Source organism: Callospermophilus lateralis, chromosome 10 (genome assembly GCF_048772815.1).
Source record: "Callospermophilus lateralis isolate mCalLat2 chromosome 10, mCalLat2.hap1, whole genome shotgun sequence".
In the NCBI taxonomy this organism is placed as follows: domain Eukaryota; kingdom Metazoa; phylum Chordata; class Mammalia; order Rodentia; family Sciuridae; genus Callospermophilus; species Callospermophilus lateralis.
In genome coordinates, this window is record NC_135314.1 from 96,878,773 (window position 1) to 97,122,565 (window position 243,793).

Genomic DNA, 243,793 nt, shown 5'->3' on the forward strand with positions numbered 1-243,793 from the left:
GAAACAGCTTATGCCTAGAAACTTATAATATTTTGTTACTTTCCATTTTAAAGTTGATTCACCTCTCATTACCAGTAAAACCCCAGTGCTTATTGACAAGGCCTAACAATGAGACCCCATTTCTGACTCTACTGTGTTGAATATCCTTCAGACTAGTAACCAGCCTTTTGTCTTTTGGGACTTATTTATTTATTTTTATTATATAGATTTTATTGTATACATATTAGGTGTACCATTTAAAAAGAATGAAAATCCTACTCTCAAAAATATAAGACAATAAATAAAACAAAGATAGTATATAAATGGCATGAATCTTAGACCAAATATGTGATCTTCACATCCATATTACATAAGTAGTTCAATTGTTATTTTATAGTTCATTTATTTGAAATTGTAGAGTGATATAGGATATATGCCACTTAAATATTAGTTCAGGGCCTTAGAAAACAAGTTTGTTGGTGGCGTTTATGTATGGGGAAAAGAAAACTGTTCACTGTATGTAACTATCATGTCTAAGGGGACATGATTTAAGAAAAGAAAGCAAGTGTAAGACTTAATTATTTCAGAAATATTACCTACATTGAAATGACATTTCTTAAATATACATTCCTGCTGGGCATGGTAGTGTATGCCTGTAATCCCAGCTGCTTGGGAGGTTGAGACACAAGGATCATGAGTTCAAAGCCAACCTCAGCAACTTAGCAAGGCACTAAGCAACTCAGTGAGACCCTGTCTCTAAATAAAATACAAAATAGGGCTGGGGATGTGGCTCAGTGATTGAGTGCCCCTTAGTTCAATTCCCAATATATACATACACACACACATACACACACACTCCTTCCTGAACTCCATTCTAATATAATTTATAAACTCTCAAGTGAAGATATGGGAGCTGAAATTTTAATATAATCCAGCTATAAAAGGAACTCAGACTAGATTTAAAGTTTCTAATATTCACTAAATTTGTCACTTTTTTCATACACAAAGTACTTTCTCTTAGAAATGGGGTATTTAATTAAACTTCCTTTTTTATAACCTCAGCTACAATGAAATACAGAGGCCAACAGACTACACATGCAGATTCTCTATTACAGATAAAAATAAATAGCAAAGAGCTATAGGCAGTTCAAGGGACACAACATAGTACAATATTCTACAGTCTGGGTAACATAAATTTGGTGGAAAAGCAATCTAAATCTTATATGTGTTTATATTTGAAAGGAGTCACACTACACATTATAAATTTGAATTTTTTTTTAATAATAAGGATTGAACTCAGTGGCCTCAGGCATGCTAAGCACACACTATACCACTGAGCTCTATTCAAGTCCCAGTTTTTTACTTTCATAATAATTAAATAAAGCCAAAAATATTGTCAATGTTCTGTTTAAAGGAAGGAAGGTACATCATAAAGTTTTAAAACATGTCAACATTAAACATATACTTTTATCTAGAACACCTCATTTCTAGATGATGCATCATTACTGTACTTATATTTAGTAAAGTGAACAAGCTACCATTATGACAAAACCTATTTATATTTAAGGAGCACAAAATTCACATACGTTAAAGAAAACACTCAGTCTATTGAGATTAACAAGGCAGGATTAGTTTCCTGATGCATAGAAGGAAAACTCCTATATAACATGAACACTAGTAAAGAAGCTCACTGCCATGAATACTCAGAATCTTTGCCAATTATAGACCTAAAGGAAATAGAAAGCCACACAAAACAAAGGAAACCAAGGAATAATAAAAAGCCTCATTCCTCATTGGAGCTTTATTTCTCTTCTGTATCAATCTCAGAGTACATAGGGCACAGTGCTGCATTAGGGCAGCATATGAAAACCTTGGTTTTACCTTCCAGCTCTGGTAACTGTTCCAGTGAAGACACACAAGGATAATGGTCTTTTAACATATCTGATAATTTAGAAATCTACTCTTGAAGACATCCAGAATGTCTCACTGGTGTTAGAAGCTTCAGCTCCTTAAATGCAGAATTTGTTTCCTCAGGTTGCATCTTCTTTTTTATACTTTGCAAGTATATATATATATATATATATATATATATATATATATATATATATTTTTTTTTTTTTTTTTTTAAGACACCAAAATGAGTTTTATTGGAAGACGGGGGAGGGGGGTTGGGAGGTGCTCCTGTAGAAGGTTCACCACCATTCCGGAGAAAGGGGCCAGGGAAATTGTCTAGATACATTATATTTAATTAAGCAATTTGTTATAGTTTCTGTATCATGGGTTTTAACATCATTGGTTAGAGCTTTCATTTTGTCATCTTGCTCCTTTTCATATTCTTTAAATATCACATTTCTATGATGTGTATTCTCCACTTCTCGTTTTTCTGGCTGTAGGTCATCACCTATGTCTTCAGTGTTAACTTCTTGAACTTGTTTTTTGGATGCATAAGACTCAATATTTTCTCCCAAATTAACTTTTTCTTAACTCTTCATTTTTAGAATATCCACAAGGCCATGTCACATCTTTTCAATAGACTGAACCCCTGCCAGAATGGCCTTCTCTTAGATTGAGATAATATTTTCAGTAGAACTTGCAATTGGTTCAATACGAACAAGACATATCTAATATTTTCAAGTGTTTTTGGCATCTGGAATATTTTTAATTAGGACATTCAGTGTAACCAATATTTCTTCTTTTGGGCTTCCCTTATTAATCAGGTTCAGGCATTCAGAAATTGTCTTATTTACTTGCTCAGTAAATAGCCTTTGTTCATCTTCTTCTGCCATGGTAGTCCAAAAGGATCCAACTGGTTTTTAACTTTTGTCCTTTAGTCATGGGCTGGGTAACTACTGAGCCCAGGGACCTTTTTAGTACTTTTCCTTTGCCAATTTTCTACTCAACTCAGACAAGCTCATTTTTGTTTTGTTTTCTTTTTTTTTTTTTATTAGTTGCGCACGACAATACAATGATCTTGACATATCATACATTTGAATGAAATGGGGTATAATTTCTCATTTTTCCAAGTGTACATGTTGCAGAATCACATTGGTTATACAGACACGTATATACATACTGCAATACTAGTGTCTATTTTATTCTGCTGCCTTTTCTATCTCCCTCATTTTTGTTTTCAGTTTCAGAATTTTTGTCTCTCCTTGGACGTGGTCCTTAGATGTCATCACTCTTTGGGCTCTAGGAATGCAAATCGGGCCTTCCAACTCAGGGGCAGCTGCAGGTCCCCATACACAGCCAGGGATGCAACTCCATCTTGAACACTTGGGTATTGCGCAAGTCGCCACCACACCTCACCCCCTCCTTGTGTTTTAATTTGAGCTGTCTAAACTGGTAGAAGTAAAAGATGCCCAGTACTTTCACTGTTTCTGAAATAATTTTTAATTACCTGAAGCTACTGGGTAGCCTGGTAGTTCTGAGATAAGTAATTAAAAAGGATTGTGACAATAAGTAGTAAAGGAAAATATAAAATTATATTTTAGAAAATTCATAATCTTTTCTTCAATTAATTACATGGTTCATTGTTGACTATTTCCTAGTGGCAAAATTTGGTCCGCATAGATATGGTCGATGAGGCCAAAATGCAAATGGCTCACTGCTTATTAAATCATAGGATAAATCAATTTTTATAAAGAGATCTCATCTAAATTTAGATAAAATTATGTTCAAATTGATTAAAAATTCAATCATGGTTCATTAGAAGGCATTTCAACTTCTGCTGTGTATTCTAAGCACTATACCAGGTAATAGAAATACAGTGGAGAACAATTCATATTTCTTCAAAGAAACATACTGAAAGGCAAAATAAATGGTAGCAAATTATTAATTAGCATAAAAAGTCAACAAGAAAAACAACTACAGAACAAGATAGAATCACTTAGAAGGAACACTTAATCTATTGGGGTGGACCAGGGCTAGAGCAGGCTTTCTGGAAGGACCTTTCTCAGGAACTATACCTGGAAGATTAATTCAGGAGTCAGGGAGGCCAAGAAAGGGCAGAACTAGCCAAAAGCTGGAAAGAACATTGTGTTTAAGGGTCTTGGCAGTTAGTGTGCCTAGGGTTTTGAAGGAAAAAGAAAATAACAAGTGAGGGATGAGGCTGAGGACACAAGCCAAAATCTATGAAGAGATTATAGACAGGGTAACAGTATAAATTATCATCGAAATCAGGACCTTTCTGAGACACTTTTGAATTAAAAGGGGCACTAACTGACAGGACCCTGTAGCTAACAGACTCAATATGATTCAGACAAAAGGGGAAATATTCTTACCCCCAGGAATTTAGCTTGATCTTGACATAAGTGAGAACCATTCAGGAGTTTTAATAAAGAGAGTCCTATGATATGGTATGGATGTTAACAAGGTCAGATGATCACATCAGAGAAGTGGATTGAAAAGAGCAACATTAGAGGGCAGAGGCAGTGCAGGAAAGCTGCAGAAGTCCAGTAATTGTACAGAGAGGATAAGCCCAGAGGAATTTAGAAGTGATCCTTGACAAGACCAACCGGACAGAGAGGAGGAAAAAAAACAAAGATGACCTTTAAGATTTCTGACATTAACAACTAGAAGAATAGTAGTATCATGCACTAAAATTATAGAGGATAAAATGAATCCACTTTTAGAGTGTGTTGGGTTTGAGAACCCTCAAGGACATAAACAGAACCTCTGGCAGATGCATCTCAAAAGAGCGACAAATGCAAATTAGAGATACAGGTTTGAGAGGTGTCAATAGTTGTGTTTTTGTTTGTTTGTTTGTTTGTTTGTTTTTTAAGAATGGGAAGCATGGGACTGAATCTGATTGCATAGAGAACATATGAAGAGATGAGAAAAAGAGGGTAGAACTAACCCTTGAGAAATACTAACCTTTAACAGATGAGGAGAGGAAAAAAGAGAACCCTTAAACAAGGCTAGTAATGATTACAGAAATGGAGACCAAAAAGTAAGAGAGTAGGTGGGATGCTTTCAACACCGAGTGTGTTACAGGGAACTGAAAAGGGCATTAAGATGAGGATAAGATCCTCTGGAGATCTTGTTAAGAGCAAATGTAATGACATTAATACAGAACTTAGAATGCCGGAGGGAAGGAGTAGATGATAGGCAGTAAAGATAAAGCAGAGTTCTTGAGCTCTAAAGGGGAAATGATGCACACTTCTCACCACTTCAGCTGCTGCTAGGAAGGAGCCAGACCCAGGAAACAGTGAAGGAAGGTGAGTAATTGATGGAAGGTAAACTAGGGAGATTAGAGACTAAGGATCCAGAGTTAAGATTTAATGATTTTTCTTAGATATCCCAGATGGACAATTCATCCATTATAACAAGAAAAGAGAAATAAAAGAAAATGTGTGAGTACAGGCACATTTATAGTTGTGACAGAGAAATTGGGAGAGCTCACCTCCCTAAGGCTTCACTTTTCTTGGGGAAGAGGTAAGGCTTTCAGTTGAGTGGGAGAGAGGGTGTGAGTAGAGAGAACATTTTCCTAGCAAACAATGATTTTGTTTTGTTTTGTTTTTGTTTTTACATACTGGGGATTGAACCTAAGGGTTCACAACCACTGAGCTACATCCCTGGTCCTTTCTATTTTGAGACAATGTCTTGCCCAAGCTGCACTGGAACTCGTGATCCTCTTGCCTTAGCCTCCCAAGTGCAGGGGATTATACGCATGTACACCAAGCCCCGCAAGAATAATTTAAATTTAAAATTAAAATACTGATTCTCATATAGATTTAAAATGAGCACTTACGAGAATTCTTTAGCTCTATGAGGAAACTGCTAAGATGTTACAATTAGGTCAAGGGGGACTGTATAGAACAGGTAAGTTTATGAGTTGGAAAATGAATGTGGAAATATAGGCAAAACCGACATCTTTCATAGTGAGTGAGGGAACACAATTGAACTTTTATAAAAAGAATTTGCATGTAATATCTACAGAGGAAAATTATTCTGCAATGTATAAGTTATTTGTAAGATATAGAGTTGCAGAATTCCTACCATCAAACTCTAATCAAACAACAAAGAAAGGTATGTTCCAGACAAGTGTCCAGGAAAACTGTCCACAGGATCATGATTGCTTTTTGTAGGAGCTGTGGTCCAAGAATGGCTTTGACCTTTTTTCTTTCCTATTGATTAATTCTTTGTATTTATACCTAATGTTAGGTTTCATTTGGACATAATTATAAAAACATGGAATATAATTTGCTCTAAGTCAGTCCCAGTCCTTCCCCTTTCCCTCTTCTTTCTCCCCCATTTCCTTCCCTCTACTCTGCTCTCTTTCATCAATTTACTTGTAGTTTTGAAAGGTTTGTAAAAACACAGCAAATAGGTAACAAAACCAGAATATGAGATTGTGATATAATAAGAAATATGAGATATGTATTTGATCTCTGTCCCCAGTACCTCACACAAAAGATCTTAAGACACTTATAATTTCCTGAGTGACAAAGGTGATAGGCACATCATTTGTTATAATATGAGGTCTTAATTTCTAATTTCTGACACCAGAGCTTCTAAAACCCCTGGAATCTTCAGAGTAATTAGAATATCTTTTTGTGCGCAAATGAAATAACTGGTAGCTGGGGTCCCCAGATAGCTTTAGGATGGCTACCAGAAAGACCAAGGCATGTGTTGTATTTTAGATATGAGATTTCCTCCAAAAGCTCATGTATGAGACAATGCAAGAATTTAGAGGTGAAAAATGATTAGATTACCAGATGTGTGATCTAATTGGTGGATTAAGCCACTGATAATTAACTGGGTGGTAACTGGAGGCAGGTAGGGTGTGGCTGGAGGAAGTAGGTCACTGGAGATGTGTCTTGGGTTTTGCAGTTTGTCTGTATCCTGTGGGTGGAGCTCTCTTGGTCACCATGTCCTGAGCTGCTTTCTTTGCTCATAATATACTTTTCATCCTTTAAGTTGTTCTTATCAGGATTTTTTGGTTACATCAACAACAAAAACAAAAAACTCACTAGAACGGTATGACTAGATGTTGAGAACTTTCAGTTCCACTCTAACCCTGACCACCATCCACAGAGGGAAGAAAGGCTAGAGTTTTAACTGAATCACCAATGATCTCAGCAATTCAGCCTACTTAATGACATTCCCATTTAAAAAAGAAAAAAAAAAAAACCTAAAGATGAAGTTTGGAGAGCATCCAAGTAGGTAAAGACATGGAAGTGCTGGGAAGGGATGCCTGAAGGAGCTCCACACACCTTCTCCCAGACCTTGTCCTATGTACCTCACCATTTGATGGTCCATTCGGACCCTTTATTACAAATTGGTAAACATAAATATAGTGTTCCCATGAGTTCTGTCAGCCATTGTAACAAATTACTGAACTCCAGAAGGAAGTCATAGGGAACTCCAGTGTGTAGCCAGGTTGGTCAGGCCCAGGACTTGCAGTTGGCATTTGAAGTGGGGTGCCATGAGACTGTCCCCTTAGCCTGTGTTTCTGATGCTAACCTCAGTAGATAGTCAAGACTGAATTGAATCGTAAGATAACATTTGGTGTTGGTAGAGTTTGGAGTTGGGGAAGAAAGACTTGGTGTGGAAAACCCATTTCTTTGGTGTAAAAAGTGTTCTGGGCATAAAAGAATTCCAAATCTGACTCACAGTCACTTCTGTAGGACCTGTGAGTTGAGAATAGTTTTTATATTTTAAAGGAGTTATAAAAGCAAAACAAAGAAGAATATGTGGCACATACATGTGTGACCTCCACAACCTCTAATATTTGCTACCTGGCCATCTCTGAAAAAGTGTTGCTGACTAATTTATTGACCCCTGCTCTAATCCAGGGGCCAGAAAGGTATGCCAATGGGCCAATCCAGACAGCTTCCAGTCAATCAAACCCAGAGCCCTGGACATCCTATGCCAGCACTGTACCAATGAGCACACCCTCAGTTCCTTTTTGAAATTTTTAAGCAAGTTCTCATTGGAATACAGCCATGTGTATTTATTTACACATTGCCTATGGTTGTTTTTATGCTATTGTAGCAAAACTCAGTCCTCCCAACAGAGAAAAGCAAAAAAATACTATTCTAGCCTTTGATAGGAGAAGTTTGGCTAAACCTCCTCCAATGCACAGTCTCCAATAAAGTACACATTTATTGGGTTGTGGCTCAGTGGTAGAGTGCTCGCCTACCATGGGCAAGGCACTGGGTTTGATCCTAAGCACCACATAAAAATAAATGAATAAAAATAAAGGCATTGTGTCCACCTACAACTAAAAAATATTTAAAATAAAAAAAAAATGCATTTATTCCTCCTGTGTACATCTGTACTTTTTCCCCGTTAGTTTCTATTTTCCACCTGATTCTTTTGCTCAATTTTCCCGTTCTTTCCTTCCTGTCATCCATGATTCTTTCTGGTATTTCCCCCCTGTAATTCTTTCTTTCTACTTCAAATAGTTATAATATGGACTAAAGATATTTTAAAATGATTTAAAGGCTTAATTTTTAGATTCATCCTTAAATTTAAAATAAAAATTATATTTTTAATTCTCATCTCAATTTTCTAAAGTTAATCAGAAGTTACTTTCACTCCATGGCAAACACGTACGTACCTGTGGGTTTGTAGCCTTAACAGGAAAAGAGCTCCTCACCTGTGAGGAGAGGATGGAAGGCCTCAGTCCTCATCCCCACTCCAGGTATAACAAGGGACGTTGTCTATATCTCACTAAGGAAACTTAGTGACTTCCTACCGTCTTCTCTGAATGGCTTTTCTCTTCCACTGCTGTGTAGTTAAAGCGGTATACAGTTGGGACTGACTACTGAAGGCACAACATCTGCATTCTTAAATATAATGTACAAAAACAATGTGAGTCATTGTATATTGTGTCATAAACATAAGGTGCAATGTCAGCATTTTAAAAACCACAGTTGTCCCAAACTGTAAAATGATTTATAAGAAAATATTTTTATCACCTTCCTCTGCCAATTCCCTTTTGCCCCTTTAATTCCTTACTGTTCTCTTTTCTTTTCTGTTCACGCTGTACATGACTTGAACGTGATTTTCATCAGGATACTACCCCGGGCTTCTTCCTTTCCTAGTCTCTGAGCGACGTCATCTTCTCTTTTAGTTTTCACTACCAGTGGGTGATTCCCAGTCTGCATCTCCAACTGTGCAATCTGACGAGAGCTGTAGATGGCACCTGTGTCTACGTATAACTCACTTTCCTTTACAACATTTTCAATCAATCTTCATTATTTTCATTGAGAAGAATACCAATGTTTACAACTTCGATTGAAATGTATCCCAAAAAATAAGATAAATGAAGGCATTGATGAAGGAGTGAACAGATGGATAGAAGTGTGATAAAGCAAGTATATTAAAATTAAAAATAATAAAAATATTGATTGTAGAATTTAGGTGATGGTATTGTTGTAGGGGACAAATGAGGCAAAGCACCAAAGGTAGCAGGTAACAGTTTTATTTGGTTGCAGCCAGGTTCAGAGGGTACAGTTGTCACTGCAATCAACTAATCCCCTGAACCCCGAGTTCAGGTAGTTTCAGAATTTTATACCCAGCGTGTACAGGGAGGGGCTCAGAAGTTCACAGTCTGCAGAAGATAACATAAAAGCAGCTTTTTCTTTCACAGTTCTGAGCAAGTTAACCCTTCAAGGACAACACCTGAGAAGGGGAGAGCTTCTCCTTCCCTTTCTTTCCTCCCCCTGCCAGCTGTTACCATGGAGCCCAATTGGTAACTTCTCTTATCTTAGAAATGTAGACATCTCTTAGACATCTCTGTGAAGCTTCAACTTAGGACCAGAGGCCTTGTTAAAGGGCTTTCTTTTTTTTTTTTTTTTTAATCATATTTTGCATTTGTCAACACACTTCTACAAACTACAATACTGAATAAATATTTGTGTAAAACTAGTAAAGGGGCGTTTAGCACCTAGAGGGCTGATTTCTTCCAAGTAAAATACAGCAACAGGAAAATACAAAGTTTACCCACATTGAATCTTTTTGTAGAGACTCATTTGCTGATAGTTCTAAAATCTATTGTGGTGAAGATTTCTGGAGAAGCTTAGTTAAGAGTTTCCATGGGAGAGGGGGCACCACTATAGTATATTGGTGTTCACTGTAAGAGTATTCATATTTTTTGTATTCTTCCAATCTTTTTTCATTAAAATACTGTTTTGTTGTGTGAAAAGGTTTTAATTGATTTTTTTCTGAAAGTTATAAGAATTAGATTTTTACCAATTTTCATGAATGACAGATAAAAGTATAATGGTATATTTATCAATAAATGCAATGAAATACCATTTAGATATTCAATGAGTAATCAGTCATCCATTAAAAAAAAGCAAAATGGTTTTTTTTTTTTTTTTTTTAAATTTTTGTTTTTTTCCAATTTGCTTCGAAAACATCTTCAATTGCTGTCACTGTTTTGGCCTGAATTCTCATCTCTCACCTAAACTACTGCAATAGTCTCCTTGGTATTCCAGGAGTCATGTTTGTCCCTATGGGATACTCCCAAAGGAAATCTACCTTAACTGTTGCTGCTTGATGTGTTCACAGCCCCACAGGCAGCAAGTATCACCTGGGATATTGCTAGAAATTCAGGCCCCACCAGGTGTACTGAACCAGAATGTGCAGTTAAAAAGGTTCCTAGTCAATTGTATGAAGTTAGGTTTGAGAAACACATCTCTATTTGATATCTCTACCCTGCATCACTCCCTTGCTTTAAACCCTTGGATGGTTTCCTGTTCCTCACAGGTGGTGTTTAAGAACAATGCTTATGAGCTTAATTAAAGTTTGGCTAATCTCTGCATCAAGAGTCTCATCTCGGCCAGGTACAGTGGCACACACCTGTAATCCCAGAGACTCGAGTGGCTTAGGCAGAAGGATCAAAGCCAGTCTCAGCAATTTAGCAAGGCTCTAAGCAATTTAGCAAGACCCTGTCTTTCAATATAAAATGTACTGGTGATGTGGCTCAGTGGCTAAGCTCCCTAGGTTCAATCCCTAGTACCAAAAAAAAAAAAAAAAAAAAAAAATCATCTCTAGCTTAGTTGTGTCATATGCCTGTAATCCCAGCTTTCTGAAGACTGAGGCAGGAGGATTACAAGCTTGAGGCCAGCCTGGACAGATAAGAAAAATCTTGTATAAAAATTAAAAATAGAAAGAGCTGGGATGTATCTCAGAGTGTAGCTCAGAGTGTAGGTAGAGTGTTTACATAGTGTGGTGAGGCTCTGGATTTAATCCCCAGTACTGGAAAAAAAAATTTAAAAGTGGCTAGTTTTTTAATTTGAAAAATCAAATAATGTTAGAAGAGAGCCCACAGATTGGGAGAAAATTTTTACTACATGCACCTCAATAAAGCATTAATCTCTAGGATATATAAAGAATTTAACACTAAAAAAACAAACAACCCAATCAATAAATGGACTAAGGAACTTAACAGACACTTTACAGAAGAAATACAATCGATCAACAAATATATGAATAAATGTTCAACATCTCTAGCAATTAGAAAAATGTAAATCAAAACTACCCTTAGATTTCATTTACTCTAGTCAGAATGGCAAGCATCAAGAACACAGACAACAATAAATGTTGTTGAGGATGTGGGGGAAAAGGTACACTCATACATTTCTGGTGGGACTGCAAATTGGTACAACCATTAGGGAAAGCAGTATGGAGATTCCTCAGAAAACTTGGAATGTAACCACTATTTGACCCAGCTAATCAAATCCTGGGTTTATACCCAAAGGACTTAAAATCAGCATACTACAGTGAATCAACCACGTCAATGTTTATAGCAACTCAATTCACAATAGCTAAACTATGGAACCAACCTAGGTGTCCTTCAATAGATGAATGGCTAAAGAAAATTGGTATATATATTCAATGGAATATTAGTCAGTTTAAAGAAGAATGAAATTATGGGATTTACCAGTAAATGAATGAAGCTGGAGAATATCATTCCAAGCAAAATAAGCCAATCCCCCAAAACCAAAGGCTGAATGTTTTCTCTAATATGAGAATGCTAATTCATAATGGGGGGGGGCACTAGAGAAGAATAATTACCTTAGATTAGATAGAGAGACGTGAAGAAAGGGGAGGAGAGGAGACCTGGGGACAGGAAGGATATTAGAATGAAACAGATATTATTACTTTATGCATATATATGACTGCATGACCACTGTGATTCTACAACATGTACACTCAGAAAAATGAGAAATTATATCCCATCTATGTGTCATATATCAAAGTGCATACATGCATTCTACTGTCATGTACAACTAATTAAAACAAATAATTTTTTTTAAAAAAAGTGGATAGTTTCTTGCCACTATTCCTATTTCTCTTCTATCCCCAGCAATATCGCAGCTTTCTAATTTGAACACGTGTCTTTTGTCTCATTTTGTTTCCTGTTTCTATAACACTCCCCCAGCACGTTCTCCTTCACCCAAACTCAGTCCCACTTGTCTGAGGTAATTTAGCCTCTTTGCTCTTCTACTTTCTGTGTGTGCATATGTGCATATCTTTTGCTGTGTTCTTGTATTGCAATTTTGTTGAATAATAATTTGTTAGTTTTCCCATTAGGTTCCCAAGCTTCAGGAGGCATGAAATGTGCCTTACTGGAAATGTATCTTTTTTTTAACTTTATTTTATTTATTTATTTTTATGTGGTACTGAGGATTGAATCCAAGGACTCGCATATGCTAGGCAAGGGCTCTACCACTGAGCCACAAATCCAGCTCCAAGTAGTGTATCTTTTTTTGAAATTAGCCCCAACGAAGGTAACAATTCTGAAGGTGTTTACTTCATTGTAAGGTGTTAGTTTGTAGAGAGACTTCAACAATATAAACAAATAAGTAAAAAATAAATTTTATTACAATTGCACCCATTTAGCTATATATCTACCAACTTCCCCATATATATTTTGTTCTTATATCCATTTTCCATGTATCTAGGTTTATTCAAATAGAAGTTATTTCATTCATGTGCATATTCTGAATGCAAATGAAAAGCTTACGGATTCATTCATTTTATATATATATATATATTGCACCTTTAACAGAACAAAGCTAATCTTACCGAGATATAATGTTGTTGTGTGTAAAAAGATCTTCTAAAGCTTGTTTTCCCAAAGTTATAGTAATTAGATTTTACCAATTTTCATGCATGACAGATAAAAATATGATGTTATAGTTACAACAATTGCAATGAAATTTTCTTTAAATATTCACAAAGCAATCAGTCATCCATCAAGAAAGCACAACTCAAATTTCATTTTGACTTTTTCCTGGGATATTATGAAAACTAAAGAAAGAATTTTATATTTGTCTACAGCTTTAGTATTAGTAGGGTAACTTGGAGCTGAAGGTAAAAATACAAGGACAGACTGGTAAAATAATAAAGATTTATTTTTAAAAAAATTAAATTTTAGTATGTTGGCAGAATTCATCTAACTTAAAATAATAATTTAATCCTGATCACACGAAAGTAAATAAACTAATTTCTGAGAAATAGAGATTCTCCTATTCAACCACATTTCTTCCTTTCTGCCTTCCTTTTATAATATTTATTGAGCAGATAAACAGTTTAAAATCTTGTGCTTGTGGGAGAACAGAGCAAGGATGCTATTTTTTTTAAGCTAAAGTGGCCAGAAAAGTCTTTTCTGAGAAGATGATATTGAATAGAAAACTGAGTGAAAAATTTGGAGACTGGGGGTGGGATAAAATTATCCCAGGCAGAGGGAAGGACAGAAGACTTGAAGATGAGGTTGAGTTTAGGATGTTTGCAGCAAAGAAGCAGCAAAGCCAGTTGGAGCTTAGGAGACCGGGTGTGTTTTAGGGACAGACAGGCAAGGCACCGAAGATAGCAGGAAACAGTTTTATTTGGCTGCAGCCAGGCTCAACTTTTGCTGTAATCAATCAATACCCTGAACCCCGAGTTCAGGTAGTTTCAGAATTGTATACCCAGCATGTAAGGGGATGGGCTCAGAAGTTCACAGTCTGTAGAAGTTCACATAAAAGCAACTTTTTCTTTCACTGTTTTGGTAAGTTAACCCTTCAAGGACAACACCTGAGAAGGGGAGAGCTTCTCTCCCCTCTTTTTTCTCTCCCTGCCAGCTGTTACCATGGAGCCCAATTGTAACTTATCTTAGAAATGTAGACATCTCTGTGAAGCCCCAGCTCAAGGCCAGAAGCCTCGTTTACACATTTCTACAAACTACTATACTGGATAAATGTTTGTGAAAAACTGTACTTGGAGTGCTGATTTATTCCAGGTTAGCGGCCAAGTAAAATAGGGCAACCTGAAAATAGGAAGTTTATCTACATTGAACTCTTTTGTAGAGAATCTTTTGCTGACATGCCTAAAATCAGCCATGGTGAAGATTCCTGGAGAAGCCCAGTTAAGATTTTTTTTTTGGAGGAGGGGGTGCCACTACAGTTGGAGAGTGATAGGAACATAGGTCAGGAGGATAGGCATGGACAATTTGTTTGAGAGCCTTACCATTTTGAGAACACAGTGACAAGTCTGAATTTTATTCAACATGAGCTCAGAAGCCATTAAAAAGATTTAAGCAAAGAAAGTCTGAAATTATTTTCATCTTAGAAAGACCACTCTGGCTGCTATGTGGAGAAAGATCCATCATCATACAAGGGGCCTGGCCAGGAGGCCATCATAGAAGTTCAAGCGATCAGCAATACATGCTGAGATTTTGCTTCATGTAGGTAGAGAGAAATGGTTGAATTGGAAATATATTATAAAGGTAAAACTGGCGAGATGTGTGTTTGGATTAGATCTAGGAGGGTTGAAGGGGAATAAACAAAGGAGACCCATGTTTGAGGAATGAAGTGAACAGTGTATTAAATTGGCTAAGGGAGGCAGAAATTTGTGGGGAAAATTGAGAATTAATTCCATTATGCAACAAATGGAAAAGGCAATCCAGTTATGTGTGACTGGGGTTCAGAGGGAAGATTAGGTTTGGAGGCATAATTCTCACACAAGATATGTTTAGAGGTTAGGAACTAGATGAGATCACCTAAGAAAGGATCTTTTTCATTTCTTTTTGTTTTCACCTTTACTTAGAGCTGCCTGTGCTAACGGGAGTGAATTACTAGATCAAGTTTGGCACTAAAATAACTTTGTTAAATAAGTATCGGTATTTTCCTTTGTTGAAAAATAAGGGGGAAAAAAGTAGACGAAGTACAATGATCAAAAATTTGCTCTCTCCTTGCTGTTAACTTATAAAAATAAAAATTTCTAGTTCATCATACAGTAGCTTAAGTTAGCCACTAGATGGCAGATGTTACCATATTCCAAAAATCCTTCCTGAAATTAAACTGGTGACAAGACCATTTAGAATGACAAGTTGCAAAAATAAAATTTTATTAATTCATTCTCTTCATTCTTTTGGCTTTTAAATAATTTATTTTGGCTAGAGAAGGAAATTGATCAAGTTATATTTTTCCATTGTGTGTATGTATGAATATGTAACGTCAATTTACACTATTATGTTTAATTATAATATAGAAATAAAGATAAGAAAATGCCTCAATTAAAAAAAGAAAAAATTCATTTTGTGGAATGACTTCTAGGATAGGTTTTTTGTTTTAAATAAATATGGAAAGTTTAGGGGCTGCGGTGTTGTGGCTCAGCAGTAGAGTGCTCGAATAGCGTGTGATAAAGGTAAAACTGGCAAGATGTGTGTTTGGATTAGATCTAGGAGGGTTTTAGATCTAGGAGGCCCTGGGTTTGATCCTCAGCACCACATAAAAATAAATTAATAAATAAACAAAGGTATTGTGTCCAACTAGAACTAAAAAAATAAATATTAAAAAAAGATGGAAAGATTAAAGCTTTCCTCTATATATAAGATGGATGATTTTGAAAGCAATTCTGGAATCTTATCAACTCTGTGAAAACTAGGTAACCAATTGTGTTTAAAAGACTCTAAAGATGAATGTTTTCAATCAAGTCTGAATGGATAACCTTGTTGATCTTTCAGCATACCCCAAAGGAAATAACATATATGTCATAAAGCAAAGCAAAGCTAATATTATATTTATTGCTATATTGAACTAGTTATATGGCATTTAAATTTTTTAAAAAAAAATTTAGTTGTAGATGGACACAATATCTTTGTTTTTATTTATTAATGTGGTGCTGAGGATCGAACTCAGGGCCTCATGCGTGTGAGGCAAGCACTTTACCACTGAGCCACAACCCCAGGCCAACATTTAAAATTTTTGACATATTATTTGTTCATCTGATTGGTATGTTGGTTTCTTATTCCTTATATGGCAATTTAAATTTAAAATACAGTAAGGAAGAAGAAACCTGAGCTGGTAGAATTTTCTCACTCAATTATGAAAATTGAATTTCAGAACTTGCCGGAGATTATTCTAATGGACCAGTCCCTTCACAAAGTTGCATATTACTTACATTTGATCAATGACTTGAAATATATTTATATATTGAAATATATTTATATATTTATATATAAAATGTGAACCTTTTTTGTTTATAAATTTTCCAAGTGAAAATATTGATCTGTCCTTATTCTTGTTGTTTAATAATTTTTTGAAAATTCATTTCCATACTGTAGCTGTAGATATCTTGTAATATTTCATGCCGGACATCTTGTTTTGGAAGGGAAAGAAGGCAAAAATTGGAAGACTGAGAATTGATTGGCATGGAGAAATTTTGGAACTAGATAATAAAGAATCATGGTCAGAAAGTAAGTTAGATTCTTTACATGATGTCTCCATCCTTCTGAGAGTGTGTCCTCCCACGTTTCATGTCATGCTCTTTCCTTGTCTTCCTCTTCTCTCTGCTGCCTCTTATCAGTCTCTTTCCTGGCTTCCTCTTCTGCCTGTTTCTTAAATTCTTTGACTCTCAGTTTTTTTTTTTTTCCTCATCACTCTTCACTACTGCTCTATCTACTCTTGAGGGATAATTTAATTCATTCCCAATGTTTCTACCATGATGATGAATTCACAGGTTTCTCTCTAAATCTTAGGAGGCTGTATGGCATCGAAGTTATACTTAGGCTCAGCATTAGCCACTTGGGTTTGAGTATTGGTCCCATCACTTAGTGATTAGGTAATCTTGATAAATTCCTTAACTTCATTGTTTCATTCTATACTGTATGTTATTGTAGGTTAGAATAAAGCAATTCTTAGAATACATTGTCCATAGTATCTGGCAATAAGTAAAAACCTAATAAAATATTCTTTTGGGGGGCACTTTCTTGGAAAATAAAGCCATGCTTATTGGATGTATCCATTCAGATGTAGATGTCTTACAAAAATCTCAAGATGATATATCCAGATCCTACAAATCAATATCTTACCAGCCCCAAATTAGTTCTCTGTACACTTTAATGGGAACAGTGTCACCTAATTTTTTCTCTAATCATTCACATATATTCTGCCCCTATATCCTCTTGACTACCTGGTAAATATCATCTGGGTTTATTTCCTACATCTGACTCTATTTATTCATTCATATTTTTAAAATTAATTCCATCATTGAGTGTGCCATCAACCCTACAGTTGGGATCTGGAGACATGGAAATGAAGACGACAACTAGGCCCTCCTCTCTTGGATATATACACTACAGAGGAAGCCCGACATAAATCAGAAAAGTTTCAAATCCTCAGTCTCTCTCCTTAGCAATTCCTCACCTAGAACTTTACAATTATCTCTCATTATTTCCTCCTTCTACCATGTCTGTTAAAATTTATCAAAATTTTCTCCTTAAAATCCAAATTCAGCCAGGCATGGTGGTACATGCCCGTAATTCCAGTGGCTCAGGAGGCTGAGGCAGGAGGATCATGAGTTCAAAGCCAGCCTCAGCAAAATCAAGGTGCTCTACAATTCAGTGACCCTGTTTCTAAATAAAATACAAAATAGGGCTGGGGATGTGGTTCAGTGGTCAAGTGCCCCTGAGTTCAATCTGTAGTACCAAAAAACAAAAACAAACCCTCAAATCCAAATCTTAAAATACTGACCAGGCCAGCACCATTTTAAACAATGGATATGGTGGAGTGAGTTTTATTATGAAATTGCAAGGGTTGTCCAATGTTGGGAAATCTACTATTGTCATTCATTAAATTAATGAACTAAGAAGAAAAAACATATATGATTATTTCTACTCGTGTAGTATATGTGCTAGACAAAATGAAACACCCATTCCTATTAAAAATACTCTGTAAACTTCTTTTAGCTATTATAATTTATTCAACTTATCCCAAAATCTGGGGAAGTTTCAATGTTTAATATTTAACATCTTAATATTTTTCCTTTAAGGTCAGGAACAAAGCAAAGATGCCTACTATATCCCTAACTTTAAACATTATGCTGCAGATAATAACTATATTACTCTGAAGGGCTTCCATATCAAAATATTTTGGGCTAGATGTCTTAAACAGTGACAATTTATTTTCTTATGATTCTGGAGACTGAACGTTCAAAACCTAGTTGCCAACAGGCTAGTAACCACTGAGGGCTCCACTGTGGGATTGTGGATGGCTACCATCTTGTTGCGTGCTTCTTCTTCCTTGTATGCATGTGGTATGTGAGATGGGGGGAGGAGACAGAAAGAGCCACCAAAGGGACACTAATCTTTTCAAATCAGAGCTTTATGCTCATTTATCCCTAAATCACTCCATAGAGAGCTACATAGAGAGTTAGGGCTTCAATATATGAATTTTGGAGCACACAGACATACAGTCCATAATATCAACCCATGCAATTATTGGGCATGATAAAGCAATTACTGCACTATCATAAGAATAGGAAGCAGGGCTGGGGATGTGGCTCAAGCGGTAGCGTGCTCGCCTGGTGTGCGTGCGGCCCGGGTTCGATCCTCAGCACCACATACAAAGATATTGTGTGTCCGCCAAAAACTAAAAAAAAATAAATACTAAAAATTCTCTCTCTCTCTCTCTCTCTCTTTAAAAAAAAAAAGAATAGGAAGCAAAGAGGTAAAACCTCATGTGAGAAGATGTAATGTGCAGAAATTTCAAAATGATCCATGGAAAAGTGTAATAAACAATAAGAGAATTTGGTAAAATAATATTTTAAAATGAGGATTGTTAACTTTTCATCTCTGTAGTAAAATACCTGCAAGAACAACTTAGAGGAGGAAAGATTAATTTTGGCTCATGCTTTTAGAGTTTGAATCCAAGATTGGTCCACTCTATTGATATGCACTTATGGTAAAGATGAATATCATGTTGTAAGAGCATGGTGGAGGAAAGCTGTTCAGTGCATAGCAACCAGGAAACAGAAAGAAAGTGGGTGTTGGGAAGGGCCGGGCAGGAAGATAAACCCTTCGAGGGCATGCTGAAGAGACTTAATTCCTCCAACTAGACCCCACCTCCCAGTAAGCTATACAACTATCAGTGGATTAATCGGTTTGCTGAGCTAATCCACTGATGACATCAGAACCCTCATAATGCAATCATTATTGAATGCACCACCTTTGTATCATTGTAATGGAGACCATGCTTTCAACACATGAGCTTTTGAGGTCATTCCAGATCCCAACCAAAACAACAGTATAAAAATCAGTGTCATGGGCTGGGGTTGTGGCTCAATGATAGAGCACTCGCCTAGCACACGTGAGGCACTGGGTTCAATCCTCAGCACCACATATAAATAAATAAATAAATATATTATGTCCAACTACAACTAAAAAGAAATACATATTTTTCAAAAAATCAATGTCATGTGTGCAAGTAAGAATGTGTAATTGAAGAATTAATCCTGTTTATGTAAGAAAATATGAAAAAGAGAAAAAAGTACTTTGACAAAAAACTTGAGAAGAAATTTCTAATATTCATATAAGCCATTCTATAAAGTACTTCAAAAAAAAAAGAACTAGAGCTAAATGAATGAAAAAACAGACCATAATCTGGGAGCAAAAGGAGAGCAATGTTAGGAAGATGTCACTTCTCACTTCATTTAAATTTAACTTGATCCTAATTAAATACCTGTAAGAATTTTTCTTCCCTCCATATCTAAACAAGTTAATTTTAGGAATCAAAAAGCAAAAAAGAACAAATACATAAACTCTGAAGAAGAAAAAGAATATCAAGGACAGGAGCCCATGAGAAAAAAAAATACCATAAAGTCTTTGTAATTCAAAACAGTTGATATTAGCAAACAATTAAGCAGAAAAAGCAGAATATCCAAAAATAGATGCAACTGCATATTGAAGTTGAACATAAGTGGAACTTCAAATCACTGAGTAGAAGATGGACTTTTAAAATAAATGTTGTGATAACAGTATAGCCATATGGAAAAAGATAAAATTGGATTCATTTCTTACACCCTAAGCCAGGATACATTCCCAAATGGATCAGATATTTAAATCAAGGGTTAAAAAAGGAAACATGCATGTATCAAAAAAAAAGCACTTGTGAATTATCTATAATCTGAGAGTAGAAAAATATTCCTCAATATGACTCAAAATTTAGAAACAAGAGAAAAGATTGGTAAATTTTATTACATAAATATAAAACAATTTTTACAGCAAAAATATACTGTAAGAAAGTTTAAAAACATACAACTGACAGGCTGGGAACAAATATATGCAAAGTATACCATCAAAGGTCCACTCAAACACAGTACAACAATATCTGTAATGCATAAAGAGCTTCTAAAATAAAGAAGAAAAAGAGTAAGGACCTTATAGCAAGATGTATTGATTTCCATTAAAATTCATAGAAAATAAATAGAAATCACATTTAACCATCTAAAAAGTTGTCCAGCCTCACCTATGAGGCAAAAATTATTCATTAGTCCCATCATGTACATTCATACATAAATCTGATTATGTCCTTCATTTGGTGGAGAGTGTCAGATGGCTTTCCAGAACATAAGGAATAAAGTCCTAAAAGCATTGTAAGACTTCAAAATCAGGGTTCTGGCTAATTGCTTAGCCTAACCTTTCACTATTATCCAACTTCATGTTGTGATCACATCAAAAGTTATGTCATTTCACATACTTTTTAAAATACATACATGTCTTTACTTATTCTCCTGTCCATAATGACCTTTCCTATCTTCTTTGCTTGATAAAGTCCTATGATTCTTTAAGGCTCAAATGTTAAATTTCCCTTGGAAAAATTTGCTTGCCCTTTGAGTTCCCATGAGATTCTACAGGCATCCATTAAAGCACCTTTATTTATTTATTTATTTATTTTTATTTTATTTTTTTATTGGTTATTCAAAACATTACAAAGATTTCAGAATCACATCGGTTACACATCCACATTTTTACATAATACCATAATATTAACTGTTGTATTCTGCTACCTTTCCTATCCTCTACTATCCCCCCTCCCCTCCCCTCCCATCTTCTCTCTCTACCCCATCTACTGTAATTCATTTCTATCCTTATTTTTTCCCCATTCCCCTCACAAACTCTTATATGTAATTTTGTATAACAATGAGGGTCTCCTTCCATTTCCAAGCAATTTCCCTTTTCTCTCCCTTTCCCTCCCACTTCATGACTCTGCTTAATGTTAATCTTCTCCTCTTGCTCTTCCTCCCTGCTCTGTTCTTGGTTACTCTCATTATATCAAAGAAGACATTTGGCATTTGTTTTTTAGGGATTGGCTAGCTTCATTTAGCATAATCTGCTCTAGTGCCATCCATTTCCCTGCAAATTCCATGATTTTGTCATTTCTTAGTGCTGCGTAGTACTCCATTGTGTATAAATGCCACATTTTTTTTATCCATTCATCTATTGAGGGGCATCGGGGTTGGTTCCACAGTCTAGCTATTGTGAATTGTGCTGCTATGAACATCGATGTGGCAGTATCCCTGTAGTACGCTCTTTTGAGGTCTTCAGGGAATAGTCCGAGAAGGGCAATAGCTGGTGGCCATTGACTTTTGTTTTATTTATTCTTTTTAGTTATACATGACAGTAGAATGTATTTTGACCTTATACATACATGGAGTATAACTTCCCAGGCTTGTGGTGGTACATGAATGTATTGGTCTTGTATTCATATGAACATAGGAAAGGTATGCCCAAGGTCTACTATCATTTCCATTCCCATCCCCCATAACTTCCCTCCATTCTCCATGTCCCAATCTGGTGAACCTCCACTCCCCACACCCCAATTGTGAGTTAGCATCTGCGTATCAGAGAGAATATTTGACCTTTTTTTTGGGGGGGGATTGATTTATTTCACTGAGCATGATAGTCACCAGTTCCATCTATTTACAGCAAATGCCATTTCATTCTTCTTTAAGGCTGAGCATATTGTGTATATGTAGCATATTTTCTTTATCCTCTCTTCTACTAAAGGGCATCTAGGTTGGTTCCATAGTTTAGCTATTGTGAATTGAGCTGCAATAAACATTGATGTTGCTGTATCAATCTAATGTGCTGATTTTAAGTCCTTTGGGTAAAAACAGAGGAGTGGGATAGCTGGTCAAATAGAAGTTCCATTCCAAGTTTTCTGAGGAATCTCCATACTGTTTTCCAGAGAGGTTGCCCCCAAATTGCAGTCCTAACAACAATGGATGAGTGGACCTTTTTCCTCATATCCTCACCAAAATTTCCACCAGAAAAATTTTAAAACTTTTTCCTAGGAGGATCAATTACCTTGAAGCAGATAACCCTGTCAAAATATTGGAGGAGGGGGAAGTAGTTTGGAGGCATTAGCATTTTATTTCCTTTTGAATCAGCCCCCATCTTCCTAACACAATCATTCATTATATAAACTGACTGTGTTTCTGCTGTGGTCTCAAGGCTGCTAGCCCTGATCTATTTTTAATCAATTTAATTTCCTTGGCCAGGCATGGTGGTATATACCTGTAATCCCAGAGGCTTAGGAGACTAAGGCAGGAGGATCACAAGTTCAAAGCCAGCTCAGAAACTTACTGAGACCCTGTCCCAAAATAAAAGGGATGGGGATATAGCTCAGTGCCCTGGGGTTCAATTCCCAGTTCAAAGGGGACAGGGGAAGTATATTTAGGCTTTGGACATCTGTGCAGTTGTCACATCTCAGCACAGATTGCTTGGTCAGTGGTAGCAATTCTGTAGTGAAATTGATGTCACCTGGATCACAGGCCTCTACAATCACTGCAAGAGAAGCCACAAGTATTTGGCCATTTTTAGCTCCAATTGGGATGGGAAAATGGTTTCTGCCCCTTGCCAAGACTATGGTGGGAAGAATCTGCTGAACACAGATGCTCTAAAGTGCTCAGTGGCCAATACAATGACATATGTCAGTGTAAAAGAAACAAAATTATTTTCTCCTAATGTGCAGCTCAGGAGGAGGAGGTTGAGGGATACTACAGGGATGTGGCAATGTCACAAGTCGCATCTGGGTAGCACGACTTGTTGCTTCAAGGGCCAAGGTGGCACCCCAGGCACCAGGTCTAGCTTCAAGACAGAAAGAAGTGGACAGAGCTCTGCCAACTGCATCATCTTCCCTTTTACTGAAAAGGCAAAAGATTTTCCAGAAAAACTCAACAGACATTTGCACATTACTCTTTAACAGGAATTGTGTCATAAAGCCCACCCTGGAAATGAGGGAAACTGGGAAACTATTTAGTTGGGTAGATTGCTACATTCTTCCCCACCATGTCACAACATGGTGAATGGCATCATGGTGGGAGGACATGCAAAGGGGGTACAGATTTCATGGACAAAAACCTGGGGAGGGATGAATCTTGTCCTTTTTATAACAACCCCACTCTCACAGGAACTAAGTGAGGGAACATGAGAAGTAGATAAGTCCCTCCTGAGGGCATTATCCCCAGTGACCAAACGATCTCACAGTAGGTCCCACCTCTGAGGTTCTACCACCTCAACACTGCCACACCGAGGACCAAGCCTCCAGCCTATGAACCTCTGGGGAACAAACCCACATCACACCATCACAAGCTCCAATAAAGCCAACATCATAAGAGCAGGATGTCCCTGTCCACAACATGTGTATATGTGGGGGTGGGAAAGGTTGCTTTCAAAAGTCACTGGAAGCAGCCAGAGCCCTCATTCTGGAATCTCTGTGATGTCACACTTGATACTTCTTTCCTTCCGTGCTGTTGCCATGGCACTCTGGCAGTCAACTCAGAAGAGGTCACTGGTGGCTTCATTTTGCTCAGAAGAGGAGGCCTAGTCATGGCATTCTCCAATGACTTGAAGCCCCCCACCCAACATCCAGTTGGACATGCTTGGATTATCCCCAGTATTTTTGCCACAGCATGCTGTGGCTGCTGAATGTCAGTGCTGTGTTCTCTGCCTTTCCGTGAGTTTCCATGCAAGCTGTCAGGTTTCTTACAAAGAGATAGAAGGGAAAATAGACAGTGATATAGTGCAGAGGCAGGGAAGTGGAGAGAGAGAGGGTCAGGAGGGGAAGAAGGATATATAGTTAGAAGCACAGAGGTCTAGAGTGCCTGCTGCATTTAGGGAACTGTGGAAGGCTGGTAATGCTGGTGACATTTGGTGGTGTCTCCAAGGTCTGTCTGTAGCCTGGATATTTAGATCTGTCCTTGTGGTCTGTGAGTCCAACCTCAGGTGATCCAGCCCTTGTGGGGAGCTCTGGGTTGCCCCAGACTAGAACTGAGTCTTCCTCTGGTTTCAGATGCAGGTGGCTTGTGCAAAATAAGGAGTGGTACTTTGCCCTGGTTACTGGCCTCTTCTTTCTGGTCACCTTTGGCAATCTGGTGTCCCTGAACTTCTATGACCTGGGCATTTTGCATTGAGGTAAGGCCTCAGACCCCTGAAAGAAGGAGGTGACACCCCAAGGACTGAGGCCTACAGAGGTGATTTCTAAAGTGCTGACCCCACCTATGGCTCAGGATCCCTTTTCCCCATGACATCATTACTTAGGCCCTGGCACTTCATTTCTCAATCCACTGAGGTTTGAAGAAACAGAATCCTGGAGGGTTTCCAGTTGCTTTAGAAGGGAGGACTGGATAGGCTGGCAGAGAGGCCAGCAGGCTCTTCCAAACCATACAGCTCCCTCTTCCTCCTTCCCATTTCACACACGACTTCAAGCACTGATCACTATTTTGAAGTGGGGAGCTCTATAGAGAGCTCTTATGGCTAGAAACCCCCTTCTCTTTGACTGTCAGCCCATTGGAGTGGTCAGCTTGCTCAACAGGTAAGATTCCGCTGCCCATCACCTCTTATCCCTTCGTATTGCCCAGTGATGCTGTGGGGCTTCCCTGAGTAGCCACATGATGGAAGGGCCTTCTTCCACTGCCCCAACCTGTTCCTATGCCAGGCTCCTTTGAGCAGGACCCCCAGGCAGCATACATTGCCTAAATATACCAAAGAGCATTTCAGATGCCCTGATGCCCCCATTGTGTCTTCCACCACCCACCCAGGACCACTGTGAATATTCTAATATCTGTGTGGAGGTGACATTCCTCCTCCATGTCGATTCACTAACTCATCATGGTGCACATGGCCAGGACTAGCAATCCCACAGCATAAGTGGGCCAGACTGCTGAAAAAGACTCCCAGCCCTTTTGGACACTTAAATCTGTTATTGCCTCTGCCTGTACCTGTCCTGAGAGGCTGGCCCTATTTCCACAGGTGCTGACATGGAAAGGGCAGAATCAAGGGGAGGAAAGGCAGTGCCTGCTCCATCCTCTGGTTTGCTGGTACTAGGTACCCAGACCCTTAGGTCAGCTGCTGGGGATCTTTGCCTGTCTTCATCTGGGTGTCCAAGTTGGAGGGTGTCCTGGGTTCTGAGTGCTCTTCTCTCATGTGCACACCCTGCACGGGTTTCCAAGTGCAGAAGGCTGGCTGGGCCAGGGAGATCTTTCCATCCTCATCCAGTATCTGAGAAAATAGAGGCCCAGAGTTATTCTATATCCTGCTCTAAGCAACACCAGGAAGCTCTAGTCCCTAAAGACCTCATTCATGAGAGGTGACCTGATGAGCCATGAAGTTCTAACTGTGCTGTAACAGTGGAAATGCCAGATTTTCCCTGAGATGGGAGCCCATGTTTAGGGCTAAGAGTAAGCAGCCTAGAGGGCCACTTTTGGAGGAGGCCTGAGCATTTGGGGTTAATGGACGCCAGATCAGATTAACACCAGCAGACACCCAGGAGCACTGTGAGAGGGGTTCAGTCCTGAGTAGTGTAGCCAACTGGAAGAAACAGTTTGGCGAGGCTGGAACCTAGGTGTGATTGTGGAGATGCAGAGGAAAGGAGGGCATTGCCTGTGAGAGGCACACCTGTGCAAAAAGGCACAGAAACCCGAAAGTAGAATGTTAAGGGAATGATGAGGATACGGCTCTAATTCAGTCACAGGGTGGCATGGGCAATGAAGTTGACCCCATGGGGTGTCGAGATTAATAAGGCCCAGAAAGTCAAGCATGGAATTTAGTTTGGATGAAGTAAAAAACTGGGAACCATGGTAGAATTTATCCACTGAAGGGCATCTAAGTTGGCTCCACAGTTTAGCTATTGTGAATTGTGCTGGTATAAACATTGATGTGGCTGTGTCCCTGTAGTATGCTGTTTTTAAGTCTTTTGGTATAGACCAAGGAGAGGGATAGCTGGGTCAAATGGTGGTTCCATTTCCAAATTGCCAAGGAATCTCCATACTGCTTTCCATATTGGCTGCACCAATTTGCAGTCCCAGAAGCAATGTATGAATGTACCTTTTCCCCCATTTCCTCACCAACACTTATTGTTGTTTGTATTCATAATTGCTGCCATTCTGACTGGAGTGAGATAAAAGCTTACAGTGGTTTTGATTTGCATTTCTCCAATTGCTAGAGATGATGAACATGTTTTCATATACTTGTTGATTGATTGTGTATCCTAAGTGTTTGTTCAGGTCCTTGGCCCATTTGTTGATTGCGTTATTTGTTTTTTTGGTGCTTAGCTTTTTGAGTTCTTTATATACCCTAGAGATTAGTGGTCTATCTAATGTGTGAGGGGTAAAAATTTGATTCCATGATGTAGGCTCACTGTTTATCTCATAGATTGTTTCTTTTGCAGAGAAGAAACTTTTTAGTTTGAATCCATCCCATTTATTGGTTCTTGGTTTTAATTCTTGTGCTATAGGAGTCTTATTAAGGAAGTTGGGACCTTTTATTGTTAATTGAGTCAGGATGTCATTAAGTTATTAAGGATCTGACTAAGTTGCTAAGGCTGACCTTGAACTTTCAATCTCCTGTTTCAGCCTCCAGAGTTGCTGGAACTATAGACATGCACCTCTATGCTCAGTTACACTCATTTTTTATGTTGAATAATTCTTGCATTCCTGGGATTAATCCCAGTGGCAATGATATATAATCTTTTTAATATGTTGCTGAATTTGGATTGCTAGGTTTTGTTTTTAAAGGATATTTGTATTTATACTAAAAAAAAAAAGGCTTATAGTCTTAGTTTTTCTTATGATATCTTTGTCTGACTTTGGTATCAGGGTAATAGTGGTCCTCTAAAATGGGTTGAGATTGTTCCTTCCTCCTCTACTTCTTGGTAGAGTTTGAGAAGGAGTGGTGTTTATTTTTTTAAAGGTTTGGTAGAATTTGCCAGTGAACCCATAGTCTTCTTTAGCAGAGCCAACTAAGTTGCCAACCTTGGTGATTTTTAATTGTTTTAGGTAGATTCTTACTAGTTGTTGGCTTTTAAGTAATTTAAGTGGAATTCTAGTATGAGTTCTATTTACATCATGAAATACTGCCTCTTGCAAGAATTTTAATTTTGTTTGTAATAAGTTGTCATTATAAAAATGTTTTACATTGTAGCTGAGATTGATGGGAAAGGAAGATACTAGTGTGTTATTGTTTTATTTAGTTTTTTGTTGTTAATATTTTTATTTGTTTTTAGATATACAAGACAGTAGAGTGCATTTTGACACATTATACATACCTGGGGTAAAACGTCCCATTCTTGTGGTTCTGCACAATGTGGAATTTCACTGGTTATGTGCTCAGACATGAACATAGGAAAACTATGTCTGAATCTTTCCTATGTCTTTCCTATTCCCATCACACCTTCCTTTCCTTCATTCCCTTTTGTCTAATCCAATGAACTTCTATTCTTTCCTCCCCCTCCTTATTTTGTATTAACATCTGCATATAAGATAGAGCACTTAATAGCCTTTGGTTTTATGGGATCAGCTTATTTTACTTTTTCTTGTATTTTTAAATTTTTTTTAAATTGTATATAGACACAATATATTTAGTTTATTTTTATTTTTATATTTAAAAAAAATATTTTTCTAGTTGTTGATAAGGTTTTATTTATTTATTTATATATGGTGCTGAGAATAGAGCCTAGTGCCTCACATATGCCAGACAAGCATTCTACCACTGAGCTACAACTTCAGCCCCTTGCTTTGTTTTTTGAGATGGGATTTTACTATGTAGCCCAGGCTGGCAACATAGTAAAACTTGTGATCTTCTTGCCCTAACCACTGAGTATCTGGTATTATAGGCCTAGCCACCATGCCTGGCTCAAGATGCCAGTTTAAATGAAAGAAGATGTTTGTGTGGAGAATCTTAGGTGAGTTCATTGGTGAATATTTTGTGTTATAGTGTGTGTATGTGTGTGTGTGTGTGTGTGTGTGTGTTTAATGTAGTACTGGGAATCCAACTCAGGGCATTGCCTCACATGTGCTAGGCAAGAACTTTATCACTGACTTACACAACCAGGCCTTGTATGGTGTTTTATAATAACTCTATAGATTCAGATGATAACAACTAAGAATACAAAGAGCTTCTTTTTATTTGAAAACTACAAAAAGAAACAACAACAATAAAATACGTAGTGCTAAAATCAATAGATTAATGAGACAAAACTTCCATACACAAACTCTACAGATGAACATGCAGGATGTTTACAGGGAATGATTTCAGGATAAACAACCATGGAAGGAAGGGAAGGAAAGGAGAAGATATGAGACTGAGCAGAGGGGAGTCACCGGAGGTAGGGGCCCAACAAAATCTCAGCAAGCCCTAAGGTCACATGGCCCTTCAACATTACCCTGCTTTGAGGCAAAATGGCTGGGCTTTTACACCCTGTAGTGATCACTCCTTGCATGCAATCTGTCCCAGGACAGAGGAAAGGCAGTCCCTAAAATTGGGGCTCTCTCCCATCCACACTCCACCAACTGGGCACAAAAGTTTTTTCATTCCTGGAGCAGAATCTGAGAGACACCTCTCAGGGTCGAGTCTACACATCTTAGCATATATGAAGAACTCCGTGTCCAATGTAAATGATGGTCACAAATCAGGGAAATGAAATCTCAACTTGATAAATGATGCAGGAACCATTGTTTATAACTATGGGGAACATATATGGATTAGACTATTAGCTCATCTTACCTGACATTGATTTCAGATGTTAAAGAATTGAAAGAAAAAGGAAACAATGTGCCGAATATTCATGAGCTTGAAGGAGAGGGCAACACAATAGATGATGCTAATAAAATAATAGATTTGATTACATAAAACAAACATTTTACATTCACAATTTCACACAAAATTAAAAGGCCAACAACAAAACTGAGAACACATTTGCAATAAATACACACAAAACATTTACGTCTATTAATATATAATTGTTTGGTTCTTTACATTCTCCTATCCTTCCCTCTCCCCTTTCCTTTGTTTTTCTCTAGCTTCTGCATTTGAGAGAAAACATTCAACCTTTGAGTTTCTGAGATTGGTTTTTTACACTTAGTATGATATTCATCCAATTACGAGCAAATGCCATCATTTCATTCTTTGTTAAAAGAGTAATCCTGCAGAGAGAGAGAGAGAGAGAGAGAGAGAGAAGAGAGAGAGAGAGAGAGAGAAAGGAAGGAAGGAAGGAAGGAAGGAAGGAAGGAAGGAAGGAAGGAAGGAAGGAAGGAAGGAAGAAAGAAAGAAAGAAAACCCAAGAGTTACATCAAAACTACAGTAAGCTACCACTTCACACCCATTAGATGTGATTGAGACTGGGGATCCCTGATTGCTTCATGGCTGTGATGTATCTACTGCCTTGGAATGTTTCTTTGCAGGGGTACAGGATGCCCTGTTGCTATGGTGACCCCTCTCCCAAAGAGCCTCTGTGCAAGAGTCTTATCAGTTTATACCTTGATCTAAGGCACATAACCTCCACATATAGAGGAATTCTGTGCAGGACCAGACAACTACAATGTTTCACCAGCATTGCTACTTCTGAGCCTGACTGCTTAACAGAAACTTTGAACAATGGGATTCCCAAGTGCTGCAGGAAGCTCCAAGCACTGCAACAGTGATATAGCTACAGTAATGTTTCTAGCCCCGTAACTTTCTAGTGCACAAAGAACAATGCTTCTCTAGTTCTTTATTTCTTGATAATGAGACCTTATATGAGTCAACTTGCTAAGCCAGCTCTTCAGTCACTGTTTCTCCATCAGAATGCATTGTTTCACCTGATCCCGACTTTTCCACAATACCTCTGTGTGTGTCTTTCTTAATCCCCCATCACCCGTCACAGGTTTCTCAGGTTCAGCTATTCAGGTCATGGCACTATACTATGCTAATTTTAAGTCCTTTTGATATATGCCAAGGAGTGGGATAACTGGGTCAAATGGTGATTCCACTCCACATTTTCTGAGAAATCTCCATACTATCTTCCTGAGTGGTTGTACCAATGCAGTCCCACCAGCAATGTACTTTTCCCCCACATCCTCACCAACATTTATTGTTGCTTGTATTCTTGATAATTGCCATTCTGACTGGAGTAAGATGAAATCTCAGTGTACTTCTTAATTTGCATTTCTCTAATTGCTAGAGATGTTGAGCTTTTTTTATATATATTTGTTGACTAATCATATTTCTTCTTCTGTGAAGTGTATGGTCAGTTCCTTATCCCATTTATTGATTTGAGGGTTTTTTAAAATTTTTTCTTAGTTGTAGATGGACACAATACCTTTATTTATTTATATGTGCTACTGAGGATCAAACTCAGTATCTCACACATACAAAGCAAGTTCTCTACCACTTAGCCACAACCCCAGCCCCAAGTTATTTAGTTTTTTTTTTTCTTGATGTTAATTTTTTTGAGTTCTTTATATATCTTGGAGATTAATGCTGTATCTGAGCTGTAGTGGCAAAGATTTTTTTCCCATTCTCTAGGTTCTCTTTTCACATTCTTGATTGCTTCCTTTGCTGTGAAGAAGCTTTTTAGTTTGATACTTTCCCATTATGAATTCTTGATTTTACTTCTTGCACTCTAGGAGTCTTGTTGAGGAATTCAGTTTCTAAGCCACTCTAATGAAAATTTGAGCCTACTTTTTCTTCTAGTAGGTACAGGGTCTCTGGCCTAATGCCTAGGTCTTTGATCCACTTTTGAGATGAGTTTTGTGCAGGGTGAGAGATAAGGTTTTAATTTCATTTTGTAACATATGGACTTCCTATTTTCCCAGCAAACAATCCCAATTTGCTGATGACATGATTCTATATTTAGAAGACCCTAAATATTCCACCAGAATACTTCTAGAATTCATAATCAATTTAGCAAAGTAGCAGGATATAAAGTGAACACCTATAAATCAATTGCATTCCTATACATCAGTGATGAATCAACTGAAAGATAAGTTAGGAAAACTGTCCCATTCATAATAGCTTCTAATAAAATAAAATATTTGGGAATCAATCTAAAAAAAGAGGTGAAAGACCCTTACAATGAAAACTAAAGACCACTAAAGGAGGAAATTGAAGAAGACCTTAGACTATGGGAAAATCTCCCATGTTCTTGGATAGGCAGATTAATATTGTCAAAATGGCCCTACTACCAAAAGCACTACACAGATTTAAAGCCATTCCTATTTAGATGACATTCTCACACAGAAATAGAAAAGGCGGTCATGAAATTCATTTGGGAAAACAAGAGTTCCAGCATAGCCAAAGCAATCCTCAGGAAGAAAAGTGAAGCAGAAGGCATCACAATACCAGACCTTAACCTATACTATAGAGGTATAGTAACAAAAAAGACATGGTATTGACACCAAAACAGACATGTAGTCCAATGGTACAGAATAGAAGACACGGAGAAAAATCCATATAATACAGTCATACTAGACAAAGGTGCCATAAATATATGTTGGAGAAAAGAGCCTCTTCAAGAGATGGTGCTGGCCATTGACTTTCATGTTTGCTGCCACCATAGAAAGGAAGCACTTTCTTGTTCCAGTCTCTTAACTTTCCCAGTGCTTAACCCAAGGTCCACCCCCAAAGAAGCTTACTAAATGTGTTGAATACTGTTATTATTGGGCATTTGCCAGAGGTTTCAGTATTTCCTATTCAAATTTGCTTTCAGGAAAAATGTCAAAGGGAATGGAAAAGCTCGAAAATAGATTCTTACACATTGTGTTTTCGTACCACTCTGAGTCTTGGCTATTATTCAGTACTCTTTTGGTTAAATGATGAAGACACAGTTTGAATCAGCTCTGTGAATGGGCGATTTACTTGCTCTCTGTGAATGGGCGATTTACTTGCTTTTAAAAGCAAATATTGGTAAGGAGTTTGTCCTCAGTGTATTTCTCTCTCTCTCTCTCTCTCTCTCTCTCTCCTCTCTCCCTCTCTCCCTCTCTCCCTCTCTCCCTCTCTCCCTCTCTCCCTCTCCCTCTCCCTCTCCCTCTCCCTCTCTCTCCTGATTGCTGCCTTTGTCTCCTTAAACTTACAGTCCCCATGAGGCAACAACTAGTAGCAAATACCTCTGGGCTTACATACTTATACTCTTGCAACTAGCAAAGGAGAGAGTTATTTACTGCCAGCTCTGATTAAAAACAGCCCCAACAACTCCATGAAAAGACTTCAATTGGCCTGAGTCACACACATCTCCCTAGGTTATTTCCTATGATAGGAAGGTAGGGTATGTGTCAAACCCATTTCCATCCTGGTAATGGGATAATGTGATTGACACAACCTAGCAGAGTCATATTTTTGGAGTGCAAGAGAAAGCATTCCCTAATGGAACAAAAATAACTTCTGGCCATACCAGAGAGGGAACTCTCTACCATAGATGTGAAGATGAGAAGGATGTTGGTAGGAATGTTTGTTGGTTTTGTTCTTAAAATTTTCTTATTTCTTAACCCAATCAATAAATGGGCTAAGGAACCAAACAGACACTTCACAGAAAAATACAATCAACAAATATGTGAAAAAATGTTCAGCATTTCTAGCAATTAGAGAAATGCAAATCAAAACTACACTGAGATTCCATCTCACCCCAGTCAGAATGGCAATTACCAAGAATACAAGTAACAATAAATGTTGGCAAGAATGTAGGGAAAATGGTACACTCATACATTGCTGGAGGGACTGGAAATTGATGCGACCACTCAGGAAAGCACTCAGAAAATGTGGAATGGAACCATCATTTGACCCAATTATCCCACTCCTTGTCATATACCCAACAGACTTAAAATCAGCATACTACAGTGACACAGCCACATTAATGTTCATAGCAGCTTAATTCACCATAACTGAAATATAGAACCAACCTAGATACCCTAGATGAATGGATAAAGAAATTTATCCACACACACACACATACACACATACATATATATATACACACACACAAAATGGAATATTTCTGAGCCTTAAAGAAGAATGAAATTATGGAATTTGCCAGTAAATAGATGGAACTGAAGAATATTATGCTAAGCAAAATCAGCTAATTCCAAAGAATCAAAGGCCAAATGTTTTCTCTGCTATGTAGATGCTAATTCACAATAAGGTAGGGGGGAGAATAGAGGTACTGTGGATTAGATGAGAGTAAAGGGAAGGGAGGAGATATGGGGGTGGGAATGATAATAGAATGAATCAGATATTATTGCCCTATGTACAAATATAATTACATAATTGGTGTGATTCTATATCATGTACAAACAGAAGGATGAGAAGTTATATTCCATTTATGTACGATGTGTCAAAATGCATTCTACTGTCATATATAACTAATTAGAACAAATAAAAACACATTAGAAAATATTTTTTTTTCTCATTTATGGTATATAAATGTTGTAGTTCAAAGGCATGTTAAAAAAGTATATCATTTATGTTTACCCTATTTGAACATTACATTTATATACACATATTGAAGCATCACATGGTACTCCATGAATATGTAGAGTTCTTTATGTGTTGATTTAATTTTTAAAATGGTAAATAAATAAGTGTATCAATAAAAGAAACAATTGATAAGGAATTGTATTTGGACACCCTTGTCTTTTCTTTCCCTCCTCTAATTATTGTTTAAATAAGACTCTACCTAAACTAAACTTTCATAGTTTGACAAACTGTGTGCTTTTTCTACCACATATTCTCTCCACTCATTCTTTTGCAGAGCATATTTCCCCAAAAAACCAAATATCGCATTAAAAAAAAAAAACTGAAGAGAAGGGTTTTCTTATCTGTAAATAAATTACTGCTCAAGGATATTTTTGAGAGTGGAAAAAAATGGACCAAGTATTTCCATAATGTTCAGTCTTAGCCAAACTTTCTGATCACACATAAGAAGCTGTTATAGCACTATGTTCAGAAAAGTGGGCTGGCTGGCAAGTATTACCAACCAACTCTGGGAGCAGTATGACTATAGTTAGGAACAATGATGGTGAGGTGCTAGTCACCATGCTGGCTTGGTAGCCCCAACAGGCAGCTATTGCTTAGATTTATTTGATCCATATACTCTTTCTCTCTTCTTTCGGTCCACATACTTTTGAGCACCCATTATGTGCAAAATGGTAAAACTGTATCATTATGTTTACCCTGATTTGAACATTTCATGATATATACACATACTGAAGCATCACATGGTATCCCATGAATGTGTAGAATTTTTATGTGTTGATTTAATTTTTAAAATAGTGAATAAATTATAGGGTATCAATAAAAGAAACAATGGGCCTAGAAAAAGAGGACGAATGAGAAAAAGCCCTCAAGAAGTCAGACCTCCACTGGGAAAGAAATATGCAAAACAGCTGAGTAGCATTTTCTAAGAAGTAACTTTTCTTAAGCAATTTCAGTCCTTTGCTGAAAAGGCACACTTTTTTTATCTGTATTTCTCACCTTTTTTCTTACAATGAACATATATTTCAAGGGTAATAATAAAATAAAATGAAGAATTATCATAAAATATAAAAGGATACATCTCACCTGGCATCAAATAGATTCAGATCACATTTGTGCCAGTCACCAGCTACATGAACAGGGACAGGTTAATGAATCTCTCAGTGCTTTCTTCTTTTTTAGCTTGTGAAAAGGAGCTAATAATTCTACCTACCCAATAAGGTTGCTGCCATTAAGTAAGATAATATGTAATTAAAAGGTGAGTGCTGTGACTTGAACATAGAAGATGTACAAAATAGATTACACGCATTGTTCTTTGTAAGAAAGAAAACTTCATTTGAAGCCTAGACAAACACAAAATCTAGGAACAAGGGGTGCCTGACCCAGTTTATTCTTTTTTTTTTTTTAATATTTGGTCAAGTGTGAATTCTTTAGATCACCGACTCTACACTTAACCTCTGGGGACAGCCTGGAGTTAACTGTTGTGGGGTCTCCAGGGTTTGTGTTGCTCTTGCTTCTCATGTTTGAATTCTAGTGCCTAAAACTTTACTTCTGATTCTAATTATAGCCTTGGAACCAAGTGACCCTTGCCACCCTATGACTCTAACCTTGGGATTATTGTAGTCAGCATGTTTCCCTCTAATTGAATCTCTAGGGGGAACACAGTGGTGGCTTTTCTCTTTATTCTTGTTCCTACAACATCATTTTGCAATTAAAGGGTATTCAGGGTGGACATGAAAAAGGGTGACAGCTTCTCCTTGTGTCTGCTTTGTTCTCTCCCCAGCCACACCCAACCCAACTCTGGATGGCCTTCTAGTGTTTCTTATGCACACTGAGGAAGTTAATTGCTGATGTCATCCTAAGCCACCCTCAAAGTTTGCTGCCTGTCAAACCAGGCTTTTTTTTTTTTTTTTTTTTTTAATAAATAGGAAACTCTTCATTTCTTTCTCATGACCAAAATCTATTTAAACAAAGAAAATGCATCCAGCTTTGTCCAGTTTAAAGTTTCTCATTCATTTCTGTCAAACTCTTTTGGGCTTGTATTTATTTTTCTCCCAGTTCAATATTTGAATAGTTTTAGAGACAGACATCTCATTTTTGTATATAACAATGCAACTGGAAAGAAAAATCAAGCAGTATGATTCTCACTAACAGAATTCTTGGAAAACAGAAGTGACAGCTTTTCAAATATGATAGCTACCAATCCTGACACTTCTGCTAATAAATATTTAATGAGCACTTACTATGTGCCAGGCAAGGCGCACACATACTTTATTTGATCTCCACAACAACACTCTCCAGTTATTATTTTCATTCCCACTTTACAGATGAGAAAACTGTGGTTTAGAGTGGTTACTAATTGGACCAAGACCTGAGTTAGTAAATGATGGAGTCAGGTGCATGCTAATGAAACTCTTACGTCTAATAAATTCTATGCTTTCCTCACCAAATAGAAATGTAACCATTGAATTAGATATATCCAATATGTGTCAAAGCCCATTCACAGAGCATAGATTTGGCTCTAAATCCTGTTTGGATTAAATGAGTAAGTGGAGTTTATCAAACAATTGAAAATATGTTACTCTTTAAGCATAATCTATGTTGCCAGCTGTTCCTAGTTTATGGACTTTTTGGACCAATAGTGCATTTTAGAACTAAAAAAAGGAATTAAGAGTCTTGTGTACTTCACTGTTTTTGTCTTTTTAACAACACTCCTAGGCAGTCTACTTCTTGGGGGATTTCTTAGAAGAAGAGATAAAGTTGACTGGCTGTGTAACTACTTGGTCCCCCACTTAGTACAATGTGTATTTCATTTCAAACTGTGACTGTTGTCACTGGTTGGTAAGTAACTGGTAGTTGAATCAATTTAGTAAAACATACACCAAACCCATTGTCTCAATGTTTAAAATTTCAACCAGTTCTGGCAGCAGCGTGGCATTGGTTGTATAATTTGACAAGGAGAGAAAATATGTCTCCATGAGATTTATGTCCAAAATGTACAAACTCCATAAATCTTCTCAGACACCCTCAATTTCCAATATTCAGTCCTTTTTTTTTTCATTATCCATTGAAGTGTCCCCTAAATTCTAGCTTACAGTCAGTAAACATTACAATGTGAACTAGTTATAAAAGATGAGGCAACACAAAAGAGATATAATCTCAAACCTGGGGCTATCTGGCTGCATAAAAATTATAATTACTCATAAAAATGCATGAATGTCTAGCATAGATGGGAACAACTCTTTATGAATGTGATGCTTTCCGGTCATAAAGTTTTGTAAAACCACGATAATAAAAAAGCAAGTGTAATTGAGGTTGCAAAGAAAACGAATGCTGTACAAGGTGTATGATGGGCTAATCATTACATCCATTATGGGCCATTACTTTACCTATGATCAGAAGAAATTTGAATTAGACTCAAAAGAGTTTAGTTATATTTTAATGTATCACACAACCAGGCAGGAATAAATTTGCAATTATTTATATAACAAATATGCATGCACGACTGGGGTCCAGTCGTGACTCGGCTACTTCTTAGCATGCCAGCCAAATAAGTGACTTAGGTCTTCAGCTTTCTACTGAACCATTTCAGAAGGCACCCTAGAGTTTGATGTTGTGGGTCTATTCCTCAATGTCCTCATCTGTAAAATGGAGATAATAACAGATCCTAAATCATATAGCTGGTGTGGAGATCAAAGAACTCAAAATGGCATCTGGCAGATATGGTAGCAAGAACATTTACTGAGCACCTGCTCTGTTTCAGACACTGTTCTGTGTCCTAAGAAGGTGGAAATAAAAACAGACAAGTGCCCTGCCCTCATCTGTAATCAGCTTGTAATACAGGAGAGAACCTGTAAGAATATAGTCTGAGTAAGAAAACTGAAGTTTACAACTAAGTGCTAAAGACAGAGGCTGAACTCACAGTGTAGATTGTAAATGGTATTTTTTTTCAATACCAGCAATACCAGCGTGCATCTGCACGGTTATATAGGATTTATACTTGGCTTTTGGTGCCTTCTCACTAAAGAATTAGTGAAAAGAATACCCAATGAATTCACTGGTGCCTGTTCAGCACTGATGCTCTTTTTCTCTGTCTTTTACTCTCCATGTCCTATAGTGCATCCCCTCTTGGGAACATCCCATCTATCTCCAGGGCTGTAACTTCTTACCCTCTTGCCCTCACTCTGCATTGCTTCTACTGAAGTGCTGAGAAAATATCAAAATTATTGCTAAGGAAGCTTTGCTTCCCTCCCAATATGTTCTGTGTGAAAGTCCTAGAATTGAGGGTTTTATTAACAGGGAACATCTTTTCCCAGTGTGGCAGGAGGCTGCGGGTCTTAGGTCTCTCTGTGCTGGCCATCCTGCCTCTCTCACCAGCTTCTACTAGGGTTTTGCCCATGGTCTTCTCTGCTGTCACGATGGGTTATGTAGCTTACTTTGTCTGGAACAGTAGCTTTCTTACTGGGGTTTGAATTGAAAGCAGATTTCCCTCATTGAGCAGAAATGAGAATGCCCTGATGCTTCATATGTAACGCCATTAGGCTCTCCTTGCCTGGCACAGCTTGGAAGGTTGCTGCTTAACTCTTTCAGATCCACTATTATGTAGGCAGCAAATAAAATATACTGTAATTGCTAAGATAAAGTGGGTTCAACAGATTGAATGATAATGCCTACAATTGGAAAAATTACTCTTTGTTAGATCATTTATACTGCATTTGGAGTAGAAAATATCTGCTCCTGGAAGAGAAGTCCCTGATATTGCAATAATATTATGCATACTGCACATAAGAGCTGCCTGGTAAAGTAATTTTAGACTATTTTTATAGAACTAATGGCAAATTGTAAAGACTGGGCCAATCTCGATCTATTTTAATGTCTGCAAAATTGAGGCATGGGGCCAGCAGAGAGAATATTCAGGAATTTGGTCTTCCTGGGCAAGCCTTCTTAAAAGGACAGATTAGTACAATTTCCTCTTCAAAGTAAGCTGAACTTTCAACAAGGAGCATTTCTTCAAGTTTTTGGCTTTTTTTTTTTTTTTTACATAGACCATTGTCTGTGAGATTGCAACACGGGGACCATGCATCTCAAAAGGCAATACTAAGTTCTTGGCTATTTGTGCAAAACTCTGAATACTCAAGATTAGTTTCACAGCAAATAAAATATTTATCCATGCTTGATATTAAAGTAACACAAATCATACCTTTAAATATGATTTTAAAGGGTACCTAGAATTTATTTTGCCATCAGCATATTAGCTTTGTTATTTTATGTTCTATAAATTAAGCCGTATTATCATCATATCGGTTTTTAGGACGCCTAAACGGAGGCATGGAGAGACTTCAACATTTCAATCATTATGTCCATCATTATGTACGTTTCTAAAAGTGTAAGACTTGAGGAAAATGCAAAGTGAATAATTGTGTGAACAGAGGTTTCCTTGTAATTAGACCATCCTCAACTTTAAGTAATTCAAGGTCTATAATGGGGCCTCCTTCTTGTAAAGACACGATTCAGGAGGAAAGGTATTTGTCATTTGGATACAAGAATACTGCCGATGTTCATTGTGTTTTGAAGGAATAGTTGCTATGAAAGCATCTCTATTGGCAACCACCACAGTCTGCTATAATATATTATTTTTCATTTTGGATTGGTTGTGCTACTAAAAAAAAAAAGTGTTTGTTCCTCTTCAAAGACAGATGATGTGTTATATTCACTGTCTGAGCTGACAAGGAAGGGGCTCCTCAGCTCTGACTGGCAGGTGCGAAATCGCCAGCTGAGAGGACCAACAATGAGACTAAGACAAAAACCACAGTTATGGAGCTTAAAAATGTATTTGTTTTGAACCCAGTCTCAGTCCCGTCTTTATTTTACCATAGGAATTGAACTGTTAGAGTTGTTGCATTTCCTCCAGGGCCCATTGTTATCTCTCCTTGCTGAAATAGAGACAGATACCAGAATCCATGTCAGAAAGGTGGGGAAACTTGAGCCATTGACTGGAGCAACTTTCCAAAGAAAATATTTTAAAATGTGGGCTTAGAGAAAAAGAAAAATACTTGAGAAGTTTCAACCAGTCTTTTTAACCTTAAGTAATCAGCTATTTGTTTGCTTTTATTAAAAGCTTTTGTTTTTATTAATTTGAAATTTCCTGAAGTCTAGCATTTTGAAACTTTGTCATAATTGAGCATCCTATGCTTTACCATGGACATTGTTCAAAATAATTTGGGAAAGTATTATTCAGAAGACTTGTTAAAGTTTAATATGAGTTGATAAATATTTAGTCCTGAGCAACATGAGAAAAACTTCTGGCTTCTAGTGACAGGGGATCCTACATCAAATCTACTTGTCGGAAATAATAAATGTGAGTAATTCTGTACTGTGTTCTCACCATGGAATTACAGTTTGAAGTGTAGCTTTGTCATTTATTAAATATCTGCTCTTAGGGACAAAATAAAAGTTGGAACCTCACTATCCCAAGTGTGGCCACTACCACACCTCAATTACTTCGAGCATCTCGAAGACTAATAGTATCTCATGGTCTTCAGGGAAGAGGAGGGTGTTTAAGGCTCTGGGAGGAGTTGTGGTACCCAGGAGGGGAAAGCCGTCTTTTGTTATGAAGCAAGAAGTGGGAGACTGATTTTGTGATGGATGATGTTTGGAGGATATGGCCCCCAAGTATGCCACTCTAGCATAAGAATTATTTTGAGCCAAATGCAACTTAAAAACAAAGTAAAAAAGAGAAACACAAGAAAAAATCTTCACCATTCTCCGCATGTCTTTATACTTTTCAAATTAATCTATTGTATCATTCAATATCAATACATATAGATCTAAGTAATCATTTTAAAGACTAAATGCATATGTGTCCAGTAAATTGCTTAACCAGATTTCCTTAATAGATGTTATGGAATTATTTTTCTTATACTGAGGGACAAGGAATGAATCTAATTTTCATTCATCTTTACACAATTTCCTAATTATTTCCTTAAGATAAATTTTTAAGAAATTGTGATTTTTAAAAGTAGAGGTACTTTTCAAAAAGTCAAGTGTATATACTCAAATTTTCTTCCAGAAAGTTTGTATGAATTTACACCCTTAAGATAATTTGTTTTTACATACCTCAAGCATCACTAAAATGTATCATCTTTTTACTTTCCCTAGCAAATCTCTCTGTGGAAATCTGGGGAATTAGGAAGAGAAGAAAGGAGAAATGTCTGCAAAAACACTGTGAGTGACCCTCAAGTCTATGCAGGACTCTTGATTTGCATCAACCTCTAGTTGTATGGTTAATATATCCTGGGGAAGTTCTTTATCTCTTCTAAAAAATTCGATTTTAATTTGTATTTGTCCACATCTTCTCAGTTATGATTTAGATGGATACAGACTATTGAATATAATGGAAACGAGTTTATCAGCGGTCCCCTTGAGCTCCTTTATAGTTCCTGTTTTAATAGGCAGGAGATAGTCAAGAAATAATGATTCTGCTATTTTCTAAAGATTTCAAATTCCTACACTTAAAAAAGTGAATTCCTGAAAGTGATAGTATTTGTAAAGTATTTAATATCAGTCCCCATGGAAAACTTAGACATATCCACAAGCCCAAATCTCTTAGGATTCCAATTTGCTAGATTGCCACACTCCCCAACGGGACTTGAGCATCACCATGTGACTTACATGTCTAGCAGGAAAGAGTATCACAATATTTTATGGTAAAGTTTAACTGTTAACTAAAATGACAGTAATGCCTTTCAGTTTGGAAAGGCAACGAAGTGGGACCTTAGTGGATTAAATCTTGTTTATGTCACTACCTGGATTACGAATATAAAAAGATAGTGCTAAAACCAAAAGCATGAAAAAGTGATATGATGTTCAACCTTTAATTTGTTTACTTAATGAATCATGATGATGGATTTCCTAATGTTGATCCATGAGATGCCATGGGTTTTAAGTACAGAGATAAAATAAATAGATGAAAAGATATGACTAGAATAAATTTAAAGTACTTATTCCTAAACAGAAAAAAATACTGTCTCAAGCAAAACACTGAAAATGTGAAACTGTGGCTATAAAAGACAAGTATTGGCTACTAAGGAGAGTTTGCACAGGTAGGAGAAGCAAGGGTCTCGGAAAGTCTCCCTTTAAGGAGGTGGGAGGGAAAGGGGCAAATAAAATGTTTTGATGATGATAGTTACTCATTGATTTTATGTGTAAATAAAGACACAGATTATATACAATTCTTACAGTAGTAAGTTATATTTTAGGCCTATATTATAGGCAATTATAAAATAATACTAATTTAAAAGTGAAGATAGGGATAGAAATTTAACAGGACTAGCAGAGGTCTCAATATGACTAGCAAGAATAGAAGGAGGGGTGAAAACAGAAAAATAGTCAATAGTAAATAAGATGAGTAAATATGATAATAATTTTAAATTATTACACTAACTTCTAACAAACCAAATGGAATATGAATCTTAGTCTTTAAAAAAATAAAGAGATAGGGCTGGGGGTTGTAGCTCAGTGGTAGAGCACATGCTTTGCATGATGAGGCCCTGGGTTCAATCCTCAGCACCACATAAAAATAAATAAATAAATATAAAGATATTGTGTCCATGTACAACTAAAAAAAATTAAATAAGTAAATAAATGGAGTTGGGCGTGGTGGTGCACGCCTGTAATCCCAGCTGCCCTGGAGGTCAGGAGGATTGGGAGTTCAAAGCCAGTCTGAACAATTTAGCAAGGCACTAAGCAACTCAGCGAGACCCTGTTGCTAAATAAAATACAAAATAGGGCTGGGGATATGGCTCAGTGGTCAAATGCCCTTGAGTTCAATCCCTGGTATCAACAACAACAACAACAAAATGGTATGTGTTGCGTATAGGAAACAGACCTGAAATAAAATGAAGAAATAGGTTGAAAAAGACTCACAGAATTGTAAATGCAAACAAAATAGGATGGAGGACTGAAAATATCAATATTTCAGATAAAGCAAAAAGATGAGGCAAAGATTACACAAGAGCATGGCAAAAGCTGTAGTCCAAAGAAAAACTGGCATCTTGTCTCTCCAGGCACATAGCCTCAAGAGTGCATAAACATAAGGCTCCAGAAATAAAAAGATAATTTAATAAAGCAAGGATGCAATCACTTGAAAATAGCATCAGCGAACTCCTCTTCAAATATTTACAAACATATCTATTTTTAAATATTTGTATTCTAATACCAGAGACTATGCATCATTTCCTTATATTTCCAGAGCATGTATAATTGTGAATCATGTACTACACTTCAAAGAGAGCCACAGAGGCCATATTCTCCAGTTAAGTCATAAAGACTAGAAGCAACAAAATAATCACCAATAAAACAAACACACCACTCTTCTAAACAATCAGAGCATAAATCAGAGAGCCATAAATGGCAAATTACCTCACAGCTAATTTTATGAGCACTTTACTTTAAAATCCATGGAATTGTGGCCCTAAATCTTTTTATAGAGATAAAGAAGGCCTGAAACTTAACAATCAAGAATTCAACTTAAGGAAGGAGAAGAGAACCAAATCCTATTATTCCCAGGGCTAAGCAATTTTAGGTTGCTGACTTTTCTAGTATATTTAAGGTCATACTACAGAGAGATCATGGAGAGGCCTGGAAAGGATCCAGGACTACTTTTGACAATTTCCACCTCTCAGGCAGTGGAACTAGTCAGATTGCTCTGGCCCTCAGTGGTCCACAGCACAGATTCCCAGGCAGTAATGAAGAAGAGGAGTCTGACCCGAGTGTAGAAGCAATTAGGGCATCTGCCCACATTGACAGCTTGTGGACAATTGTCGTGTTCCATGACTAAGCACTCAAGGTCACTCCAGGTGAACTGGGCTGCACGAAATAACCACACGGAGACAGAGATGCCTTTTTCTTTGGATCCTGTGATGGCTCCTCTGACCTTAGGGGTCCATGGAAAAAGAGGGAGAGAGCATGTGCTGAACTCCTTTATTGGGGAGAAGCCATTCAAATGAGGCAAGGGGCCAGGTTTCAGGGGGTTGAGTCTAGCTTCATGATGTCTGCTGTCAGCAAATTGACTGACATCTAGGAAGGCCACACTCAAAGGCAGAGCAAGAGAAGGGGACACACCAAGGGAGTTTCCATGGAACATTCTATCCCAAACAGGGCAAAGGGGTAGGATTCCAAAGGAATAGGTGAGTGTAGCTCAACCCCAGGGGTATGCCTATGCAGAAGACTGGCCTTGCTATCCAAGCCGGGGGAAAAGACCAAGTCACGATTCACGGCACTACCGCTCCAGACTACAGTGATATTTCAGATCCCTGAGGTGCATCGGGACTGGAAGGCATAGTAACTCATTGTGGCTCCCCAAGACAATCAGGAGCTTCAGCTACCTTGCAGTTCTCTGCAAGTCTTCCCACAAACCATGCTGGTGGGTGGGCAGGATCTAGGAGGAGTAGCCTCCCTGAAGGGTGGAGGCCTAGCTTCAGTGTTCTCAAGAGAATGATGGTTCTGGTTCTGTAGAGTAGTAGTGGTGCAAATTGTAACTTGCCCAGTGCCCAGGGGGAACACCCATCCACTTGGCTAAATCATGCCTTAGTTTATCCCACTCCTCCATCTTCACAAGAAAGGTCACCTTTTCAGTTTACAAAAAGGTATGGAGGGTCTGTGATTGGCAGAGGGTGGTAAGAGTCAGAGACTGCAGGTCAGAGGCTGCCAGTTTTCTGAGCACAGGTGGGAGCTTTTTGGAGCTGTGCTGATGATGCAATGATGAACTCAGGTGACTGGTGGCGGGGGATTGACCTGACTTTCTGCAGGAAGGGAGAGATGGAAGGATCCCAGTATCTTCTGGAGAACAGAGATGGCAGGCCACAAGACCAAAGTTTTGTTAATGTTCCTTCTGTGTTCCCCTTGGCTTCCCCTGAAACAGGAAGATAGGAAGGTATGAATTTGAGCTCTACTATCTGAGCTTGAGGAAGCCCTTGGCCTGTGGGCATGGATGGAATCAGTCACCACCTGCTTGATTGTCATTTGTGCTGAATATGGCCCAAGCATGTTCCAAATATCCACTAACAGGATAGAGCTTTAGTCCTCATCAGGGGCTTTTCTCACCTGACTAAATGCCACCCTTCACTGGTTTAAACAGTAATCTTTGAAGACACCCAGATGTAGGGAGCCACATATATTCAATATACAATATGGTCCTCTATAACACTGACTATCTTGCTTTTAGTTCTAAATCTAGCAGCAGCATCGTTTTCTGGGAGACACCCCCGTCCCCCCAGGCAATTGGTGTGCACAATAAAAATTAAGAAGCAAAAAAATTGAACAAAAAATAAATTAAGATCATTTATTTTCTGTTCAAGTGCTATAATTTAGATATTAGGTATCCCCCCAAAAGCTCATGTGTGAGACAATGCGAGAAAGTTTAGAGGTGAAATGGTTGCATTTGGAGAGTTTTAAGCTCACCAGTGCATTAGTCCCCATAGGGATTACCTTGGTGGTAACTATAGGCAGGTAGGGTATGGCTGGAGGAGTGAGTCATCACGGTGTGCCTTTGCGGTGGGTGTATATTTTGTGAGCTGAGCTTAGTCTCTGCCTGCTTCCTGGTACGATGTCCTAAGATGCTTTCCTCTGCCCCACCCTTCCACCATGATGTTCTGCCTCACCTCAGACACAGAGCAATGGAGTTGGCTCTCTATGGACTGAGACCTGAGAAAAACGTGAGCCCCCCCCAAAAAAATATTTTTTTTTCTCCTCTAAAATTGTCCTTGGTTGGGTCTTTTGGTCCACAGTGAGGAAAAGCTGACTAAAACACTAATTCAGAATAAGATTAAGAAAGGGTAAGAACATGTTAAGCTCAAATCTTTGAGTGGCATATGCTTTTGCCATATTACTGCCTTTCTCTCAGATTAAAGTTTCCAAAGAGTCTTTAACATGGTGTCTGTACACATGCCTGAGAATTGCAGCTGGAATTTTTGGCTTCTTTCATTTTTACCCAGAACCTACAAGCCAATTCTAACTTCCTGTATTCTCAAGGTTCTCAAGAGGCTCAGCTCTTTGAAGAATGCAATGCCAAAGCTAATCAACTGGATAATAAATGAATTGCTCCTGATGAATTCATCCTTTCAGACCAGCTAACTAGTTAGCTGTCATCTTAAAATATGTTGTGCCATTGTAATGTTCTAAAATTTTTTTCTAAATTTTTTAAAAATTTTTGACGCATTTTTTACAACTCTAGAAAAATTAAAATAGTAGTACAAAGAATTCTCCTGTATCATTTATTTAGATCAACGGATTGTTCATGTTTTACCATATTTGCTTTTTTATTGGTTCTTTTTAGTTATACCTGACAGTAGAATCCATTGTGATATGATTACATGAGCATGGAATATATCTTATTCTATTTAGGACCCCATTCTCATGGATGTACACGATGGTGGGATTCACTTAGGTATTTTTACATATGTACATAGGAAATATATGTTAGATTCATTCTATTGTTTTTTCATATTCCTATTCTCCTTCCTTCCCCTTTGTTCTCCTTTCTCTAATCCACTGAATTTCTATTCTCCTCCTCTGCCATTATTGTAGTTTAGCTTCCACATACTATCAAAAACATTTGAATTTGTTTTTTTGGAATTGGCTTATTTCTCTTTGAATGATAGTGTTGAGGTCCATCCATTTTCTGGCCAACGTCATAAAGTCATTCTTTTTATGGCTGAGTAATATGCCACTGTGTATATACAACACAATTTCTTTTTCCATTCATCTGTTGAAGGGCACTAAATTTGGCTCCATAGCTTAACTGCTGTGAATTGTGCTGCTATAAACATTGGTGTGGCTGTATCACTATAATATATTGATTTTTAAATCCTTTGGATGTATTCAGAGGAGTGGGATAACCTGGTTAAAAGTTGGATCCATTCCTAGTTTTTTGAGGAATTTCCATACTGCTTCCCAAAGTGTTTTCCAGAAATGGTTAAATCAATTTGCAGTCCCATCAACAATGGATGAGTGTGCCCTTTTCCCCACATCCTCAGCAATATTTATTGTTACTAGTATTCTTGATAATTGCCAATCTGATTGGAGTGAGATGAAATCTCAGTGTAGTTTTAATTTACATTTCTCTAATTACTAGAGATGTTGAACTTTTTTATATGTATTTGTTGACAATTTGTATTTATTCTTCTGAGAAATTTTCTCGTGGAGTGTTTTTGTTTTTGTTTTTTGAGTCTTCTCCAGGATCATATCATTGGCAAATAGAAATAGCTTGAGCTTTTCTTTTTCTCTTTGTATCCCTTTAATTTCTTTCTTCTAAGTGCTCTGACTAGAATTTCAAGGACTGGGTTGAATGAAAGTGGTGAAAGAGGGCATTTCTGAGCTGTCTAAATTTTCTATATCCTCCTGGTTCAATTTGATTAGATCATATGTCTCCAGGAATTTGCCAATATCTTGAAGATATTCTAGCTGATTGAAGTATAAATTTTCAAAATAGTTTCTGATTGTCTTCTGTATTTCAATAATGTAGGTGGTGATATTTCCATATTCTTTTTTTCAACTTTTTACTTGTTTTTTATAGCTATACCTGAAATAGAATGTAAGTTTGGCCTATCATACATACATGGAGTATGAACTTCCCATGTATACGTGGTCATACACGTTGTGGACTGACACTGGTCATGTATTTATATTTGAACATAGGAAAATTATGTCAGATTCATTCTACTGTCTTTCCTATTCCCAGCCTCCCTCCCTTTCTTCATTCCCCTTTGTCTTATCCAATGAACTTCTATTCTTTCCTCCACCTGCTTTTGTGTGTGTATGTGAGTGTGTGTGTGTGCGTGTGTTGCTGGGGATTGAACCCAGGGCCTTGTTAATGCAAGGCAACACTCTACCAAATGAGCTATGTCCCCAGCCCTCCTCCTCCCCCACACTTATATTGTATTAACATTTGCATATCAGAGAGAACATTCAACCTTTGGTTTTATGGATTGGCTTATTTCACTTTTGCTTTGTTGTTGTTTTTTAAAATTTATTATATATATATATATATATATATATATATATATTTAGTTGTAGATGGACACAGTAACTTTATTTATTTACTTATTTATTTAGTGGTGCTGAGGATCAAACCCAGTGCCTGACACATGCCAGGAAGGCACTTTACCACTGAGCTATAACTTCAGCCCCTTCCTTTGTTTTTTTGAGATGGGATTTCACTATGCTGCCTGTGCTGGCCTTGAACTTGTGATCTTCCTGCCTTAGCCACCGAGTAGCTGGGATTACAGGCCTAGCCACATTGCCTGGCTCAAGATGCCAGTTTTAAATGAAAAAAGATGTTTGTGAAGAGACTCTTAGGTGAATTCATTGGTGAATTTTGTGTTATGGTGTCTGTGTGTGTGTGTGTGTGTGTGTGTGTGTGTGTGTTTGTGATGGACTTACATAAATTCAGCCTTACATAAATTCTAACACATGCTCTAATATGAATAAACCTTGAAAATGTTGTTATGCTAAGTGAATTTAAAAGTGACACCTTTTATTTTCTTTGGTCAAACTGGTCCTCTGCAAGCCTTGTTAAGTCTTACAAGCTCTGCACACTCTGTGAGCCTTGGAGAGAAAGAGAGATCTGGCAGAAGCTAAGAAGTAAGGAAAGCTACTGTTCTGAGCTTGAGAGGCAAAACCTCATACATAGGGCATTTTAAAACTTTTTTCTTTGGTAAAAGCAATCTCTTAGGTGTGGTCCTATAGTTTATGTTTCCTTCAGAGACAAATTTTTACTCCACCAGTTTGTAATCAGGCCAGGTTGGATACAGAAAATTATGAGACCTCTTTGACCAACTATGGTTAGGTCATTTCCCAGGCCTAGCAGCAAAAGAAAATGAGGCATTTTTTGAGTATCTAGCTCCCAGAGACTCTAGTGGCCAGCACTTTCCACCCCTTTTTTGAGGATGAGGCTCCCCTCTGAACAACATGAAAATCCCATTTTTTTCAGTATGCAGGCTAGTGGTGAACCTGGTATAACTGTTGACTACAGAGCTCCCATCTGAGGAGGAGAAAACAGAACTCAGGCACCTGCACCAGAGAAAACTCCAGTTTTTGTTCTTTAGGGACGTCTTCCTCTGAGCTTTGTTATGCTTGAATTTGGGACCCCCAAAAGACCACCAGAGACCAAGGTTGATGTAAGCAGCAAAGAGGCGTTTATTGCAAGCTAGCTCCGGTCTCTGCGCATACACAGCAACTGGTGATGCTGAGAGGCCCCGAGCCCAGGGTTTGCAGCAGTTTTATACATTCTTTGGAGAAGACAGGGACCCCCACATACATTATAGCATCTCTTAGCAAATCATCACACACTGCAGGAAAATCAAACAACAACTCTAAAACATGATTAGCACATTCACTGGTGGGAACAAGTTGGGTAGGGGTGATTGGTTACTACAAGAGGGGGATCCATTTGAATTGATTGGTTTAAGCCAAGAGGGGGTGTTCCTGCTGAACTACATGGTTTCCCAACTTATTATCAACCACCATAAACTACTGGGAGGGTCATCTGGCATCCCAGGTATTTCCTGTCTCATGCTAATTGGTGGCTGCTAGGGGTTTCTATGGGTCCCCACCTAGCCTGACTGAGTCAGGGACACCTGGTGCAGCAGATCTCTCCAGTTATTTGTAGATAAACAACTTAGCAAGGTGGGAATGTGCCTAGGAGTGCTCTGTGGGTCTTTCCAAGGACAAAGGTCATGCCCCTTCCTTGGACAGGCTTTGCTCCGAGCTAGAGGCTGGTTTTTCAGCTTCTGATGGCCAGCAAATCCTTCCCTCACCACATGGTTCTCCCAAATCTATTCCTGGCATCACTGGCAGAATAAACAAGGGTCTTTGTTTATCAATCATGCCAAAGACTCCGAAGAGTTCAGACTTAGAGGTATAACTGACCTTTCCTGTCACAATAAACTTCCAAATGTGATAACCCACAGGAAAAAAATGACATATAAGGGGTTGAAAAACCAGCCTCTGTCTCAGAGCAAAGCCTGTCCAAGGAAGGGACATGACCTTTGTCCTTGGAAAGACCCACAGAGCACTCCTAGGCTCATTCCCACCCTGCTAAGTTGTTTATCTACAAATAACTGGAGAGATCTGCTGCACCAGGTGTCCCTGACTCAGTCAGGCTAGGTGGGGACCCATAGCAACCCCCTAGCAGCCACCAATCAGCATGAGACAGGGAAATACCTGGGATGCCAGATGACCCTCCCAGTAGTTTATGGTGTTGGGAAACCATGTAGTTCAGCAGGAACACCCATCTTGGCTTAAACCAATCAATTCAAATGGATCCCCCTCTAATAACCAATCACCCCTATGGAACTTGTTCCTGCCAGTGAATGTGCTAATCATGTTTTAGAGTTGTTGTTTGACTTTCCTGTGGTGTGTGATGATTTGCTAAGAGATGCTATGATGTATGTGGGGGTTCCTGCCTTCTCCAAAGAATGTATAAAACTGCTACAAACCCTGGGCTGGGGCCTCTCAGCATCACCAGTTGTTGTGTACGTGGAGGACCCAGCTAGCTCGCAATAAACACCTCTTTGCTGTTAACATCAATCTTGGTCTCTGGTGGGTCTTTTGGGGATCCTGAATTCGAGCATAACAAAAGCTTCATATGCAAACAAAGGGAGCTCAGAGACTTCTTTAAGAACCACTCCATGTAAAATGTCCCTCTCTCAGTGGCTAGAGGCTGATCAGCTATGGAAGGGGACTGCTCAGGAAGAATGAGTGTGGGAGAGTGCAGTTCCACTCATCTGAAGGTGTGTGTCACTGGGGTTTTCACAGAGCACCTTTTCGTGGAACAGTCACTACAGGGTACCCCATAAAGAAGGTCAGGAGAGGAGTCATGGGAGAAACCTATGAGGTTCACTGGGGAGTGGCCCCTGGCAAGAATTTCACAGTTGTTCCAACCCTTTGCCCATCTCCATGCATTGAAAGGCAGACTGGGATTGGAGACCCTGGGTACTCATGCCAGACAAGGTCCAAGCATGGATATGATAGTGTCAGATGACCTTGACAGAAGCCAACATGCCTAACCTGCAGCACCAGCACAGGAGCCACATAGGCCATGAATCCTGGAACCCAAGTCTTATAGAGGGCAGCTTGCACTAACTGCATTTAATTAGCTGACAAGTGCCCATTATTATTCTCCCAAAAGACAGACAAAAAGGCTCATGTCAGAAAGATGTGGAGTGCTGCGGAGCTTGCCCTGGTGATGATCCCTGCAGAGCCCCCATCTGAAACCTGTCTTGAAAATCAGCATGGGGTCTCTTCCCCACCCCCCATGTATTAAAGATTAAATACCCAAGAAATGCCAAGGCAAGAGCACATAGTTTTATTTAAAGGATAGAACAGAAAAAGAGAGAGTCCTCTAGAGGACAGGGGTGGGGAGGCGATAGGGGGGATGTATCAAGAGTTGGTGCCCACGAGAGTGGTGATGTCAAGCACCTTTTATAGATTTTAGGATTCCTTTCTTCTCTGGTCCCCCTCCTTTGATCCTGCCTATTGACCCAAGCGGGAAAGGGAGCTATCCTAGTACCTCTCCATATGTTCCATATTTGCCCAGAAAGGCAATAAGGGAGTCACCCAGGTGGTACTCATTAACAACTCCCTGCTAGAAGAAACAATTTCCTGAAAGCAGGTGACCTTGGCAAAATGTTGGAGAAGGTGGAAGTGCTCTGGAGGTATTAGCATTTTATTTCCTTTTGAATCAGCCCCCATCTTCCTGACCCAATCATTCATTGTCTACACTGACTCTTCTTCTGCCCCAGTCTCAATGCCACCAGCCTTGATCTATTTTTAATCAATTTAATTTCCTTGGACAGGCATGGAGGCATATACCTGTAATCCCAGTGACTTGAGAGGCTGAAGCAGGAGGATCACAAGTTCAAAGCCACCCTCAGACCCTTAGTGAGATTCTGTCCCAAATAAAAGGGCTGAGGATGTAGGCGAGTGCCCTTGGATTCAATCCCTAGTCTAAAGTATGGGGGTGGGGGTGTGCATATGTGCTTTGGTTATGGGTGCAGTTGCTGCATCTCAGCACAGACTTCTCAGTCAGTCATGGTGGAATTTCTAGAGTGAAATTGATGTCACCTGGATCACAGGCATCTACAATCACTGCAAGAGAAGCCACAAGTATTTGGCCAATTTTATCTCCCACTGGGATGGGAAAATGGTTTCTGCCACTCACCAAGACTATGGTGGGAAGAATCTGCTGAACACAGAGGGTCTCAGGTGCTCAGTGGCCAGTACAATGACACATGTCAATGTAAGAGAAACAAAGTTATTTTCTCCTAATATGCAACTCAGGAGGAGGAGGTTGAGGGATAGGACAGGGTCTCAACAATGTCACAAGTCATTTCTGGGTAGCATAACTTGTTGCCTTACGGGTCCCAGGTGGCACCACAGCCAACTGGTCTAGCTTCAAGTCAGAAAAATGTGTGCAGAGCTCTACCAACTGCACCTTTTTGTGAAAAGGAAAAGATTTTCCAGAAAACCTTGATAGACATTTTCACATGTCTCTTTAACCAGAATTGTGTCATCAAGCTCACCCTGGAAATGATGGAAACTGGGAAACTACATACTTGGGGAGATTGCTACATCCTCCCCGAAACTGGAATTCTGTTAAACAAAAAGAAGAAGTGGAGATAGGATGAGCAATGAGCACTGTCTGCTTCAATTAGCACTGGGCCTGAAAATGGTGATGAGAATCAGCAGCTCCTCCCCATGCTATAACTCCCCAGAGACACTGAATTAGCCTGCTGCCTGTTGCTCTAACAAAATACACAAGAATGGGTACTTTATAAAGAGATGGTGTTTTTTTTTTTAGCTCAGAGGCCAGGATTTTTTTTTTTTTAAGAAAGAGAGAGAGAGAGAGAGAGAGAGAGAGAGAGAGAGAGAATTTTTTAATATTTATTTTTTAGTTATCGGCGGACACAACATCTTTGTATGTGGTGCTGAGAATCGAACCCGGGTCGCACGCATGCCAGGCGAGCGCGCTACCACTTGAGCCACATCCCCAGCCCAGAGGCCAGGATTTGACAACCCCTGCGACTGAACTTTTGTGAGGGTTGTCACAACCTGGTGAATGGCATTGTGGTGGGAGGACATGCAAGGGGTATAGATTGTATGGACAGAAATCTGGGGAGGGATGAATCTTGTCCTTTTTATAACAACCACTCTCATAGGAACTAATTGAGGGATCATGAGAAGTACATAAGTCCCTTCTGAGGACATCATCCCCAGTGACCAAATTACCTCACACTAGGCCCCACCTCTTAGGTCCTACCACCTCCACACTGCCACACCGAGGACCAAGCCTCCAGCCTATGAACCTCTGGGGGACAAACCACATCACACCATCACAAGCTCCAACAAAGCCAACACCATAAGAGCAGGATGTCCCTGTCCACAACATGTGTGTATGTGGGGGTGGGGAAGGTTGCTCTCAGAAGTCACTGGAAGCAGCCAGAGCCCCCATTCTGGAATCTCTGTGATGTCACACTTGATACTTCTTTCCTTCCCTGCTGTTGCCATGGCACTCTGGCAGTCAACTCAGAAGAGGTCACTGGTGGCTTCATTTTGCTCAGAAGAGGATGCCTCGTCATGGCATTCTCCAATGACTTGAAGCCCCCACCCAACGTCCAGTTGAACATGCTTGGATTTTCCCTGGTTGTTTTGCCACTTTCAACATGCTGTGGCTACTGAATGTCAGTGGCATGTTCTCTGCCTTTCCGTGAGTCTCCCTGCAGGCTGTCAGGTTTCTTACAAAGAGATAGAAGGGAAAATAGACAGTGAGAGTGCAGAGGCAGGGAAGTGGAGAGAGAGCGTCAGGAGGGGAAGAAGGATATATAGTTAGAAGCACAGAGGTCTAGAGTGCCTGCTGCATTTAGGGAACTGTGGGAGGCTGGTAATGCTGGTGACATTTGGTGGTGTCTCCACGGTCTGTCCCTAGCCTGGATATTTAGATCCATTCTTAATGTATGTGAGTCCGACCTCAGGTGAGCCAGTCCTCGAGGGAGCTCTGGGTTGCCCCAGACTAGAACTGAGTCTCTCTGGTTTCAGATGCAGGTGGCTTGTCCTGAATGGGGAATGGGGCTTTGCCCTGGTTACTGGTCTCCTCTTTCTGATCACCTTTGGCAGCCTGGTGTCCCTGAGCTTCTCTGACCCCAGCATCTTACACTGAGGTAGCACTCAAGGGCTGATGCCTACAGGGGTGACTTCTAAAGTGCTGACACCACCTATGGCTCAGGATCCCTTCTCTCCATGTCATCATCACGTAGGCCTGGCACTTCTTTTCCCAAGCTACTGAAGTGAGAAGAAACAGAATCCTGGAGGGTTTCCAGTTGCTTTGGAAGGGAGGACTGGGCAGGCTGGCAAGAGAGGCCAGCAGGCTCTTCCACATGCTGTGGCTGTATTGTCCTTTTTATAACAACCACTCTCACAGGAACTAATGAGGAATTTGGCCATTTTTATCTCCCATTGGGATGGGAAAATAGTTTCTGCCACTCACCAAGACTATGGTGGGAAGAATCTGCTGAACACAGACGGTCTCAGGTGCTCAGTGGCCAATACAATGACATATGTCAGTGTAAGAGAAACCCAGTTATTTTCTCCTAATATGCCACTCAGGAGGAGGAGGTTGAGGGATAGAACAGGGTCTCAACAATGTCACAAGTCACATCTGGGTTGCATAACTTGTTGCCTTATGGGTCCCAGGTGGCACCCCAGCTCACTCTTTCTCCTTCCCATGTCACACATGACTTCAAACACTGATCAGTGTTCCAAAGGGCAGAGCTCTACAGAGAGCTCCTGTGGCTGGAAACCCCCTTCTCTTTGACTGCCATCCCCTCAGCATGGTCAGCTTGCTCAACAGGTGCTGAGATTCCCCTGCCCACCTCCTCTTCACCCCTTTTGTTTCCTAATGATGCTATGGGGCTTTCCTGAATAGCCACATGATGGCTACTGCTTCAACCTGTTCCCATGCCAGGCTTCTTCAACCAGGCCCTGAGGCAGCATATATCTCTCGTATGTATAGAAGGGCATTTCAGATGCCCTGGTATCCCCATTGTTCTTTCCACTATCTACCCAGGACCATCCACTGTGAATACTGTAACATCTGTGTAGAGGTGAGTACTTCTCCTCCCTCATCTTCTGTTGTCAGTTTCTTTCCCTACATCCTCCTTTCATTTTGGGCCGTGTGGGGGTGGGGGAGTGTCAGGTACTGGGGATTTGACTCCAGGGTACTCCAGCACTGAGCCACATCCTCAGTCCTATTTTGTATTTTATTTAGAGATAGGGTCTCACTGAGTTACTTAGCACCTAGCTTTTTCTGAGGCTGGCTTTCAACTGTGATCCTCCTATCTTCAGCCTCCTGAGTCACTGGGATTACAGGCATGTGCTACCCCCACTCCTTCTGGTTTTTCTTTGTCCAGAATCATGTATAAATGGAGTCTTTGCCTGTTTAGTCTGGCTTCATTCATTTAGTACAATGGATCTGAGATCCATTCATGTGTTGCTCGGATCAGTTCTTTAATTCCTTTTATTTTGCTATGTAGTAGAGTATGAATGCCCTACACATGATTTACTCATTCACCAATTAAAGGATTTTTACATTGTATCTCATTTTTCTTCAGTGTTTCTGTTTTGTTTGTACCAGGAATTGAACTCCCAGGGTGCTTAACTACCTCTCCCACCCTCCTGCTCCATTTATATTTCTTTAAAAAATTATTTTTCTTGTGGGCTGGGGTTGTAGTGTATAGTAATATGTGAGGCACTGGTTTAGATTCTCAGCACTGCATATAAATAAATAAAATAAAGGTCCATTAACTAAAAAAAATATTTTTTTAAAAATTATTTTTTCTTTTTCAGTCAGGATTTCACTAAGTTTTCACTAAGTTGTTGAGGCCTCACTAAGCTGCTGAGGCTGGCTTTGAACTTGCTGTCCTACAGTCTCCATCTCCCAAGCCACTGGGATTCAGGTGTGAGCCACTGTGTCTACTAGTTTTTCACAGTTATAAAGGCGCTACAAACATTGGTGTACAGGCATGTGAGCATAAGTTTCCATTTCTGTTGGGATTGGCATTACTAAGCTATAAAGTAAACAAGTGTGGAACTTCATAGGAAATTACCAAATTTGTCTTCCAAACCACTGGATCATTCCTAATTTCTACCAATAATGCATGAGAATTCCAGTTGCTCCACATCCTCACCAAGATTTGACACTGTCATTTGTTGTTATTTCATTTTGTCTTTTCATTGTAGCCTGTCTAATACATGAGTAGTGGCATCTCATAAAGGGTCCAGGTTGTGTTTTCCTAATGAGTAATGATATTGAGCATATTTGCACATCTTCTTGGACATTGGTATGTCTTTGGTAAAGTGTTTGCTCCAATCTTTTGCCCTACAAAAATGGGTTGTTTCCAAAGTTCTCTGTACTGGATTCAGATCTATATTTTTCAAATTTTTCTTGCAATCTGTTGCTTGTCACTTCATTTTCTTCTTAGCATCTTCCAAAAAGCTGAAGTTCTTAGTATGTTGGTTTGACAACAATGGTGATTGAATCAGAAGTGTTCTACCACCGAGTGTTGTTGTTCATTCTACAAGGAACATCATGTCCATTGTGAAGAAATATTTCATTACCTTCTTTCCAGTCTGTGTGCCTTTATTTTTTTTTTCTTTTCAGTGTTGAATAGGAATAATAGGAGTGGGCATCTTTGCCCTGGGATTCCTTTAGTATGACAATCACTTGACTAAAGGCTCTTTCAGGAAGACTGTGGGCAGCTTCAATGGGTGAGGGGAAGCTGCAGACCCTGAAACAGCTGAACAGACAGAGGAGCCTCTCTGCTCATCACCTCCCATCCTTTTAGTCACCACCCCACCACTGCCATATCTGGTTCTCCCCCAACCCATGTGCTTAGCCCTTATTCATCAGCCCTGTGTTTTACCTGTTTTCTCCTCTCTCCAGCTTCAGTCCACCATTGAGTTTGCCTGGCAGCCTTTTCCCTTCCTCCATCCTGTGGTTCTTTCAGCTCCAGATCAGGCCATAGGCCATTGTCCTTCCTCCTCTACTCAGAACTAGGCCCTCCAAGTCCAGGATCCCCAGTCTTAAGAAACCTAAGTGTGGCCTACCCTCTGGGATTCACCAGACAGGGCTCCTTTCCATTAGCTGCAGCACCCACTTCAGGCACTGATTCCATGCTCCAACTTTCATTCCCTCCCTACTCTGTTCCCTGACTGCAACTCCTCCTGGAGCCACTTACTTGGTGGTTGGTAGCAAGGACTCTGGAGCCAGACCACAAAAGTCTACAACATACCAAATCACAGCGCTACAACATACCAGCAGGGAGACCTGGGGCGTGCTACTTAGCCACCTGCTCACTCAGTTTTCCTATCTGTAAAAGAGGGAAAAGTGGGTTAATTCACAAACAATACATAGAACAGTGCCCTATGTGCTGCTGTTAATATTATTAGCATGGGTTCTCATGGTCATCTACAAATGTTTATGCTTCATCTTAAAAGTCAAGCAAGCCCCACCCTTAATGTCAAAGGCCTCCACTCCCCTGTTGTACCCCCTGTGCCTTATTCCATGAAAGAGTTGGCCCTGCTCACTAGCTCCACCCTTCACTTCCTGGCCCACATCAGCCCAGCTCCAGCTCTTACTGTCACCATGATGTACTCATCATTGGCCAAAGCCAGCAGACAGTCTTCAGACTACTCTCCCTGGACTGGGCACAGCCTCTGAAAATGGAAGTTCCTGAAATAGCCCTGTTTTGTGTCTTATTGTGCAATTCTCTGGGCTTCTACTCTGCAAGTATCTGGGTGCGGTGGGCTGGGTTGCTTACTCTTCTCCCATGATACCCCCTCTCTGCTCTACTCTGGCCACTCCCCACAGAGATCAGGGCCTTTTGTTGCTGCTGCCCTTGCCACCCTGGAAGTACGCTGGCCATGCTGTTTGCAGTGTGCTTTTAGCCCCCAGTACAGGGACTGGATTTTATTTTTTTTGCTACTGGGTATTGAACACAGGGGCACTTTAGCACTGAGCTAATCCCCAGTTTCTACTATTTTGTATTTTGAAACATGTTCTCACTAAGTTATAGAGACTAGTTTTGAACTTGCCATCCTGCTGCCTCAATCTCCCAAGTTGCTGGGATCTCAGGCTTGCACCACCATGCCCGATTTGACTGAGGCATCTTTGATGCCCTGAAATATTTCTGGCTGCAGGTGTATCTGAGTGGTAGAGCATGTGTTTAGCATGCGCAAAGCCCTGGACTCTTCAATCCCCAGCACATAAAGAAAAGGAATATGAATAAATAAATGAAACAACAAAAGATTCAATGTTTGGGGGTAGAAAAAAAGAGAGAAAGAAACAGAGAAGCCTGCTGCCCTGATCTCCCTGGGATAAGGGGAAGAAGGAGAGGCAGCAGGAAGTTGGACAGAAGATGCAGCAAGAGAAAGATGCCACTTGATTTAGGTCCTGTGGAGTGTGCTGGCATTTGAGACACAGAACAGGAGCCCCAGGAGTGGAGCCTGTGAGAGAAGCTGATCTGGATGCTTCAGAGCAGTTGGAGTCTATTCATGCCTGATAGGAGTCCATGTGGGCAGAGGAAGGTATTCAAATTTATTGCTCAGTCCTTAAAAAAATATTAACTATCATTCCTTTGAGGATTTTCTATACATTATGTACAATCATCATTTTCTATATTTTATAAGCATCTAATCAAAAATTCTTTTTCCAAATTTAAAAATTCTGCAAGTTTTTTTTTTTTATATATACTGTGCTATAAACTAAATTGTTTTTTTTTTCTGGTAGTATGGATTGAACAAAAGGCTGATTTACCACTGAAGCTATGTCCCCAAGCCTTGTTATATTTTGTTTTAATATAGGGTCTCACTAAGTTGCTGAGGGCCTTGCTAAGTTCCTGAGGCTGGCCTTGAACTTGCAATCCTCTTGCCTCAGCCTCCAAGTCACTGGGACTACAGGCGTGCACCACTGCACCTGGCAGGATACTAGTTTCTTATGTGCTGTGAACACATTAAAGGAGGCAGAGCCTCTTAGAGCACAATGGTCCATGTTGTTTTTTGGACATGGTGGGATAATCCAGAGCTGTCCTGGTGTGAAATCCTAGTTCCTTCTAGTGGAGAGTAGTGTTGAAGATCAAAGTCTTTATGCTTGGGCTATGGGAGAGTTTAGCGTGGAGAGAGGTGCTGCTGGGCCACTTCCCATTTTGACAGATATTCACTAGCTAAAGCTCTAGAGGCTGTGGTGAGACTCAATCTTGTCTGGGGAGGGAGGATAATGGGTGAGGCTGATGGAAGGAGTTGGGGGAAAGGGAAAGCAGAATAAGGGAGAGAAGAAGCCATTCAGTGTTCAGGGCAGGACTTGACCTTTGATCTTGACCTTTAAAGCTTTGTGTACTGAAAAACTTCAGCTCCCATTTCCTAGGTCATGGTTTTTTTTTTTTTTTTTTGTCGTCGTTGTTGTTGTTTTTACTAGGGAAATATGACAGAGCATTTCCACAGCCACTTCTCTCCCAGATAGTGAAATTCAATTAAGGCAAATGTTTAGGAATAATGAGAGGTGGGAAAGTGAGGTGGGAGCAGGAGCAGGGTGGTGACACTATCTTTGGAGCAGTTGTGAAGCACCACAAGGGTGAGCTTATAAGGCATCTGGAAGGATGTGGTGGGAGGACAGGTGTGGCCAGTGGAGACAGAGCAAGAATGCTGCACAGGGAGGCACAAGGGGATGAGGAGCCCTGAGAAGGCAGGAGGGGTGGGTGCAGAGTCAGCAGTGTCTGGGGAGAGCTGCTCTCAAATATGTTGGGGGAGGACACACTTCCTAGAATCCATCCCAGGAAGGCAGGATGCTCTGGGTTGCTCTTGGGCTTCCCTGGCCTTGGAGTCTTGCTCCAGGCCTGTGTTGAGCCATATCCTAGCTGACCAACTTAGGGGAGGGTCACTGGGAGATGGCTTTGCCCAACCCTGCTGGTTCTGAACTCCTCTACCCATGCCCATCTCCCTCCAGGGACAATTCCTTCAGGGGACAAACCCCTTCAATCACGGCACCCCTGGGACCCAAGTGAATTGGTAAACCAGAGGATTAAGTGGTGGACCCTGGGGTAGTAGAGTGGGGTGAAGCTGGGTCTTCTTCCCTGGTTCCTTACCCCAGCTCCTAGCCCCTGACACTCACTGTTCCTTTCCTTTGGGGTTTTCTCTAGGGTACACTGGGAGCCTCTGAGAAGTTCCCTCTTCTTGCCTTTCTAGGTTCTTGCCTAGACAAATGAGGTAGAGGGGAACTGCAGCCTGGATGAGGCTCTTGGCTAGGAGCTCTGGGCTCTGTGCTTTCCAAGCTGAGGGATGAGGGTGGTCAGGGAGTCCAGGCCAAGGTGAGTATTGACCCTTGCATTTGGCCTGTCACTCCCCAAGTTTGAAGGAAGCTGTGTGGCTCCAAAGGGAAGAGGGGACTGAGCGGGTACCCATGGCAGCCCTGCTCCTGCCCAGGTACTCCCTACCCTGCCATCCCACAGACCTCCCTGGGCCAACTCTGAAACTCTTACTTTTGAATCAGGTGGGCAGGGCCCCCCAGCGAGTGGAAAGAATAAAGCTCTCTTCAGGAGGTGAGGAGTAGCAGGTGTGCATTGGGAAAGGGGTGTCTGTGGGTTGCACATGTGTTGGGGAGGCCCCTAAGGTGGGGCTGGCCCTGAAACTGATGCACTTGGAGCTTAAGACGCAGGATTATGGACCTGGAAGGTGCAGAGTCCAGGTCACAGGGCTTCGGAGCACAACTAGGTGTCCCTGAATAGACAATAATACTGCATTGCTAACTAGCTGGTTGGCCTTGGGCCAGTCCCTTATCTTCCTGGGCCACAGTTCCTTCAGCTATTTATGAAGATTGAAACTAGTCCAGTAGTCTATAAGGTTTTAAAGAAAATTATTTTGCAGTAGACAGACCACCCCAATTGGAAGAGGGGCCCAGCCACACCTGCGCCTGCACGGTAAAAAGACCACGTGACCTGGAGAAGGGGCCCAGCGGCCCGCTGGCGCGGTAGTCAGACCAACCCAATTGGAGGACGAACCCTGCCGCCTGCCCGTGTGGTCACCTGACCGAGCTCTTGACAAACATAAGGTTTCCCCAACACCCCCACCTCGTCAAACACCTTATGAGAAAAACTGATGGAACTCATCTTGGAAAATCCCACTAACCCTTAAAACCCACCAACCGGTTGTCGTGGCTACCAGTGCGGTTCTGCAGCGGATCAGACACCTGGTTTATATCTCAGACAATAAGAGTAGGTGGAAGCTCAAGTCCTCTCACACTGACTACCACCACCATCCTGAACCCAGAGACTCAAGCTAGGAATAGACAACACCACCAACTGGAAGAAATGAAAACAGACTTCTGAGAGACATTTTTTTTTGTTTCTTTTTCTCTCTTCTCTCTCTCTTTTCAGCCATTTACCCAATCTCCTCTACCCTTCCCTCTCTGATCCTCGCAACCTCAACATACGTGAAACCAAAAATTGTGCACGAAAAAGGTCTTTAACAACTGAATCACCAAAATAATATACTATAGAGGAACTGCATATGCCCCACCTCCCTCTCCCCTTTTTATTTCTTTTCTTTTTTCTCATATTTTCTTTTTCCTGCTCTCTTTTTTCTCTTCCTTTCCTTGTTATTTGTGTTCCTCCCTCTTACTCCCTCTATTCCACTTGCAACCCCCTAAATTTTACTATTCTTAAGTAGGGTAATCTTATAAATACAGATAAGAATTTGAATCTATACATTCTCCCATAAATTACCCATCTATTGGTTAGAGCTTTCCAAAGTTACTAAGTTAGATTAACCCCATACCCTCACTCCTTTCTCCATAAACATAACATCCTACATCTGAAATTCAGTTTTCTTCAAGCTACCAAAAATGGTATGCCTTTCATGAAACTAATGACTATATTTGTAAACGATAATCGAAACCAACATTTGTAGACATAGAGTCTAGCTATAAATGTAGTAATAAGGAAAACGTGTGCTTAGATGATGTACTATTGATATTGAGAACTGTTAACATTCTTTCTCCACAAAAGGGAGACTTTGCAACTATACAAGAGCAATATAAATATGTAGGGGGGAAATTCAATAACACAACAGTTTCACCAAGCAGAAAGAAATGTGAGCAGTATGAAAAGACAAGGAAAGAAAGGACCACAAGCAATGCAGTTCAACTCAACTTTAGAAGAGGTAATATCTGCAGCAGATGAAATGTCAGATAAAGAATTCAGGATATACATGCTTCAGATGATCTGGAGTCTCAAGGAAGATATTGGACAGCAAAATCAGACAATGAAAGATCACTTCGACAATGAATTACATAAACAAATCCAAGAAGCAAAAGATCAACTATACAGGGAGATGGAGGTTATAAAAAACAAACAAACAGAAATCCTAGAAATGCAGGAAGCAATAAACCAAATTAAAAACTCAAATGAGAGTACTACCAGCAGAGTAGAGCACTTAGAAGATAGAAAATCAGACAATGAAGACAAAGTATTTCAACTTGAAAAGAACATAGACAGCTCAGTGAAACTGTTAAGAAACCATGAGCAGAACATCCAAGAAATATGGGATAACATAAAGAGACCAAACTTAAGAATTATTGGGATACAGGAAGGTATAGAGGTCCAAACCAAAGGAATGAGTAATCTGTTCGATGAAATAATATGAGAAAACTTCCCAGACTTGAAGAATGAAACAGAATCCCAAATCCTAGAAGCCTACAGGACGCCGAATGTGCAAAATCATAAGAGATCCACACCTAGATACATTATAATGAAGATTCCCAATATACAGAGTAAGGAGAGAATTTTAAAAGCTACAAGAGAAAGGAAGCAGATTACATTTAGGGGTAAACCAATCAGGATAGCAGCTGATCTTTCAACACAGACTCTAAAAGCTAGAAGATCCTGGAACAACATATTTCAAATGCTGAAAGAAAATGGGTTCCAACCAAGAATTGTGTATCCCGCGAAATTAAGCTTCAGGATGGAAGATGAAATTAAAACCTTCCACGATAAACAAAAGTTAAAAGAATTTACAGCTAGAAAACCAGCTCTTCAAAACATCCTCAGCAAAACATTACAGGAAGAGAAAATGGAAAATAACAATGAAAACCAACAGCGGGAGGTAGTACAGTAAAGGGAAAAATAATCAAAGAGGAAAAACAAATCATGTTAAGTAACATAAATAAACAAATATGACTGGAAGAACAATCCATATCTCAGTAATAACCCTAAATGTTAGTGGTTTAAACTCACAAATAAAGAGACACAGGCTAGTAGAATGGATAAAAAAAAAGATCCAACAATATGCTGCCTACAGGAGACGCATTTGATAGGAAAAGACATACATAGACTGAAGGTGAAAGGTTGGGAAAAATATCACTCATATGGACCTCGGAAACAAGCAGGAGTGTCCATACTCATATCAAATAAAATAGATTTCAAGCCAAAGTTAATCAAAAGGGATAAAGAGAGACACTATATACTGCTCAAGGGAACCATACACCAACAAGACATAACAATCATAAATATATATGCCCCAAACAATGGTGCAGCTATGTTCATCAAACAAACTCTTCTCAAGTTCAAGAGTCTAATAGACCACCATACAATAATTATGGGAGACTTCAACACACCTCTCTCACCACTGGACAGATCTTCCAAACAAAAGTTGAAAAAAGAAACTATAGAACTCAATAATACAATTAATAACCTAGACTTAATTGACATATATAGAATATACCACCCAACATCAAGCAGTTACACTTTTTTTTTCAGCAGCACATGGATCCTTCTCAAAAATAGATCATATATTATGTCACAGCGCAACTCTTAGAAATTATAAAGGAGTAGAGATAATACCATGCATCCTATCTGATCATAATGGAATGAAACTGGAAATCAATGATAAAAGAAGGAAGGAAAAACCATGCATCACTTGGAGAATGAACAATAGGTTACTGAATTATCAATGGGTTATAGAAGACATCAAAGAGGAAATTTAAAAATCCTTAGAGATAAATGAAAACACAGACACAACATATCGGAATCTATGGGACACAATGAAAGCAGTTCTAAGGGGAAAATTCATTGCTTGGAGTTCATTCCTTAAAGAAAAAACCAACAAATAAATGATCCACACTTCATCTCAAAACCCTAGAAAAAGAAGAGCAAAACAACAGCAAAAGTAGTAGAAGGCAAGAAATAATTAAAATCAGAGTGGAAATCAATGAAATTGAAACAAAAGAAACAATTGAAAAAATTGACAAAACTAAAAGTTGGTTCTTTGAAAAAATAAGATCGACAGACCCTTATCCATGCTAATGAAGAGAAGAAGAGAGAGAACTCAAATTACTAGCATACGGGATGAAAAAGGCAATATCACAACAGACACTTCAGAAATACAGAAGATAATTAGAAATTATTTTGAATCCTTATACTCCAATAAAATAGAAGATAGTGAAGGCATCGATAAATTTCTTAAGTCATATGATCTGCCCAGATTGAGTCAGGAGGGTATAGACAACCTAAACAGACCAATATCAATTGAGGAAATAAAAGAAGCCATCAAAAGACTACCAACTAAGAAAAGCCCAGAACCGGATGGATATACAGCAGAGTTTTACAAAACCTTTAAAGAAGAACTAAGACCAATACTTTTCAAGCTATTACAGGAAATAGAAAAAGAGGGAGAACTTCCAAATTCATTCTACGAGGCCAACATCACCCTGATTCTTAAACCAGACAAAGACACTTCAAAGAAAGAAAACTACAGACCAATATCTCTAATGAACATAGATGCAAAAATCCTCAATAAAATTCTGGTAAATCGGATACAGAAACATATCAAAAAGATCGTGCATCATGATCAAGTAGGATTCATCCCTGGGATGCAAGGCTGGTTCAATATATGGGAGGAAGAGCATGAGAAGAAGATTAACATTAAACAGGGATGAGAGGTGGGAGGGAAAGGGAGAGAGAAGGGTAATTGCATGGAAATGGAAGGAGACCCTCATTGTTATACAAAATTACATACAAGAGGAAGTGAGGGGAAAGGGAAAAAAAACAAGGGGGGGAAATGAACTACAGTAGATGGGGTAGAGAGAGAAGATGGGAGGGGAAGGAAGGGGAGGGGGGATAGTAGAGGATAGGAAAGGCAGCAGAATACAACAGACACTAGTATGGCAGTATGTAAAACAGTGCTTGTGTAACCGATGTGATTCTGCAATCTGTATTTGGGGTAAAAACGGGAGTTCATAACCCACTTGAATCAAATGTGTGAAATATGATGTGTCAAGAACTATGTAATGTTTTGAACAACCAATAATAAAAATTTTAAAAAAAATAAAGAAAATTATTTTTATTTATTGGAAATTTTTACTTGAAGTCCCATGTGAAACCTACAGAGTGACTCATGAAGAGTTCAGTGGAGTTGGTAACCCACACTGTCACCCAACGGCCTTTTTAGTGACTTATTGTGTCGACCCTCTTCTTTTTTCTGCTTCCAGGGGCCCAGGGACTTGACTATGAGCTGTGGGGTGGAGTTTAGGAGTGGAATCCATGTGTTTTCTTCCCATCAGCCCAGTGCTGCAGCAGGAGGCCCCATCCCATCCAGTGATGTCAGGATGTGAGCACATGGAGGCCTCTCAGACCTGAGCCCTCACTCACTCCCCTGTGGGGAGTGCCCTGCCCCCATGACTGTTTAATCTTTAAAAATATTTTTTGTTGATTTTTTATGGCTGCCCTGCCTGTTGGTTCTAGTTTCAGATAAGTGTGTTTCCTGGGGTGTGGAGAGGCTCTGAGGGGCTGGGACAAATTCCTCCTGTGAGGGAAGAGCATTGCTCTCTGGAGACCCAAACTCAGGAACCAACACCGTCTGGCTTCTTGACCTTGGGCAAGACACTCAGCATTTCTCTCATCCTTAAAATGTGGCAAGAGTGATAATCACAGCAACTGACCTGGCTGGCTTCCTGGCAAGGGCTGGAGGTGAGAGGAGAGAAAACTGACCAGCCAGGATAATACCAAGTGCCCCTCAAACTATTCCACAAAATAGAAATGCTACTTATTTTTTATTAGTTCTAATTGTGTGTGCACATATGTGTATTCATTAATAGAGAGAAAGAGAAAGGGGGAGTATGAGTATGTGTGTGTGTGTGTGTGTGTGTGTGTGTGTGTGTGTGTCAGAGAGAGAGAGAGAGAGAGAGAGACTGTGTGTGATACTGCATATAAAATGAAACCCAGAGCCCATATGCATGATAGGCAAGCTAATTTACCACTGAGCTACATCCCCAGCCTATTTTTATTTTCAAACATGACTAAATTGATCAGGCTGGCCTCCAACTTGGGAGCCTCCCTCATAACTTCTCAAAGTGTTACAGGAATTCACTGTCATAATTGGCTTAGGATTTTCTATATGCAAATTCTTGCCATACGCAAATATTTTTTTTCTTTCTCAAAAGGATACTTTAAAAATTCTTTTCTCTTGGTTAATTTCTGTGTGTGTAACTCTTAATAAATATGATGTTATAATTTTTATGAATATCCTTTATCAGGTGTTGAGGAAGTTTTTTTAAAATCTTTGTGTGTGTGTGTGTGTGTTTTCTAAATATGGAAAGGTATTAGATTTTGTCAAATGCTTCTTCTGCATCAAATTATAATGTTGATTTTTTTCTTTCACTATTAATGTGGTATACCACATAATTAACATTATTCCAAGATTCAGTGTTTAATAATTAATAGCATGACTGACCATGTCCAAGACATGAAGATACTATGTTCAAGAATCTGTGGGAAGGGCTGGGGATGTGGCTCAAGCGGTAGCACGCTCGCCTGGCATGCATGAGGCCCGGGTTCAATCCTCAGCACCACATACAAAGATGTTGTGTCCGCCGAAAACTAAAAAATACATATTAAAAAAAAATTCTCTCTCTCTCTCTCTCTCTCTCTCTCTCTCTCTCTCTCTCTCTTTAAAAAAAAAGAATCTATGGGAAAACTCATTCTAAATACTAACTATATAGTATGTGATAAGAATGTGTATTATAATATAAAACCTTTCTACACATAGTAGTTAATTGCCAAAAACCATTCTTAGCTTAGGAAAGTGGTGTTCCAGATTTCAGTGTAAACTTCTAGCAACCTTCAACTCTTTTGTGTGGGAATATCTTATTTCTGTTTTCAAACTCTTCCACCCTGGCCTGAGTTATGAGGTCTGGAGTATTCTTTTCCAAGCACAGGTGTGATTACCAATATTGTCAATTCTTGCAATGATCTCATGAGATGTGGTCTGACATGTATCTTGCACTCATTGCAGGAGCATGTGTCCACCAAGGTGAGATCCTCCATGATGTTGAAGTCAGTCTTTGCCATCTCGCCAGTTCCCAGTTTGATGGTAAGTCTCAGACTATCTACTATATGACATTTTTTTTGGAGGGGGGTGAGGGAAGACTGGGGATTTAACTCAAGGATGCTTTACCACTGAGTATCATTCCCAGTCCTTTTATTTTTAACTGAATCATGGTCTCATTAAGATGCTGAGGACCTGACTAAGTTGTTGAGGCTGCCTCCAACTTACAAATCCTCCTGTCTCAGCCTCCAGAGTTGCTAGAATTATAGGCACGCATTTCCATGCCCAGCTATACTTCATTTTTTATATGTTGAATCATTCTAGCATTCCTGGATTTAATTCCAGTGGCACTGATATATAATCTTTTTAATATGCTGCTTAATTTGAGTTGCTAGGGTTTTTTCTTTCTTTTTTTAAGGATATTTGCAATGTATACTCTTTTTATTGATTTTTTTTTAAAAAAATACATGACAGTGAAATGCATTACAATTCTTCTGACACATATAGAGCACAATTTTTCATATCTTTGTATATGAAATATGTTCACTCCAATTCATGTCTTTATACATGTACTTTGTGTTTTTTTGCCATTAAAATTCTTATTACACATATATACCACAATTTTTCATATCTCTGTTTGTATATAAAGTAGGTAGACACCCAATTTGTGTCTTCATACAAGTACTTTGGATAATGATGTATATCACATTCCACCATCCTTGCTAATCCCCTGCCTCCTTCCCTTTCCTCCCTCCCTTCTTTCCTATCTAGAATTCATCTATTCCTCTCATGCTCCCCCTCCCTACCCCACTATGAGTCAGTCACTTTATATCAGAGAAAACATTTGACATTTGTTTTTGGGGGATTGACTAACTTCACTTAGAATTATCTTCTCCAAGGCCATCCATTTACCTACAAATGCCATGATTTTATTCTCTTTTATTGCTGAGTAAAATTTCATTGTGTATATATGCCACTTTTTTTTAATCCATTCATCCACTGAAGGGCATCTAGGTTTTCTCCACAGTTTAGCTATTATGAATTGTGCTGGTATAAACATTGATGTGGCTATGTCTCTGTAGTATGCTGTTTTTAAGACCTTTGGGTATAGTCTAAGGAGAGGGATAGCAGGGTCAAATGGTGGTTATATTCCCAGATTTTCAAGGAATCTCCATTCTGCTTTCCATATTGGCTGCACCAATTTGCAGTCCCACCAGCAATGTTTTAGTGTACCTTTTTCCCCACATCCTCACCAACACTTATTGTCATTTGTCTTCATAATAGCTGCCATTCTAACTGGAGTGAGATGATATCTTAGCATTTTTTTAATTTATTTCTTGATTGATTGTATATCCTCTTCTGAGAAGTGTCTGTTCAGGTCCTTGACCCATTTGTTGATTGGGTTATTTGTTTTTTTGGTGTTTAGCTTTTTGAATTCTTTATATACCCTAGAGATTAGTGCTCTATCTGATGTGTGAGGGATAAATATTTGCTCCCAGGTTGTAGGCTCTCCGTTCACCTCACAGATTGTTTCTTTTGCTGAGAAAAAACTCTTTTTAGTTTGATTCCATCCCATTTATTGGTTCTTGGTTTTAATTATTGCGCTACAGGAGTATTATTAAGGAAGTTGGGGCTTAATCCCACATGATAAAGATTAGGGCCTACTTTTTCTTTCTTTTATTTTTTTAATATTTCTTTTTAAGTTATAGGTGGACACAATATTTTATTTTTATGTGGTGTTGAAGATCGAATCCAATGCCTCATGCATAGAAGGCAAGCACTCTATCTCTCGGCCACAACCCCAGCCCTAAGGACTACTTTTTCTTCTTTTAGATACACATTCTCTAAATTCTTTTAGATACAGATTTACTAGGTCCTTGATCCATTTGAGTTCAATTTTGTGCATGGTGAGAGATAGGGGTTTAATTTCATTTTATTGCATATGGATTTCCAGTTATCCTAGCACCATTTGTTGAAGATGCTATCTTTTCTCCAGTGCATGTTTTTGGCACCTTTGTCTAATGTAATTGTAATTTTGTGAGTTAGTCTCTGTGTCCTCTATTCTGTACCATTGGTCTAGTTTAAGGTCTTGTATAGCGATGCCACTGCTTTGCTCTTCCTGCTAAGGATTTCTTTAGCTATTCTGGGTCTCTTATTTTTCCAGATGAATTTCATGATTGCTTTTTCTATTTCTATGAGGAATACCATTGGGATTTTGATTGGAATTGCATTAAATCTGTATAGTGCTTTTGGTAATATGGTCATTTTTATAATATTAATTCTGCCTATTCAAGAGCAAGGTAGATTTTTCCATCTTCTAAGGTCTTCTTTGATTTCTCTCTTTAGGGTTCTGTAGTTTTCATTGTAGAGATCTTTCACTTCTTTCATTAAGTTGATTCCCAAGTATCTTATTTTTTTTTTTGAGGATATTGTGAATGAGGTAGTTTTCCTCATTTCCTTCTCAGAGGCTTTGTCACTGATATACAGAAATGTCTTTGATTTATGGGTGTTGATTTTATATCCTGCTACTTTACTGAGTTCATTTACTAGTTCTAGAAGTTTTCTGATGGAGTTTTTTTGGGGGGAGGGGGTCTTCTAGGTATAGAATTATATCATCAGCAAATAGTGCTAATTTAAGTTCTTCTTTTCCTATACATTTCCCTTTGATTTCTATCGTCTGTCTAATTGCTCTGGCCAGTATTTCAGAACTATGTTGAATAGAAGTAGTAAAAGAGGGCAGCCCTGTCTTGTTCCAGTTTTTAGAGGGAATGCCTTCAATTTTTCTCTGTTTAAAATGATGTTGGCCTCAGGCTTACTGTAGATAGCCTTTGATGTTGAGATATGTTTCTGTTATCCCTAGTTTTTCTAGTGTTTTGAACATAAAGAGATGCTGTATTTTGTCAAATGCTTTTTCTACATCTATTGAGATGAACATATGATTCTTATCTTTAAGTCTATTGATGTGATGAATTACGTTTATTGATTTCCGTATGTTGAACTATCCTTGCATCCCTGGGATGAATCCCACTTGATCATGGTGCACAATCTATTTGATATGTTTTTTGTATTTGATTTTCCAGAATTTTATTGAGAATTTTTGCATCTATGTTCATTAGAGATATTGGTCTGAAGTTTTCTTTCTTTGATGTGTCTTTGCCTGGTTTTGAGATCAGGGTGATATTGGCCTCATAGAATGAGTTTGGAATTACTGCCTCTTTTTCTATTTCCTGAAATAAATTGAAGAGTATTGGTATTAGTTCTTCTTTAAAGGTCTTGTAGAACTCAGCTGTGTATCCATCTAGTCGTGGGCTTTTCTTGGTTGGTAAGCTTTTGATGGCTTCTTCTATTTCCTCTCTTAAATATTAGTCTGTTTAAATGGTGTATATCTTCCTGACTCAATCTGGGCAAATTGTATAACTTAAAAAATTTGTTGATGCCTTCAATGTCTACTATTTTATCAGAGTATAAGATTTCAAAATAATTTCTAATTATCCTCTATATTTCTGTAGTGTCTGTTGTGATATTACCTTTTTCATCATGTATGCTGATAATTTAAGTTCTCACTCTCTTTCTCTTCATTAGTGTGGCTAAGGGTCCATTAATTTTACTTATTTTTTCAAAGAACCAACTTTTTGTTTTGTCAATTTTTTCAATTGTTTCTTTTGTTTTGACTTCATTGATTTCAGCTCTAATTTTAATTATTTCTTGCCTTCTACTGCTTTTGCTGTGGTTTGTTCTTTTTCTAGGGCTTTGAGATGTTGTGTGAGATCATTTATTTGTTGACTTTTTCTTTTTTTAAGGAATGAACTCCATGCAATGAATTTTTCTCTTAGTATTGCTTTCATAGTGTCCCAGAGATTTTGATATGTTGTGTCTATGTTTTCATATACCTCTAATAATTTTTTAAATCTCCTCCTTGTTGTCTTTTGTGATCTATTGTTCATTCAGTAGCATATTGTTTAGTCTCCAGGTGATGGAGAAATTTTTTATTTTGTCATTGATTTCCAATTGCATTCCATTATGATCTGATAAAATACATGGTAGTATCTTTACTTTTTTGTATTTGCAAAGAGGTGCTTTGTGGCATATAGTATATGATCTATTTTAGAGAAGTATCCATGTGCTGCTGAGAAGAAAGTGCATCCACTTGATGCAGGTTGAAATATTCTATATATGTCAGTTAAGTCTAAGTTATTGATTGTGTTATTGAGTTCTATAGTTTCTTTATTCAACTTTTGTTTGGAAGATATATCCAATGGTGAGAGAAGTGTGTTAAAGTCACCCAAGATTATAATGGTTCCATTGTTATCCCTTTTGATTAACCTTGGCTTGAAGTCTACTTTATTTGATACAAGGATGGAAACCCCTGCTTGCTTTCGCAGTCCATGTGAGTGGTATGCTTTTTCCCAACCTTTCACCTTCGGTCTGTGTATGTCTTTCCTATCAGATGAGTCTCCTGGAGGCAGCATGTTGTAGGTCTTTTTTTAATCCAATCTGCTAGCCTATGTCTTTTTATTGGTGAGTTTAAGCCATTCACATTTAGGATTACTATTGAGACATGGTTTGTATTTCCAGCCATATTTGTTTATTTTTGTTATTTTACTTGAATTGTTTTTCCTCTTTGATTAGTTTTTCCTTTAGTGTACTACCTCCCTCTGCTGATTTTTATTGCTATTTTTTTTTTTAATTTTCTCTTCATGAAATATTTTGCCAAGGATGTTTTGTAGTGCTGGTTTTCTAGCTATAAATTCTTTTAACTTTTGTTTATTGTGGAAAGTTTTCATTTCATCTTCAAATGTAAAGCTTAATTTTACTGGATACAAAATTCTTGGTTGGCACCCATTATCTTTTAGAGCTTAATATGTGTTGTTCCAGGATCTTCTAGCTTTCAGGGTCTGTGTTGAAAATTCTGCCATTATCCTAATTGGTTTTCTCTTATATGTAATCTGATTCCTTTCTCTTGTGGCTTTTAAAATTCTCTCCTTATTCTGTTGGGCATTTTCATTATAATGTGCCTTTGTGTGGGTCTGTTGTGATTTTGTACATTTGGCATCCTGTAGGTTTCTTGAATTTGGATTTCCAATTCATTCTTCATGTTTGGAAACATGGTCCTCTAGAACTGTAGGCTTTGGGTCTGGAGTCCAGAGACTTACTCAAGCCCAGAGGCTTTGATTTCTGCACCAGGGGTCGCAGCATGGGTGATTTCTATGAAAATCCACTGTATAGGGCTCTTCTCACACTCTCTGAGATGTTGTATTCCATCTAGGCAAGACCTTGTGGAGAAGCTGCCTGTATGCTTTCTTAGTTTCATGTTACATTAAATAGATTGTTCATTCCTTTGGTTTGGACCTCTATTCCTTCCTTTATCTTTTAACTCTTAAATTTGGTCTTTTTATGGTATCCCATATTTCTTGAATTTTCTATTCATAGTTTCTTATCACTTTTGCTGTGTGGTCTATATTTTTTTCAAGATGATATATTTTATCTTCATTGTCTGGTGTCCTATCTTCTAAGTGGTCCACTCTGTTGTTGATGCTTTCATTTGAGTTTTTAATTTGGTTTATTATTTCTTTCAATTCAAGGATTTCTGTTTTTTTTGTTTTTGTTTTTGTGGGGTTTTTTAGATCCTCTATCTCACTGTTGAGGTGATCTTTTGCTTCTTGTATTTGTTTATGTAGCTCATTGTTGAAGTGATTTTTCACTGCCTGTATTTGTTCTCTTATATCTTCTTTGAGATCCCAAAATATTTTAACCATGTGTATCCTGAAATCTTTCTTTTTTCTGCTGTAGCTGCCAATGCTTCTAATGATGTGTTGTCTTGATTTGTTTGTGGTACTTTCTTCCCTTGTCTTTACATGTTGCTCACATGTCTTCCTTTCCAGCTCTGTGGATCTGGTGTGTTATTGTTTTTACCCTATAGATTTGTAGGGTTCCAAGATCTCTCCTTTGTGGGGAAGGACAATTTTAATAGATCCCAATATCAACAATACATCACCTATGAACAAATTGTTGTTATTAAGACATTTATAGTTTAGTCTCAGTGTCCAGAAATGTTGGACTCAATTATTATTTAAAATATAATCAGTAATTTTATAAAAAGTTTATAGTTCTGATGGTGAACAATGAACTGGGGGTCAGGCATAGGATGATATGTTGAGGAGAGAAGATGTGAGGGTATAGAGTTAATATATTTTAGGAAATGAGAAGGAGAAATCTAGTGAAGAGGGTTAGTAGCAGGAGAATAGATAGGAGGTAATTTGGGATAGACAATTATGTGGGAAGACAGTACAGTACATAAAACAAACACATGTGTTATTAGAAAAATACAGGATGTGAAAATAGTAAAATTTGGAGAAGAAAGAAGAAAGAGTAAAAAGGGAAAAAAAGAAGAAAGAAAAAACTAAAAAAAGAGAGAAGAAAAAGGAAAAAAAGAAAAAAGGGGGGGCTTATACAATTCCTCTATATTATATTATTCAGGTGACTCAGTCCTCAAAGCCCTATTTCATTCAAAGTTCTTAGTTTTACATTTGTTGGGGATTTGAGGGCCAGAGGATAGAAGGGTAGAAGAGAAAGGAGAAGAGAGAAAAAAAGTACTCTTAGAGATCCGTTTCTTTCTCTTCTCATCCAGTAGGTGTCTAGGTAACCAGGGTGTGAAGACTGGACCTGGTGTGGAGCATCTGGAAGTTGGGAGTACTGCTCACCAGTCCCAGTAGGGAAATAGCACCTCACGGGTCTTTTTTTTGTGACCACTCATCTGACTTGAGCCCCCAGTATCATCTCTCCCTCTTGCCTGGAAATTTCCCAGATCCTGGTCTAGCTGTTATTCTCTAGACTTTAGTCCCCTCCCCTCTCTTACTTATCAGGCCCCAACTGTGGGACCTCTCACCCCTAGGCTCACAGGTGGGCGGTGCCCTGTTCGCACTGTACTCCTGTCCATCTGAGGGCTGTTCTTATTTTGGGTGCCCACTGTGCTGAGTTAATGCTGTCGGGAGGGGAGAGGAATTGAAAATCAGGTATCTGTTCAAATGGCGATCTGATCTGATAGCCACACCACCCACCACAAAATGGTGAGAAAGGTTTTCCAAGATGTAGTTGGTCTGCTTCCAGTGCCAGGATGTCTGGTGATGTGGGGGAAGCTGGGCAATGGCCTTGTGCTGTGGATAGGTAGCAGCCAAATGACCTCTGTGGAACCGAGCACAGTCTAGAGTTCTGCAGAGGTGCTGATAGGTGTTTCTGCTAAGTTGCTTGTGAGCAGTGCGTGAGCTAGAACTGTGGGCTTTGGGTCCAGAGACCAGAGACTAACTGGAGCCCAGAGGCTCTGATTTCTGCACAGGTGGTTGCAGCGCTGGTTATTTCTGTGAATATCTACTGTTTAGGGGTCCTCTCACACTCTCTGAGATGTTGTATTGCATCTAGGTGAGACCTTGTAGAGAAGCTGCCTGTCTGCTTTCTTGGTTTCATGTCACAGAGCAGCCAGAAAAAAGACTTCCTATATTCCTTCATCTTCCTGCCCTCAAGAGGGTTATTCTTCATCTGTCAGCTGAAGTGGGTTGTGGTTCTGCTGGAGGGGAGCTGCCAGCAGCATAATTGAACACTAATGTGTACCTTTGTGTTGCTGTTGAGGGGCACAGAGGGGCCCCAGTCCAAAGGGAATCACAGCCACCACTGATTGAGCACTGCTACTGATTCCATCACTGACCCACTAATTGCATGTATAGTCATAAAGGGTATTAGTTTTAGTTTTTCTTGTGATATCTTTGTCTGACTTTGGTATCAGGGTAATAGTGGTCCTCTAGTATGAGTTGGGATTTGTTCCTTCCTCTTCTACTTCTTGGTAGAGTTTGTGGTGTTTATTGGTGCAAGGAGTGGTGTTTATTCTTTAAAGATTTGGTAGAGTTTGCCAGTGAACCCATAGTCTTCTTTAGCAGAGCCAACTAAATTGTTAACCTTGATGATTTTTCCCTTTTTCAATTTTTATCTATTTTAGATAGATTCTTTATTAGATTCTTATTATAGATTCTTGGTTTCATGTCACAGAGCAGCCAGAAAAAAAGACTTCCTATATTCCTCCATCTTCCTGCCCTCAAGAGGGTTATTCTTCATCTGTCAGCTGAAGTGGGTTGTGGTTCTCCTGGAGGGCAGCTGCCAGCAGCATAATTGAACACTAATGTGTACCTTCATGTTGGCTTTTAAGTAATTTAAGTGGAATTCTAGTGTTGGTTCTATTGACATCATGAAATACTTCCTCTTGCAAGAATTTTAATTTCACTTTGTAATAAGTTGTCATTATAAAAATGTTTACATTGCAGCTGAGATTGATGGGAAAGGAAGATCCTAGTGTGTTATATTTTTATTTATTTTTTTAGTTACACATGTATTGTGTTCATCTACAACTAAAAATATATATTTAAAAAAAATTTAAGGAAATGAAACAAAAGTAAAATAAGCCAATCCCATAAAGCCAAAGACCAAATGTTCTCTTATATGCAGAGGTTAAAAAGAAATAAGGCAGGGAGGAAAGAATAGAAATTCTTTTAATATTAATTCTTTTAATATTAATATTTTAATTTATTTTTTTAGATATACATGACATTAGAGTGTATTTTGATATATTATACATACATGGAGTATAACTTCCCATTCTTGTAGAGTTTCACTGGTGGTGTACTCATACATGAACATAGGAAAGTTATGTCTGAATCATTTCCATGGGCACAATTCACAAGCCACTTATCAAGCAGAAACGAACTTTATTTTTAGAACACACACGCTGCACCACATGAGCTCTTCAGGAATTCCCTCAGAGCCCAACTGCCACCACCAGCTTCCCACAAGCCTCTCAACCCCCCAACTCCTCCTGCCCTTAAGGCCGATTGGCTGGGTTGCGTGGGCGGAGCCAAAAGAGTCCCCCAATGAGAAGCTCCGTGGTCTGAAAGGGCGGGGAAACAGCCCAATGAGCATCACCACAGAGGAGCCAATCAGCTGGCAGCTGGAAGTTTGCTGGGGCCCCTTCGGCTGTGGCGCTCAACAGGTGTGCTCATACATGAACATAGGAAAGTTATGTCTGAATCATTTCCATGTCTTTTCTATTCCCTTCGCAACTCCCTTCCCTTCATTTGCATTTTTCTAATCCAATGAATTTCTATTCTTTCCTCCCTGCCTTATTTCTTTTTAACTCTGCATATAAGAGAACATTTGGTCTTTGGCTTTATGGGGATTGGCTTATTTTACTTTTGTTTCATTTCCTTAAATTTTTTTTAAATATATATTTTTAGTTGTAGATGAACACAATACATCTATCTATTTATTTATCTATTTATTTATTTTATGTGGTGCCAAGAGTCAAACCCAGTGCCTCACACCTGCCAGGCAAGTGCTGTACAACTGAGTTACAACTCTGACTCTCTTCTTTCTTTTTTTTCTTTTTCCCTTTTTTTTTTTTTTTTTGAGCTGGGATTTTACTATGCTGTCCAGGATGGCTTCGAACTTGTAATCCCTCCAGTAGCTGGGATTATAGGCTAGCCACCATGCCTGGCTCAAGATGCCAATTTTAAATAAAAGATGATTGAGTGGAGACTCTTAGGTGAGTCATTGGTGAATATCTTGTGTCATAGTGTGTGTGTTTGTGTGTCTGTGTGTAATGTACTAGGGATCCAACCCAGGGCATTGCCTCATGTGAGCTAGGCAAGAACCTTACCACTGACCTACACTAGTCCTTGTATGGTGTTTTATAGTAACCCTGTAGATGCAGATGATAACAACAAAGGATGCAAAAGCTCCTTTTATTTGAAAACTACAAATATATATATAATATCAATAGATTAAAGAAACCAAACCTCCACACACAAACTCTAGAGATCAAAACGCAGGATGTTTACAGGGAATGATTTCAGGATAAGCACCTAGGGAAGGAAGCAAAGGAAGGGGGAAGATGCAAGACTGACTGGAGGGGCAGTCCCTACAGCAATGTATGAGTGTACTTTCCCCACATCCTCGCCAACATTTATTGTTGTATACATTCTTGATAATTGTCATTCTGACTGGAGTAAGACGAAATCTCAGTGTAGTTTTAATTTGCATTTCTCTAAGTGCTAGAGATATTGAACATTTTTTCACATATTTGTTGACCAATCATATTTTTTTTCTGTCAAGTGTCTGTTCATTTCCTTAGCTCATTTAATAAAGACTGAGTTATTTGAATTTTTTTGGAGGGGTGGTGTTATTTTTTTTAAATTCTTTTTATATCTTGGAGATGAATGCTCTGAGGTGTAGGTGCCAAAGATTTTTTTCCCATTCTGTAGGCTCTTTTCACATTCTTGATTTTTTTCCTTTACTGTGAAGAAGCTTCTTAGATTGATACCTTCCCATTTATGGTTTCCTGGTTTTACTTCTTGCACTTTAGGAGGCTGGTTGAGGAATTCAGTTCCTAAGTCACCCTAATATGGAGATTTGGGCCTACTTTTTCTTCTAGAAGGCACAGGGTCTCTGGCCTAATGCCTAGGTCCTTGATCCATTTTGAGTTGAGTTTCATGCAGGTTGAGAGATAAGGTTTTGATTTTATTTTGTTACATATGGACTTTCAGTTTTCCTAGCACCATTTGTTAAATAGGCTGTCTTTTTTCTAAGGCATGTTTATGATGCCTTTGTGTAGTATGAAATTTAAAGTCTGGTATTGTGATGCCTTTTGCTTCACTTTTTTCACCGAGAATTTCTTTGACTATTCTGGGCCTCTTGCTTTTTCAAATGAATTTCATGATTGTTTTTTCTATGTCTGTAAAGAGAATCATTGAAATTTTAATAGGATTTGTATTAAGTCTGAATAGTATTTTTGGTGGTATGCTCATTTTGATAATATTTATTTGGCCCATCCAAGCACAAGGCAGTCAATCTCTAAGGTCTTCTTCAATTTCTTTCTTTAGTGTCCTGTAGTTTTCATTGTAGAGGTCTTTTCCCTCTTTTGTTAGATTGATTCTCAATTTTTTTTTAGGCTATTAGTAATGGGACATTTTTCCTAATTTCTTTTTTAGTTAATTAATCACTGATGTATAGAAACACAATTCATTTATGGGTATTAATTTTATACCCAGCTGCTTTGCTAAATTCATTTATGAGTTTTTATTGATTTTTTAAAAATAAATTCTAGTGAACTGCATTACAATTCTTATTACATATATACAGCACAATTTTTCATATCTCTGGTTATATATAAAGTATGTTGACACTAATTCGTGTCTTTATACATATATTTTGCATAATGATGCCTATCACATTTTCACCATCCTTGCTAATCCCCTGCCCCCCTCTCTTTCCCTCCTACCATTCTTCCCTATCTATTCCTCCCATGTTCCCCCTCTCTACCCCACTATGAGTCAGCCTCCTTATATCAGAGAAAACATTCAGCGTTTGTTTTTTGCGGGGATTGGCTAACTTCACTTAGCATTATCTTCTCCAAAGCCATCCATTTACCTGCAACTGCCATGATTTTATTCTCTTTTATTGCTGAGTAAAATTCCATTGTGTATATATGTCACATTTTTTTTTATTCATTCATCCACTGAAGGGCATCTGGATTGGCTCCATAGTTTAGCTATTGTGAATTGTGCTGCTATAAACATTGATGTGGCTGTGTCCCTGTAGTATGATGTTTTAAGTCCTTTTGGTATAGACTGAGGAGAGGGATAGCTGGGTCAAATGGTGGTTCCATTCCCAGATTTCCAAGGAATCTCCATACTGCTTTCCATATTGGCTGCACCAATTTGCAGTCCCAGCAGCAATGTATAAGTGTACCTTTTTTTCCCTCATAAGTTGTTTGTCTTCATAATAGCTGCCATTCTGACTGGAGTGAGATGGTATCTTAGAGTAGTTTTGATTTGCATTTCTCTAATGGCTAGAGGTGATGAAATGTTTTCATATATTTGTTGATTGATTGTACATCCTTTTCTGAGAAGTGTCAGTTCAGGTCCTTGGCCCATTTGTTGATTGGGTTATTTGTTTTTTTGGTACTTAGGTTTTTGAGGAGTTTTTTTATGAGTTCTAGAAGTTTTCTGGTGGCAATTTTTTAGTCTTATAAATGTAGGATCAAGTCATCAGCAAATAAGAATAGTTTGAGTTCTTTTTTTCCCCTATTTTTGTCTTATTTCTTTAATTGCTTTCTTCTGCTAATTGCTCTTGCTAGAATTTCAAGGACTATGGTGAATAGAAGTGGTGAAAGAGGGCATCCTTGTTTAAGCTTTTAGAGGGAATGCTTTTAATTTTTCTCCATTTAAAATCCTGTTGGCCTTGGCTTTAGCATATATATAGCTTTTACAATGTTGAGGTAGGTTCCTTCTATCCCTAGTTTTTTCCAGTGCTTTGAACATGAATGGGTGCTAAATTTTTTCAAATGCTTTTTCTGTGTCTATTGAGAATAATCATTTATTTTTTATCTTTAATTCTATTAATGTGATGAATTATGTTTATTGATTTCTATATGTTGAACCAATCCTGAATTCCTGCAATTAAACCCACTTCCTTATGCTTTACTGCCTTTTTAATATGTTTTTGTATGTGATTGGCCAGTATTTTTCTAAGGATTGCATTTATGTTTATCAAGAATATTGGTTTGAACTTTTCTTTCCTTGATGTGTCTTTGCCTAGTTTTTGTATCAGGGTGATAGTAGCTTAATAGAATGAGCTTGAAAAGGGTTCCTGCCTTTTCTATTTTATAGGATAATTTTGGGAGGATTGGTGTTAGTTCTTCTTTGAAGATTTGAGAATCTGTCTGGTCCTGGACTTTTCTTTTTTCTTGTAGGTTTTTGATGGCATTTTCAATTTCATTGCTTAAAATTGGTCTGTTTAAATTTTTTATGTCTTCTCATTCGGTTTGGGTAGGTCATGTGCCTCTAGAAATCTGTCAGTGCCATCAGAATTTTCTATTTTATTAGAGTATATATTTTCAAAATAGTTTCTGATTATTATCTGTATTTCAGTAGTGTCCATCATGATATTTCCTTTTTCATCATAGATTTTTAACGGTTTGAATTTTTTCTTTCTTAAAAGAGAGAAAAAAAACTAAAGTTAGCTTGGCTAAGGGTTGATCAATTTTGTTTATACTTTCACAAAACCAACTTTTTGTTTGATCACTTTCTTTTAATCTCAACTTCATTGAGTTTGGCTTTGATTTCAATTATTTTATATCTTCTATTAATTGTGGTATTAATTTGCTCTTTTTTCCCCTAGGCCTTTGAGATGTAATGCTAGATATTTTTTTTTTTTTTGGTACCTTTCTATTCTTTTAATGAATGAGCTCAGTGCTATGAACTTTCCTCTTAGAATTGCCTTCTTAGTGTCCCAGAGATTTTGATATGTTGTATTGCTATTCTCATTTACTTAAAATTATTGTGTTTATTTCTTCTGCTATCCATTTGTCATTGAGTAGTGAATTATTTAGTTTCTATGTGTTAATTTGTGCTTTTTGTCTTATCCTTTATTTCTAATTTCTATCCATTATGGTCTGATAGACTGCAAGATATTATCTCTATTGTTTTGTCTTTGCTAAGAGTTGCTTTGTGGTCTATAATATGATCTATTTTAGAAAATGTTTCATGTGCTGTTGAGAAGAAAGTGTATTAAGGTATTGATAGATGAAATATTCTATACGTGTCTATTTAGTCTAGAATATTAATTGTGTTTTTTCATTCTATAGCTTTTTGAATTTAATATTCTTTGGGTGATCTTATGTAGTGTTGAGAGAATCATGTTAAAGTCATTCAGTATTATTGTGTTGTGGTTTACTTGATTCTTGATATTAATAAGGGTTTGATGTACACAGATGCTCCATTATTTGGGAGCATCTGTATACATCATAAATAAATATTTATGACTATTATTTCTTGTTGTTATTATTCCCTTAAGCATTATGAAATGGACTTCTTTGTCTCTTTTGATTAACTTTGGTTTGAAGTCCTTTTCATCTGATATGAGAATAGAAAGCCCTGCTTGTTTGTAAAAGTCATGTGAATGACCTGCTTTTTCCCTTCACTCCACCTTCAGGGTGTGGATGTCTTTACTGATGAAATGAATCTCTGGAGCTCTGGAGACAGCATATTGTTAGATATTGGGTTTTTTTTTTTTTTTAACACTGGAGATTGAACTCAGGGGCACACTGAGCCACACCCTCAGCCCTATTTTGTATTTTATCTAGAGAGAGGTTCTCACTGAGTTGCTTAGCATCTCACTTTTGCTGAGGCAGGTTTTGTTTTTAATCCAATCTGCAAGTCTATATCTTTTTATTGATGAGTTTAGGCAATTTACCATCAATGTTATTATTGAGAGATGCTTTTTATTTCCTGATATTTTGAATAAGTATGTTTTTAGTGCCTGCTTTCTAATTGTGAATCTTTTAACTTCTGTTTATCACAAAATGTTTTTATTTCATCTTCAAATCTGAAGCTTAATTTTGCTGGATATCCTATTCTTGGTTGGCACCCATTTTCTTTCAGAGCTTGGTATATATTATTCTACAACCTCCTAGCTTTTAGGGTCTGGGCTTATAGATAAATCATCTGCGATCTGAATTGGTTTACCTCTAAATGTAATCAACCACTTTTCTCTAGTCATTTTTAAAATTCTATCCTTCTTTGTATGTTAGACATCTTCATAATAATGTATCTTGGAGTGGGTCTGTTGTAATTTTGTATATTTGGAGTCCTGTATGCCTCCATATTTGATTTTCCATTTAATTCTTAAGGTTTAGGAAATTTTCTGATTTTATTCATTGAAGATGGTATTCCTTTAGTTTGTAATTTAGAGCCCAGTGAGGCTTAAATTAGGCTTTTCATGTTGTCTCACATTTCTTGAACATTCTGTTCATGGTCTCTTAACATCTTTTCTCCATGGTCAATTTTATTTTCAAGATTATATATTTTATCTTTGTTGATTGAGGCTCTATCTTGCAAGTGGCTTAGTCTGTTGGTGATGCTTTCCATTTAATTTTTAATTTGTTTTATTGATTTCTTCATTTTGAAGATTTCCAGTTGATTCTTGTGTAAAATATCTGTCTCCTTATTTAAGTGATTTTTTTTTACTTCTTGTATTTTGTCTCTAATTTTACTCCATATGTCATCTTTTACCTCAAAAGTCAGATCAATCATAAACTTTCTAAAATTTTCTCTGACATTTCCTCCACTGTGGTATCCATGGAATCTGTTGCTGAGGTGTTCAGTGTTGTTTGGGATTGTTTGTTCCCTTTTCATATTGTGATGGATCTGAAGCTGCAGCATTTTTACCCTGTGAGCTTATAGTGTCCCTGTATGATTCGAGTACATCACAGATTAGCGGGGAACCCAATAATAGCAATAACCTATGCAAACAATATATAGCAAAAGACAAGGTACTTCATTCTTATTATGATGTCTATAATGTTAATTGACACAAAGAGCAGAAATAGTAGAATCAGCAATTTCTATCAAAAAAACAGTAAATAAATAATAAGTTATATCTGGTATAAAATCAAACAATAGGGTATTGACTATGACTTCCATCATATTAATTATTGCTGTAGCATTGGTGGTGGAGCCTGGCATTATATAAACCAATTAGTGTTGAGAGGTATTAAGGGTAGAGTTGGTTAAGAGGGAAAAAGAGATAAAAGGAGTTTTATTTAGCTTTTTTTGCTGCTGCGGCTAAAGAACCCAATGAGCACAACTAGAGAGGAGGAAATTTATTTGAGGGATTATTGTTTCTGAGGTCTTAGTTCATAGAAGGTCAGCTCCATTCCTTAGGGCTTGAGATGAGGCTGAGCATCATTGCAGAGTGTGTGGCAAAGTAGGCAACTCATATCAGGGTGATCAAGCAGGAAACTCCACTCACCAGATACAAATATATACCTAAAATTAGACCCAAATTCCCATCTCCTCCATCCAGACTCTACCACTTCAGTTACCACTCAATTAAACCCTATCAGGAGATTAGATAATTGATTGGATTAAGACTCTTAAAATCCAGTTATTTCTCCTCTGAACCTTTTTACATTGTCTCACACATGAGCTTTTGGGGGACTCCTGACATCCAAACCACAATAGAAGGGCAAAAGAATGTTTGTAATTTCAAAAGGTGAATAGGGCAAATGGAGTGGTGTTGTAGGATGTGTTAGTTATAAAGAGGGAGGAGAAAATAATAGAAGTAAAATTTTAATGAAAGAGTGGAAGATTGAAAGAAGAATTTGTCTGTTATTATAAGAAAAATGAGAGAGGTAAACAAGGGAAATAGACTAGTGGGAAAGACAATAAAATAAAATTGAAATATACTAATCAAAAAACGTAAACCTCAAAACCAGAGCAAGGAAAACTATTTAAAAAGAGAGAGAGAGAGAGAGAGAGAGAGAGAGAGAGAGAGAGAGAAATGAGATGACAGAAACAAATATGTATACATATAAGTGTCCTTGAATCAACTAGTACACATTTAAATTAAAAAAAGAAAGATATTGGTGAAACATTAAGGAGTAGTTTTCATTACTGTGGACCAATTAATCAATGAAAATACATGCTCACTGTCTGTGTCCACCTGATTTTCTTTTCACTTCTTCTTGAGGTATGAACTGAGTGAGCATGGGAGTATGGGTCATGCATGGGCTGTTGAGTTCTTTTTTATTGTGTTGCTCACAAGGTTGCTAGTTGGGGTTTAAGACTTTCAACCTCCCATCTTGGCAGAGTGGGTGGGGATGGGAACAACTGTCACCTCCACTCCCTGGGTGTTTGCCATTGGGTTCTGTGAGAGGAGTTCCCACAGGTGGAGTTTTGGGGTCTGCAGCTTAGGTTTAGTGAGGTTTCAGGTGCCTTATTTTGTATTGAGCTTTAGGGCAGTATTGAATCAATGTACCTCTAGAGCCCCATAGATGCTGATCTACATTGGGAGACTGTACCCCAGGATTCTCCCCAGGGTTCCACTCAGGGGACAGGGGAGCTCATCCTCCACTGCTTCAGTTGTTCTCGGATCTGCCTATTCTGGCCTCCCAGGGTGAATCCCTGAGCACAGTGGCAGAACATCAAGCAACAGGACGGGTAGCAAAGCAATGGGTGCAGGGAGCTGGGGTGAGGTGGTGAGCTGAGTGGGTCCCATATTTTAAACTTATTAGGAAGCACCACTTTACACTCAGTAGTTCTAGTTCCTGCAAGGCTATGATCTATCCTGATATATACCATGGATTTACCTACCTCCTTCTAAAGGTAATGATCTCTTGTAAGTTAGCCAAGATTTACCAAAAATGCTGAAATTAACTGCTCAGGAAGGGGCATTTTTGCTTTTATTTTCATATGTTCCTGTTTGATGTAGACACAGTCCACTACATTTGTATGGCATGGTTTCAACTTAATTACAAACATTTTAATCACCATTTTGTTTACAATGAAATATAGGTTGATGAATATTTCATTCATTATTATGAAGATTTTTCAAACACTATTATATACACATGCTTTTTAAAAAAAGTATTTTTTTTAATATGGTATTTTCAAATTCCTCAGCACACCCATCTTTCTGTCTCACAATGCAACTAAGGGAGTGAGTAGAGTGATTTGTTTAACTGTATGTAGTTTAATCCCAGTGGGGACACAAAAATGAAAAACCTGGCCTCTCTGAAAGAGTTTACAGTCTAGATCAACATCCTCAAGGCAGAACAATATTGAATATTATATTATGATTGTACTGCTGAACTTGAAGGTCAAAGAAGAAGGAAATCTTAGCTTGCTGTGGGTATCTGAGAAACCAGCATGATAAAGGTGTGATTAGGACATTCCCTGTAAAGAAATTCAGGTATTACAGGGAATGGAGCGTGATGAGAAAACAATTAGGTGCCATCCAGCACTTGCATGCAGGTAAACTACAAAATGCCTTTTCCAGGTTTGCAAATTCAAATATCCTCCCTCTCTTCTAGTTTTAAATTTGTCATCAGAATGTCCTTCTCATAATAAACACAATTTAGAGACCAGGATCCAAATCATGGGTTATGAGGATGGAGAGAAATGTGCAGGGCATACCAAGACTCACATCATGCACACAGAGAATGAGAAAACCTGGGATTGCCCGGTCTTCTGGTCTTCTGATTATGTATATCATGTATATTTACTCAAAAAAATACAGAAAACGAAGAAATACATATATGTTTATATAAGAAAATATATATATATATAGCTATAGATGGACACAATATCTTTATTTTGTTTATTTTTTTAATATGATGCTGAGAATTGAATCCAGTGCCTCACACATACTGGGCAAGCCCTCTACCACTGAGCCCCAACCCTAGCCCAGTGCTTATTCTTATATGACCAATTGGAGATGATTCTCGAAAGCATTTAGGACTATATTTTTTAAATATATTTTTTAGTTGTAGTTGGGCACAATACCTTTATTTTATTTATATTTATGTAGTGCTGAGGATCGAACCCAGTGCCTTCCACGTGCTATGCGAGTACTCTACCATTGAGCCCCAGCCCCAGCCCCCAATTAGGACTATGTTTTATGCATGCGTTTATACTCAAATATAAATGTGTGTTGTTGCATTTTATTAATTACCAAAAATAGAATCACATTCTATATCCTCTGTGTAATTTAGCGTTAAAAAATTCGCATTTAGGGCTGGGATCATGGTTCAGTGGCAGAGCGCTTGCAGGGCATGTGTGAGGCACTAGGTTTGATCCTCAGCACCACAAATCAATAAATAAATAACATTTAAATTTTTTTAAAATTATCATTTACTCTGGACTTATTGTCACAACAGTACTTGAAATATGCATGCTAAATTTTAATATTTGTATGAATTTTTAAAAGTAGTATTGCTGGGTTAAAAGTGTATACTTTTAGGGTTACACAGAGCATTCATATTGTCCTCAAATATGCAACAATGTATACCACTAAAGCTGTATTTTAACACACTTACCAGTTTCTGGTATTATCCATGTTTCAAAATTCCTACTGTGAAAGCTCTTGGGAGACTGAGTGTGGAGGTAGGGGGTGAGAAATAAAGGAAGCTACAAATTATTTATTTATTCCTTTAATTTTTTTTTAGTTGAAGATGGACACAATAGCTTTATTTTATTTATTTATTTTTATGTGGTGCTGAGGATCAAAACAAGTGCCTCACACGAGCCGGACAAGTGCTCTATCACTGAGTCCCAGCCCCAGCCCAGGAAGCTACAATTTAATCAGCCTCTTTAGATTGAAATTACTTGTCTTGTTTCAATTTTTCAATGCTATCATTTTGATGTATGGTGTGAAAAGTTTTCCACTCCTTGTGAATACCATTCAGTATTGATCTTTGTGAGGTTTGACTAATGCATGCACTGAACAAAATGGAAATAATTCTCCTTGTGCTGTTCCACAGCCTTGATTTTAGTAAGCAAATGAAAACAGAGTTACTCAGCTATTCCTTAAATGATTTCAAATGTCTATATCTACTTCAATATGAGAAAACTTAGGGCTTTTCAAAGTTGTGTTTCTGTTTCATTTTGGTCCCTTAGACATCTCTTAATCTTAAATCACCTGTATATCACAAAATAGGACAGCTTGGCTGAGAGTTTCCAGATCCTGAGCAAGAGACAAATGTGTTCCAAACATGGGCTTTGACTTAGAGAATTCCCTCTCTAGAATGGGAGAGATGGAGCATATGGATACTAATGATGAGCTTCATGAGGCATATAAATTCCACACAGGAACAGAGGTGATCTGTTTTCATGTCACACCTTCCCTGAGGAATCCCCAACCTCCTTCAGATTCTCTTGGGCATCGCGTTCACCAGGAAACCCTGGAGTTTCCATCCGGGATGGAGACACATTTGTAATGCTTCTGTTAGACTCTGCATGTCTCTATATCAATAATTAACTGTAGTTTTTTTTCTTTCATGACTCTTCTTTCCTATTTGGGGAGTAAAATGAGAACAGGTAGAATGATACTCATTTTTGCATCCTGGAGAAATAGCACTTGGCACAAAAATTATTTAATGAAGTTTATGGGAACGTATGAAATTGAGAGACGGAGTTCTGGAAGAGACATGAAAAGAATTTCGATTCAGTAATAATAGCAGCTTCTTTAAGAAGCCAAGATTTACAAAGCAGTTACAAAGGTGAAGTGAACCTGAGGAGAGAGGGTCTGGGACTCTGAATGGGGAGCAGGGGTCATCCCCTGCCACAGCAAACAGCCACATTTGGATGATTAAGAGCTAATAGATTTACTTAATTTTTTAGAAGTTGTCACATAAAATTTAAAGAAAATTAACATTAAATAAATTAGCCTTTATTTTAAAAAGAGCAATTCAGCAGAAATATTTTTCCCTTAAAACAAGTGATTTTCTAAATAATTGGATGGACTCCAATTATTTGTAACTGTCTCACACAGCCTCTTTCTTGTCTCCCACATAACCTGCCCTCTCTACTATCCTTTATACCAACATTTTAGAACATTTATAAAAGAAAGAAGTTAATATATTTGAATACAAAATGGAACATTTTCAGCTCACCATGTGATTTTTGTCATTTTAATCAAATCTATAAAGATAAGATTACATGCATTTTTATTCTCAATTTTTTTTGTAAGACTTCCTTGTAAAATTTTTTAGGAATGGGTTACTTTGTCAGTATTATCTTTCGCCTTCTTACCTCCATTTTCAAATTGAAACTCAATTTTCTAGAGATTAGATTAGAACTTTTTATTACAGAACAAGAAAAAGAATGTCTGACAGTTGGAAGGCATCTTGTAGCTTTCTTAGACTAATCTTGAACAAGTTGAATAGAAAGTCGAGTACTTGTCACAATGCTCTGAAAAGAAAATAAATTTTATAATCAAAAGACCTGGGTTGGCATCTTAGTTCTAACACCTAGCTTGTGCATTTTTAAAAAAAATAGGAATTGAGTTGAAAGCAGTTGATGCCTGAACTAAATTGAAATATTGGGCTAAATTAAATGTTTTAGGTGTTTTGATTATATACCTATTGAAATAAATATTCCAATAGAAGGTACACTCCATTAATTTTTATCTATTTTTTAGAGCCATGCACAATGCCTGCAACATAGAAGGTTCTCTGTAAATGCTTTAAAATGATAGGCTCTAATGAGTGAATAGCTTTGAAGAAATAAGGCATTTAGCGCTAAAATGATCTGAATGTGATTCAGCTTCAAGTAATTAAAGTTACATTAATGTTACTTATAATGGTATAGGTTATTAAAGTGCCATAAGATTATTTTAGACATTCTGCCTGTATAGAATGTGATAATGGAATTTATTGGGCTTTAGCATCTACTTAAAAATTTCCAGATTTAAAAAAAAAAGTCATTGAGGTATTCATTTCAGATCAGTACACTCTCTCTGTATGTTTTACATGAGTAAAAATATGAAAGTAAGTAAAAAAATCCAGATATAAAGAAATACTATGTTACCACCGTTGTTTGGAAAAAAACTACTGTTTTTCCTTGTGCTTTTACTAATATAAGACAATTTTCTTTATGTTTCATAGAGAAGACCAAGGAATATGATTTAATTATAGGCAGCAAACTGCTAAGCAAATTCACTCATTAATGTCTCCAGCCACTCATCTGTTCATAATAGTTGTTCCCTGGAATTTGGCAGGATGGATGAACCAGGAAGTGTGTGGAATCTCATAGTTGGATAAAGTCTTCTGTTTAATATTTATTAGGCATCCTCAGAGTGGTAAGTAACCCATGGAATACAGATGAGATCACAGTTCTCACCTTCAAAAAATAAGACATAAGCACCTCATAAAGCCTGTGCAGAATGAGGTGAACTTGCCAAACCATAAAAATAAAAAATAAATTTAAAAAGTAATGACTGCTATTTTGCTCTATTTTTTTCTATCTTGATTCCTTCTTGCTCAGTCTGAAGGAATAAATCTGAGACAGAGCAGATGGGGCATATCCAGCCTGTGTTGAGTTACCAGGCCATTGAAAGTAGACCCATCCATCTGTAAAGTGCTCTATTGAACTGCCTTTGTGGAAGGAAAGTTTGATTTGTGGTTAGGAGATAATAAATTTCATCAGTTTTAAAAAGCTGTGATACAAAGTTCAAAGAAAAGTTATTCGAGAAACTCACCTCTCTTTAATAAAGGCAGTAACCTGAGTCAGGAAAAAATATTCCTTTTAGAGTTTTAAAAATAACTGAGTTTCTAAATCATCAATTAGAAAACAAGGATGCATTGACAGGTTGGTCTTCCCAAACCTGTGATGGGGAGAGAGAACTGCATCAGGTACCCCCTCGAGCATCCTTGAAGACAACCTTGTAAAACACAGCTACGTTTATAATAGGATTTTGGACCTCCCCTATAAGCAGTAAAGAACCATTGCCAGCTTTGGTCACAGGTTAATCTGCAATTGCATAATCCCAAACAGCTACTGAGCACCTGAAATGAGGCTAGTCCAAACTGATATGTGTTACGTGTATAAAACACACTAGATTTTGAAGACTTGGAAATGCAGATTATCTCACTGATAATGTTTATATCACCGACTTCTTAAAATATATGTAGCAATACCAGACTGATGTTTTAAATTAATTCCACCTGTTTCATTTCACCATTTTTTTTTAAATATGACTACTAGAAAGTTGACAACTGCCTATGTGGATTACATTCTATTTTATATTAGACACCAATGCTGAATGTTGAATGTTGAATGTCAGGTGTAGTTTTCCCTGCTGCCTTGAAATTGGCTTCTGGGATGTACAGATGTGAATAAAAAGTGTTTATTAACCCCACATTCTAAAGAAAGCAACTAACCATTGGACTATGCTACCTCCTAAATGAAGTGGATGGGGAACTATTCCTCCTAATATCCCAACTTCAACCAGACAATACACTCCCCAAGTCAGTGTTTATGAAGAGAGACTTTCCATATATAACAAATCAAAATTGAAAAAAAAAAAAAAGAATCCACTAGATAAAAATTGAGTCATTTGGAGCAATAGGAGTTGATGTTCAGAAAGTAGGATTCCTCATGTTAACATTGTAATATGGTAATTGTAATGGGTGATGTGTAATTCCAGTATGTATTTCTTGGTAAGAATACAGTCTGCCAGGAGAGAGAGAGAGAGAGAGAGAGAGAGAGAGAGAGAGAGAGAGAGAGAGACTGAGACTAACTTTCCTCTTATCTCTCTGTGTTCATGTTCAATCTATCGTCAAACCAAGTGATGAGGCTAGAGGGTTGTCTGGTCATGCTGGCCAAGGGAGGGGTCATTCCCTCTTAGCAAGAATGCTATACTCTCTCACTTCCTCTTCTACAGTGCTGCTGCTTGTATGTATGCTTACATGCACGTATATTCCAGAGAGGTCAACGTAAAGCCTATTGCTTGAATAATTGACTGTTCTCTTTATCACATGATGTGCTTAGCGTTGGTTTCACCTGTAAGCCCTCATTCCATGAGCCTGGAAAGAGCCATAACATCCTACTTCTCACTCGCCTCTGTTACTGTCCTACTTGAATTCTGTGTATGGCTGCCCACTGTTGGCAAGACAAATCTTAATTCCTTGGAGGAACATAGGAGTGTGGCACTTGGTCTTTCCCTACCTTTCTAGCCTCTCCCTTCTGTTAACCCCAATCTTTCTGCACAATAGTCAGATTGCATAATTAGGAATCACTCATCTTTACCTAAAATCATGTTTGCACTCATTCAACCAATATACATTGATCTCCTCATATGCATCAGACACTCTCCTAAAGCATTAAAGATAAAGAAACTCAATCAAATAGTGTTTCTTCCAATACTGAACTTATACTTAATATGCATAACATTTCTTTCTCTTAGCAAATTTCTTTCTCTTATCCACAGATTAATCACTACTTCTACTATGACACCTTCTTCAGATAGGATCAATGCTATCTGGTTCTGTAGTTTCTACTTATTGTTTGGTTGAACTTTGTGTCTATTATTTGATTATCTCCCCCACTAATCTAATATTTCAGTGACAGGAGAAGTGTCCTATCTTTGTGTCTACAACATTTGGCACATTATGGGTGCCTAAAAATGCATGCTGAATTGCCTAAACCCTATTGTCCTTATTTAATTCTGCCTTTATTTCTTATTTTTGTATTTTCTATGAAGTTACATAACATCTAGAGACTTGGCAAGCCAAGTTTAGTTCAGAACAGTTACACAATCAAAATATGCTTTAAAGAGGTCTATTCTAAGCAGCATTGGTTGAATGACTTAACATATTTCTCTCTGTATCTCAACAATGAAGTCATTTCTGTTTTGGGGGCAGAAAGTAAAGTACAAAGCTCACCAAATTATTCTCAAAATTAAGGATAAAACAGCTGCTATCATTTTGAAAATGAAGAAAAAACTATTTTGACCACCAGAAGCTTATTTTAATGCATACAAAATAGAGCTATATATAGTTAACACAGACTTGTATGTTGCTAAGTTATAATCACTGAGTCACTGATTAAGGAGTGGCTTACATCTGGGACTTGACTTGAAAAAAAGAGTTTTTCCCCCATCATAATGATTATTTTCTTTTCTTTAGTATTTGATAAACACTAAAATAGCCCAAGGTTTCAAATGGCAATCTTTGACACTTTCAAGCCAGCAGCTGAACTTTATTGATTTGCTAGAGTAATAGAACTAGATTAAGAAAGGTAAATAGCTGGTTAGTCCTAGGAAGTTCAGAATTTACAGGATGCAGAAATGCTAGGATGATCCTAAGCATTTAAAGTGGCATTAAGAGAGTCAAGGTCCCAGTCTCCTTGTCAGGCCAAGTCAGGAGATGACAGCATCAATGGATTAGACACAAGGCCACGTATTCCACACACTCCCAACAACTCTGTATGTTCTTCCTGGTTCTCAAGTACAACTCCACAAAAATGTCAAGAAATGAATCCTGAAATTAATGAGATTTATTTTTACCACCTGGTGTAATGGGTTTGACATATAAATCAAGTTGACTTATGGGGAAAAAAAGACACTTCTTATTTTCTTGAGTTTAGGAGCTGCTATGCAAATATATCGCACTTCATTCCTGTGCATTTATGTGCATTTCTAAAGAATGTATTTATGAAATTGAAATTGCTGGAGCAAAGTACATATATCTTTGACTTTTTGGTGGGTACTACCAAAATTCCCCTCTAAAATTATATATGTTTTTCCACTGATAGTGATGCCCCTTGCCTGATGTCTTTGCCAAATCATACAATTAACTTCTAAATGCTCAGTTGTTTGAAATATCTTCTTTGCCAGGAGTAGTAAAGCACACCTAAAACCCCAGCAGCTTGGGAGGCTGAGGCAGGAGGATAGCAAGTTCAAAGCCAGAATCAGCAACTTGCAAGATCCTAAGCATCTAGCAAGAACCTGTCTCAAAATAAAATATAAAAAGCGGGGATGTGGGTGAGTAGTTAAGCACCCCAGGTTCAACCCCTGGAATGAACAAACAAAAACTCCTTAATTAGATTTCCATAGAAATATCTCCTTGGTTTGCTTCCAGAAATTCTTGCTCAAAGATTATTGGATTTATATCAATTCCACTTATATTCAATGTCATTAACTCATTTTTATCATCTATTTCCTTTTCTTTGATGAAATGTGGAACAGAGGAAGACAACAATGGGTCTAACAGTCATTAAATAGTAACTTAAATGTATTTCTTGTCCTAATAACATCACACCAGTGAGTCTCTAAGTATTGCCTATGTGTGGACAAGCAGCATGAGTGATTACCTCAGAAATGTAAATGATTGAATCCCCCTCCAGACCCACTGAATGAGAAACATATTTGGTGGGTACTACTAAAATAGTGGAAGCCTCAGTACTTTGTGTTCTCCCCCTTGTTTATTTTTATTTTTATAATAATAATTATTATCATTAATTATTATTATTTATTATTATTATTGTTATTATTTGATAGCAGGGATTGAACCAGGGCACTTAACCACTGAGCCACATTCTTAGCACCCCGACCTTTTTAATATTTTTTATTAGAGACAGAGTCTAGCTAAGTTGCTGAGGCTGGCTTTGAACTCGTGATCCTCCTGCCTCAGCTTCCTGAGCCACTGGGATTACAGGCCTGTGCCCCTGCGTCCAGCTATGTGTTCTTTTTATAGATCATATAATTCTAAAGTGTCAAAGCATTGGAGAGTCACTGCATCATCCCAGTTTTGTAAACAAGGATATGAGAAGAAGTGAGAAGCTTGCTCAAGGTCACCAGCTATCTAGCGTTGGGCCTCACTTCAAAGTTAGCTTGATGCTTCCTCCCTAGGTAGAGGCAGATTTTAATAGGAATCAATATGCTAGATGTAAAGACGTGCTCTTGTAGGATGACAATATGGTAAAGGGTGACAGTGTGGGACTCTGGGAAAAACCAAGAAGTGGCAAAAATCTCGGTGGATAACCAGGTGAATACTGATAGAGAAAACTGGGGCTCCAAAACTGGGAGAGACAGACACTGCCAACATGTTAACAGGGCCTGAAGTTGGCTGCAAGACTATTATTCCTTTTATGCTCACAAATGTGTCAGATATATGGAGAATAGACAGTACACAGGGAATAGGCCCATGATTTATGGGTTAGAATTACAGTAGTGTCAATAATGTAGTAAAAGGACTGAATTTGGAAGAAGGCAAATTTATCTTGTCCTAAAATTAGAGTATTTTCATCAGGCATGATTATTAGTCACTGAAATATTTTTGTCCATTTCTTCATTTCAGGGAGGAGAAAATCTTGCAAAAGTTTGGATCATAAAAGTATATGGGAAAGAGAGGGCAAAGGGTTTTCATTTTGAAAGAAGAGAGAGTTCAGGGTGACTCATTATTAAGCACAAGAAAATTAATTCTGTGAAAAGCAGACTTTCCCTAACTTGCTTTGTGAGCTCACATGAAATGTAACTTCAGCTGTGTAGAGGGTTGATTCAAGAATGTAACATTGGAAATGGAGTCCAGCCAGTGGATCCTTAAATGCAAGAGCCCTTTGAATCTGGAAGTAGGGCTGAGACAATTCTGACTTCTTATGATGTAGCTGAATGGCACAAAAGGAGCTCCCGAGGAAAAGGAAAAGGCAGTGCTTTTCTATTTCTGCCAAACCATGTAGCAACCAGAAAAAAAAAAAAAATTAATGACATTAGGAGAAAGTAGTGTGGGTAATGATGGGTAGAGCAGCAGTCCTCAAACTTTAGAGGAAATCAGGATCATCTGGAGGACTTTTGGACATGGGTTCCTGGGCTGCATTCCCAGTTCTCATTCAGTAGGTCTTGGCAAGGCCTGGTTCCCTGGTGATGCTGGTGCTCTAAGATCCACTGGTGGACAGAAAACAGTCCGGATTTGGGAATCAGAGCACCTGTGACCCTCTTCAAGTCTAGTCATCCAATTGCTGAGCACCTTTGGACAAAGAAGCTTACCCTTTCTGATTTGTGATTTCTTCTTTGTAAAATAGGCGTGATAATAACACCAGCTTAATAAGAGTGTCCAGAAGTGTTGGGAGGGCCATTTGAGGTGATGCAGGAAAGTGTTTATAAATTTTGGTTTATAAATTTGAAAGTGTTTATAAATTTCTTCCACTTTACTTTCACAGTTAAAAATAAAACAAAATTCCTCTATCTCCACACATTTATATCCAGATGACTCTGCCTTGCTTTCTTGGGAATGATGTATGCCAAAGTGGGTGAGCAGTTTCACAAAGATAAATTGGAGATTCTGGTAGACAATGCTGGTGGCATTGTCTCAACAGAGACTGCCCCCCTCCCCACATACCTCTTCTTTCTTGATAACAGAACATTTATTTTGTTCAAGAGTGGAATAGCTTTGTGCTCAAGGAAAAGAGTCCTTCCTTTAGCCCAGGCATATGAACCCTAGCTTTTTCTCATATGAATAATATTAAGAAAATCAAATTCATATATTCAACAAATATTTATTCAGTAGTAAGCATCAATCTTGGTGCAGGGATATAAAGATGAGCAAGCACAACTGATAGTCTCTAATGGGAGAATTGCCTATTGAATAAATAATAACACAAATGGTTTCTACTGCGAAGAAAAAGGACTGTGTGCAGTAAACAATGTTTGGAATCCTAACCTGATCTGGGGGAGGAAACTGGAAATGGATATCAAGGAAGATTTCTATGAGTAAGTGGTACTCAAGGTAAGAATTAAGGATGGAAAGGAACAAACCTATTTTAAGCTTGTGAGATGGGAGGAGCTTTGTCAATTATAGAAATTAGAGAGATAAATAGGGACAGATAACAGGGTGTTTCATACATTATGTTGTTAGTTTATACTTCTGCCAAAGAGAAAAGTAGGAAGTCACTGAGGATTGTAGCTGGCAGTCATTAGAGCAGATTTATCTTGGGAAAAAAAATTACTCTGGTTGCCTTTGAAGCAAACCAAGAAAGCATGTGAGAAACTCATTAATACACGAAAACAAGAGGTGGTCACAGCTTAGACTAAAAGTGCTCTGTCCAAGATGGTAGATACTAGCCATACATGTCTATTAGCCTTTGAAATGTTGCTTATTCAAAGTAAGATGGCCTTAATTTAAAATACACATTAGATTCCAAAGACTTAGGAAAAAAGTAAGTTATCTCATTACTAATTTTTACTATCGATTACTTGTTAAAATGACATTTGGGGTATAGTAAGTTAAATCAGATATTTACATTTCATTTTGCCCATATTTTAAAACAATTTTAATGTGGCTATTGGAAATTTTAAAATTATATGTATGATAAGCATTATGTTTAATTAGACAATGCTACTCTTCAATTTGAAAATGGATATGAAAGTAGACACAGATTTGAGGTTAAGGAGGCTAACACTACACTGACCAATTTGATGATTTATGGTAGAAGAGAGAATTGTCAAAGATCATATTGCTGTTTCTGATATTAATAATTGGATGGGTATATCATTTCTAGAGATAACTGAAGGAAGAGTGGGGTGAGGGAGGGTATGAAAGATAATGTATTCTTGTTTTAGATATATTGAGTTTGAGGTTCCTCAGTGACGACCTGAGCATAACATGAATTTAAATGTTGGTCAAAGACGGTAAATTAATCCATGGAAGTGGTTGAACTCAAGAGGAAGCTAATAAAGAGAAGAGGTGACTAGTACAGAGAATGTTGAATATTCCCAACACAAGAAAGTGACAAATGTCTGATGAAAGATGTACCAACTACCCTGATCCAAGCATTAAGCATTTTGCATGTATACTGAAGTGCCACATTCTACCCCGTAAATATACGCAATGACTCTGGGTCAGTTAAACATAAAAACATATTTTAAAAATAAATAAAGACAAGGGGTGGAGTCTGAGAAAAAGCAAAAAGAAGGGAAAGATAAACAAGCCCCCTTCCAGACTGCAGTTTGCCATCTTCTTGCATTTTTTAGGTGGTGAAACAAGGGCATGAAAGTTCTTGGGGCCACTTTGAATAGGGCACTAATCCCATTCATGAGGACACCACCATTCCTGACCTAATTGGAACCCAGAGTCTCCACATCCTAATACCATCACATTGGGGGTTAAGATTTCAGCATATAAATTTGTGAGGGACACAACTATTCGGTCCACAAAAATACTATATTGTTTTGTAGGTTTTAAATTTTTATAGAAGTGGTATCATACTACATGTATTTTTACTCAATACAATTTTGAGAATTTTCCCACTAATCACTGCAACTCGACTCTTTTTAATACCTAATGTTCTCCTGTAGAATCTGTGATAAATTATTCATCCATTCCTGTTTTGATGGACATTTAGTTCATATTTTATACAAGGAATAGACACTACTTTTACAAAATCACAAGTTATTAGACTATTGAGCAGTAGTAAAAAAATTTAGATGATGGGATTCAAAGAATACATTTGGCTGCAATATCTTGTAGGAATTATCTGATTTTACTATGACAATGCAAATATCCATAGGAGTTCTCCTTACATAGATAAACTCTATTAACAATTCATAATAATTTTAAATTATTCTATCTTTAATTTTTAAAAAACCCTTTACTTTCTGGAATACTGAAAAGAACTTAAAAAAGAAAACAAAAACCTGTTTTTACCACTTTCTAATGGAAGTTTCCTAGGTAATCCCACAACTAGCAAAAAAGAGACAGTTTTAGCCTTTTTTAAAGGTCAACTGAATTTTAATGTGCAATTCACCATCAAGTTGACATAGAGCTACTTATTTTTTGGAACCCAAAGGTGGGAGTAAGGCTCATTTCTCTACCCCAGGGGCGCCACACATAATGGATGTCCAGTAAATATTTATTGAATAAATTGATGTATGTATTGATTTGTAGCTTTAAGAGAAAATCTGAGAGAAAGCATGTTAGTGTCAAAATGTGGAGATGTTAGAAACATCTGAGGCTTTTATTTTCTTATGGAAAGAATACATACTTTAAATTGATAATATCCTAGGATATTTGAAATGTGATTATGGTAAATTACAATAGAGTTTTGTCTGCCTTGATGGATCTCTTTATTCAATACATGTTTGATGGGATTAAATCTTCAATAAAGAAATATCAGCAATATACTGGCACAGAAATCACAATCCCCACTTAGTGATGTATGTGTATAACTACACACCATAGATATTTTTAGTAGAATTTCTAAAAGTTGATACTAATTCATTGGAAATGTTGTGGCTTCCCTTTTATCAATTGTTGCTTATTATTTCCTTGAATATACATGCAGATACTCAGCTTGTTTGCAGGACTCAGACTCTGTGGGTAATGCACATTTTCCTTCTCAAAACTGTTTTACATTTTATTTTTTTGTTAAGGTAGTGATTCAAATAGTACTATAATTTCTATGGTGTGCATAAATGTCCCTGAAAGGCCCACATGTGGAAGGTCTGGTCTCTTCCCTGCGGTGTTCTTGGAAGGTAGTAGAACCTTTAGGTGGTAGAGCTTAGTCAAAGGAAGGTAAGTCACTGGGAGTGTGCTTCTGAATGGCACATCAGGACCACAGGGCTTTCCTGTCTCTCTCTCTCTCCTTCCACCTGTCATGAGGTAAGCAATTTCTTCTGGCACAATTCCCACCATAACATAGTGTCTTGCCACAGGCCCAAAAGAGGCAAATTGATCATCGACTGAAACCTTCAAAACTATGAGACAAAATAAAAATTTCCTTTTTATAAATAGTTTTCTCAGTTATTTTTGTCACAGTGCTGGGAAACTGACACCATGATTTAGAAGGTAAATGAAAGTGATATCTAATGAACCAGATGGTTATAACTACTATTTGATACATGAAGGTGAAAATTTGTTGCACACCTGTTGGTGAGGATATAGCGTTACCTTCTGTGCATTTAATTTTATTTTAGTGTGTGTGTGTGCATTTAATTTTAACTCATTTATTTGCTTAACAAAATTTGCAAGTGCCTGTGTGACAAATGAATCATGTAATACCATTTCTGGCTTTGCTTGGTAATAGCCCTGCGTTCTAACTATGGCAGCACAACTAACGTGCAGTTTAGTGTAATGGTTAAGAATGTTAGTTCTTCCTCCAATAGACTTCCTTTCATTCATCCATTTATTTATATTTGATTTCTTCTTTTACTTATACATAAAGGTGAAATTCTCCTATGATATAACTGTATATGTGCATGATTATGTTAGAATCTGGGAGAGAGCATGGGAGGGAAAAAGGAGGGAACAAATAAAATGAAATCAAATTCCGTGCATGTATGCATTTGTTGGGATGAACCCAACTACTATGTTAACTATAGAGTTCTGATTAAAAAAAAAAAAAGAAGAAGAAGAAGAAGAAGAAAGAAAGAAAAGAATATTAGTTCTGAAGAATGACTACCAGGACTTAAATTTTAGTTTTGTGATTCCGAGCTCAGTGTACAACTGCTTTCAGCCTCAGTTTCCTCATTAATAAATGGGGATAAAATAGCACATAGGTTAAGATGATGATGTGGTACAAAGCAATTGGCCATCACATAGAAAGTGCAGTGCCACTGTGATAAAGTTGATAACAGTTATACTGGGCTAGAGTTGCCCCTCACTGGGTCTTCATTTCCCCCAGCTGTAAAATGGAAGGTTGAACTAGGTTCTCTTTAAATGTAAAATCATGATTACCTAGAAGCAATGAGGACTTCTAGCAGAAAACATTTGTTACCTGTATTACCTTACAGTAAATTAATCATGCTGGGAAGTCTTTGGGGTCTAGTCAAAAGTGCAGCTACACAGAGAGATAGCAATTCTGGTCTTGAGAAGTGCACAGGTTATTTCCATAGTGTTTACTTTTATTAAAATTGTTTATTTTCATTGTTGCCATTATAATATTTAGAGCAGGTTATTTGGTTTTCAACATCATTTTTGCTGTTTGTTTCTGACACTTTGGGTTTGGGAGTTTCATCCATTTTGTTTCAAATTTTGAACCTTATTCTCAGAGCAGAGTTGTTGTAATAATGGCTTGAACTCTTTGTCTCCCAGGGGGAAAAACACATGCCAAACTGCTAAATTGTCTTCAATTCTTCCCTCACCTGCCCTGCTATAATTTAAAACTTCCATGGTACTGGAGATTTACAAAGTATTTTAGCACTGTTTTTTAATTCATGTTGTGCCTGGGAAATGAGGATGCCGTAAATATCCCCAAAGTAGGTTAGTTTATAAAGGATCAGTAAACATCTTGGCTTCCCAGAGAAAATAAAGGTTCAAACTAAAAATCAAAAATGACAGGGAAATGTATTTTAATAAATGCTCTATGAAAAAAAAAAAAAGGTGTTCCCTCCCTGCAGCAGAAGAAGGGAAGGCTAACAATGAATGCCATTTAAAAAAAAATTAAAAACAGACTTTAACAGATTCTTTTTTTAACAGTACTTAAAAAAAATGTTCTGTTGCATACTGTAAAATGCACAAAACCTCAGCTTGCACAGCTCAATTAATTTTGACAATTATTCACCCTGAGCATCCCTCTGCCTCACACCTTGCATAACATCCTAACTGCCTACATATATGTCTGTCTCTCCTTCCCACTTTTTTCCACTAGAGTGAACTCTCTGAAGGTGGGGGATGAGTCAGTTTCCCTTGCCTGTCTATGCTCTTACCGAGCCCGGTGGCTGCTCAATAAATGGTGACTAGCTTAACAAATGAGTACGCATTCATTATTTGGTATCCCATTATACCACCTGGGTGCTTAGTGGTTCAGACCAGGGAATTGATGATTAGGTTAAAGGTTGTCCACACCTGTAACAGTGTCAGCCTGAAATTGTTGGAGGGCAATCACTTAGGCCTTGTAACTACAGTTCCAACCTGCTCAGAGAGTGGCCATTAGGCAAAAGATACAGAATTCTGGGGGCAAACAGAAGACTATTTTCAAGTACAGTATTTGGTTCTCAGATCCAGAGGAGCAGATAAAATTCTAATCAACACATGTCAGTTGACTCACTGGGTGTGTACAAAGGGGTAGCTAATGGTAGCAGACGACTCATCCTGCATTATTCAATAATTTTTAGTGACAGCAACCTCACAAAGACCAAGGATTAATTTAAAATAGATTTTTCTTTCTGATTGCAGACTACATTGTTGCCTTGGGTAAGTATATTGCATAGTGTATTATTTTGATAAAATGTCAAAGAAAAGAAAAACAGGAAGAAAGGTGTAAGGCATGTTTATGAGAATAAATTAGTCATATGCATGCCTACAAAAAATCACAGAAGGCTAACTGCTATGGTAAACAAATAGTCTCAAATGTAGCTGCTTAACTATATGAGCTTTTTTTTTTTTTTTTTTTTTTTGCTCATGCACAGGACAAGTGAACTTTTCAGGCCCCATGGCTCTAGTGGGTGTCTCTCCTGTAAGTGACACCTCAGAGAACCAGATTCCTAACAGCTTTCCCTGGACATGCTATACCCCACCAGCAGGTGAGGGGAGAGAGGGAGTTGGAGGATAATCAAGTGCATTTATATTTGGATTCACACACACCTTTGGCTAGAATTGGGTTACCTGGTTGCCTCCAACTGCAAGACAGGCTGGAGTATGTAGTCACTGCATGACCAGGAGGAAAAGGACACATGGTGAAAAGTTAGCCTTTTTTTTTTTCTCTGCCTTTTCCTTTCCTATGAACTGTCAAGTTCTTTTTTATTTTCTTATAATTATATTTAAATTTTAAAAATCTAATTCTTTGAAGACACAATTTCTGGAATTTTGACATTAAGAGGAAACCATGACAGGCCTGATGCTAGACCAAAGAAGCTGGTCAGAATTGCAGGGCAAGTATGCATGTGACTTGGATCTAACTTAGGGTGCAAGTATTTAGATGTATTCCCCAAACATCAAAGAAGAAGTGCAAAGGATAGAAAAAAGATCAGGTGTGGCTGGGTAGATCAGCATTTCAGTGGCTCCTCCTAGAGCTTGCTTAAGGGTTGGTGGCCTGGTAGCATTCACAGAAAGATTTCCCTGAAGCTGGAGGAGTATACGGACCTCAACCAAGCCAGTTCTCCAAAAAACCTACTACTCAGGAACTCTGTCTCTGTGGAGAAATATTATGTTCTGGCCTTAAAACTCCTTCTGTTCCAAGACTGGAGAAATCTCCATGAGGTTTTACACAAGGCAATCAAGATATGACCTACCATAGGTGAGAAGCTGTTTTCCTAGTTTGGGGGACTAGGTTTGAGGATCTGAAAATGCTCTAACAATGTGGGAAGAACTAGCATTATGAGCAGTAGTCTTTGCTGCACCTTTATTGTCCATTAAAGTGATTTTTTTTGTTTACCTTTTCCAGTTTAGCATACTGGTGGATCAATGGATAAGCATCTTTTTGCAATAAGTTTTGTGCAGAAGCAAATAAATATAGACTTCAATATAATTATGCAGCCACATGAGTATTACTTTAGAGACTATTTCTTTAGAAAAATTTTCTTTCTCCAAGTAAATAGTTTCTTACCTCTCTTTCATTATGTAAATTAGGAATTCATGTCATGCAAATTAGAAATTAAAGTAAAAAATTATTTTAAACATCTAAATTAAAAATTACTGTTCTTATTTAAGTCAATTTATCAAACTGAAAACTGGGATAATGCATGTGAGCAGGTTTTCTTTGAGTGCAGAGAGAAATAAGTCAGCACAACAAGGGAAAATCAATCTCCTAAAGGTCTTTGTTATATATGTGGGATTTCTGTGACACTGGAGCTGCCTAACCAGCCTCCCAAGGAACTCACCATTTCTTCTCAGCACCAGCTGCACCAAATATCAGCTTCTTTCCTGAAGTCATCTACTTATACAGTCATCTCTTTCAACTACAGTTCATGAGCCTAAAGAGTAAGGAAACTGTTTCCTAACTTATATATGTATCACTAGTGTATGAAATATCCATAATCGTTAAATGAATAAGTATGGGGAAAATGTAAGTAAAAGGAAAAGTGATCACCAAAGTTATTGGTGGCAAAAGCTTTCATGTACTTAGTTAAAAGGATATGCTTCTGAAAATGTTTACTAAACCCTTCTTATTTAAAAAGTTAGGGACAATGTTAAAAAAAAAAAGTCTCCAAATCCATTTATGGCAAACCACTCAGCCCCTTCAAATTAAAACCTAAGGATACTGTGAATATAATATTATTTTACATAATTAAAGAAATAGAAGAACTTTTGGTAATAAATTATGTGTTGTCTCTTTTAGTAAAAGGTAAAAGCCACCACGGAAGAACCAGTTAGATTCACTTTCCCTGTGAGTTTGTCACTATAGTTGAAAAAGGTTTTTAGATTTTCCTTTAATCAGCTAGTGTTAACTGCAGGATGCGAATCAGAAGGAGACTTCACCAGGAAAGTTAACAAGAACAGTGAGTTCATTTGCTGAATGTCTCTTGGGAGTACATTACCAAGAGAGAATTTTTTGTTCTTTCTTTTTGATAACCCAAGCTATGTTTTTCTTACAATTTTATCTCCATTCTGGCTGACAATGAAATCTTTCATGGGCATCAAAGACACGAGAAAATGGGCATCAAGAGCTGGCTCTTTAACCTTGACTTTTCATTTCCAATGAGTCAAACGTATTATTCCACTTCAAATCCGAGTCAGAAATAGGGAAGATAGAACTGTGTCATGAAAATGAAGATTATTTTACTTCAAAAGAGTGAAAGCTTCTTATTCTATTCTCTGAAACTTACCATTGAATGTTAGAGGCTCATTCTAGAGTGTTCTTTTTGTAGTTTTGTGTAGATCAGGAGAGTTAGACTAACATTGCCAGGTGCTTTTGTGCTGGTTGTGAGGAGTTTTTTTTTTTTTTTTTTTTTTTTGTCCATCTAACTTTAAACGTTCAAAAAAAATTAGATACTACCCTTATCAGTGTATTAGGATTATAGTGACATCTTGTGGCATATCATTCTTCCTTTAAAAACTGTTGCCCAGTTAAAAAACAAAAACAAAAACAAAAAAACTACCCCTTAGCTTTATTAATATATGCTAACTAAAAAACTCAGAAATTATTAATTGAAGTGGTAACCCAATGAACACAATCATTCCACTTTATTTGGTTCAAGTAGATATTTCTGAATAACTTAAATGAGAAACATTGTTTTTTAAAGATATTTTAAAATTTACCATTTACTTTAAAATTTCTTTTATCAGCATCTTTATGACTTAGGAAAAGTCCTATTAGTTAAAATTTGATTCACATAAAGACAAATTCAAAATTAGAAGTCTGCTGCAAAGAAAGTAGCATGTGATCAAAGCTCTGATTTGTTAAATCCAGGCAATTAAGATAATCTCATCAGAGGAAAGTTTTTTTTTTTATTAGAAGAAAGGATTTTTTCAAACAAAGTTAAACCTTTGCTATTTAGAGCTGATAATTACCAGCTTCCTGAAGGACTACTAATTAGCAAGTGTGGTGTGTAAAGTAAGACCACAACTAAGCTACATTAAGAGAATAGACTTTTTTTTTTTTTTAAAGACAGCTGAACTAGAATCAATACCCCCACCCTTCCACTCTGCCCGCATCACATCACAGATTAATAATGAGCAAACTTAGTCCACTTCAGGTAATGTAAAGTCCATCTGCTGAAAACCATTGCTATTTATTTGCAGGTAGGCAGCAAATAGCAATGTAGATATTTGCTTTTCTCTTCTCTTGTTGTCTTCTTCCCCTTCTCACTCCCTCTCCTTTTAATTTTGAACTTTTAAATAACCCTTCTGTTAGCCTATAAAGCAATCCCTTTGGAACTGCACTTACAAGGAATTAGAAGTGACAAGGTTTCCCCTTGTTATGTACCTTATTAAGCAAGTTCCTTATAAGTCTTGGTATATATAATATGCTATTTCATGTGATTCAAGATGTCAACCGTAAGACCTTTTTTTTTTTTTTTTTTTTTTGTGGTGCTGGGGATTGAACCCAGGGCCTTGTCATGTGAGGCAAGCACTCTACCAACTGAGCTATATCCCGAGCCCCGAGAGACTTGTTTCAAATGTGCTAATAAAAGAAAAAATATCAATGACAGGTATTCTATGACACATTGACTAGAATATTTATTTATTTATTTATTTAGGTACTGGGGATTGAAATCAGGGGCACTCAACCACTGAGCCACATCCCAGCCCTATTTTGTTTTTTATTTAGAGACAGGGTCTCACTGAGTTGCCTAGTGTCTCACCATTGCTGAGGCTGGCTTTGATTCTCCTGACTCAGCCTCCTGAGCCTCTGGGATTACAGGCTGTGCCACTGTGCCTGGTTTAGAATATTTATTTTTAAACTCATTCAAAACTCATTAAATGTGTTTTTGACTCATTTAAATAGATTTTATTATATATCATACTTACCCATATTTTAAAATGAAAATAAAAATATAATATATAATGTTTCTAAATCACAAGGTCTGGCTTCAAATCACCACCACCAGTGCAGTGACTGCCATCTGTATTTGCCTCCACCATCGCTTTCCTTGTGCCAAGAGCACTGGTGAGTCAGCAGCCACCACTGAGTGCTCCAAGTTTTGTCTCCAGGACTTACTTCCAAGATGTTGACGCCAGGTTTTGAAACTGGCAGTTTATCTTACAGAAAAATCAATGAAAGGTGTTACACAATAACCAAGATTTATGATGCTTCCCTAAATGGTCATTACCATTCTTTCTCAAGTGGTTTGCTGACTGAAACCCTAAGGGACAACAGTCATGCAACAAGATTACCATGGTCACAGGCAGTGGCCTTTAAATTGTGGCTGCTACCTGATCACTGGTGACTACAAAACGCCTTTCCTCACTCCGTTTTCATGAATGTGAAAATGTGAAAAATGATGTTCTTGAGAATAGATGAATATGGTTGTGTTAATGCTAATAGATAGTCTTTCCTGATGCCAAGAACTGAGTGCTTATATTCTTCATACACATTATAGATTTTAATCTTTAGTATAACCCTATGAAGTAAACTTTATTATTTGAGTATAGATGGAAGTTAAACAAACTGCTCCACTGACAGACATTTGATAAGTGGAAATAATTGAGGTTTAAAATCTATTCTGTCATTTTGAAATGCATATTTTTCCCCATAGGCCTCTGTTTATTTATTTATTCTGGATATTGAACCCAAGCGTGCTTTACCACTGAGCTACATTCCCAGCCATTTTTATTTTTCATTTTGAGACAGGAGTTTTGCTAAATTGTTTAGGTCTTTGCTAAATGTTGAGGCTGGCCTCAAATATGGGATCCTTTTACCTCCACCTCCCAAGTAGATAAGATTATAGGCATGTGCCATGGCACCCGGCTGGTAATAAATATTTAGGCAAAAAATATCAGAAAAAGGCGTCATTCGGTTGTATGGAAAATGATTGTCCTTTCATGGGCAACTTTCCTTGAATAACAGAGTAAAGAACAATGGTGTGAACAAATGTTGGATTTATATATTCACGAATTAGGACAAAACTATCAGAAGAGCAGAGAGATGAAACATTGTCTCTTATTTGAGAAGGAGAAAAAAATTCTGCATCAGCTAGAAGCTGTGAAGACTGAAGAGGAAACATCTTCCGGAAATGCCATGTGTCACAAATAACCACTTTATTTTTCCTCAGGGAACACAAAATTCTGCAAATTTCAAAGAGAGGAAAAATGCACCTAAAATTACTGTATAATATAGTGTGAATTTGGACAAAGGACAGTCTGTGTTTCATTTGGTATAGTTGTATTCTAAGTTAGCATTCTTTTCACACATCTTTGTCTCACCAAAACCAGAAGTGAATATGAACATGATCTACCTCTAGCTTCTAGCTTATTAATGTTAAATTATTTTCTTTACTTTGAAACAATTAATAAAAATACTCTAATTCTTCTGTTGAAATCTCCTCAGAAGACAGATCCCCTTTTTTACAAGCTATTTTTATGTGCTTAGGTTTTTCCAAATTCCCTCAAGAATAACTTTGTTGGCAGACATGAAATGAAGTGGCTGTTATAAACTTCCTATCCTTCATGTTTTCATAAATGAAAGAAAAAAAATGTAAACCATCAAGCACTTTTTCCTTTAAAGGAAATAAATGGTTTTAGTTTTCATAGTTCTGTAAAACTTTCAAAATTTGTATGAAGCTTGAAATAGCTACAAATAATTTAAAAATTTATTTCTTGCAAAAACGTTTTCATCTCATAGTATAAATGTCTATATAGTTGAGAAAGTAGGTAAATATTATTCATAAATTGGAGATTTTTGAGAATGGAGCTCTTTAAATCTTTGCATTTTGTTCTTATATTTTGCAGTGCCAATATTACTATAAACCAAAGAACAGAGATTTAACATTTTTCTAAATTCTTCCTAAGAACAAATTTTATGACAGAGTGTATACAAGATAGAATGTATCTAGAATAATTATAACTATGTGAACATTAAGGTAAAAGTATAAAATAAAGTTGAATAAACAAAAGGTCAAAAAATCTGAGCATTAAAGGTCATGTAATTTTGTAAAAAACAAACAAACAAAAAAAAACCATAGTATTTTGGCCTAATTAATTGCTTTTCCTTTTCTTTGCATTCTAATACAGTGTATGAGTTTCTGACCGTGGATATGAATAAGCAAACTCAAACCAGATTCATCCATTCCACTGTCATTTCTGTTCCTATCCTTCTTCTCTTCCCTTTCCTTCACTCCCCTACCCCCGCTTTTTAAATATATTTTGTTAGTTGTAGATGAACACAATATATTTTATTTGTTTTTATTTTTATGTGGTGCTAGGGATTAAACCCATTCCCCTTTTACTAACCCACTGAATTTCTATTCTCCCCCCTCCCTTTGTTGTGGGTTAGCATCATGTATAACTAAAAATAACAAATAAAAAGAAAAAAGAAAAAATATTCAAATATGCAGGGAGATACATTTCATAAATAAGCAGGAATAATTAAGAGAAAAGAAACAAGAAAATATAACCAAAGAAGGAAAAACATGCATGCATACATCTATAGACATCTGTAGCAGGTATAAAATGTAACAAACCATTGACCTTTCACCATTCTGAACAAATAGCATTAAACATCTCAGTAATTATGTATGTACCTTAACATGACAGAAGGTACAATAAGAGATGCTCATAATGTTAACATGGAATTACTGAAATGGCTGTTCTGTTCAGAAAAAAAATTTTAAATGTGTAAGAACAACTTTAAGACATTTAGAGAATGGTTGAAGTGAAGTATTTAAATCTTAAAAAAGGACTATAACTTGTAAAATTTACCTTTGAAATCCTAGTGATGGACTATGATTTCTATCAAGAAATGCTGAACCTGTGTTTTCTTTAAACATATTAAGATAAAAGGGTGAGATATATTTATTCAGGTTTATATCAGTAACTTAGATTCTTTTTTCCTCAAAGGGTGGACCTGGACCAGTAGAATCATCATCATCTGAGAACTTATTAGAAATACAAAATTCTAGTATTGGCCTTCAGACCTATTGAATCAGAATTTGAATTTTATCAAGATTTCCATATTGTTCTTATGAAATCTAAAGTTTGAGAAGCAGTGATAAAGAGAATTTTTAAAAATAAATTAAGAAAATGGAATCCACAGAATATAAAGTATTGGGCAATCCCTAAACTGCTTCAGGAGGAACTGAATTTAATTAGGATACTAAATACTTTGACATCTCAACAATGGTGTAGAACAGGGTCTAGGTACCATGCTGGCTACCAAATGACACAGCAAAGTCTTTAAGAACTGGACTGCCATTGGAAAGCAAATCAGGGTAAGCATCCTGAACCCAAATGGGTCAATTATCTATTAAAGCAAACAACAACAAAAATAAACATTCTCCAATAAATGTAAATAGAAGACTCAACATAATCCAGTATTACTTAGCATACAGAAACTCAGAAAACTCTTAAGAACTCACAAGGGGAAAAAAAAGTTAATAGAAGTAAAACACAAAATAATCAAAATATTAGAACTTATCAAACTCTTTAAAATAATTATAACTGTGCTCAGTGAAGTAAGGGCAAAGACTTTGAAATTAAAGTACAGTGAAGCTGAAACTTCTCAGCAGAGGGAAAAAAAAGTTATTTTAAAAGATCAAGTGGAAAGGGCTGGGGTTGTGGCTAGGTTGTAGAGCATTTGCCTGGCATGCATGAGACAATGGGTTTGATCCCCAGCACCACATAAAACAACTAAATGAACAAAATAAAGGTATGTGTCCATCTACAACTAAAAATATTACAAAAAAGAATCAGGTGAAAGTTTTATCACTCAAAAATACTACTGAAATAATTCACTAGATGGGCTCAATTGTACAAAGGGGATAACAGGAAAGAAATCAGTGAATGAACATACATGAATAGTAATTAAGGAATCTGAACAACAGAAACAAAAAAAAATGTTTTAAAAAATAAACAAGCCTTAATGACCTGTAAGACAATACCAAAAGATCTAATTATGTGTCATTTCAGTCCTACAGGAGAGAAGATAGATATCAAGACAGAAACTGTTTTGGAAAAAAAGAGTAGCAAAAACTTCCTAAACTTTCTGACAGACACAAATATAAAGATTTATGAAACTTTAATTTTTGAGGATAAACTCAAAGTAAACCACATCTAGCCAGGCAATCAAATTATTAAAAACCAAAGATAGAGGAAAAAAAATCTTGAAAGCAACTAGACACAAATGACACCTTATATACAGAGAACACTAATTTAAATAACTGTTGAATTCTCATCAGGAACCCTGGAAGATACAGGACAATATAACAACAGTTTTAAATTTCTGAGGACAAAGAACGGTCAGTTCAGAATTCTGTGTTCACTGAAAATATCATTCATGAATAAAAGTGAAATAGAGTTTTCAAATGAAAAATAGGTTAAAAGATATTTTCTGTAATAGTTCTGGGTCAAGACAGACAGTAAAGAAAGTTCTTCAGGGTAAAGGGAAATGATACCAAATGGAAACTGAAAACCTCACAAAGAAAGGGAAAGCAACCCAAAGGGTTAACATTTGGGTAAATGTAACAAACTGTCTCTCCTCCTAAATATTTTGAAATGTGTATGACAATTGAAAGAAAGAATTATAACTATTGTCTAATGTTGGGATTTCTCCAATTAACGTACATGTAATACAGAGGAGAACTAAAGTACAAGTGGGGATGTGAGGAAATTAACATTATTCTAAGGTTTCTACCTTCTGTATGTAGTATTAAAATATTAATTCTAGGTGGAAATTTTAATTAGAATAAATGAAAATGAAAATTTTAATTCCTGGAGCAACTACTAAAAGCTATAGAAAAAGAAATAGTGAAAAGTCAAAATAGGTATGTTGAAATATAGTAGTAGGAAAAAATCCAAATATTCCCCCAAAAGGGAGGAGCAGGAAAGTAGAGGAATGAAAAAGAAACTGGGCTCACAGAAAATGAGTAATAAAATGGTAGACCTGTGTCCAAACATATCAATAATTCTATTAAATGATCTAAATGTAGCAATTAAAGATAAAGATCCTCAGTATAGATAAAAAGAACAAGAGTAAACTAAATGTTATCTAAAGAAAATTGAAGTAAGGAAAATATTTCAGGAATAAGAACAACAAAAATATAACAACAAAAGAGTTAATTTTCCAAGAAGACCTAACAATTCTAAATGCACATACACCTATCATAGCTTCAAATTACACAATACAAAAATAGATAGAACTAAAAGGAAAAATAGTAAATAATATAATTACAGCTGGACCCTTAACACTTCTTTCTTCCTCAGTAACTGATAAAGCAGACAGAAAATCAGCAAAGGTATGGCAGAATGATATAATCAACCAATTTGACCTAATGATCGTTTATAGAACATCCCCCACGCCCCCAACAGCAGGAGAATACACACTCTTTTCAAGTATTCATGAAATATTCACAAAGATACAACATAGTCTGGGGTTTTAATAAATTTAATAAATCTAATTCAATAAATTTAATTTAATAAATTAATACCATACAAATTGTTTTCTCTGACTAAAATGTAATTAAGCTAAAAATCAAATAGATGAAAATCCTCAGGTAGTTGAAAATTAAGCAATATACTTCTTTAAACATTCATGGTCAAAAAGGAATTCTGAAATAAATTAGAAAATATTTCTAAATGAAAGAAAATGAAAACCTAACACATCAAAGGTTGAGGTATGTAGGTGAAGTACTTTGAGAGAAATTTTGTAGGATTACAAACTTGTATTTAAAAAGAACAAAGGCCTCAAATTATTAATATAAACTTCCATCTTAATGTATCAGAAAAACCAGAGCAAACTAAACACTCAGAAAAACAAAAGATAAATGCAGAACGGAGTTGAATGTAATGAAATCTAAAACTTATAAAGATCAATAAAACCAATATACCTCCAATCAGACTGACCAAGGAGGAAAAGAGGTAGATACACGTGACAACATTGGGTCAGGACTGAATAAAGGGGACATCATTGATGATCTTGGTGGCATTGGAGGATATGAGGAAATATTCAGAGCAATTCTACGTGTCTAAATCAAACAATTTTAGAAGAAATAAATTAATTACTGATAGAACACAAATTATTCAAACTCAAGAAGAAATAAAATTTCAGTAGACTTATAACTATTAAAAGAAATTGAATTAGTATTAAACATGTTCTAAAAATACAAGTCCATGCCCAGCCAGGTTTACTGATAAATTCTGCCAAACATTTAAGAAAGAAATATAACTCATTCTATATTATATCTAAAAACATAAAAGAGAAAGAAACACTTCCTAACTCATTCTATGAGACTAGTTTCACTCTATTCCAAAATCAAATGAAGATAGAAGAAAATTAGGAACCGATATCCACCTTGAACATAAATGTATAAATTCTCAGCAAACACTAAATCCACCGATATATGAAAATTATTTTTATCTCTAGAGAGAAAAAATAACATCATAAAAGTGGGGTGTCTCTGGGAATGCAAGCCTGGTTGAACATTCATAAATGAAGGAATGTAAGGCTGGTTGAAAAAAAAAATCAATCTGCTGCCTCTTCCTTGCCTGGACTTAAGGAGCTTGTCTGTAATCCCAGCAGGAAAATGGTAAAGTCTAGGCCAGCTGCAGCTGCAATCTTGGGTTCAATTCCTAGTACTACAAGAAAACAAGGGAGAGTGCTTTTTCAAGCTTCGGAATAAATACCATCAAGCATCATGAGGAAGAGTAAATTGCTCCCTAGTAAATAAAAATGGATGTGGAAGGACTTTCCTCACTTCTTGACACAGGAGAAAATTTATCAGTGCAGACATTAAGTTATTAAAATAAGCATTGATCCTAACTAGAATAACATATATTCCATGCTTATCTAAGTATATCAAGTAGAATCTACTGTCTTGTATAATTAAAAAGAATGAATAAAAAATAAATAGAACAAGCATTAAAAAAAAAAGGAAAGAAAAAGGCAGACATAAACACACATGCTAATGCATAACCAGATAAGAATGCAATGGAGGGTTTTCTAGTTCAGTTTCTAGGCAGAACAATAACTAAATCCTCTTAAAGATACGTCATTTGGAGGTGGGTGAGAAGTGGCTCCTTCTCATCTGGGCCCACATATCAATGGTGAGAACCTGTAGGATGCTGGTTTTGGATTTGCCCACACTACCCTTGCTTCTGTGTCTGCCCTGCTTTCTCCACCCTGAAACCACATCACACTTAGTACTCCCTTTACCCCTATTACACCATTTCCAAGGGAACAATGACTGAATCAAAACTATTTTAGGTTCCTGCTCATCTGGGTCTAGGATTTCTTTTTAATGATGGGCTTTGGTCAAAATTTAAAATTTTGCTTTTAATTTAATCCAGTGAAATTTTTTTTTAAAGGATTAAAATACTAATAGGCAGTCTAGGCTTTCTGGAAGGAAACAGCAACATTGGAACCTTGTTGGAATATTTTTTATTGATTCCATGCTTTCAGTGGTCTTAAAATGAAGTCATTCAACTGAAGAACCATGTGCCCTGTCTTTAAACAGATCCGCCCCCCCCCCCCATAATGGACAGTGATGTAGGGAGGCTGTGAGAGTGTGGATGGCAAAGTTACAGATTTTTCACCAACCATCTTGTGTATTACAAATAGTCATCCATCTTATTTTCTCAAGATTACAATAAAGACCCACATTTCACCAAGATACATTTCAAGTTACATTTGGCCGATAAGCAAAATACCCCAGGCTATTCTATCTTAAAAAAAAAAAAAAAGTTACTCAAATAACAAAAATAGATATCATTACACATTCAAGAAGTTGATTATATAGTAAATCAGTGAATTATGTAAAATATACATATTTAATGAGAGTGAAATATGTTCTTCACCATATTTTCTTTATTTTTATGAAGCAACTTTGTTTTTCTTATGCTTAAATAAATATTTCTGTAAAAGTGACGCTAACCATTATTTGTTTATGGTGGTGGTATAAAGATTTATAGATTACAGTCTATATAATTATTCAGTCCACACTATTGCATAGATTTAAAAAAAAGTAAAATCAGGATTTTAAATAAAAGTAAAAAACATAATTATTGTTGATTTCCTCCAAAAAATTGGTTCAAAGAGCAAAAAGCTTTGGTGCATGTTCTGTGTGTATGTTTATGTAGTAATTTATTCCCTTTAAAGGAAATGGAACTATACAGTGCTACTTTTTCCAGGGAAAGGACAATGTTGAAATTGTTTTAAAAAAAATAAAAATAAAGGAAAACGTTGTACTATCAGATATTATTGCATTCCATAAGCAAGCTCAAAACAAGGGAGAATCTATTTTCATTTAAATGACACCTAAATTGTATTAAAATATTTAAAAACAAACATTCTGAATGGGAGAACTTAATCTTATACCAGCTAACAAAAAACTGCATTTGGGCTTTATGAAATACACAGTGTCTAATGATGTTTATTCTTCCTTTATAGGTAATGCATTTAGTTGACTGATGAACAGATACAGTAAGGTACACAATGATTAACAAGTAGCAATATGGTAGTGAAGAATATTACAAACTCAGAATTCCAATACTGAATCAACATCAGTTAGGCCAGGCTGTATAAATTATAAATGAAAACAAGAGCAACTATTCTACAATAACTGAAGATTTATGAATAAACTATAAGTCCTCTCAAAATATAAGCTGTAAAAGATTCAGTGTTAAGTGTTATGTCCTTGGGTATTCATAAATTCTTTCATGCGTATTACCTATAAATGTCTCCATATTTTTAAAGAACATATTTCAAGTGTTCTAATATGCAGAGGAATTTTGCTTTTGTTCATAGCATGTAATAGAAAAGACACTTTAGAGTAAAAACCATTTTTCCTTTCCTTGGACAAATGTATTATATTATTAATGCAGATTACCACTCCATCCCTCCCTGAATACTTCTAAGCTCTATGAAATTGTAGTCTTTCTGTTTCCATGTATGAAAATATTAAACATGCAAACCTTATGTTAAGTAGAGTTTTGTTATGGAAGTGAAAAACAGTAAAGTCCATGGACAAACAGTAAAGGCTTCACTTGGGAATCTGTTAGAAGTATGCAATCAGTCCCCACCCCACAATAACTGAATGAGAATCTGCATTTGTAAGAAGATCCCCAGTTGACTACATTACACATTGATGTTTGAGAAGTGCTGATTTAATATACTTCATGGACTGAGTTAATTTTCTATAAGTTAACCATATCTAAATCATTAGTGTAGTCATGTCACTTAACATCAGGAGTATGTTCTGAGAACTGAGCCCTGAAGCACTTCATCTTTATGTGAACATCAGAAAGTGTACTTACACAAATCTAGATGGTGCAGTCACTTGATGTGGCCTCTTGATGCAGTTAAGAGACTGGGTAAGCACAAAATGTATGAGATTACTGCTGGCATCACATGACATATTGTTTTACAGTAAACCTTTTTTATTTTTAATAAATGGAAGGAGTACACTCTAAAATAATGATAAAAAAAGCATCATACCACTGTAAATACACAAACCAGTAATGTCTACAAGGGTTTGCATAGTCCTATTTTTTTCTAACAGGTTTTGTTATGGAGCCTTACAGATATTCAGCTTGCATTTCCTTGTCCTGCCCTCTACACTGCAATGCTAATTTACCTTGGTGCTTTGATTCTGCATGATTATGAAAGACTTAAGAAGCCCCAAAACATTACTATTTCCAAATTCTCATATTGGTATCTGCATACTCCAATTTCTACTGAAATATCATTGTTTCCAAATTTAACTGACAGGTATATGTATACTACTACTGCTACTTTTAAAATGAAAAACAGCTGTTTACATGTTCAATATGTACTTTTATTTTAAACAACAGCACAGCAAACACAATGACATAACAGGACCACTACCTTAATACTGATAATATCCTTGACAGGTTGACCTGTAATTCACATATATTGTTTCTATCTGGAGCTATTTTTAACATTATCTTAAGATACACTGTAAAACACAAATCCTAAATATAGATCAGTTGCAAACATAATGTGCTTTGTTGCAGTTTTCCTTGTTACTCAAATGAAGTCATTTAAAGTTCCTCAAAATCATGTGCACTTGTGTTCATTGTTTCAGGATGCAGGACTCGTCCCATGAATAAGATTGTACCTGTGTTAGTTTGGAAGTGAACAACAACACAAAAAAAGGTGAATAGAAGAATGTGCTATTTTTCTTCTTGTTTACAATTATCTATGTTTCAAGAAATACAAATACAAATTATTTTCACTTTTTGAAAAATCATTTGACCATTAGACATTATCTAATAAATTCTACTGTGGATGGAAGGGGCAGCCTTCCATTTAAAAAATAAAGTTTCTTTGAGCCCTATTGGATAAAGTTGTCTTCTCATAACAGACTTACCAGTTCTCCTGTTTCTGATAAGAAAGAAAAATGGATGGTCCACAATAACTTGAGGATACAGCACTGCCATCCTACTAATTGCAATCATTCCTACAGCACAGAAAAAAAATTAATTACATATCCATAGATGTGCAGAGATTAATGAATAATTTCTCAAAACCACCTATGTCTATCCATCTAATGCAAAGGCAACAATTTACAGGAAACAAGATTTTAAAGACTTTAAGAGAGAAAAATTATAAAAGTATTAACATTTCTACTTGATTAAAACAAAACAAAACAAATCACACGATTCCCTCCTTCCATCCCATCAAAAATAATAGGACTAGTTATTCTGCCTGTTACAAAAGTTCTATTCTCAGCCTAAGATAAATATTTGTGCTTTTATCAAAACATCCTTTCAGTTAGGGAAGGGGGAGAAGAACGAAAAATCCTCGTGACAAAAAACAAAGACAGTTTATGTTTTCCAGTCACTTTTTTCTGTTTGAATTGGGTCTATTGACAGAGCAAATCTCTAGAGTTCTAGTAGGAAGGAGGGCTGTCAGAGATTAAGGAGAAAGTGCAGCAGCAAAACAAGCAATGGTGCTTTCTAAGGTGGGATGCTGAATTCCCCTTCCTTCTAGGATGGTTGCTGCAGTGTGGTTAGTTATCAGAAAAAAAAGAAAGTTAGATTATGTAATATTTCTGATGCCCAAGACTAGTGTTTCTACATCCTCTTTAAAACACTGTTATGACTAGTGAAGTTAGAAATAATGTGCTGCAAAACAAACATACAACCAGGAGTGAAAAGTTCTCAGTTAACTAGGAAAGTTAGAACCATCAAAATGATCAATGGCATTTACCATTGAAATTTGGATGTTATTTATGTTGATTAAAAAATTATTTATTGGAAACTATTGTGTTATTAGTATTATTAGTTAATAGCACTTAAAATTATTTATTACATCTATGGTACACTCTTGCAAATAAATGTGCTTCTAAAAAATCCAAACTTTTCACTGACAAAATTAATAGTGAAGTTTCAAAAGTAATTAGGAAGGAAGAAAAATGTTTAAATAGGCATCAGGAAAATATTTAAAATATTTTAAAAGGAAGAACTGTAGGAAAATCATTCTACCAGAGCTGCCAGGTGTCCTGAGTTTCATTAAGAAAAAAACAAAGATGGATTTATAGTGCAAAGGGCCAGTGGACTGAGAACTTGCTTTACATCCTATTTAGAAAATTCTGGCTGGTTCAGCATTTGCTTGACTCCTAACTTAGGACAAAAATCAGTTTTTTGGCTAGGTTCTGAAAATGATCCCCACCCCCATCCAAGATTATTTTAAATATATGAGTCTAGGGAAGGCAAGAAAATTTTGGAAAACAGCTTTGTACCTGAGGCTGCGGCAGCTTCTGAGCCTTCTTCATTAACCTCTATGAAAGACTTGTGAATTGCTTTGGAAAGGAATAGCTCTTTGTTATCTGCAAAACAAGAATAAAGCAGAAGGGTTTTATTCAGTATCAGGGATACAGAGACATTTGACCCTTTTGTTAAATGGGTTTTGGAGATTAAGACTAAGATACTGATTAAAAAAAAAAAAAAAAAGACAAGTGATAAAGTTACAAGATTTCACTTATAATAGGAGAGAACCATGATGATGTAGTTTCTAATTTGCCCTCATTGTCTATTCGCTTGTTAATTTTACCCTTCCTTTTCATTGGAAATTTTCCATTGTTTATTTCTTACATTGTAAAAAAATGCAGAAAATCTGTTTTTAGCAGTGACTTCAAATTAGTTCATAACTCAAGATAAAAACATTGTATATAGTGCATTCTAATTTTAAATAAAAAGTACAAACTGAAAGCTGGTAAAAATCCAGAAATAACCAAAATTTTTAAAAAAGTGTTCTTTTCTAAACCTAATCTCTAATTAGTAGGATAATGTAGATATCCTTTGCAAAAAAAAAATAAAATTGACTTCAAGTTTATAGAAATGTGACTAGATGTTTTAAAAAATTTGCTTCCATTCTAGTTAACTGGTTTATCTGAGGATTCATAAAGATATGTTTAACATCCAATAATAGGAAGAATATTTTTTCCTTTAAACTGCCTTCTATTTATGCTTACTTTTAAATTAATGGTCATAATGGGTAGAATTGTCCCCTTAAATTCATTTGTTGAAGTTCTAACTCCCAGTACTTCAAAATGTGACTATATTTAGAAATATGACCTGAAATTAAAATGAGGCAATTAGGGAGTGTTCTAACCCACGATGACTAGTGTTCTTATAAGAAGGGGGAATTTGGACATGGAAAGGTACAGATAGGTGAAAATTAATTTAATGTAGCAAATTACATAGGCTTTGATGCCCAGATAATTGGTCAAATATTATTCTGGATGTTTTCCTGAAGATGTTTTTGGATAAAATCAACATTTAAATCAGTAGACTTGGGCTGGAGTTGTGGCTCGGTGGCACAGCGCTTGCCTAGCATGTGTGAGGCACTGGGTTCAATTCTCAGTACCACATATAAATGAATAAAAAATAAAGGCCTGTTGACAACTTAAAAAGAATTTTTAAAAAAATCAGTAGACTTTGGGTAAAGTAGATCATCCTCACAATGTGAGTAAGCCTCATGCAGTCAGCTGAAGGCCTGAACAAAGGCTCACCTCCTCCTATCAAAGGAGAAAGTCCACCAGCAGCCTCCCTTTGGACTCAGCTACAATTCTTCTTGGAGTCTCTATCCTACAGATTCTGGACTTTCAGAGCCTCTATAATCCTGTGAACCAATCGTTAAAATAAGTCTGCCTGTCATTCTCTCCTTCCCTCCTCATATATATGTATACCCCCCACGACCAACACCACATGCACACAATCTGTTGATTCTGGAGAATCTTGACTAATAAACCATTTTTAGGTTGAAGGAAAAGATGCCATCTATAAGCCAAAAAGAAGGGTCTTGTAAGATTCAACCCTATTGACACTTTTATCTCAGACTTCTGGCCTCTAGAACTGTGAGAAAATATATTTCTGCTTTTTAAACCACTAAATCTGTGGTACTTTGTTATGGCAGGCTTAGCAAACCACAAAATGATTTTTTGTCTTTAGTTTCCAACTGTTACAACAAAACAATGACAACATAGATACTCCAAATACATTTTTTAAAAGATGCACAAATAGCAGGGTAAGGATTATTCTAGTTTATGCCACCCTATTTTTTTTTCAATTCCAAGTGGTTTAAGCCAAACTCCAGTTAAATAAATTTGTTGCTGATGTCTAGCACTATTCCATACAAACACAACAGATTTCCCATTAGATACCTTAGTAAGACTTTGTAAGAAACCAAGTTCTACCCACAACATACATTTTCCGTTAAAGTTTTCAAAAATACCTAATTATTCTACATGCAGAGAGGATGATGTTTGTCAACATTTTTGATCCACTTGTTGAATGTACCTGAATATCCTGAATAAACACCAAGACAACGAACAATGGGCATCCCTGAATATACTTTTAATAGAAATATTATTTCCTCAGATCATATTTGATATTAAGATATAAGCATTGCATCATCAGTCAATCTCATAATTATAATATTTTCTTATGAAATACATTTAATTATTAGAAAAAAATAAAAAATAGTCAAGCTTTTTACATTTAACAATTAAGTATAATTAGCTCTCTCAAATCCAGTAGTAGTTATGTTTTGTTTTATTTAACAAGAGAAAAAGTATAAATTGTGTTAAATAATCAAATGTATGTAGTTGGGAAAACTAGCATATGAATCCAAGACAGTAAAATATACTTAAGATTTAGCAGGTAAATGATGCCATTCTGTTTTCAGACACTGCTGCCCATTTTCATCAGTTTGTCAGTTAAGGAAAGGCCATGTCTCAAGAACCAGCACTATGGCTCTGACTACAAAATGACAGGGTCCAGGTCCTAAAGGGTAATGAACACCCACATTGCCAGTTAAGTACTCCTCAAATACTTGGAGAGGAGTTCTCAAAGACACTGAATGATATTTCAACTAATCAATTTGCACAGAAGAAAGCCTCCAATAGCTACTAGGCCTGACATACTAGGTGCACTGGACTCACTGAAATAGGAAAAACCATTCATTTCTGGCCTCTGCTCCAAATGTTGTAACTTTCTGTAGTCAAATATCCTCTTGTATGTTCCCATTTACCCACGTAAAATGGTGGTGTTGGTGACAGAAATATTGCAAGGTCCTTGTGGCAGAAGGATCAAAAGAGCAAAGGGTAATTCTCTGAGAGCTAATTATTTAGAAGATAATAAAATGGACAAACCTTTTAACAAGATTGTGAAGAAAAAAAAGAGAGATAACCTCCCCCAACAGACACAGAAGAGTATTTTGAGAAAAATAAAAATTAATATGTATAATTTTCTGCAGATGTTTATAAACATAATGAAATATAATTTTAATATAAAATTTCTTTATTTATAAAACAATTGATAAATTTAATAAATGTATATATCTGTCAATCAACCTTCAGAAATAAGACACAGAATATTCCTAGTTCCCCCTAAAAGATTCTGTATGTTTGTTTATGCAGATAATTTTGAAAACAGATTTGCTCTGAAATAGGTTCTGTGTGGAAACAGATACTTTATAAATTAAGTCAAGAGAAAAAATAAAGAATATCTGAATACTCCAGTAACCATTAAATTTATTGAATCAGTAGGCAAAAAAAAAAAAAAAATTCTTAAAATTAAATTCAACAAGCCTAAATGGTTTTCTAGGTAATCATGTCCAAATCTTAAAAGAACAGGTAGGATTATCTGTTATAAAAACCACTCTAGATTCTAGAAAGAAAATAAAAGCTATGTAACTCATCTGTGGGTTGTCTTACATTGCTGCCAACATTGAACAAGGACAGTATAAGAAAACCATAAACTAAATTTAGTTGTCAACATCAATATAAAAATTCTCTAAAAAATAATGTGGGGAAAAGGGTACTCTTGTACATTGCTGGTGGGACTGCAAATTGGTGCAGCCAATTTGGAAAGCAGTATGGAGATTCCTGGGAAAGCTGGGAATGGAACCACCATTTGACCCAGCTATTCCCCTTCTCGGACTATTCCCTGAAGACCTTAAAAGAGCGTACTACAGGGATACTGCCACATCGATGTTTATAGCAGCACAATTCACAATAGCTAGACTGTGGAACCAACCCAGATGCCCTTCAATAGATTAATGGATTAAAAAAATGTGGCATTTATACACAATGGAGTATTACTCTGCACTAAAAAATTACAAAATCATGGAATTTGCAGGGAAATGGATGGCATTAGAGCAGATTATGCTAAGTGAAGCTAGCCAATCCCTAAAAAACAAATGCCAAATGTCTTCTTTGATATAATGAAAGCAACTAAGAACAGAGCAGGGAGGAAGAGCAGGAGGAAAAGATTAACATTAAACAGAGACATGAGGTGGGAGGGAAAGGGAGAGAAAAGGGAAATCGCATGGAAATAGAAGGAGACCCTCATTGTTATACAAAATTACAAATAAGAGGTTGTGAGGGGAATGGAAAAACAAGGAGAGAAATGAATTACAGTAGATGGGGTAGAGAGAGAAGATGGGAGGGGAGGGGAGGGGGGATAGTAGAGGAGAGGAAAGGTAGCAGAATACAACAGTTACTAATATGGCATTATGTAAAAATGTGGATGTGTAACTGATGTGATTCTGCAATCTGTATTTGGGGTAAAAATGGGAGTTCATAAACCACTTGAATCTAATGTATGAAATATGATATGTCAAGAGCTTTATAATGTTTTGAACAACCAATAAAAAAAGGAAAAAAAATTAATAAAATAAAATATAAAAAAATCAGAAAATCAGCAAGTCACTATAACCAACATCACAGAAATATGAAGGATGATTAGACATGATTACAAACAACTATATGCCAAAAAAACTTGATAAACTAGAAGAAATAGGCATACTCTTAGATACATATACTGTACCAAATTGAATTATGAAAAAATGAAAAACCTGAAAAGACCAATAACAAGTAGAGAGAACGATATTGAGTCTGGGTTTGGAGTGTAGCTCATGTGTATAGCCTTGAATGGCACTGCAAACAATAACAACAACAAAACTTTTCTACTGAACAAAAACCCAGGACCAGATGACTTCACTGCTAAGTTCTACAAAACATCTAAGGAAGCTTTAACAACAGTTCCCCTTAACTTATTCCAGAAAATAGAAGTGGAAGGAAATCTTTCCAACACACTCTACAAAAACAGCATTATCCTGATTCCAAAACCAGATAAGAACACAACCACAGCAAAAATCAAACAAGCAAACGAAACCCGATAGGTACATACCTTTATTAACGCAGATACAAAAATTCCCAGCTAAATATTAGCAAACCAAATTCAACAGCACTTTAAAAAGATTATTCACAATGATCAAGTGGGATTTATGCTAGGAATGCAAGGATGATTCAATATAAGCAAATCAATAAATGGGATATATCACATCAATGGAATAAAGAATGAAAACCATAAAATTATCTCAAAACATGCAAAAACAAGCATTTGATAAAATTCAACATCCCTTCATGATAAAAACAGTTACATACAGAAAGAATACCTCAATATAATAAAGGCCACAACAACCAATATTACAGTGAATAGAGAAAAGCTGAAAGTGTTCTAACATCTGGAACAAGACAAGGATGCCTACTTTTACCACTTTTATTCAACATAGGCTGGAGCTGCTAGAGTAATCAGGCAAGAGAAAAAACGTAATGCTATACAAATTGGTAAAGAATTCAAATTATAACTCTACATTGTATACTACTAGAGAAATGAAATGCTGTACTCCCTTTGTCTACAATGAATCAAAATGCATTCTGCTTTCATGAATAACTAATTAGAACAAATAAATAAATAAAATAATTTAAATGGTTACTATTGTAGATGACATGATCTTACATATGGAAAACCCACAAAACTCCATGAAAAAGTATTAATAATAATAAACAGATTTGGCAGTTTTGCAAGATAAAAGAAATGAACATACAAAAATCAGTAGCAGTGCTATATGACAATAGTGGTTTATCTGAAATAGAAATCAAAAAAGCAATTCAATTACAATAGCTATGAAAAAGTACTTAAGAATAAGTTAACCGAAGTGATGAAAGATCTCCACAATAAAAATTATAAAATACTAATGAGAAAAATTGAAGAGCTCACCAAAAAGTAGAAAGCTATTTTATTTTCATGAATTAGAAGAATCAATGATTAAAGTGTCTATACTACCCAAAACAACCTGAAGATTCAGTATAATCCCACCAAAAATGTCAATTGACATTCTCTACAAAACTTACCAAAGAAGTCCTAAAATTTCTATGTAAGTACAAAGAATAATGAAGAGCCAAAGTCATGTTAGCAAAAAGAACAAAACCAGAAGAGTTTTGTAAAGTACCCCTAGAGTACTTTACTTTGAAACATACTACTAAGCAGTAGTAATCAAACCCTTCATGTTATTGACATAAAAATAAACAGAATTAAATGGGACAAAGTTCAGAGCCTAGAAGTAAATTCATATATCTACAGTCAACTGATGTTTGACAAAAGTGCTAAGAACAAGCACTGGAAAAAGAAGTCCATGGGAAATTTGGATATTCACATGCAGAATAATGAAATTAGATCGCTATCTCTCGTCAAACACAAAAATCAACTAAAAGTAAAGATTTAATAAGACCCGAAACTATGAAACTACTAGGAGAAAACATAGGGAAATGTTTCCTCTTCATAGGGGATGGGCAAAGGTTTTTTTGCACATGACCCCAAAAGCACAGGAAACAAAACCAAAAATATACAAATTGAACTACATTAAACTGAAAAGTCTCTGAACAGCAATGGAGACAATCAATAGAATGGAAGAAAATACCATACAGTGGGAGAGGGTATTTGCCAACTATTCATTTGAAAAGAGTTGATATCTAGAATACATGAAAAACTTAAAAAAAAATCCTCAATGGCAAAATAAACAAAGAAACAGATTAAAAAGTGGAAAATAAACCTAAATAGGCATTTCTCCAAAGAAGACATAAAAATGGCCAGCAGGTAGATGAAAAAAATGTTCAACATCACTAATCATCAGGGAAATGCAAACCACAATGAGCTATCACCTCATTTTAGTAAGAATGACTTCTATCTAATACACTAAAGATAACAAATGCTGGCAAGGATGTGGAGAAAAGGATACTCTTGCACACTGTTGTTGGAAATGCAAATTAGTTCCGCCATTATGGAAAATAATATGCAGTTTCCTCAAAAAATTTTAAGTAGAACAACCATGTAATCTAGCAATTCCACTCCTGGGTACATATCCAAAGGAAATGATATCAGTGTGTCAAAGAGACATCTGCATGCCCATGTTTACTGTAGCACTGTTCAAAATAGCTAAGAAATGGAAACAACCTCAGTGTCTATCAACTGAGGAACAGACCGAGAAAATGTGGTAAATATACACAGTGTAATACTTTTCATTCTTAAAAAAGGGTGACATCCTGCCATTTGTGAAAACATGAATGGAAACGGAACCATTATGTTAAGTGAAATAAGCCAGGCACCCAAAGATACATGATCTTACTTATATGTGGAATCTAAAAAAGTAGATCTTATAGAAATTTTGAGAGTAGAAATGAAGTCATCATCGACTAGGAAGAGGAAGAGGGAAGAAAGGAAGAGAAAGGGAAAGGTTGTGAGTGGGTATTAAGCTACAGTTCAATGGAAGCAAGAAGTTCTGGTGTACTATTGCATAGTAGGGTGAATATAGGTATTGTAGATAAGTTTTCTGTGTTGGCTAAAAAATAAATTTTACAAAAATTCAGAAAATTAAGCTCAGGAACATATACAATGAGTTTCAACAGATGCCTGAATGTACCATGACATAGCAGTGCACAACTGTACCACCAACTGCCTCCAGGTCACACTGACGCTTCCTTTGGATGATCTTAACACCCTTTGTCCCCTCTCCTGCTTCCTCTGCCTCCACCTCGATGCAGGCCTGCTTGACATGCAAGCTAAGTGGCTGCCTCTGCTTCACACAGTCACCATCTGTCACCCCTATGCACTGTGCTTCAGATTATTTGAACTGAAATAGCTCGAATTTTACTGTGTTTTGTTTCTGCAGACCTTCCCTCAACCCCTGCTGTACAGTGAAACACCCATCACCTTCTGAGGCCCAGCTTCTAGCCCCAGACTTTTCTTCTGCTCTCCTCTGATCCCTACATCTTTAAAGTGGATCTGACCACTCTTTCCTACTGAAGCCCAAAACTAATTTTATTGAAGCCTTCATCATATATCACATCTGCATTAATAACTCTCTCTTCCTGGACTGTCAACTTCCTTCAGCAAGGACTTAGTATCCCTAGTTTCTGGCTATAGTGGGCCTAAAAAATGAGCTGACCAAAGTAGAGGGAGTTTCCTGGTAAGTGCAGTTTTCTTGTATTTAACTTAAAACACTACGAGAAAGAGAATTTCAGCAATTTCAGAATGAAAAGAATAGCTATTTCATACTGTAAAACGTCCTTAGTTCGTTCTTTGGGCACCATGACCACAATTCTGTTCACAATTGTGGCTATAAAGTTTATTCTTGAAAATTCAGAGCAGCAACAGAGGAAAAAAAGTATAAAACCCACACACAGGCTAAAAACTTAAATATCTGATCAAGTAGAAGTGTAAAGGGAATAGGATCCAACAACCAGTATTACCGTCTGTTGCACAGACAGGGAAACAAAAATTGAATCTTAATGTTCAATTCCCACAGCAGGACTAACTGCTAAATTAAGGTGAGTGAATCTGCACAGATATAAACAAGACTTCAGGATCCTTAACTGTCAGAAAAACACCATCCTTTGATAAACATGAAAACAGTGTGACAAGTAAGAAATCATATCACAGATACTGAAGAATAAAAGAAAATAAAGCTTTCCCCCCTACCTTAGACAAACTTCAAGCAGCCACATTAAATTACAATAAATTGTAGCTAAAAGTTGTTTAATTAAGCATATGTTTGGGGCCACCCAATCTTAGAAAGAGATCAAGTCCTGCAGGAATCTAGGCAAGGTCATTGTTCCTTACACCTGCCCTCCTATGTTGCTCATTCTGTGTAATTAATGTCAATCCAAACCATCTGTCCTGCTAGGCTGGCTTTGAGCTCCTCCAGGGCCTGCACCTAGCCTGTTTTATACACCTCATCCATAACATTCTGCATAATGTCATATACGAGGTATGTACTCAGGTATTTGATTGAATCAGAATGTGAGGACTCTTAAGGAAACTTACACTGATGGCTTCATCTTACTGGTTAGAGAAAAGTTAGTTAATTTCTCAATGAATAAATCAAAGGCAAATCCATTTAAACTCTTTTTTGGTGGTAGTGGTACTGGGGATTGAACCCAGGGCCTCACACATGCTAGGCAAGTACTCTACCATAAGCTATACCCCCAGCCCCCATAAGCAAAACAGAAAAAAGAAAAAAAAGAAAGAAAAAAAATCTGTACACAGGCCCTAACCAGCCTCCTCTTTTCTTCTGGCCAAGGCAAATTCTGCTGCCAAATAAACTGGTCTTAGTTTCCTCCAGGCAGCGTGGAACCAGGCTCTTTACAATGGATAAAATGGGAACAGGGCCAATGAACCCTAGGTTTCCCAGAGAAGAGCTGGGCAAAAATTCAAACTCTTATGAAGAAATCAGGACAAAATATTAAGGCATTCATTCAGTCACTGAGCAAATATTTATTGAGTACCCTCTCCATATGAGATATTGTGCAGAATGCCAAGGCTCTAAATATTTGAGATTAATATAATGCTGGCAGGATGGCCTTCATGCAAGCCTAGGCCACTACTTCCTTTGTGGCACTGTTACTAAACACAGCCAATTTAAACAAATTTCTGCATGCTTAAAATAGCAAAATGAAGAGAATATCATAATAGAACCTTAGACACCCAAAGTGTCTCTATGCTTTAGTCACTAAAATATTTTTAGCTCCTGCCCCACCCATGAAATTCAGAAAATTTTCTACAATATTTCTTCAAAGGGAGAATAGCATTTGTCGTTTGTTCTTCTGGATAGATTTTTGTTTCAGAGACAGCAAATATTTATTTACTTGTTCATTCATTTATGTACTGTGCACCTACTATGTGTCAGACACTATTGATGCACTGGATCTACCATGAGGAACTGATGATAAGAAGAAAATAGATATAAATAGAAGGACAGTAAAGGAAAGCAAATCAATAAGTGACCACAATTTCAGGATATGGTAAGAATAACCAAGGAAACAAGATAAAGTGATGTGTAGGTGAGTGATTAGAGCCATTGAGGAGCTGGTGTTTGACAAAGAACACGAGGAAAGCGTGTCTGAGGAGGTCAATGTCAGCTGAGACCAAAGGAATAAAAAGGAGCCAGCTGTGGAAAGGCCTGAAGGCAGAGTTGCATTTCAAGTGGAGATGAAGATTAATGCAGAGGTGGATACAAGTCAGCCCTGATCCGGGACCCACTGGGGGCCCCATGTGGCAAGGAGGGCAGAACAGAAGAGCTCTCACTTGTGGCCAGGTATCAACAAGTGCCATTACTCACTTTCCCATTCAGCATCAATCCTGCCCTTCCAACACCATGCTGGACTCTGGGGAGAGGACAAACTCTAAGCTCAGTCCCTGCTTTTGAAAAGCTCTGAGCTTAAAGACGAGAATGTGTACAAACTGTCCAAGGAAAAGGCAAGATAAGCAATAACACAGGTAGGTGCAAAGTGCTACCAGGTTCCAGATGAAGAATAGTAAACCACCTAGGAAGGAGGAGGGGTGTCAGGGGGATACTTCTCAGAGAGGGTGACATTTGGGCTGGTTCTTGAAGTAGAAGAGTGAAAGTCAGAGAAGGGGGCATAGACAAGCAAAAAAGATTGTATTTGCAAAGTGAAAAGAACAGAGGGGATGACATGAAAGTCCCATTTGGAACCTGGGCTATGAGAAAGTGGAGGAGTGGGCAGGAGACAAGCATAATTTTAGGAGCTTTGACTATAAGGTTAGAGCCTGAGTTTTGTCCAGAAATAATGGGACACACCTGTTATAATTTTAGAAGACACCTGTGGTAGTAGCTGTGAAAGGTGAATTGAATGAGCAGATAGCTCAGGGCAAGTTAGCTGTTGCACTAGCTCAGGCAAGAAGGCAGAAGCAGAACTGGAATTGTAGCAATGAAAGAGAAACCAACTCTCTGGCTTACAGGTGCAAGGAGAAAGAGAACAAACAAGGGCAGGATGTAGGAGCTGGTCCAGTGTAAATCCACAGCACTTGAGTCTGACCTGAATGTGGCTTTCTCTTTGTCTTCTTAATTCCTTTATTTTATTGGCTTCTTTATTAAAGCTCATACTTCATGCTGAAGGATTTAGTACTCACTTTCTCTTTCCCCTTACACCTTCCAAGAGGATTACCTATTAATCCAAATGCTGACAGTCATTCATTTCCATTACAAAGATAGCCCCACTCTATAGCAGGATCCTCACTGCAACTAGATGAGCATTTTAAATGTAGCCTGAGAAGAAAATGATTCTCAGCACTCTCTCTGTTTACTGTATGAGTATTTACTGTGTTTTATGTTAATGGAATTTAGCATCAAAAGCAATGTATATCAAATTGAAATGAAGAAATAAACATAAAAAAATATGAAGCATCTCATCTTATTCTTTTCTCCATTCAGTGAGAACTAAGCAGGAAGCACTGTGGGGGACTCTGAGGAAACATGCATAAGAATCTATCTTTGGGTTGTCTAAATTCTAGCAGGGAATGTTAAACACAAAAGTAACAATAATATGAGATAAGATGTGACATGCACCATAAAGAAATGTACAAAATATCAGGAATTTAATGAGTGATTACTTCTGGTTGGTATAATCATGGTTGCTTGATTTTGAAGTTGAGATACTTCAGCTGAGACTGAGTTCAGATGGTATTTCAGAACTGGGCAGGGTGGCATATATCAGTAATCTCAATGACTCAGGAGGCTGAGGCAGGAGGATCACAAGTTCTGTGCCGGCCTCAGCAACTTAGTGAGATCCTGTGTCAAAATGAAAAGTAAAAAGGGCCGGGGATGTAGCTCAATGGTAGAGTACCCCTAGGTTCAACCCTTGGTACAAAGAAAGGAAGAAAAAAAAAAGTATTTCAGACAGGGGAGATTTCGTAACCGTGGGGAGCCGGGGAGATGAGCCACAGAGCTGGAGCACAAGTAGTGTGTGAAGAATCAGCCAGAAAAAAAGGCTGGAGGGAGATGAGGTCTCCGGCCCTGTGGAGCAGTGGATGGCACTGCAGACCAAAGCAGGCTTTGAACAAGACTTGGAATGATCTGAGAGTAGGTCTTAAGGTGAGTTTTCTCAGTAGTGGTGGATGAGACAGATCAGACTAGGGAGAGATTGGAAACTATTAGAAGGCTATTGAAATAGTCCAGGGCAGGGGTAATGAGAGTCTGAAATAAGAGTGGATGCAGTGGAATGCAATTTCTTGATAGAGTGGATCCCAGAAGTCTTAGCAAAAGAACTCAAGTCATTCCGTTTTTCAGGAAGCAAGAGAAGGTGAAGCAGTTTTTGTTCTCTATTTTCTAAATCACATTTGCTACTTTGGAAGAAAGATAAAATTTTCATTATATAATTGAAGAATGTATCAATGTCATGGTAGGACTGAATTGTTCACTGGGTGCTTTCAAGTATACAATTAATTCCATTAATGTAATTTTAAAACACCTTTTCTAATTTTTAAGTAAGAATTTTAATTGAAAAAGTAATACACACACAAGGCAAAATTCCAGTGAAGAGTGATGTATGAAATGAAAATGCTCTCATCTAGCAGGCTGCTGTTCTAGAAGCAGCTGTTATCATTATCACTTTTTGAAATGCAGTTTGAAAATGTCCTATGCATTCAAAAACCTATACACTTGCATACACATACTCTCCCCTGCCTTTGATTCAAAAGCTCCCATTTGCCACTTAATTTTCTTCTTTTCTGCTTCCATTGTGCATGCTCTCATGGAAGGCTTCTTAACCTCTTCACTATTGACATTTTGTATTGGTAATTTTTTGTTATAAGGAACCTGTCCCAAGCATTGCAGAAGTTTAGAGCAATGTGTCCAGTAGGTAGACAAATCCCCCAATTGTAATAGCCAAAAAGGTCAAATGTTCCCTGGGAGTGTGGGGCAGGGAAAAAAAATCATCCTTGTTGAGAACCACTGTTTCAATAAAACATGTGTATCAGTCTAAATTTTATTAAACCCAGCTGTTATGTCTTTCTACCATAAGTCCTTCAAACCTTTTATGTCAGGCATGACATCACAATCATTTCTTTTTTCTTTTTCCTGATATAGCACCTTTCTCATCTAACTGCCTCTCTAGCAGTTGTTTAATGAAAGAAATAAACGGCATGGAAGGCAATTAATGTTACATACCCTCATCACTATCAAATCCTCTCTCTCTAAAAAAAAAAATAGTAACCAAATGCATGCAAATCATTTTCCTGGGTAGTTTGGTAGGTTATATTAGAATTATAAGTTTTCATGTTACTTAGTTTTCATGCTACTTGGAGAGGCAACAATCGAGCTATGTACTAGTTAGGATACTAACTAGCACAGGCAGAGCATTTGGTGTCCAAATAAATGATGCAGAGATAAATGCTATCAAATTTAAAGGAAGTAGAGAGGGAAATTTTATACTTGGGACAGTGGATAGTTTTTGAGTGAATTATTCAAAAATTAATTAGAAAGAAAGAGCAAGAGAGGAAGAAAGGGACAGAAAAGAAAAGCTACATATATTAGTTGGGATGATCATCACTGCCAGAGCTATCAACATTCTGATAAAGCTAATAACATACAAATCAAATAATTCCTGCTGAAATTTTGAGAGGTTGGCTTTTGTTCTTTCAAGTGATCCTGAAGACCTGAACTGGATGGTGCTTAAGAATAGAAAATGCTAGATTTCTAAGTGATATTATAAGAAGACAAATATTCTAAGAAATGTAATGCTTAAGATGTGTGCAAAGAAAACTTTTCCCTTTTTCCCTCCATCCATTTTATCCTTCTGTAAACATTGCTGTGTGCCATGTGTGTATCAGCCCTGTGCCAGGTACCAGAACAGGATCTGTGAACAGGACACTGGGCAGGATTTGATACTCATGGAAATTTGATCAAATAAACAGATTTTTTTTTTTTTGGCATAGAGAATATATGAATTCTCTGAGCAATTCTAATGTCATTTCAAATCTCCAAACCATCTGCATTCATACTGCATATTTATGGTCCATTGTCTCTGTACATAGTAAAGGCAATTAAATATTACCTTATAAACCTTCCAAATATGTCGGAAATTATAAGGTACACTGACCACAATAATTGATTTGCCACTGCAGTGCTACTCCCTCAGGACAGAGAGGCAGCAGATATTGCATTTGTGTAAAATAACTGCCTGAATGTTTGGGTGAGGCAGTGAGGAATCACTAATCAAACTGAATAGAGAGAATGTTGAGAAAGGAGAATATAATTATCCAGTTGGAATTTGGCCAGTGTTGTAAGACAGATTCTCTTCATTCCGGAGGAAGAGAGCATTCCAACTTTAAGTTGTGCTATGCTTCAACTATTAATGTATTTCTGACTCAGCTAAGAGACACCGTATGATCTTTTGAATCTCCACCCGTCCTACCTTCTTGGCAACCCCAATGAGGAGTTCCAAGCCCTAAGAACTTGGATATGAGTCATGAAAACTTTACTCAGGGAAAACTCATTTCTCTTTTGTAGACAGGAATATTTATATCATAGACATTTAGAAAACCTCCATTAGTGCTTAGGGCTGTAAGCTCTCTGAATGAAAGGTAGAAGTTGTGGTACCAAATTCATCAGTATCAACTCACTGCCAGAAGCTGTATGCTGCTTAGAAAACAATCTACACAATACAAAATCTGGAAGGATAAGGGATTATCTGATCACATACTCCTTGAGCATTTTTTAAAAGCTATGACCCCCTTCTCTGTCTCTCTCATATGCACACATGCTAACAAAAGTGTGTGCACATGCACGCACACGCACACACACACAAGCACAAGCGCGCACGTATGTGCCCCCTAAGCAATTTCAGAAGTGGGGGCATCTGTTTTCATTGAATTCAGTCGAGGTTTAGAAGCTATAGTTTGGTGAACTTAATTGTTTATAGGCTGCCGATTCAGGAGAGGAAACCTAAATTCTTCCTTGTAACATGGGAACTGCTAAAAACAAACAAACAAACAAACAAACAAAAAAACCTTTCTATTACCTGCATGCTCTCTAACTGAAGAAGAGGGTTCAATTAAATTGCATATAAAGGGGACATGCAAGTTGAGTTGCTTGATCTTACTATATAACTATCCTATATGATCAGAAACCAGATTCTATTTTTCCTCCCATTCAAAGAAATGATATAAAATAATATAAGCCTTAAGCTCACTATTGCTTTTTTTCCAATGATAAGCTCCTTGGGGTTACCCACTTAAAAACACATCCAAAATTATTTTAATTACACATTCTAAATGCTTTAATGTTACCAACATTTCATGAGTTTTTACTCCAAACAAGTTAAGGTTCTGAATCCAGTAATTCAACTTGATTTTTCCTTGGGGTATTTAGAATAAATTACTCAACACCTCAATAAGCCTATGTACTTTGAAGTTACTTCTTAAAAAACACTGCTTTTTATTGAAGACTCAGAAAAAGGTTTACATCATCTCGCTGGGTATTCTTTATTCTTTAAAAAGAATCTTTGGTCTAGTCCTTACAGCAGGGGGCACTCATTTATCTTCTCTTCTTCTCTTTACTATGATTCATTACACTGGAACATATTGAGATATTCAATCAACACACTTATTGATTCTACAAGGCAGTGTGTCAGAAGGGATGATCTCCTGGAGAATATGATCTTCTATCAAAGACAAGACATACACCACATAATACAAACTTAATGTTATAACTGTATTCATAGTTTTACTTGAAGAAGTTAAATAAACTTCTTGCTAGATTTACTTGGCAAGTGATAGCTGAACTTTACTTCTGAATTCCATGGTAAATAGAAAATTTAATATTCCCGTTTTTAAAAGCATCATTTTATTCTGTAAAGAATAATGTTTCTTAAAAATTGGTATTCATTTCTTACCAGACAGGGCTGTCAAATTTGCATCTTTGATGAAAATTTCAGTTATTCCAAGACCCTTCAAAATGTCTTTTAAGTCAATTTCCTGTTCAACTGTGAACCTGAAAAACATACAGAGGTAAAGTATTTAGTTACAGAATCTTGTTACTTTGGACAAGAATTAACTATTAAATATGTTGATTCAAAAACTCTATTTTGTAGAGGGTAAATTATGTTAAAACTTGGTTATTTTCAGGGGTGGGTACTGGGGATTAAACTCAGGGACACTTAAACACTGAGCCACATCCCTTGCCCTATTTTGTATTTTGTTTAGAGACAGGGTCTCACTGAATTGCTTAGCATCTTGCCATTGCTGGGGATGGCTTTGAACTTGCAACCATCCTGTCTCAGCCTTCCCAGCAGCTAGGATTACAAGTGTATGCAGCACCACCATGCACTGCTAAACTTGGCTTTTGATTGCAAGAAGTGTTTGATTGTTCTTTTAGAAACAGGGGGCATCAAAGACAATGATGTAACAGAATAAGATTTAATTTCATGAGTTAGAAAAAATATAATACAGACAAAACTGCAATATACAGTCGAATAAATGAATTTTGAAATCAAGAATCATTAATTGCTATGTAAATCTTATAAACAAATATCTTTTAAAATCTTTTGACCTAGTATCTACTATGTTTGATTTTTCAAGCTGGTAATAATCATAAATTTATCCAATGTATTTTATTTTTTACTTAGTATTTTGGTCAATTTATGCTGCTCATCCACCCTCTACCATGGACAGGGTTAAATAAGAGGCAAGTTCTGCTATAAAATTAATGCATTCAGCATTTCAACTCCACAACAATTATCACATTAAAAATGCGTCTTCATAGTTAAACTAACTTTGAGAACATAAATAAGGGTGTTATCAAAATATCAACACCAATCAGTGAAACTGAGTAAAATATCACATTCTAGAAACTGTAGGAATTTATAATGAAGAGTTTTTTTAAACAAAATAAAAGTGGCTTTTAATTTTTATTTTTATGGACTTAATGAGTTATACATAAATGTGCACCAATTTTGTAAGAAGAAAAACAACATTAAATGTAGTGGTAATAAACAGAATATTAACTTTAAAAATGGTTTCCACACTAGAACCATATTGGTTAATATGGAATCTCCCCCAAACCAATGAATTGTATCACCAATCTTTCTAGTGACAATTATGGACCAACATGCCTACATTAACACATACACTTTTAAAAAGGAAATATGTTTATTAATTTTTAAGAAATCATAAATACTGGTCAGAAGTAAACATTTTCCTTTTTCTAAGATATTGCCTTTTGATAAATACAGCTTATAAATATAAATTTTTAGGCAATAGATTATGCCTTTAAATGAGCTATATCTATGACAGTTACTAAAATTATATCAGCAATATTTCTGATGTCTTAAAAAGAACTAGAAGGAAATAATTTTTATAAACAAGCCCAGATATGAAGAGGATTGATCATGGAAAATCAGTTTTAGCAGGTTTATGCTTATGGAAAAATAAGTTCAACAGACAGGTTATATGCAATATCAAACATATTGATGTAAATATTGAATTCTACCACATTTTATACTTTAACTTGGATTTAATATTAGTTATTTTGTTTTCTACCAAAAGTAAACACTGATCATGAAAATAGAATTGTTCTAGGGTACACAGCTCACAAAAGGAACAGGTGAGAAAATCCAGTGTCTCAGAGAACACACCCAATGGCTCAGGGTGTGTGTGTGTATGTGTGTGTGTGTGTGTGTGTGTGTGTGTGTGTGTGTGTGTGTGTTTATTTTTAAGCACTTATAAGGAGCTTCCTATACATCAAGAACTGTCCCAAAAGTTTAAACACCACATTAATTTAAATGTCACGCCACTAGGCAGGTATTATTAGTATTATTCTTGGGTAATAGAAAAAAAAAGAAACTAAGTGGCAGAAGGTTAAATAACTTGACCAAGGTCATTCAGCTATTAAGTGGCAGAGGTGGAATCTAGATTCAAGTAGAATTATATAATATCCTGATTCATTTAAAATAGGAAAGTAAAAGAAAATACCAGTAGTGGGTTCTTTACACTTCTTAATAGCAACTTGATTTGTTTCATACTCTGGCTGGCAGGTCAGGCAAAGATGAGAAATTTATCCAGGTGAACTTGAACTTGGAAAATAGCAATTATAATATGTACTTCAAAATATTGTTAAAAAGATAAATAAAGCCTCTAATAATCTTCAGATGGGGATGGCATGGGTGGACATGCAGTGTAGGGCAGAAACTATCAACACTGTGTACCATATTATATGTCATGTAATTATAGGTGCTCTATGTTTGCATACTAGTAGTATTTGGAATAATTTGGTTAAATAACTAGATTAGTCCCTGCTACTCTAATCATAAATTAGTTAAATCTAGTATTTATTCATTCCAGTATTTATAATATCTTTTATAGGACAAACCATATAGATCAAATGAAATAAAATCTTGGAGTTCATAAGATATTTTGTTCAAAGTTAAAGAAAGATATAAATAATCTCCATTTATCCATGTCTTACCTATTGTTCCTTGCTAACCCATTGAAAATAGTTATAATTCAATTATTATATCTTTCCACTTAATATAGACTAATTATTAATATAAATAATCTTTGTCATCTCCCTATCTTGAATGCTTCCTATGTTCCAGGCACTGTGAAAATAACTGAGCATGTAGTATCCCATTTAATTCCTCCCATCATGATCTCAAAAAGCACAATGATAGGTATTATTTTTCTCTAAGATGTAGAATAAATAGAAGTTTAGAAAAGTTGTGCAACTTGACCTAAGTACACAGGTAACAGGTGGTAAAATGAGGATATAATGATTTTTAAAAATAATAAAAAAAAATTACAGGGAGATTGCACTTTTCACTTTTTAAAATAAAAAGCCACAACACTACTTTTTATTTACTTTTTTGAGGTACGGGGGATCAAATCCCAGTCCTCATGCATGCTATCGCTGAGCTCTATCACTGAGCTACTTCCCAGCCCCATCGCTATTTTTAAAGACAAAAGGAATACCTATTTTAACAAAGACAAATAATATCATCATACACTTGTAACTTTCTATTTGAATAAGTTGAAGAGGCATGTAACGGGAAGAAGCATGAAAGCTGAGGAGAAATGTTAAACAAGTGTTAGAAAAATATATATATCCCATATGTAGAAGATTATAAAATCTGTAAGCAGTCGAGAAATAATCAAACCTTTTGTAGAAAAACCCAAAAGAGAGCATTCATTTTAAAGAACAAAATCATATGGCTTATGATATTTGTCTTTTAAACACAAGAAACTAAAATGCTTTATTAATAGATAATAGTTTCAAAGCAACAGAATGGTTGGTGGTTACAAAATGAAGCAGTACTTCACATCTTTTGATTTCCAATACTCTGATCAAAAATGAGAAATCTGAGACTACAAAAATCAGATGGAATGATAGGACAGCAAGGTGCATTTCCATAATAAGTATTATGATATTTGATGTTGATTCTAGAAAGATACTCTCACACCTAAGTAAAGACTGAGAAGGAAGAGCACACAATGGAGAGATAACAGTGTTGTTTTTTTTTTTACCTGTTCAGATAAAAGTATATGTAAATCTGCCTATAAGATTAACACAAAATAAGTACTAGGACTTAAAATGAACACCTAGCCAATAAACAATAATAGAATAACCATATGATGCTTACTCTTTGTTAGGTATTATTCCAAATCGCTTTTTAGATATATACACATATATTTTATATATTAGACAATTGCTTTTTGTTGTTGCTGCTGTAGTGAAAAAAATGGAAGAAGATCTGGCAATCTTTAAATCTTAAAGATGTACAACTGTGTATAAACATTGTGGTATTTCACTGGGTTTGATAATATAACAAGGAGGTATAGCATCTTACATACATTTTTATATTTTGAATAAAAATTCAATTTCAATTCAGCATCTAGTTCTTATGGAATTTATCGTTCAGGGGGAAAAAAATCAGAAGAGCACAAAAGTAATTGCTCCTTCTCCACTCTACTTGCCAAATACCCTATACTTGTTAAGGAGATTGTTTAGAATATGTTTGTATAAGATCTAGTCTGGTAGAAAGCAAAAGTATCTTTCAAGCAGGAAAAGAATTTGGTCAAATTATAGAAACCCAAGTTTGTTCTTTCAAGCAGGTCAAATTACAGAAATGCAATTTGCCCTCTCAAGTAGGACAAGAACATGGTCAAATTACAGAAATGCAAGTTTGCATTTTCAGAATAATAACTCTACATGAATAAAACTATACAAATAATTTGATACAGAGTAAACCTAGAATACAGCTATCAGAAATATTTTTACCTTTGCTGAAACTGGGTCACACAAATCATTACCTTCATTGAACATTTTGTGGACCCTAATGCTATAAAATGGAGGGAATGGACAGTTTCCCATTGGTTACTAGAACATGCAAGTATTTTAAAACTGTCAATCTGTTAAAAAAGGGAAACAAATTTTATCTTATTTAACTATTTAGTTAGCCTTCTCATCTGTGCATTAGCCATGCAGAAGGAAAGTTTGTAGAACTCCTGGAAAAATGGATAGATGGTATTAACTGTGCCTGGTTTAGTAACAGGCATTAACATGAGCAAGTGAGCTAAACTGTTTCATAATTGAAGAGTATTTCTTAGAAAATGAAAATTTAATTTTCTTCTGCTGCCACATTCAATTTCTCAGTGGACAGCACCCGAAGGCCACATTTTCTTATGAACATGGTCGAATTAGAATATATAATACTTATTAAGTATTCATTTAGCATTCTGTTAAAATACTCCAAAATGACTATATCTTCACAGAATTGAAGCTTTTGCAGAGAGTATACTTAACTTATGGAATTTAATAAGGGAAGCATTAGTACTGCATTGAATTTCTCATATTATCAAAAGAAATTTTCTATAAAATTCAAGGGAAAATACAAAAATAATAATAAAATTTCACTAAATGATGGTTAACATGGACTAAACGATTTGCAAGTTTAGACCTTGTAAGGTCCTTGCTAAACATCTAGACAGCCATCTTAAGTGACAGCTGTCATTTTTAAGAAAAAGTTTCAGGGCCTTTCTGAGAAAGGCTCATGACTCCCTCATACCAACCCCACCTTTAACACTCCGCCCAGCTCTAACAATCTCTGAGCCTGCCCCATGAAAGTCCCAGAACTCAAGCCTATGTTGCCTCTCTCTATCTTTGGAGAGATGGGCCTTTATTTGTCAGCTCTGACAAATAAAATCTCCTTTGAATCTCTGCCTGGTCTCCATCTTTCATTTCTCACTCGCTCATCTCCTAGTTCCTCACTTTCCTTTCAGACCTAACTTAGATAATAATTTAAATTGAATTATTACTGTTCAAAAGAATATTGTTCTTTGGAGTTAAGATACATTGTTTATATATTAAGTATGTTAAAGTCAATTATATATTTTCAAAATTGGCTTTGTTAGGTATTCACTGACTACTTCTCCTTGAAAATAGAATCACAGTGACATCTTTCTATAGAAACCTATTGTTATATTGACAAATTTCTAGACATATGTGACTTGCATAAACTGAATTAGGAAGATATAGAAAACCTAAAGAAACCAATATCAAGTAATGAAATTGAAACAGCAATTAAAATCTTCCAAAATAAAAGCACAAGGCCATATGAATTCTCAGCTGAGTTCTTCCAGACCTTTACAGAAGAACTAACACCAGTCTTTCAAAATTTTCCATAAAATTGAAAGCGAAGGAACATTCCCAAATACAAGCCACAAAGCCAGTATAACCCTGATACCAAAAGGAAAGATGCACCAGGGAAAGAAAACTACAGACCAATATTCCCAGGGAATATAGGGGCAAAAACCCTTAATAAAATATTAGCAAACTGCATTCAGAAACATCAAAAAAAAATAATATACCATGATCAAGTAGGTTTCATTCCAGGGAGGCAATGTTGGTTCAACATAGGCAAATCAATAAATTTAATTTACCACTTAGAATTAAGGACAAGAATCAAATTATCATCTCAATAGATGCAGAAAAGGCTTTTGATAAAATCCAGCACCCATTTAGAATTTACCTCAACATTGTAAAGGCCACTTACAACGGAACCCAAAGCCAATATCATACTAAATAGAGAAAAACTAAAAGCATTTCCTCTAAAATAGGAACAAGACAATGCACTCTTACTACTCCTATTCAGTACAATCCTTGAAACATTAGCCAGAACAATCAGACAAGAATAGGAAATTAAAGGGCTACAAATAAGAAAAGAGAAGTCAAACTATCTTTGTTGATGATGTGATCCTGTATTTAGAAGACCCCCCCAAAAAAAGAAAACTCCACCAGAAGACTTCTAGAGCTTATAAATGAATTTAGCAAAGTAAGAGATACAAGATCAATTCCCAAAAATAAATAGCTTTCCTATACTACAACAGTGTTTCAACCAAGGAAGAAATCGGAAAAATCGCACTATTCACACTAATCTCAAAAGAAAAGAAAATCTTGGGAATTAATCTAACCAAGGAAATACAAGAGCTCTATGATGAAAATCAAAGAACATTGAAGAAAGAAATTAAAGAAAACCTTAGAACATGGAAAGATCCCACGTTCTTGAATAGGCAGAATAAATATTATTTAAATGGTCATACTATCAATAGCAATATACAGATTTAATGCAGTTCCCAACAAAATACCAATGACATTATTTGCAGAATTAGAAAAAACAATTCTCAAATGCATTTGGAAGAATAAGAGAACCAGAACAGCCAAAGAAATACTAAGCAAGAAAAGCAAAGCAGGAGGCATCACAATACCTGATCTGAAATTATATTTCAGAGCTGTACTAACAAAAACAGCATGGTATTAGCATCAAAATAGACAGGAAGATCAATGGAACAGAATATGATATGCAGAGATAAATCCATATACCTACAGAGGAATAATATTTGACAAAGGTGCCAAAAATAAATTGTGGAGAAAAGACAGCCTTTTAAACAAATGATGCTGGGAAAACTGGATATGTAGAGAAATGAAACTGGAAACCTATCTTTCACCCTGCAAAAAAACTCAAATTGAAATAGATTGAAGACTTAGGAATTAGAACAGAAACCTTACAAGATCAGTAATGTAGAAGAAATCAAGAGACAGAATAGAGGGATAGGTAAGGAGAGGCAATGCAGAATGAATTCTTTAAAACTCATATATGTGCATATATAAATATACCACAAAGAACTTCACTTCTATGCACAGGGAGAAAAAAGCAATCAAATACAAACAAACAGATGAGTGAAAGAAAGCCTAGTAGAGTGGAGGAAGGAGAACATGGGAGGGGAAGGAAGATGGGAGGAGAAAAGGGTGGGGATCATGAACTGAAATCAATTTGCATGATATATGTTTGTAAGGATGAACCCTGCTACTATGTATAACTATAAAGCTTTAATTAAAAACAGAAAACTACTTTCAAGGAAAATGATACATATTAATCTCCTAGTCAAAACTAAAATAATTGAGCAATTTGGGTTGTTATTACCTTTTTTATAAGCAGACAATGGTATGTGTGGTTATATATTATGTTTGGGTAGATTATAAATATATAACATGATTTTCTAGCCAAAAATATCTGCAGTTTCCAATAGATCTCCTTAACATACACCAAAAAATCAACTAAGTTTTTTTTGAAAAATAGGCATTTACATAAGACATAAATAACATTTAAATAAAAATTCCTAAATCAGAATAAATATGACTGAGTTTTAATAATTCAGCTTTAATATTATTGTCTTATTTACCAACTTTCAATATTCATATATGAACACATTTTCTTAATGAGCGTTAAAACTGTGCTGCCACATATACACATAGATGATCCGTTATATATTGATATGTCTTGTTTTCTAGTTGAAATATACACATTATGTCGATAGACAGGTTACATGTGGTAACTGATGTAGCTTCCCTACTAGGTTTTAAGGTATTCAAAGATAGAATAAATATTTTCACTTACCATGTCCTTTTGATGAGACAGAAAAGGGGTGCTATTCTTAAATCACAGAAGGAAAACAAGACTCACAAAAGGTAATGTTATTGTGGGATGGTAACAGATAATAATATGGAGGTGCAAAAGCAACCAAGAGGGAGGGTCACCTGCTCCAATAGGCACTTCATGGAGGGCTTTCTAGAAGAACTGTGTCCAAGCTGATCCTAAAGCCTAAATAAACAATTTGGGGCAACGAAATGTGAGGAGGACATTTTGGTAAATGCAAATAAATGGAGACCCAGGCATGAAAAGAACATGGTGCATGTGGCAATACTACAAGCACATGGATGGAACATGCTACCAAATGTTGATGTGATGAGTGGCCAGAGGTGAGGCAGATGGAGTGAATGGTGCTCAGGACATTCTGGTAGCACGGATCTTATTCATTTTGAGCACAGTTGCTTCTTCTTGCTTATTTATGGTTATATCTCAGCACCTAGCAAAGTGACTTTCTTGCAGTTCTTAATGACAGAGATGGTTTTCTCTTGAGCTATAATCAACTTTCATAACGATTTACAAAAGACTGTCAAAGCAAATGAAATTTGGAGACATTTGGTTGAAAAAAAATCTTCTAGAATGAAGCTAAGGATATTGAATCATATCTGAACATGAGTCTTGTATATTATACTGAATGAATCAATAAATGAACATATGTCTCTGAGCAGGACCATTTGAGTATGAAAGAATCTGAAAGAGCAGAAAAAGGAAAAGAAGAAAGAGGTGGGGGGGGAGAGAGAGGAGGACACTTAAAAATTCAAAAACAACTGCAAGAATGTTTCTGAGTCAACCCATCTCCTCATGCTGTGGGAGGGATCACATAGGACCCCCTCACCTGGGCAGGTATACTTCCACTTTTTGCTTCTTCACAGAGTTGGCCCATTCTTCAATCAGCTGTGCTTTGACCAATGGCTCCAGAGTGGCCAGTGGAACTTCCTGTCTGGACAGTACCAGCATCATGCTTATCTCATCTCCCTCATATGGTATTTCTAGGACTTGGTAGATACCACCAGCTTCATTAGATCCATCACTAAATTCCCCTAAAAAAAGGAAAGAAATATCATAAAAGACCCATTTAAAAAAATTAAAATTTGTTATAACTTTCTTGTTCTAGTATGTGTGAAATAAGAAATTCTGGCATCTGAAAAAAAGAAAGTTCATTTGAAAATACACCTTGAAATTTAAATGATTCCTCAGTCCTCTAAAATTTATTTAATTTTAAAATCTTCAGAATTATTTCACATAGTTATAACCTATTCTCTAGATTTATTTTTTAAATGAGATTTTTCAATATATTTAAAGAGTATCATTAGCAACAGTGAAAAACTCTGGTTAGAACAACAAAGCCCTGGCTTCAAGTTGGGCATAAAGCACATTTATCATTATCTGCCCTTTTTGGTGGGGGTGGGGGTACTGGGGATTGAACTCAGGGGCACTTGACCTCTGAGTCACATCCCTAGCCCTATTTGTATTTTATTTAGAGACAGGGTCTCACTGAATTGCTTAGCGCCTAGTTAAATTGCTGAGGCTGGCTTTGAACTCCCAATCCTCCTGCCTCTGCTTCTAGAGCTGCTAGGATTATAGGCATGCGCCACTGAGCCAGCCTCTCCTTATTTTCAAAGAATGGTAAACCTGACTTTGAAATACTTGGTACTCTGATATCACCACAACTTTAAATTGTAAGGCCAAGGGTACACAGCTAAAATGAAATCTAAGCCTCCTTCAAGAGTCGTCTAGTGTATTTATGATGAATAAGATCTCCAGATTAGGTAATTAGGTAAACACGGTAAATTGGCTTTGTATTATATGAACTTAGCCAAATTATTTGGGCTTTAAAAAGTTTTTTTTAAAAAACAGCAACAAAAATAAAACTTATGTCCCACTGCTTTAAATTGTCTCCATTTTCAAAAATAAGTGTAATGCTTTTGTTATGAATATTTTCCTATAGTGGACATTGGTTTTTTTAGACATCAAACTAAACATTTTGATTTTCATATAAGTGGGTATTTTTCTTTCATATTTTGACTGTTAACTTGGTTAACAGGAATTATAGTCTTTCAACATTAAATATACTCTGAAATAGAATATTCTAACATATATTTGGCTTAAAATACATTTCTGCCTATGAACTTAACAAAGTATTACAATTCAGTTTTGTATATAGGAAGAAACTTCTAAAGGGTGCCATAAAACAAAGATATAGAAAAGTTCTTGTGTAAGAAGAATGCTTATAAATCAAAAGGTGGTAAGAAACTCAAATCAAATCTTTTAGTGAATCACATAGTACACTAAAAACATCCCAAAGTCAGTGATTTATAGAATAAATCAGAACATTCTTGTACAATGCCAGATTTTTTTTGGATAAATAAAGCCCACTCAGCAGGTGGGATCAGCTTTATAAATTTAAGAAGCATATTGGAAAACTGTCAATGTATATGATATTCACTCAATATCTAATTACAAATCTTTGAAAATGCAGCCAAGGAAACTGAATCGTAGCCCAAATTAGATCAACAAAGAGTGTGAGTAGTGAATATTTCATGTTCTTTCTTAGAAATCTGTCAATATGCTACAAGAGGAAAGAAAAAAACAACAAAAAATGTTTTACCATAATAAAATTCTCCTTGTTGATACATCATTGGAATCTGTACTTCACTTTCATCATCTTTTGTGAAGGAAAAGGTTCTAGTATTTTCAGGTCTAAACTGTGACTTCCAGTTCCCCTTGAAATAGACAGCATTGATGAGGGCCAGATGAGTGGCAGCATCAAAATCCCTTGGGGACACCAAATCTTTTAGCAGATCTATTTGAAGAAACATAAACAGATGAAAATTCAGTTAAATTAGAAATTGAAGGGGAAATCAAAAGATTATCAATCCACTAACAGAGTGGTCCATAAAAATTATACACTAAATTTAAAATAAAAAAAATAAAAATTATCTTTCAAAGGAAAAATGTTACACACATATGTGATTATAGAATTAACAATTAAGGGTATCAAAACAACAATGCTACCTAACATAATACTAACATCAACTTAACATCATCTTTTTTTTTTTTGACACCCAAACTACAGAGACACATTTGATAGAATCTCAGCCTTCACTGCTATTTAGTTATAATAGTGCATATGACACTCTTGACACAAAGTAAGCACTCAAATGTTTCTAAATTTATGGGTGAACAGCTGATTAAATGCTATCCAATCCAAACTTTCCCCCTGAGAATACTGGACATCTTCCTGCCAATGCAACAACTGCACCTGGCGAGGTGACATCAAATGAGCAAAATTGAATGGAACTCATGATGCAGTGTTTTCTATCTTTTGAAATGCTCAAATTGATTTTGAAAGATATCGGGTCTTTGCTGTTTGCTAAATGTGTCTAAAATTGTTTGAAAACTGACAGATTTTAATGATTTAACCTTTTTCAGGTAGGTTATTATTCTTGATTTTATTATCTGAATGCCAAAAAAAAAGAAAGAAAGAAAAAGAAAAAGAAAACCACTAAAATGCGTATCTTCTATTCTACATTTTAATCTCATCATTGAAAAACAGGACCAAAACTTGCTCTGTAGTCTCTCATTATCTTGGTCAAAGCAATTCTTTTTTTTTTTTTTAATGTCTTTATTTTATTTTTTTATGTGGTGCTGCAGATCAAACCCAGTGCCTCATTCATGCTAAGCAAGAGCTCTACCTTTAAGCCACAACCCCAACCCCTGGTCATAGCAATTCTTAAGGTACAGGATGTCTCCGCATTTTATGAATTATAGTGTTCAGTGTATCTGATTAGGGTTTTTGCTTGTTTGTTTGTTTCCAACTTAAAATTTTAGATTACCATTATTTGGGGAATTGATGTAATGAACATCTAATCTACCTTTAATTAGTCTTTTTAGATTTTAATTTCATTTATTTTTGTGGGTAAAACTAGAAAATAAAATGGTTAAAATATGAAACATCTGGAAATCTTAAATACATATAAGAAATTAAATTTAAAATAAAATATATCTTTTTCTAATTTCCAGATAAAATTGGGCTGCTTTTAAAAAAATAAATCCTACTCAAATTGTTTTATAATCAATTAATTTCTGTGGTTCAAAAGCCAGTAAATATCTTTAAATTCTGATTTTAACTAATTATATTTTAATCATATTGCTAATAGTAACCTCTGCCATTCTATCTAATAATAATTTATTAGTCAGCTCTAGCAACATTCCATATAGTACTTACCATTACTATTCAGAAACCCATCAATAAGAGCCCAGATTTCAAGTGATTAGTGCCCAAATCCTTTCCAATGCCTAAAGATCTAACTTCTTCCTTAGTGTTCATTCATAAGCAATATCTCTAAAATGGACTGTAGCCTACATAAAATTGTCATTGCGTACCCAACTCAATGCTATCTAACATTCAAAATGTGAAAGGAGTGAGGGGACAGAACATTTCAGAAATAAAAGATGCTTAAAACTAAGCTATTAGAGAAAGAAAGAACATACTATTTGTGTTATTTTCCACCCACTTATTGATGTGGTTGGCCACAGCTACATTTTGACTGAAGTCCACATGATTTACTTCTGCATTAAAGTATTTTTTCACCATTTGCAAAAACTCATCATTGATATGAAATCCATTTTGCACAAAGAGGGAATTAGCAATTTTCATCACGTATTGGCTCTCTTCAGCAGCTACCATATTTGAAAAATCCTTTAAAAAAGAAAGTTCATCTCCTGCAAGATGAAAAAGACAAATTTGTTAGTGGAACAAACATGGCAAAAGACCAAGGATAGTGAAAGAACATTACAACCCAGTAAAGGACATTAGGAGAACAGGGACCCAAGGAGAAAACAGCAGGACACTCTCTACATTGGCAATGGTAAAGTGGTTCCAATGCTTATGTCAATTTTGGATGGTCAAATTAACTTTTTGCAGCTTAATATTCTCAACTGATATTATTTTATATTTCTTTATCTTGCTAGAATTTACAAAGTAAGAGTGTTTTTTTTTTTTAAGTTCTGTCTCAAAGTACTCAGGTTACTCTCATTAAATGAGTCTTATTTTATTTTGAAATTATCAGGAAGCACTAAGTTTAATTATCTAGTTTAAAATTCAAGATATTCCTTTAAATTTTACTCTTATAGGACTTTTCAAATCTTGTAACTAGAAAATACATTGGAAATTGTTTTAGATCTTAACTTTCTTTAAAAAAAAAAACAACCTTTATTTTATTTATTTTTATGTGGTGCTGAGGATCGAACACAGTGCCTCACCAGTGCTAGGCAAGCACTCTACCACTGAGCTATAACCCCAGCCCCTCATTCTTAACTTTTTCATAAATTAATTCATATATACACTAGAAAACTTACAATAGACATCGTATGATGTCATATCAAAATGACTATAAAATATCTTTTGGCTAGAAATTTTCTCTAATACATATAAGTTTAATAATAATAGAGTATTTCAAAATTATTGTTATTTATACAGTAAGTATAAAGTTGATTTTAAGCAAAAAATTTTGATATTCTCAGAAAACCAAGTTGCCTTCATCGCACTTATTACAGTTGTCATTTTTAATTCATTTGTATCATAATTGATGAATACAGGCCTTTCTAGATAGGAAACTCCAGAATTATTTTCACTTTGGGGTTTTTTGAAATGATAATCATTTTGAAAAGAAATAATTTCCCTAGATTCACTCAGCCAAGATGGAGTCAGGAATTAGCAAATCAACCTTTCTCTCTTCTTAATCCTTCAAGTTGGCCATGTCATCTCATAAGATCATTTCTTGCCCTGAGTAAACATTGCTGCCTCTGACATAGGACAACATAACTGAATTCAAAGTTAAAGCCAAACCATCTTGAGAAATCAAACTCAAGCACACTTACCATTTTTCAGGCTGTCATATCCCATTGAATGGCGGATTTCCTTTAGAGTGGAGCCCTGAGCGCCAAGTTCCATCATTCCCATGGCAAGAGCAATACTCAATGGAGAGAAGAGAATATTTTCATCTTCCCCAGTGACTCGAAGATGGTTATACATATTCACTGACAACTCAGCAATGGTATCTTCAGAGAAAGTGGCCCCTACCACCATACTGTATAGAACCAGCAAAGAGAATAGTCCAAGGAAAGCCATACTGGAATAGGTTCAAGCCTAAAAAACAATAATTTGCATATTAATTGCCAGTTATCACAAAGCTATAGAGTATAAGGTAAATATATAAGAGATTATTTCTTGGAAAATTTGTGAAGTGAACCAAACATTTCTAAACATACATAATATTAATAACTCTAAAACAAAGCCTCATTAAAGAATGTGTGGGAAAGTCCTCTTTTTTCTTTATTCTTTTTTTGGTGCTGGAAATTGAACCCAGGACCTCATGAATGCCGAGCAACACGCTCCACCACCAAGTTAATCCCCCAACCGCGAAAGTCCTACCTCTAATGCTTCAATTAATATTCAAATAAACAAATAACATTGTTAAGTTCTGAGGATTCCTTCAGGAACAAGATAACCATGATTCTCACCTTCATGAAGTTTAGAGTAAATAAAAATACATATACAAGTAATTCTAAAGTCATGCTTGGTGAGGCTAGTTTAATGACTTCATAGCCTCACCACACATTTTGATCATGATTTTGAACCAACTTACCCTAGCTTCTAATAAGGTACATAGTTCTAGGACAAGGGTAATGAAATTCCAAAGATGTTTACAGGGCTTGAGATGAACTAGTGAAATTAGGCATTTGAAAATGTTGCATTATCCATTTACTACAATTTATTAAATTAATACACCTTACAACTAGGTTATCGGTTGATAAAAAGAGATCAGACACACCCATGCCACAAGTCTCAGTTTATTCTGCCCAGGTTACAGAACTCATGGAAAGTGATAACCAAAAAGAGAAGGTGCAGACTCAACACAAGCCTGTGAATTGTTCCTCACATGCTGGTTCCCTATGAGGTTACTGTTTTCAGTGACAATCTTTGGGCACGGAGGAACCTCTAGCCAAAGTTGAAAATGAAGTTGAATTCTTGCTACAAAATGCTCCTTTTATACTCAGGCTTATGTTACCATTTCAGCTTATACTAACCAATTGGTGGTTGTTTTTGAAATGAGCATTTCTAACTATCAGGATGAGACAATTCTAGAACCAAACAGAAGGGTATCAAGGTCCCATTTTCCCTTGGGAAAAGAAAACATTATTCCCCGATCCTTCCGAGTTTCATTTTTGCCTCTCAATATGCCAGTATTCTAGCAGCCCATCTCTCAACCAATAGCCTGACCAGTACACACTGGGGACAGGATCCCCCCCTTTTCCTTGTATTCTCCTACTCTGTCACTGCAGGCATCTGGAAAGCAAAACTGTTTATTCAAATAATTAAGTAATTTATTTACTCTTGATCAGTTTTGAAACTCATCATTAAAATAACACATAAACTGCCATTGAATAAACACATTAGGAAAACTGAATTTTAATTAGGACTCGGCATTAACAGTCTCCTCCATTAATCAAATAAGAGAGTCCATACACATTTAACTGAAGAACAGTTTATTTCCAACAGGGTTTTGCGTCAGAAGATCCTAATTAGTCCTATAATGTTTGAAATTCCAATTTCAGAGAACTGCCTGGTCAATTTATAAGTTCTTCACATTTTCGAGTTAGAAGCATCTATTTATTTATTTTTTCCAAGATCCTCTCCCCTAACCCTTACCTTCCTGCTGTTGTATTTAGATTTGAATAATTCTAGCTTGTATATGAAGGCATGAGTCAATATGGACTCTTACAACCCCTGCTGCTAATGGAGTGGCTGCTACTGGGGCAAGGCAAGCTATGTACCTCATGCAGCCCTGGGACAGAAGCCAGGTCTTAAGAGCCTACCATCATTGGAAGGCTGCAGTTGCTGGAGCATTCTTACTTCTTTTTGTGCTCCAGAAAATTACAGGACTAGATAGAAATAGAATAGATGGAAATTTCTCTCTCTAGGTTCAGGAGGAAATTTAACAAGTCCTCCCATAAGTTATCATTCATCTTTGCTGAAAGGCCAAACCTAGGCCTCATTACTCATTTAACACTACTTATTATGTAGGACAAAACAAAGAAACTAAATTCATTATATGACAGTTGTTTCTATTAGTCAATAATAAGCTATATTTAGAAACTACTGCCTTTAGGATAATAATACAGCTATTTAGAAACTACTGCCTTTAGGACAAGCTCATATTTCAGGCTACTAAAAATATTTTCTTCATAAAAACCAAAAGAATTCCAATCAATGACCAATTAATACATTCCAGAAAACAAAGATAGGCCTATCATATGTTTATAGGCATTTTTATTTACAAATAAAACATCATGAGATAATCATAGCTAACATTTTCCACATACTTACAGAATATATCTTATTTAAACTTGTAATCGCCCTTTAAGAAGGAACTCTTACTGCCCCCATTTTATAAATGGAAATGCAATCTTAGAGATGTTAGGAACTTGGCAATGTCATATGAAGTTGGAGAGCCAGGACTAGAGCTTAAATCACTTGACAGTGCCTCAAACACTAAAGTAAACTCCTTCTCCAGTGTTTGGATAAACAGGAAGATATGCAACTTGGAGAACAAGACTTGGATTGAAGTCCCAGGTCTGATATCAAGCTGTATAGCTTTCAACAAGTCACGTGCATTCTCTAAAAACTTGGAAAGCCCCTACCTCACAAAACTATTTTACAAAAAATGTGTGAACTGCTAATTTTAAGCTACAAGTTTTACTAATGGTGAACATTATTATGAGAAAATACATTTTGTAGGCAGAGTTGCCAAGTCAAAAAAAGAGGCTATAGAACTAAGATGAGTATTTTATCATTGCTCTTGGCCCATGTAATATAGCACCATTATCTATGAATTCAGCCAAGATCACAGAGGTAACATCAACATATGAAAATACATAGAAACAGGCTTTTGTCCTCAGGAAACTCACATCATTGTGCACAAGTATAAAACATATTATACTGGTTCTTACCTTTTTAAGAAAATAAGTCTTTTAAGAATTAAGAGAAGGGTAAATCAACCTTTCAGAAAAATACATACACATGGATAACTGAAAATTATATCTGGCCAGGATATTCAATGGCCTCACATGAAGAACCCTTAGTCTACAGCAGATGGTCCAGATGCAAAAAGAAGCAGTGTTTGCTGGTCCTGCGGCCATGCAGTTTTTCCTTTAGCGGGGCCGGGGGGATAGTGAAGCCAAAACCCCTAAAGTGTCTTTGGGCTTCTAGAGAACTCCTAGGAAAAGCACCCATTATGTTTGTGAGCAAGGGCTTTTCCAGGGCAGTAAGCAGCAGTGTCCACTGATAACATGTTCTGCTAGGATATTAGGAGCCTGTGGCTGTAAAATAGCAGTAGCAGTTCATGCCAGGGAACATTTTGGTAAATATTGAAAGAACTCTGCTTTGGAAATGTATGTTTTTGGCCATAGTTAAGTAAGCCTTCCTCCATTAAAGGCCAAATTTGTAGATTTCAGCAAAATTACCTCTGCTAGCCAGGCACAGCCTTTCTGAGTCCACCTACCCACACCTGGTTGTTGGCTCTCTGCACCTCAGTTGCCTCTGATTGCTTGGAGGTCTTTTTTTTGGTGAGGGGTGGGGTTTCCTTTCCATGCTCTCTCTTGTTAGTGTAGACATTCCCATGAATCTAACCCTGGCTTTGTTCTCTTCTCTCCTCAGTAGTAAGTCATGGGAAGTCATAAACCTCTGAAAACTCAAAACAAAGATACTTCAACTATGATATCCATTCAGATTATCCACCCGCCACACACAAAAAAGTAAAATTCCATTTCTGGTTTTATTTTTATATTTATTTCTGATGTACATTGCTAATTGTTCATGGGCTATTTATTCTTCAACTCTTGTGGATTCTTTGCATACAAGACAGCTTAAACAGGACCCCTTATTAATCAAACTCAACTATTTCTTTACAATATCAGTCTTTGACTCTTCTGCATCTCTTTCCCCCTCGTGTTCAATGGATTGTGAAAATTTATTCCATTCTGCATCCCTGGTGTCTCTCCCTATTCAGCCCATGGCCACAACAGTGATTCTTGCTCCCAATGCATTATCAAAGACTATGCTACTGGTTCCCAGTCATTCTTTGAATCCTTGCTTACTACCCTCTTCACTCCAACGTATCAATTGCCTTCAGATCAAACTGTCTCGATGCCCTATGGCCAGTTTATTACCTTATTTACCAAACCTCACAATCTCTCTCAGTCTTGAGCCTCCTTTGCACTATGATCCACCATAACTTTCTACCCACAACTCTTGTTCATGGATCCTGCAACTCTAGTGAGACCCCTCTGTGCAAAATATATCTCAGTATTTCTCTCTCTTGTTGCTGGTTTATGTAGGGTTTTTTTTCCTCCCTAAAATTACCCCAACCCAGTTCCATATGTTCAAATCCTAAACATTCCTCGAGATTCTATTCCAATTTTACCTCCTTCATGAATACTCTCTTGGCCCTTCAGGTAAAACTGCAACTTCCCCTTCCTCTGATATCTCACCACATTTTTTTTTTTAATCTCTATGTCTGCAACAGCATACACCACTACTTCCTGCTGTTAAAGATAATTCTATATATGCATCATCTCTTTTCCTAGGTTTATTGAGGGCAAAAAATAGAAGGTATTCATCTTTTATATCTTAGGTTAATCGGAATAAGGACATACTGCATTATACATAGTAGGTGCCAAATCAATATTTTTTGCATTAATACAGCACAGATATTAAAGCACAAGATGCTGCATAGGAGTCACTGAACCTTCTGAGTTCTTGAGGTTAATTTAATCTGAAGCCATAGATAGTGGCTCATTTCCATTTTTTTCTCCTTTGATAAAGTGTTTCCTCATTGAGTGTGAGGCCAGCTTTCCCACTGGACAAAGTGGTATTGTCATCAGCACTGGCACAAAACAATGGCTGAACATGTGATGCATTAACAACAGGTACACCACCTTGAACAGTCACAAAAGTGGCACTCAAACATTACTGTATTAACATCAATCTACAAAATGCCAGGGCCTCACAATTAATCATAATAATCAATACATTCTCAAATGAGCTTCTCTCACATGGAGACTTACGCTGGAGATTTATTATTTTCAAGCAAGTGAATAAAATGCCTTTTTATAAAAATCACAAGGGACTGCAGCACCAGAATAGGAGTAGATCATGCTGCAGTAGAAGAAAAGGAAAAAGTAATTGAGCTATGAATAAACTACCACTAATTCTTGCATTTTTCCTCCCTGATGCCAGTGGTAGGGGTTGATTGTGTGCATGTGTGTAAGTGTATATTATTTTAGAAAACACTTCATTAAACCAGGGAACTAAATCTTCTTGCAATATTGAAGTACAAGAAATCCCAAGACTAAAACCAGCATAATAAAAAAGATACTTCAAAAAAATATTTGGGAATTAATCTTATTTATAAAGAGATTGATGCTGGGGATGAAACTCAATGGTAGAACACTTGCCTTGCATGCACAAGGTCCTAGGTTTGATTCTCAGTACTGCAAAGAAAAAAAAACCCATTTATTCTTAAATGCATCTTATTGATTTTTTAACAACTCAATTCTTTCAAATTTTAAAAAATGTTGTCATAGTTGTAAGTTGAAGAAAAGATGGAGGTGCTCTTTAACAGCTGAGAAAACTGGCTGAAGAATGTCCCTTCCTTTGGGGAGAAAATACAAGAATGAGAGCGTAATACAGAGAACCCTGTCTTAGAAGTAAGTCCTTTCGTCTGTTAATTTTCAGACTTTTGCATGCAGAGGATTAGTAATTTTTTTAATATCTTAAAAATATTGAGGGAACGCAACACAGGGATGCTAAATTTCTATAGATTATGAACACACTGGAGTGGGGGCAAAAACAAACCAACAATAGCCACAGCAAAACCCCAACAACAACAACAACAACAAGTCTCTTACAATCACATGAAAGAATAAACATTTCAAAAAAATGACATTCCTTTAAAACATATATTTAAATTAATTAATTTCACTATTCTTCCCCCCCCCCCACTTTGCCACAGATTGGTAAAAATGTTATCGAGTGTTTGGGAAACTGAGTGTTTGGGAACCACTGTTCTAATTCTGCTTAGTACTAGCTTCACAGGAATATTTGCAATAAGTTGAAATCTCTAGGCCTTTGTTTCCTGACTTTCTAAGAGAAAGACTTAAATTAGATCAACAGCAATGAAGCTGGAAAATTTGAGAAAAAAAAAAATTGTCCAAAAACAGAAAAGTCACTATCTTATGAAAAAAAAAAAGAATCTATATTTTAGTAATCTGTAATTTAGCAATTTTTCATGAAACATGCATTGTGTTCTTTGTCTACCTCAATTTTAACTATTTTGAAATTGGAATAAATCTTATAATCATTATCCAAAGAAAGCAGCCAGTCCTCAGGCAGAGAGCCAAGCTGTGACACAGCTGTCATTTCTTATGCAGGTGTCACAGCTGGGGCAAGTGTGAACTTGAAGTTACTTATTAATTTTTGTTCCCTCAGTGGACTTTTTTCTACCACGGGTGCTGCCTCTCATAGCTGAGTTTTTCCTTAAACTTGAATCTGGAATTGTCCTCAATAGGGCATTCTGGGTATGTAGACAAGAACAGAAAGGGCACTGGAGGATATAAATGTACTGTAAGTGAAGAAAATATCCATCACTCAAAGAATGAACAAACCAATTTTCTTCAAAACAACAACCAAATGCTTTACAAAAGACCCAAGAATAGAAGACATGTGCAAACAGATAAATCTGTTCAAGTAGATAAATCTTTTGTCCTTGGGATATACAAAAGAACTGTTTGTTGGATACCAAGCAGTACAGCTAAAAGCAGAGGAATTTGCCAAATCTCTCAGAATAAATCCTGTTGCTTTCAAAGGCAGGACAGATATGTGTGCATGCTATGCTACAGACTTCAGTAGGTGATAAATTGTTGAAAACTTCCTAACTTTCAAAATTACCTGTACAATTTTAGGTATATAATTAAGCTGAAGTGTAGGTGCAGAGTAGGAATGTGGAGATAGACTACTCAAATAATCAAGTGGAAATGTAGAGAATTCCAAAATTCTTTGAAATGCGTTATGATTCTTTCCATCAAAAAGCACTAAAAAGGTTTCAATCAAAACCTGCATTGTAAAATGATCCTGTGATATGCATGATAAATGATGATCAGAAGTGATTCAGGGGAATGTGAAGGCTTAGATTTAAATCTTTACTTACTGTAAGGGCAATATGCCATGGTATGAATAAATACAGTTCACTATTATTTTTTAAAAGAAATATACATTTTTTTTCCCATTAAAATTTTCTTTCTTCCCCAAAAAGCTGTTATTAAATAGAGATATTTGTTAAAACCAGAACAAAGGAAACAAGGAATTACAAAAGGCTTAATTGTTAACATCTTAGAAAACAATACCCAGAATATGGTACCCTGCTATGCTGTTTATTTTTATTTATTTATTATTTTTTAATATTTATTTTCTAGGTGTAGATGGACACAACACAATGCCTTTATTATTATTTTTTTTTATATGGTGCTGAGGATCAAACCCGAGTCTCGCCAGGGGAGCGCTCTCCCACAATCCCAGCCCTGCTGTTTATTTTAATTTAAACGTCCTTGGAGGGCAGTGGTGCTGGAACAGGTTTTATTCTTAGGTTCCCTCATCTGCCCTAACCAGGACTACCAGGAAAACATAGGATCCTCCACCTTCTCTCTGAAATTTCAGAGTTCCAGGAAAGAAGGCTGAGGAATGTAACCATACCTGGACAGACTTTATCATAACATATTATCTCTCAGTCTCTTTCAAATCCCAAAAGGAATCACTGACAAGCTAATTGCTATTTCTCAGGTCAATTCATTTCTCCCAAGATCATGTATGACTCCTCTAAACAGCCTACATTCTCCAAATCTCTCTTCCTTAGAAAAAGAGTTAGGATTAGGGTTAGGGTTAGGGTTAAGCTCAATCATGCTTATTCACATTAACAAATTTTGTTAAGGGCTTTCTCCTATTAATCTATTGTTTGACTGTTATTAGACTCAATTATCAAACCCTCATAGGTAAAATCTGAATCTCTCTCTGGTACAAAGTTTAAACCTTGCTTCCTTTTTTTTTTTTTTTTTTTTTTTGTCTCTCTCTGGCCACCCAGCAAGGTCACTGTGACCCTTTTCATGATTTACAGTTTTCAATAGATACATGCCTATGCTCTTTTTCCTGTATTATTGAATGGAAAAGAGGGGAGCTCCTCAGGTATCTCTCAAACAAGGTTATCTTGGGAAAATGCCAGACAAATCAAAAGGACAGAACCATGGACAACTTACAGAACTTACAGAAAGTTCATTTGCCAGAAAAAGAAAATATAAAGAAAGAGTCCAAGATGATGAGTAGATAGATGTCTTGTAGGGAAAATGTTACATAATCTAAAACATACATTTCCAGGCCATCTGACTCTGTTGTTTTGGATGTTTCTTGGAATTCTGGACAACTCTAAGTTGTAGAAGACTGACAGTGATGTAAATGTCTCTTGAGCATAAAATACACAGCATATATACATGATGGAGTGGCATGTAACTGATTATTTCCCTCTGGGTACTGATCAATTTTGCATCTACTCAGCAAATGTATTTTAGTATTCCTAATGTACATCGGTCTGCTTTGTGAATTATCTCCCAAATTGGTCATAATATCTTGCAGGTTCTCTCATTAATTAATGCTCAATTAATGATCTAAATGAAATTTTAACATGTAGTCATTTTATATTTGCATGAAAGTCAAGATTGTAACCTTAAAAAAATTATTATCCTTCATCTGATTTTTTAAATTCTTAAAGTTAGTCATTTTTCTTTGAAAAATATTATTTTTTTTGGAGATTTTTAATATTTATTTTTTAGTTCTTGGTGGACACAACATCTTTGTTTTTGTATGTGGTGCTGAGGATCGAACCCGGGCCGCACACATGCCAGGCGAGCGCGCTACCGCTTGAGCCACATCCCCAGGCCTGAAAAATATTATTTTTAATGAGATAATCCAAGGGTCAGAGTAAGAAAGAACTCAAATACTAGTCTTTTCTTATTCACTAAATACTCCTTGATTATTGGTTGAATTTCTAGTGTACCACTGATACCCAAAGTTATTTGGGCAAACTCTAGCTGGGAATTACTAATTATATGGCCACTTGCACTGACCTGACTATGCTATAGATGTAGACTATGCTCTTGAGTATTTTTGCATGCATCCAAGAGGAAAGTTGGGCCTGATGGCCTGCTCATTTAGGGACTGACAAATCTAGTCCTGGAAATATTGGAGCACAACCAAGGAAAGTTTTGTTGTGGCAAAATTCCCCAGAATTTCTAAAGTGCTTTGTTAGAAGTTTAATATATTAAGTCTGGATTCCTTAGCATTGACAGAAAGGTAATTGGAATGAAGATGAACTGTGACTCAGAAGAAAAGTCTGCCTTCCTTTGGCAGTGTCTGAGGCTTCCAAGAAAGCTTTGAGTTTCCCGGTAAGTCTCCCTGGGTGGTAATATTACTTTTCCATTAGGGATAGGGGCTCTGAACCTCCAAAAAACATTTCATAAAGATCATAATCTCATGGGAAATTGTTTTAATTCAGTAAGTGGAGGTTGACTAATAAATATCTGGTCAATCCTTTTCTCACCTTAGGCCATAAGTAATTTCTAAAATTAAAAGCTAAAATACTTCTTTAAAAAGAAAAAAAAAAACATTTTTAGTTGTAGATGGACACAAAACCTTTATTTATTTATCTTTTTATAAAATCTTTATTTTTTTTTTAGTTATAGTTGGACACAATATCTTTATTTGTTTATCTTTATGTGCTGCTGAGGATCAAACCCAGAACCTCACATGTGCTAGGCGATTGCTCTACCACTGAGCCACAACCCCAGGCCTAAAACACTTGATCACTGTGGCTAGGATTGTGGGTCAGCAGTAGAGTGCTCGCCTAGTACCTGTGGTGCCCTGGATTCGATCCTCAGCACTACAGACAAAAAATAAACAAAATAAAGGTATTGTGTCCATCCACAACTAAAAACATATTTAAAAAAAAATACTTGATTACTTTGTGTCCTTTAAAAATTAGACTAACACTGTTAAAGAAAAAGTATTCATGACACTTGTTAAAGATGGTCCAGAAGAGTGCACTCAAGAGAGACTACTGCAGTGGATGTTTCATGCAGCTGGGGAGAGGTCAGGTGTAGCTTTAAATACAAGATCAAGTGAGAATTTACAGCCAAGGAAAAGCATGGAGATCAGTGGATAGAAAATGACTAAAAGGAGACTTAAGCAGCAAGGGGAGTTCTGCACAAACAGACTTGACGGGAATCTTGCTGGAGGAAGGCCAGGGTGATAAAAAAGATGGGGAATCAGATATCAAGGATGGGAGAGCCTTGCTAAGATGACCCTGCAATGTTCTCACTGAAAACTGATAAGAAGACCCAGGGCAGAGGTCAAAATCAGGGCTCAAAGGAGCATGACTCACATTCAGTCAGGAATCCTTATCTTTGCTGCCCAATAAAACTTTCTGCAATGACAGAAATGTTACATGTACATGTTTGTCCAATGATGTAGCCACCAGCTACTTGTGGCTGTCAGGTACTTGAATTCTAGCTATTGCTCCTAGGGAACTAAATTTTTAAAACTTAAATTTAGTTTAAATTTAAATAAATGGTTAATGGTTACCTAATGAATTAGACAAGGCAGAACTAGAAGTAGGCTAAACAGATCAATGTTTTATAACACTGTTTCTTAACCAAATAGTCTGTAGTACAAGTATGTAAGACAAAAACAAAAAAATAAGTAGCATGAACCCTACAAACCATGTTTCTATACCTAAGATATTTTCATTTAAAAAACAAACTCCCTTTTCTCAGGAGATCACAAATAATAAAGTGCCTCCTTTGGAATTTCAGAATCTTTGGTTAAAGCAGGTGATTACTGGGGAAAATAAAATCAATGTCAACAAAGCACAGTGAACTGGCAGGTTCCCAGTTGTCCTGGAAATGTGATTTAGGCTTTCCATAAAACGGTAATGAATAATTCTCTTTGGCACAATTGAAGAGAATAAGTACTTGCCAATGAATGACTTCCTTTGGATTTGTGTCAGAAGAGCTAAAAAAAAAGTGACATAGGAGCCCTAAGCCAAATTCGGGAAGTAGTTTCAGAAAGATGGGTGAAGGTCATCAATCAAAGTCACATGTCCCCCAAGGCCATTTTGGAACCAAGCCAGGCATTAATGGTCTTAATTTACCCATTAATGTTTTAAGAGATCCCTACCCTTTGCTCTCTTCCCCAGACACTGTCTGGCTTGGTTGTTTACAAGAATATGAATGTTAATGCGGGAAACACCTTGTCTAGCCCCTAATTTTGTAGGTAAGAAACTGGGTGATTTTTTGCAGAACAGCTTCTCACGCACAAAGGATATTTAATGGATTAGAGAAATACCCAAATGTGAATGCAAGACCTAGGATTTAATTTACTCCTTTCACTCATGCAGTAAATACTAATCCTTGCCAACTATGTGCCAGTCCCTGTGCTAGGTACTAGGCATCCTAGTACCTAGGATGACAAAAGCATCCTGCCTTTGTGGCATTTTCTTTTGTGTATTAGGTCTATGTTTTTCAAATAGATATTCAGATTTTCAGTACGAGTTTTTAAAAATTAGATTTACTAAACTTTCTTTATTAAAATGTTACTTATATAATAACATTTTAAAAAGCTGGCCCTGTTTCTGAAAACCTAAAAATACATCCTGAGATGTAAGGTTACTTCTCAATTATATTGCCAATGGAGGAAGTTGTAGTCTGACTTACCTTCAGTCATTCATGTATTAATATGACATTTCAGTATGTCCTGAGGACTGGGGAATGAAGTAAAATTTTCAGAGAGGTTATTTTAATGCATAAAGCAAAAGAAAAAAATCTTTACACAAAGGCTTTCATAGCTTTCCAAGTCAGTTTTAAGTTTGTCTTGTTAATGTACATTCAGAACCACAAATATGCTATTTTAACACAATAATATAATAGAGGAAAGCAGTATACAGGGCCATATACAAAGGATCTTTCTTCTTCTTCTCCTTCTCCCCTGCCCCTAGCTTTTTGCCGCTCTTCCTTTCCCCCTTTTACTTTCTCCTCTTCCTCTTCCTTCTCCTGTTTTGAATTCTCTGTCTCTCCCCACCACAATATTAGCCTCAGCTATTGTTATTTTGCTCCCTTATCTGTAACCTGTGATCTTACATTATAAAATCACATGTGAGGGTTTCAGGACATTTCCTTAACTCTCCTGAGGAGAAATGCTTAGGTTCAGTTGGCTTCAGTTTCTACGGAGGCCCTGCAAAGCTACTTTCTTATTTTGGCTAATGACCATAATGTTCCCAAGATGAGCACTCTTTCAGTATGATGGTTTAGATTAACGGGAACATGACATCAACTCTATATGGAAGGATGTTAAGATCAGCTTGAATCTTGTGAAACAGTTGGTTTTTTTTTAAGTCAAAGTGGTCAAATATCAGCAATGTCACATGCTACCTACTGAGCTTTTGTTGTATCCAAAGTTGAAGAGTAGAACTTTTTCAAAAAATTAGTTTTTGTGGTGCATTGTAATTACACATAATAGTGGGATTCACTGTTATGTATTCTTACATTCACATGATATAATTTGGTCAATTTCGTTCCCCTGTACTTTTCCCTTCCCTCACCTCCTCCTTCCCCCTTGCCCTTTCCTCTACTTCACTGGTTTCCCTTTCATTTTCATGAGATTCCCCCTGCCTGTTTTTTTTCTTTTTTTCTTTTTGCTCTCCAGCTTTCACATATGAAAGAAAAATATGACCCTTGACTTTCTGAGTCTGGCTCATTTTTGCTTATTATAATGCTCTCAAGTTCTGTTCCTTTTTCTTGCAAATGATATAATTTCATTCTTCTTTATGGATGAATAAAACTCCATTGTGAATATATGCCACATTGTCTCTATGCATTCATCTGTTGATGGACACCTAGGCTGGTTCCATATCTTGGCTATTATTAACTGCACTATTATAAACATGGGCTGCCCATATCCCCATCCCATGCTGACTCTAATTCTTTTGGATATAAAATTATTATATAATAATATAGCTGGGTCATAGGACGGTCTCGTCACTAGTTTTTGAAGACTAAAACTTTCAGATGCTTTTTTACTATTTTATATTCCACACAATTGTTTTGATGTTTTTTTTTAAATGCATGCTAACTTAGAAATCCAGAAAAAAATTCCTTATTATGATTTTCTCCAGAATTCTTTTTCTCACCTTGTACTAGAAGTGTTAGCCATTAACAGAAAGGACTCTCTAATACAGACTACCAATCTAAATGAAATGCCTCTTCCTTAACCATAAAAACACTCATGTCTCACACTGTTTTACCCTGAGGAAATTAAGTGATGTGCATTGTTTTATAAATATTCTTTTTTTAGGACTACAGACTGTGGCAAAAATGAAAGTAAGAATATGTCAAAAATAATTTGATTCCTTTGCTTTTTAAAAGCTCTCATAAATTTAAAATAAGAAATTTCCCTGACATTGAGTAGTGTTGTGCTAATGCTACCTGAAAATATCTGCCTGGTAATGCTATTTATAAATGTTGTAATAGGAGAATTTCTAAAAGAAACTGGTTTCCTCACCCTATTCCTTGCTGTGAAAAGGCAACTTGTAATTTTTATTTCTGAGTATGGGCAAACAAGTAGAACATAAGTTGATATAAAAAGGTTCTGAGGAAGTATTCTGGCTATATTTCCCTGTAATTTTCAGAACAGCATTTTTACAATATAGTAACAGCTTTAGGAAGTGTGTAGAAAGATGCGTCAAGGAAGTCAGCCAGTGTTAATGCTGGGGAGGAGGGAAAACAAAAGTTGAGGAAGAATTGCACTTCTCCACAAGGCACTTAAAATGGTAATTGACCACCTTTATTTTCAGAGATCAGGAGAGAAATGGATTTAATTATTTTCTTCTGAATCTAATTCAAGTTTAACAGTCCTCATTGGCAGGAAACCATCCCTTACCCAGCTCACATACCAATAGAAAGCTTTCCCTGTCATTGGACAGGTGGAATGGAAGGCATAGTTTATGGGTCTTATATTGTAAGCACCCAGCATCCAGGATCCTTGACATACTATTAGGATTCACTGCTCTCTCTCTTAGTTAACCACTGGAAGATCTCAAAAGAGTCACAGTGAAATGCAGGCAAAGGTTTTTGTTTTTTTTAACTTTTGGTTTGCTTCTTACGTATCTAAAGCATTCTCAGAATTTAAATCTAGCTGTGTCAGAGAAATTTTAGAGACTATTTTAATGACCCCAGGATATGTGTCAGAGACTATCATGTAGATGTAGAAGTGAGTTCAAAGTTAATTGGAATACAATTGAATAGTTCTCTTGACTTAACCTTTTTAAAAAATACAGAAAATTAGTCCTGCAGAAAATAACTGAATGATGGCTATCAGACTGCCATGAGCATTATAGATTTTACACTGAATCAGACCTACATTGAAACACCAGCTTTATCATCCTACTAAGAAAAACAATGAAAGTCAAGCTCAATTCAAGTGCAAGAAAAGCTACCCCAATTCCAATTCGGGGGTGGGGGTACCCTGTCATGTTCTCATTTATGGAGTCTACATGTGAGTAGCTGGGAGCTAGACTATCTAAAAACTGCCAATAAAATTCTAAGAAGGTATGTGTTTGTTTCAAACTTCAAAGAGAAGTTCTTCCCATAAATTACATTCTTTGACTTCAGTTTTTCCCTCAGGAACAAATTACTTTAAGGAATTCTAGAACTGGAAAAATAATATAATGGATCATGCATCTCTATAGACAAAATACAAATCATTGTTAATTCTTATAACAGGCCTACAGGTAGATGGACATAACCCTGCTTTGTAAATTAATAAATCAAAATCAAGTCAATTTAGGGTATCTGAACTTTTGTCTGAAGCCTTCAAATCCCTTTCTACTTCACTATGCCCTGCTGGTCCCATTGGATATGAGATTTAGAAATCATCCCTCCACTTCTGTTAATTTAATGCAGGAATTTTCTATGCCAGACTGACTCTGGGGAATTCCATGTGTGTGCACACAGACATATGCACAGCTGTTCCTCTCAGCTTTGACTCACTAGTGATGAGGTAACTCCTAATATTGGGATGAAATTTCACTTCCTTTAACACTGATCCTACTTATGATAAATAATGCTACAAGTTTAAATATAGAATATACTAATTAATATCTAGTCTGCCTTTTGATTTATTACAGTACTTATATTTTTAAAATTAAAATCAATTAAATAGGCAAGATATTCAGAGTACAAAATTCAAGGGGTATAAAAAGTGTAGCTGGGCACAGTGGTACATGCCTGTAATCCCAGCAGCTTGGGAGGCTAAGACAGGAGGATTGCCTGTTCAAAGCCAGCCTCAAAAAAAGTGAGGCACTAAGCAACTCAGTGAGACCCTGTCTCTAAACAAAATACAAAGTTGGGCTGGGGATGTGGTTAGGTGTTCAAGTTCCCTGAGTCCAATCCCCAGTACCCAAAACGATAACAACAACAACAAAAGTGTACATACAATAAAGGTTCTCTTTCTCAGACTCCCTTGCTCCTCATCAGTCAATTTCTCCAGGTGAAACCAATCAATTTTATCTTTTATCGATATTGTGTGTATATACTGCATCTATATTACCCCTTTTCTTACAATAAAAATAATGTAATGTATATTATATGCATGCTCTTTTGTCTTATCAACAATATAAGCTGAGACTATTTCCTATAAATAGCTTTCTCTATACTGCTTTCCATAGTGGTTGCACCAATTTACTATCAGCTTGATAGCATTTCGCTGTATAGGTGTGCCATGATTTATGTAATTAGCCTCCTACCAATGATGATTTAAACAATGACAGTCTTTTAATATTACAAATAATGTTGCAATGAGTAACTTCAGAAATACATCATTTCGCAGGTGTGCAATTATCTCTGCAGGATAAATTCCTAAAAGTTAAATTACTAAGTCAAAAGACACAAGTACTTATAATTTTTGTAAATACTGTCAAGTTGCCCTCCACAGAGGTAAGATCATTAAAAACCCTAGGAATACACTCAAATAAGGAAGAGTTATCTGAAAGAAAAATTAAAATGATTCTGAAGAATAGTGTTCTTGCTAAAATAAGGACAAATGAACATATTAGACATAGGGGTACCATCAGGAAGATCCAAAAAATAGAAAAATTCACAAGTCAATTGGTACAATTTTAGCAAAATCTGGTAAGAAAGAGCTGTGATAGTTGGGGAAACCGGGAGATATGACTTATAAGAGATTAGGGAGACATCAATCAATTGAAATACCTAAACGTTATTTGAATCCTGTTTGAAACAAACCATAAAAGATAATTTACAGCAATTAAGAGACAATTGAGGGAAAACTTAGGATAAATGAAAATTGATGCTTCATTATTACACAGGAATATTCAATATTGTACAGATGTCAGTTCTCAACTATACTACTCTATAAAGTTAATATAATTTCAATAAAAATAGTAACATTTTATGGGCTGGGGTTGTAGCTCAGTGGTTGAGCGCTTGCCTCATATTCGTGAGGCACTGGGTTCGATCCTCAGCACCACATTAAAAAAAAATAAAAATAAACTATTTAAAAAAATAGTAACATTTTAAAAATTATACAAGCTAACCTTAAATGTCATACAGTATAAGTTTTTTTATAAATTTGTTTTTAGAGAGAGAGAGAAGAGAGAGATAGAGAGAGAACTTTAATATTTTATTTTTTAGTTATTGGCGGACACAACATCTTTGTTTGTATGTGGTGCTGAGGATTGAACTCGGGCCGCATGCATGCCAGGCGAGCGAGTTACCGCTTGAGCCACATCCCCAGCCCCATCATATAGTATAAGTTAAGCTACAAGAATAGCAAAGAAAATTCTGGGGAAAAGAATAATGATATGAAGGTAAAATGCATTAAAAATTTATAATAATTAAAATAGAATGGGTCAAAATACAAATAAGTATATAGAATATACTTAGCATTTCAAATATAGTAGCATTTCAAATATAGTAGCATTTCAAACCAGGGGGTTAAGGCACATATTTTGTAAAAACTGGTACTGAGAAAACAGGAAATCCATGTATTTACAAATTTAAGAAGGTGCATACTTTATATCTCAAATCAAAATAAATTGCAGATGGATAGATTTTAAAAGTAAAATATAAAATTTTTAAATTCTAGGAGGAAATCATGGGAATTTTAAAATATATGCTTATAATATATGTATAGTAATATATAATTATGTGATAATAACATTTATTAAATAATACATAGTATTATATATTTATATAAATATACACACATACATATTACATATATTTTTCATATATAGATATGATATATATGTGCTTTTTATATATACAAACGTATATACATATAGCGTTGAAATGGAGGAGGCCTAAAGGTGGCAAAGTCTTAGCATCCATTAAAGGAAACATTAATAAATACAATTATCCTAATATAAAAAATATGTATAGCAGAAAACATAAGTCAAAATATGAGTGACAAAATCAATCTTCTATTACAAAAGGATAAAGGTCAACAAAGGACCTGTATAAATCAATAAAACCAACAAGAATAGTATAGAGAAATGGGCAAAGAATATGAACAGATACTTCACCAAAAAGGCATTATAAATGGCTCTTGAACATATAAAAAAAGTTTTGTTTTTAATTGCTAAAGATAGAAAATCTATAATTATTAGAAAAATAAAACTCCACTGAAGTAACTCTAGTCATTTATCAGATTGATAACTATTAGTCACATATAAGACTGGTAAAATACAATATTAAGACTTAAACTCTTGGGGCTGGGGTTTTGGCTCAGCAGTAGTGCACTCGCCTTTCATGTGCAAGGCCCTGGGTTCGATCCTCAACATCACATATAAATAAATAAAATAAAGTTATTGTGTTCAACTACAACTGCAAAAAATAAATACTAAAAAAAAAAGACTTAAACTCTTAATATTAGAGAATAATCAAAGGATATTTGACCTGTGGGAAAAATAGATGGTGGCAAAAAGGGAGTCATTTCTCTAAAGTTATAGTACATACCTAGAATCTCTATAGTCTGTGTGTTATGTTTGTATCTCAGTTATACAAAAATCAAAATATAAGATGGTTCCTTTTAACAAGAATGCAAGTGAAGAATTAGAATAAGCAAGAACTTGAAGATATTTGAACAGTCAAAAATAAAAATTCATAAAGATACAAATCTTGTATTGAACCTTGTATAGTTAATTTGGAGGGGCAGGTCTTATTTCCTAACCTAGAATATAAACTTTCATTGTAAGTACAATCTTAGTAAATATGCTTTTTTTTTTTTTTTTTTTTTTGGTTTCCTATTTTTAGCAATTAAAAACAAAAGTTAGAGGACGGGGCTCCAGGAGACAGGTACAATGACTTCAAGAAGAAGGCATAAAAAAATGTTGGTGTGCAGCAAAAGAAAAACCATGTAGACCTGACAGAAAGTTTCCTCTGATAATCATGGTTTTATTGCAGTACCAGGTCTGGATATTCATGATGATGCCCTTGAACTATTTTAAACATATTAACTTACTCTACTCAGTAGACTGAGTGCATAATATATTGTCAGATAAATTCTGCAAGCCATCTGAAGCAAAATACAGAGTGTTTAGTGGGATGTGATTCAGTTGTTTAGAAATTTCAAACAAGATTCTTCTTGGATTTATCTAGTATATTACTGCAGTTAAAAGGCAATTAATTAATAACTGCAGTTAAAAGGCTGGGGATGTGACTCAAGCAGTAGTTCGCTCACCTGGCATGCGTGCAGCCCGGGTTCGATCCTCAGCACTACATACAAAGATGTTGTGTCCACCAAAAACTAAAACATAAATACTAAAAAAAAAATTCTCTCTCTCTCTCTCTCTCTCTCTCTCTCTCTCTCTCTCTTAAAAAAAAAAAAGGCAATTACACATTGCCATTGGTGTGCTTTTGTTTTTCACCCCTCAAGTCAGATTTTCTATTCTTTGATAATTCTGGATTGAGTAATATCTAACTTACCTTATGACTACTCACACAGGAATACTTTGTGGGTTTATGACCTTATTGCAGAACATGGCCACATGCCAAGTTTTAAAATTCTTTGACTTAACATAATTATGTTAAGAGAGTGAAATTATGTTCATATTTGAATCCACATGGCTTAATAATTGCAGCCATCAGCACCATCTGTTGATCACCATCCTCAGTGCCTGTGGTAGAAAGGCTGTCTGAGGTCAATTTTCTTTCTGGTCATGGCTTTCTTTGCTGTTCCTTACTTTTTAGCCATTAAAATTGATGACATTTTAAAACTCTTCAAGTATTTTTTGCAATAAAGCTACAGACAACAAAAGGGGTCCTCGGGGGAGGCAGGTTATTTTAAGATTTAGAACCTAGTATGATTAGATAGTGAGTATGTGATCTCTATGGATCATTAATATCATTAATGTGAGGCAAAAGTCCTAGATTAAATGGCTTCTGGGAGAGCATAATTTATTCAGAATGACATAGCTTTAAAATGTTTTTATAACCCGTTATTAAAAAGGGAGATAATAAAAGTATTTCTCTAAATCAGCACTTTTCAGTGTTTGGTCTGGTGAATTCTGCATAAGAATTTCTGAGCAGATGGGTAGAGTACAGTTTAGGGGCAACATCAACAAACTCTTAAATCAGAAATTCCAGATATTGACCTCATTCGGCTACATTTTTAAGGGGTATACCAGGTAACTGTCCAACATGTTGGTAGGATATCAACTAGAATATGCCTATTAGTAAAACTGGTTGAAACAAGGTAGCGGTGGTCTGAGAATAGGGAAGGAGGAAATAAATATCTGAGCATTCATTACAAGTAAGGCGCTATATAAGCCAGCTCCTCTATTTCTTTACAATCTAGTGGCTATGACTTTTACATCTGTGTCCAGAATCATTGTTTAATATCTATTCTCTTTTTAGACTGAAGCTCCATGAGGACAGGTACCATATCTTCCTCATTCAGAAGTATCTGGGCCTCACCCACTTCTTGGTCTGTGCTCAATATTTGCTGAGTGAATGATTTAGGCATCATTTACTATCTTAACTCCTGAGTCAGCTGAGACTCAGAGACTTTGGTTAGACTGGCTAGGAGTACACAGTGCACAGCTAGTAGACAAAGTCCATCAGAACTGGTCAGGCTCCTTCCCTTCAATAACCCCTTCTTGTCATGGACATTCAATTGGTTTGTAAAGGGAGACTTCTATTTTGTCTGTTAAACTTCCAAACCTTTATAATGGAACTCATTTAAAAAAAAAAAAAAAACAAACTTACATAGAATAGTAGAATTTGGTCAATATTCTAGGGCCTGGTACTCAGTCAAGGGAGATAAGAGAGTGAGGGAGTGAGAAGAAGCACTGGACTTTTAAATACTAAAATCAGGAAAAAGACATTGAATTGGTGAGTTCTGAAAGGAGGCTTCTAGGAGTAAGATGAGGAAGCAAGCCCTACATGCTTGGGATTCCAGGCCCAGGATTAGCAAGTATAAATCCTAAAGAAGCAGTGTGTCTGGTCATTCCAAAGGGCAGCAAGAAGCCAGAACAGCTGGAATGGAGAAGGTCAGAAGAAAGCAAGTGAAAGCCTGATTAGAGCAAACTCAGAAAGAATGAGGGAGAGAGACATAGAAACTGAGCCAAGGCAGCTGTTTTGAAGAACAAAGAAACAAGGCAGGAGCCTGATGAAAAGGGAGCAGTCAAGAGAGGATTTTATTTGTTAGTTTAAAATGGGGGAAAAAACAGCATATTTCTTTTCTCATAGTAATGCTCTCGTAAAGGGGAAACTGATTATTTAGGAGAAGGGCATTGCAGGAGAGGAATCACGAGTAGAGAGGAGATGGAGAATACCAGATGAGTGATTGTCCTTAGACAGAAGCACAGACAATATATCTACAGAAACAGGAAAAAAGATAAAATACAAGGCTCCTGAGGCTTTGAGGTGGGTAGATGGCATCGTGGGAAATTATATAAATTGACAGATAGGTCCCTTTTCTCTGTGAAATAGGATGTAGGTCCTTAGCCCAGGCCAATCCTGGGAGGAAGTATGGAGAATCTGCATTTAGAATATTTTTCTACTCACATATAAGAACCATATTATGCCATTCTGCTTAGACATATGAAAATATCTTAAGCACAGACTCTTGCTGAGGCTGTGTTTCTCATCCTTGGTTAGAATTAGCTTAGAAAACACATTGCACAAATAATGAATTTTGAAAAATAAATTAATACAGATTGAAAGCCTTCTCCTCTGTTCCCACTTGTATTGCAAATTTATTCTCTCAAAATTATTTCATGTTCTGAATGTCACTGAGAAATTTAGTAGATTGCTGAGCTGTACCCCAGAAGTGGGTTTCCAACCGTAATTTAATTGGAAAGGTCGTAACAAAGTTTCACCATATGGGACTGCCAGATGTAATCAATGCAATAGAAGTTTGAAAAAGATATTATTGAGTGTGTTGAAGCACATTTTATAAGCAATGAAACCTATCATTTATGCAACAGAAATCACTCTAATGTCTTATGAAATTAGCGCATCAGTAGAGTATACAAGCATTAGAGGGTTAATGTAGAGTGAGTAATCATGGTTGAAAGGTAACATACTATAAAGTAATAAAGGTCCTTCTCACCAGTCATCAGTCAATACTTTAAGTCTAACATGGTTTAAAGTTTTTGCATTAATATGTTTGGTGATACAATTGGAAACTGATACAACTGGGCATTTAGTTTTATTAACAGAGAAACCATACAAGGGCATCAGCTATTAAATATAAACCTATAATTTTTCTCTACATATTTGTTTGTTGTTTTTAGTTATACATGACAGTACAATGTATTTTGACATATCATATATAAATGGAGTATAACTGGTTGTATATTCATATATGAACATAAGAAAGTTATGTCTGATTCATTCTACTATCTTTTCCATTCCCATCCCCTTCCCACCCCCCATCCTCCACCCTACCCCATCCCGTGCAATCCAGTGAACACCCCCTCAACCAATTGAAATTGCATCATTAAATTTTCTGCTTATTATTTGGACTCTTTAAATCTCAAAAGTTTTGCAACACTGTGGCTAGTCTTGCCACAGAGAAACAAAAGAAAAATGGGTATCTCAAATGTATCAAGTCTATCATTCAAAGATCTGAAAACAGGTTCAGAGCAAAAGATCACACCAGGGTAAATGAGATATGAGGCACTCCCCCACCAGGTTAGCTTGAAGAAGGTTCTTCAACAAAGAACTTACCTGCCCTAATTGCACATCAGGAGAAGCTGTTTTATCAATGTTGAATCATATTCAAATTTGTCTGTGTATTTTTTCCATATGCCTGCCAACAAAACAAGGACATTCCAAAGCTGATCCCAAACCACCTGCCCTGCAAAGAATAATCATCTGGTTTTACTCTTTCCGACCTTGGCCATACTATAATTTTCAGGATTGTGGTGATGAGTGGATCTTAAATTTTAATGCCTTAAATCTCCATGATGTTGACCTCACCCTCTTCATAGGCTACTCTGAACGCACACATGAAACCAATGAAGAAAAGGCAAATTCAGATCATTTGAATTATGTAATCTTGGGTTTAATTAGATAAATTTAAGAGAGATGGTCCACTTAGATGATCCATAGAGTTTCAACAGGTTAAATGTTGTGAAAGTAATCTAGACACACATGTACTGTTATGGGTTTGGATGTGAGGTGTCCCCCCAAAACTCACATGTGAGACAATGCAAGAAGATTCAGAGGAGAAATGATTGAGTTGTGAGAATCTTAACCCAATCAGTGAATCAATACCCTGATAGGATTAACTGAGTGGTAACTGAAGTGGTAGGGCATGGTTTGGGGATCCATATTTATATCTGGCCAGTGGAGACCTCTCTTAATGCTTCCTGGTCACATGTTAACTGCTTCCCTCTACCACACTCTTCTACCATGATGTCTTGCCTCACCTTGAGCCCTGAGGAATGGAGCCTGCTGTCTATGGGCTAAGACCTCTAATATATCTTTCTTCCTTTACAGTTTTCTGGTTGTTTCTTTTAGTCACAGTGGAGAAAAAGCTGACTAAAACATGTGTGTGTGTGTGTGTGTGTGTGTGTGTGTGTGTGTGCATGCGCGCGTGCTTCGGAGCTGGAGCCAGTCTCCCAGAATTGTGAAAACTCTTGAATTTAAGCTGAGGCAGCATGTTCAACCCAGAGTCAGTTAGAGTATCAGAGAATTGGAGGCCATATTCTCTGATGAATTGCCTTCCTCTGCCCGGGTGACAGAACTGTAGTGTGATGTACTCAGAGTTTCAAAGCCTCACAAGCTTATTTCCTCTTAACGTAAGCTATCCAGCTGGTGGTAGGCCCTTGTACTACAAACCGGTGCCACTTTGGTACGATCACACAGAGAAACTCATGAGGTCAGCCAGCTGGACCAGAGACACATGGGCAGTGAGACTCATTTCAGCTGTGAGTGAGGCAGAATTTTAAATAGATTCTAAAGTAATCCCAAGAGCAAAGTTAATGTGAGGAAAATAAAGTTTACTTTCCATCAGTAGTCTCTAAGTGGCCCTTCACTGGTGGAAGGACACTAAATGTTTATAGATAAGTAATAAAAGAGACTTTGAGGACACTGTGCTTCAAGGCCAATTCTGAAGTATTTTTGCTGCCTTCTCTAGATGCTCAGTGAGCACCATCCCTGACCAATTTCTACTTTTTTCTTTTACAACTCACCTCTTTGAAGATGACACAAAACTAGTGATATCCTTTTTTATACCAACAGTGGCCAGTACATTGTTTTTTGGGATGAGGGGGTAATGTGGACTGAACTCAGGGGCAGTCAACCACTGAGCCACAACTCCTGCCCGATTTTGCATTTTATTTAGAGACAGGGTCTCATTGAGTTCCTTAGTGCCTCACTTTTGCTGAGGCTGGATTGGAACTTGCAATCCTACTGCCTCAGCCTCTCAAACCTCTGGGATTACAGGCATGTGCCACCTTGCCTGGCTAATACAGTGTTTTGACTTGTAGATTCTATAAGAAATTTGATTCATAAGTTCTAAACAAATAAAAGAGAGAAATAGCTATAGTTTTCGACTATGAATAAGAAAACTGAATTAAAAGTAAGAAGACTTGGACTTGACCATTCAATAAACTGTGTCACTCATGTCAAATCTTTTACTTTTGCCCTAACTCAGTTTAAAAAGCCATAAGATGGGATTAACAATATCTTTTCCATCTTCTTTATAGTTATGAGAATGAAATAGTGAAGCCCAGACTTCTACAGCAAGGAAAATGGGATCTAATAGGTAGCCTTAGGCAAGTCACTAAAATGTGGCATTTACTTCCTGTGTCAAATCTAGATCATAAAAGCATCCTTCTGTAATTTTTTTTTTCTTGATGGTGAAGATTGAACCCAGCACCTTGGGCTTGCTAGGCAAGTGCTCTACCACCGAGCGCACCACCACCCCAGCCCCACATCCCTTTCTTTAAATTTCTTTTATAAAAAGCCATTCAAATGTAAGAAAATGTTGTAGTTTTTCTAATTTATTTAAAAACATTTAAAATTTTGATTTAAAAACAACTTGACTTACAAAGATGTTGAAAAAAGTACAGTGCCCATGTATCCTTCACTCAGCTTCTCCAAATACTAGCATTTATTTTAACTAATGCACAACTATTCAAACCAGGAAATCAACACTGATGCAATACTATTATTTAACCTATATCATTGATGCAAGTTTTGCAAGTTATTACACTAATATCCTTCTTTTGGTCCTGGATTCTATCTAGGATTCCATATTGCATTTAGTTGTCAATGTGTTGTTAGTCTCTTCCAGTCTGAGAAAAACTATCTTAAGGGGTAGAGTTTAGGATTATGTAAATATCCTTTCTCATAACAATTTTGGCCACTAATTTAAATATTCATTTATGATTCTTGTCTGCAACAATTATTAACATAATATTTGTCAAATTGTGATTTTTCTACTTCCATCATTTTCCCCATGCCCATCAATTATAATTCTACTGTAAGGAATAGCTGTCCCTTTTTTCCCATTTATTTATGTATTCAAATGATTTATGTGTGTCAGTCTGGACTCATAGGTATTTATTTCATTATATGGGCTGTAACATATTTTTCTCATTATTTTTCAAACTGTCCGAAACTTATTATGTCTTTTTTCAGATGGTTCAACTCCTATAGATCAATGCCTTGCTAAAAATCAATCCATCCAAAGAAACATCTGTTTGAAGATATGGCATAAAAGAAAAAAAATGAAAATGTACGCTTAAAGAAGAAGAAAATGTGTGGGATACCAGGGGACATGGTGCACTGGATCTAGACACCTGCAGATCCAAGGGTGAAGACTAAAGACTCACAGGGATACAGAAAATTAGGAATGCTGAGTAACCCTGACATTTATAATATGGCTGGATATGTGGCCATCGGGCATTTAGCATGAAGAGCATTTTGGGACACTTTATGTCCCTAAATGTTCATCTGAATGTACAGAGAAGAGTACAATGTATGATTACAAGTTCAAGTTCAATGGCCATCTTTGAGAGAGAGAGAGAGAGAGAGAGAGAGAGAGAGAGAGAGAGAGAGAGAAATAGAGATATCACCAACCTAGGCTACATCAAAAAAATGACAGAACTTTTGGAATACAGGTAAAAGTCAACCTTCAGTTTGATTTCTACAACATAACCCCCATACATAAGACAGATCATATTCTTTCCTCTATGCATTTGTTCATCGATTCATTTATTAATTCATCACACTGACTTATATTTTGAATGTTTAATATGTCCCAAGCCCTGTGAAAACATCATGTATAAAAACAACAATTAAACACTCTTCAGTGACCTTGCTGTTCAGTGGAACTAAGGTCCCATCAAAAGGCTGGTCTTTGAAAAAGCTTTGAGTTTTACCAGTGAATATGAGAGGGTTTGTCTTTGATCTTTAAAATTCTTTCCAATACTAAGTCATTTGATACTATGATTAACTAACCTGATTATATAAAGGTTGCTGTTCAATGGGCCTTTCTCTCAAAATATCCTAGTCAGTAATAGATATACTTTTCTTTTTTAAATAAATCGTTTGTAGCTGTTTGAATACTCACTGACTCTCACAGAGCTGACTCTCTATGGATAGAAAACCTCATTTACATATAGCTACCAGCTCTATTTTTCACACTGTGGCTTAGACTTGTAACATAATCAAGAGTCAGCTGAGACTCAGAATACATTATTTTTAAATTCTGAGGAATAAAGTTGGTTACATACTGTAGCTCCCACTCAGCTGTTTGGTCTTCTTTTCATTCATGGCAATGAAATAACTAATCTAAATAATCATGGGATTAGAAAGTACTTTCATGGCACATGTTTATCTATGTCTTCCAAAACAAAAAAGATGCCTCATCTCAGGACTGATGACCACATATATTTATTTGGAAGTTTAATTAAGAAAATAATTTTGGAAAATCAGCAGCATCTACCTGTTTTTATACCTAACATCAAACTACTTCAGTAGTATAAGAATCTCAGAGACTGTGAAGAAAGTAAAAAACAGAATGAAAACCAAAATTTAAAAAACCAACAAACTATGTGAAGATATTTTATTTTAGAAAAACTATGACAAGCTATCTATCAAATTCATACCTTACATATACTGTAATCCAAATGTGAACAGTCAGTGACATTAGTCTGCACAAGGTTCCATTACCAAACACAGACTTCTCCTGATTTGCTACCTCCCAGTCTCTAAACCTAAAACAATCTTTTTCTTTTTCTTTCTTTCTTCTTTTTTTAATTTGTTTTAATTAGTTACACATGACCGTACAATGATCTTGACATATAATGCATTTGAATCAGATGGGATATAATTTCTCATTTTTCTGAGTGTACAGGTTGCAGAATTACATTGGTCATGAAATCACATATATACTCACAGCAATAATAATGTCTATTTTATTCTGCTGTCCTTCCAGTATAGCTTTGTGAAAATGGACTTTTTTGAAGTAGTCAGGATTCTTTTTTTTTTTTAAGAGAGAGTGAGAGAGGAGAGAGAGAATTTTTTTTAATATTTATTTTTTAGTTATCAGCGGATACAACATCTTTGTTTGTATGTGGTGCTGAGGATCGAACCCGTGCCGCACGCATGCCAGGCAAGCGCACTACCGCTTGAGCCACATCCCCAGCCCAGGATTCTTTTTTTTTTTTAACACAATTTTTCACTTGCAAATTAATTATAATATATTGAGCCTACCAGTATCTTTGATCATTTTGCCTCTTCCAAATCAGGGGTAAAGATATGCTGCAGACTAAATATATATATATATATATATATATATATATATATATATGAAATGACTCTAAAAGGAGGTTAAGTTAGAGTGATCATCACAATGACAAGTGCTTTTTTTCATATTTTCTTAATTAGGAAATACTCCCAAACCATCATCCTGACATAATGGATTAAAATGCATTATTTTTTTCTATACAGATAAATGCATGAAATAAAGACATGAAGTTATGGGTTAATGTTTACAGTGACAGATATGACCTAGTAACCTATTAGGACTGTTGAGAGACTAGAATAAAGGTCAAGAAGAAATAGGCTTTGTTGAATGAGTATGTTGTGAAAGTATCAGATCAGACAACAGAATGTCTCAACTGCCTCAGGCTGCAAGAAAGAGTTATCAAAGATATTTGTGAACAGTAGGGAAGGAAGAAAAGAAGTAACCTGGGGAATCCAACTAGATGATCAGATAACAGAAAAAGTGCTGGTAGGAATCTAGGAAGCAAAGAGCTACTATGGGTTGGAGAAGGCAAATAGTAGTTTATGCCTGAACTCCATAGGAGGCATGCAGATCAGCCAAGATGAGAAATCATGAAGTGGAAGGAAACAAAAGGATTTACTTAGCTGGGAGCCCTACAGAGAGGAGCAGCCTGAAAATGAGTTATGCTGTAACTAAACAAAAAATGAGGGTGTGTTCAATGAACTTTCCTTCTTGAACATAGCTCTACAGGAAATTGTCTTTCTTCTAATAGATTTATCTGATTAGTGATACTCGGTATGTTCCAAAGATGTATAAATTCAGATTTTGCACTGTGGATTTCTTTAAAGCTAAGTCATAAATCTTAATGATATTCTATGTTGACATTTAAAATATTCAAATTTGAACAGCCTCTATCTACTTTAGAAAGCATAGCTTTATGCTAGAATCTGTAACTTAAGAAAATATATGCCTCATAGAAGCAATTAGGATACTAACACCTGCTTAAATATTTTAATTGCAAAAACAATCAAAATGCTTGTAAACATTTTACAATTATAGACCAGAGGGCTTTAAAAGGCACTTTCATCTTTTCCAATGGCTGAAGTTGTGTCTCTATAGCCCAAGGTCTTGCTGTAACATGTGGTTCAATTGGTTGTTGAATTCTCACTTCACCCATTTCTGGGACTTGTGACATCCTGTGGTGATTCCAATCCTCATTCCTTTCTCCCTCCTGGATTTCATGCCCAATTAACTGATATAAAAATGATTGCAGAGCTCACAAATTCTTAAACTGGATGAAACAAAGGTAAATGTGGCATAACAGTTTCTTCCAACTGCAGTCATTGAGAATATAAATATTTCCCTTGAAAAAGAAGATTGAACTAACATTAATGTATAATTTTGGGGAGTAAGAAATTTATTCTCTTCCCTTTTTAAAAGTTACAGGCTAGCGAATGTCCTTAGAATTAAATACAAAGTAATAAACCTGGAAGTACATCCAATCAAACATTCATTCTGATATTTCTTATCAGAAAACAGTGGTATCAGCATGGAATTATTTCACAGTTTATCATTTATACATATACACACATTATATTTCTTATATATTTATATATCATAGATTGATTTCTCATACATATTTTATATTTTATTTATTTTATCATATATATTTATATCATATTTCTCACACATATCATATATATTTTATATATGGTTTTTAAAGTATATATATGTATATGTATATATATTCACAAGTTTTCTAAAATGTTTAGAAAGTATATGTAAAATACATATGCTTTAGCCTACTATCATTGACATCTTCTTATACACAGTCCATTTATTAGCTATTATTCTAGTAACATTGGTTCTAGGTAAGATTTGGATATGTGTTTCTCAATATCTGCCTCAGTACAAATGAAGAATAAGATATATTCCTCATCAAAAATATCCAGTTTGTAGTACGCAGTGGAGATGAGGTCATCATATAAAGGCCACAAAGATTATTCTAATGTACCCATTTCTCTGTCGCTCTATACCATCTCTAATCTTCATGAGGTCCCAGAGCTTTTGATAACCACTGTTGTAAAAAATGTGAGAACTGGGGGCTGGAGTTGTAGCTCAGCAGTAGAGCACTTGCCTCCTATGTGAGGACTGGGTTCGATTCCCAGCACCACATATAAATAAGCAAAAAAAGTAAAGGTCCATCAACAACTTAAATTTTTTTTTAATGTGAGAACTGTGTTTTTAAAAAGGGATTCTGACATTCATTGAATATCTACTATATTCCTGGCACTTCAAATTTTCTTTCTATTTTGTTCACTGCTGTATTCCCAGCGCTTGGTAAAATAGCACATACTTAATAAATATTTGTTGAATGAATTGATTTATTTTCTCTTTTGCAAAGTAACTTTCTCTTGACACTGTGAGGGGATAAGTAAAAGGAAATAGGGATATAGCTAAGTGGTAGAGTGCTTGCCTAGCACACGCAAGGCCTGAATTCAATCCTCAGTGATACAAAGAAGTGAACAAAATAGATATAGCATCTTCCTTCAAAAAGCTTACAGACTAGGTGCTCAAAAAGTTAAATCATCCAAAATGAAGATGTGATTTGAATCCAACCCTATGTTCACACAACATATCACACTTCCAGAGGCTCCTCTTTATCACCTCCTCTTGTGAACAATCAGGTTTTCCTTAAGCACCAAGATCCAATTCAAGCAGACAGCATATACTGTGCACTGGACACAGTGGTGGACAGTGCAGATGAGAGCCTTGCTTGGAGCTTACAAATTATATAAATGAATACACATCTGAGTAAGTGCCTAACTGTGTCAAGTATAATGAAGAAAAAATAATGTGTACTTGAAGGGATAACAGAGTCCTATTTTAGATTGAGAAGGGGATCAGGGAAGGCCTCTCTGAGAAAGTGTCATTGAAGCTGAGAGCTGAAGTTTAATAAGAAAAGCAGTATTCCAGAAAAAAGTAACAATATGAAGGCCAGAGGGCAGGAAAGAACTTGTGATTTCTATGAAAAATTGACAGACTTTAGTGAACAAAACAGAAACAGTTGAAGTATGCAGGGGCCAGGACATATAGGGCACTCTACACAGAAAGGATGTTGTTTTTTTCTTCTAAATGCAGCGCAATATAAGAAACTTACATTTATAGGGCAGAAACTAGAAAGTCTAGAGTGGAAGCCTAAGAACAAATTGAGTGGTTTCTGCAAAAATAAATTGAGATAGGGACCAACAAGGCTGCAATAGAGATAATTCTGGGTGTATTTACTTGAGAGATAGACTGGAAGGGACATACATAACAGACAGGAAGGGTGAGTCAATATAGCTCCCAGGTTTCTCTTGGAGCAAATTAATGGATTAATTAAGATGGAGGATAGTTTGAGAGCAGACAAGGATCACAAATTTTGTTTCAGACAGATAAATCTAAGATCCTATGAAATACCTACTTAGATAACTAAGGAAGTAATTGGATAAATGAGATTAGAGGCCAGAGTACATATCTTGGTATAGATATTTTGGGGAAGTGTGAGCACACTGAGTTATCAGAATGAATGAGATTTTTCTGGAGAATGAAGAAAAGAGAAGGCATATAGTGAAGCTCTGGGAAATTCCAATAAGACTTAGTAGGATGAAGATGATCTTCCATTTCCAGTTTGGAACAATACTAGGTTAGAATAGTTAAGGGGCTAGCATGAACCATATGAACTGCCTTTTGGTTTTTTCTTTGTAGTTTCAAAGCAGCCAAATATTGTCAATTTTATAACGCTCAAACTTATATAACACAATTGGAACAAAATTTATTTCGATTATAGGACAGTATACAGTTTTAAATGTTGTCCTTAAATACATGAGGGGCAATCATTTTGCTGGTATTAGAGACTTCTTTCTGCCTTATGTACTGAAAAATATATTAGAATAAATCATACAGGATGCTGCATTACCTCTTGCCAATTAGTCTTACCCTGACAATGGAGCTGACAGCCTGAGAATGCCATTGACACTCCATCACCATGTTCTGACTGCTGAACCCTTAATATTATTCCCTGAAAATAAATCTACATATTTGACACAGAATGCACTTGCAATTTTACACATCTCTAATTCTTCATCTGGCTTAAGAAAAATGTTTAATTTCCTACTTCTTTCTACAAGGAAAAATATATATACATATATTTAAAGGAAATTAATAGAGATAATTAACTGCTTCATCATTTAATCTAAACTTGTGAAAACTAGGCTTTGAAAAACTCTTCTAATACAGTTTGAGTTACTTTGTATAATTATTTGGCCAATTTCATTTTACCAAATAGCCATATTCCAAGAGTTATGTAAATAATTCAATAGTATATATTAAATTTACCAAGAGGCTTACAATCTAAAGTTCTGACGAACTTTTGAAGTCTCTTAGCAGATAAAATGAAATATGTGAATTGGGCGAGAGTAGGAGTACCAATATATGGCCATTCTATGTAAAAGTCTATATTTTTAAAAAATATAATTTTTTTAAATATAAACTTTGCCAAACACAATTCAGTTGTGACAAGGTGAGGTAGAAGGATTTTGAGCTACTAAGTTGTCAGTTTAAGACATCTAACTTAAAATAACCTCACAGTGCATTTTTTTTTTCATTTGTATCATCACCAGACATTCTCTAGTTTTATCTGAAATTAGAAATTTATTTTTCCCCCATACAAGGGATTGAAACCAGTTGAAATGAGGTGCACTCTACAGTGACTGAGCTTTAACCCTAACTCTTTTCATTTTTTTTTTTTTTTTAAGAGACAGTTTCCTTAAATTTCCTAGACTGGCTTAGAATTTGCAATCTTTTTGCCTCAGCCTACTGAGTCATTGGGATTACAGGCACCTACCAGTATGCCTAACCTAAAATTAGAATTTTTATTTATTGATTTTGTTATTTTTAAGGGGTCATATTTATCATTGTAACTATCCTAATTTTAAGAATGCAAGAGAATTCATCGTAACAGAATGAAAGCTGTGATATATAAACACCTTATAGTAACTGGAACCATTTTTTAGAAATATATAAAGAATTTTGGTTAGCTTTGAAGTATAATTATATCACAGAACCATGTTTTGCTAGAAATAAATGTAAACTTAGAACTATGGAGTAATACATGGGGTAACCAATATCAATTTTAATTTGTCATTTTTATCATCGGTGTATTGGGGATTTACAAGAGCACTTACCTCATAGAGTTGTTAGACAAATATATGCATGTAAAGGTAACCAGCACAGTGCTTAGGTCATAGTAAAAATCCAGTCTTGAAATAAAACAGTGAGTTATTCAGACTCTTCCTCTCCACAGCACCCACTACCTTCTTAAAACCTTTTATCTCTTCACATACTAATAATTATCTTCACAAACAAGTGTCAGGAATACATGATTGCAAACCCCTAATGCTCAGGACTGTTTTTTCTCTTTCATTAATCTTTGGTGCAGGCATCTTGTTCTTATTTTCCCATGCCAAACTGCATAGCTGAAATAATACTTCCCATTCAACTGCCTGAATTCAACTTGGAAAAGAGAAATGTTATGTAATGTGTACTGAATCATTTCATATTCACAGGAAAACAAACATTTCAACATTAACTGGTTTTTAGATATTTGAATAAAATACACATGTAGTTACACATAGGAAAAGTAAAGCTTTAGTTTCCTAATTTCTCTGAATAAGTCATCCTCACTGGGTTTTTACCAATAGCTATAAATTTACTTGTTAAGCACCAAGATTTCTTTATATTGGAATGATTGGCAGAAAACTTTAAGAAAATGTGTGACCCATTATTTTCCCCATAAAACTGAAAATATAACAATTTGTTCTCTGTCAGGTCTGAAGTTCACTGTTCTGAACTTACTAGCCCTGTTCCTCAATCATCCAGCTAATACATAGTGAACACCACCTGTTGTTCATGGTACATGTTTCTCTGGACTTCTCTACCAGAACATGCCCCCTTTAATAACTGTGCTTTCTTAGTTTCATAGATTTCTTCTTCCCTCTTTTCATCTGTGTTTTCTATCACTGAATTATAGTTAATTTGTCTGAATGTACCAGTTAAATAGCATTAAACTGAAAAAGTTTATTAAAAATAATCAGGTTCTGTATAAAAATTTAAAGGGTTAACTGATGAATAAAATGAATTTTTCAGGCAGAAAGTTGTCTGGATTTAGAAGCCTACTTCCTGAGTTCTAGGGTGTGTTACTGGGAATTCCAGATCCATTTGATTAATGAGATCTTCCTGTTATAAGTCATTCTAAAGGAGAGGAAAAGGAAAACATTATTTAAAATATCAACTGGTACCCTATTATATTTAAAATGAAACTAGATTAACAGTGTTCATCAACCTTTATAGTCACATGACTCTTATTAAAAAGATAGCAATTACTATACCATGTCACATATGATTAATGGTTCTCAGTGATGGATAATTCATACTAGTGAGCTCTCTGCATCCTGTGTTTTTATGATAGTAAAATGCATAGATGTCTTAATATGTTTTGTGGCAGAGAAGACATAAGAGTTAAACCAACATATAAAATCTTTTAGTTAGGGTAACACAAAAGGAAGGTGCTAAATAACCATACTAGAGCAACAAATACACAAACAAAAACAAATGAAACATTAAGACTGGAAAGAGAGAAAATAAGATTGTACTTTAATGTAAATTGACTTCCTTAATCTAAAAGCAAAGGGAGAATATTAAAATAATGGTCAATCAATGTCTTAGAATCCATTTTTGTATTATCTGAAGCAAACTAAATGACCAAATACAGATGAATGAATACAATCCTTTTAAGACAAAAACATTTCAATGCTCAATGCCTGATATTTTTAGTTGATTTACAATTAATATTTTTATAGGTCTCAAAACATTTTTTGTATTTTGGTAAAATCATACAACACAAAATTAGCCATTTTAACCTTTAAGTGTATACAATTGGTAGTTTTTAAATTACTAAAATTATTTTTTTCTTTTTTATTGATCAGACTCATAACTTTCTTATTCCTTCAGCACTCCTTCCTTTACTTCATCCTGGGCTAACAAATTCAAAAGCTTACAGAAGCAGGGAGGCCAGGGAGGCAAAGGACCAAACTAGCTAAATATAACACAAAAGAGAATGGTGATGACTGTGTGGAATCAACATTCAAATAAAAGTTCCTCTCCACACACACACAATTGCTTTTATATGTGGACTGACTTTGGACCTGCAGCAATTTTCCTTGAACCTGCTTCATTATTGCTGTTACCTCAGGGCCACTGTCATCTCCTGTACTTCCTCATAAGTCCATTTTTATTCTTTATTATTCTTAACATTTCATGTTTCTTTACTTTTTTCCCCTGAATCTATACCAGGACACAAAGAATCATGTTCATACTTTTCTTTCAGATTGTTTTTATTTTACATGAACCATACAAATAGGCTCAGGTCTATTAAATCTTCACTATAGATTATACCTTTACCATTATATCAGATTAAAGATTTTTGTCTTGAAGTTTATCTTGTCTTATACAAATATGGCCACCATAATTTATTTTTGGAAATTATTCCTTTGTAATCCTTTTTTCTTTACACAGGTATTGTTCAGATTAATTTTTTTTATCTCTTTTCAACAGTATGTCAGTTTTTATTTTTCAACAAGGAAATAAAACTGTTGATAACTGCAATCTTTTTGTTTAGCATGTTGTCATTTTAGAGTTTTCATTTTTATTTTTTGCTTTGATATTTCTTTTGTTCTTAAATATTTTCTGTGAATATGAAGAATAAACCATCTACTGACTCCATCATTTGCAAAATAAGGAATTTAACATTTTCTTATACATCCTCCTGGTTTTCAAATGATCTGGGATATTTGATCCAGGATAATATTATTTTATATTATAATATTTTTTAATATTATCCAGGATAATATTTTTTTCATGACATAAGGCATCTTATAAGAATTATTTTTAACATCTGAATCATCTTAATACAAAATAGCAGCAATTATTTAAATCTTGTTCTATCACTTTATCATCCCATCTTAAATTCTTGATTTGGCCAGCAAAGTATGTATTCATTATTGTTTTTGTTGGTAATGGTGTTTGCCCTTGTATGACTGAGAAGATTTTTCTTTTGTCCTTGTACATGCTGAATATAGTTCAGCTGGATAGAGAATTTTGAATCATAAACTTACTCCACTGTAATTCTGTACACATTGTTCCATTATCTTCTATCAGTAAGTGCTATACAAGGAAAGTCTTAGGACAGGTCATATTTCTATTCCCTTTTTTTTTAATCCACTTGGAGTTTAGGGGTCTCTTCCTTCTCCACTTTAAAATTCTACAAAAAAATTTATGTGTGGCTAGAGCTTTCATTCTCTTTTCATTAATTTTGCCTAGTGTTTTATGAGGCCAAATGATGTCAAATAAGGGTTTCTTCTGTATTATTTTTGTTGTCTAGTCAAGGTTCTTTATAACTAAATCTTCTATAACTTGTCCTTTTGTTATCTTTTTTTATTATGTTCATTTAAAAAGTAACACCTTTATTGTAATATAATTCACCCACCATAAAATTGCATACTTTAGAAGTATGCAATCCAGTCATTTTTTAAAAATGTTCATAAAGCTGTGCAATCATCCCCAATTTTAGACTATTTCATCGTACAGGAAAGAAACCCCATAAATGGTAGCAGTCATTTCCCACTCTCATCCATTCTTTAGCCCTAAACTGCTTTGTCTAAGGATTTGCCTATTCTGGACATTTCCTATAAAGTATGACTGCTGTATTGGATATTTTTGCTTAGCATGTTGTCAATGGTAATTCTTGTGGTATTAATCAATATCTCATTCCTTTTAATGGTCAAATAATATTTCATTGTATGGATATATAACATTTTGATTTTCCATTTATCAGCTGATGGACATTGGGTTGCTTCTTCCTTTTGGTTATTATGAGTAATGCTGCTATGAACATTCATGTACAAGTTTTTAAATAGATTTTTTTCTTTTTCAATTTTTCTTCTGTGTGTGTATATATGTATATGTGTGTGTAGAGGAATTGCTGGCTCATATGCAAACTCTGTGGTTAACATTTTGAGGAATGGGCAAAATTTTCCAAGATGGCTGCATCACTTTATAATCCCACCAAGAATTTATGAGGATTTCAATGTTACCAAATTCTTGCCAATATTTGCTGACATTTTTACTTTAGTCATCTTAGTGGCTGTGAAGAAGTTTCTCAGTGTAGTGTTGTTTTGTGACTAATGATGCAGTGAATCTTTTTATACTTATTGGGCTATTTTTACATCTTGTTTGGAGAAAAAATTCTGTTCAATTTCTTTGCCTATTTTTAATTGAGTTATTCATTTTCTTGAGTTGTGAGAGTTATGTATATATTTTGGATAAAGTCTCTTCTCAAATATCTGATTTGCCAATACTTTTTTCTGCCTTTTCTTGATTTTGTCCTTTGAAACAGGAAAGTTTTAAATTTCATAAAATCCATTTATTTATTTTTGGCTATTTGTAAGAAACACAATTTAATTTTTACTTTTTAAAGCCTTTATTTTTTAATTTTTTGTGGTGCTAGGGGTTTGAACACAGGGCCTTGCACACGCTAAGCATGAACTCTACCACTGCACTACATCCCCAGCTCCAAGAAACATAATTTAGTCAATTTTGTCCCCTAGTACCTCCCCTTTCCTTCACCCTGGTACCCTTCCTCTATTCTAATTGTCTCCCTTGTATTTCAATGAGATCCCATTCCATCTTTTTTTTTTTAATATATTCTACATATAAAACAAAACTTATAACCCTTGACTTTCTGAGTTTGACTTATTTTGCTTAACATAATGCTCTCAAGAACCATGCATTTTCCTGCAACTGATATAATTTCATTCTTCTTTATGGCTGAATAAAACTCTATCATGTATATATAACACATTTTCTTTATTAATTCATCTGTTAAGAGACAACCTAGGTTGATTCCATAACTTGGCTATTATGAATTGTGCTGCTATAAACTTGGGAATGCATGTATCTCTAAATAGTATGCTGACTTTAATTCTTTAGAATAAGTACTAAGGAATGGTATAGCTGGATCATCACTTGTCTTTTGAGGGACCTCTATACTGCTTTCCAAAGTCGTTGTACTAGTTTACAATTTATATTTTGTCACCTGTGCTTTGGTATGGTAACTTAGAAACCATTGCCTACTCCAAGGTAATTTCTTAGGACTCTCAATTCTGTTCCCCTAGTACAGTTACCTACATTTCTACATAACTTTTAAGATTTGTCAATTTCTGAAAAAAGGATAACTGATATGAAAATATCAGTTACCCTTTTATTATTTATAGATTATACCTTTTAATTATCTATAGATTAATTTGAAGAATACTGCCATCTTCACAATAGTAAGTATTCCAATCTCTAAACAGGAGATGTCTTCAAATTTTTAGGTCTTATTTTGTTCAGTGAAGTTTTGTACATCATTTGATGATTTGAGTATACGAGTTAAATTTGTTCTGAAGTATTTTGTTCTTTTAGTGATATTTAAATGGTTATTACAAAATTTTTATTTTTCAATGTTCCCTGCTAGTGTATAAAAATGCTAATATAAATATATAAGACTTCTTTATATCCATGTTGTATTCTGCAACTTTGTTGTACTTGTTTATTAGCTCTAATAGTTTTTTGTTTTGTTTTTTGGTGTGTGTGTGTGTGTGTGTGTGTGTGTGTGTGTGTGTGTGAAGCCATTCTCACACGTGACTGAGATACCTCCCTGACTGGGTGTAAGGCGCTCAGACCAGCTGCCGTCAGAGCTTTGTGGGGGTGTGGCTGGCCATTGACCAGGAAACTAATCACTGACCCTGACTTTGGAATGCTATCTCCCTCCACCTTCATTGGATGGAATTTTCCCTTGAATTTTTTGTTCCCCAATAAAAGCCCACTCTCTGGCGTGCTTCTTCCTCTCTCCTGTTGGTCTCTTGTGTAAACCTCACTACCGCCAGGTGGCTCCGGGAGAAGCCTTCTCTGAGCTGGGCAAGGAAAAGGTAAATTGAGTTTTATGTGTCTTTATTTTGATCTCATTAGTTACCTTCTTTGTTTCGAACCTCTAGTATCAAGCTAGCATGCTGGTCGTGAGGCATGTGTGTATTCCTTAGGATTTTCTATATATGAGATCATTTCATCTGTGAATACATATTTATTCTATATATACAATTTATAGAATATAGATTTATTAATAATTTCCAATCTGGATAATTTCTTTTTCTTGTCTAATTGCCTTGGCCAGAACCTCTGGTAAAACATTAAGTGGAACTGTGAGCACAGACGTCCTTCAGTTACTCTTGATCTGCAAGGGAAATATTTAGCCTTTCCCTTTAAATATGATATTAGCAGAGCTTTTGGTAGATGTCCTTTCATAGTTGGAGGAAGTTCCTTTTTATTCCTAGTTTGCTAAATAAATGTTTTCATCAAAAAAGCATGTTGAATGTTGTCAGGTATTTTTTAATCTATTGACATGATCATGTGTCTTTTTTTTTTTAATCTTTATTTTTATTTTTATGTGGTGCTGAGGATTGAACCCAGGGCCTCACGCGTATGAGGCAAGCACTCTATCACTGAGCTACAGCCCCAGCCCGAAAATGTGTCTTTTATTATATTGATATGGTACAGTGCACTGATTAAACTTCATGTTAAATCAACATGACTTTGCTGGAATAAATCCTCCTCAGTCATGGTATATTATTGCTAAATTTGGTGTACTAGTATTTTGTTGAACATTCTTTGGGTTTGTATTCAAATTTTCTATTTCTCAAATTTGTTTCAGTAGTTTGTATTCTATCAATTTGTCCATTTTATCTAGGTGATTTGTTACCATATATTCATAATATTCCCTAGTAATCATTTTTATTTCTGTAATATTAGTAGTAATATGATTCAATTTTTAAGTGTGAATTTCCTCTAAGTTCTAAGAAATTACTTACCTTTATTGTTTTAGTTGACTGGCATGATTTCCTATAATACTCATTATATTGTTCAGTGTTAATTAACTATATTTTAAAGTATAGGTTTACTTTTCCATGCACTTAGGTTGCTTGGCTCTTATATGAATCTCTTTATTCCCGTAGAATATTTTATGCAACTCTTGAAAATTTCTTAGAATTGTATGATACACGATCTAGTTTCCTGTACATTTATTTCAGGGGAATGAAGACAGGGGAAGTTTAATTTAGAACTTCAAATTTCCATTTGACCAGAAGTTATAGGTCACTTAAAATAATAAATCATAATAAAATGAAATCAAACATCTAATAAAATAGCATTTAATGAGCATTAATGACTGCCAGGTACTGGGTATTGTATGCTGTGTGTAATCTAATTATATCAACATATACAGTCTTTGAGTTAAGTTATATATCACAAAATCAAGATTTAGAAAGCTTAAGAAACATATCCAATATTATATAGCTAATAGTGACAGAACAAAAATCCAAACCCAGTTTTGTCTGACTGTGGAACTGATACTTTAAACCAGTGATAGATCAATTTTTTACAAATAGCCAGACAGAAAATATTTTAGGGTTGTGGGTCATCCATTCTCTATCCCATTGGTTGAACTGTGTTGCTGTTTGACTCAACTCCGATGTTGTCATAAGAAAGCAAACAATACATAAATGAATGGACATAGTCATGTTTCAATGAAACTTTATTTACAAAAAAGAAGATTGTGTGCTCACAAACCATAGCTTGCCATTGCCTGCAATTAACCAACATAACCATGCCCCCTTCCTCACAGATGTTCTTCATTACCACAAAGTTCAATTTCTTCTGCTTCTGGGCTTCTAACAAAGTAACTATTATAATATCATAGTTATAAGTCCCATGTCTCATTCTTACATAAATTTCTTTATAATATCTTTTTTAACTATATTGACAAAAGATTTGCCAAGCAGTAAGTGACTTTACATATTTTGTTATGTCTCCCTACAGCACCCAACCCCATGCTACAGACTGACTGTAGAAGAACTTTCCAGTAAAGTCACTCAATTAAGAAAATATGGTAGAAAACTAGAAATCAAGCAAGAAAGATGTTGTTATGGAAATGCAAAGAAAACTGTAATATAGCCAAAGTTCTTTGGTCAACATCTTTCATAATGAGAGTTTTTTGTTTGTGTTTTAATGAAGGAAGAAAATCAGTATTAATTTTTGCTATTTTCTCCACTTCGACATTCTCTTCCAGCTTCCTTCTCTCAAGAAATCATAATTCATTAAAACTGTATTTCCAAGATGTGACAATGTATGGAATGAGCCATAATTTAGGTAGTAATCACTATATAGATTTTGATAATATTTTCCACATTTTAGAAATAGATAACAAAACCATTTACTAGGGTGACAAATTTTTTGAGTGAGCTTACCACTAGAGAACAAGGGCTAATTTTGCTCTGTCAGATAGCTAAGCAAATCATCTTAAAAGGAATCATAATTCTCAGTTTTTCTCTCATTTGTATTAAACCTATATCTTTGAGTGTGAAAGTGTGAGTGTGTGTGTGTGTGTGTGTGTGTACACACACAGGGGGTTGAATCCAGAGACCCTTTACCACCAAGCTATATCCCAGCCCCCCCCCTTTTTTTATTTTGAGACAGGATCCTGCTAAGTTGCTGAGGCTGGCCTCAAATTTGTGGTCTTCCTGCCTCAGCCTCCTGAGTCAGTGAGATTACAGATGTGCACCACTGTGCCTGGCTAGACCCATATTCTTAAATACAGTCTATTAAGAGAGAGTCTTGAATTCTTTAAAGATTTAAGGCAGTTTTATAATAGATTCATCAAGTTTTACTGAAAATGTTCATATGAAAATTGTAGGAAAAGTAGTAGATAATAGTTATTGGTAGATAGCTTTTAAACTAGACATACCATCTGTCTTTGAGGACTGGCATTACCTAGGTACTTGAAATCTTATAACCATAGTAAGTGAAAACTTGATGTGGGAAGGTTATGCTAATATACCAAGAAAATATACCATGAAAGCTGGGGACGAGGGAGCAAACTGGTAAGAATAAGAAGGAATAAAATTTAAAATTAACCTGGTTAATTTTACTATAATTTCATCATAGTATAGCTGAAATTATTGACAGTTATCCAGAAAACTGTTTCAAACCTTTTTTTCCCTGCTTCATTCACGAGAGGTAGAAGTTCTTGCTATCAGAACATCTCTTAGAGTTAGGGAATAACATATGACATGAGCCAATCAATGTACAGAGGACACTTTCAAGAAGTCTTTGGGAAAGTTTATATTTTCTGGTTAAAAGAGAATACTCAACAGGCACAGCTGTCATCCATTCTTCCTTCCTAGGCTGGAATGTGATACCTGATCAGCAGAAGCATCTGTCTTACAGCAAACTTGACAGAAATCTTGAGGACAACACCCTGACAATGTTGAGCCTCAAACCAAAAAGCAAATGACTACTGTTCTCTAGATTGCTTGTTCTAGAAAAACAAATGTCTATTGTTTTATATCATTGTGCCTAAACATTATAACTGAAAACACTTGTAATTGATGCATATTTTAAAGCTAATTTTTAAATTGATAATCATTTGGGGCCATATAACATGAATAAAAATTTGCTTTGAAGATAATCCTAGATAAGATTCTTTTCCATCTCTTTCAAAATATTGATTTTGTTACAAATGTCAACTAATCTGTTATATTTTAAAAAACATGAGTAGCTATTAGGCCTTTGTAACTTTAAGTTGTGCCTTCCTTAAAGAACAGAAATTTTAAAATACAGGGGGAAAACATTTTATGACAGGGTTAATTTATGTATCTTGAGCCCAAGACCTCATATTTAAAAAAAAACACAATGTTTTCTGAATTACCCTAAGCAAATATTAAACCGTTTTGTATGTAGCTGTAAGAATAAAGGCTTTGTACAAATTTCATCTGGTATTAAATGTAGAAGAATTTATGATGTAAGATACTATTTAAATTGCCTTAAACATAGAACAAGTGATTTAATATCTGTAAGCAATTTAGGATACTATGTAGAGGTTTCTTAACTGCAAGGCTGAACATACCTTAAAACATTAATTGCTTCAATAATTTTAAATTGCTCTGTCAAGTACACAAGTAAATGCTCCAATGCCTTAACTCAAGAGAATGGCAAAAATTACATTTCATAACATACTATCTATAGCATTCTATCAAGAGGTGATAATAACAATAAAATTAACTAGCTCTTCAAATTACACAGAGTTTAAAAAAAAAAACAACCCTCAAATAGAATAACAAAATTTAGATTATCAAGAAAATTACAAAAGAAATAACAAGTGGGTAAAACATCAGAAGTTTTCCAGTGAGCTCTTTGAGTTCCATTTTAAAAATAAGTAAATTAATTAACAAACAAACCCAAGATTTTAGGGGAGCTGATAGTTACTCATTGAATTGTCAGACTGTGCTTTAGAAATCATATTGTGATATTTGAGCTCCTGTTACTGGTAACTCTGGAACTAAATGTTACCTGGGGAAAATAATACACTTAGGAAAATAAGGTTATTAAATGAAAGTGAGTTTCAACCTCCTGCCTTGCCACACTAAATTAAGAGTTCTGAGGTGCTCAGAAGCTCCTTTCCCAGGCTAAACCAGAAGGGGGCCCCAAAGCAGAGGCTGCAGCCTTAGGAGCCAGGCAAGCTTCAGTAGTTAAATAGTACAGAACACAGCACTGGACACAGTTAATTCCAAGCCTCAAAACATATTCTTTCCCTGACAGGGCTCAAAGATAACAAGTACGAAGTAATTCAGGTTTAATAAGCCTTAATAAGACCCCAAAAGCAAGTATGCCACTAAAATTAGAACACTGAAGACGAGTTAAATAGTAGTTAAGATAAAGCCTCATGTTACATTTATCTATTTTTCTGGAAGTCCTCTATTTCTATATGTTAGGAAAAAAAAGTCATAGAAAGAGTGTATGTGAGGGGGAAGTGTTACTTAGAAGAACATTTTTAAAACAGCAGAATTCTACAAGCAAGAAGAGAAAATGAACCACACATAATGCAAAAGGTAGTCAATGAATAAATTCACATTTAAAACACACATGCAAGGTTATAGTTAATGACAATATTTGCTCTACTCATTCAGAAATCCAACAACAGAGAACAATATTTATATATTCAATATGCAATTGTTGTGGGCAGAGGGCTGAATCTGGTAATAAAACATTTGTCTAAGAAAAATTCATTTTTTATGGTTATACTTGTTTGTAAAATGATTCTTCATTATAGCTTGCCAAATAGCTGAGCAAATAGTTACCGTCAACCAAGTTCAGATTTTGTATAAGGCTCTCAACATATAAAGTCAGGGAAACTTTTATAAGTAATTTATATATATATATATATATATATATATACATACATACACACACACACACACACACACACATACATATACATACACACACACACACACACACACACACCAGGAAGATAATTATGAACTCAGCTAAGACACAAAGCATAGTTCTAACCATTAAGAATAATGCCAAAGGAACAGGAAGACAAAGAAGAGTAATCATTAGATCTAAGGTAAGTCACATCTATCAGTATGTTAGTAAAAATATTAAAAAGCAAAGCAAAAGGCAGTTAAATTCCTGCTATAATTAATTTTATTACTAACAACTACTTAGAACTAACTAGAATTGTCCAAGTGTTAAGTAATAAAAGAAAATTCATACTGAATTTTTAATTTTAACACTAATCAGATTAATTTGTTTCTGGAATGTGAAATCAAAACCAATAAATGCCCAACTCTATGCATGTTTAAACAAAATTAGCGTTTCTTTTCATCTTCTTCTTTTTTTAATCAGTGGGGGGGGGGGCAGTGGTTAGAAAAACAGAAAAACAAGAATTCAGTTTTTATATAATAAAATAAAATTTTAAAGATAAACATCAACAAAGGTATGTCTCCAGGGATGTAAGGTTAAACAGGTGAGCCATGGGCTTCCCTAGCTATAAAGTGAAGAATTTAGGGGTCTCTGGTAGGAAGGCCCTTTCTCCTCACCCACATTCCTTACCTCTGGGATGAATTTAGAAACCCTGACACTCAAAGTTGTAGATAAATCTTTGCAGCCCATACAGTCTAAATCAAACTGGGCTTAAATAACATTTCTGCAAAGCTAATTAAAACAATGACATTCTCAGAAGAGTTAATATACAGTAATCATTCTTTGAGGTACACTGAATCTTGTGTATCAAAGTAGAAAATACGTATTTAATGTGCACATTAAAAAGTATTGGCCAATAATGCTAATTCATTAAGCATTTTTCTTACAAAGCAAATTCTTAATGCTAAGCATGACATAAGGCGCTAAGGATCAATGGGAGACAGAAAAGAAGTACATGGTCTTCAGGCACTAATAATCAAATCACCTAAAACCCAAATCCCAAACTTTAAGAACTAAATTCTAGAAACCTTAGAGGTAAAACTGAAAAAACAAAGCAAAACTCTTATTTGAATATAACAATAGAAATCTGCTCAGCAGGACTTAACCTTAGGAATTTGTATAAATAAGTAAATAAATAGGTTCTTATTCATCTTTATTGGCTAGTTCAAGTAACTCTTATTAAAGGATAAAACAACATTTAACTTTTTGCTTCTTTTTAAAATTTTGTCCAAAGGATAGTTGTCAATGTACATAATCTTTTATACTTTAATAATACATGTGTCCTCAAATTCTAATGAACTAATAATGTCTTGACTTCAGTGTATTTAACTGGAGAAAAATAACATCTGCACTGTGAATACAGAAATTAATGATACAGAGGGAAAGATCATATTATCACTTATAGGTATTTAACAAAAAAATAGCAAAATCTTTTTCCTCTCTGGTTTAAGGGTACTTTTTAAAGATAGTTTTCTTCATATCTATCCGGTCTTTCAGCTGCACCAAAATCATTTGGTCTTGAACCTTTAAGAATTGCTCTTTTGTGTCACATGCATCAGTGAATCATTCTGTTAAAAATCCATGCTATGGATTATTTTTTACTCAATAGGTTTTAAAGTAGAATTTTAAATTTATAGAAAAGTCCAAAATATAGTGTAATTTGAAATTAACCAAGTCTTTTGGTTAGAGAACAATCATCTCCAGAGCAATTTCCATTCAACAGAAATATTCTGCACTGTGTTGCTTCTTTCTCATCATATATTCACTGACAGCCTTACATCTGTAGTAAAACTTAAGAGCCCAATAAATAATATGCTTTTCAAACAGGGAGTATTATGCATAAAATTAATGTGCTTTCTCAACACCAATCAAGAAGTCTTCAGATTATCTGAGATTGAATGTGAACACCAATTTAAATGAGTGAAAAGAGTCCAGGTAACAAACAGCCAACGATTTTCTCCCACAAAAAACAGGGTCTTCTCACTCCTTAATGATACAGAAACCCAGTCTCTTTCATTGACACACTTAAAAGAATCTAAATCTTAAAAACAAGAAAACTTGGCACTTTCATACCACAAACTCATTCATTCTTAATGAGATTCTAGTCTTATGATACCTTAGAGCAGAAGACTTACAAACAAAGCTCAGATTCAAAGTATATCTGAATTTCAATTGTTTTGTTACAAATCATCTTCTACCCATTTGCTTGGTTATTAATTGATTCTCAACAAGACTTATTGCCAGTACTATAATTAACTGTTATTATTACATGGGGAGGGATATAACCTAGTGACAGCAAGTATTCCATTTCTAAAGCCCGAGAATCTAAGACTCTGATTCAGGACAATACACTTCATCATAAATAAGAGCATATACAACTTCCCAAGCTTCACCAAAGCCCTAGTGGTTTTTCTCCCCAAATCATTTTCACAAGGTCACATCAGCTATTTGGATTAATATATTCTCTAGTGATGTAGCAAAGATACAATGTGATCCTTGTTGTGGCTGCTAAGTTTAGTGGCTACTGTTGCTTTTTCTTTCTTTTAACCTCTTTGCAGCTTTTAATACTTACCTGATCTGCTTGAAGACAATCTAAAAATAGCAGTTTTTCTAAGATGTGTGCGTGTATTCCTCTGGTATTTAAGAACATGGGAGAGGAGGAATGTACACTGATATATTACTTAATCTTATCCATAGTAGCACTTGGTGGAACTAAACTTTAAGCTATGAGAATACCTTTGAGCCATTTCTTTTCAAAAAGGAATTATGTGTATATACAAAAGTAAAATCCAAAATCCTAATCAGGAATGCATTAATACAGAAGGTAATGACTATCTTATTGAATCTAGTAAAAAAAAAAATCAAAATTAAAGTATTCAGACTCTGAAATATTCAACTGTCACAATGAAGGCATTTCAAAACAAAATATGCAGCAATATGCTATGATTAAAAGTCCTATAATCTAGGGAACTCCGTAATAAACAGAAAATTAAAATAAACTAGACAAATGGATTCTTACCAAGTTTCTAATAAGAAAACGCTGTAATCCTGACATAGTGAAACAAAGGCTGGTGAGACTTTCATGTTGACCTAACATTTCCATTGATAGGTACCATAATTACATCCAAAGGAATACACACATGGTTTAATACCGAGAGTATTATTTTATGATGCTACTATCTTTATTTAAAATTGGAGCCTATTATAACACATACTAAGGGTAATCATTTAACATATACTGTCTAAACAGAAGAAAGATTCTCACACAGCTTTCCTTATACTCGTGTTTTTAAAAATGTACAAATGTTACCGGACAAAAATGAGAGAATAAGGAGCAGCAATGAAGTACACCATATGTTCCCACTGTAGGCTGAGTCCAGGTCTTTGTTTCAATATCCCAGAGCCACTAGAAAGAAAGCTAAATATCTATCCATTAAAATATATTTTCACGTTTTTGCTGGCAAAAGTTATACTTCTGATAGGTTCACTCAGAATCCGTCCTATCCTATTCCTGCTTACATTTGCTTCTTTAATCCTGATCTCTTGCAATTCTAGGAACCTGCAATACAACCACCCTGGATAACAGGTCGGAAGCAGAATAATCTTAAAAATCAATGTGAAGAATAGACACCGAAGAAGAATGCAAAGTTATTTTGAAATAGTTCTTAAGTAATTTTATATCAAAGACACAATTCTTGCTTTTCAACAGCTACGCACCTATCCAGATATCATCCACCTTGTCCTCAATTAGCAGGATTTCCCTCAATCTTGAGATCTCCCAGACAGTTTTAATGGTGCAACTCAAACCAAAAACCATTAACCACGCCCTTTATACTCAGGGTCAAGATACCTTTTGCACACCCCACCCCCGGCCGCCCAAAGTCCCAAAATGTACATCGTTCACCCGAAGGGGACTGTACCGGTTTTCTAACCCAACGCAGACTCTTTTAGCTGTGCCTTGATACGATTCCTATTAGGTGCTTTCTCCCGGGCAGTGTGCGGACGCCAGGAAGGAGCACCCACGCTTACCTCCCACACACCTTCAACCCCTGGCGGGATGCGGGAGCTGATGCTCGGAAGACTGCACTCCACTCCGCTCTTGTTCCTGCTCTGCTCTCTCCCGGGAAACTATAGTCCAGGCTGTGCTTCAGCTTCTACTGGGACTCAAGCTCCGCCTCCCCCTCTTCCAGTTGGCGAATTTGGCAGCTGTTGCTCCTCCCCCTGCTGTTCCTGCTGCTGCCGAGGCTGGAGGCGGCGGGAAGCGGCAGTCGGTGGCCGGTGTAGCTTCCCGCTCCCTGCACTAGTGCAGCAGCTCTGCTTCTTCCCTTTCTCAGCGGGCTCCCTCTCCCCACACTCAGTAGCCTCACACCTGGAGTTGGCCGCCCCTCCTAGGTGCCCCTGCAGGGAGTCTAGGTTCAGCCTATCCCTCCCCAGTCCGTGAGTCTGGTTGCTTGGTATGCCTGGGGCTTTGCCGCTCTTAGGAAGCTGCTCTTTCGGTTGGGGCGCGTCCCCACACCACACCCTCCCTCCACACCAGCGAGTTCTTAGAGGCTTCCTCTCCGCCCGCGTTGCTCACTCAACCCAGCTGCCCCACGTTCCCCGCCTCGGGCCCCCCACCCTCTTCCTTCCTCTGCTCCGCTAGCCCAGCCCTTCCATGGGTGAGGCGCCTGCGGGGCTGACAGTGCGCCCTGATTGGCGCAGGTGAGAGCTGGCCCCGCCCTTCCCCTCCTTTCAGTGCACCCTCTCTCTTCATCTCACCTCCTCCCGCAAAGGCAGGGAACTCTCTTACTATTGGCTAGGAGTGTCCCCACCCTTCGCCCGGGGCTCCGCCGCTTGGTTTGCCGGGAAGTGTAGTCTTGCGAGTGCAGGAATTGCTAGTAACGCCGGAGAACGGGACTACGAGTCCCCATAGAGCGCTGCGCGACTCCGGCTGGGCAGGATTCCGGACAACGCCTGGTTCCTCTCGGGTCCTTCCGGCGTCGCCGGAGTGAATTGATCCGGGAGTTGAAGAGGGCTCCAAAGGTGGGAAGTGAAGTCAGTGCCTCAGTTGCCGGTAAGGTGTGACTGTTCTGTCCTAATCACTGTAGCTCCGCACCGAGTAAAAAAGGTCAGCTCACTCGGGGACCGTGGCTGAAACACTCAGGCTTGGCTCTGGAAGGCGGAGCGGACGGGGCTGGGAGCGGGGCCCTATGGGCGTAAGTGAGGTTACCCTACGCGAGTGGTGTAAAGCGGGTTTGTAAATGCCGCCTGCCCCGCTGGGGCCTGAACGCCTCCAGGAAGTCTCCTCTAGGTGGGGGCGGAGGGGAAGGGCGAGGTTGGTCTCTCTGGCCCTGGGAGCGGGGAGAGGGCGGATGTGCCCGGGGTGGGGTCCCCTAAAGGTGTGGCTTGGGGGGGGAAGAGACGTGAGGCTGCTGTTTCCCCCCTTGCTTTATAAGTAGGCTAGGGAAGACTGGAGGAAGGAAAGGGTGCTTGGGAGTCTGCTCTTGGGGTGATCAGGGTTATGCCCTTTGAGTGGAGAGGAGCGCTGAAGAAAGAAGAATCAAATGTTGACATATCTACGGATTCAGTTCCAGTTTTAAGATGTGGCCCCTTTGAGGAGGTAACCTGTCCCTAAGCAGAAAAGCTTGACCCTCTTGGGTGTAATACCTAAGATATATTTAGTTCTGAACTGTATTCACTACGCTTTCACTTTGGGATGCTGATGAGGAAACTGAGGGAATAAATGACGTGTCCAAGGTCACACACATAGAGACAGATCTTCTGAATCTAGTCAGAGTGCAGGTTCCGAACCAGAACTGCTGTCTGAGAAAAAAGTGTGTTCTTTGGAAGGAGTGGGGGAAGTCGCAAAGTATAGTATTTTATGTTATTTCTAAGAAGCCATTTGTAAGGTGAAGATTTTTTTTTTTTCAAAGTGAGGTGAAACTCCCTCCTCATTAAAGGATTCTAACCTTTTAGAAAAATAAAAAGAAAGGATCAATGAATTTGAGGGGTTTTTTTTCTTAGAGAGCCTACTTCCACAGACCATTTTTAAGGGTGGGTAATGTTTAGCAGTTAAAATAATACTCCTTTTTCTTCCTACCTTACTCATTTTGTAAAACCGAGAGCAGTTGGGTTGGAATTCCTTAACAGAAGTTATTTTACACATTTTGTTTTCAAACAATGCAACATCAAGAAGAGTTTATAGTGCCATTATTAGAAAAGATATGTTGCATTACATTGAGGTAAATTTTTTTTTGTTTCAGAATTCTATTTTTTTCTCATTTTCTTGACTTCAGAATGTGTGAGAGAGACAACAATGATGTTTATATTTTTTATTGAGCAGAAAGCAGTGCACTTTTTCTAGACTTATTCTCTAGAATTTTTATAGCTCTTGAATGTGTTATTAGATAGTTTTTAAATAGAATTGTAGGCATGTATTCATTGACCTCAAGACTTATTCGTGATAAGTTTATATACACAAAGGCATAAAATTATAGTTACCAGAAAATCAATCATGGTGTATTGTTTTATAAGTTGTATTTTGAATGTACTCTTCAGTTATTAAGATCATCAACAATTTGTCTTAAAAATGAAAAAAAACATTTTCTAGGATCAGGTATTCTGCTGTGAATATGGTTTGATTCTAATATGACTTAAAATACAAGGAGAGGTATGATACTACAGAATGAAATAAAATCAGGAAAAATGTAACATCATAAGTAAAATAGTACATAGTAAGGAAGTAGCCAGCTAAACAAATGGAAAATAATGTGGGGATAACTAGTTTTGTGCTAGATGAAAAAAGGGTGTGGTAGTTTAGGTAGACTGTAAACTGGACATGAGTAAGTGGTGGTAAAGCAAGAATGTCATTGTATTTTGTAGATGGCAATGTGGACATTGCCTTTTGTTGGGAAAGGCATAAGATGAGTTTGGCATGTAGTTATGTGATGATGGAACAAGTTTTTGAACTAAGAGGACAATTTGGAAATAAGAAAAATTGATATAAAATACTTGTTCTGAGTACATTAATTTTAATCTTTAATTCAGTGCTACCACTGAGTTCTCTTTGTCTCTGAGGTTCATTATAGTTTTGATATTTTGCTTGTTTTGGGATGGCAGAGTAATGTTTCTTTTGTATATATCATCCTCAGTCACATGCTAGAGTTCACAGAAAGATGTATAACTTGTGTTTTTATTGTGGTTTACAGCCCACCAGTGTCCACATTTGTGGATACCTTTCAGGAGACTTTTGTGTCATTTTTTTTTTGGGGGGGGGATATCATCTCCTATAGGACTTAGGTTGTCTTTCATATACACCTCTCTCTCAGGGTTGTAAAGTCTATAAGAACCGGGGCTATATGTTATTTATTATTGTAATCTCAGTAGGTAGAATAATTGGATACCGATTTACAGAGAATAGAAGAGGCTCAAGTTGGTCAAATGTCTCGTCCAAGGTCATGTGTCCAGTGATTGGTGAGACAAAGTCATAACCTAATTTAGAACTTTAATATTGTGGAATAAAAACTCAGTTCCCTTAGATTATTTATTTTATTTGAGAAAAATACAACATGGCTTAAATATTTAATGCTATGAATCCTTTTACTTTCATTAATACTGGCAATTTATCTTCTGTCCTTTATGCAGCACTCCATTCTTATCCCCAACCATTCTCATTTACCTTCCTGATTTGGGGGCTTTTTAATATGTTTCATCTCCCTGCCTGGTCTGTATTCCCTTACCTTACAAAATCTGGCCAACTTTCAGGAAATTTTCAAGTCTCAGTTTAAACCTTGTACCTCAGGGGAGCTATTCCTGACCTCCTTTGATTGTCTTCATCCCAAAACTGTGATCTTCACCATCTCTGCACCTTTTTGCCATCCACATTAGAAACTTATTTACTTCTGTACCTATTTGACAAATATTTACCTTATTCACTAAACTGTAAGTTACTTGAGCAAAACCTTCTCATTTATGGGTCTTGCTCTACAACTTACAGTACCTGGCATAAAGTAACTGTTGAATAATATTTGCTGAATGAATTAATGAAAGTATTCATGCAAAGTGTCTCCAGAACTCTGCTAGGGACAGAAATACAGAAAAGACTAAAACAGATATGCTTCCCACCTAAGGAGAATTGAAAGATAAGAATTTTCTAATGAAGTAAAACAGGAAATTTAGGTTGGATGGAAAGGATTTATTGCCTGAAATTTGGAATATAAATTGTAGAAAGGTGTTTGTTTTTTCTTGGAGATCTTGAAACTCCAGGTAGGTAGTTTTCTATGTGGAAATGACAAAGGAGTCATTTTCATTTACAGAGAAATTTCTGTTTAATGACAGTATTTTGGAGACTTTATTCCTGTTCTGGTTTTTATTGTTGTTGTTTGTTTGTTTTACAGATAACATTGTTTATAAATTATAGGTGTAGAACAGACTTTTCAGTGGACTTTCTTCTTCCCTAATGTTATCTCATTTTTGTCCTCAAAACAATTATTTAGGTACTATTGACACTTTTTAGCTAAGGACACCAAAGATATAAGTAAATTTACTAATAAACACAGAAAAATTAAATTGCTGGAATTTCCAGCAGAAGATGCCAGAGCCATGGTTTAAATTGATCTGTCTCTGCTTTTTCCATTTTCTTTGTTTTTGTTTCTTTTTGACAGTGCTATTTTCCTGTGAATTTCACCTTTAATATCACTTGCTTCAGACAGGGTGACTTTGGAAAATTGAGTAATTCTTGTCTCAGATAATCTTATATTTTGAGCTTCTTGAGAATTTTCATAATACTTCAGTGGGTCTCAAAGTAATACTTACTTTAAACCTAGAGACTTACAAGAGTAAAACGATTATCATTTTAAAACATGGAAATAAAATTTCATGGATAAATTGTGTTATGTTTTGGTCTTAGAAACAAATTTTGTAATCTTTTGCAGCACCACACTAATGGAATAAAAAATATACCCAAGAGTTCTGAGTTGTTGTAGTCTGATATTGCTTTCATGGATTTACCAATACAGTCTCCCACAAGATATTGTCAGAAAGTGACTGCTGATACTTGGCTTTAAAATTTGATAGTGCTGCTAGTTTTCCTTATTAAATGTAAGGCTTTGCTAAGTCCTAAACTTACTTTTTCAAGTCAGACCTAATGTTATTTGAATAAGGATAACAATTTCATATTTACATAGCATAACCAGAATGTGGAAGATAAAACTGAGGTACTGCTTCTTATATGTTTTTGTTTTATTAAAGTTATTATGATAAGTCATGTAATTAAGAATTTTAATCCAGAAAATGATATTTTTTCTGTGAAGTATAAAAGTGATGTAGAAGTTAGTGTGAGTTTGTAATTTTTGAAATATAATAAGTTGGCAGTCTCAGAGACTTATGGGATGGATATACACACATGTACACATAATGTAAAAAATTAAAGCACTTTATTGTAGTAATTAAAAGTAGTTTATTTACTGAAAGTTAAACAGTGTGGTTTGATGGTTCACTTTGTATGAAGATGGATTTTTTTTTCATTTAAGCTGAAAAATTTAAGTGTATCTTAGATATAATATCACAGTTCTGTTTCTCAAGGTCACACTTAAATTTTGGTTGGGGGGGGCGGGGGGACCTGTTTTTGTTTTGTTTTTTAATTGCTCAAAAGTGATTTGAATGAATTTAATCAGTCTTCTACAGTTGCCTAGAATCAGGTGTTTCCTATGGGGTAAATGATTAAAACAGAAAGAAAAGGGGAAAAAAAGGAAATAATGTCTTTAGCAAGTTTATGAATTATTGGGTAACAGCAATTGAAGATACTAAGTTATTATCATTTACTCTGTTAGGCCAGTCCCTTGAAAAGAAATTTGCCAAAGGTAAGTCTAAATTGCATAGTAATGATCCTTTGGGTCATTCACATATATCTTTATTGAGTTTACATTACATGTGAAATTGCCTTAAATCTACTTTGGAATGAGCTGGAATCTAATATAATAGCTAACATTCATTGAGCCTTAACTAATTGCCAGGCCTAATAGTAAGCATTTTAAATGATCTCTATGTAATCCTTACAACAGTGCTGGAAGTAAAGGTACTATTATCCTCAATTTAGAAGTGAGGAAACTAAAGTTAAGGGAGGTTGAAGAGTTTGCCCAGGGTCACAGGACTTGTAATTGCTTGGAACTAGGATTTGAATTCCCTAGCTGGCTGATTCAGTAGACCAGGTTTGTAATCATTCCAGTAAATATGTTCATGATTAAAGTCCATTGGAAAATCAGTTAACATTGGAGTTACAGTTGCAGAGAAGTTATCTTAGTTTCTAAGGTCAGTGTGGCCGGCACGAATTACTTAATATTCATACTTACTTTTAAAAAATGTATTCGGAACTTAACATAGAAACTAACAATTTCAATACATTCAGTTTTTCTGTAGCAATGGAATAGATTACTGAAGTATCTGATTTTTTTATATATAGAAACTATTGGAAAATAAATATGTATGTTATATTATAAAAATCATGTGGCAAGCTACTCACTGTGAGAGGCCTTGTGATTGTGACCCATAAGTCTGACATAGGGAGTACAGACCATGTCTCTTACCTCTCTCATTTTGGGGCTTATGCACATGGAATGAAATTTTTATCACCTACACATTTCAGTAGCTAATTTTCTTTTTTTGTTTTTTCTTTAAAAAAAAAAAAAAAAAGTTAAGAGGGTCCATTGAACTTTTGGGGGGGTAGGTATATAATGATGCAGATGTGCTCCCTGGAGTGTTATATCAGCCACCCTGTCTTTCCTCGGGATGACCAGGAATCCTGCTAAGATTGGAGTCAAGGAATGACAAAACCATAAGGTGTTACACCTCTGCTGTCTTTTCATACTTACAGGAGATTATATGCAAGGTTATACCAAGGTTATGCAAGGTTATACCAAGGTATATAACCAAAAGCCTTTTGAGAATGTTAAATGAGTCAGCCCTGGCCTCTAGGCGGCAACTGCTCCCTATACTAATTCAGATTGTTGCAAAGCTTTCTGAATTTAATTCTAAAGGATTTTGGATAATGTTAAACTCTTGTTTTCATAATTATTTATACTTTATGGATGCCTTTACCCATATTAAATTTGGTATTTTGGTAATATTTGTCAAACCTTGAGCGATTTCCAAGGTTCTTCCTTAACTTTGGTGTTCTTTCTTAGAAAATGAATTATACTTTTGCAAAGTGAAAATTCCAGGAGGAACTGTCAATGCAGTATTAGAAATTACCATTCTGTTGCCTTCAAGTTCTTGTGACTAATAGCATTTGTGTTTTAGATGAGTTTGGGAACAGAAGTTGATGTTCCGTAGAACCTTGGCCTCCTTAGTACCTAGTGTTAATCAGTTGAGCCAGGGATAATTAGTTATTTGGGGGTAAAGATTTTATTAACATGTGGTGCAAAGAAATATTATAAGATACAAAAAATTCAGGTTGTATCTTTTAGAAGACCTTAGGCAATTAGGAGTCATGAGTGAAAGAGGCATCTAAGTTTTTTTTGTTTTTTGTTTATTTGTAGTAGGAATTGAACCTAAGGATACTCAATCACTGAACCACATCCCCAACCTGTTTTTGTATATTATTTAGAGACAGGGTCTCACTGAGTTGCTTAGGGCCTCACCAAGTTGGGGAGGCTGGCTTTGAACTCCTGATCCTTCTGCCTCAGCCTTTGGAGCCACTGGGATCACAGGTTTGCACTACCTTGCCCATTGCATCTAAGATTATAAGTGATAACAGAGCAAGTAAGTAAGACCCAGGGTGACACAGAATCCTTAAATGGACATGCACTTTTGAGTATACAGTAAGAACATAAGAATACTCTTGAGAGCTTAAGTTGATTTGAATTTTTAAATGCTTTTAAAGGAAATCCTTAACGTTATAATGGAGAGATTCAGAGATCACAAACACTAATGAAAAGGAAAATAGAAAGCTACCATGCCTCAGTGAAATACTTGTTCAGTTAAGCAATTCCTAAGGGTCTACGTCAAGAATTTTATGGGCAAAGATGAAAATGTTCAAGCAGAAATTTTGTTTAATGCTTTTGTTAAGTGTTTTCACTTAAATTTTAATCAAGTCAGAATTTAACAAAAGTTTAGACACTAGAATGGGGAGGGGGTGAGATTGACATAACTAAGGAGATTTATATTTTTCTCCCTGAGCCAGTTGTTTCTAAGTATCTAAGAAGCAATTTGTTCCTATTTTTGTTTTTGTTTCTATTTTCCATTAGCCAGTTCAAAACTAATGAACTCTTTGATTCTGTTGTCAACTTTTGATTAGCCTGAATGAGATTATCCCTCTTATAAAGAATTATCTGCAGAAGATCTTTGATCATATCTTGATTTTTACTGAACTACCCAGCCTGCTTTTAGATCACAACTTTCTTTGTGAAGTTGACTTTTTGTACATTGAGTGAATAAAGGATGATTTTTAACACCATTGTGGTAAATAGTTTTAAAGTTTATCAGAGGATCAGATTCTTTTAATATCCTAAAATTCAGTAATTTGCTTTTAGTGATATGTAAATTTCTTGAGGGGGGAGGTGGGGGGACAAATTTATTATTCCTCCAATTTGGTAGATGGGGGAGAAAAGGTTTTGAAAATATGCTGTGTAAATGCTATGACATTTTGATACCAATATTACAGTATCATTGTATATGCTGTGCAGGGGGTAGACTAAAGGTGAGGCAACAGAAGAATCTAGATTACAAAATTAAAGGAGGTCCTAACTCTATATCATGCAAGTCAGAGTTTGTACTCTAGGCATCTGGTTTACCTCACCCCAGTTGCAGCCCTGATACCATGTCAGGTTTGTAAAACTTTGGATATAATAATATCAGTACCAGCATGAACTGATTGTTTATTGGGTATCAGCCACTGTATTTAGTATTTTAAGTACACTTAGTACTCTTAACAACCCTGTAAAGTGAATACTTAGTATCAGTATTCCAAATTTTAATTTATGGAGGAGGGACAGGTGGGTAAGAACTCCTGTGAGAGTGAGGGACTAGTAAAGAATACATATTTAATACATTTATTGGATGAATAAGCAGGTTAGTATGTTTTGTGTATAGGGAGATAGAAGATTTTCCTTGAAAAAAGTTCTGTTGTCTTAAGGAGTTTTGAATTTCTCACTGTGTTTAGAAAGAATTACTAAATAACTTAAGTGATATCACACAAGAATTCAAACTTAGGCCGTTCTGTTTTAAATCTAAACACTTATCTCCTTTTTTGTGCTATCCATGTAAAGAAAAGCTTAGTTACTTCTTGCCCAGTCTATAACTGTATGTATTAAGGAACGGTACTTCTCAAAATATGTAAGTGCACTTGACATGATGCAGTTAACTTTAAAAAAAAATTATTTGTTTTAATTAGTTATACCTGACAGTAGAATGCACTTTGAGACATCATATTTAATGGAGTATAATCTTTCATTCTTCAGTTATATATGTATATAGGGTAATAATGTTTGATTCATTCTACTACCCTTCCTACCACATATTCCTCCCTCCACTCCCCTTTACCTAAAGTAACTCTATTCTTCCCTACCTCTGCCCCCCTTCACCATTGAGAATTAGCATTAGAATATCAGAGAAAACATTTGGCTTTTGTTTTTTGGGGATTGACCCATTTCCTTGGCATGATATTCTCCACCTCCATCCATTTACCAGCAAATGCCATAGTTTCATTCTTTAAGGCTGAGTAGTATTCCACCACATTTTTTTTTATCCATATATCTGTTGAAGGGCACCTAGGTTGGTTCCATAGCTTAGCTGTTGTGAATTGAGCTTCTGTAAACATTGATGTGACTGTATGACTGTCATGTGCTGATTTTAAGTACTTTGGGTATAAACCGAGAAGTGGCATAGCTGGGTCAAATGGTGGTTCCATTCCAAGTTTTCTGAGGACTCTCCATACTGCTTTCCATAATGGTTGCACCAGTTTGCATTCCCACCAGCAATGTATGAGTGTACCTTTTCCCTAACATCCTTGCCAACATTTACTGTTGTTTGTATTCTTGATAATTGCTGTTCTGACTGGTGATACAGTTAATTTTTAAGGAGCATCAGAGATTTAAGCTGTAGCAAGTTAAAGATCCACAAACTTCTGCAGCTAAGTACCTGAGAGTGATGGTTGAATTAACCACATTCTTGAGTTAGTCTCTAGTCATGAAGTTTGGGGTCTTGGCTATATGTTAATTGAGCTAAGGTTGGCATAAAGAGCCGGTTCATTTAGAGTAGTTCAGTTTGGCTGACTACTTCACAAATCCCAACACAATAAGCTACAGTAGCACTGTAATGTATTTAGTTAAATTTATCTGTCACCACTGTGGTTAGTTTTTTTTTTAGGAAATTTCTGTTGTCTTTTGTTATGGTTTGGGTATGAGGTGTCGTCCCCCACCCCCACGCCTGTTTGTTAATGCTAGAATGCTCAGAGGTGAATTGATTGTGAGAGATGAAACTTAATCAGTCCATCCTAGTTTGAAAGGAATGAGTGGTAACTCTAGGCATGTGGTGTGACTGTAGGAGATAGGTTACTAAGGGTGGCATGCCCTGAAGGAATATATATATCTGCCCCAAGGCCCTTTCCCTCTCAATTCTGCTTGCTAGCCCCTGAAGTGAGCTGTTTTCTTATACAGCACCCTTTGGTCATGACAGGATGCCTTATCTTGGGCCCAGAGCAACAGACTCTGCCCTCTATGGACTGAGACCTCTGAAACCATAATAAACTTTCTCTCCTCTTAGCTGTTCATGTCAGATATTTTGGTTACAATAACACAAAGCTGACTAAAACACTTGTATTTCCAAATTGTGAAAGTTGGACATCACTAAATTTTAGGATATTACTATTTTTATCATGTGTGGTGAGGATAAGGATAAATTTACTGGTTAAAGACTGAGATCTGGAACTCTGAGGTATGGAAAAATATAATGGTTCTGCCAGCTTCCAGTAAGGTTCTGTCCCTAACCTTACTAGGAGGGCCACTCACCTTGTTTTTCATAATATTTTGTTCATAATTCTTGAGTAGTGATTGTTCCAAAGCAAATTTCAATTTGTGGTGGAGAGAAGAGATTTTGCTTGGGGAAAGACTCTTAAAAAGGTTTAAAATCATGTATCAGTTCTTCTGCCTTTGAAGAAGCCTGATAGCCCTGACTGGGGGATTATGGAGGCCTGATTTCTAGAGAGATCTCACTTGTCATTCTAGATTAGATTGCATATGTATTTTCTCTATTTAATCATAATAGCTAATATTAAATAATTACTATGTGCCATGCACTGTTTTGTCTGTAATAATATATTAAATCTTAACAACAACCTTAAGAGATAGGTGTTATCACCATCTCATGGATGAGAAAATTATACTCACCTTTGTAGTAACAGTGCTCTTAATGTCATTTGATATAATTGAAATCCTCCTATTTCTATTTTCCTTTATGTAATGTTGTGATTTAAGTTTCTTGAGATCTCACTGTACTTGTGTTGGCTTTCCATAACTAAAACAAAATATATGAGATAACCAACTTTTGAAAAGAAAAGATTATTTTAGCTCATAGTTTGGAAGCTTCAGTTTATGTTCTGTTTGCCATGTTGCCTTGGGCTCATGGTGACATAGCATATCATGGCAGGAGTGCATGGTAGGGCAAAACTGCTAACCTCACAAGCCAGGGAGAAAAGAGTAAAGAGGGGAATTCCTCAAATTGAATGCCCACATTCATTTGAGGGCATGCCCCCAGTGACCTAAGGAGCCCATCTCTTATTTACCACTTCCTCCTAATGTTGCCAACCTGGATCAAGTCTTTGGGGACATTCAAGATCCAAACTGCAGTATTTGATTCCTGGCTTTTAAAGGTTTATGCTTATGTCACAGAACAAAATGTATTCAGTCTGTCTCTAATAAGAGTCCTAAAGTGTAAACTGTCCAGCATTGCTCAGGAGTCCAAATATAGTTTCCTGCAAGACTCTAGACATACTCAGCTAGGAACCCTGTAAAAAATCAAAAAGAAAGTTAAATACTTACAAGATACACTGATGGGTCAGAAACTGGTATATATTCCCATTCCAAACTGAAATCTAAGATAATAGAAAGGAGAAATCAGTCTAAGATATCAGTGAAATCCAGCAGGATGATCATTAAATGCTTTGACCTTGTTGATTGTAGCCCACAACTCTCTTGGGCTGATTCTTGCTGGCTGCTATACCTTTCCCTAACAAATGTTGCAACTTGATGACACTGCTGTCTTCCTGGAATCTCCCATTGTGGCCTCAGCTTCAGCCTGAGTTCCTCTCATTCCCCTGTCAGGGGATGCTTGGAGGAACTCAGACCCCACAATCTATCATTATCTGACATCCAGGACTTTCCTTTGAAATCTCCATGCAAACCGTGTTGACTTCATAATTTCTGCATTTTGCATGACTGCAAAATCAGTATCACATGGATGATGCCATGGTTGGCCACTAACTTGACCTATACTTGGACCTGCCTGATGATCCACTTGAACTGCAGCTACAGTGACCTCTGAATATAGGAAATGAATCCCAGGGAAACGTATACCTAAGTGGTTCTCTTGGGCAGTTTATCCCAGGCTCAAAAGAATCTGCCCTAGAAAGTGTTTACAAATTTATATTTCTAAGTGTTTGAGCCTGTGATGAGTGGAATGGTCTTGCAGTTCCTGAGATGTCCTCAATCCTTCACATTGCCCTGGTGCAAAACTTTGACTTTTTATCTTTGATAATATCTCCATCTTTATCCCATGTTGTTGTTGTTGTTGTTGTTTTTTGGAAGTTTTTAACCTTTCTTCTCTGCTCCTCATTGTTCCAGATTCTCATGTCAAGTTTGGCTAAAAGCAGCCAGTATTCTTTACTATCTTGAAATTTACTCTGCAAGATAAACTAGTTCATCATCTTTTATTATGGTCTTCCCATAAAGTATCAGAGAATGAATAAAATGTGGCCAAATCTTTTTGACATGGTATAACAAGAATAACCTCTAGTCCAATTGCCAGTCCTCATTTCCATCTGAAACCTCATTAACCTGGCCTTTACTATTGGTGTTCATGTCAGCATTGTTTTGAGCGTCCATCTGCATCACCTGCTAAACTCCATTTACAGCATTCTTGGCTTTCTGTAGCCTGCTCCTCCAAACTTTTCCAGACTACTGCAAACCAATTCCAAAGGCTCCTCTACATCCTTCAGTATAGCTATAATTAATAACTTCACTTTGGTACCAATTTTCTGTTACTGTTGTGTAATAGTTGATATAATCCACTTCAAAAGAAAAGAAAATGCTTATTTCGGCTCATAGTTTTGGAGGTTCTAGCCCATGATTGGATCTGCGTCTTTAAACCTGTGATGGGGTAGCACATCATGGCAGGAGTACATGGTGGAATAAAGCTGCTTGCATGATCCAGGAAGCAAAGGGAGAGAGCAAGTGACCAGGGAACTCACGGTCCCCTTCAAGAGCATGCCACCAGGATCTAAGGACCACCCATTAGGCTCCACATCTTTTAAGTTTCATCATTTTCCAATACATCACCCTGGAGATCAAGGCTTTTAATTAAAGGGTTTTTGCGGAACATTCAAAATTCAAACTATATTAGCTCTAGAAAAAAAAATATTTTAAGTTTGAAATGACTGTTTATAAGTATGCTCAGATGCGAGTCTGTCATACTGAAACTAACCATGAGTGATAAAGTAAATGGAGTTAAGTACTGGACACTTTTACATTTAGGTATTCTTCCATCGTGAGATACTGTGGCTTTAATTAGCTAATGTTTATTTACAAAGACAATTTAAGTAAATGATGTTTTATTTAGAACTTACCTAATAACTTAGTACACACTTGCTTTATCATTCATATTTACAAAGATGTTGAAGTTAATATCTTTCTTATATGTAAAAGAAAAAGCATAGCTAGAGTGCTTGAACCAGTTAGTGGTTATCAGAAACCTGGAAAATGTAACTGGGCAAAGGGGAGTGTCTTTCCATGTTTAATGAAGTAGGTTAAACTTTCCAATGAAGTGAGAATCCATTATTGAACACTACTTTCTTTGAATTGTAGTTTAAAATAGCCCAAATCCAATGATTGGTAACTTAAAATTTAATATAGAGACTTTATGGCTTGGTTTAGAAATTGCCTTGTCTCATTTTTGAACCACATCTTTTTTTTAAGTGTGTAGCTTAGTTGTCTTCCATTTATTTCAATCAGAGAGAGGTAAAGTTACTTGCTTAGAGACAAGGTGGTTCATAAATGATGGGACCAGAATTTGAGCCTGTGTTCTCAAACCTGAATTCTTAGGCTTTTTTTTCCACATTTTTATGCACAAATTGTCCATTGATATTTTTTAAAAGCCTAGAAAAAATTATTGAACACACACATATACAGACAATAGAGTACCATAGTGCTTTATATTAACTATTAACAAGACATTATTTCTAGATATCCCCAGATGCAAAATTCTATAACCACTGAAATCATGGTAGTGCGTATTTTGGGGAGGTTGAATTTCACATAACCTATTGAAAAAGAAAACTGGAGGAAGACTGTGAATTACAGAAAATATGGTTTGTAGAAAAAGATAGTGATGTTAGTATATCCTGAAGACTTCAAGCTTATTTGGGTCTAAGTAGGTAGGATCATCTACTTAAACCCTATTCTTCTGTCTCCATTTTTCCTAGCTTTTCTCTTCCAAATTTTATTTTTTATTTGGAAATGGCTATAACATTCTGGCATGAGAAAACCCTAAAAGGTATGAAGATAAATAACAGCCTTTCCAGCTATATAAAATAGCTATACTGTGATCTATAGTCTTGGAAAAAATTCAGTTTCTCTAGGATCTGGTGGGTGATTCTTGAGAAAAAATCAAGGAGGAAGGAACCAACTCTTGAGAAGGACCTCTTTACTAGAATTTGTTAATAGTTTTTATGATGTAAGAGTTTAATCTTTTTAACTTCTCAGGAAACTACTTTTGAACCTATAGTAGATACCAATAATGAAATAATAGATTCACTGAATTTTAGAGTACCAAGGCCTTCCAGGTGATATAATTTCACCCCCTTTTTATTTATGATGGAAAAATGAGATCAGTAATTAAATGAAACTTCCACAAAGTCAGAACCATAAACTCCTCTCCAGGTGCTTTGTGAAACTTAATTTTACCTGTATCCCTGAGGCTGGCCTTAACAGCCAGCTTTTCTGACTGTCCAGTGACTTGTTTTTTTCTAGACTAGTAGCTCTCAGCCTGTGTTTTTCTTGAGAATCATCTGGGTTATCCGCTAAAAATAGATTCCTGAACCATTCACTCCTTGGAGATTTTGAGTAAGTAGTCTTGGGGATAGTATTTTTAATAAGCACCAAAGTAATTGTGATGGCTTAAGTCTTCAGACACCTAGGAACTAATGCACTTGTACACTTCTTCCTAGAGAAAGATTTACTTTATGCTAAACGCTGAATTATGTTTTGGATATTGCTTATGTACAAAGCAAGATTAACTTAATGTTGGAAATTCTTGTACTTTGAGAATCTTTAACCATTAAATTTACATCAGTATGTTTCTGGTATCTAAAAGACACCCAAGTAGTCCTAATGAAAAAGAGACATTAGAATATATGACTGTTTTACATGTAGTTTTATTTTCATGTAAGTTTTATTTGCCCCTTCATCAAACATTAATTGTCTGCTGTGCTGCCTGTAATGTCTCTGTGGGAAATAGAAATACACATGAATCTGAACATAAACACATACATTCTGCTAAATGCTGGAATGATTCAACTTTTTAAACTAAATAGGCATGAACATTTTGTTGAAGCTTCAACATTAATCAATCATTCCCTTTTTGCAGGGGAGGGATTATAGGAATAACAGTTTACAGGACCAGGTGAAAAAGCTGAATACTAAATTTAACTTCAAAAAAAAAATAAAGCAGAATCTGCCTACAAATGTTTCATGAATGTATCATGTGAAGAATTTACTTAGGAAGTATTTTTCTGTTCAAGAACTGCATACACCAGTACTGAGGACTTTGGCTGTAGAGTTATCTCATACCCCAGATGGAATAAAGGGAGTCGGTTTCAGGAAACGCTGATTCTGAGCCTAGAGATACACTAAGTGTAGTTCTGTAAGTGACCATGCCGGTGTTGGCTGGGCAGGACAGAAACCCTAAAGACTTAAGAGTTTGGTAGTGAAGTGACCAAGAATCTATTTTTTTTTTTTTTTGCATTCTCATTCTAAACAAGTGATTATTGTTTTAAGCCAGAAAGATATTTAGAGCTGATTCATCTTGTGTTAGATGTTAGTTGTATTTTGAATATTTAAGGAAATAAGGGAAAGTATAAAGGAAAAGATTGCTTATATTCTGTTTGCAACCTTCTTATAAAGAGGTTTTCTTTTTTCAAGAAAAAAAATTGTTAAGAAATATGCCTTTGGTCTAGGTTATCATCATTTACGGTTTTATGGTTCTGGTTTTTGTTTTGTATTCTGTAGATGCTCATAGTTCAGACACAAAACTTGATGCAAGCTAAACAATTTTCCTCCAAAGCAACACATTTGAAATGGGAAACAAAGTAGTTTTGCTGTGTTGCCACCATACTGATATTACATTTTTATTATTTATTTTATTATTAACTACTAATTGTGATTATAGATTAGTCAATATACCCTTTTTAGACTTTGTTCCTACTGTAGGTTTCTACTCAGTATGATCACTTTTAAGGCCTTTCCAGAATCTGGGATTTAGAATCTGCTATCTTTAGTCTATATACTAATTGTGACTATAGATTAGTCAATATACCCTTTTTAGACTTTGTTCCTACTGTAGGTTTCTACTCAGTATGATCACTTTTAAGGCCTTTCCAGAATCTGAGATTTTAAAATCTGCCATCTTTAGTTCTCTATAGGAATGCTATCAACATTCACCCCAGAAACCAGTACTCTTTAGAGGGTTGAAACTTGTTAATGTGCTGCTCAACTGGGAGGACGTGGTAACGCCCATACTGAAACCAAGGAACCTTGTGAAAGGGCCAACATCTTGCTTTTCCCATAACAGGCTCTGTTGACTTGGAATAATTACAGATTGTCCATTGAACCATTTCAAATGAAGAAACGTGGAAGGAGTGACAGAAGCATATTTTAATTTGAATTAAAAAATGGAGGATAATTCAGGTTTTATAAATCTTTACAAATCATTGATTTTTAATTTCATGTAAATACCAATAAAACTAAGTGGCTCCAGTTTGTAGATGTGTATCCTGAAAAGTTTGGTTGTAAATTGTTTTTTGGAGCATTTTCCATATGAACAGTATTAAAACATGGTGACGTATGATAGAGGCTAGCTACCTGTTGAGCACATAATGGTGCTGAAATATTGTTCTTTTTGGTGGCAAATGAGAGCTGATAGTGCTATAAAATTAATTTTAAAGACTGTTGAACACTTTTTTTAAATTCAATGCCAGTATTTACAAAAGGTAAAAATTAAATATTTGAGCAGTTTTTTTGTGGTACATAAGTAAAGATGTATTGTTAGGAATTCCGTGGTTCTAACCATGGAATCTGATCCTTTGACGTCTGTCACCCTTTATGTTTATAGTGATATGCATGTGTTCACAAGAGTGAAACACAAAAATGGTTCCATTACATCTGTTTTCTCTGCTAGTATTTTATCTCCTTTTTACTGAGGTCTTGGAAACTCAGACTCCTCTGTCACCAGCTCAGTCTCTTTGCTCCTTAAGAGAATTTCCACTCCCATTATGTAAGTACACTACTCTTTGAAGGTTGTCCCTTCATGTCATCAAGAAATGGGTGTTTTTTTCTTTAATTGATTTTTTTTTTTTTTTCTGTCACTGAGGGAGCTCTTCAGGTTCTGTTGTTGGTCCTGTTTCACCATTTCTCTTGCTTTTTCATTGGTACCATACCTTCCTTCTGCTGCTGTTTGCACTCTGCGTTCATTTCGTTCTTTTCATTTTCACTAACATCGCTACATTTCAGCTTCCCTTCTTTATTCCCAGTTTATTTATTATGAAGACGTATTCCCAATTTACTTTTTTTAAAAAAAGGTTTTTTTAGTTGCGGACAGACACAATACCTTTGTTTATTTATTTTTATGTGATTCTGAGGATGGAACCCAGTGCCTCACACATGCTAGACAAGCACTCTGCCAACTGAGCTACAACTCCAGCCCTCTCAGTTTATTTCTAAGTGAAAAAATTATTTAGAATTACTTAGAAATAAACTGAGAGGGCTGGAGTTACCGCTATTATTACTAATTAAGTAATTACGTAGGAACATTAAGACCAAAATTGGTATTTACCTACTTGCTCTTGCACAGTGTCCTGGTCTTATTCATTTCTTACATTGATGTACTAGGTCTCTTAAATTTTCATTGCCTTCACCTTCTGTTCCTCCATTCTCCCCTTCATGCTGTGACCAAAACCATCTACTTAAATCAACTATAGGATTAGATAATGGTTTTCTCTTGCCCTGTAGAATAAAATATAAGAATTGGCTGGTTGGCTTTCTTTTTTTCTCTCTTTTTTGGTACTGGGGATTTAACCCAGGGGAGCTTTAACCACTGAAAGACAAGGTCTCCCTGAGTTGCATAGGTCCTTGCTGAGTTGCTGAGGTTGGCTTTGAACTTGTGATCAGTCTGCCACAGTCTCCTGAGTAGCTGGGATTACAGGCCTGTACCAACACGCCAGAGTTGGCTTTTTGTTGTTTTATAAAGCTAGGGAACAAATTTCATCTCCAAAATATGAAAAATTTATCCATGTTTACAGCTATTAGAAAAGAACTAAATGGTATCAGTAGGTGCTAAGTTCCTGTTCATTAGTAGGAACATGATAAAACACTAAGCTCTCAAATTTAACAGGTTGTTGCAGCTTTTTGAAACAGCACTCTAGGCATTTGATTGCATCTTTCAGACTGCTTAAGTCTTAGAACTGCCCAGCACAAATAAATTTTTAATGACCAAGAACTATGTTCTGGAATGTGCTAAACATATATTTGTTAAGTAAATGAGTAATACCTGGGTACTTTGAGTACATTTGAGTGGAGAGAATGTTCTTTATTTTTACTTCAAACTTGGTTTGTTAAGTGCCCTGCCACTGAACTATATCCCCAGCCTCAGATTTGGTTTTGTGATGTGAAATATTAGATCTAAATTCACAGTGCTGGTTTCAAATCTTGGGATTCTGCCTGAGTGACCTTGGAATAAGTTATTTGTCATCTCTCAGTGTACTTTTGCATCTGTAAAATTAAAATGATAGTTACTGTGCAGTAATCCTGAGGTTTAAATGCATGGCAAAAATGTTTTAGAATGCCAAGCGCTTTACAAATAGTAGAAATTATTCAAAATAAATGATTTCTTGTTTATTCTTATTAATGTCGGTATATTACTACTACTACTCTTTCACCTTATAATTAGGATCATTTTTTAGTTTAACAGAAGAAATAAATAATCGTTTTCTTTTAAGAAGTAATAACCTTCCCAGCTCTTCAAAGCAAAATTTCTTTTATTGTTGAATTCATTATTTTAATTCCAAACTACAAGCATTTCTGGGTTTTTCTTCTTTCTCAGTTTTGTTTCAGATTTGGGCAGAGATTCCTAGAGTTGTTCTAAAAGTACCACTGGCAAAACTAAGTGACATATATTTTTCTAAGTGGATCACATCTGCTAAAATTCCCAATTTTAAGATTTTTCTTAAATCTGGTGTTTACTACATTTTTGCTGTAATTTTAAGGTGATTAAGTCAACTAACCATTGGCAAAAAAAGTTTAATGATGATATTCAACAACTTAATTCTTTATTAATTTTTAATTATTTCAGTTGTCTCTACATATAATCACATATTTTATATTTTGCATCTTTAATTTTATATTACCTATAAATGCTGTAACTGTGCATGTTGCTGATACCTTTTCTCAGACTGTATATGATGCAATTAGATATGTCATTTTTATCATGGTTCTTCATGGAGCAATCACTGTGTTCCAGTGAAGCCAGTTTTTGAATCACTGTTTTGTAAACTAGTACCTTGCTAGGGATGTTAGCTTTAGGAAAAGGTAGTTCTTGAGTCTGCCAAGAAAAAAAAGAGATGTCTTGCTGACCATGGCTTTCACAAGTAACAGATCAGCTTTTTATAAGATGGGATACAGATGCATGGTTGAGGCAGGAGGATTGAAAGTTCAAAGCAGCCTTAGTAACTTAACAAGACCCTGTCTCAAAAATAAAAAGGGCTCGGGATGTGTCTCAGTTGTTAAACACCCCCTGGGTTAAATCCCCAGTACCAAAAGTGGGTGGGAGGTGAGCTCTATAATTTGGAGAAGAAAATTATTAGTATTTGTTGTTTCCCTTCAGAATGAATTTGTGTTGCTCCTTTTCTCTTTTACCAGGTCTGTGTATGTTTTGTGCCCAGCTGTTTTATAACCCACAAAAAGAGAAGAAATTTGCAGTGAATGAAGATTCCTCTGCATTTTAGCATTACTTTTTCTACTGCAGTTGGTTTTTGAATGAGGATGACAATGGAAGAGATGAAGAATGAAGCTGAGACCACTTCTATGGTTTCTATGCCCCTCTACGCAGTTATGTATCCTGTGTTCAATGAGGTAAGTAGGTAAACATTTTCTGGTGATCACTGCTTTCATACATTCGTGTTTGTTCTTTCATATAACAAATACTTCTGTAGATGAACTCCATATATGTGTTAGGCATGTGTCGGCCCATAAAGTAGTAAAAACAAAACCACACAGATATGCCACCTCCCTCTAGATCTTGTGCTGTAGTGGGAGAGCATAAAGAATCATATAAATAAAGCATATAAATAAAGAATCATAATAAGTGAAATGAAGTAAGAAAAAAAATGTATTAAGGAAAAAAATGGTATGTGGGACCTATATTAGGGACAGGGCTCACTGAAAAAGACACATGCTAGGGTCTGAAAGAGATAAATAAGAATTACAGTTGAATATAAGTACATTTTAGGTAGCCAGAATAGCAGGCACAGGGACAAGAGATCCTGATAAGTCATTGATGATAAAGTACTTATTCAAAATTGATATTTGGAAGATCCCACTGCATTTGTATATGGAAAATACATGCTTGTTTTTTACTGGAGGAATTTTCTTGGATTTAATATCAATACATTTTTGGTTTTCTTTTAAATTAATAGAATAATATACATAAGAGAATTTTAGAGCTGAAAGTTTTAAAAAATATTATTGAATTAATCGTGTTCTGGTGAACTGAAACCCTGAAATATGAAATTATTTTCCTAAAATTACCTAGGACAAAAATCACATCTAGGTGATCTGACTCTAAACTCAGTGGCTCAGCTTTTTTTTTTTTTAATACTTTTTTGGTATTAATCAAATTATCTTTCATAAATCTAGATTAGCCTTGTTGCTAGCTCAGCTGGAAATTTTCACCATTTCCATAATTTTTCATCTGTTTTCTTTGATACTTGGGAATGAATGTAGGCTCTCATACATGCACTTTCCCATGGATCTGTAGCCCTGGCTCTGTAAAGTATTTTTATTAGAGTAAAATTCTGGGTTTTAAATCTGTATTTTCCCACATTACTGGGTTAGAGTGTAGTTGATATATTTTATGATCTGAAGTCTTGGGGAGGCAATAGAGGGTAATAAATAAATACTTCGAATAAGAAAACTCCAGGTTTAATTGCAAAATCAGATGTACATATTGGAATTCCAAACATTATTTACCAAATAGTAACAGGTTCTGTGACTATAAAAGAAAATTCAAAATGAGGACTGTGAAAAGTTTTTATTTCCCTGTTACAGAAAAGATTCTGGAGGCAAGTGGTCCAAGTCTTGTATTATGACTCATTGTGATTAGAAACTCAAGTTCTGATCTTTTGCTTCACCATCCATTAGCAAGATCTCAGCATGCAGGATAGCTAGCTGCCCAAGTTCCATCCATCATGTCCAGAGTTGTCTGGAAGGGGCACAAGTGTCATCATGTGACATTCTGCTTCCAGCTGAGTCTCCTTCCTTTAAGTAGCCCTTTTGAAAGTTCTGCTCAAAACTTCCATGTACATCACATTTGTAAGAACTTGATATCGTGACCAAACCTAGCTGCACAAGAGCTTATACCTGTTAAAGCACTACCGTGATAGCATCAGAGGCACTCTGTCCATAAATGGCAGCTATTACCAACACAACAAAAATTCTTCTGTTTTGATGTTGTGATACTTTATTCATTCATTGTAAGTAGTAATTTTTAGAAACAAGTGCTGTTTGGGAAATACTCCATGCCAGCCATTTATTTTCCAAGTATTTTGCTGGAATCTGGAGGTGAACACAACATAACCTGTTCTCTAGAATCTACTAAGGAACAGAGATATTTAAGCAAATAAATTGCTTCATTATCCTTGTATCAGGAATGAGGTGTGGAGACAGTCACTGAAAGCTAATAAGTAACCTTGTGTTGATAACAATTATAATTTGAACTTTTTGGATAATCTGAGAACCATTGTCACAATCCTTTCCAGAGGTTTGTATCCCATTTTTTCATGTCTGTTTATCTAACTTGATAGGATTGTTGTATTTATCTATTTAAGTCTCTCCTTGAGGAGAGAAAAATTTACATCATAGAGCTTTAGTTTAATAATCTAGTTAAGGGAGAGAAATGAAAAAAAGCTTTTGTTCTAGCTATGTGGTCTTTTTTCTACACATGGAAAATGGCTATTTGAATCGTGACTTAAAAAGTCAAGTTATATAGAATGTGGGGCTCTGATAAAATGAACCATTGGGATTAATATTGATTAAGTTTTTCTGATTGATTTATAAAAGAAATTAACTTGAAAGAAGTGACTATGAAGGAACTGGTAAAATCTCTTCCATAAATAAAGGTAGTGATTTTTCTCCAGATGAGATTGGCTAGCATGTGGGTTTACTGGGCTTAGAATACATTGCCAAATTACTCATAGTTGGTCCATGAACAAATTGTTGCAAGTAAAGTTTGAAAATGAAATGGTCAAATGTGGCAGACTGAGAGGTACGCAGCAGATTGTCATAGTCTAATTCACAAATTGAATATGCTTATCTAACATAATAGTATCAAGTTTCTAAAAAAGTTATTTCTGTAATTTATTAAAAAGCATGTTTAAAACTCTAAGGGGTTTTAGAAATCGTGAAGGTACTTTCTAGGTTTTCTCTTTGACAGAGTTGAAATCTTGGGCTTTTATCAGAATGGAATAAAATAATTATTGTGCCTTCAGATGTGAAGTGTTTGGTTAAAAAGTATTTTAGCCAGCCAGGCACAGTGGTGTACACCTGTAATTGCAAAGCTCTGGAGGCTAAGACAAGAGGATCTTAAGTTCAAAGCCAGCCTCAGCAAAAGTGAGGCACTAAGCAACACAGTGAGACCTTGTCTCTAAATAAAATACAAAATAGGGCTGGGGATGTGACTCAGTGGTTGAGTGCCTCTGAGTTCAATCCCTAGTACTGGGGGAAAAAAAAAAAAGTATATTTAAGCCAATACTAGCATTATTCTCTGGCATTCCAGTGTGTTAATGTAATATCAAAATAAGATACCTAATGAATTAAACATTAATATTTAACTGTAGTTCAACCATAAATTCTTCTATAAGTCTGCTAATGGGGAAATTATAGTTTAGTGTGGCTCTGTTTTTCTGTACTATGCAGTTTTAAAGATAAAAATGGTTTCAAATTAGCCTTCCGGAAAATAGTACCACAGTAAGCATAAATATTTTACTCAGATAAATGGTGCACTAAATCTTATCCACAGTGTATTATGAGTGAAAAAGCTTATTCATTCTCACCTTAACATTTTGATACATAATAGCTACAGTAGTAGTCAAGAAAATCATCTTTTAAAAGATTATATACTGGGATATACTAACATCTGGGGGAAATTTTAGTACTATTACTCTGTTTACAAGTCAAAGTTATTGATGGTATTCTGAGAACTTGAATCTTAGAAGTTAATGAAATTATTCTAAGACAACGGAAAAGGATTGTACTTGTTTGATTAGCTGCTGTCACATGTATTGCATGTGTTCTAAATGTACAGTGAATTAGATCTCCTTATAGCATAAAGATTTGATAATGATTCGTTTCATAATGTTGGTTTCCAAAAATCTCATGCCAAGTCTTTAGATCAGGTTCTCATGTAACTGTTTCATTCCGTACCACTTCTTTGTATATGGAGGAGGAAAGAAATGCCACTCACTTCTTCATTCCAGGAAACAATAAACTATGTGTCTCCTTTTCCTATGACCTTTTGTAATTATTATTCTGAGAAGAAATGCAATATCTGAAGCAATACATGTCACATTTAAAAAAAATATATGAGTGTTAGATTACCAAAGGTTTAATGTTTATTAATAAAACACAAAAATATACTTATAAAATAAATATCATTCCATTCAGAAGCCTCTGAATCAGCTATTTCTGCCAACTTTTGGCAGATATGGAACTCCTAATTTTTTCTAGTAAGCAGATGAATCCTGAATCCTGGGAATGCTTCTGCAACTTGACCTATCTACTTTTTATTTTTCTCCCCCTCCCCCGACTTTTTTTTTTAAATACTGCTCTGCCACATAAATAGTAGTACACTTAGTTGACATAACTCTTAAAATAAATGTGCTGATGTTGTATAATATAACATACTTAGAATACTACCAGGCATACAGTAAGTATTAGGATTCTTTCACATTTGTTTTCTGACAATATTATGTTATTATGTTCAGGCACAATTTTGTATACTTGCCAATTAAAATTTTAATGGAATTATTTTTGTACTCATTTGATGGCTCTGCTTTTTTACTAGATAGTTTGGCAACCCCAGTAACTGATTCTTCTAGAAACATATGGAGAATTTAATATGAGTAAAATAGCTGATTGCATATTTGTGGCATTTTGTTTCTGTTCTTCTGCCATCCTTATTTTTTGACCTGTCTCACTTCAATTCTAATTTGAATCATAAGAGCTGTACCTGGAGTTTTTAACCTTACGAGTTGGCCCAGTTTAAATTCTTTTAAGAAATAGGATCAATAATTTTGGGGCGGGTGTGTAGGGGAAGGAGTGTCAACATGGGAAAATCAAATCTTGCCTGATTTTGAGGAAGCAAGTAGATTTGTAGGCAGTTCAGAACCAATTAACCTAATTATTTTGACCTTTAAAAAAATAGCTTGCGTAAGATTTTATGCAAGGCTTTTGAACACTTGAGCACCAAAGGGCTAATTGGATTTTTTTTTTTTTTTTTTAATTATGGCTTTAGGAAACTAGCTTGATTTTGGAAAAGTGTAGAAGTGAATTGATATTTCTAGGAGGAGCAGTGTAATAAATGAGCTTCCTGTAGAATCAAAATTATAGGTAAGCTTTTAAAATATTTTTGTAAATGCACCAAAGAGTGTAAATTTGGCAAGTTTGCAGTTGATACTAAGTGCTCTCAAAAGCTGTCAAGACTAAGCTTTAGAAGGTTGAGTAGGCAGAATGTAGGATTGAGGTAAGACCTGATGTTGAGCTCTCAAACTTGTCCATTTCTTCCAAATGTGCTTCAGCAATCACTTTTTCTTCTCTTTTAGGTGAAATGGAGTATTATGTATCCTTTTTTCTCATTCTTTTATATGGAAGTTCTGTATGACTGAGGCCCAAGGAGTGCCTTTCTCTGTTCAGATATCCATTAATGCAAGATGCAGTTGTAATGTTCCTCCTCCATTGGACCCAAAATATGTGCCAACATAAGTTAGGATTCTGTAAATAAACTTGGGTTCTGTAAATATTCAAAGATGATTATTCCAACAGCTTACAAAATGTTGGACTCAGTGGAAATATTGAAAAAAAATGGAAATTTTTTGCTGTTCTAGACTTCAGTAAAAATCTTCACATCCTCATATGTTACCTGAAGAAATCCCTAAGTGGGAGATCTTCTAAAAAAGATGATTTTAAGAGACCAGGCCACTTTAGTCAGTTCAAATGCCATCTTTATAAAGACTTTCCTTTCAACTTCAGCTGATCATCCCACAGCTTTTTATGTAACTACTTACCTAAATTGCTCTCTGGAGGTAAAGGACAGTGGCATATTTCTTGCTATCTCATTAACTTCTTATACATGATAGAAATTGAAGTGTGTGCTAGTTCTTATAGAACAGAGTTACAGAGTTGATGATAAGATAAACTTCATTCTGGAAAGTGTGAGTAAGAGGAGTCAGGTAGCAGTAGTGACTTGTGCAGATTTTGTAGCTAGACAGATCTCATATGAATATCATCTCTATTAGATGTTTAACATTTAAAAATTAATACAAACTGAATTTTGTCTCTAGAAGATGGATAAATATGCTAATATCTGTAACTTAATTTATTGTGAAAATATAGATACTCTATAGGAAGATACACTAGAAAAATCCAAAATAGGTATTTAATAAATGGTAACTCTTACTAGAATATTATCAAAACTTACTACCATCAAGAGAGGCACTGGTAAGATGAAATGAAATATTTTGGTTAAATCATATCACAAGTGAGATAGTTAAAAGAAAAGCACTTTTTAATAAAGGAGTTAACATATTTTGGTACGTAAGTTTTATGGGCTGAAATTATAGATTTAAGAACAGTTTAGATAAATTTATGGATTAATATTACTTCAGTTCAAATGATAGGTGTGTGCCTGGTACTGCCCTTTGACATGGAGTCAAAAAGCCTGTTGAATTTATTGCAAAGCATGTAGGTGTATAGTATACCCCAGAATGACTCCCAGGAGAGTTCTGCTGAGGTATTTCACAGCTCAGACTAATGATCTAGTAAAGTATGTCTGACTTTCCTATGACTTCCCTTTTTTTTGTAAGATAAATATGTAAACTAGAAATCTGGAGATGTTGATTTCTATTTTGGATAATTTTACTAGGTCTTCTCTAGCTTTTCTGGACCTTTTACTTCCTTGATCCTTTCATATACCAGTTATGGCAATAGAGAATGAGTTAATGTTGCTGATACTTGAAGGCACATGTCTGACTCAGACCTTTGACTTGCTGAAAGAGGTCACTGTGGTGTAAACCCAAATAAGGAAATTGGTTTTTAATCAGGAGGGAAACATTCATCCTGTCTGCCGCCCCTACCTTCCCTTGCACAACAACTTATAGTCTGCTCAACTGTATTGTTATTTTAATTACTTAAGTATTATTCATTATAATTACCTGAATTGTATGGAAGTAGAAAAGCTATTTCATTTTTGGAAACATACTTTGCTAATTATATAAACTACTTTTATGATAAATTCTTTTTCTATATTTGCTTACTAGGTCCCTACTATCTTCCCTTTTACATACTTATGACAATATTAGATTTTATAAGCTTTGTAGAAGCCAAGTTAGTACTAAGTTAAATGGCTCTTTTTTTTTTTTTTTTTTTTTTTTTTTGAGAAACAAATTACTTATTTGGGAGATTTTGCTTAACACTTAAGGTAAATAATTTGTAGGCAGATTGGATTCATGGCATTCTGTTTTATTTAGAAAATAAATTGATATAAAGTACTTAATCCCCTACATGTGGATATAGATAGATGTGATTTGTTTATTTTGATATGTCATTTATAAAAGAAAACATACTTTCATTGACCTATGGGATTGGAAGAATTATTTATTACATAATATGACATTCTTGAAGATTTTGTAGAAATATTCACCTGCATTAAAATCTATAAAGATTAAATTGTTTTCCATCATTTAATATTGTCCCAAATAAAAAATATATGCAGTTGGGTTATATTAATTAACCCAATCTTAGGGACTAACAAATTCTGAATTTAACTGAAGTTAGTTTTTTTAAGCTTGGCAATTAACTCTTCAACAGAAGAGTATTTTTATGAAATTCTGTGCCTTCTTTGGTTCACTGGAAAATGAAATAATATCAATATTATACTATTATTTAATAATTATCAACTTATTTAATATATAATGTGATGTATGTAATAAGGACATTTATCTTTCATAATTAATAAAACTATACATTTGACATAAAATTAATGCTGTTTGAATTGAACTTCATTAGTTCATTATATATAGTTGTGTGTGTGTGTATATGTATATATATAAATAAATAAAATACTGGGGCTCATTTTGACATAATTACACAATCCTAGAATATAATTTGCTCCAATTCAGTTCCCTTTATTTCCCCTTTCCCTGCCTGCCTCCCTCCCCATTCCCTTTCCTCTACCCTACTCATCTTTATTTGTTTATAGTTTTTCTTTTTAAATTAGTACATTATGAAAATATATAAAGGTGATATTCACTGTGGTATGTTCACATATGTTCATAGGAAAGTTTAATTACTATTTTAGATGATCATTTCTTAATACTGGTACAGTAGAATATAGGTGGTAAGACTCTTTGAAATCCATACCATTCGATCTTCTGAGTATCAAATAGATCTTTCCTTATCACTACTTGCTAATCAATAAAATGAGAATATCCATTTAATCTCTGGTTGAGGGGTTGAAAAATAACTAAAAAGAAATAAGGTAGTAAATAGAATGTTTTCCATTTATTGGTCATTTTACATTCATCACACATAGACACATTGGAATATATTTGCCTAGCAAGACTACAGCTGTGGCAATGCAGCATTAAGAGTTCACCCTTACGCCTCCATGTTTTCAGTAATTAAAGTAAATTTGTTAATTTTTTTCTATAAGGACTGACTGTTATTGTTACTTTGCATTTTGTACTTAAAAAGAAATAACTAAAAACATAATTTTTCAAAGGTTTTTGATGAAAATTTTAGATAACCTATTTGAAGGATTAAAATGATTTATAATCATTAACAGATGCTTTTGTTAATTGAACAATGGATATAGTGATATGATTATAAGAGAATGGAATATCAGAAATGTGCTTTTCCCAAGAAATTGATACTAATAATGATTTAAAATTTTTATTGCAGCTAGAAAGAGTAAATTTGTCTGCAGCTCAGACACTGAGAGCTGCTTTCATTAAGGTAAGATATAAATAATTCATGATTAAAATATATGTTAAATATGTGTAAGTCTAAATACTATTTGATAGTTGTCAGTTTATTTGCTTTTAGAGAAAAACTTTTTAGGCATCCACGGGGTGGACTAGAGCAGATGCTGTAAGATATATATTTTACTTTATCACCTACCCTCATACCCTCTGGGCTCTTTATAGGTTGTCCTATCTCTCAGATTGAGAATCACTGAGCCATAAGAGTGTACATTTTTCCTTTTAGTATATTTGTCTCACATACTGGCTTCTTTATTAAAGATTGGATACCCTTGGAGTTCAAGATTGAATTCTGAGGAGAAACTTGCAAATGCAGGTAGATCATCTCTGATTTAAGAGTAGATCTACTTGTTTGTCAATCAGAGTCATTCTGTAAATTTAAGTTTTTAAACTGAGAAGCAGTTTGCTTAAATAGGACTTTAGCAAGAAGACACATTATTATTGCCAAACTATGTGCCCAGGCATCCTGGGACCTCACAGCAAATTCAGAAAGGTGCCATGAAATATTTTTTTGAAAGCAAAATGTGATATTCAACATCTTTTTGATACTGCCTGAACTATATCTTAAAGTAGTTGTCAATTTCAACATATTATTACATTGGTTTGTGTTCCTTTAAATGGTATAATATCTTTGTGAAGGTGGACTGTTGGTCTCTGCTCAGATAAAAAGTAAGCACCACAAAATAATCTATGTAATAGAGGAAATGGAGGTTGCAGGTTCAATCTGAATCTAGTTTCTGAGAAATTGCTTAGTGCCTGATACATGCAACATCTTATTAATATAAGTATTCAGGAATAAAGTAAATACCTTTTTTTCATTGTGTATCTATTATTTACTAAGGTTAGTAAGTGCTTAGGACATAGTATTTATTATGTTATTTGAACCTAACTACTTAATAAACAGTATAATCAGATATGTCTTTTGACATTAATGGCATTGTAAACTCAGAAAGTTAAAGACCTCTGTAAGACTTGTAATGCTCCAGATTTGCCATTGAGTGGGGGAAGGCAAATCAATTTAGTCTTTAAAACTTTTGTGTTCAGACATACTGCATTTAATTCTTTTATTCCTTAATATAATTTTTCTGCTGACATTTCCTGAAGCACATTGAGAAGTTCCCCTGCCTCACCACACAAGTTAATTATCATGGAGGTAGATTTAATAATGTTTGAGAGGGAAGGTAAAGCACTGCTACCAAATACTGCATTAAATGTAATTTTTTCACACTTCACAAAGTTAATCCTGTAATAACATATCTTAAGCCATATTTGGATAACTTTTCTTTTAAAGGCAACTTTTTGTTTGTTTGTTTCTATCTTAAATATATCCATGGCAGAAAAACCAACATAAGCTATAAAAGAAATGAAATTCATTTGGACACACTTTATTGTTATTAATATATCAAAGTGAATAGTGTTAGACAGCAGTTGAAATGATAGTAGGATTGAGATAAATGTATATATTCTCTTTTCCCATTTCATTCCACGACCTTTCAGTTTTTGATATTTGAGATCTAATAAGAAACAAGATGTTATAATGGAAAGAGCAATAGGAACAGAAGAAAACTGTAACTGCAGTGATATCAGAGTGAAATTGAAGAGGCAGAGGTTAAGTGTACTTGACACATAAGGAAGCAAAAAGATTGCCATCTGATTAGGATCATAAATTGTATTTCTATTTGCTGTTCAATATTAGGGTAAAAAAATCATCAACAATAAGGATTTAAATTGGCAGGCATCCTAAAGGAAACAAACTTTGAATATGATTTTTTTTAAAAAAAATTAAATAAATGTGCCCAGATTACTAGGAAAAACAAAAATTTGAAAATTAGCCCCCTAAACTCAGAACTCTCTATGTTCAGTCTTCATATGGCTAGAAGATATTAATTCTTAGGGAGTCTAGGTAACAGAACCAATGCAAATTCACTAGTGCAATAAACCAAAAGATAGTAGATGGTGTTCTGAAAGCTAGTGAATATTTATGCCACAGAAATTAACAGGATATTAAAATTATTATATGGAAAATTATATAGCTTCAAAAAAAACTATAGAAGAAATTCTAGTTTTTGTTTTATTTTTGGTTTTCCTGACATATTTTAAAATGTAAATGCAAAGGATTTGCCCAATACCAGTGAAATGAGTTACTGTTTGATCCTCAAGTTGCAATGTTAAACTAAAAATCCTCCGTGTATTTTAAAAGAGTAATTTTATGGATTACCATAATATATATGATTGTTGTTTCTTATTGTGAGAGAGTATAATGGATAATTAAATATTAAATAGTTTATGTTCAAATGGAAACTGGGAACTTTGGATATAGTAAAAGTTACTAATACACAAGCTCTAACAAAGCATACTTGCTTCACAAAGACTTCCGGTTTTATATGTAATCTGTCTACAACATTCCCAACAAATTCTCAGCAGTGAACTTTAAAATGCTGTTTCCATGTCTCTGTTTCAAAACTGGCATTTTTTTCTTATAGGCTGAAAAAGAAAATCCAGGTCTCACACAAGATATCATTATGAAAATTTTAGAGAAAAAAAGTGTAGAAGTTAATTTCACGGAGTCCCTTCTTCGAATGGCAGCTGATGATGTAGAAGGTATCAGAAAGAAGAGCCTTGTTCAGTTTTGTAGTTGTTGAAAGTACTTCTCCAGATCATTGTCACTTGACAAAAGGTTCTTCCTTCCCTCCTCTCCCTTTACTCTTCTTATTGTAATGATAGTAGAAGCAATCTATATAAAATAGAAAAGTAGCTCTTCTTTGTTTTTATCTAACATTTGTAAAATTTAATGATATGAATCAGTATTTGCTATTAATGCATGCTTTAATTTTTTCCCCATTAGTAAAATATATAGCAAGTTCCAGTTTCACTATAAGCTCTGTGGGATGGTTACTTTATTTTGTATTGAGTTTGAAAGTGATGAGCATTTTGTTTGTCATTTTAAACTTTTAGTACGGCATTTCTTTTTTCAAGCAAATATTTGGGACTTCTTTTCTCTTTCTTTTTTTTTTTTTTTTTTTGGTAGTTTTGTTTTTTGCTTTTAAAAAATAATTAGAGGGCTGGGGTTGTGACTCAGCGGTAAGTGCTCACCTAGCACATGCGTGGCCCTGGGTTCAATCCTCAGCACCACATAAAAATAAATAAGTAAAGGTTCTGTGACCAACTACAACTAAAAAGTAAATATTAAAAAAAATAACAATTAGAAATGGGTTTTATTTAATATTAGTAGCCATTTTCTCAGTAATTTATAAAATAAAAAGGTATAATTTTTCATGTTCGTTAAGAGAAAACAAATGTTTTAACTGATTCTGTGATTTTTTTGTAAAACTTTCATCATTGTTTAGACAAGCATTTGCAGCCTATATTAGATTGAATTGATAGAGTTGCATTGCTTCCACATCTACAGTGAACCTGGTGATAGGCTTATTTCCCCTCTGCCAAAGACTGGTTGAACCTCTTTTCAAAATTCCTATTCTGTGACCCCAGCCCTTGTGTTGGATTTGTGGTATTGTGTTTTTCAGTGAGATTTCAAGAATATGTTGAAAATTTTAGTAGGTTTTGGGGATTTGACATAATGAACTGTAATTATTTTTAGTATGGGTGTTTAAAATTATTAAACTCAACTTTCCCATTAATTTGTTTTGTTTTGTTTTTTTTCTGAACACTTTAAGGTATTTCTGTTTACCCTAACTTGGGAATGCTTAATTTTTCATCCTCTAATTTTTTTTACAAAGTGGAAACCCTACTGTTATTTCTGGACTAAATTAAACTCTAATGAATCTTCTTTGCAACCTTGTCTTTTCTAACTATCTGACCTTTCTCTTCCCCCACTCCGTTTGACCATAATTGGGAATTCTTTGACCTGAATTTGTCAGGGAATTAGTTGCATGATGTCTTTTATTTTGTGCTTGTCCTATCAGAGTATATGATTGAACGACCAGAGCCAGAATTCCAGGACCTAAATGAAAAGGCACGAGCACTTAAACAGATTCTCAGTAAGATCCCAGATGAGATCAATGACAGAGTGAGGTTTCTGCAGACAATCAAGTAAGTGATTTTTTGTTTTGGTTCTTCCCTTAATAGCATTTCAAAGGAACTGTATATTCTAGATTTTTTTTTTAATTTTAACATGATATTAAGTTGAAATATTAATTTAAAATGAAATTTGAAAATTGTAAATGTTGCGTTTTTGTTTATTTCAAAACTGGCCTAAGAGTTTAATATTTTCAGAAGGTTTAATTTAAAAACAACAGTGACTAAAATGGGCACAACAGTGTAATTTGAACTGTATAACTAGAGGGAAAGTATAAATGTCAGATTAAAATGAATAGAGAAATTAGATAAATTGAAAGAATAGTAATAAGATACCAATTTTGTTAATGATTTTTATTGTTTTGTGGCATGTCATGAACACTAATAGAATCATATTGACCAAAATATGAACCTCCAAATTCTTGCTGGTAGTATACAAGTTAAGTAAAATAAAATCTACCAGGGGACTATAGTGCAGGCTGACTGCAGAACAGCAGCAAGAAGGGTAATTATAACACAAATGCGCTCAGACCTAGGCACTTTTTTAAAAATAATTGTATCTTTAGTGATAAGCCATGCTACGTATCTATGAAGGTTTGACATTTAAAATAACATTTTCATCAGATTTTGCTTCAGATCTATCTAGAAGACACTCTATCTTCTAGAGTGTAGGTAGCATAACTGAATTAAGAGTAATGGCAATGTAAATTTATTTCCTAATCATTTTAGGAAGAATAGTTTGCCCTGGTATGTTTTTGAATATGTATGTTATTTCTAAGTGTTAAACTCAGCTATGTATGAATAGCACAGATTGCTAAGATCTAATTATTTGTATCAATGTGATATATTCTGGTACATTTTGATACATGTCATTTCCACTGTTAATTGTTGGACTAATAGTGGATAAAATCCCACCAGAATAAAAAATGTTGCATCATTCAAGCACAACACATTGTGCAATTACTATTTTATCTTTAAAATATTTTATTTTCATATTCAAGGTATTTATCCTACTCAACCATTTATCTTAGCAACATTTTTCATTAAGCATGTGTCAGAGAACTGGTATACCACGCATTAAAGGTGATGCTATAGGTTGTATTCAAATAGTAAAATGATTTCTGACAACTAGTAAGTGTGCTTTTTTTTTTTTTTTAATGTATTAACAGACTTAGGTTTAAGTCTCCATTCCTCCAACACGTGGTTCTGTGCTTTTACTTATAAGTTGCTTATCTTCTGTCATTTTTATTTCCACCTCTTAAAATGAGGGTGGTATTTGTGAGAACTGAAAGAAATCATGTACATAAAGTCTTATATAGTATATACTCTAGTATCTAATCACAGCATGTGCTAGCATTGTATAAAAAAAGGATAGTTTTATTTTACCCCCTGTTCTGTATTTGAAACTCAGTGGTAGAGTGCTTGCCTAGCATGTGGATCAGACTGAGTGATATCCAGCACCACACACAAAACAAAACAAAAAATTCCCAAAGTTGATGAGGAAAAAAAATGATCTGGCAAATATTTTCAAACTTCTTTTGATTAATCAATGCCTCTGTTTGACTACATTTGAACTTATGCAGATATTTTATAGAATTAATTTGTAGATTTGTTTTGGGGTACCAGAAATTGAATTCAGGGGCACTTTAACCACTGAGCCATATCCCCAGACCTCCCCCACTCCCCCCATTGAAACAGGGTCTCTTTAAGTTGCTGAGGCTAGCTTTAAACTTGTCATCCTCCTGCCTCACCCTCCTAAGCCTCTGGGATTACTGACATTCATCACTGTACACAGCTGTAGATTTCAAGTCTGATGCATTTCAATTAATAGTTTACTAGTTGAAACTTGATGATTTACTAGATCAAAAAAACATGCATTCATTTGTTTACTCTTTGTGGTCTATGTGTGTATATTCCATCAGTTTCACAATGGCTTCAGAGTATTTTTTCTAGAGTTGTCTAGTACTGGGGTTTCTTCCTTCAGGGTGTTGGTATAAACATATATCATTTGGATTGGGGTGGCATGATTTACTTTTCCATGTTTTTTGGGGGGGGAGGAGTGTGCTAGCAATTGAACCCAGGGGCACTTAACCACTGAGCTACATCCTCAGCCTCTTTTTGTATTTTATGAGAGACAGGGTCTCCCTGAGTTATTTAGGGCCTGAGTCAGTTTCTGAGGCTGTCTTTGAATCATGATCCTCCTGCCTCAGCCTCTCCAGCTGATGGGATTACAGGCACATGCAACCATGCTGGCTTCCATTTGTTTTTTATAAATTATGTTACATTTCATCTGATACTTGTTGTCTTTCAGAAAGTGTATATGTTTCCCAAAAGTTGCCCTACTACTAAATAGCTGCAAATTGCTAAATTTCTTCTCGTTTCACTTATACTATCTGTCCCTCATCACAGAATCCATCTGCTCCAAACTACATCATTATAGGATAGTTTTATTTTACTCCAGTTCTGTATCATCTTAAGTATTTTTCTGTGCTGGTGTTTTCTCATGTAGGAAACAAACTCTCAGGTAATTACTAATATGATTTGCTTCCCTAAAACAAGCCTTGGCGTCATAAACAAAAATTATTTTCTGTGTACATAAGGAAACATATTATTTGACATAAATTATTTTAGATTGTTTATAGAGCACATTTTTCAGCATTTGGTAAGCCATTAGCAGTGTCTTGCCTGATATCCAAGTTGAAGGCCAAGCTTAAAGATAAACAGACTTGGTCAATAGAATTTTTTTTCTTTTTTTTCGATACCAGGGATTGAATCCAGGTATTCTTAACCACTGAATCATATCCCCAGTCCTTTTTTACATTTTATTTTGAGACAGAGTCTTGCTGAACTGCTTAGTGCTTTGTTCTGACTTTGAACACAGTTTCCCAGCCTCAGCTCCCAACTTTAGATTATAGGTGTATACTACCTGGGTTGCCAATAGAGTCCTTTATGAAAGTTCTGTGCCAATAAGGCATCAAATCTTGTTAGCTCCTTGTCCCAAACAATAATTTTCGGACGTGGTTTACTAGCAGTCACCTAGCAGGGTTTTGTTTTTTTTTTTTTTTTAAGTTTTATTTTTTGGTAAGTGACTTTCCTTCCCCTGTTTTAAAAGTAGAGACAGATTCTCCCATATAAAACACATATATATGAATAATTTCTTTTTAATTTTTTGGTTTTTATTTCATTTTTTTCTTTATTTTTCAGATTCCAAATTCTTAAAAGCAGATGTAAGGTGGGGTCTAGCAAATCTCCCCCTTCTCTCCCTGCCTTTTCTTTTCCCTTTCCTCCCATATGTTAAGTACCCTATTTCAGAACCACTCTTTCGACCTATATCCTATATAGAGAAAGAATACGTTCGTCTTATAGATCGACCCTGGAAGCATATTTTTATGATCCTTTTTTTGCAGACCATTAAATATAATACACAATGGGATTTTATGTAAATTCTTATCACTACATATTTTATTCCTAGATAGCTGCATTGTGAATTTGATGAACCTTGCTCTCTGAGTAGATTTAACATTTATTATTTCTGGATATTGTAGTTTTTCTTGGAAAATAAGATGGTCATATGGCACCATTTTATTAAATAGTGATGGATTTTTGTACATCACAGCAATGTAGAAAGATCAAATTTAGTTGAAAATGAAAAGAGCTGTTATATATAGTCAAACATTGGCCCTTGGCAAAGTGCTGTTACTGAACTGTAGACCAAAAAAAAGTGAATAGATGGCATTTCTATGTGATATTCATTGTCCTATTTGAATATGTAATGTTTTAATGTTTTTACCTAATAGCAATGTTTGACATACAGGATGAATAAGTATTTATTTAAAAATTTAACTATTTTATAATAGCTTAAAATGCTTTTATTAAATAAATACACATTCTATATGCCTATAATTATTTTAATTTCCACATGCTTATTTACTGAAAACTATGCTAACAAACATGCACATGCTCACAAAATCCTGGACACTGACCATTTTTTTCTTCCCCCAAAGAGTGAAGCTGAGATTTGCTTTTTTTAGGTATGAATAACTGAAAAATGACATGTGATTAAAAAATTAGTAATATTTATTGTTTTATATGGTATGCATCTATGTCTTAATTCATTTCTTCAAGTTCATGTTACATTTGAACAGCAAAATCTTTAACAGCTAAGAGAATGGATGTAAAAAATAGAAGACCACCCTTAGAGAATGTGAGACTTTTTGAGAATGCAGTTATGTAGAGTTCAGATTGACAGAAAAAAAAATTGCTATGAAGTTAGAATGTGGAAATTGAAAAAGGCATAGATATAAAAGACAAGAATGGTTCAGAAAATGTTACGTGGTTAGGAAGGAAGGATAATCAATTCAAATGAGAGTTATTGATCTCTTTTCTCTCACAAAGAGTAGGAATATGATGATGCATGTATAGTCAAAGGATGATTGCTGGAAAAGTTAAGGTAGGGTATTTGGATCTTGTCTCTCCCATTACTTTAAGTATATTTTCCAAAAGAAATAGCAAGGTTTGAAAGATATTTAGTTGGTAGGTGGAAGTTAAAATGTCATTAGGAGAGAAGAGGCCTGGTAATGTTTACTCACCTCTCAGGAGGAAGTGCTTTTTTTGTTTGTTTGTTTTGTTTTGTACTGGGGCACTTGACCACTGAGCCACATCCCCAGCCCTATTTTGTATTTTATTTAGAGACAGGGTCTCACTGAGTTGCTCAGGACCTCACTAAATTGCTGAAGCTGGCTTTGAACTTGTGATCCTCCTGTCTCAGCCTCCAGAGCCACTGGGATTACAGGTGCCCACTGAAGAAGTGTTAAAACATTAAAACTGATCTTGGTGGGCTGGGGATATAGCTCAGTTGGTGGAGTGTTTCCCTTGCATGCGTGCAAGGCCATGGGTTCAAACCTTAGCACCACAAAAAAAAAAAAAAAAAAAAAAAATAGTATATAAGGTGAAATGTTGGTTAATGAAGAAATTAGTTACATGAAATGTAAAATTTTATAAAATCATTTATAAAATAACCGAAGTGTAGAGTATGGTAGCTTGAATTTATTATATGTGAATTCATTAATTCAATACATTGGCATTTGGAAAGTAAATCAAAAATTGATAAAGAAAGACATAGGGATAGGAATACTTTCTTTTAAAATTGATAAGTGATAATGAAATTGTGTTGATTTAGGAAGACAATTAGAGTCTTAGAAAAATTGTTGAGACTAAACTCCCACTCTAACCAGCTAATCAAACATTGGCCCATGGTAAAGTATACCTATGATAATCCTGAGTCTGCTGTTAGTAGTTACACGTGCATGCACATTTTGCTTCAAATATAGTTGATTTTGAAGATTCTTTCCTTTCTTAACAGGGATATAGCTAGTGCAATAAAAGAACTTCTTGATACAGTGAATAATGTCTTCAAGAAATATCAATACCAGAACCGCAGGGTAAGTAGAAACCTTGCTCCTTGCCACCCGAAATATTGTTTACACTTGGTTATATTATTGAATTAAATAGTAAGAGGATTTGATTATTGAAAATTATGTTATTAACCATTAGGTTTGTACTCAATTTAAATATGCTGTTACATGTGTCTAAATAGATATTGCTAAAAATGATGCTCTGAAACATATATGCCATATTCTGTGTAAACTCTAATCTTTGACTTTGTTATTTATTATTTTTTCTTGCTATTCATAATGTAGGCACTTGAACACCAAAAGAAAGAATTTGTAAAGTACTCGAAAAGTTTCAGTGATACTCTGAAAACATATTTTAAAGATGGCAAGTAAGTAATGTTGTTTTCCTTTTCTTTTAAAATTGAATAGATAATGTTGTTTATATAATATTAAAACCATGTAAATTAAGCCCTTTTATTAAAATATTGGTAATACTCAGAGCAGTTAGTGACAAAGGCAGAGATTATTAGAGAATGAATGGCTGCTAACCCAGCTATTAATGTAGTCCATAGCAGGAGTTGTTAGAATTTTTCAGGAAAGGGTCAGATAGTGAATATTTTAGATTCTGAGTCTGTGGCAACTGCCCATCTCACCTCTGCTGTTGTGACACAAAAGCAGCCATAGGTAATATAACTAGTAGATATAGCTGTATTCTAATAAATGTTTATAGACACTGAAATTTAATTTTGTGTGATTTTCACCTATCACATAATGTAATTCTTTTGTTTTTATCTTTAACCCTTTAGAAATATAAAAGCATTTTTACCAACTCCTGAAGCAATGGTTCCAAAACTTCAGTAGTTCTGATTTTGTAGATCTTTTGTGGGGGTGGGGGACAAGAATTTGCATTTCTAAGAAGTTTTCAGGTGATAATGAAGCTCCTGGAGATTCAGTATGCTATCCTGTTTGCATTTTAGAATCACTTGGGATCCATTTTTTTAAAATCCCATTTCCTGGACTCCAGAAAGTCTGATTCATTTATCCCAGTGTGGGTCCAGGGTCTTGATATTTGGTGAGAGAACATTCCAGGTGATTTTAGAACACCTCAAGGGGGTTGGGGTTGTAGCTCAGTGGTAGAGTGCTTGCCTAGCATGTCTGAGGCACTGGGTTTGATCCCTAGCACCACAAAAATATTTATATAAATAAATAGAATAAAGGTATTGTGTCCATCTGTAGCTAAAAAAAAAAAAACACCACAAGGGTTAAGATCCAGTCCTGGAAAGGAGGCTTACATTGGATTTTATGGTATCATTCTTTTATGTAAGATGTACATGTAAATTTGGAATGGTTTTTAAGTTTACATTGGATTGATCGTAGAGAACTATAGAAAACCTAGAAGTTTTTGTGTTTTTACACATATACACATATTTACATATAATGTATAAACTGGTGCAGAGGGCAAGACATGTTTTCTGTAGCTTTCTTTCATATGGATAGGAGTTTTGTGAACAAGCCTATTTTCTAACAATGTTTAAGGTCTCAAACACCTATTCTTTTTGATTCATTGGAGCTTTAAGATCCCTATGTACGTACCAGACCATTATGATATTGTTGTAGTAATATTTTAAAATAAGGAAATGCACTGTAATTCTAATTTTCAATCAGTTTTAACAGTTCAAACAGGTTGAAATATTTACACTTATCTTATACAATATATTATATTAGTGATTTTACTTATATGGATTTTATTCCATAATTCTGAGAAATGCTCCTTTTTAAAAAATATATATTTTGTTTATTTAGTTGTAGTTGGACACAATACCTCTATTTTATTTTTATTTTTATGTGGTGCTGAAGATCGAACCCAGGGCCTCCATATGGCTAGGCGAGCGCTCTACTGTTGAGCCACAACCCCAGCCCCAGGAAATGCTTCTTAATGACTTCATTTTGTAAACTAGATTTAATCTGAAAATAAACTTATCTTTTTCTTTCATCTCCTATGCAAAGTTCAAATAACCAAAAACATTAAAAGATTAATTTTCACAATGGCATCATTATTTCTTATTCTAATTAGTTAATAAGAATTACGGAATAAGCACATTGAAAGGTAGAAATTTAGAACCTACTTTTCTTTTTTTTTTTTTTTAAGAGAGAGAGAATTTTTAGTATTTTATTTTTTAGTTCTCGGCGGACACAACATCTTTGTTTGTATGTGGTGCTGAGGATCGAACTCAGGCCGCACGCATGCCAGGCAAGGACGCTACTGCTTGAGCCACATCCCCAGCCCCCTAGAACCTACTTTTCAATAATCTGAATTTATTTACTGTGTCATGTATTATTCAGCTTCTTGCTGATACTTTTTTTCAATTGAGCAGCTTCTTTAAATTCCAGTTTTTTTATGTATGAATAACATGCTGTAAGTTTTGTACCTGTTTTCTGAAAATGGAAAACTATTTTTAAGTCATTTTTTAATAGTAGGGGTGAATTTGCTTTGATTGATCTAATCAATTTCTGCTTCTTTTTTGAGAAATGTCTGGGATAAAAATACAAATCTTGACTTTGCTAAGAAATCAGTAAAGCTGCACTGTAGGACTAGGGCATCAGTTTTGTGATCCAGTTCACATAATGATGGGCCATTAAGACAATATGGTGGGGGACTGGGGTTTTGGCTCAGTGGTAGAGCACTCACTTAGCACTTGCAAGGTCCTGGGTTCGATCCTCAGCACCACATTTAATAAATATATAAACAAAATGTATTGTGTCCAACTACAACTGAAAAATAAATATTAAAAAAAGAATATCGTGGAGCATAAAACATTTTTAAGGAGTATATTATTGTACATTGTCAGGTCCTAGATGTTGAAACCACGTGCTTATTTTATTTCAAAAGTGTATTAATTGTAATTTGAAAGAAGAGAAAGTTGGTATAAATCAGATTAGAAGTAATTTTTCTTAAATATTTATCAGGCTCTTTTGAATTTCAGACCTTGAGAGTGAGTATAGTACTTTTCCAGATTTTGTTGACTTCTCTGAAACCACAGCAAGAGATCACATCTGAATCCTCCTTTGGCTAGTTATTTGACTTGTTATTTGACCTGTGAATGAACTTTTCTTGATTATTGAGGGACTGACTCCTATCATTAGCAGCCCTCCAACACCTTCTTGCCAGCCAGAACCACCAGGGGGCAGTAATTCCTAGACCCTATAGTTTGAAATGCTACAACACCATTAAATCCCAGACTAGAATGAAAGTTTTTAATAACCACTACTAACGTTTTTATTTTCCCAAATGATTTTGTTGCTGCTGATACATGTGATTAAGGATAACTATTTTGAAAGGGTGAATTTGGGGGGTAAAATTAATGCATGTTCTTTTTCTTTTTAAACAGGGCAATAAATGTGTTCATAAGTGCCAACCGACTAATTCATCAAACCAACTTGATACTTCAGACCTTCAAAACTGTGGCCTGAAAGTTGTATATGTTAAGAGATGTACTTCTCAGTGGCAGTATTAAACTGCCTTTATCTGTAAATTTTAAAGTTTGACTGTATAAATTATCAGTCCCTCCTGAAGGGATCTAATCCAGGATGTTGAATGGGATTATTGCCATCTTACACCATATTTTTGTAAAATGTAGCTTAATCATAATCTCACACTGAAGATTTTGCATCACTTTTGCTATTATCATTCTTTTAAGAATTATAAGCCAAAAGAATTTACGCCTTAATGTGTCATTATATAACATTCCTTAAAAGAATTGTAAATATTGGTGTTTGTTTCTGACATTTTAACTTGAAAGCGATATGCTGCAAGATAATGTATTTAACAATATTTGGTGGCAAATATTCAATAAATAGTTTACATCTGTTAAACATTTCTTTACTTGAAAAAAGATGCATATATATATGTGTGTGTATATATATGATCAGAAGACCAAGACAACTTGGTATAATATCTAAAGAACTTCTAATGGGAACTTACAGGCAGTTTATCAAATAATAAAGCAACAAGAATTCCTATTTTTTGTCCTTAATCACTTTGGGCAAAAAGTAGTCAACAGAAATATTTTTGTTATTACATAGGGGGTACTGAATATTTTTCCATTATTTCCAGTCTGTTTTAAGAGACTTCTGAGAAAGAGAGCAGTTTATAGTGTCTTCACACTATAATGCCACTTTTGGAACCATGTAACATTGTAGATTTTACTCTGAGAAATTAAGTATTTCTGGTATGCTGGGCCCTAGTAAGCTTTGCACTTCTCTTTTTCAAAAATAGCCACAATTAATAGTAATTTAAAGTTATACCAATAGTTGGTTTGAAATTGTCTTGAGTGTTACTATTATATACACTCTTTAAATATGTACAATTTTGTTTCACCATAGAGAAGTTTTAAGGAAATTATGTATTAAGTATTCATGTTAAGTGATTTCATTTTTCAATTATAAAATAAAGGAAAAAATCAGAATTTGTTTATCTTTTATAAAGATATTAAACTAAATTCCTGTTGACAATATAATTTTTTGCTATAATGCAGTTGTTATTTTTTGCTCCATTTTTTCAAAATGGATTTTTAAAGACTTATTATCATTGACCACATAAAAGTAAATCATCTTGTTAAATAGAAACAAGAAATATGTGGGAAGAACCAAACACCTCAATAGATATTGGATGAGATATCATAATTTATGAACATTTTACTTGATTTTTCTTCAAGGATACATAGCCAGTAAGACAAATAGAATTGGTGATTTTACTATTTATTTTGGGCATAAAGTATCATTCACTCTTAGAAAAAAAATAAATGATTATTTGCAGAACAGACTTGAAGAAAGAAGAGTTTTATTTGGAACATGCTTTTCTTACATAAATCAAATACTGTCATTCCTCCTGTTTTATTTTCTTAACAGAACTTGGCAGTTACCAGGCATGTCCCAAATCACTTGTTTTATAAGCACTCTTTCTCTTTTATTGCCGACCATCTCTGGCCTTCTGTTTTCATGAACTATGCCCCCAGAAAGGGGGCTAACTTTCAGAACGTCTTTATTTGGAGATTTTGGTGTTCGGGATGTTTAAAATACTCCTTCCCAATACTTAACAACATGAATTTGTTTTTTTGTTTAGTTTTTTAAGATTATATATTAATAATCAGAACATGTGGCTGGCAAACTAATGTAAGTCCTTTATAATTTTTTTAACTATTTATGGAAATAATTTCCAATTTATAGAAAATTTCCAGAAAGAAGAATATTACAAAGAACATCCATATACCTTTAACCCAAATTAGACTGTTAGAATTTTACCTTCTTTTTTTTTTTTTTTTTAATCATTTGCGTGGTTTTTGTTTGTTTGTTTGTTTGTTTTCCCTGCCTTAATTTTCCCTCATTTGGGCTGCCTTTGATTTAAAAGGCATTGACAGGTTTTTGAAGAGAAAATTATCTTTCCCCTTGTTCTTCTCTTTTAATGTTTTTTATTTGGGGTTTCCGTGTGATTAAATCCAAGTTGTGCATTTTTGGTCAGAATACTTTCTTGGTGACTGTGTCATCAGGACATGACATCTAGGAACATACAATATCTTATCTCCTCATTGGTGATATGAATCTTGGTCACCTGGTCATGGTGCAGTTCTGTTTCTTTGATGTATAGTTACTAGTTTTTACCCTGAAATTAATAAACAGTCTCTGTGAAACAAGAAGTCTACATTAACATTTTCTCCCAGCATTTAAAATCCATTGATGATCCTTTAGATTACATTTTGGGAGTTTCTGTGATGATTTTCCAACTCCAGCATTCCTTCCACATGTTGCAGTTAGCACTCAACATTCTACTGAAAGCAGCACTGCCCCCAATCCATGCTTCCATCCATCCATCTATATCTACTTAAACTCTGTTACAGCTATAGATTCAGTTTTCTAGTATTTTTTCACTCCCCCTCCCCCCAGTGGTGTATAAGTCATTAATGCACTTACTTTGGTGCTGAAATTGCCTTAGATTTGGCAAGAGTCCTTCTCTACTTACATAAAAGATATTGGGGACCTATATCAGCAGTTTCTCCATAGAACCCTAGGGCAAGTTATTAGATACTTGGATCCAGACCTGAGGTGTATTCATTACTAATGAGTATATGCTCTAGGCCATACAGCAAACGGAACTAGGAAATGATGTATGTACAAATATTCATGGACACATTTTGATGTGCTTATGTACCACAAACATGATTTCAGAAATCATGAGTTCACACCAACACTTCCAACTCCCAGGCATCCTCTCAGGGTGCTTCCTTGCCTTCCCCATTCTGTGTTTCTATCTTTTTCCTCAAAACCTTGGTTCCAGTAACATTCACTTGCTCACCCCTGTAACATCTAAAATAGTTACAAAATTGCTTCTGTCAATATCATTGTAAAAAATGTATGTTTGCAGTTCCCTCCCTTTCTGTATCCTATCCAAGATTAAGGATAGTTATAATGCTGTTCATAAATTTTGGTTCTTTTATCCCTCCACTGTAATTGTTATTTGTTGAAATATAATTCAGTTATTTTTTTCAGTTTACTTGAAGGTTTAAGGTTCTCTCTGCAACCCTTACCCATCCTTGTTGATTTGTTCTTATTTTTTAAATATATAGCACTTAACATGCTTGTAGAAGTCAGAATTATCCCGAAGCATGTAAAAAGTGTAGTTTCTTTTCATATCCCTCAGAGGTACCCACCTTTACTTTTTTTGTTTTCCCCTGTAGTTTTCTTTTTTGAAGAACAATAAACCTGTTTTCCCCTTTCCAACCCCTTCCCTGGCATACATATAGAAAGACAAGCATCCCAGTTTTCCTAGGAGTGAAGGACTTCTTGGAACACAATACCGTTAGAGCTAAAACTGGGAAAATCAGGCAAATCTGGATGATGTATTACTGTATTAGTCCATTTCCTGGTGCTTATAATATGGCAGATTGGATAAGTTAGAAGAAAGATTTATTTTAGTTCACAGGTCTGGTCCAAGGTTGGGGGACCTGTATCTGGTTGATGGCCCTGCTGGCTGTCCTGAGGCTGTGCAGGGCATCATATGGCAAGAGATGGACCCACGTGCAGAGCTTCTGGCATCTTCCTCTTACAAAGCCACTTGCATTCAATCCTGAGGCTTCATCCTGATGATCTCATCTTACACTTATCACCTCCCAAAGGCGCCACCTCGAAATATGGTTATTAAGTGTGCAGTCTCTCAATATCTTAAAATGAAAATTAAACTCCACTGTGAAATTTGGAGAAAAATCATTCAAACCATACAGTTATCCTAATGTCTTTCAAAAAATGTTCTATTGATGCATATTGTAACCATGTTATTCACATACCTGACCTTCAAAAAAAAACTATACTGAAGTACAACTTAGTGCCACAAAATTCACCCATTTTAATTGTACCATTCAGAGATTTTTTTTAAATATTGACAGAGTTGTACAACCTAGCCATGAGTCAGTTTTGGAATAGTCTCATCATACCTGTAAGACTCCCTCATGCCCAATTATAATTACTCCTTCATATTCCCAGTTCTGGGCACTACGAGCTACTTTCTGTCTCCATAGATCTTCCTTTTCTGGGGATATCATAAATAATGAAATAATTGTCTTTCTAGTCTGTTGTTGAGGTTTATCTATGTCATAGCATATATTAGCGGTCCTCTCGATTCTTTTATTGCTGAATATAATTATATGCCATATCTTTATTAATTTAAGAGTTGGTGAACATTTTAATTTTTTTTCTATAATACATATTCAAGTCGCTATGAACTTCACATGGAAGTCTTTGTGAATATGAATTTTTATTTGGGGGTAGAGATCTAGGAGTGGAATTGCTGGGTATCTTTATATTAAACTTTTAAAGAAGCTACCATTGTTTTCCAAATGGCTGTACCATTTGAAATCCTCACTAGCAATGTATTGGAGGTTCCTCATTTTTCTACATATGTTAAAGGCTGTTTCTTATCAACATTCTACTAAATGTGAAATTGTTTTTCTAATTTTTCTAATGACAATAATATTGAGCTTCTCATGGGTTTATTAACTAGTTCACATACTTAGTTGATAGATCTTTCTCATTCTCTTATTGAATTCCATGGTGTACCATAGTTTATCTGATTGATACACATTGACACATGGACATTTAGGTAGTTTCAAATGCTTTGCAAAAATACAAATAATGCTACTGAAACAAAAGGTGTATATACATAAAATTTTGTTAGATAGTACCGATTTCCTTTCCATAAAGATGGCATTTCACATTTACCAGCAATATATAAGGTCATTCCCGATAGTATCACTAATAGATCATCAAGCTTTTGAATTTTTACCAATCTGATGAATAAGAAATGTTATCTCATGGCTTTAATTTGCATTCTGCTTACTACAAATAAAATTAACATCTTTTAAGGAAGGAATATTTTTATATTTGTGATTTTGATGGTTTATGATGGGGAGTCTATCTCCCCATGCTATTATTTTTATCAACCATCTTATGAAACCATCTGGGCTTGGTGCTTTCTTGGGAAGTAGTTGCTTGATGACTTTATTTCTTTTATGAAAATTGGTTTAAGTTGTTTCTATAGGTTGGTTACACTGAGTCTGTATGTGTGTGTTTTAAAAAATTACCCCTTTCCGTTTTTAAATGTATTTCCACCAAAGTAATTTCATTTCTTAAAATTTTTTTCTCTATCAACAACATTTTCCCCTTATTATTTATTATTCTGTATATTTGCACTTTCTTTTTTTCTATAAATAAACTAGCAGATTAAATTGTTGCAGTCTTTTGGGTTTTCCAGGATTTTACTTATTAATTTGGCCTGCTGTTTTTCTATTCTGTACTTCTTCATTTCTACTCTGTTTATTATTTTCTTCTGTGAACTTTACTTGATTATTCTTGATTGTTGTTCTGACTCTTTCAGTGGGAACTCATTTTTTAAATTGTACAGTTATTTAGTACTGTGAAATTTTCCCTGATTACTGCTTTAGAATGTATCCCAGTGATATATTTGTTACCATTATTTTTCAGAAATTCTATAATTTTTGTTTGCATTTTCTATTTTGTCCGAGAGTTAGGTTTAATAATTTTAATTTCCATCCAGTATGACCTTCTTAATTTCTGTTTTTCTTGCTTGTATTAATTTTGCTTCATGTTACCTGGTGATATTTTCTTTGTTCCCTAACATATGGTCATTTTTTTTTAATATACATGTGACTGTCTCATGAATATTTGAGAAAATGGTACATTCACTGTTAGTGGAGTGTAATATTTAACATATAGACTTCAATAAAGTCTACCTTATTATATTGTTTAGTAGATGTCCTTGTTTTGGTTTTTTTTTTTTTTGGGGGGCGGGGGGGTTTGGTTATTGTTCATTTGGGACATCTTGTACTAAATGTTAAGGTGTTCTTTTAGTGGTGTGTTTCTACTTCTTGTTTTATATAGGTGGTTGATGCTATTTGTTATACAAATTCTTTCTACATCAAAAGGGAAATGTGGATTTTAGTATTATAAATTATCTTTCTCTGCCTTGTTTAATGACTCTTGAAATTTGTCTTTTGACTTTGAGTTAACCATATTCATATTTATTGGTGTGACCATTATCTTTGAGCTGTAATTCTGTTATGTTATTTGCTATAATTGCTGTGCCTATCATGTTTAGTTACTATACATCTTTCTCTATTTGGTGTTTCTAGTTTGCTTTTAGAAATATTTCTTTTGTTATTGAGGTAGGTTAATATTTTTATCCTTGTGTTTTCTTTGTATTAGTATTTTATGGTATTTGAATCCCTTTTTGTTATTAAAATTTTACTCCTATATGTCAGTTTTAAACATATCCTTTAGCTCTCACCTATTTATGACAGTCACTGTTCCTTTTTTCTTTTCTCTCTCTTCTCTCACTTGTAATTACATTTTTTCTGCCTTATCAAAACATAAAATTCTTCCATTATTGTTTACACATAATTTTTTACTAGTATTTCCATTTTTATTTTGGTTTAATCTCTACAATAAAATACACAGAATACTTACTATTTTTACCTTTGTCAAATTTTTCCATTTATCAATTGGATGAAGTTGGTCCTCTAGAAGATTCTTCAGGAAGAGCACATCTAAAACAGTATTCTCCAAGTTCTTGCCTATTCAACATTATTTTCCTAGAGTCTTGATATTTGATACCCTTGTTGGTTATAATATCCTTAGTTCACATTTCACTCTCCTAAAACAAATTTCTTGGAAAATGAAGTTTCACTGTTGCCCCACTTTGTGTGTTGTTTTTGAGGTCTCTTATCTAATTTTCTTGCCTTTAAATTATTTCATCCCTTTACTTGGAATCCCTCAAGGCTTTTTCTTTAAGCATATAATGTCATAATGGATTATTTCAGGAAACATTCAATTTTCCTTATTTTTAGAAAGTGCAGACACTTTCTGTGTGTATATGGAGATATTTTATTTCTGGGAAAGTTGTCTTAACTTTTTATTCCATTGTTTTTTGCCCTTCTGGGGCATCATGTAAACGTATGTTGGACCCTCTTACTTTTTCTCTGAACTTTGTTACTTCTTGCTTTTACTTTTATTCTCTTGATTGTTTTCTTGCCATTTGTCAG

The 243,793-nt window shown here is 35.8% G+C and overlaps 2 protein-coding genes and 1 non-coding gene across 6 annotated transcripts; 1 reads left to right on the forward strand and 2 right to left on the reverse strand.

The window, feature by feature from the left end:
* Positions 1-16,096: 16,096 nt before the first annotated feature.
* On the reverse strand, positions 16,097-16,169 carry Trnav-cac (transfer RNA valine (anticodon CAC)). The gene has a single exon. It is a non-coding gene; the product is annotated as a tRNA-Val (tRNA).
* A 96,620-nt stretch (positions 16,170-112,789) lies between these two features.
* On the reverse strand, positions 112,790-195,359 carry Serpini1 (serpin family I member 1). The gene is made up of 9 exons (XM_076867469.2): positions 194,802-195,359; positions 146,774-147,041; positions 145,385-145,615; positions 143,499-143,693; positions 141,726-141,930; positions 132,806-132,903; positions 117,011-117,097; positions 115,637-115,726; positions 112,790-115,384 (listed from the first exon to the last, which is right to left on the reverse strand). The coding sequence occupies exons 2-9, from the start codon at positions 147,021-147,023 to the stop codon at positions 115,308-115,310; spliced, it is 1,233 nt and encodes a 410-aa protein (XP_076723584.1). The 5' UTR covers positions 147,024-147,041; positions 194,802-195,359; the 3' UTR covers positions 112,790-115,307.
* Positions 195,360-195,686: 327 nt separating this feature from the next.
* Pdcd10 (programmed cell death 10) lies at positions 195,687-238,879 on the forward strand. Of its 4 annotated transcripts, none has more exons than XM_076867386.2 (8): positions 195,687-195,879; positions 215,147-215,359; positions 223,679-223,732; positions 226,242-226,359; positions 227,682-227,808; positions 233,156-233,234; positions 233,493-233,575; positions 236,576-238,879. In XM_076867386.2, exons 2-8 carry the CDS (start codon positions 215,264-215,266, stop codon positions 236,655-236,657), a joined length of 639 nt encoding a protein of 212 aa, XP_076723501.1. In that variant the 5' UTR covers positions 195,687-195,879; positions 215,147-215,263; the 3' UTR covers positions 236,658-238,879. The 4 variants fall into 4 exon arrangements, with proteins under 4 accessions (XP_076723501.1, XP_076723502.1, XP_076723500.1 ...); XM_076867387.2 differs by having other exon boundaries at positions 195,687-195,830; XM_076867385.2 differs by having other exon boundaries at positions 195,687-195,825.
* Positions 238,880-243,793: the final 4,914 nt, after the last annotated feature.

Coding starts and splice junctions, on each gene's coding strand:
- Serpini1 (XM_076867469.2), bottom strand. CDS start 147,023: ATGGCTTTCCTTGGACTATTCTCTTTGCTGGTTCTATACAGTATGGTG. Junction 132,904..141,725: donor GTGGAAGTATACCTGCCCAG/GTGAGGGGGTCC, acceptor TATGTTTTTCAG/GTTCACAGTTGAACAGGAAA. Junction 115,727..117,010: donor AGAAGCTGCCGCAGCCTCAG/GTACAAAGCTGT, acceptor TCTGTGCTGTAG/GAATGATTGCAATTAGTAGG.
- Pdcd10 (XM_076867386.2), top strand. CDS start 215,264: ATGAGGATGACAATGGAAGAGATGAAGAATGAAGCTGAGACCACTTCT. Junction 215,360..223,678: donor TGTATCCTGTGTTCAATGAG/GTAAGTAGGTAA, acceptor TTTTTATTGCAG/CTAGAAAGAGTAAATTTGTC. Junction 226,360..227,681: donor GGCAGCTGATGATGTAGAAG/GTATCAGAAAGA, acceptor TTGTCCTATCAG/AGTATATGATTGAACGACCA.